This window comes from Denticeps clupeoides, chromosome 16, assembly GCF_900700375.1.
Source record: "Denticeps clupeoides chromosome 16, fDenClu1.1, whole genome shotgun sequence".
Taxonomy (NCBI): Eukaryota; Metazoa; Chordata; class Actinopteri; order Clupeiformes; family Denticipitidae; genus Denticeps; species Denticeps clupeoides.
In genome coordinates, this window is record NC_041722.1 from 6,696,735 (window position 1) to 6,957,489 (window position 260,755).

Genomic DNA, 260,755 nt, shown 5'->3' on the forward strand with positions numbered 1-260,755 from the left:
TATTTATACATTTTGTATTTGTTTGTTCAATGTGTATGCATGTGTATGTGTTAAATTTGTCTGTAATATTTTTGGAATAAGAGGGTTTTCACCTTCTTCTTAAAAGTGGTGATAGTCTCGGCTACTCGTGTGGAGGAGGGCAGGTTGTTCCACCAGCCAGGGACAACAACGGAGAACAGACATGATTGGAATCGGAGACCCCGTGAAGAAGGAATTTTTAGTCTCCTTTCGTTTGCCGATCTGAGAGAGTCTTGTTTTTTAAAATACGAGGCAACGTGTATATTACTAAATACATCTATACACGTTAGCATGTATTTATAACCGTCATTTTCCTTTGAATACATAGACATGTCAACAAGGTCTGCTTGGAATTGTTTGTCTATACCGTATACCGCGACTCTATTCCTCTTGGACTTGATACGTGCGGGTTTGTGTAGCGTGTGAGCATCCTCCCCTGATAACCAGTCAGAAACCGTCTTGTTAGACAGCCTGACTCCTGTATTTTTAAACACAGCATCTTTTAACCTTGCTTTACCACCAAAGGAACCCTCGCTGTCTGGAGTATAGTAGTGTGCTTTTGAAAGGTCCGTCATGGTGGGTTGTTTCGTGAAATAATGACAAAGTCTGCATTGTCGAGGTATTGTATTGAATTATGCATTGTCGAGGTATTGTAAAAATTTCACACACATCTAAATCTCTCGCAATAAGGCATGAAACCAACATGTCAACGATGGTATAAACATTCATTATAACATTTTCACCCAGTTTAACAATACAGACATTGGTTACATAAGCACACAAAGTTATGATATGACCTATTCTAAAACTATGATTACACAACATGGTTTCTATGATCCTACATATAGACGCATGACAACACTTGTCAGCATTTACACACGTATGTACAAGATTAGACCAAACCATAGAAATTCTTCTTGCTAACATCATGTGTTTGTGCAAAAGTATGCAAGATGCCACACCAGTGCTAAAACAGTGCTAAAATGATACACTTCATCAGCAATAACGTTACACAACAATGATGTTAGTTCAGATTTAGCAAAATCTTTTGAAGGACCAAAACCCATGTCTACAGAACAGACTTCTCACCCAAACTCTTTAGCGCTTCATAAATTACATCAGCACTTTGTGAGTCAGCAAACTTCTCAGTCCTCTCGTCCAAGTATGCAGGGGTCGTCTTCTCAATCGTAGGCGAAAGCACAACTTCCCCATAACAATTATGGGTATTCTCATTTACATTTACAGCATTTATCAGATGCCCTTATCCAGAGCGACTTACAATCAGTATTACAGGGACAGTCTCCCTGGAGCAATTTTAGGGTTAAGTGTCTTGCTCAGGGACACAATGGTAGTAAGTGGGATTCGAACCCGGGTCTTCTGGTTCATAGGTGAGTGTGTTACCCACTAGGCTACTACCACCCTATTCTCCTCACAACTTAGTTTTTCAATGTTAAGTTCTTTGGACTCTTATAAGGCTTATGGTGGTATGTAACTCAGCTGAGAAGACTTTGTTAAACAGCAGTTGTTGATTTAAAAATCAAAAAATAAATCATTTTTCTATTAAAAAGATAATTAATGCTATTATTAATGGGTGGTAGTAGCCTAGGGGTAACGCACTCGCCTATGAACCAGAAGACCCGGGTTCAATGGCTTACTACCATTGTGTCCCTGAGCAAGACACTTAACCCTAACTTGCTCCAGGGGGGGACTGTACCTGTAACTACTGATTGTAAGCCGCTCTGGATAAGGGCGTCTGATAAATGCTGTAAATGTTGTAATATTGTAATTAAAAACATTTGTTCTATACCAGAGGTCCAGTTTTGGAATGAGAAAAAGACCCATGGCTACTTATATTGTTTTCATACAAACTTTTATGAATGCACAAGTACATAAAACAATCATCTTGCAAGAAAAGATTTTATTTGGGAACTGAACACACAGATAGACAGTAATAAAACCAGTAGGGCATGGATCATTAGTTCCACAGACCACAGTTACAACAGCAGGTTAAGGCCTTGCTTAAATCAACAGTACAATGGGGAGCATTAAACAGAGGAGCCTTCTGTGGGCGGTGCTGGCTTGTTGTCATCAGGCTTCATGGCAGGAAAGAGAAGAACCTCCTGAAGAAACGTGAAAAGACAAATGTTTTTTCTGGTATTTTGTAGTCTGGTATCTATATAGACTATATATACAGACGTGAAACAAAATTAGGACGCCCCATGAAAGGGGTGTATATTTACCCCCTTTTATATTTTAAAACATATTTGAACATGGATATTAAATATTAAATTTAATGATACTCAGGGATGCAAATAATATAACTAAACAATTAAAAAAGGAGAAAAGCATTTTTTACATTCTGTAAAATGTAATTTAAAAAGAATGCAATTTCTGGTGAGGAATAACTTAGAACACACCCACAGAGTGAGAGCCATGGTGAGATTTCATTGTTCATTATTGGCATTGGAAATGAATAGCACTGAACTTACCAGCCAAAGAGGGCAACACTAATCATTACGGGGCAGGGTGCCCCAACTTCTCTCACATGACTGTATATATACACACACTATATATGTTTGTGATAAGTCAGTGTTGTTACTTTTAGGCCTGATTACTCTCAAGACCAGTTTTTTTTTTTATAATGACATCCAATACCACCAAAATCTATTTTAAAATTCTATAGTTCTTTCCAGAAATCGCGACCTTACGGCAAGCATCTTTCTCCATAGTTGGCTTTACCTTGATGTTGTTGGAGTCTGTGAGAAACATGGCGACACGATCAATGCCCATTCCCCATCCTGCTGTGGGTGGCAGGCCGTACTCCAGGGCATTACAGAATGTCTCATCAATGAACATAGCCTCATCATCACCCTCCGCCTTTGCCTGTATCACACACACACTCCATTGTCTTACTTGGATTCTCACAACTGTCTATATTTTCAAAACCAGTGCATTGAGCATTAAATATTACACTCCTAATAGTTTAAAACTAACAAAAAGCTTAAGAATTCTCACTTTAGCTTGCTGCTCAAAGAGCTCCCTCTGTCTAATAGGGTCATTTAACTCCGTGTAGGCATTGCAGATCTCTTTCTTCATCACAAAGAGCTCAAAGCGCTCAGTTAACCCCTTCTGTGATCTATGCCTGGAGAGAACGAGAGGGAAGAGGAAGATGAAACCGCCAGGCATCGCAGCTGGAATATCCACAACAGTCTTACTTCAGAGCTTCTCTGCTGAAGACAAGGGTAACTGTCTGGGTAAATTCAGCAGTATGGGGTACAAATCACTGGGAGAGACTTCAGAATTTGCTAACAAAAAAGGCTGTGCAAGGCTTAAGGAGACCCAGCACATTTCAACAGAAATTTAGAAGAACACAAAAAACTGCATACCACTTGGCAAGGGGACTCATAATTTGTGGATGGTCGCAAATGAATGTGGGATTTATGCATGTTACTTCCAGGAAGTCTCCCACCAACTGCAAAACAAAAAGAAGAGCAGGGCTCACACATTGTATTAACCTGTATTGGTAATGTTAATGAAATCAACACAGTGCCAAAATAAAAAGATAATATAATCACCTTATCAAGGAGCCGGGCGGTGGTTCTAGGAGGAGAGCACTCCACTCCTTTCTGGGCACACAGCTCATCAAAGAACTTGCGTGTCTCTAGAGGGGTGATTAAAAAAAAAATGCCCATGCACACTTAATAATCTGATAGATAATATTCTGATTACTCCAATCATGTAAAAGTCATAACCTAAATCAATCAAGATTGATTGATTTAGCTCCTTACCATTACTGTCGTATGTGTCTGGTGCTGGGAACTTCACACCCATTACCTTCTCCAGATCATGAACCATGCTGATCCTTCTGAATGGAGGAGTGAAATCAATCTCGTAAGCCTGCCCCTCTGGACCATCAGGATGGTACGTGACCTTATAACCTCCAGTAATGTGTTTCACCATTCCTGAGGAATAATAGTATGAAGGCTAAATAAACAGACAAAGCCTAACCTAGGCTTAGTGTCAATCAATGAAGTACTAATGAAGATAAAAGCACTAGATGGAGTTTCCTAATAATAAACGTGAAAGACTGGTCAGGTGGTCATGGTGTTCTACAATGTCTCTAGATTTGGTATAGTCATTCTGGTCTTCCCAAGCTTCTATTGTGACAGAATAATACAAAAGACTGAATAAATGTGAAAAGCTAAATGACAATGACAGTCATTTTAACATTAACACCTGAAAAATGTACTGATTAAAAAAAAAAAAAAGTGGCTGCCCTTTTATGACATTCCTACACTCTACATGGCCCTACTGGACAAGCTAGTGAACAGGTTTGGGGGGGTGAATCTACCCCTGTGCACTGACCTGAGAGCAGTTCCTCTGTGATCTCAATCAGATCATTGTAGTCAGCATAGGCCATGTAAAACTCACAAGTGGTGAACTCAGGGTTGTGAGTCATGTCAATGCCTTCGTTTCGAAATTGCCGGCCAATCTCGTAGACACGGTCAATGCCTCCCACTACCAACATCTACATAGAAAGGAAAAAAGGCAGATTCTTGTGCATCACTGAAACCCGTTAATCTGATTATCCAGGTAAAAAAAAAAAATTGTAGACCTTCACCTTATGGTACAACTCTGGTGCGATTCTCATGTAAAGGTTCATGTCCAGCTCATTGTGATACGTGACAAAAGGGCGTGCAACTGCACCACCAGGGATGAGGTTCATCATAGGAGTCTCAATCTAATAATGTACACAACATTTGGAAAAAATAAATGATTCAATATTAAAAATAATTAATAATACAGAAGTGTTGACCTCATTTTGAGAGCTCACCTCCAAAAAGCCAAGCTGATCCAGGAAGCTACGCATGTAGGTAATGATCTTGGCTCGTGTTACAAACTTCTGCCTCACAAAGTCATTCAGAATCAAGTCCAGGTAGCGCTGGCGGAACCGTGTTTCCTTGGGACACAAATATAGAAATATTTTTGCTAATTTTTTATTAAGTAAATAAATGATCCGTTACAAACTTGATGTTTCTTTCTTAAAATGTTCAACTCTTCAAAAAGGCACCCACCTTGTCCTTAAGGCCAAAATGGAGGTGAGGAAGCATGTGCAGACAGGGGGACAGAAGAGTCATCTCCATGGGGATGATGCTCAGCTCTCCTTTCTTTGTCTTTCCTGGGTTGCCCCGGACACCAATGATATCTCCCCGCCTCAGTTTATTGTTGATGTGAACAAAGTCTTCTTCAGACTTATAATTCCTGTTTGGAATTTAAAAAGGTGGTAAAATATAATGGGAAATGACAATGGTAAAACTGGAATGTAGAATTGTAATGTAACATAGCAATATAAATACTGTGCAAATGCAGCAGAACCAAAACTAACTTTGAGTTTGCCATGACCTGCAACTTCACTCCTTCCCCTCGCAGGTCATAAAACAGAAGCTTGGCACCGGAGGCCCTCTTGGCGTGAATGCGGCCTGCAATGTAAATCATTCTGTTAGACAACATCCATCCATCCATCCAGGTCATAAAGCACGTCTGTGCACAAAACAGCGCCTCACCAGCCACATTGAGGAGGACATCGCTTAGGTGATCCCCTGGCTGTAGATGGCTATATCGCTCAAGAAAATCTGTAAGGGACACATCTACGTTGAACTTGTGAGGGTAGGGGTCTTCTGCTGATCCTTTCAGGGCCTGGATGGCCTGAGTGCGGATCTTGTAATATTGCTGTGAAGAAAGGGATCAAATAAATAAATAAAACTGTACTGCTTTTATGCCACCAGTCTCTCATATAGTCAATGAACTGAACAATTGTTGGTATAAACCTGCACTCATTAGTTAAATATGTAATTTATATAAAACATAATTACTTCTATATGATATGGATTTTCACCATGGTGCCATAAAAAAAAAAAAAAGCTATACTTGAAGTTGCACAGAGGGACTTGCCTCGTGTTTTGCTGCATTGATTTTGTGTTATCTAGAGGAGGGAACATCAGACTATATGCCATTTTTCACTCTCCTACTGCGGAAAAGTGCACCTATATTTCGACCAGTTTTACGTGTCTGTCCCAAATGATAGTAAAGTCCTTGCATTTCTTTACCAGTAATGCCATATATACCTGTGTACTTTTCAATTTACAACCATATAAAAACCATTTTTTGTCGCAAAATACTAAACAGAAATATGAATCAAGTGATCTGTATTTCTATTTTTTTCCCCAATTAAATAATCTCACAATGTGAAATTTTCATGTCAGGGGACCTAACCTGTCTATGGTCCTGCAGTGGCTAGAAATGGTGATAGGTTTAAAGAGTGCTTTGGCCATTCTGCTTCACCATTTAGAGAGCAACAGCTCAGATGGTCAATCTGGAATTTGTCCCCTTATGTCATCATAAGGGGAAAGGTTACCTCCCATTTCTCATGCTTTTTTCTGCCCAGACAATTTCCAAACCCTCCCTTGAAAAAGTAGCTTCATTGTTAGTCATGGCTTCTAAACGTGTGAAGCATTGCTTGGTTATTGGATTTTATTTTTTTTTTTAGTTCCATCATACGAGACTCTGAAGGACCGGTGGGTTCATGCAGTTATATAAAAGCAAAAATGTTTCTGAGCATCAGTACAATATTGTATCATTGTTCTTGTAATATTGTACACTATTATATCTCCATCTGAAGACTTTTGCTTGTAGGAGATCATTCATTACATTACAAAATTCAGAGAGACCAACTCCCAGTTTATCAAGTACTCTACATACAGTTTGCCAAATAGTGACCACTTTCACTTTAATATTATTTGTGTGTTATACACTTCAGCTAGTCCGTTCAACTTTAAAATTACTATTAGGAAGATGAAAAAACTTTAGTTAGCACAACTTTTGCACAGTACTGTAGGTAAAGAAACTGACTATTGATTAGAAACTTTCTCAATTTACATGGACAGTCAGCATCATGACTAAAACCATGCATGTGAGGCTTACAATACAACTTTATATTATCATTGTGGATTCATTAATGGTAGTGGTCAAAGATTTCACAATTTGTGTAAATCCTTCACACTTAAAAATATATAAAAGGGATAATTCATTCATTTATCCATAAAGGTTCTCATTCATCCAGGTCATGGTTCTCAAAAAAGGTTACTTCACTGGCAACTGGATTTTTTCAAGTCAGACTTCAGACAGCCCTCTGGAATGGAAGGGCGAAATGTTGTCAAGGATCTAGGGCTAAAACGATTATTCGAGTAACTCGAATGATTCGATTCCAAAAAATGTCAGATGAAAATTCTTTGCCTCGAGGCTTCGTTTAATTCATCACCAAAGTTCATTGCTAACTAACATTAGCACTTCTTAGAACGTACATTATTTGTAATTAGTTGATAATGATATACACAAGCCAGAACAATTGTATTTTGACTGAATTTAGAGACATTACAGGACAGACCAAGAAATCAAATAAGATAAATGAATTTTTTCACATACATTGGGGTCTAGGGTCTCCTCATCAGCCCCAAAGAGGATCTGCTCTGGCTTGTCATTGGTCTCCTTCTGCTCCACCTGTACTTTTGTCTTGGCTTCCTTCTCCGCTGCCTTTTTCTCAGCTTTCATGCGTCTTTTCAGCTCACTGTGTAAACAGAGGACAAAACACAAAGCCAATAAAAACCATAAAATGGCGGAAAGAAAAAGCCTACGGGGTGTTGAAAATGAGGCATAAACACTGCGGCAAAAGGTTGGTTGTTTTTCTCATTAGACGGAAAAGCCACCAACCTTCTGCCACCTTGCCAGCGATTTCCCTGAATTAGCGCAGGAACAGATGCTGGGATAGGCCGAGCAAATTTCAACCTCTGGGCCCTGACCCCAAGGGCGTGGCACACCTGCCGCCTCGCAAGATGTACCAAGGTAAACATGGTGAGAGGGGCGGAGCTATAATTACATCAGCCAGACCTGAGAAGACATACACAGCACAGCTATCTAGACTTCTCTAGAATCACAAACATCCACAGATGGCAGCTTCAAGTATTGGCATGGGGGGAAATGCATTCGTTACTTTATTTTAACCAAAAAAAAAAAAAAAAAAAGTGTCAAACTTCCAGTGCCGGGACACCCTATTCCCCCTTAAAACATGATATAATACAACATATATATCCTTGGTATGTTACGTAATATTCCTATTTCCGAAACATCCTTAAGCTGGTTCATGTATACTGCTGCTTACTAAAAGTGCTAAGACACCAAGACTCTGAGATCAAATCAAACACACGTTCCATCTAGGCCGGGGAGGGGGGATTGTGGGAAATGTAGTTCTCTTCACATGATTGAAAGAAACCAGCCACGTTTTGGACCCTCTCACTGCTGCTACAGTCTCCACGTAAACAAAGATGGGCTGGGGGGGGGGGGAAACAAGCGACAAACACCGCTGTCACAAATGTGAGCGCCTGCGCGGGTATTCGGTCGTTACGGAGAGCCACACTTTCCCGTCATGCCCGCAACTGATGTAACCGCACGTAACGCCGCATGGCAGCACGGCGACCTCTTCAGAACCGCGCTGCCGAGACCCCTCGCCCACGCGTTACAGGCCTGCGTGGCGGAAACCGCGAAACAACTCAGACCGCTAACTGCTCTGCACGCCGCACACTTACTTTTTGCTGAGTTTGTCTCCATCCACAACCACTCCGTCCGCCATCTTCGTCAAGCCGCCGACGATGAAAAGCGACTCACCGCGCAATGCATTGTACAGCGGACTGTCATCCAATCGCAGTAGTCCTTATGCGCATGCGCAAGATAGTTACATGCCCGATATAAACGCACAAATGTAATCTGTAAAGATGGTCATTCTAAAAATAATTTGATCCTGTGCTTTGTTCCATATCTGGTCTTTTACGACTTTCTCATTGATTTCATAAGCTGCGTGCTTAATATTGGCATCTATTGGATTTGTAAGAGTCGACATTACTTAAAATGTACAAATTGTATCGATTAAAAACTGATCTGCTGGTGAAGGTCTTATAACAGAATTGTGAAATGTTTATTTGGAATGATTTTATTTAACATTTCCGATGTTATTTCAGGATAAGTTATTATTTCATTTATATAAACAGCTTCAATTCTAGTTTCCATTTTACCTGGAGTGGGCCAATCGTTTTAAGATTATTCGTGTGTCTTACAAAATTACCACTAGATGGCGCAGTGCATGCATTAATGTTAAAGTGAAGACATCATGGCCAACAAAAAACAGGGTAATGGAACTACGTTAGAATCTATTTTATTGGTTGATAGCAGAAGGTTTACAGAAATATAACAGTATGCTTATTGAAATGCCCCAGCGAAGCAAGAGTATTTTATGTAATTAACAAGTTGTTCATATTAGCTAAAAACAGGCAATATGAACTCTTCTCAGTGTTAACAGCAATGAAACCAAGAGGTCTGTATAAATAAAAACGGTCACATCAAACAAGGTGGATACTCAGTTAAAAATCTGCAAATGAAATAAACAGGAAGAAACTGAGACAAACTGAAAAAAAAAAAAAAACAATTCTCTCTCTCTCTCTCTATGTATATATATATAGAGAGAGAGAGAGAGGGGGGGGGGGGGGAAATCAACAGTGTGTTTTTTGCCAGTGACTCTTAAAAAATGAATGAATATAAATTCTGGGGGAATTTTTTTTTAATTAAATGAATAAACTCAAAGTCATGACAGAAAGTCACAGAGAACTGCTGTATACACAGTGCTGTATACACAGTGAATGAGGCATCAATGGCATAAAGTAGTATTCCAAATAAATACAAAGTTTATCAAGGCACAAATACTTTCTAACATTTACTGTGAAAACCCTGTGAAATAACTGCCATCTTTTGAATGGGTTATGAATGAGATTATTCTAAAAAGAAGGAGGAGGAGCAGAAAGAAAACAAGACCCAAAATCTCAGTATTTTGAATACTCCATCTCACAAAAACATTCATGGGTAACATTACAAAACTGGTTTTAAATGAACCTATAACATAATTACAGATATATTTATATATACTGTCATCAAAACACAATATACACTGATTTTAAACAATGTATAAAGAATGCATTCATGTTTTTAATTGGTCCAGTTAGAGGTGGAAATAGCAGCAAATGATACCATTTACAAGGTAATTCACAAGTTCACGTTTTCAGACATCAAACTGGCTTCATAGTTGCCATGACTTCCTCAGAGTTCAGCTGTTTTTGAAACTGTGAGCATATTAAACAATTTTCTGTATCAAGATCAGACTACTATTTAAATATGGGATGTTAAAAATGGTACAAATAAAATGAACCAGGTCTGGCCAAAGAGTTGTGGTGCGGGAGTTTATACTGGACAGACCTTGAAGGGCTACGTCCCTCCGGGAATCGAGTCTGACGCCGCCTTCTACACAATCGGCAAAAATGTGTAGTAGAAACTATAGAATCCTTAGTAGCAGATAGATACATGGCTTTAGTGCTAAAGAAAAAAAAATCTTTTGTAATAAACAACTGATACAAGATCCATATATTAATAAATTAGATATCTTTTTTTTCTGAAAAGACAATATTAGCCAAACTAATGTATACAAAAATATGATTAAATATTTGTAAAATGTTCACATAAATATTCATAACAAAATAGAATTGTAAGCATCATTATTTCACAGCGGTGAAGTCCAGCCACAGACAAAGATTTCTCTTGTAGTTCGTCCTTCACCAACACGTCCTCAGACTTTTAAAGGGACACTGCTCACGCCCTATAACTTCAAACACTTCCGAGGTCAGACGCTAAATAACAGGCCAGCTAGCAGGCTAAATCAAACAGGAACAGCACAAAAGCAAACTTGAACATGAGACACAGACAACTGATAGTAGTCCTCACCATGGCCACCAAGGCCCTGGAAACGATTACAATCTATACTGCCACAATAAACCACGCAGATGTCTTTATCCTTCCAACATATCTCCATCATATCACATGACGCAAAACCTCTCAGACTCGTTTGGTGGCTTTACCTTCATACCAGATGCTGAGACTCCACACACCAACACACCCACCTTCGTGTTCAAAAAGTAACAACAACTGCCTGTCTCACTACGAACCAACATGTGCTACTTACACCCACTTAAAGCCATATAACTGGCCGCTGTGGGGAGGAAAACAAGGAAACAGGACTAGACCCCGACTGGTCCTCTCATGGTTCTTTAGAAAACAATGCATGAATTGTATTTTTAACAGTATACTGAATCCTTATTTACAACTTTTACGGTAATGAAATGCACGGTGGACAGCTTTACTCATTGAGCAAGTAGCACCTTGGCAAGATAAACCAAATATAAATAAATGGGTCACCGGCTTTTTGCAACACGTATGACTCTTCCAAACTCTCCTTGGTGGTTGAAGGAGCTTTCAAAATAAAAGTCCTTTCTCATTTGTTAATAAAATTAATTTGTCCAAACACACGTGCCAGACGTGACATGATACCAAGGAGGCAGGGTTTCGGCAACTCTACGACTAATAAATACAAATAGCATTATACTCATTCACAAGCAGAAAAAGTCATATTTTGAGGCATAAATTATTAAAATACACAAGTAAACATCTTTTTTTTTTCTAATTCAGAATGTTAAGGAAGGCTAATTAAAACAACTGTACATTTGTAGAAAGCTTGGATTCTTTTCCTTGTATCCAATATATCATGTTGGAAAAAGTATTGTTGTAGAATCTATGCTGTTAAAAGGAATGGGTAAACAGAACAAATGACAATGCTTTTGGGTGTAAGATAAGAAAAGTCTCAATAACTGAAATGAAAGAGGGGACAGCAAAATGTAGACAGATGTATATATAAAAAGATGAAAACACGCATATCTGGAGGCCATTGTAAGAAATAACTGGTCACAGTGGAGAGAATCATAAAGTGCTGAAGGAACATCAATACACATTACAAATGTTTCTCTTCTGAATTTGTACACTTTCTATAATTTACCTAAAATAAAGATATTTTATGTCATTTTTTTGTTAATCCACAAAATTACATTACAACCTCACCAGTGCACACAGTCCTGTCACATAGGTGCAACCTTGAATCAACCACAGGCCTGTACTGCCGAGTGAGAATTGATCGCCTTTCACATTCCACGTGATGATATGTTCCACTCACAGTCAGAGTCGCTCAATTTATACCACCATTGTCCAAACAGAAACAGCAGAGCTTTTCATTTTGGTTATTGACTGTAAGATACCGAGATATCTTGAAGCTGTATTTTGGTAACCGGATCCACAAGCCCGTCCGGAGGTGCAGTGGGAGGTGGACATATCTTCTAAGCCACCAGCTGGACCTTCATAAACTGGTTCCTGTGGAGCAAACACATGAGTCAGAATGATTCTACACAACATTATGACCTTGTGAAGAAAATCATTGAATTATCTTGTTAGAATGGTCATATACATTAGGCAGCAAGTGAACAATGTGAGTTATATTTGATTAAAGATTTTAAAATGACCATCAAGTTCTTCTGGAGGTGTTCTGTCATTCATCTTAATAGGACTGGGAGAGACTGTTGCCTTGCTCCTGTAGGCTCACAAGGAGGTCATCAATCTTCTCCATATTTTGGGAGGTGGTCATGGTGTTCTGCATGCTGCTAGACTCAGGCATGGTCTGAGTGAGCAGGGATTGGATCTGGCTGTCCGCCTCCCTCTGGTCCTGTCCTGACTGGCTAATGGCAATGATCTGGTCAGACAGTGTGGTTCCAGGAGAGTTCATCAGCCCACTACAGTCTGCAAGGCAAGAGAAGCAAATCAAACAACTTAGAACATCAAAAACAACTCTGCAATCCTATGAATGAATGAATAATTTTAAAACACACTTGTGGCTGGCAAACAATTGGCAAAAATGTGGTCCTCAAAATAAGTATCACACAGAATCGTAATTATTTTCAGTACTAAATATTCAGTATTTTATTACAAACATCAACAGATTCTCAGCAGAACATTCCGAACTGGTTAAGAATCCTTAACTAAATCAGAGCATATTCCCCCTTTTAGGAAAATTTGATTCACTGATGGTGTCCCGTACCATTCTGTATTTCAAACAGGAAGAGGCCGGACTGCTGGGCTTGGGTGGGTTGGTTGAGGGTCCCACTCACTGTTGATTGGAAGAGTGACCCTGGCTGTTGCACTGGTGAGGAGGTGGTGGTCTGAAGGCCCGTGACACCATTTTGTGTGGCGAACAGGGCTGTCTGCGGCAGCTCCTGAGTGGCCAAGGAACTCTGCAGGGAAGAGACGCTCTGCTGGGCCATAAAGAGGCTGACAGACTGCTCTGGTCCCCCAGTTGAACTGGGGGTCAGCTGCATGTTTGCTGAAGGGTTCCCCTGGTCTTGGAAGGACATGGGCTCCGAAGGTTCCTGCCTGCTGACGTTGATCATGCCAGGCTGAGGGAAGGTAAGCGATGGGGCGCTCTGCTGGTCCTGCGGCGCCATGCTGCTGCTGCTCAACTGAGCCTGGCTGCTGAAAAGAAGACCCGTGGGCTGGTCGGCACTCACCGCCCCCGACAGGGAGCTGTTGCAGAACAAGAGACCAGCCTGCTGTTGCCGACCTGAAGACAGCTCAGCAGATGGGGAGTGAGAGAGGTTCTGGAACATGGTGCCTGGCTGTGGCTGCTGAGGCTGTGGAGATTGCTGCTGCTCCATGAGAGTGGATGGTTGCATGGTCGGCAGCTGGCCCTGACTCTGAAACATTGACTGGTTCTCCAGGCCTGGTGTCTGCAGAGAGGTGAGGAAGGCCATCTGCTGCTGCTCCTGTTGCTGCTGGCTGGGCAGCGAGGCTTGGGAAAGAAACAGGCCCGGACTAGAGGCTGGTGGCTCAGCAGAGAGCGAAGAGCCATTAAGCACAGTCAGGCTGTTCGGGAAAAGGACTGCTTGGACCTGCTCTGGAGTGGGAGAGGTCTTCTGTGCATGATACAAATTCCCCTGTGGGTCCTGAGTGTCCGGCATGGGGCTGGGGTTGTGGAAGAGAGGTGGAGAGGGGTGGGAGGGTGGTTGCTGGAGGAAGCCAGTCTGGATTGAAATGAGCTCGTTCGCCTGCTGGAAAAGAGCAGCTTGTTCCTGCTGCTGCTGCTGCTGCTGCTGCTGGGTCGGCTGAAAGAGGGCCGCGCTCGGCGAGGAGCTCTGGGCCTCCGGGCCGCACTGCATTGGCATCTGCGGCTGAAAAAGCTGATGCTGGAGACTCTCCAGGGCCTGCTGCTGCTGCTGAAGCTGCTGTTGCTGCTGTTGCTGAAGATGTTGAAGCTGCTGCTGCTGCTGCTGAAGCTGCTGTTGAAGATGCTGATTATGAAGCTGTTGTTGAAGCTGCTGCTGCTGAAGCTGCTGCTGCTGCTGAAGCTGTTGATGCTGCTGCTGCTGCTGCTGTTGATGTTGCTGGAGCTGCTGCTGTTGTTCCATTTGCTGCTTGGCCAGTGAGTCCTCTGGTTGGAGCTGGAGGTTGCAGTAACCCTTGGCCTGGAGCTGCCGAACAGCTTGTTCCAGCTTGGCAACATCATCTAGGGGTATGAGGGGGAGTTGCTGAGTTGGCTGCTGAGGGGAGTCACCCAACTGGGAGAGTCCTACCACTGACACGCTTCCACTGCTAGACCTTTCTTGGTCCAAGAGGAAATGCTGGGACACCTGTGACATCATAGACTTCCCAGATACGGGGAAAGAGCTGGTGGGAGAAATAGCCTGTTGCTGAATGGTGTTCAAAGTGTCGTTTCCAGTGAAAACATTAGTCTGGGCTTGCTGCTGGTCCTCTGGTTTGTGGGACAGGGTGTTTAGGAAAGGACTGCTGTTGCTGGTGATGCTGGAACTTCTGTCAAGAGTCTGTTGGGCTGAGCTCATCACATCTGAGGTTCGCTATAAAAAGAATAAGAAAAGGTATGAACTCCTCTGGATCACAGTTTGTAAAATATTGAGACTGACCCTCAAGATATCCATTAAATGTAAACAAAATACCTTGAAAACACCTTTATCTGAAGGGTTAATGGAAACCTCCATTGGAGTGACTTCCTCCTTTTTGACAAGGTTCAGCAAGGCATTATCCATAACTGCATTATCCATGAGACAGAAACCATGCAGATGAATGCATACTATACATAGAAATGTTATAATAAGACAGAAAAACCAAAGAAAACAAAGTTGCATATCATGTTATGATTTACTTCTGGAACTTAAAATGCAATTTTTTAATTGAGTATAACAATACCTTTCATTTGTTCATAAGAACAAGGCGTTACTGGAGACGGGACCTCTTTTTTCACCGACACATCAACACTACCTGTAAGACACAGAGGAAAATGCAAATTTGTCACCTCTCAGGACTTTGCCAAATGACCAGTTAACTACACTGTATGATTAACCATTTGGTCAGTGTCAGGATTAGACTTTAATTGTGAGGATGCCGGTCACAAACCTGGCTCTGGAGTGTAAGCGAATGGATGTATGTCATGTGATCGGCCAGCATTGGTCGTCACATAGATCCCAACAGACACAGGAGAAGTGATTGCTGTGTTATGATAGGCAGGCACTTTGGCAATTAAATGATTCTAAGAAAAAGAGAATAACACAGTCTCACTGAATTCATATTATTACACAGATATTTAATTTAAACATTGTTTAAGATATTACTGGTACAAAGCAGTAGTGATCTGATCCTCGTTAATTTCCTGGTTAAGGAATAACAGAACACAAAATGATGCTGTGTTATACCATTGTGTAATGAAATATGATATTAGGCACTGGTGGCCTAGCAGGTAAGGCAAAAGATCCGTAATCAGAAGGTTGCTGGTTCAAATCCCGAACTGATAAGGTGCCACTGACACTGCTCCCCGGGCGCCTGTCATGGCTGCCCACTGCTCACTAAGGGCGATGGTGAAATGCAGGGGACACATTTTGTTGTGTCGCCGTGTGCTGTGCTGCAGTGTATCACAATGATAATCACTTCACTTCTTTTTCACTTTCTTGTCTTTCTTGTACTGCCTGATCCTGTTCTAAACATTAGACATCAGACTTGAAAGAAGACACATTTACCTGATGGAACAGCTCCATGTCAATTTCAGCTTCTGCTTTCCAAGAATTCTCATCTGTGAAGATGGAGGAAAATAAAAGAATGTTTTGGAATGTTCTGTCTCTATATGAATAACACTAGCGGTAGATAAATTACACAAGGCGTATACTTGAATCAAAGCAGAGATCCACCAGGTAAAAAAAAATCAGTAAACGTAGAAGTCCTCCCTTTAAACATGATATAAACTAAACATGTTCTTAGTATAATACGTACTGTGATTTATTATGGTTCTTGTCATTTTTTTTATACAGGACTCCTTTGGAAACATATTTTGCCAGAATGTCAACTTCTAAGATTTTACATTTTTATCCAATCATAAGAAAAGATCAATTTTGCATATTGTAGTGCAGTTAAAAAAAGATATTTAAAACATAGTGGAGTATCCCAACATAAAAATACCTTTATGAAAAAGAGAAAATAATACTTATGTGCAGTAATGCATTACATTTTCTTCATTACTGCACATCATTGAAAAATTACTAGTTGAATAAAACAATAGTTAAGCCCACCTGACGTATTCTCCTGAAAGATGACTTTGGTTCCTTTGAGGAAATTTTTTCCAATAATGAAGACCTCCTCTCCCCCCTTCACTGAGCAGCTATGGAGGCTCTTTTTCAGAATCTCTGGCACTCCAGCCGGCTGGGCTGTGGTTAACACACACACACACACACACACACACAGAATGAGAACACATTTTTTTCCCCATTTAAATAAAAAATAAATATTGATTTGGTCAAACAAAAACATTCATGTTCACTTTTAAGGTAAAAATGGTGGCATATTTAGATTATGAAGAAAAAACTATTTTATCCCAAAGGAAATTCCTTTGTCCTAAAAGCATGCTCAAAGCAACAAGAGAAAACAAGAAAAAACAGTAGTAATAGTGCAGAAACATTAATTAGGCAAGTGAAAAAAGTGAGTTTTGTGCCATAAATAGAGAGTGAGGTATCAGCATGTTGTGATGGATGAAAATCCAACATTCAGTAGCTTTCAGTAACACTCAGTAACTTTCAACTTCAGGGAATTTAATAAAGAATAAAGTCTGAATAAAGTCCAGTGTTTGAACCCATCCCTGGCTCTGTAAATGGGAGGCAAACAAAATGTTTCTGACCAAACAAGCAAGCGCTCTTCCAGCCAATCAGCGGCAGACTGCAGGAGAAGGGGGGCTGTGGGATCTGACATGTGCCAACATTCTGAACACTACATTTTTGTATTTGATTAGAGCCACTAGCTGCACCTTTATGAACGCATTGCTTTAAGGACATCTGGCCTCGCCACTCTGTGTTGACAGGGAATTTCAGTGCTCTCACCCTACCAAACTGGCTTCCACCCCAACGTCTGATTGGCTCTTTGTGTTATTGGCCCTCTGGAGAGAGAGGGGTGGGGCCGTGGTGGTGGGGTTATTTTCTAACCACTAGTGCCACTCCTCAAATTTCACTCACAGCAACTGTTAACAATAGAATACCAACACCTCTAATCTTTACTCTCATGAAAAGCAGCCAGAAGAAAATGATCCGCAATCCTGCCATATATATGGCTGTGCAGTGACTCCATTACATATACATAAAAATATATTACTTTAAAAAGAAAACGTGTTAATAGTTTATTTTCATCATTGACCAAATTGTAGTGAATGAAATCCAAATCATATCAATATTTGGTGTGACCACATTTTTCCTTCTGCAGAAATTCTAGGTACACTTAAAACACAGTTTTGAAGGACTGCTGGAGAACTATAACCACAGATCTACTGTGCCCACACGTTTCCTCAAATTCTTCCGTCTGTTCATGTAATGGCAGACAGACTCGATAAAGGCTCTGGGGGAACCATACAACCCCTTCCAGGACTCGTTCTTCTTCATCCTCAGGATAGTTCTAAATTATATTGGCTGAATGTCCAGCATGCTTCACTGTTGCCTGTGGACACTCATGGACACCCATATTATTGGAATCGTCTGGCCTTGTTTCCATGTCGGAGCTGTTCAGGCCAGAGTTGGTTTCTGACATGTCTGAGCAAATGGCACTGCAGAACATCTTCTGATTTAAAAAGGGAATAAGCTTGATGTGTTTTTCCTTGGCGGAACCACTGCATCTACAATCCTCATTGCATGTTTCATTGAGCACATCAGCACATGTCGAAATCTTGCTGATGCAGTATAACCACCTGTGTCCAGTCTTGCCTTGGTATACGACCAGAGTCATAAAACGGTCTTCTATAACCGTACCTTGGTAGCAAGTTTGACTGTTTCCTACCAAATTGTATGCGTCAGATACAGCTGCTTCTCTTTCAGTAAATGTCTGTGTTTTAACTTAAATTTGGAATTGATGATCATATGCAACTCACAGCTGCAAAAAACCTTTGTACAGTACTGTACGTGTGTATATGTATTTATACATTTATTTAAACTGCTGGTTAGTGCACAAATTAGAAAAATGCATGCATAAGCTTTTTAAAGATATTTTCAGTGTGTCGTCCAGGTTAAGGGAAGAGGAGATGTTATTCTCGTTTTACCTTCCCTCTCAGTATAAATGAGAATTACCCCCCCCCACTTCTCTTAATCCCTCCATTTCAGCCATGACAGGAGTGCCAGCTGGTTTCCTAGAAGAGCGCTGGCAGAGCAGATCTATGAATAACCCTTGGGGTGTGTGGGTGGCCAGGTGGGGGAGGGCTTACTGCATAGGATGGACGAGGAGGGCGTCTGTAACGTTAGAACCGAGCCGTCCACCCGTGGGATGTTAACCCGGAACACCAGCCTGGCTCGGGTGCTCTTCTTCTTGGACCCAGCCACCCCAATGCGGGCCTCCACGTCAGCGTTGCGCAGCTTAAGGATGCCCACACAATCCACCCTACAGAGGCAGCCACCTGTTAGCACCGCTGGAGAACCGCTTCGCTTTAAATACTTTAAAAGTACATCTTAATTATTTATTTAAGGCCAGTTATCAGCTAATAATACCACCAATACAGCACAGCACTTCATATACACACACATACACACGTGTGTGTGTGTGTGTGTGTATATATAATTTTTATTTATTTATTTTTTTTTTAAATCTCCCTTACTGAGAAACCTTGTGCCACTAAACAATATATTAAGGACACAGGACTGTGGTATAATTTGCAAATTTACATTTACATTTACAGCATTTATCAGACGCCCTTATCCAGAGCGACTTACAATCAGTATTTACAGGGACAGTCTCCCTGGAACAACTTAGGGTTAAGTGTCTTGCTCAGGGACACAATGGTAGTAAGTGGGATTTGAACCCGGGTCTTCTGGTTCATAGGCGAGTGTGTTACCCACTAGGTTACTACCACCCCAAATGAAGGTATCTAATGTATAATGGAAAAGTGCATAAGACATTGTAAACGCTGCTTCACATACGCTAAGGTCATGTTGTTGCCAGGTTCCAGAGATATTTCGATGACTGTGGTGCCATCAATGTCCACCTCCCGACAGGTGGTGGTGTTGCGTCCAGTCACTCTACACGCCTGGTAAAAGCCATGGGGCTTCACACGACCCACATCATTACCCACAAACACCTGCAGCACCACTGGCTCCTTCACGCCCTCCAGCTGGGAGAAAACAATAGAGTCAAATGACTGTGGCGAACAAATGGTTAGATAAAGATGTGGCATCTTCAGTCAGAGCGTTATGAGGCCGTATTTTGGATATTCAAATATGCGTGGAAGTTAAGATGCTACTTCAAAATAATACCGCACATGGCAATATGTCACAGAGTCTACAGGCATTGCATTCTAATAGACCTTGTCATGTAGCCCAAAAGATTTACACTCTTCCTATAGAATCTTTCCTGTTTTTGCCACTGATTTGGTGGTATCCTTTGGAATTCTGAAAAATATGTTAGCATAACGCAATGACTGAGTGGACAGAACCCATCCTCACTAAATGTAGTCAAGCAAGTCCAAGGCATTATGCAATCTCAAACAGGAATTCTGTCACCAAGGCCCGCTGATGCCAAGGCAGCCATAACTGACACTGGTGACAAACATAGAAAAGGCCTTGAAGAGCTGTAATTCGCTGGGAGCTCTGGATGGTCTCTAGAATGATTTGTTCTGTTGCTTTCACCACTAGATAACACTATGTACCCTAGAATAATCAGGTAAAGCAGTTTATAACAGTGTTCTGTTCATTATGACACGCACAGCTAACCATTACAATACTGATCACAATACTGTTGCAGTTTTGCATAAAAGCTTAACCACCTTCACTGTGGGGAAGCCTTGCTGTGTGCGATCTTTCACTGAACCTCGGCTGCCCTCTGTCAGGTAGCGAGCCCTATGCTGGGTTTCAGGCTGCACCAGGATCTTCAGCTCCTTCCCGTCAGCTTTCTGGGGATAATGGCCGCTCAGCGAGCCTCCTGCCTTTTGACCAGATCCCTGGAGAGTGTCAGCAGTGCTGAACAATATAAAAAAAGAAAACAGGCATGAATCAGAACTGCATAAAGTAACCATTTAAGTCCTCCCCATGTGACAACATATTTATTTGAACATTCAATTGTGATCTGTGACAAGGAATGTAGATCTTTATCAAAGCAATAATAAATATGCTGAGGCTGTGCACTTGAGTGGCTTCTCAACTATGACAAGCTTGTATTCATTTATCTAAGGAAGCAAAGCTGTTCTGAAAGGAGGAGGGTTATGGGGACTTGGACCCTGTCCACTTACTATAAGCGTTCCAGCAGAGCTGGAGCACCACAAGCTCTCACATGAAGACGTTAAATTGGAGAAGACTGTGGAGACCGTGCCCAGTTTCCCAAGAAGCATCCATGTGTAACTGAGACAGAATTTAGACTAATACTCTCACTACGGGCTAATGATAAACTCCCCTCCATCATCGTTCTGAGAAATTAGCTTCCAACATTATTAGATCCTACAACTTTGCTAGTGGTCTGAACACATGCAACACACTTCCTTTTCAGTTTTTCCACAGCTGGTGTCACATAGTTCTAAGTCATCCACTTAAAGGAAAACAGTCAGAATGTAATCAGATGTATTTTGAATGTCTTTGAACTTTTGAGCTAACTTTTTGTAAAATATGTGGTTCTCAAACCTGTCCTTGTTTGGCTGATCATCTAATCTGCATATCATCAAGAAGTAGGTGTGTCAATGTTATATGCCGATGATATAAAAAAATATATATATACATATTGAGAGATTTTTTTCCTGTATACTATCTACTTTCATCACGGTTTTGGTTGCAGTCTGAAATTCACTTTCTGCATGCCGAGGAAAAATACTTTGAAAACTTGGTGAGCTTCATTTGAGGACCAGACTTTTAACATGACCCTTAAATCAGACATATTAAAGGCCCCTTCCATGACTCTGAACACCATTATTATGGGTCATCCACACCGAGCACCTGAAATTCACAGGTTCATACTGAAAAAATTCTGAACGGAGTCTCTTACCTCAGTTTGGGGCCAGCCTTACTGTCGGGGCCCAGCTGTGACAGCACAAAGTGCGGTCCCTTGGCACTGTCAGCATCAAACACATCCATGCTGGCCTCCTCTGCAGGGGCGGTCTTCGGTCCAGGCCGCTGACGAGGGGTCCGCTTGCGGGCTTTGCGGGGAACCTCAGTGTTGTCATTGTATGAGCTGGAGCTCATGATGCTGAAGTTGGAGACGGAGTTCTCCATCCACATGCTGTTGCTCTGCTCCGAGTCCTGGGACAGGTCGTCCGGGCAGGACATCCGGCTGTCGTCCAAGAGATCCTCTGGAGGGGGCGAGATGTTGAGGACGGGCCGCTTGGATGGTGTCATCTGGTGGTGATGGGCAGACGTTCCTCCACATTTCTTACCGCCGACCCTGGAACCGGCGGAGGTTTTGCCCTCCACATCCAACAACTCAGCTGTCCCTCTGCCGCTTACATCTCCTGGAACACCAGAGCCGGCGGCAGCTGCTGACCGCTCTGACATGGCTGAGGTAGAGCAGTGCGCCTTGGAGCTGGAAGAGGTGGGAAAAGCACTGCAGGGACTTCCCATGGTCAGAGGAGAGGTGATGGAGCTGGCATCTGCGGTGTGCACAATCAGAGAGTAAATAAGGGCTTCTACTCACAGGCTGGCTAGCAGTCCCATTCAAGCAGCGAAATTTAAGCATGACTGCTTTCTTTTGTTCTTTCTTTTTCAATTTTTCCAATTTTAATTGCTTTTCTTTTGGTTTTATTGCATCATGGTGAGAGTGTATCTGTGCAGATGTGTAAATTACACGAGTCGGGCATTGAGTGGTGAACAGGGGGGTTTCATTCATAAAAGTTTTGAACAAATGTCACAAAATGTAATCTGTATGAATATGAATGAGAATATAAACTGGAGACACCATGGGCAGAGACATTTTTTTAGTTATTAGGTTATTTACTTTTTGCACAATTGATGTAATGACATTTTGTATGGTGACACTTTGAAATGCAATTTTCCCCCCAAATAAAAATGGTATGAATGGTAAACTAAGGGTGTCCAGCCCTGTCATGTGTAAGATGATGCGTGCCAATTGGTGCCTTCAAATAATTTGGTGGTTGGGACTGAGCATAGCCACAAGAACAGAATAAACCAGCTTCTGACCTATGAAGCAGAGACCTGCAGACCATTTTATATGCAGACACTCCCTGCTTCAGAGGGAAATTCCTGGAATAAAAACGAGACATCGAATGAGCAATAAAAGCTGACCATCATAAAACGTACTTTGAAATGATAAAGGCTTCAGGCTGGAAAAAAAACTGCTGAGAAGGATTGCTTTTTCTGTTGTGAAAATGGAACAGATGCTCAGAACTGCTTAATGCCCATCAGTAGATGCATGAATTCTGCCTCAGACATTTGTACGTGTGAACTATAGATATAGGTCTGGGAATGTATTGGAGGGGCCAAAAGTATTGGAGAGCGGCGAGAGGGCTTTAAAACCCTGGTCCTGGAGGGACCCGGTCCTGCACAGTTTATCTTAGCTTTCCCTAATCATTTACATTAGGGCATTTATCAGACGCCCTTATCCAGAGCGACTTACAATCAGTAGTGCTCAGGCACACAATGGTAGTAAGTGGGATTCGAACCCGGGTCTTCTGGTTCATAGGCGAGTGTGTTACCCACTAGGCTACTACCACCTAATCCACCATACCTGGTTGGATGAATCAGTTGTCTTAAATGAGGATAAACCCAAATATGCAGAGTGACTGCCCTCCAGAATGTCCAATGAACAGTACTGAGCAAAATGTGTGGCATCTGTTTTTAAACGGCTTTAAACTGTTCAGGCAGGATGTGTAAAGCATCATTTCAGAAAAAATACTAGAAGATCTGGTGGTCGATCTCTCCCGACTCAAAGTAATGAATGAATAGGCCCTGTGATGCAGTATAATATTTAACATAAAAAATTGTTTATAATATTTTAGAATACTGATTATAAGTCAAACCATAAACATGGCCGATGTTGAAAGTATTTGAATAGATATGAATGACTGCACAACGGACAAAAATGTGACAACAGGAAAATAGTTTTTCTCCAGGTTCTCCTACAGTTCACTATTTGTGGCGAGATGTTGAAACCCTAACGTGACGTATACTGCATTGTCCAATGTTCCGACAGAAAACCTACATAAAGGTAATAATGAGATCATTGTGATGTGTGGCAAAGGTATTCTAAACAGAGAAGTGACTTTGCAAACAAAGTAGAATTGTGGGTGAAAACACTCTCCTGGGCATTTTAATGGGTTTATATATTAAACCGTGTTGAAGGATGAACTCTTGGTAATTCACAAACTGGACCACTGGTTGATACTGTGAAACTGTTCAAACAATGCAGCTCTTAGCTCTTTTTCTCAGTCGGGCAACGTATTCAGATGACATCTGAGGACAATAGGGTTTCAATGCATAATGTGTAAGGGATATACACTATCCAGAATTCATTCAGTCATTTGGAGCTTTTCACAAATATTTTATTTTTGCTTGATAACAAGCCAAAAGATTATGTTCATCCTAAAATGAGCAAGTTCCATTTTCACAAACTGCAAGCTCTTCCAACAGGATGAAAAACTTTTTTTCAAAAGTGAGAAAACGAAAAACAAATGATCATTTTTATCATATGCATCTTCACCATGCAAAAGATAATAAACGTGAAAAGAATATGTCGATTTGCAGCCACTTTCAGCCCATTTTGTTGCATTATAGAAAAGCATGTACTCACGGAATGGCCAAGATCAAATTAACATGTGACTGGAGGCAAATTAGTACTTGCAAAAATAAAAAACTCTCCAACTAGAAACATGAGAACCGCGATGTGTAATGAAATGCATTGGGAGCTATTTCTCAAACTGGACCAAGTTAAACAAAAGCAGTAGTGTTTGCTCAGAACAACACCATGGAGAACCAGTTGCTATGGGACAGTACAAACAAGCATTCTACCTATTAAAAAAGGCCGGCATTGTGACTATTATTTTAGATTAAAATATTCGCTATTTCAAAGCATACAAAGCTGAAAGTAGCTGCAAACCAGTTCTATACTTTTCAAGACATAAAACAAATGTCTGCCCTAATTTCGGGGTCTCAGTGGATGGAAGCAAAAGGATAGTTGGCCATATGATGCTTAACATGAAGTTCTAGAGTAAGACTAAAAAGTCCCTCTTAGGGCTGTGCGATATGGCATAAAATTCATTTTGCGATATAAATTTAACCATAGACGACAGACGGTATATAGTGTGCCATATGAAATGATAAGTGAGTTTAAATGTCACTATTTTTGAAAGGGTAACGTGTCCATAGCAAAGGCACTGCAGCAGGAAGTTGTACAATACACAACTGTATACCAGATAAAACAAAATCTGGACAATTCAAATGAAAGTGGACTTTGTGTCACATCCATAAGGCCAGTGAAATGCCAGGTATTTGCATGATATAAGCGATGATATAAAATTTTAGGATTTTCTGAATTCAGCTGTCAGAAAATATTTAAATAGAACTATGCTTGTTCATATTAAATCATGCAGTGCCTCCAGGATCCAGGATGACTTTTTTGCATAGGGCAAATGGTACGGATTGGACACTGAGTCTGCAGTATTTTTAAAACCTTTAAACTCTAGGTTTAAGGATTTCTAGTAATTTCTAATTATATTTAAGGCCTTGTTTTTTTGGAAATTTGAATTTATGACTTCTTAAGGATCCGCGGAAACCCTGCAGTGTGCTCTGTGCTCTTGCTCTAAACTAATGGCTCGTGCTCCAAGTAGGCATGGTGTCATGCAGGTGATGCGACTTTGCGGATATTTCTGCGGTAGGCCGGTATAATCAAAATCTCTCCCGTTGGCCAAATTTATATCGCATACCATTTATACCGCACAGCCTTAGCCCCTCTCACCACAAGACTCATATATCTGGATATCAAAATATATCTGGATTATAGTGACAGCCAAGTTTTTGCACAGTCCCTTGTAACTGTACTTCAAATTCAGCAATTACTGAACTCAGGATCAATATTACCCACAAGCCCTTGCCTCCACCTATGTGACCTTTAAGGTAGCAGTAAAATCACTGCCATCATATCTAAACTGTTTCACAGGAATAAACAAAATAAAAAAGTAAAATGCAAATGCGAAATAAAAAAATCACATATAAAAGAAAATCATCATGAAATCAAAAAAAAAAAATTAAAAAACAAGACCGACCTAGGCGGTTTTGGTGGGTTAAGTGGACCTTGGACTAAAAGTCTTCACTACTGACACTTTGTCATAGAACCCACCGGATACCTGTGAGGCTGAGCTAAAATGCAAGTTTATTAAGTTGGGGGGAAAAATAATCAGTACATCATTGGATGCATTCAAAAGAATATCCACCAGGTTATGATTGACAGCAGTGTTTGCAGATTATTTATTTCCCATATTAATGATTTTTAAATAGTTTTCATTAATATTTAGAAAGTATAACACCATAATTAATGTGGGCAAAACCCAAACCCCAAAAATAGCTATATTCATTCAATAGACTGTTCTAACGCAAAGATACAGGCATTGTTCACTCATTCATTTTAATTCAGCTGGCACAAAAAGAAAAGTGCTCAATCACATCAAAAATGATCAATTGTTCATAATAAAGAACTGAATGAAACCACTGAAGTAATTTATTGGGCTTTATTAAGCCGTGAAAACCATGGGACTTGGCAGGGTTGGCAGATTTTGAGGCAAAACTGAGAGGAAGGTATGTGGGTAAATGCAGCAATGGGTCATGAGATATGGCTACAGTTTTGAACCAAGGCTAGGGGCTTGTGAGAAGGACATCAAGCAAAAAGTATTATTTTGAGTCACTGATGACAGGTTGATGGGCAATGTGGATGGATATGGAGTCACAGATGCAGGGTTTAGAGGAATGGGAAATATTTAGGGTGTAAGACAGCATGCTGTGAGGGCAAGAGAAAGGTTTAAAGGAATAGATTAGCATTGGCACTAGAGCATATCTCTGTGGTGACAGGCAAAAGCTACAAATAGCCATGTTCAACAGAAAGCAAGGGGTAGCAGTGGACTGGGGAGCGGCCACAGTGGCCTTGGGGGTTTGGGGTGTGGGGGTGTAGGTATGCCAGGTGTACAGTAGCTGGGGTGGCTGGGTTTAAAGTGACACAGCACAAAGGCTTTGACTGTACTTCTGGCTTTATATAGGGAATCTGGGATACACCAGCAGGATGTGGCAGGCACTGCCAGGAAGTGCTGTTGTCTGGGTTAAAAGAAGCAGAAACCTGCCTGGGGGAAAGGTAAACTCCACCGATGTGACTCCGGAAATTAAAAACTGAGTAAGGCCGAACCCCTTCTCACCCTCAACCCCTTGTGATAAAAGATGTGCTCCGTCAAAACACACTTGGCTGGTCAGAGTTACAACAGCTGTTGAATAAAACAGGGGAACTGGGTTTAAAATAAGAAATCTCTCTTCCCACAATGCAATTCTTTTGCGCAGGAAAATACTTCACCTGCCGTTGGCAGCAGCTAGCGAGTCCTCCCACATCACAGGGGTGCACTGACTGCAGTTAGGTAAAGATCTCCAAAGGCAACAGTCTCCTGGTTTACTCAAACTCACCCTATACCTGGGTGCTTTGGGGAAAAAAACTAGTGAACTGGGAAGATATATATCTACATATCTTCAAGGCGTTCTAATTCTGTTTTCTGGTATAGCTGCAAACACAGTTGCTTGTCTTTAGATTGGCCATTTACAATTTGGCCTCAACATTAATTGTTTGAAAAGGGAAACAAAGTCAGCATGCACATACACAATGAACCACACAACTGATATCCAGTACAGACCAAAAGTTTGGACACTCCTTCTCATTCAATGTGTTTTCTTTATTTTCATGACCATTTACTTTGGTAGATTCTCTCTGAAGACATCATAACTATGAATGAACACATGTGGATTTATGTACTTAACAGAAAGTGGAGACCTGGCCTCCACAGTCACCGGACCTGAACCCAATCGAGATGGTTTGGGGTGAGCTGGACCGCAGAGTGAAGGCAAAGGGGCCAACAAGTGCTAAACACCTCTGGGAACTCCTTCAAGACTGTTGGAAAACCATTTCAGGTGACGACCTCTTGAAGCTCATCGAGAGAATGCCAAGAGTGTGCAAAGCAGTAATCAGAGCAAAGGGCGGCTATTTTGAAGAAAAAAAAAAAAAGTGAAGTGATTGTCACATGTGATACAAAGCAGCATAGCACATGTTGCACACAGTGAAATTTGTCCTCTGCATTTAACCCACACTGAGTGAGCGGTGGGCAGCCATGACAGGCACCCGGGGAGCAGTGTGTGGGGACGGTGCTTGCTCAGTGGCACCTCAGTGGCACCTTGGCGGATCGGGATTCGAACCGCCAACCTTTTGATTAACAGCTAGGCCACCACTCTCCCAAACTATAATATAAAACATGTTTTCAGTTATTTCACCTTTTTTTGGTAAGGTACATAACTCCACATGTGTTCATTCATAGTTTTGATGCCTTCAGTGAGAATCTACCAATGTAAATGGAAGAAAACAAGAATGAGAAGGTGTGTCCAAACTATTGGCCTGTACTGTATATATTTGCAAGACTGTTCCATTTGATTATTGATTATTTTTCAAGCGGTGACAAAATGGCTGTGGACCCATTTGTATTATTTATAGCAATCAGTGGGGGACAGTAATAAAAAAATAAACAAAAATAAATAAATAAATAAATGTGAAATATTTTACCTTTGACTACACTACCTTGTGCCAAAATGTTCATTTTTTTTATACTAAAAAAAGGAAGTAATTGAAGTAATCTGTAACGCCTTATATTTTAGCATTGCCATAATGTGAATGAACCAAACAAACCTGCTACCAGTTTGGTTTATTCACATCACAGCAATAGTTACATTTTTTGAAGTTTAGCCAGTGAAGGACATTCCTGACTAATATAAAAAATATGTGCAAAGTTTATCTGACGTTCTTCTGAATGTATACAAGCACTTGTTCCCTTTTATAGAAAATCTGATTTGGCTAGTTTATGTTTATGGACACAATCCATGTTTTTAGTTACTAAAACCTGAACTTTATCTGGGAATTAATCCCTGTTCATTCATTGTTCCTTCCGTACGGAAATAGTTTGACATTGAAATTATAATCAGCATAAAGAGTAAGGCAGAGTAATTAATATTCTATTAAAAGATTGATGGCAGTGTTAAATTGTTTGATAAAGCAAAAGTCCTGTTATACAATTATAGGGCATGAAAAGTCATGGTACTTTTACTTAGTTCATTTGAAGACAAACACTTCTGTACTTTGACTCAAGTGAAACTAAGCACTTTTACTTTTATTGGACTTATATTTCACCATTTATTTTAACTCCAGTAAATGGTTTGTGTACTTCATGAACCACCGATATCAAATGTCAAATGCTTTGTCAGACATTTTTTTTTTTTTTAAATCCAATTTTGTGTAACTGACCCTAGATCACACTGTACTGTCATTTTACAACAGTGCATACAACAATCCCCCCCCCCCCCCCCCCCCCCCCCCCCCCGGGAAATCCTGGTAAAACCTCAGAAGACAACATCTTTCTGTGGTTAAGAGGAGGACTTCCTCAGACTCCAACTGCAAAGCAAGAGTTGTCAACCAGCTAAGTGAGCAGAACCAGAAAGTTCTAAAAATTATGCAAAAACATCAGTAGTCCCCTTTTATGTCTCTACAACTGTTTAAATATACAGAGGTTTACAAATAACCCCAAATAAATATAAATGCAAAAGACACAAATACAATAAACCAAAATGAAAGGGGTAAAATTCAACGGCTATGTTTGAAAAAGGAGAAGGCAGTGTGATTGGCTTGGAACAGATCACCGGAGAGGGAACAGGCTGATGTGAATCGTATTGGCCCTGTAGCATCTAACATAAATCAGACACATCAATATGACGAGGTGTCTTGCATTTATTGGAGGGCTTCTGCCCTGCACGCTTCAGGCAGTTCCTGGCCTACAAAAGACTAGAAAACAGAAATTTGACATTATGTGTTGGTCCAGATTGCTGGTGTCTTGCAGGTTGTCTAAAGAAGGCTGGACTCCAGGCAACTGGGTGAACCCATTTTACAGCACTGCTCGCTGCTGACCAGGGAGCTGGAGAGGCAGGATTCCCCACAGAGGAAGGAAGGGGAGGAAGAGAAGGTGAGGGGATTTTTAAAAAAAAAAAAGAAGGTATAAACCTGCTTACCTGAAGCGAGGGCTGCCGTGGGGGGCGGTCCCGCCCCTCCGCCGCTTTTCTGACTCATGGCCCCGGGTTTCGGCTCAGTCACCAGTGGTAGCCAACGTTCTTTAGGGAGAAGGTCATACACCGAATCTAAAAGAGATGAGTTGGGGAGCAGAAAATGAGCGCCTTGAGCACAGTCTTTAGTAAGCATTTCACCTTTTCTCATGTAAAAAAAAAAAAAAAAAAAAAGCTCTGGGTGCTTACAAAGCAGTCAGCAGAATGTGAGGCTGGTGTTATTTCCGATTTGAGAGATTTACCACAAATTTGCAGTGGCATCAAAAAAAAAAAAAAAAAAAAAAAAAAAACTACAAAGTGACCTCGTCATCAGCACATTGGCATTTCAGGATGTTTGTGGAGCTCTGTTTTCATCCTGCTCTGTGCTGGCCCTATCACCGTTACAAAGAAACAGAGGCTTTTCTTCACAACACAACCTACGAGGCTTTAAGCCTCTGGATCAAGCCTTGGCCATTCTTCTGCCGGGCTGCTGGTTTGGAAAAAGACCTGACTGTGCCAGGTCTACCTCGCCGCGGATTCTGCCTGCGTCTCCATGGTGTGCCCGCCGCTCGCTTTAACCAGTCCTAGCGCCAAGGGCAGCCCTCACGGCCCCCTTTGCAGGCCGACCGGCATGAGGAAACTATTTGCGGGAACAAGAGCACAGTGCCCTCCAGCCACATTTGGCATTCTGGTGAAGAGGGCCCTGGAACTTGCACACAGGAATGGTGGCTGGGGCTTTGCAAGAATAGCAGCAATACTGGGAGAGGGGTGGTGTTGACAGGCCCATCCTTCAGTCCAGTTCCATTCCACCAGCCATTTCAATCTTGGCACAGGGACACTGGATTTACAACAACTTCCCATAGACCTCAATCACCCACCATTCATTGTCTTTTCTCACTTTTATATATCTTGGATTGTCCGGTCTTCTTAATGTGTCAAAAAATGTTCAAGGACAGCCAATATTAAAACAATATTTACACATTTAGATTTTGTAAATGTACAAGTGAATCCTTTAAAGTGGATATTAAAAGTTTCACATGGTCATCAGGATTCAAACAATCACAGCAAGACTCCATAAGTCCATAACCGTTAATCCACAACTACCGTTTAGGTGAAAGGACCCAAAATAGCCTCCTGTTCATCATGGCTAATTTGGTTTAAGAAAAAAAAAAATTTACATATAAACTTCATAAAAAGTGAAGTTTAAAAAAAACCTCAATAACGATACCTGCAACTAGATACATGCGCATCACTTTTTACTAATTTATGTTACATCCTTATTCCATAATCAATTAAGTTCAGTTTTTCCACACAGGCTGATATGTGCCTTTTACTAAAGAGGCATCTGTCTGTCCACTCTACTATACAGGCAATTTGATTAGTTTCTGCAGAGATGACGGTCCTTCCAACTGGGCCAGTGGTTGGCCTAGCTGGAAGCAGCCCCGTAATCAGAAAGTTGCAGGTTCGAATCCTTTCATGGCTGCTTACCAAGGGTGATGGGTTAAATTCAGGGGACATGTTGTGTGCACTGTGCCCTGTAATGCAGTGTTTCACTTTCTAGAAGGTTCTCTTTGGTCCACAGAGGACCACCGAAGCTCTAACTGGAGTGACCATCGAGTTCCTGATAAGATGACTAATGCCCTTCTTCCCCCGGGTTAGGTCAGGTTAGGTGGCCGGCCAACTCTAGGAAGCGTCTTCCACTCTCTTCCACTTATGGACATAGGACCAAAGTGCAGACTTACAGAAAACAGTCTTTATTAATAACAAACCAAAACAAAAAAACTAAAGGACACTCACATGCAGCCACGACATAACTAGGCGTAGATCGGACACCCACTAGCAAGTGTGTCAAACCTTTAAAGAATTCTGATCAGGTGTGGGTGCTCAGGCCATTAGTGCATGTGTGTGCATGTGTGTGTGTGTGCGTGTGTATGTGTGCGTGTGTGCGTGCGTGTGTGCGTGCGTGTGCGTGTGTGTGCGTGTGTGAGTGCTGCACCAGCAGGCCACTGTGGGCATCACACCCAGATGCCTCGAGACAATCCTGTTAAGCTGCAGAAACATCTCAAGGATGATCTGTGGAAACAGGAGGCACCTGAGCTCAGTTTAGAACTTCATGGCAAAGGCTGTGAAGTCATGTACTTACTGCCAAAATGTCAAGCAAACCAATCACTTGTGGTTGGTTAGCAGATGAATAAACAACCTTTGAACACACTTTCTTTACAATGAAGTGGAAAACAATGTGTGATCTTGTGAGATATGCGGTCACTGGAATGGAAGTAGAAACTAAAATGAGTGTGGACGTGACTAATACTAATAAAAACTAAAATGACAGCTTGACGCAAAGTCAAGACTAAAACTAAACTTCAAATTTGACAGGCCGCCAAAATCAAGTTGAGCTCAACGCGCTGCGGGGCTCGGTGCAAAAAATATGCCTGGTTTTCTAAAGTCCGGGTAAGATGATGATCTTGTGTTGTAGATCTCTGTACACTTAGAGTCTGATAAGATGAGTTTTTCCTCCATTCATAATTTGATTCTATTGGTCACACGAAAGTACATCATGGCACGGAGTGGTCAGAGTTGAACTAATTTAAACAACAACATTTGTTGCCTCATTGGTTAAGTGTTTCTTTTGGTTGGCTAGTTAATAGTCGTAGTAGAAACATAGCAGCAATCACAGAGGGAGATGGTCGTCTGAACCTTCTACAACGGACAGAATTTAGTCGCACGATATCTTTGGTTGCACCACACAAACGCTGAACCTCTCACAGCATGATATACAAAAAGCATTCTAGGGCCACGACCAAAGGACAACCCTGAAATCCACCCCAGGGCTCTTCCAAAGCAATTTAATTCCAAATATGTTGGTGGGCTGCATTTGACCCTTAATGCTTAACTGGCCAAGCCAGAATATCTCTTAACAGACAGATGCCTTTAAGTGTAAAGCTAAACTTTTAGTGTCTATGGAAAATGCATGCAAAAAGTCAGGCAAAGACCTTGGTGCTCAATTTGAGAGTACTCGTGATTTGTTTAGATTTGCTTACAGTCAGAGAAAAGGTTTTTGCAGATACTCCCCCTACTCCCATTGGTCCATCAAAAAAAAAAAAAAAAAAAAGAGAGAGAAGAGGGCATCGTTAAACAAGACCATCATTAAACATGAAGTAGGAGCAGGACACAAATCAAATTCGTTCCTTCTGAACATATGACAATTATTTTAAACTTGGTCTGGCGATTGCCTGTGTTTAGGAACTGGTGGGATTGGCTGCTGCTGATCTGGCTTTTCAAATACATACAAAACACACACACACACAGGTCTACCTTCCCTGTTTGCCACGCTCTCTACCCAGTCTTGCTGGCACAGGTGGATGCACGTGTTAAGAGCGCAGGCCCTCGCAGCAGACCCACGGGCAACCGCCCGGACCGGGGGGGGGTTGAGATCGGGTCTAGCGGATAACTGGCTGGCCTGTTCCATGAGTTTCCCCTCGTTTTTAAATTCGGCCACATAGTTTCCTCCTACGCAAACACAGCACAGTGCTGGCTTTTCAGTTCATGGGAGGGGAAAAATATGTTTACCGCTGAGGTTAAAAACCAGCCTGAAGGTAATTAATTCCGAAAAAATTATATTGTCCAAGAGAATAGAAAATTACAAATTTGCTAAGAAACAAGAAAAGCCTCAAGGTCAGCAGTTTATCGCTTCACCACACTTAAAATGGAAATGAAGTTTTCAGCATCACCTCATTCTTTATTTTAAGGATAAAGGCCTCGTTCTGAAGTCTTTTCTCTGCACTAAATCTAGGCAATGGAGCCCACAAGAAGCCCCATGAGTGCCCAGTTAAATATTTGGCCTGCATTTAGCTCTGCTGAAAACAACTCAGGAGAAGCCCCCCTCTAAAAGAAGGGGGGGGCGGGCTATGGACAGAGCGAGTGAGAGAGCTAGAGAGAGAGAGAAAACACTCACCATGTGAAAGACAGAACTTACATTCCCATTCATTCACGTACATTCCTCCTGCCTGCTCTCACTAGCCCAGGCACCTGGGGTGTGGCAATGTTTTTTTGGCTGCGGGCTGCTCATTAACCCCTCCTCGCACACAGATTGACAGAAGAAGGGAGAAAAAACGCCCCCCCTCCACCCCTTGTTTGCTGTGTTAACAGAGCCCATTCCCTTTGTTAACTAGCTAAACAGGTTGGTGCCATTGTCATGGGGAAGCCTGTCAGGCAGAAACTGAGCTAAACTGTCGCGGTCATAGACACTGACATACATCCACTCGCATTTTTAATACATCATGAACTGTAAACATGCACACAAATACATAAGATGCAAATTGGATAGATTTTTATGCACGATAACGACGCTCAAAAGTGCACACACAAAAAGCACCCACAACTGTGCGACTCTATATGGAGTAGGGAAACTGGTGAGCATGGCTACAGTGGCCAGTAGCGGACTGAGCACTCAGCCATTTACAGCACTACTGATGTGTTTACAACTGGTCCCCCATCTCAGATGCCGATAACGCCATAGCAACCGGGGAGAAATGGCTGCTGACTGCTACAGCCTTTCCCCGGCTTTAATTAACCCTGGACCTCAGCATCGAGCCAGGTCTCACTCCCCCTGATGCAAATCTGAAATAATCACTATTTAAAAAAAAAAAACAAGAGACAGTAGCTGGACTGGATTATCTCCACGGCAACAGCTGGTCCAATAAATTGATTCTAAATGCCATTGCCTGCTGACCTCTAGAGCCTGCAGGAGATATTATCCATCAAATCAGAAACTAGCCACCAACGTGCTCAAGTCAAATCGCATCTCTGCTTCCACAGAGGGACGACGGCCATTCCCAGGAAACACTGACTAAGAGCTCGGGAGGCTCATCTGAGCCTCATCTCATCTGTTCTCAAGTCAAACACCGCACTAATGTCCAACACGGGGAATCAAATGCGCCAGTGGCCACAGTCTTCTCCAGACCAATGCAGAACAGAGGTTCTCAAACTTTCGGAAGTTCGCAAAACTAGTAGGTACTGCCAGCAGGATCTGTGGAGTGATGTAAGCCATCCACACCACAAACTAACGCAGTGGTTTTACAGCATTGATAAATCATGCAAATTATTTGTAATAAAGCGGTCATACTGGACACTAAAGGCACTTTCACACCTACAGGCTTTAGTGCATTTCAATGAAAATTTAACTTCGTTTGCCCCCTTGGTGCGATTCGTTTCGTCTGGGGTGAACACAGTAACCAAAACTACCACACCCAAGACCCACAAAAAGACGTGGTCTCGATTCAAATCAGTTCGCAAACTCTGGGTCGTTCCGCCTGGTGAGAACGCACACCAAACCAAAACAGGACCAGTGTCACAGGATTTGAAAACAGTGAATTATGGGTACATTTCAATATCATTTTTCCACAGTTTTTTTTCCACAGTTCTGAAAACTCCCATGCATCAGCATATTGCTTTTAAGATATAAACCACGCTACATTTTAACAATGTACTTTATATGTACAATTCATTGTGGGTCCACATCTCAATGGACCCACAATGAGCCTTGCTTTTGGTTAAATTAATTTAAGTTATTTAAATCCATATAAGCATCTTTCCTTGTTCAGATGTTTTGAATACCATTATAGAATAAATACATTTAGAATAGCACACATTTATACACATTATCGCACATGTTTATTACATCCTACACCAAAATAGCAGGTAAATTAGTTTGCGAAAACAGGTATTCCTAGTCCCTGTGGTGTAAGCACACCAATAGTTACAAAAATTCCAGTGAGCAACACGTTGACCATAACTATCAGTCACATCACTCGCTCTATTAAAAGAATTGTCTGCAATGAATTATACAGTCAGATCAGCCATGGCTTTGTTTTTGGTGCATTGTCTGCCGTTTCTTAACTCGCTCACTTTAGCTTTAGAATATCACATGCTGTAACGTATGAACAAACTGTTAAATTATGTTCAAAATGATGCTACATTTGCAACGACAACTTGATTGTGACTGCCGATTATATTCTATCCGATTGGTACAGAACGGCGGTATTCCATTTTGCCAGTCTAGTTTCACACTCACAAATCTACTGTACACTGCAATTAATGCCAGGCCAACCTGTGGCTATAAACAATACAATCATAAAAAGTGACAAGTAACATTAGTTCCTTGTCACTGACAAGTGTCCTGAAGTTAACTGTAATGATCCGTCTCAGGAAAACATCAACAATCCCACAGCAGACGGTGCGCATCCATGCCAGTGATATTTCTGAACGTTTGTGACGTAGACTGTAACCTTATCGGTGTAATCCCTGTCTCATCATCCCTGATTTGTAGTTTTTCCAGATGCCAAAAGTTACCTAACCTCCCTCCCATCTCAAGCTGGCATGCAAACAATTCAACACATCGTGTTACGCCAAAACAACGCAACTCAGGCTAAAAAAGGTGGAAGAGTTGCAGACCCATACCAGAAAGCTTGTAATAAATTGTAAAGAATGTAAGCGGTATGACACCTTCCCCCCAGTAAAGTACTGGGTAATGGGCCTGGACTGGGAGAAGTATGATCAATGGGAAGTGTGATGGTGGTGTTGAGTATAGTATGAACTCAAATCAACAGGTCTGGGTCTTTGGTGTTGTAGTGGGGTCATATAAATACACACTAGGTGCACTCACTCAATCAAAACCTTTACTGAAATGTGTTAAAATGCACATGTAGACAATAAATGTTATTAAAAAATTGAATGGGTTTTGCATCCCACTTGATCAAGACCGTCATTACATAATTACATAATTACATCCTTGATGTCTGCAAGTGGTGAAATTCCAAATGATGAAGAGAAGCTGAGAGTGTAGGGCTCCTCCCCTTTCTTTCAAATGGAAAAGCTGGCATTCGCGACGAGAAGGAGGGAGCGGGAGAGAAAGAGAGATCTTTTGTGCACTTTGGCACACAGTAGTGCCAAGGAGCTTGTCTGCTTTGACACGGAGAGAATACACCTCCTTCAAGGAAAGTGAACACAGCATGGGCAGAGGGCATGGGCAGAGCTATTCTGCGAAGAACTGTGCCACGGTTATATCTACTGTTAAAAATGAATCAATAAAACGACGGAAAAGGTCCATCCGTGATCACACACCTGATGGGACCTCCAGGAAAAGTGGATGAGGGGCAGCAGGTGGGGGCGGAACGTGTTGATTTGCCAGCTGTCTGGTGTGAAGGATTAGAGCTGGCACCCTAAATTCACACGCCGACACCCGGCCCCTTTCCACTGCGTCACCACTACTTTGCTTCCCTCCAATTCCATGGCGCCCAACGTTGCCCAGATCCAAGCGTGACGCCATGACACGCCGGACCGACCGCCAGGGCTGGTGGGGTAAAGTGATATGGGAGATATGGGTGACGGGCCGTGTGGTGGAACACTTCTTGGATAAAGGCAGCGCAGACGTAACAACTCCACCCCCACGCACCCTCCCTGTTCTTCTCCCACACAGAGCCCAATCACAGGTGGGGAGGCTACCCCCACGGTTTCCCACGCCATTCCAAAAAAAAAAATAATCCACCCAGTTCTTACCCCATCGGGCTGAAATCAATACAGCTCTCCCATTCAACGAGTCTCTACTAGCGACTGTTACCCAGGATGCCTTGCTTCCCACATGATCAGTTCATTTACACAGCAGCGCCATGAGGCATGTCGCCTGTCACCTGAGAGCCCCCACCCCCCGAATCCATGCAGTGATAAATGTTTAATGACAAGCCGCGCCACGGAATTTAATCACTGCCTGCCGAGATGGAGTCTTCAAACAGCGAGGGGGGATTTAACAAACAGCTTGAAAAGAAAAACACATACATGCCATTCTGGACAGCTCTCGCTCCCTCGCTCCTTTCTCCTCCACCCGCCCAGGCGCTTTTCAACCCTCTTTTACTGCATCTTTTTTTGGCTCAAACCCCCCCATTCAAGCTGCGAGAATGCAGTTTAAAAACAGCAACAACAACGGGAGGAGGAGGGACACACAACCGCGGAAGTGGGAGCTCTTTCAGTGCTGCAGAGCTGCGGCGTTGAGTTCAAACAGGCCGCTCACGCCGCTCCACACACCGGTCCTCACACCGTGCCCTGCAACACGGATATCGGAGGAACATTCTGCTTCATCGGGGTGAATACACAGCAGTAACTCAGGTTAAAAATATTAGTGATATTCAACTTACAATAAAGCCACCTTCACCAAACAGTAATTGCCTGGGAATATGTCACGTCTCCCTAATCCCCCTATGCATCAAACCTCGTCGTTTGATGCATGTCGTTTTAGTTATTGAGCTCGGAAATGTAATGCAAAACCTACAAAAAGAAATCTCTACATCCTCTACAACCATTCAGAACACCAGCAGTTGTCTTTAGGTGTACTAAAGGCTGCTTCCATCAATATAAAACAGTGAGACTTGAATACCCGTTGAAACTTTATCTTAGTTATGAGTGAACTTCAATTCGAAAACATTGAAGGAAAGTCCTCAAGTTCTCTTCATGCTTGCATTGGAGGTGCTTTCTCCGGCCAACTCTGACTTTAGTGAAAGTGCAATGGCGACAGCTGTAATGCTGGTTGTCACTAGGCAAGCACAGGGACAGGGAAGGTTGACCAACAAGGGTTGTGCCGTCCCAGGCACCTAATCCTTGTCTGACCCAAGACCCCTTCCTGAAATGGGATTACCTGTGACTGAATGTTAAAAAACTTGGCCACGTGACATCTGGGCACTACCTTTCCCACCATTCCCTTCACTAAAACGTGTTGCGGCATGTAAAACTGGTTAAAATGGGCTGCTCTTTGGACCCGAGATTGTCTAAATTATTATTATTATTATATATAATGTGGTTTATTTTCCCATTTATTTCAAACAATTCAAACAGATCAATAAATCATTGTAAGTAGCTGTAATACAAAAGTTAATAGCCTTTCTGCATCAATTTCATCTCAGTGTTTTTGTTTTTTTGCATTTTAAAGCCATGAGATGCACACGGGTCAGAAGAGAGTCTGGACAGAAATATGCCCGTCTCTGCCATGTTTACTAGTGCCTTCAGACAGCAGGAGGAAGAGCAGACACTGGGCAAGGATGAAAGCATAACCTCAGAGGCCTGTGGAATTCCAGCTATTCACACAAGCCGGCCCCTCTGAACACAGACACACACACACACACACACACAGGCTGGAACAGCAGACATGGAAAGACATTGAAAGCTGCACACAGACAAATAGACACAAGCACACAAACACCGAGAGTGTTGAGGGGAGGGACACACGTCCCCCCCAAGCCAACATTTCTAAAGCACGCTGATGTGACACGACTCTTCTGACATGTATGGCATCCACACAATGGCATTCAGTATGTGGCCCGCATACAGAAGGCCCGTTTCTTCACTCCACCCTCCGAAGCCGGGCCTGAATTTCACAAGGAGCTCACTGTACCAGTCACAGGCATTTGACAGCTAATGACAAAACCAAACAGAGGCATCAAGGGGACCTAGCACAACCGCGCAGGGCTAAAAATGACGAGGCGCGTGACATCACCCCTGGCGAGATGCACCAAACACCTGAAACTATTCATTCGTCCAGCCACAGCTCTGACACAGCAGGCTGATAAACGGTCCATTGATGGTAGAGGCCAGTGCAGATTACGCCATTTATATGAGCTACATGAGAGTTAAGATTCAGAATTCTTAAATAAGGGTTGAGGAGCTGATGATCTTGTTGTTTCGTAGCGGACATGGTCCTGACATCGGCAACGAAGATGGACTATAACAGTGATGTCCACTGACGCGGCAGTGTACGAGTGGAATTAACAGCAGGAGGAATATTGTTTCACCATTTTCCAAAATGACTGTTGAGACAGTTCTGATCATTATGTAAGTTCTTTCAAAAAGACAAATGGTGAGGCGTGGCTAATGAACCAAATCTGTATTTGGATATCAAACATGCTATACTTCTTGTGTCTAATGGTTTACATTAGGGGTGTGTATTGGTTAGGCTCTCGCGATACGATACACGGGTCACAATACGATTATATCACGATATATTGGGGGCAGTTGTGGCCTAGCCAGTAAGTAAGCAGACCCATAATTAGAAGGTTCCCAGTTCGAATCCCGAACCGCCAACGTGCCACTGAGGTGCCACTGATCAAAGCACCGTCCCCACACACTGCTCCCCGGGCACCTGTCATGGCTGCTCACTGCTCACTCAGGGTGATGGTTAAAAGCAGAGGACACATTTAGTTGTGTCAAGGTGTGCTGTGCATTTTCTTGTTTTGTCCATGGAATGGTGCTGTACCAGGTTTTGTTGCCATATGCTTTTGCTCTGCAAATTGTGTGATTTATTATGTTCCTGAAATCGCAGTGCCCTATGTGGTTAGGCTGCATAAGACCGTTAAGGAGTGGAATATGATGGACCTTTATTGGCCTTTTTTTATGTCCCGTCCAGCATGTACTGTAGCGCTCCACTGCTATTAAACTACAAATCAACCCAGCACTGCCTGATTTAGCATGGCCAAAAGTGCCAACGGAAAGTGGATTTTGGGATGGGACCATTACACTCAGTCCATTTAATTCGACTGAGGGACTGAACCAATTTCACTTTTTTTCTATGATTTCATATCTAGATTATTGCTGTTTCCTCTTTCTCTGGCAACCAGGTCTGGTTCACAGCAGTGAGGACACCCATTTCCACATAGGAGACATGACTGTTTCTGTTCCCATTAAGTCAGTGGTGGAGATGTGGGCATTACTTTTCCTCCTGTCCTTCAGTCTCTCCTCTGGCCAGACCAAAACGGCACCTTCAACATTGTAATCACCTTAGAGGATTTTCTAGACAATCTAATTAAGGATTTAGAGTGTCTGCTGATTACTTAGAAGCAGTTAGAGAGGTGAATGTGCTTACTGGGCGTCCAGTTCATCAAGACGCATTCACACTGCACACCACCGTCAGCATCATTAAACCCTCCTCAAACTCATTCTTCTGTTCCAGAAGGCACACTAATGGGCAAGTGGGTAGAACGAGGGTTAATTTTCTGGCAGTCTACAAATCCCAATGTGATGGGCATGTGAGAAATCCCTTTCTAGACAGTATCTTCTAACACGGCTGAACCTGCAGTCACTGATGTGAGATCTGAGTTCAAAAGCACAAAGGAACCCTCAAAATGCAAAATCCATTCAGTGACATATACTTTAATTAATAACTCGGTCTTAAGCTGTCATCTGAAGATGAAAGATAAGATAATAGACTGGACAATCTGTACACAACATCAGGCAGGCCTATAGGGCTAAAGCCCCAGCACACCTTGGTCAGTCTGATCTCACATCACTGCTTCTGATCCCTACATACACCCCCTTCAGAAAACAAGCTCCCATCACCACCCGTACTGTCACTACAAAGATGTCTCCCAGCAGCTTCCAGAGAACCAACTACCACCAGGACCTGAGAACCACACTACAGCGGTCCTGGATTACATCAGATTACATCAGACAATGTCACCGGGGACAGACACATTAGGACCCAACAGGAAGGACCCTTTCGGTACCGCCAGAGCCAATCTGAAGAGAGGCATCCAAGATGCCAAGACAGCATACAGCAGGAGGACGGAGGAGAAACAACACCAGGCAGATGTGGCAGGGTGTCCAGCACATCACCAGCTACAAATCCATCGGGGGTAACGCTTCTCTGGAAGAGGAGCTGAACATGTTTGTCCAATTTGAGGAGACACTGCCAACAGCTCCACCACAGCTGGACTATAACATGGAGGAGGTAATGTGGGAGCTGAAGAAGGTGAATCTGAAGAAGGCTGCAGGACCTGATGGTGTGGCTGGACAAGCGCTGAAAGACAGGCCAGATTAACTGGCTGGAAATTTCACCAATATTTTCCAACCAGGCCATTGTCCCATCCTACCTAAAGTCCTCCACCATTGTTCCACTGCCAAAACAATCCACCACGAACAGTCTGAATGACCCAGTCTACCACCTCACTCACGCCTGTCATCATGAAGGGCTTTGAGAAACTGGTGCGGAGTCGTATCACCGCCTGCTTGCCAGCAGACCTGGACTCATTTCAGTTTGCCTACAAAGCAAAGAGATCAACTGAGGATGCTGTGTCCACAGGCCTCCATGCTGCACTTACCCACCTGGAGCAGCAGAGGACCTATGCTAGACTTCTGTTTTTGGACTTCAATACCATCCTCTCACGACTGGTCTTATTTAAACATGCAAATTAAGAATAGCTCAAATGTAATTAGAGTTAAACATAAGTAGAAACTAGAATAAGAGTAAATATTGAAATACAATAAAATACCAATATGTCGTTCCCTATAACAATAATATCACAATACAGTCAATTCCCTATAATACGATCATGATATTCTGAAAATTCAATCTAAATTTCATCAAAAACCACTGCACTTCATTAAATGATTGAATTTGTTTGCAATGTTTAAATGTAAGTGGAAAGAACAAATGTAGATGAGTCCCTGCTATGCATGCAAATAAAAGGTGACTCGGGATTCAAAAACGGAAAAAGCATGAAACTGAGGCTGCACAACTGCTATAAACCAAGCAAAAGCACTTTCAGGGTTTGCCTTTAAGAGGCAGACAGACAGAGAAACATGGAGCATGCTTCCTTCCTCTCGCTCATACACACACACTTCCCTCTGCATGGAAAGACTGGTCTTTTTTTATTCTTTTATTCATAAGCTGGTTTTGTACTCAAATCATTTTGCAAAAATGTGCTTGAAAAGTTTTCACTGGCAACACTGTTGGTGCAGTCACACAGCATTGGTGTTTGAAACATTCCTGAAAACCTTTCCTGTGAGGACACAAAAATCCCATCAACCCTGACCAGTCAGAGAGGAACCCTCATGTGAGAGCGTAGGACAAGATAAGCGGATACAGACACCTGACCTCCAACTCGCCGTTACAGCGAAGACTGAAAAGAGACTCCTGGTAATTCCGCGCTTGAATTTTTAATACCACCGGAGACCTCATACACCTCGGTGTCAAAATGGCTGATTGGGATCAGAGCTCGTGGGCCCTCGCTAGTTTTAATACAAGCGCCGCCACAGAAACACGTGGCTGCATGACAGCAGAGGCCAAACTAACTCATCTCTAGCCACTTAGCATCCATTCAAAATCAATGATGTGATGTACACATGCAGGGTCTCATGGGAACCAAAAGACAAAAAATAAATGAAAGAGGCAACACACTGACAATGATGGGAGACACACTGAGGTGCTGGGACCTTGACTGACCATTCTTATTATTTATTAATTACTGAAAGACCTAATGATTTAATGCTAATATGCCAAATTGCAACAATCATATAGAGTATTCATTCATAATGGCAGAGACAGTTTTCCTGGAGCCAATAATGATACTCTTGGCAACACAATGACAGAAACAGGGATTTGAAATTGAGACTCTGGGGGTCTTCTGGTTGATGGGGGACTTTGTTTAATATTGGACATCCAAATGCAGCAAAAATTAAAATGAAAGTACAAAGGAATATAACATGAATAATAAGAGAGTGAATAGAAGTCTGGTATATTAGTCAAACCAGGGAACTGGTTGCCAGACCCGTAGTGGCTTGAATCTGCAAGGGTCATTTGACCTCATATTCCTTTTTTTACCTGTGTGACCTGTTTTTTTTTTTTTTTTTTTAAGAATGGAAATCCAGAAAACACAACGACATGGGAGAATGATCCCTGGCATTCTGAAAAAGGATGAATATTTGATTTTTGATTGTATTGCAAATAAAGTAGCACTTGTAATGAAAGGTCTACTCGGAATGACATAATGTCATAATGTCCAGTCTGTATACAAGGATGAATTAGTAAAAAAAAAAAAACACTGCTATTCTATAAACACGCACCTTTCCTTCTTCGCAGGATCAACTGAATTAAGTACTACAGTCATATACAGTGGATTTTAAGTATTTTTAGTCAATTATTAACCCCATTAATAATGGGCTGGTAGTAGCCTGGTGGGTAAGACACTTGCCTGAGAATCAGAAGACCACAAATTCACAGGTTCAATCCCCACTTACTACCATTGTGTCTCTGAGCAAGACACTTAACTCTGAGTGTCTCCAGGGGGACTGTCCCGGTAACTATTGGCTGTCACTTACCGGGTGAAAAGTTTTAATAAAACTTGGGGTCAAAGGCTGGACAACAGAACATTTGGGGGAGATGGCCACAAAGTTCTTAAGATAGAATACAGTGCTCTCCGCTATTATTGGCACAGCTTTTAAATAGGACTGAATATAGTTAGAGACCAACACAATTTTTTGTGGAAATATCTTCATGTTACTTACTTAATAAATGGAAACAAATCACGATCAAGAAACAAATCACGAAACAACATAATTGTTGACACCCTTGGAAATTTATGTGGAGCACTGTAACTAAAGAGTTAGTTCAATTTAAAATGGACTGTCATGTTGACTGGAGTGAATTGGAATGTTCCATCTGAAATCAACGAAAGAGTTGGCAGAAAGTAAAGTAAGGGGGTCTAGAAAAAACTATTTCTCACGGGGCCCTGAAGGTACAGCCTAGAAATCTACTAACGTCAAACAGCAACAACAAAAATGATAGCAGTATGGCAGCATGACAATGGATTCATTTCCTCCTGAAGCTGAAGACATAATAAGTGAAAATGATTGTCATTGGGAAACACTGCAGCAAAGCACACGGTGACACAACAAAATGTGTCCTCTGCATTTAGCCATCACCCTTGGTGAGCAGTGTGTGGGGACGGTACCTTGGCAGACCAGGATTCGAACCGGCAACCTTCTGATTACAGGGCCACTTCCTTAACTGCTGGGCCACCACTGCCCCTTTTTCCTTTATTTATTTTATTTTAAAGAAGAGGAATTATGCCGTTTAACCACCTGCACAAGGTGAGTATGACCAAGCCGAGCCTTCAGGGTTCACATTCTCCCACGCTGGGTTGTTAGTTATAACACCCAGACACAAACGTCCTAAGTGTACAAGACACCTCTGTCTCATGCACCTTCTAGATTAAACACGACAACATTCTGAAGCAGATGTAATGGCAAAGTCGTAGTTGAACATTAATAGGAATAGGGTGGCCCTGCCAACCGCGTACAAATATGACAGACTGGCCACTGGGACTGCATGGAATTCCAGACGGAACCCTGCCATCAACCTGTAAAACTGACATAGCCTACCTGACCTTTATGATGTTTGTTGAGGGTAATTTGTATATATTATAAACATATTTGTTTTTGAGAAAATATTGTCTGCATTCAAGTTTATGAATTGAAAATCAAATAAAATAAAAGTCAGAAATCAGATATGAGATGATTCTTTTGATAATTTCCTGAACCACTGTCATATATATATATATATATATATATATATATATATATATATTTTTTTTTTTTTTTTTTTTTTTTTTTTTTGGACCTACAATTGGCTTAAAACACTGTGAAGTGGCCCCGTGATCAGAAGGTTGCCGATTCGAATCCTGAGCCGCCAAGGTACCACTGAGGTGCCACTGATCAAAGCAAAATTCATCTGTTGAGCAGAATTACAGCCACTTTGATCCCAGGACGCACTGTTTCTGTGTCTGTAGCTTTAAATGCAAATGAGGAGGAGAGAGGCGGGACGAGGAGGAGAGCGGCCTATAGAAGTTGAGGGGGCATTTGCGGGCTTTACACCCATCACCATTTCTAGCCACTGCAGGACCATAGACAGGCTAGGGGAAGTTGTATTAATAATGTTAAATAACCTTCAAAGAAAAAGTAGGATGTTTAACAAATTATCATCGTTTTTGTCCCCTGACCACAGCATTCGAATCAGTTATTTCAATAAAACTAGGGAACTTCAGGATTTTTTAAAACTCTCCTGTTTCGCACTGCTGATGCACCTGAACACGTCTAAAGAACTTCGCTCCAAAAATGCAACCCATAAAACTGGAAAAACACAGCCTCGGGTTTGGCCGGGAAGGGTCCGTACTAATGGAGCACGTTGGCGTGCACTTAGTAGCTAGCTCCCCCACTGTGGGTTAATTATAAACCATCCATGATCTCTACACAGAACAGGAAGAAGGGGTTTTGGAAAGGCAACTCCAGAAGGTGCCACACACTGCTGAATGAAATTACGATGCTAACTTTGCTTTCTACCAGATATTCTTAGTTTGAATATCCCTAAACCCAGGTGGGACGGAGTATATTTAAAGCAACACACAGCCCCTCCATGACCACCACACATGTCGTGTCCCACAGCCACAACATTAAAACACCCTCCAAAACAGCTCTAACCCAACGAACATGGACTCTGCCAGACCTCTGAAGGCCTCCTGTGGTATCTGACACCGAGACGTTAGCAGCAGATCCTGTGAGGTCCTTTGAGGTGGGGTTGTAAGTAGGGCTCAAACGGTCTTTCTAGCACATCACACAGAGGATCAGTCTGATTTTCATCTAAGTTCTGGGGAGTTTGTTGTTTTCTGCATCGTTCTCCTGAACCTTTTTCAGCAGTGTGGGTGCATGAGTCTGCTGAAAGAGTGTACTGTTCCCATGTAGAGGTGTACCTAGTCTGGGTAGGTGGTACGTGTCAAAGTAACATGCACATGAATGCAGGAGCCAAAATGTCCCAGCAGAAATACTGCCCAAAGCTTGACACTGCCTCCAGATAAGGTGTGCACATGTCCCTGTCCATCTACATGATGTAAAAGAGACCATGAAGCATCAGACCAATCCAGCTTCCATTGGTCTGTGGTCCAGACCTGATGCTCACATGCCCATTCAAGGCGTTTTTAGAGTAAGTGATGGACAACCTGAGCATCGTGCAATGCACAGCGATCACAATCTCACCCTTAGGGCTCATATTACACTCAGGCAACATTTTTCCTGTTTCCGACACATCAGTTTCACCTAATGTCTAATAAACCCGTGCCAATGTTGCTCACTTAAATTCTCTGTGGTTTCAATGTTGTGGCTGTGAAGCACAATAAAAATACACTCTGGAGCCGCACCTCCAGGGAATGCACGAGCATCCACCCCACTACACCTCCACACAGTGCTCTTTCCATCACATGGTCACATGGGCGCCTGTCTCATTAGCAAACATGCTCTAAGAGGCGGAGAAGAGATCTTAGGGCGATAGATGGACACCGAGGAGGAAAGGCCTGGAGAGAAATGATGACACAGACACACAAACAGAGTTGAGGGGCAGAAATAAGGAAACGTGAGCGATCACACTGAAAATGGATTTCTCCAGAGGACAGCGGCGCGAGTCCTCCACTCGTTCTGCGCCTCAGACACAAGCAATGTTGCAAAAGCGGATCAGCATTTTCTGAGCCTTTCCAAACTCCTCTGGATTATGGTTATGTAAATTGTTAGTCACTCAAACTAGGCGTTATCCCTGAACAAAATGTTGAATTCAACATGAACAAAACACACAATTCCTCACTTGCACAACATGTACAACAGCAAACACGAATTGTAGGTTGCCAGAACCGTCGTAAACCACCAAAACTGTACTCATATACTGTCATATTTAGCATTACGTCCCACAGTCACTGTGGCATTATTATTATTGAGCGTATGCACCTTGGTCTTTAGTTTGATCCACAGATTTTTTTTGACCGAAATCTTGTATTTACATTCCAAAGACTTTTCAATGGGGTTACGGTCAGGAATCTGTAGTTGCCAATTCATGTGTGAAAACGAGTCCTCATGCTTACTGAGCCCTTCTTTCACAGTGTGAGCACGATGAATCTTGGCAATGTCAGGCTGGAATACGCCTGGGCCGTCGGGGAAGAAAAGAAAACCCATTGACGGGATAACCTGGCCATTCAGTAGATTCATCGCTGCATAACAATGCCCGGCCAAGAGCTGATCAACTGAAGCCACCCCAGATGCATGGTGGGTCAATTACTGTGTGTTCCTCCCTTCGAAGTGAAGTGATTGTCATTGGGAAACAATGCCAGACAGCACACGGTGACACATCGAAATGTGTCCTCTGCTTTTAACCATCACCCTTGGTGAGCAGTGGGCAGCCATTACAGGCGCCCGGGGAGCAGTGTGTGGGGACGGTGCTTTGCTCAGTGGTGCCTCAGCGGCACCTTGGCGGATGGGGATTCGAATCAGCAATCTTCTGATTACGGGGCCACTTCCTTAACCGCTAGGCCACCACTGTCCCAAATCTGGCCCCTCCCTGACAAATCCATCGTTCTGGTATAGGGCCATTTGGAACAAATTTCTACTTCTGCAGTCTGATGCTGGAGTTCTTGTTCATATTGTGGTGGATAAAAAATACTTTAATCCTGCTGTCCATGTTTCAGGTCAAGATTCTGTTGTTTAGTAACGCAAAGTATAACCAATTCTAATGCAGGCTAAAATCATAGATAGACAGGATAGGTCCATGGTTTATAACAGATCAGGCCTATGCCTTTGCAGTGCGCCTGTTGCCACATTTACCTTGGGCGGCACCTTTTTATAGTCAAACAGAGACCATTTGTGAAACACCACCATCTCACTCTCTCTCCCGCCAAGGATTTATGAACAGGAGAAGCACACATGGGCCAAAATAAATTAGATCGAAAATACAGCATGGTACATTAATGATTTTCCTACCATTCATTTCTGTCACTTCAAGTCTAATCCCATTCTTCTCCATCGAACTCAGTTCTGACTGCACAAAGTCTGAATGTAAGTAGCAGGTAAATGAAAGAATACATCCAGAAGCGCCCTGGCGCGGCCTCGGCGGCGCTCAAAATACTTCAAAGACACGCCGGCAACTGCAGCAGCTGCACGCGACCCTTTGCCCAGGATTACCCACCATATCGCATCTTATGTAAGGGTACGTCTGTACCTGCAAATACAGGCTGGGCCAGTCACAGCCCTTCTTACTGTTTCAGCAGCACAAAAAGAAATAAAAATCTCTCATGCAAACCACCTACCGCTTCCCCAGAACCTGTGACAACTGTACCAACGTTCCTTTCTCGCCTGCCAATGCAATCATACAATGCGTTCATTCATTGAGGGGAAATGTCTTGTGGATGGATGTCTAGTCCATGGACTTCAGAGTAGTACACATCATATAATGATAAAGGCTGTACATTTTCAAATTCATAGACTGTTTTATTAGTCAGTTTTATTCTTACGTTATGGTAGAGCGCCAACCATATTTTCTTTTTACTTTTAATGTTTTTCCCGCATTATTAAGGTTAAAAAAAATTATCACCAAATATTCCTCAACCGTGAAATAAGATCCGTTCAGAAGATTTGACACAGAGCTCCCTGGCAAATGGAGTAAGTGGTGGCAAGTGGTCATACGACTACAGTGGAGAGTGGAGTGTGTTCTCCTCACCACGAACAAGGCCCTGGCCCACCGTCACACGGCAGCCAGGAGTTCAGTAGGTGAGGTTGGTGCGGCTACATGATTAAGCCCACAACCTTCTGATAAGCATGTCAACAACGATAAAGGCGTTCAACCAAACAGAACGTGGTTGTGGAGGGGGATCAGGGAGTCACTGATGATTCGAAGTAGTCAGATTACTGAAAAAAAAATCTGTATCTTGCTTTCATTTGCTTATCATCTTCAGTGCATCAAAAATGTATCAGAAATGATTGCTGTGTGTATTTATGATCCTGCCCCCAAGTGACGGGAAATGCTTGTTACGGTTTTACGGTTTCACTATCTTTCCTCTTTCACTAAGAAATTCTGGATTTGTTCCTTAATCACCAAAAAAAAGAAGAACGAAATAATAACGGACCAAAGCCGTAGCAGGTCTGCCAACCATCATTACATACATTGTCATATGCACATCCATGAATTTTCTTTGCATTTTTGCATCCATTCCATTTTCTCTAATGCCAGGCTGTCGGTGAAACACAATCTTCAGACACAGAGGGACACACCAGCCACATCAACCTGCCACCACGGGACAGACTGCCTTTTCACAATCGGGACATAAACAGCAATACAACGTGGCCCTTAAGGAATATTTGTGACGGCACGGTGACAGCAGACCAGCGTGACCACCAGTCACCATCATCATGCCGCCGTTTCTGGTAACTTCTCTCTTACTGCTCAGCTGGGGCGTCCCTCACGGGGTGAAAGGTTGAAGTCATTCTAGGGGCTAGAGGCCGAACAGGGGTTCCTCAAAAAATGTACTCGAAGGACACAAGCTCAATATTCAAAACATTACATATACAAATGTGTATTTAATATTCAGTACATACATATATATATGTACGTACTGAATATTGATATATATATATATATATATATATATATATATATATATATATATATATATATATATATATATATATATATGCATAGACAAGTTACTATACTCATCGTGCTCTTTGTAAAACTGTGTGTAGGGGGGATTAAGTGGACTCCAGTAATCTTCCACGGCGGTCATTACGGTGAATACGTCACCAGAAGAAGAGGCTGTTTCGTTACTTTTTATTACTTCACAGCGAGCAACAAGTTCCGGGCGTTAAAAGTCGTCGCCGCCCCCTCCAGAACCGAGCAGGAGCCACGCCGGCGACACTTTACCTTCGGAGTAGAGGGACTCGGGGGAATTAAGGTCGAGGTCCGCGCTGAGGAGGGACAGGAGATCGTAGGGCATCGCAGAGCCTCGGAGCCGCAACTGGACGTCCGCTCCTGCTCGGAGGTGCCGGAGCGGCGCGCGTCGGTCATTCGCGGGAGACGCGTCCGTAAAGTGCGGCCATGGTGGAGATCGTGGCGCCCGGAGCTGCCGTAACTAGCGGGACTACTACTGGCCACCAGTGTGTTGTGGGTTCAGTATCTGTTTCCCGATCTGACCCGCCTACCTCATGTTGCCAGGTGTGGCCCTTCAAACCACACGTGATTCTCTAAGTGTTGTGTAACTTACTTTTTTGTTTTTCTTAAAATATAGATGTAATGTATAATACCGTAAGCAATGTAATAAAATGCGATTATTGTCTATTGTTTTATCAGACATTTAAAAAAGCTGGATCTGGCAACAAACCTCGGAGTTTACGTAGGTGCGCCAGCGCGCGCATCGAGTGGTCAAGCTCACAGTCACGTGCTCCGCGCGTCGCCTAACGCACACGGGAGCGTCAAAACAAATATACCGGGTTACCGAACTTTATGACGAATGCAGATGAATGCTGAGCTGTGCGAGCTCCTCAACCTGTTCACGCCTTTTATGCGGTATGCAGGTCTATACACCTGCAAATGTTCGTTTTTTTATTTCCTATTCATTCAATATAAATGCGCACCCTGCACACACACTCACACTGCACACTCATCAGTCATAACATTATGACCACCTAATGTTATGGATGATAAGCGTATATTTATTTAGGAGCCATTTTACATTGCTGGTAACTGTGAGCCTTGCACATAGGAACTTGATTGGTTCAGTGGTGTCATGCTGTACCCCAGGGGTCACCAGCTCTGGTTCCTGGAGGGCACCAGCCCTGCAAAGGTTTTTTTTTCTATGTTCCTCCACATCCAACTTAAAGAACTGGAGGTAACGATATGAGAGGTTTATTCGTGTAAAACAAGAAATACGTCCTTGGTGGCCCCTGCTTTTTATCTAATTAGCTCCAACCTTTTATCACTGAACTGTGACGGTGGCAACAGAGGCCGGAAACGTTCTGGATAACTGGATTACGTCTCGGGAGGGGCGAATCGGTGATCGTACATCATGTACACTGTACGATGCACGGCCGAGCTGCGTTTCGGCCGGACTCGTGCATTATCGGCTGTAAAACAGCTCAGAGTACGCCCAGCCGAGGAGCCTGTCCTCGGCTCATTTGCATACTAACAGCGATTGGATGTTTAGCTGTGGGGAGGCGGAGTTTGGATCTACTGCAGTGGCTTGTGGGTAATGTGTTACTTTCTCGCGCAACTCCTAAAAGTTTGATACAAAGAGGCAGGACGTCCGTTTAAGGGGCGTTGCCCCCTCTTGCCCCGCTTCATTCCCACCAGGTCTAGTTAATTGCATATTAAATGCATTAATTTAGCTTTCTGTAGCATATTTTCTGTAGCATATTTGTGTTAACGGGCGTGGAGAAGAAGATCCCATAAGTAATTTTAGAAAAACATAAACGAGCTATACATCACAGACTGTGAGTACTGTGCATAATCTGCATTCAAGTGTAGTTTAAAAATGTTCTCTCTCTCATTTACCACGACAGAAAGGTTGTGTGACATATTTCCTTTCTGCATCTCCTGGATTTTTGTATGATTAAAAATACCATTAAAAAGTTATGATGATTCATTTTCTTCTCAGACCACCAAGCCATAGGTTTGAAATTGCACACAGGATATGCTGAGCATACAGCTCTAATCATTTTTACTCAAAGTGTCATCCTTGAATGTGGCGATATGTCCCTTATATGCCTAATTATATTCCTTATCATAATACACAGCTGTGGATGGTGTTCTTTGTGGATAAAAGTTTGTCACAGGCAGGTCGTATCAACGAGGGAACATTTTTGAGGGCCTGCTACAGTGTTTCTCTGCTCAGTGATCTGACATAATGGTATTATCCAGGACATTATTCTCTAATGACAATTTAGTTTAGTTGGTTAATCATGACTGATTATATAAAAATATGTAATATTCATAGTAATTTATCATATTACTCAATTATTTGATCAATGCATTTATTATGTAGAAGATGGAACATTAAATATTGTGTTCCATGTTCCTGTCAAGATCCATGCATGGTTGTGGAAAAGACCATTCTGGAGGATTCATGATAATTACTAACCAAAAGTTATTTTACAAGCTAATGTATGCTTATGATCACTTCAAATGGGTTGTTTCAGCCAGGTTCAAATAAGCTGTAGTAAATAATGTCAACCACAAGGCGGCACTGCAGACTCAAAATTGCTCCTATCTTTGTGCTTTATTTTCGTTATCCCCTTTCTAAATATCGATATATGGTAGGATCTGTGGTCAGAGACTTGCCTAATAAGTAACACACTCACCTATGAATCAGAAAACGCAGAAGTCACAGGTTCAAACCCCACTTACTACCATTGTGTCCCCGAGAAAGACACTTAACCGTCCCTGTACCTACTGATCGCAAGTTGCTCCGGATATGGAAGTCTGATAAATGTTAAATGTAAATCTGACTTTAAAAAAAGGCATGATAACGGGAAGTGTTGTTGTAGCACAAAGTCTTCTGGACAGTAAGCCAATGAGAGACATGAGTTCCAGCAGCATATTTCAGAATGTGGGAGGCCAGAAGTGAATGTGACAGTAGAGTGTGAACGTATCTAGGCAGACACGTTTACTGTATGTGCTCCCTGGATTTTTGTGTTATCCAGCAAGAGGCCATGTGGAGGGAGCTGAGGGGGTCAGCAGCAAATTAGGCTGCTTTCCCTTTGGCCAGAACCTCTGCATTGTGGGTGTTAGACGTTGCTGTTTTTCTCTTTGAGGTTAAAGGGTTCTTGGATAAAGAGTTGAGATGGTGGGAGAAAAGAACAAGGTATCAGTCTGATATAAGCACCAGGAGATGCAAAATAGGAATTCAATATAATACTATAGTATTTTTCAGTATTTTGTATATAGTGATTTATGGAGTTTTTCTGCATCCACTAATGTCTAAATCACATAACCAGCGATCTCACAAATGTTTGATGGACCGGCATTCAAATTTGCTCCAGTTCCTGTGACCACTGTAAATGCTGTAAATGTAGTGGCTGTTCCTCAAGGCCTTGTGGTTGTTCATGCCTTACTGAGGGTCTCCAGGAGAGAAATCAAAATCAAATCCCTTAATTAGAGTCATCAGCATCTTGGCTGGAAACTCAGTACTTGACTGGAGGCTTCTGGACGTTCTGTGTGCTGCTGAGAGATCCACAGCTGCCTCCAACACCACTTCCCTCTGAAGTCTTGCTAAAGGGACGAAGAGAAGAATGTCTGCTTACTCACTCCAGAAAAGCATCTGACTCACTTCCTTTCTAGCCATGACAGATGACTGTACAGGTAAAGACAGAAAGATCTAACAGCATCTAACACACGTTTGGTTTCATATTTTTCCATAGGCAGCACATGAATTAAAAAAAGCTTGAGGACTTAATACAGGGCCCAGAGAAGTGATGACATGCATACACTGGATGACTCCAAAATGGCTGAAAGAAGGGAATGGGGGAAGGAGCTTGGATTGGCTGCCCTCCACAAGAACCTTATCCGGCAAACGCTTCAAGCTATATGAAGATGAACATAGCAGAAGCCGTGAGGCTGGATGTCCCTGCTGACCTCATTGCCTAAAAAATTCTTGCTTCGAGTGGAGGGCAATAAAGAGAGGATCTAAGTCAGGAACACTTGGGATCACCCAGGTCTAATTGCCATTGAGAAGGTTGTGTGTGTGTGTCTATATATATATTTTTTTTTATTTTTTTTCAGGCCAAAAGTTTGGACACATCTTCTCATTCAATGTGTTTTCTTTATTTTTATGACCATTTACATTGGTAGATTCTCACTGAAGGCATCAAAACAATGAATGAACACATGTGGAGTTCCAAAAAGTTCCAAACTTTGGCCTGTACTGTATCACTTAGCCATGGTTACCCTAAAAGTACAATGTTTTAGAGTTCTTAAAATCTTTCTTTTGCCCTGGAGAAGTTTGACTACTTTGGTGTAATTTATCAAAGCAAACGGCTGGGTTATTGAAAGTGTTACAGAAAGCACACGAAGAAGAGGTAGTGAACAATTTGTTTTTTTTATGTGTATTGCTTTCAGTATTATAAATAAGGCACAACACACTTGTCCATGTGGGAAAAAAAAACATTGAATACAGTTTTACAACATGTCAAATACAAACGTGCTGATTTAAAACAAGGGTCTTCTCAGGTTTGAGGACTCCCCATATTTAATAAGATGAACAGAACACAGTCGCACACATATTTCAGAAAGGTGAGCAGCTTCTGAAACAGAGAAAAATATGGACAGAAAACAGAGATGCAGGAGAGGAAAAGGGAAAAAAAGTGCAGCATTCGCCATGCGATGGTTCCGTGTCATGCACAGAAACGCTTCAGAGGCCATCACAACCATAATGTGTGTCTAAATTGACCATTAAAATGTCACCCACTAAATAGAGTAGTTGTGGCAAATGTCAGTCAGGGTCATAGTTCCTGAAGTAATGGGTGGGTTTAATGCTGCTGTTAAGAGTTTTATGTCTGACTGTGAGTGGTGGGAGGTGGCAGCAGAAACCGAGAGTATGTGACCATGCAGGTGATCACCTTCAGAGTTCAGAGCAAGTCAGAATTGGCAACATGGGAGGCTTGGAAAAAGACTGGAGTGGAGGAGAGAAGAGAAATGGAAAAATAGAATAAGAAAAAATTATTAAACAATGTAAAGCAACAAAAAAAAAAAAGCAAGCTGACAGGTTTGTGGCAACAAGAAACATTGCATCCTAAATATGGACCATGTGTCTATTTGTATGTAAAGAAAGCAGTTCTGTAGTAACCTTCGTTCAGGTGTCTAATAGTCTAATAGGTTCTAGTTAGGATTCTGTTGAACGTTCCTTGAACGTTTCTTCCAAACCAGCCCCATATTTGTCCTCCTTAGTTATCTTGAGCATCAGCAGTTAACAATGCAATGGAAGGCCAGCCCAGTGCACATCAAAAGCAAACAGTTTTTGCGTAATAACGCACAGGTTTATTTTTTTTAATGAAATTTCGAACAAAACCCAGAATAGAACCAGTTCAATGATGGCAGAACAGGCGATTAAGAGGACAATTTCCAATAGAGTCCAGTGTACAGAATGCACCAGTTCCTTGTTGATAAATGCAACCGCCGGTGCAAACAGCATCTTCGTCTTGAGTTTGTAACATTCCTAAACAGTTTTATGAATGCATACCTCCCATGTTCATAGAATTATGTCCTTCTTTTGTGTTTACATTTCATATCAAACAGAAACCAGCAGTTTTTAGCATCCAGACAAAATTCCTTTGATAAGTAAAGAATTGCCATATTCCAGCGAGGAATGTGATCTTGAAATATGTAGCTGTCATACATTCACCAGCCTCACAGTTGTACAGTGTGTAGTTGTTGAGAATTCTGGTTTAGTCACTAGGACTGATTGGTCTGGTGGTGACAGGTCTGATGTAATACATTTTCTGAGGAACTTTCTTTCAAGAGGTATGTACATAAAAATGTGCATTAAAGAGTTTAGAAAAAACACAGTTTGTGTACAGAGGGTGCTATTGAACTAAAAAAAACATGTAATAGTACTGCAATGGTGGAAGGTTCTTCTCGAGGTTTAAACACTTTTAGAAACATAGAAAAAGAAGGAAGCAAAACCAGTACAGTTACATTTGTAAACTCACCAGGAAGGCCATTGCAGCAAATTAGGCTTCTGCATTGTGGATGTTGCTGTGTAAGGCCATTACATTGCATGTGGCCTGAAGACAGACTACATGTGGTGCGATCAGTTCATTAAGCAGCACAATTACAGTTCAACCCCTGTCCACAACATCAGGCCAAGCACCTTCCCCCTTAGTAAAGTGCTTTGAGAACATCTTTTTGCAGATCCAATACAACTACTGTAGCCTGAGAAGAGCAATGACAGCCTTCTTGAGGATTCTGGTAGGAAAGTTACAGATGTGTTGATGCAATCTTGAAATGAAAGAAGTGCACACAATTGCAAAAACGTGTTGCCAGTCACATCAAAGTGATTCAACAGAAACATTTGATACCTGGTACTGCTTTGTAGTTCAACGGTCCCCAATTATGATGTTTTTGCCCCTAATACTGTATCTGAAGTCTCTTTCTAAAATTCAGGTGTGGTGCAGATTTACAGCCACTTTGATACAGTCCCACAATGAGATTTCCCAGGATGCACTCAGCACTGTCTGTAGCTTTAAATGTTAATGAGGAGCAGAGAGGCGGGACAAGGTGGAGAGCAGCCTATAGAAGTTGAGTAGGCATTCGTGGAAATGTTTGGTGCAAACAGGAAGTCTGGAACGTGACGGAAAATTTATGCTAATTTTTTACATCAAATCACCAAGCAACTGCAATGCTTCACACGTTGAAGCCATGACGGTTGGTGGAGTTCCTTTTTAGGGGAGGGGTGGGAAGTAATCTGGGTGGACAAAGGAGAGGTAGCCTTTCCCCTTATGACTACATAAGGGCGGAAATTCCATATCTGACCGTTCAGAGAACTGGCGCAGAATGACCAAAGCACTCTTTACACACCATTTCTAGCCACTGCAGGACCATAGACAGGCTGGGGGGACTCGTATTAATGTTAAATAATCTCACAAATAAACGACATTTTCATACTAGGGGACCTTTAAAATTCTTTGGATGAGAAATCAGTGGCCTTCTTTAAGCAGGCACACAGGGAGACAGTCAGTCTGAAGTTTAATCCTATTTGCTTATGGCCAGCCATCACTGTAATAAAAACAAATATGTGATAGATGGACATTAAGGAAATGAATGGAAATTTCTACTCTGGCCCCTTCAGAGAATGATGGGAATCCCATTTTAAATTAACCTGAGGCCCAGTTGATGCTCTGCCCACTGCAGGAGGTCCTGCAGGGAAACAGGCCCCACCTCCACATGCATCTGCAGCAGCACTTCCTGCATACTGTACAGCAGGGGCACACCCAGGCTCAGCAGCTCGTACAGGAAGGTGTAGTCCTCAGCATTGTCCCTGAGGTGGAGTCCCGCAGCCCGCAGCGCACCACGCATCCAGCAGGACAGTCGTTGGGGCATGGCTAGCACTGACTGGGTGGCATGCACAGGCCAGCTTAGACTCTTCCTGAGCAGCGAGGGGAGGGTACCTGTGGTTCGGGTCGTGTCACATGAGCCCTGGTGTCTCGGGGTCTGCAGCGAAGACCCGTCCGACAGACCTGAGTTCAGCTTACCCTGCAATGCAGATTTAGAAACCAGTACTTAAAACACAATAAGAATTTATTAAATCAAAGGTTATCCAACAAATAAAAAAAAAATTCAGTCACAAATAGTGACCTGTCACTGATTAAATCATAACTATTTTAAGTAGTTAATTGCTCCTCTTATTTCTCTTCTTATGGTTCTATAGAAAAGTGAAAGTGAAGTGATTGTGAAACACAGCAGCACACTGCTTTTAACCATCACCCTTAGTGAGCAGTGGGCAGCCATGTCAGGCGCCCGGGGAGCAGTGTGTGTGGACGGTGCTTTGCTCAGTGGCACCTTGGCGGATAGGGGTTCGAACCAGCAACCTTCGGCTTACGGGGACGCTTCCTTAACCGCTAGGCCACCACTGCCCCTATAGCTGCACATGCTATGAGTGGCCAGTATTTTCAAACCGGTGCCTGTACACTAGTGTAAGACCAAAGACGTCCTCAGGATTTACGTAAATAAGTAGATAAAATAAGGAAGAGTCAATGCTGTCTGACCTTCAATGCTGTTTGTGACTCATAAACAAAAAAAGTGCCTGAGAGCAATCAGGCTCCTTCTGGGTGACAGAAATAGTTACACACCAACAAAAAGGGTAGTTATTTCTTCCAGAAACAGATAACCACCAAATAGTTTTCTCTTCATGCTGCCAGTGTGTAGCACTGTGCCAGTAGCGCCAGTTTGAAAATTGTGCCCTGTGACTTTAGACAAAGCAACTTTTTATCCTGTTCATTACTGCCAAAAGTAGACAACAGTTCACAAGCATTTTCTTTATCTAGTTGAAATATTACCGTTCGAACTGTGCTCATTCGTTCTTGTGTCACCACAGTTTTCTGCTGTGCAAAATGCTGCTTACAGTACAGCTTTCCTGTAGGCACATCATGGAAATCATTTTCAAATTATTGCAGATAGCAAGAAGAAGATGCAAAAACAGACGAATTATCTTGTTAAGTGACCTTGTTCGGAACTGAAGGCTTGGCAGCCCTGTCGTAAAAGGACATTGCAGGTGCTGCAGCGAAAACACTCTCGGTGGAAATACAAGCCCTCAGTATTGATCCGTTCCACCACGTAGACACGCCTCTTACAGACGTGACAGGTATCACTTCCACCAAGACCCTGGGTGCAGTCCCTATGCCAGGTCCCCTGTGCGACAAGGAAAGAGACAAAGTGAAATGAAGAGAAACACCAAGACCACAGATCCTTCATCTGAAGGATGTTCCACTAATGTTCCATTCACTTATTCACTAATCAAGAAAAATGTGCATGTTGGTTGCGCTTGATGTGATATGTTTTATGCAGCGCTGGGAAAACACAGCCTTAAGTTACAGCCTAAAGCCCAAAGAAATATGTTTCTTCACAGTTCTGCCTCAGAGAAAAGGAAACTGATCTTTTGTTTCTTATTCTTCTTCCTTTGGTCTGGTTGTCACCTTAATTGACTGGGCAAAAGCTTTATGCCAGATGCCCTTCCTGATGCATCCTCCCCATTTACTCGGTCTTGAGAATGGCACCAAAGACACCTGGTCTTAAGAAAATGTGCTTCTTCATACCAGAGCACCTTCTTTTGTACCAGTGCATCATGGTCCAGTTTTGGTGAACATGTGCCCATTTTTGGCATTTAAAGGTTAACAGCAGGGGTCAACATGGGCACCCTGACTGGTCTCCAGTGATGAATTCTCATATATGGAATCATATTGTTGAATTGGTGTGTGCGTGTGGGTGGGTGGGAGTTTGTGTCCATAAGCACCAGGAAGCAAAGGAAGGTTGAAAAGATTTTTAGAGATGCACCTCAGCTTATTGACACGTTCTTCAATAGCTTCACTTTTTTAAAATGACGCTTCAGTCTACCACAGAACTGAATAGTCAAGGGTTGGGCAAAATACTAAGTAGAGTTGGCTCAGAACTAAAAATATAATGTCAGTCATTTTTTGCATGTCATGAGTGAAATTTCAATATGAATAAAATATCATCTGTCATCCGCAGCCACATTTGAACCTAATTTAAAAGTCTCACTCAAAATACTGACGAAGGATTTAGCCCAAAATACTGGATGTGACAGCTAATAAATATGGCAACACGATACAAAAACATTTACATTTTTATTGATTTAGGTAAGCACACACAGACATAACCAAGAATTCCAAGTGGCTCCAGTAGGCTTTAAGCAGGCTTACCGGTGAACCTGGAGGACTGGAGGCCTTCAGCCTTGGAGGGTTCTCATACAGAGAACCTATGGCCTCGGCTCGTGTTCCTACCACTAGTGACACCTTCCCGACTGTGCGCTGAGGGCCATGCAGCGGACACACAGGATGACAGGATGAGAAGAAAGAATGACGGTACAACAGAAGGCAGTGGACGTCAGAAAGGATTAGATAAAATAGTGATTTGGGGAATGCAAATGAAGGGAACGTGTTTTAGCTTGTAGCATGCAGTCAGATGTAATGCTCAGTGATGGAATACTTATTTTTAAAAATATTCTGATGAAGTCTGATTAACTCAAGCATCTGGAGTTCTGAAAAGCTTTGTGCTCTGTTTCATAAGGAATCAGGACTCCATCATGCTGTCTATTGACAATAATAGTAATATTTAACATGCAAGCTTTTCACACACCAGGCACATTTTTGTACCTGCTTCGACCCAGTCACTGGCCTTTGGCATGGGTTTGGCTTTTGGGGAGTGAACAGGGAATTGCTGCCACAAGACTGAAACCACAAATGATAAAAGGAGATACTGAATGAAGAGGTTAAATCAGGAATTATGCCTTTGGCACTTGTACTGCAAAGGAAACTCACCAAGCTCAAAACAGTCGACACTTCTCTTCCACTTTTTGAAAGGTTTCTATTTAACTCCCGATACTCAGCTGCCTAAGTATTAGATTCAAGGCACAATGTTTTAGTGAAAAAAGAAAAGTAATTGCAAACAAAGTTGAACTGAATTGTGAGTAACAGAGACAGAATGAATCTAGGCCAGGCAGGTGGGCCACAAGCATCAGGTCTAAACACTACTGCTGTGGGTGGATGGAGAGATGGATTTACCTGTTGCGGAAGCAGACAGAAAAAGGAGGAGGTATAAGAGGGGGAGGAGGAATAAGCAGAGCATTCTGGGAGGTAATGTGGAGGACAGGTTAATTCTGAAGTGGAGTTAGTGGGCACAGGGGTGCAGGAGTCAGGCTATCCAAAAAAGAAACGAACAAGATTAGCAGAAGAAGACCAGCTCAAGGATATTAGCAAAGAAAACAGAGTGACGAGTGGCCCGCTGTGAAGTCCTTCAGTCACAGTCTGGAGATTAACTTGCATTTTACCTAGCGCATCAGCCGTTCATGTCCTCGCTTCATACTGTATATGCATGGTATGAATGCTATTAACAGCATAAGGCCAGTTTACTTACATAATACTACAACAATGACTCAAGAAATATATAAATATCATTGTATCAAATAACTGAATGACACTGAGTTACATTGCAAAGAGAACCTGCGACTGCAGCTGTCCTTTTCTCAAGTGACCTCCAGTGCAATCGCCTTAGAGTTTGAGTGCACCAGTTTGAATGCAAATTAACATACATAAAGACATATGAAGCTTTTAACTTTCTGCCATCTGCGTTTCGTGTTTCACAAATCAAAATCCCAATCGGCTCCACTTTCATCAGAACTGGTGCCTGCTCACGTTCCCTGCTGCTGGTGCCTGGTCTGGCCAGCTCCCTCAGCAGAGCGATGATCCAGAGGAACCTGGCCCTCCACAGAAACTCTCAGACACCCATACCAAAGGAGTTTACTATCAGCAGGCTCCAACCGAGGGAGCACGGCCTTTCCAATGACTTCTCCAGGTCTGTCCCTAAGGAGCTAATAAAGTGTGCAATGGAAAAGGAGAGTCCATTAATTTTAATGATTTCTCCTGAAAATGGCAGCTTCAAAATGGGTTCAAAATGGCTTTTATAGACTGAGAGAAATGACATCTACACATGACATCTACAGATTTGTGCCATTAAAGTGGAAGACATAAAAAAATATGAAGTAAATGCTGAACATAAAGTCCTCAGCTTGTCTTTCTGGGCAGGGAGAATAAGAGTGGATTAGGTCAGGATTAGGTCAGGAGCACAAAGTGCTGTCCTTTCTATGCTAATTGGAACAGTCCACACAGGGTGCTGAAAGTACCTCATGCAAGTCTTGGTGCAACATATGTATGGAATCATATTTGTGCCATAATTTTGAAACAAAACTAATATGGAATTTTGACAACATGCATTTTTGCTTACATCTTGATCTATTTCACTTTTGCTTTTTAGACTTTTAATTACGCATAATTTTTTTTATGTCAAATACCTGCTGGCCAATTAGGTGAAGCCCTGCACACACAAGAACATTGTGCCAAAAGTCCAACCATATTCTCAGGCAGCGCAAACGTAAAATGCCGTGGAATGACTGGAATGACTGAAAGGCCAGCAGTGAAACTGTAAAAACGAGCAGCGTTACTGAAGCGAAAATGAAAAAGAGCGAGATGTAAGAAAAAACATATATTTTCAAAATTCCAACCTCTTATTTTACATTTCAACTTCATTTTTCGTTTGATATTAGAAAAGTTTTGTTTCAGAATTTTGCCCTACACGTGATACATTTTTTTTTGCACAAAATACAAAACATGAAATTCATTACACAGCAAACAAAGAAGGGGAACTAAAGCCTGTTGTAAGGATCAGGGCAACTTGTCTGAACGAGAAGGCTCAAAACATCCCACTTGCGTCACTGTTAGTTCATCACCTCTACCATCTGGCAAGGGGTTTAGAGCTCATGCACACAAAGCAGACACCATTCACTTTCATTACCTACTGATCTTTGATAATGCATATAATATTTGGTAAGACCATCTTTACAATGTGTCCAGAGTTGCTTTAATTTTGCCATGGAATTTTGTGTTGAGGGGTGGGTGGGTGGTTGAATACAAAGACATATTTTTGGTCAGTTCCAATTGACAGTTTATTTTAGCACCAAATAAAATCTTGAAACTCTACTACTATGCTGTATCCTTTCATTTGCATGGATAGTGGTACTATTTAGGGTGGTACTTTTAGGGTGACCGGGTACAAACAGAGCACATGAGGAATGGCGGATAGAAAAAGTATGATGTTATGATTAATTTATTTCAAAGCTTAATATCTTTCTTTACAGCTCAATTCTAGAATTCTGCCATTAAAAAAACAGAAGGTAAATAATATTTTCATGAACAAAGAAGACACATAAACAAGCCATTCAGGAGTTCAGAAAGCTGTGCAGATGTAACATATTCATAAAACAGCCATAATGTGACACACCCTGATGCAACACACAGATTCCAGCACACTCAGAGATAGTCACCTGAGATGTTGTGACACCGGGGCTGGCAGAGAACAGCCCGCTCAGGTGCACAGCTTTCTCCTTTATGCTCTTTTTGTGAAACTCTCTAGCATTCTGCGTCTGGGCTTTCCTCTGGAGGAGGCCGCGAGGCACAGTTGAGCGAGTGGAGGAAGAAATGGATATAAAAGGTGGGACGGAACAGTGTGTCTCAGGACAAAAGAATGCGCACCTTTCACTTAGCAAGATAAAAGCATGTAAAATATGGAACAGTGGACAGGGCAGGTGGAATCAGAGTGACAGAAACAGAGAGAAAAAGGTTAGATCACCTCAATGATTTTATCCTCCACTTTCTGTAGGCGCTGCAGCATGCCTTTCATGGCCAGGACAGCAGACTGGCAGGAGGAGGGGCATTGGGCGTGGTCGGCCGCGGCTGCAGAGTTGTTGACAGCCGGCTGCGACTGTGTGTGCACGTGACAAGGCAACGGTTTGGACTTCATGCATGGCCACTTGGGGCCAAGTAGGGGAGAGGTGTGTGGAGAGACCGTATGATCCTCTGGGGGTTGGACCTGGAATGCTGCCTGAAACTGCACAGTACACTGGATAGAGGTGTTTCTGCATTTAAGTCAGAGGTCATGTATCTGACAGAGTGTCTCTTTCAGGGGAAGGTGTGAGGGAATATTTAGGTGAGATGGGATTAATATTGTTTATTTAAAATGGGTTGAGAGTACGTTCTAGAGTGTGTGTATTTGCATTTATGACCTCGCATGTATGCCAATATTGTACCTGTTGCCTGTTGGAAGGGAGAGGGGGTGCTGTCATTTCGGGAGATGGGGTTTGCTGGACCCTAATGCTGCTTGGCTCTGGCTAAGTGTGTTCGAATTGGGAGGTGTTACAGAGACAGAATTTCAAAAGAACAGGAGAAGAGGTGAACTGATGAGAACATTCATTCATCACAAAAGATGGAGTGGCTCCATGGTTATTGCATTTCCTGCATCCTCGCTAAGTCTTTTACCTGCTTCCGGAGGGTACTCTGCTCAAACTTGGCCAGTAGTTGTGTTGCCATTGATTTGACCTTATTCTCCTTCGGTTCCCTCCCCTCACGTCCTAACAATGAAGCCTGATTGGACAAATTTGTGGCCTGTAAAAGAAACAGACGGGCTTGTTGAAGTGTTGCCCTATGAAAACCAAGAAATGAGATGTGGGATAATCTACCTCAAACTTGAGTGGGTGAGGTTTGTTCTTTTATTTCTGTCATAAAATATGTGATGCCTACCTCTTCCAAATAAGTGCCAATCTTTCTTCTTCTCTTGTTGGTTGGGTCATTGTCTTCCAATTTTTTGACATCCTGAAAATAAAAATACAAAATGTCTGCAGGTTACATGAAAGTTACCCACACCTCACCAAAAAAGGGCATCTTTGTGAAATATCAATTATATGAACCACAACTAGCATCTTCAGGGGAACTTGCAGTGACAGGGAGAAATACACATGTACTGACTTGTTCAAACATAATCCAAAAATATGGATATTTTTTCCAGAACCAAACACCTTTACCCTACCTTTGGAATCCGTTTTCTTGGCTGTGTAAAGCTTAGTGACTTGTGAACAGGTCTTGTAGGTTTTGATGATTGGACTTCACTGTTTGCCTCCCGTCTTGAGTCTGTATAAAAGGTCAGTGAGGTCAGCCAAAGCATTTGCTTCCCCCAAAACTGCTCATCCTAATAAACAAGAGTCTTGCTTTTCTTGGCAATGTTGACCAGAAACACTTTGTGATGTCAGATTCTAAGAATGTATACAGTTAGATCTCATCACCTCTAGGCCATAAGCATGGCTTCACAAATAAGTGCTGTTAGCTTTAAGCTCTTCTCTGCAACTTAATGACATTTAATTGATGTGCTCCTTTCTATACTGGTTTTGAACATTGTTGTGGTTCATGCCTTTGTGGCCAGTCAGCCAATCAGAGTATTCAATGATGAATACTACATGAGGGAACTGGAAACAAGGTCTGGATTTGGAATTAAGGTCCTAAGATTTGAAGGCCGCAACACCCACCCCTACTGGAGGCAGCAAGAGGGGTCCCTCTGAAGAGCTCATAGAACTTGGAGATGTAGGTGACCATGGCCTGCTTGTCTGGCTCCAGACATGCTGCCAATTCCTTCCCAGTGGTGAAAGGCTTGATGCCAAAGTTTTGCTCTGCGATGTCAAAGGCCAGCTGAAGATTCTGGGCATGGTCTTCCTCTTTCAGTAAATCGTAATCTCTGGGAGGAAAAATTGAAAGTGAAGTGATTGCCACTGTGAAACACTGCAACACAGCACACGAAACGTGACCTCAGCATTTAAGCATCACCTTGGTGAGCAGCCATGACAGCCAACCAGGGTACATTGTGTGGGGACGGTACTTTGCTCAGTGGCACCTCAGTTGCACGGGATTCAAACCGGCAACCTTCTGATTACGGGTTCATTTCTTTAACTGCTAGACGAACCATTACCCAGTGGCCATCTCCCAAAAGTTCAAAACACAATATGAGCTTTTTTTTTTCACATGTAATGGGAAAAGTACACCATCAAATGACATAACACTCAAAACTAAAGAAAATCAGAAGGAGCAAGAAACACTGACATGGACACAAGCACCAGCAACCCAACTGAGTTCACCTGTATGTATTTATTATACTTCCCTTTGGTCCCAGAACAGAGCTGTGTTCTTTTCTCTAGTCTACATAAACAGAACTCACTACTCCCTGATCTAGGAATGTTAGATTAAGGACCCTTCCTCAACAAAACGGCTCCTCCTCACCACCCTACAAGATCTTCTGAACACGTTTTTAACACTGTGGATACCTCCTTCTGTGGACAATTTTGTACTGAAATACATATAATAAACCCAAAGCTTCTGAAAATATAACAACCTACAACAATGACAAATATATGTATAATAACTGTGCGGGCTGCTATTTTTTAGTAGTTCACATGTCTAAATTCCTTTGCTGATAGATTTTCGGTTTCATTTTAGCCAAACTGCTATATGATTCGACTACCTTGCTATGTCTAGCTTTGTCAACAACTTTTTGTCTGGTTAATTAATTTTGTGACATTTTCTATTCAAATGCAGGTCATGTTTTTTGGAAAATAAGTACATTAGTGTATCATAAGGTGCTTTTTGTAGGGGTGGTAGTAGCCTGGTGGGTATCACACTCAACTATGAACCAGATGCAAACAAAGTCACAGGTTCAAACCTCACTTGTGTCCCTGAGCAAGACACTTAACCCTGAGTTGCTCCCTGTAACTACTGAGTCAGATAAAGGCATCTGCTTAATACCATATATGTAAATGCTTTTAATCATTAAATCACCTTTCTTAATCATCACACCACAGTCCAAATTCAAAATCAGACTGCCAATTCCATTTAAGGCATTTTGTTAATTGTCATGTCAGTTTCACAAGGTCCATATGACGTCAAATTTACTAAACAGCCATTAAAGTAGCACGTTTACAGCACCAGCTCCTCAGCATTACAGACTTATCAAACAAGGCAATCAGACAGCAGCCCCACCCACTTAGCAGTGTAATGATAGAGTGGCAGCAGTGAGACAGAATCAGTATCAGCAGAACCTCTCACTGATAAAGGTCGATGTGTCTTTCACCTCCCACACTCATATTTGCTTTGAGGTACTGCAGTAAAACCTGTCACATAGTTTAACACAGAGCAACTTTTGCCTTCAAGCTCTGCCTGAGTTAAATAAACATTCCATTACCATCTATGTGAGCTCATACAGTCTGTCACGCAATTACTTGCTACTATCTGCTCAGCTTAAAAACATAAATCACTGAGGACGTTTTACAGGGGACACATTTTCTGAAAAGAAGAGGCTTGGCTGGTTTATGGCTCCACTGCCTCTCAATGCCAGTGCAAAGGTTACAGTGAGGCAGATGTTGATGTCTGGTGGCACTCTTACATGAGCTGGGGTCTGAATCTGTGGATGAGTGCACAGAAGGTCAGGCCACTTGTCCAGGAAGAGGTCAGGTCACTAACACTCACTCCCTGGTATCCGTCTGTCTGCTTCTGACACCAGGTCTGCAGCAAGCTGGGCCTCACCTCTGACCCTGGAAGACATAAGGGCAAATCCAATAAATCAATTTATCACAAATTATGTCTGAACTTTACACTGTTATGTCAATATTTTGAGGGAACATCACAAAAAAACCCAATAAATGTCCTTTCAGTCGTTATAAATGTTTACATTTTCTTCACAAGCAGCACCATTCAAAATCCTAATTCTTGATCATTTCTTTTTTTTTTTTTTTCCATTAAAACAGCATCAGATTAATCAAAAATCCTGTGCAGCCATTGTTAGTCTTGTAAATGACTATTAGTCTTGAGTTCAAGTGAATTAAGAATAATGAAACAAAGCAAACGAATAGCTGGCCCATCAGTGTATGCTTCATCAATGATGATTTCCTATCATTTTTTTCAGATTTTCTAAATAAGTAAATTTAATTAAAAAAATTATGCGATGCTTTTAATTATTACATACATTTTTCTCAGTCATCACAACAAATTCATTCCAAACTTGAATCAAACTCCTTATTCCTTTTATGGTATTTTGTTCATTGTCACACTTTAGTGTCACATAGTTTTTACAAGGTCCCTCTGACGTCAGACTTCATAAACAGACATTAAAGTAACATTGCAGACTTATCAACCAATGCACTCACACAGGTAGAGGCCCCGCCCACTGAGCAGTGTTATGATAGTGGCAAAGAGACAGAATGAGGGATGAAATATAATTCAGGAGCCGTGGTATGCACGTGTTTGCGTTAGGACATGTCTAACTGCATTCAGCCCTCGTTGTTTAATATGGACTTACCGTATGGGAAGGGTGTGTACCACAGTGAATGGGCAAAGTCTGCTTTCTTTGTGTTTGTCTGACAACCTTAAGGGGGTATTTTGAGGATAAATACCTACACGGTATGTTTCACAATGATTACAGCTGAAACTCCAGTTCCACAGTAGTTGTTCAAGTAGTAGTGGTAGCATTAATAATAATAATAATAATAAATTAGATAGGTAGGTAGGTAGATAGAAACCCATATATATGAGTCGTCAAAATGAACACATTTAACACAGCAATTAATCTGCAAATATTATCAGACGTGTGATCTGACTTACAAAATGGATGTGAAATTCATCCTTTTTTGAGGTGCATCACCTGAGTCTGCCTGACTGAACTACTGAGAAATCCTTTATTTACTGTGTGCAAGTGTTTTATTTAAAAAATGTCCAGATCAGGAGTCTCCGTCTCTTGATGAATATAATGTGAACTAGAAAGCTTCACGCCACTTCTCTTTTCTCAGAGTATATATATCCAGTGATGAGGGAAGTGCATAGCCAGCAAAGAGGGAAGTGAAGTGTAGCTTCTTAGTCTTAGTTGTTTTATTGGGCTGATTTTCAGTGCTAAAGCGCAAGGTGTTTTTAAAGGGAGACCACCCTGTAAAAGTGGGAGAAGACACAGCAGGCTTGAGGAATTATCCCCTAGAGGCAGCCTCACCCGTCTCAAGGCCAATTGTGAAAACAATCCTCGGCCAAGGACAGAGCTGCCCACGCAGCGATAACCCCCCCCCCCCCCAAAACTTCTCAACATGTTGTGAGGGCATTAGTTATACAGCAGTGAAAAACAGGTCTGTTTTTGTTAAAAAAGATCAGCAGCACTGGTGTGTCCTCACACTGAGGCTGCTACAGCTAATGAGATATTCAGGAACTTGCCCTCCTTTCACTAGGAGCCACATCTCACAGCCAGATAAACAGAAACAGAACATCAAAGCAGAAGAGGTATGCATGCCCACCTTTGCGGCAGAGGTTGACAGGCCGGCGGATCGTCACGGCCCGTTCCAAAGAACAGGCCTTCATCTCTCCACTGACGTAGAGATGACGGACCTGTGGGAGAGCAGCGAGTGAGCTCCGTGAGGTCAGTTTCAGATCTGGAGAGATATTTGGAGCAGACATCAGCTCACCTGGTGCGGCCTGACGCAGCTGGAGTTGAGGTTGGGGTAGCGGGTTACAGGATCAATAGTGTACTGTTCAAAGTTTTTAGCAATATTCTCAGGTGTTGTTTGTGGCAGCAGTCTATAGAGACTTTCCCTGAGAAAAAGGTAAAAGTTCAAATTATGAATATATTGACTTGGATGGATTAAAGCAAACAAAAATCTGACAGTTACTTAACCAAATGTTCATGTCTTGGGCCCAAGTTAGCCCACTTCGGTGCTTTTTTCTATTGGTTCTATACGCATCACAATGGCAGAGGTCAAAGTTTAACAATATTCAGAAATCAGCTGAAATCTTTAACCCATGTTATTTACTCCAACTAATTAAAATACTACTAATAATAATTTAATTCAATCTACATAATTATACATGTATTTCAATATAAATAACAACCTCCTATAATTAAACAAAAAGACATTAAAATGTCTAATCCAAAAATAAATAAAACTAGATAAGAAGGTTTAGCCATTGATAAAAACCAACATTAATCTAATTATGGTTCTCTGCTCACCTCTCTGCCAGCACGTCTAAAGGAGCCCTGCCCTGCGCCCAGCTCTTCACCATCCAGGCTGTATCAAAGGCAGCCAGGAAACCCCGAGCACAGCCTGTCCCCATGGGCCAGAAGGGCTGCAAAATTCACATCCAGTTAATCTGATCACTCAAATCAACTACTCAAAGTGCAACAGAACTGCGCTTACCTCCAGCAAACTGTCCCCCACCAGCGCCACCAGCAGCTGGTGACTGAACCTCTCTCGGACCAGGGCCGCATTCTCTGAGGCGTACATAGAGGTGAAGTCGAACATGGCGGCGTCCGGCTGGCCCAGGTGGTTCATGGCAAAGTCGAGCGTGGGAAGCTGGTAGTGGGTGGCATAGTCCGCCGCCTCACGGGCGTAGGCAAACAAGGCCTCCTGGTTCACGTTCTCAGTGCTCAGCAGCATCTCGGTGTCAGTGTAGTCCTGAAACACATGACTGTGAGCTTATTTTAAAAACTTAGAGGCTGATGCACACCTGACCCCTTTATAGTGTCAAATTATCATTCACTTCCCTCTTGGCTTGGTGTGGGATCTTACTAAGGTGGAAGGGTGCTATCTGGCCCACCCCTGCTCAATAGTTGAGGGATCGTTCCTTGATTTTTCTTTATTTCTTTAACCCCTGGTATATGGGGTTATTATGTGGGGTATTGAGAAAGGGAAGAAGGAGACTAAAAGTTCACTTTATCCAGCTACATTTCACTGTTAATTTACCTATGGTATTTGCTCGCTGTATAATACTTTTGCGTGTATATTTGAGAAAAAAATGTATGTATTAACACGTTTGCAGAAGAAATGCATGTGTGACTGTTAAGAACAGCCTGACATTCTGGCCTGTTATGAAACAAACAACGTAACCATGAGGACACTATTTACATCATCATCACTTCTAATAATACACCCCGTGAAGGGTGATGGACATCTCAGCTGTGACATTTATGCCACAACAACTCTGTAAAGACATTTAATACAAAGAAAAGGCAAGAATGAGTAAGTCCAATAAATACATGAGCGTGATTGAAGTGCTGTATATTATTTAACGTTATGTTCTTTGTGCATACACATCTCATTAAGTTATGAAGAATGCACAGCTTTGAGATGACAGTGTTTATGTTGTCCTGTTCACAGCCTCTCATCCTGGCAGGCCACCAGAGAGTGGAACTCACACATTGACATGTGTTCCTTGGCACCTTACTTCCATGCACTCACATGAATGATGACACCTTTGTCCAGTAAGCTCTGCTTCTTCGCTGTCATGACAAAGTAGTGAGTGTTGTCTTTGTAGTACACAATGTTCTCCAGGTCAATGCCTGTCAGAAAGAAAAAAATAGGAGTTTTACAGCAATATTTGTAGTATTGGATGATCAGTGCTTGTGAATGAAATATCTATACATCATATTCTATTTTACAACTACAACTATGTTCTAAATCATAATGACATGATGGACATGTTAACAGTGGGGAATTGGTCACTAAAAAAGGAATGAACACGTTTCTTTCGTGTTTCAATGTTGGAGGTAAAACATCACACCATAAATGTGAACCTCCAACTGCTGTATCCCAGTTTTCAAGGTAGTGCCTGTAAGCGTAATATCAGAGGAAAATTTCCTCTGTGTGAATCTGGACAATTCCAGAAGCTGAGATTCAAGGATCTTTCACCACTGCTATCAGAGGAGGCTATCGGCCAACCTGTCTCTTGTCTGAGGTCCTGGAAGAACTTCTGGTTGAAAATAAAGGCCACTCCGCTGATCTCCTCCACTTTGGCCTCAGCTGTAGTGTTCCTGTTGACAAAGTTTGCTGTTATGGCGATGGCCAGTTTTCCCCGAAACTCCTTCCTCCTGAAGCCTGAGAAAGAAGAGGGAGAAAAGCAGGTCATTGGGTGGAAGAATGAGGGTGATGCTGTGAGGTCAGAGAGGGCAAATCCAAAAAAAAACACCAGACCACAAGTCTGACAGAAGTCCAGAGGTCATGAAATTCTGTAAATTCCTATTTACAACCTGTGATTTACATGCATTTTACATATTCATCACTGTGCTGATTTTACACAAGGCAGCCCGGTGACATCATGGGGACCCTTTTTACAGACATTGCATTAAATTTTACAGGCTTAATAACATTCTTGGATCAACCCATGTGTCTTGAACTGATGAGAGAGCTGTGCCAAGAAGATCAGCCAAATCCTACATCCACCTTGGTTACTGTTGATAGGGCAGGTAAACCTGCATCATTCTTATTTACAACCTGTGATTAAGATGCATTTTACATATTCACTACTGTGCAAAGTCTTAAAAGGCACCAGTACCACCTATACCAAAATCACTGTTTATCTAATCAGTAAACCCCAAAAAATGTCAATGTCAAACATTGGTCAAATAATGATTTACCTAAACTGTTTATTGCAGAATTTCCTTATTTTCATGAGAAGCAATACAATAGTGTTTTTTGTAGACTTATGATAATAAGAGATCATTCAGTCCCAGTTTTTGATAAAAAAAAAAAAAAATTTGTTTTACACTTTTAGATGAACAATTACAATTAGAGATAGGAAAATAATTTTCACTACTGTCAGCACTTTATCCACTATCCAGTCATTTATATAACACCAAACACACAGCACTGAACTGGCAGCCTAGTCACTATATCAGTATCATGAGATTCTTAAACGAGTGTGCAATAAACAGGAAGAGAAACATGAAAGTACGGGTTTTATGATGACGGACCTCTTTTACTGATAGTTATGGATCATGTGGCAGGTATAATGATACTCCAGCTACAAATAGTCTCTCCCAGGCAGACCTTAATCCATTCAGCCTCTTGAGACCACTGTAGCAATTAAGACAGCAGAAAGGACTTTATGGTGAAAAATAACTTCCAGAATGGTGAGAGGGGGGTGACCTCATCTTTTTACAAGAACTCCAGACGGCAGCAGACCCTCATTGCCAGCTCCCCTTCCACCATCCCATCCTGCGGGTTCTTTACAGCATCTATCAGGAGTACAGAGCACTTTCTCTATTGTCTCCTCAGTGGAATAGATTGTAAACATTCTGTTTCTCTTACTGTATCTGACTTACCTCAATTTTAGAGTTTAATGAAATATGAAATAAATGTGCTTAGCTTAAAGACAGCATTGTTTAAAAAAGGAATTAAAGGATTTTCAGCTTTTCTTCATCATCAAAAATCTTTTCACCATATCCGCTTTAATACAGAATAATGCATGAGTCTCTGAAAAGCACTACTCAGGGGCAGCCAGCCGCTGAACATGAGCCAAAGCCGCCCCATTACTGTTATACTAATTCACAGGGCCATTTTCCCGCCTTGCATCACCCTTTCCCTGCCCTTTCCTTCAGATGCCTGGACTGGTATTTCATTTATATTTAACTTTCCCCTGGTGAGTCAAAATAGCACTACATGTATTGTTTTTTTTTCTAAGCAATCATCCTCCGTATCCCTCTTCTGTGGTTCAAGTTGCACGTCATGGCCTTTTATGGACAAAAGAGCATCTAAATTGATTAGGTGCAAGAGATGACGACCGTGAAGGAGGCAAAGGCCAACAATCACATCACACAACTGAATTCGGTCCAGATGACTGAACAAAGGCCGACGGGCAGCTTTTTTCATTTGGGGCTGATTTTACATGTAACTTTGGACACGAGTCAGACCGGTGACATCATGGGGACCCTTTTTACAGACATTGCATTCAATTTTACAGGTTTAATAACGTTCTTGGATCAAACCATGTGTCTTGAACTAATGAGGGAGCATCCACCTTGCATCCACCTTGGTTACTGTTGTTAGGGCAGGTAAACTAAAAGAGAGAATCTGCATCATCACACATAGCTCCTATCTAGAATTACAGCTTTAAAAATACTTTAAAGCTAATTACAGAACACACACACACACACACATATAATTCTACACACAACACCCAATAATGACAACATGAAAAAAGGTTACTTGATGTTTTGGCAAATTAAAAATAAAATTAAATTAAATATTAAAAAGAAAATCTGAGCACATGTACATAACTATTCACAGCCTTTGCCATGAAGCTCAAAATTGAGGTCGGTTGCCTCCTGCGATGGGACTGAATGATCATCCTTGCGATGTTTCTGCAGCTTAATTGGAGTATTCGGGTTGTGCTCATGCAATGATACTTTACAAATATAGATGGGTCACAAGCATGCTGGCTGCAGCTTTTTGTGGTGTTTTGTTTAGCCTGGCACTTGTATCACATGTCCATACAGGTCTCACCTTCCAGAGTGTTCCGTCGCCCGTCTGCCCCCACCACCACGTCAAAGTCAAATTCAGCAACCGGGTGATCGGCAGGACACACTTCTGCCCTCCAACCAGGTCCTGTGCAGGAACATAAAAACGTTCAAGTACAAACGCACATCAAACACACAAACATTACTTGCACATACTTGCCTGAGTCAGTATTCATTTTGATGAATACACCAAACTTGACAAATAGGCCAAGCATTTCACTTCTGCACCACATTCCAGCTTTTTAAAGACAGGATATGTTTACAATTAAGAAGAGCAATCAGTATTGGATTGGCCTTTCCCTGCTTTTGGTTCCATGTGTTCTCCCTGATAGCAGCCTAGTCTAAAAATGTTTGTCTATAGCCATTTACAGATGGGATTGCTCCTCATCCAATAAGAAGACTGCTTTTGCTTGTGGAAATCAGGGTGTCTTTTTCAATAAGACTGCCTACTTGCAATGCCAATGTGTTGTCATGGAGATATTGTACAGAGAAGGGTCAGGAAGTTCTTTGTTCTGTTCCTTTGCTCTGCTATTCTAAGATGGAGACTATCACACCTCTTGGGGAAAATATGGGCTATCAGGACCACTTGAAACTCACGTCAAGTGGCAGAAGTGGCCGAAGTCCTGACTGCTGTGGGTGTTGCATGTCAACTAGAACATCAGTCATTCAAAGACAAACAAATCAAGGTCAAAGTTTGCTGATATCCAAAAAAACTATGGTGGGCAAAATGCTTTCAAAGATAACTTTGACAGATCTACCTACCAAACTACTAGTGCATCTCAAAACATTAAATTATTGTCAGATTCATTGGCCCATCAGCACCAGTATTGACTTTCCTTAAAGACTTTCCAGGAGATGCCATTATGAATTTCTATCAGCCATAATTGTCATCAACATAAAAAAAAATCTATCCACAACTCGACTCCAACTTTTAAACTTCATCTGTTTAAAAAAAAAATTAATGCCACTTTATCCACTTTTTGGTGGAAATAACATGCAGTGCTATACTGTGCCAGTGGTACAGCAGCATTTTTACTGGCTGCCTGCTCTTTTCAACATGAAGCCGGCTGTGTTGACTTGTGTAGAAATACAGATCTGCACCTTCATTCTCCTGATCCTCTGCCGGCTCCAACAGCTTAACAAACTCGACGCTGATGTGAAACTCCACGCCTAACAGTAGCGCGATCTTCAACAGCATGAGCTGCAGCTGCCGAATGCCTGCCAAACAAAAACCATGAGCCCCCGGAGGCAGGTTTACACAAATATTACACTCACTGCGCTCTGCCTCTGAAGTACTTTCAAACATGGTTTACAGAGCTAAGCAAACAAAAAGTAATAAATTAAAACATTTTATCTGCCTCTAAAAGTATTAAATGATATATGCCTTTTAAACAGTTCCTGTACACTATGCAATAATACACTTCTGCATTTATCATATAGCAGTAATTAATCCCCACAGCAGCACACATCCATCAGTACGTACTGATATGGTCTATGGATCCAGCGCAGAACTTGCCGTAGAACTTCTTGGCCCCCAAGCCCCTGAGGTCATGGATGGTGTAGGACCACAAGTGGAGCACGTTGTTGCGTGAGAATGTGTCCCTCTTCTCAATCACCACCACTTTAGCCCCTAGAAGCGCCAGCTCTATGGCAGTCCGGAGACCACAAGGTCCCCCACCTATGATGAGACACTGAAGTGGGGGGGATGTTATCATGGAGAGGTTTATGAGCCCAAACAGAAACATCCAGTTATTAGTTATTATTATTCATGCATTAGAAAACCCCTTCAGAGACTATTTCCTATTTATCCATTTTAGGTGTAGAAAAATGGACAAATGTTAACTTGAAAAGACACTACACAGAGCTGCCTCACTCTGATCTCTGTTTCAAGGAACTCTGAATAAACAAATGTTTCATAAAATACATATAACTCCATATTTACTGCACATTCATTTTTAATTAAATTAGGACAGATTTGCAGAGTCCTTTATATGACAATCTTACGGTTAACACGGTGAACTTTGCTTCGGATTAGGTACATAATAAGCAGTTCTCTGGCCCCTGTTTCCGCTCAGGGCCCTAGGCAGCTGCCTGCTTTTCCTGCCCGTTTGTAATGATTCTGGTGCCTTCTTTCAGTTGCGTCGAAAAATACATGATTTGTTTAAACCTCTAAAAATATTAATCATGAACTGGTTCTCACATCAGTTTTATTGTTTATTGCTATAACAGCAACAACATCAAGCAAATGCATTATCTAGGCTGGGGCGTAAAAAAGCAGTGTTTTATTGTAAAGTCAAAGCACTGAGTAATAATCCCGACTGCGGATGTTCAGTGTGATGTCATGTTTGCCACCCGAGCAACACAACGTCATGATTACCTAAAGCTTAAATTATAATGAAATTTTAGGGTTTGGAAGAAGATGAAAGAGCAAAATACTTTTTTATTTTATTTCGTTCACAGCCAGTTTTACTGTCCCAAACCCTCCCTACTGATTAATGTTCGCTTCGAACCCCATGGCCCCACCCAGAGTCCTGCTGCTCCTCACTGACCGTTACCTTCCTGATCCCTTCATTTCCTACCCTTGATGCACCACCCTCATTTGGCACACCCTGCAGAGGCACTGCACACTGACCCCTGCACCCTCTCAAAATAATTAACTGTGTCCAAGCCGTGGCTGGAGGGTGTGTTTTAACAGCAGGACGCGTTTCCTGTCGTTGCGTGTCTGCATCTGTCCTCAGGGGCTGCAACCTGGGATCAATATTGGTATAAGCTCAGGTTTCGGTGGGATCCCGGCGGGTGACCAGAGGCTTTATCATGTTTGTGTAACCACAGATGCGGAAATGAGCTGGTGTGGGCACAGGCTGGCACGTATGGCAGCCGCTGTATTGTTTACAGAGCTACCCGTGGCAACTGCACCACAGGGACCACCGTGAAAGGACTGTTATTCTCGGCAGCAACGACAACAGAGCCAATTCTCTTCTTCTCCCCAGCATGTACGAATGTCTGACGTGTGCCGTAGGAGGAGTTGAGATAGAGAGAGCAACGGAGCAAACCCATCTGTTATTCATCCTCCAGGTATACGAGCCCCGTGCAGGTGGTGCTGACTTTGTTGGGACACGCCCTGGCCCAGTTCTTGTAGCGATGATGGATGAGTAATGTTCCTTGAACAGATGAGATCTTGTCTGAAGACAGACAGGTGCAAACCAACTAGTACTCTGGTCTCTCTCTGAGCCACTGCAGATGAAACAATGCCCCCTTCTTTCGTTTTTTTTCCTCTTGCTTTCAAAGTCAAAACCACAGGGCTTTGTTCGGCCTTGATGATTCATAATTGTCTCATGTCTCTTCGGTTTCCATGCCTCACATAATAAAAACCCAGTGCACCACCATTATAAATTCATTCTGCACGTTGAGATAGGGGTTGTAGTAGCCTAGTGGGTAACACACTTGCATATCAACCAGAAGACCCGGGTTCAAACCTGGATAAGGGCAAAAGTGTATAAAAATACGTAACTACAATATTACACTGGGGCAGTGGTGGCCTAGCAGTTAAGGAAGCGGCCCGTAAATAGAAGGTTGCCGGTTCAAATCCCGACCCACCTGTCACGTTAAACTGTTTTCGGCCACCGCGCCATTGTTTCTTTGAGTTTATTGTTTGTTTATAAATAAAACCCCGTCCCAGCATGTCAGACCTCTGCGCTTCCTTCCCTCGTAAGTCCGTAGTCGTGACAGAATGCCAGAGACCCACCCAAAAGCGCAGAGGTAGAAAGCAGAGGAGAAGAAACGCCGCGAAGGACGCAGCCCGGCGCGGCGAACGCGGACGGCAGGGGAGAGACGCGCCGCCCGTTCTGGTGGAGCGTTTTCTCCCCGAGAAGCCGTGGTACGCGGCGCCACGTGATGACGTCACCCCCGGGAAACTCCGCGAAACCCGGAAGCGACAACGTCGGCGGGTGAGTGGGCGGAGCGAGGACGTTGGCGTCGGCAGCAGCGAGGAAGTGACGTGGGCAGCGAGCGCAGAAGATGCGACCCCCACGATCTTCGCCATGTCGAGCCAAGAACTCTGCGCTCTGCTGGCAAGGCTCCCCGTGGACTGGGACGACACGGACGACGACGAGAGCACGGGAGACGAGAGTTGGGCTCCGCCCATCGCGCCAGTCTGCGATCGTCGCAAGGTCCGTGGGTACCCACGTCACTTCCAGGGGGGTGAGAAGCGGCAACAACGGCGGCGTTCCTCCAGCGAGGAGGTGGGCAGCCTCCAGCCCGAATGGCCAGAGTACTGCCCATGGGAGCTTATCGCGCCATGGGTCCAGGATGTCCGCAGGGTGGACGACCCTTGGAGTCACCGGTGGGAGGACACGGATGACGAAAGCGATGATGACGTGGATTTTCGGTGGGCGGTCGGTGCCGGGATGGCTCCGCCCAGCGTGCGCGTCCGAGATCATCGCGGCGTCCGTGATGACCCATGTGACTTCCGGGGGTACGAGGTTGACACGGACGACGACCAGGATGACGCCGTTTGGGCAGTCGGTGCCGGGATGGCTCCGCCCATCGCGCCCATCCAGGATCGTCACGAGGTCCGTGGAGACCCACGTCCCTCCCAGCAGTGTGAGGAAAGCTGGTGGAAGAGGGCGACGGGAGGTCGCCAGCCAGCAACTGCGCTGCCGGGACTGCCTCGCAGGGAATCCTCCATTCCTGCTCCAGTCGCCGACCCGCCTTCCCTCTGCCCGGACGTTCCCCAGCAAAATGGCAGCGCAGCACCAGCGTCCACACCTGCTGGAGAAAACGTCCACCCCCCTCCACACCACACACCTACCACCATCTCCAGCGACGTGCCCAGCCCCGTGTGGGACAGCCCAATTGTCCCGGGACCCTTCAGTGGGGCAGCAGACACAGACGAGATCACTACCATCCTCACGTGTCTGACTGGATCAGCATGGGGCTGGAGCACAACCCTCTGGCAGCAGGGAGAGACAGACAGGAGTTTTCGGGACTTCCAACAGAGACTGAGGGCGGAGTTTGATCGGCCTGAGCCAGGGATCGAACTCTGCCCCTCCACCACATGCCAGTCAAGATCCGGGGCAAGAAGACCAAGCACTGGTGGGCGACGAGAAGGTCGCTCCTCCCGAGATCCTGGCTGTGCCCCCTGAGGAGGTCCCGGAGAGCCCAGAGAGGGAGCCAGACGACCCTCTCTTCTGTCTGTCTCTGTCTGTGTGTGTCTGTGTGGCATATGTGTCCGTATGTCGCCCCCACTTCCCCTCTTTGTGTCCACCAGATGGCGACCCAGCCGCGGAGCCGAACCCCAGGGAGGAGGTTCCTGACCCGAATGTGCTGGTCCAAGGCAAGGTGGACAAGCCCCAAGGTACCCCGAAGTCCAGCCGGGGGGGGTGCTCCCCCAAAGAATTTTTTGGGGGGGTGCAGTTCGGGTTGGGGACTCCTCCTGAGGGGAGGGGAGGTGGGGAAGCGATGGAGCTGGGTCCTCCGGTAGCCAGTGAGGAGGGCGGGCCAGGCATGGGCCTGCGTCTGCCTCCAGAGGGGTGGAGCGCCATAGAGCCCCCGGGTAGGCATGAGGACCCAGCTGGGACAGGCAGGAAGAGGGCCTGCTTGTCCCAACGGACGCAGAAGGGGCTAGCCGGATGGTCTGGCAATGCCCCCCCCTTGGCACCAGGGCCGTGCAGCGAGAGGGGCTGCATAGTCCCAGAAGGCACCAGCCTGGGGTGCCTGGAACAGTCGCCGGAGGCTCTGGGACAATCTCCCTGCGCGGTGCAGGGGGTGACACAAGACGTGTCAGAGGGGACATGTGGAGACAGGGCCCACGCGTACCCAGATGGATCGGCCCTGATTATTGTGTGCAGGTACGGGAGTCCGGGGCCGCCATGCGGGACCACGCCGGGGAGCCAGGCCGAGGGTCCGGGGCCGCCATGCGGGACCACGCCGGGGAGCCAGGCCGAGGGTCCGGGGCCGCCATGCGGGACCACGCCGGGGAGCCAGGCCGAGGGTCCGGGGCCGCCATGCGGGACCACGCCGGGGAGCCAGGCCGAGGGTCCGGGGCCGCCACGCCTGACCACGCCGGGGAGCCAGCCCGAGGGACCGGGTCCTCCAAGGGGAGGATACAGCAGGGCAGGAGCCCTGTGGTTGCCGCTGTCCGCCCCGCCGCCTCCACTGATGGTACTGTTGGGGCTCCGAGGACGTAGCCCTTGGAGGGGGGGCTCTGTCAGGATTGCCTGCAGCTGGGCTCCACACCGGAACCCAATCCTGACGCCCCATAAATGCCGGAAGTTTCCACCCGTTCGGGGTCGCTGGCATTTTCGTGAACTCTCTGCACGAACTTGACCTGATTTAGTTTTATGTGTTTTGAGTTCTGGCAATCGCCACACGCCTACAGGTTTGTTTTAGTTTATCTGTATTTAAGTTAAATCGTTTTCGGCCACCGCGCCATTGTTTATTTGTATTTCTTTATTGTTTGTTTATAAATAAAACCCCCTTCCCAGAATGTCAGACCTCTGCGCTTCCTTCCCCCGTAAGTCCGTAGTCGTGACACCACTGAGGTGCCATTGAGCAAAGCACTGCTTCCCGGGTGCCTGTCATGGCTGCCCACTGCTCACCAAGGGTGATGGTTAAATGCAGACAACAAATTTCACCATGTGCACCGTGTGCTGTGCTGTGTATCACAATGACAATCACTTCACTTTCACTTCACAATACATGATTACTTTTAAAAAAGTGATTAGCGAGGTTGACAGCTCACAGTATGACTGGTCTGTCATTTATACAATACTGTGCAAAAGTCTTAAGCAGGCTTCCAGTAAAAATTAGTTATGAAGTTGCTCAAAAACAGCAAATGTGTGTATACCTCTTAGTATATTGGTTTACATTGGTGTACAGTATTTTGTACAGTATGTAGTTATGCATTTTATCTGCACCGAAGAGGTTCCAGACATGCCTTTGACACCACTGATAAGTGACCATATAAATGGTTAACCGAAACGTCTGCACACTCACTGGAGTCCTGGTGGGACCTTGTGGCCTTTTACAAAGCAGGGGCCAGCACAAGAGGAACCTGACATGTCTTAATTGAACAACAAGATACAAGTGTCAGTCAGAGTCTTATTTAAGCAGACAGAGTTTGCTTAGCGGAGTCCGTGCTTAGCGGGCTACGAATCACATCAGCCCGTGTCTGCAGACAGGAATGCAATTTAGCAGTTGGGTAGTTGACCATGGCTTATTAGCACACATTCTGGTGCTACCATAACAAAAAAAAGCTGATCCTGCAGGGCCATAGACTTTGCTAAGCTTTGCTGAATGCAGCAAAGTGACACGTTGTTAGTGTAGACCACCTGATCACCCAGTACAGACCACCAGGGAGCTCAGACATGCAGCAAGACTGACAAAGACATCTGCAGCCAGGCTTGCTTATCTGTGATCACTTTTGCATTTAAGCTCTTAATCTATAAGGCTTCGATGTGAACAATGGAAGGCTGATACCAGAACTGAGATACTGAGAATGAACTCCAGACTCCCAGGAAGGACATGGAGGACGTGCCTCTGCTACAGTCATATCAGGATCACACCAAGCATTTTTTTTTAGGAATTGGGATTTCTGATAACAAAAATCTCTGAAGCAAAAATCTCCCACAGACATAATTATGTAAACATATGTTTTGTATCAACACAAAAGCTGTATAAGTCTTGAAAATGACTTTTCCTATTCATATGTTATTCAGATAAATTAAGTTACACCATCAACCATAGCAGAAGAATAATCTCATTAATTGCTCATGCAATCAGAGCAGAATCATATAATTATGTAGTATTACATTTGAATGACATGTTACCTATGATTATGTAAATGTACGATTGCCTGCAATGCAACTGAGGTGGAACAGAGATCACAGATTCCAGAAGGTCGCTGACATAAAAAAGGCAACATTTGCCTGAGACATCTTGCTCACTGTTTTTTGTCAGCCTAAATGAACTAGCCTGCCAAAATTCTCTTGTGTTGCTATCACTATTTATGTATTTTAAAACGTCATTGGTTATATTTTACGGCACTCATTAAAACTGTGCTACGGCACTAAAACACCTCAGAGCGAGCATTACCAGGGAAAACACTACTCCCTTTCCTGGACCTTCTCGAGCAAATGCATTTTGTAGCTTTGGTCAGGATAGCACTTTCTCAGATAGCCGGCCAGATCTGAATACTTTCCACATAATCTGGCAGGCGGCTCAGCCCCACCCTGGAAAAGTGCCTCAGCCTTTGTCCAGATCCAAGAACTCGGAAAAAAAAAAAGAACATTTTAAAAAGTACTAAACCATTCCCATACAATGGCCGGCCCCTGAGTTATTTAAATCCCTGCAGGGCTGAAGGAAAGGGAGTCGGGGGATCTAACTCAGGAGAGGCTAAGTGATGAAAAACATGTTCTCATGCTGTCTCACTCGCGATTCCAACAATCTGTCAAAGCGAGAGGAGGATTATGACTACAGCAACACAACAGAAAAACAACACTACTGGACAGAGTAAAAAAAAACATGGCTCTGGCACGGTGGTCGGGATGGTCAGGAGAACACGATGAGCTCATTTCCTGTTCAGACTGTGGTTCAGGCAGACATTTGGAGACTGGGTGCAGACTGGTATGATGTCAGTCTTCGCACACCCCCATTAAAAACCATAGTCACTTACATCATTGCACCCCCCGAAGGGGAGCCTCATGCAAGGATGCCTCTATGTTCAAATAAGGCTCTTTCTTGGCTCATTCCTTAATGTGATAAATCTGTGAGATATTGGCTTCACCATTCACAACGTCAAGCGACACTTGATTGTTTCAACATGTCTCACACAGAATGCACCAAAGTGGGCACACATCTGTGTCCTAGGATGAGGGTCAAAGGGCATCAGCTGGGTATGAGAGTGCATGACAGGGAAACAGGAAACAAATAGGAGTAAACCTCTAGTTGGCACACTTTTCTAAATATTTAATCTAAGCTCATTCTTTGATAGAAATGTCACTATGCTCTGGAGAACAAGGCACATTGTTTTCTCTGCTCTGTTTGGCAGCATGGTGACAAAAAAGGGACCTAATCAGACACAACATTCCCTTCGTCGTAGTGTCTGTCATATCAGGAGAAAACCACGATGCTAGGCAATTGAAAAAAAGTACAAAAGCAAGACCTGCAAGGACAAAGCAAATGACTGCAGTGAGATGTCTGACCCAGACAGGTCCGTTCAACTCGGTCTGAAGAGTGAAGGTCTGTCACAAGAACATTTGTGTCACAAACATTGTTGCATATAGTAATTTAACCAGTGGACAAAAAAGACCAATTTAGAACAGAATCAACTGTTATTTACCTTGGTGCTGGTACATGCTGTGCTCTTCTTGTATTCCTTGTGGCTGGCTCTCTTGTCCAGTTTGCTCCACAAGGCCTTGGCCTTCCAGTAGGTGACCCTGGTCTTCAAGCTGCTGTAGAAGGTCTCATAATCAAGTGGATCAAGGTCCAGCTGCCTGCAGAGGATGCTGAAAGCCTGCAGGGTTCCTTTGCATGTGGTGGCCTGAACAAAGTTCTCGAAGAGCTTCCCAGCCTGATTCTGCTCCTCTTCCACCTCACCCATCTTCTGCTCATGGACTGAAGATGCCTGGGCAGCTGGTTCCTTCTGGCTCTTCTCAATAGGGGGCTCTCAGCCCTGTTTCACGCTGCCTGGCTGCAGGTGGTGTTTTCCTCAGGCATGACTGGTCTAATAAAGAGAAGAAATGACATGCTGAGTCTGATGTCATCCCAGCTCCTGTGGAATACTAACCAATGAATCCTAAAATGGCATAAGGCTGGCAAGAAGACTTACAGTTAAAAGTTTGACCTCCATGGTTCAGGGTTTACTAAATTGTGCCGTACAATTTCAACAAATGGTATTTAATCTGCATTTACTATAAATCGTTTTTATAATTATGATGCCATTCTGCATACAAATACTGCATTAATGTAATCAGATTAGTCTGACACTTCAAAGAAATCGCGGCGGCCGCCCCCCCTCGCCGGATCCACAGGGGGTGTGTGGACGCCCACGAAGATGGCCACCCAGAGAACACAGGGCCAGGGTCGCCATCACATCTTGCACGCCACCCTCGTTAATGCTAGCCATAAAGCTAGACCTTGCTTGCCCCACGGCTGATCCTTTTGCCATCACAGTGGCCGACCCGCGCCGTCTGACCACACTTCTGCCCGCCTCCTGTTCCTACGAGCACTCCGCGGTAAATAGCATGAATTCTGCCTATTTCACTGCGTGCTCCTCCCACCGCCGCCGAGCCGCCACTCCCTCTGCCCTTCCCTTGCTACATGCCTGCATCCCCCAAGCACCCACGTCCTGCTGCTCCTACTCGCATGCATCACCACGTGCATCACCATATGCAAGTTCTGCAATGTCTGCACGTGCGTCTTCTGGTCCCGGCTGTGACAGACACTTTGTCATTACATTGTCAATTTATGAATTGTAGCATTTTCTTATGTATGTTCTTTACAGTACATTCTAAGGAAATAATCCCATGGCACATAATTACCATTAACTACAAAATGTTCTGCCACAGTCTGCATTTTACTCTGTTTTCCACTTTGAATATGTGTACATCTTCAATGGCGTACCTGATGCGGGAAAAGAATGGATTACACTTTTAGGCCATTCATAATATTTGAATACTCGGTTTGCGGTTTTAAGTTCGGTTGAGATGGCACCTGATTTAGCGGTGGAGTCGGATCGGGGTCAGTTTTAAGAAGAAAACTGTCTTGTGGTTTTCTCTCGGCTACAGTGAACAGAGAACAAGGCAGAGATGCTGTTTACCAGGCCCACAAGGACACCTCTTTGGGCCCAGTAACACACTCTGGCAGAATATATTTTTAGTTCACGCTCATATTAAATTTCAAACCTCTTCTTGAGGACAAAATAAGCAGCCTGTTCAACAGGGAGAGGTAACACATGAACGCAGGGCATGAGGAACACAAATATGTTTTTATACGACTGCGAACCACAACATGGGAACACTGGCTTCGATCTTTCTAATAATCAAATGGTCTTTAAACACTCAAGATTAAAACCTCAATAAACACATCAGAGGAGTTTCACAGGCTTTCAGCCTTTCAGAAATGAAGATCATATAATACAAATTTGAATATCAAGGGGGAAAAATCTGCCCCAGAGTAGCATCAAAGCACATGTGGAGACCTCCCTTGTTGGCACTCTCTTGGTGGATAATGTATTCTTCCATGACTGATGGAAAGAAGAGCTCTTGGATATTGTAATCAGATGTGTCCAGTGTTGGACTATGTCAGAGAACTGACCGGAGCCCTCAATCCACACGCTTTAAGCATGTGTAACTGCACTAAATCAATCTGGGCACCTGACACCAAATGTCAACTTCCTCTGACATTTAGGATTTCTTCATTCTCGGCTCTGTAGACCAGACAAAATCATATTTCAGCAGCATTATGTGGGATTTGGGATCAGACTGGTACTCTTCTGCTGTAAATGAAAATCATGCCTGGATGAATGCGGTGGTTCAATAAAGCATGGGATATGTCGGATACAGTAATAACATGATTCAAACCTCCTGTTCTCCTGGCCTTACATGTGCAAACATCTTCATGGAACCTGGGCTTTCTGTTGCCACATGATGCTTCTCATCTGAAGTCATCTGGACCGATGAAGCAGTGAAAACTCTGCTGTGCTGGACTCTGTCTTCTATAAGCCTCTCGGAGAGGATGTGTCCGGTCCTGTTGTGTGGGTGTTAAGCAAACCCCCACAGGCCTGTATTTGGATGTGGATGATGAACCATGTTATCAGAAGGGGTGCATTCCACAGCTAGATGACTGAAATGCCTCCACATGAAAGGACACACCCCCTCTGGCTAGTTGTTTGAGCCCTCAGCTATGAGGCATGTCACTAAAATGCATGTTGGCTACATTAAAAGGCTGCAGGCTGGCATTTTGCATGAGAACTGTACACGGAGGGCTTGTTGAAGTTGGGGAAACAGAACCTGCCAGAAAGGGACCCCCTTTAATTTGAAAGTGTTGTAATTAGCGTAATCGAGTCACAAGGGCAGAATTATCCCTACCATTCATTTAGCCTATTTTTAAAATGCCTTTAAAATAGCTTTGGTCTGCACCTTTAAATAATGATTAGCTTTATGTAATAAGCAGTTGTGGAGAAAAAAACTGTCATTATTTTAAGGGAACATTTTTCTGCCTATCTCAGCATAAGGAGTATATAACAGTAAAAATAAAAGCTTCACACAAAAAAATACCATAAACAAGAGCGTGGTCTACCACTAACAAGTAGTTGAGGAGCCAAGACCATAAGAAAGCAGCTTTAACATGTTGCTATTTTAACATATGATTTTCTACTAAACAATGATATATGAGTGGAAAACGTGTTAATAACTATACATGATGTAATACTTAACAGAAGCTTTATATTTCAGGTTTAGCAGATGAAAAATGTGTATATTATTAAATCCATCTGCCTGCAGATTCCACGGGGGTTAATGAAAAGGTAGCACAAACTGTCCACACTGGCCGTCCTGTGCTGGGGGAAACTGCGTGACTTCACCAACTGAGAGCATGGAAAGGCAGTCACAGAATCCCAGTAAAACACACACAGATGCACAGACGTGGACATAAGCCCTGCTTTGCATTCTTCCAATCATTTACATAAACCCTTGTACCCTGGGCCCTAGTTTCAAAAGGCTTCTAGTTAGTTGGTTGCGTCGGAGCACATATGATGGCTCAAGGAACAAAAACGCTGGGTGAACTGATGGGAGTTTTAGAGAAGGCTCCATAGCAGGGGTCACCAACCCTGGTCCTGGAGGGCACTTGATTACCATCATTTAGCACACCAGCTTCAACGTCTGTACTTGTTATCACCCAGTTCTTGAGTTGAATGAGGTGTGGTGGAACATGGAAAGATCATCAAGCTGTGCAGGACAGGGGCCCTCCAGGACCAGGGTTGGTGACTCCTGCTCTATCCAGTATGGCAAGTGACACGGAACTGATCCTCAATATTTAATTTTTTTTGTATTGTACATTTTGTCTATTAAATATTATGGACAATTTTGATAACTGGCTGCTGTTTTGTAAGCCTTGAATAAAAGTCCACTTGTTTTAAAAAAGAACCCTGTTTTTGTCTGAATGCAGCATCAGGCATCAACATATCAGTGGTAAAATATTCGCATGATATTCATACAGGGCCCTATTTTGATGAACACAGAATATATAAGTGTAAACATTCCATTTAGGTGTTATAAGGGTGAAAAAAATTGTCTTTGTTCCCGGACAACCTTCTTACACCCTATATTTTTTATTACTTTTAAAAATTTGTGGCGTTATCACTGCACCAAAGGAGGGGAGGACCCAGGCACAGGTGCTTGCTCAAAAACCAGTTAATTGTAATATGGGCCAAACAAACTTATAGGAATCTACTTTGGGGAAGTGGAAAGAGGGAAAGGAAAGGCTCACTCATACAGAGGAAACATCTGAAAAATACAATAAAACACCATTAACACACATCAAGGACCGGTTGGTGCGGACCACACCGGGTCACACGGCAGGAATTCACAGGATAGCCAACCAACACAAGGACAAAAGTGCTAGCGCGGAATGCACCGGGTCTGCCTACCCAACACACACACACACACCATACTCCACATGCTTACGCTCACACATACCGTGCACACACAGTGACGGACAGGTGGATAAGACCGGACCTGGAACACTAGGGGCGGTACTCCTTGAAAGGAGGAAAACCTGGTGTAGGTAACTGGGAAGGGGCGGGGCCTGCACTCAGTGCTCCGGGACCAGCATTTGCCAGGGAGGATCTTCACAGGAGCTAGATTGCTGGTGGGCTTTTGGCAGCTTGTGAAAAACCGCATGCACTGATGATATACCGGAATCCCACCCAGAATGCACCTGCCACATTCCTAAAACATGTGTTAAAAAGCAGTGCATGGACACACTCTCCCACCAGAGGAAAATAAAATAGTCTAATAAATAAGCCTAAATAAATAGTTTATGCAGGCGTATGGCGAAAAATGACGTGCGAATTGTGTCCAACTAGAACGCAAGCCTCACACTAATACATACGGCCCCTCCTTGTTTATTCTGCTCCCATCCCCAGATAAAAAGTACTTCACACGCATTATTGTGCTGTCTGCCCAGAACAACATCTGTTCATCACATCGGAATTCCTCGAGTGATTCTTAAGCAGTTGAGTATGAAACATTATATGCAGTATAGTTAGAGGTGCTTGCCAAAAAACCCACTACAAGGAACATGTTTCAGTCTTTTCTGTGCACGTTATCAACTATATTTGGATTATTCATAAGGTCAAATATTCCAAATGTGGCGTTAAAGCAAGCCGCCCCACGGTTGTGTGTTGTTGTTTGTTCAGGTAAGCTTTCGTTCCATGTGCAATTGGCTTTCGTTACTGGACAGGAATTTGAAGGATGTAAAAAATTTACCTGTTTCATATTCTTAGACACATACGCACACACACAACCACCTTTACACTTAAACAAAGATCCCTTTCATGGCAACACTGCTATCAGGTCTAGTAAAATTTGAGCTGAAGGTGAAATAAAGTGCATATCTTTGGAATCAAGTTGAAACGGCTGGATTTTAAATGTTGTTTTTTCAGATGTTCTGACTTGAATGGCTGTGATGTGGAATTAATGTACCACCGTCCAGATCCACACCACATCATGGCACTGACAGCATGTATATTATCTACATTCAGGAAAAGCTCACTGACGTCCCGTTGTACAGGGGCTTCAGGAATCAACTTTATATATCCTGCCTGTGAACCAGACGACCACAAAGTTACTACCATTGTGTCCCTGAGCAAGACACTTAACCCCGAGTGTCTCCAGGAGGACTATCCCTGTAACTACTGGTTGTAAGTCAAATTAAAATTATGTAAATTAAAAATATGCACCTCATGTGTTTTTGACATATGAATGACAACCTAATAAAAGCCATAGACTGCCAGAAAGCCAAAACTATAATATCTACTCATTAAAAACACAGCAGTAAAAAGAGATGATTGGCCTGTAAGATTACAAAACAAGAGGAAGTTGATGTCATAAGGCGGAAGCAGGACGGAGAAGTGAAAATCACACGTAACAGAGTTAATTGCCTAGAGTTCCAGAGAAAACCAGGAAGGAACCGACCTCTCACCCTCTGATAAGCAGAGAGTAGGCCCCGAATGGTGACCTACAACAGGAGAAAACAATGTTCTCCAGCATCCCTCGGGGAGACTCAACCCTTCCCACGTCCTGCATGCTCAAATCAACGCGCCAAAACAATGGCAAGCACTCCTAGATGTGAGAAATGGGAAAGGTGAGGGGGAAAGCAAAATGTCATTCGTCTTGTGAGTCGGAAAAAAACCCTTTCATTCATACTGAAGTGAGGGCAGAAGATGTCTGGACGCCTGTCAGAGCCACACAGCGTGTGAACCACACGTTCTATAACCAGCGTTGTTGTCTGGAGCAATTTGCACAATCATATGCAATCAGTAGACAAAATGATTTGACAGCTAAACCAATACAGTCTTAATTTTCTAAATGATTGAATGAATTGGCCGAAAAGTCCAGTGAACTGCAGTTTCTGTAAGCTTCATCCATCCATACATGAATTTCATCACAACTATGGTTCATCACAAAAATTGCCTATAGGACTAATTATCAATGCATTAATCAGCATTAATGTGTATAGCGCATCGATTTTATCACCTCTCTTTTCATTATAATGATTTTCTTAGGTTTATTTGCTTGACAAATTATTGATGTAAACCAGGATAAAGAGCTACAGAGTTGGGTCGTATTGGATAAGCTGTGGGACCAGGTCCTAGTGGCAACATTTTAAACTTTCAGTGACAAAATAATTGTATAAATTTTAAATATAAATTGTCTAACAATACAAATGGGGCCTACATAAGATGCTATTCAGGCATTGTCACTGTCTGTGAGAAAATATAACACAATAGCAGCATTTGCTGAATAACTACAACTGTATTTTTGAAATGCAAATACAGCAGCAAAAGATCTGCATTGTCAATCAATGATGGCATGCAACAAAAAAATAGTTCTTGCCTCCCACATTAAGCCATTCCAAGAAACATGGTAATGGATAGAAAGAACCCTTCAGATTATGATCTAAAGAGGCAAGGCTGGCATATTATGCAATATTTTATACATTTTTATGTGACAGCATCCACATATGATGGCCGTCTGGGAGGTGATAGTTCACAAATGGGGATTTACAACTTCAGGATGACTTGCTCCACATTTAATGGCAGGTGTATGTGTGTGTGTGTGTGTGTGTGTGTGTATGTATGTGTGTGTGTGTGTGTGTGTGTGTGTGTGTGTGTATATATATATATATATATATATGTGTGTGTGTGTGTGTATATATATATATGTATGTATGTGTGTGTGTGTGTATATATATATATAATGTGTGTGTGTATGTATGTGTGTGTGTGTATATATATATATATATATGTATGTATGTGTGTGTATATATATATATATATATACACACACACACACACACACACACACACACACACACACACATACATACCTGCAATAATTTTTAAACATAATATTCAATTTCCTCCTCTGTATTTTGGAATGTAAATGTGTGGAAAAGTGTTCCAAATAGCTTTATCTATATTCGTTATATTTTATTTTCAAGGTTTTCAAATGCTCAAAATTGAACATGTGATACAAAACCGTTCACCGGACCGTCTGCCGTCACCTGCACCCAGTCTTGACTTGCATCACTATCATCACCCGCGCCTGTCTGCCCCGATCAGCCCCTGGATCACCCTGCAGCACCACTTGGTATAAGGGACTTGGTTTGGTTCATGTTGGGTCCGGTTCTTGTAAATGTACATGTGCCTGGCAGTCATACTGCTGTAACCTGTACAACCTATAAAAAACGTTCTTTTTGCGAATGAATAAAGGGAACAATAAACATGATCTTGGTCATTCCCTTACAAAACGATTCCCGTACAGCTAGCACCATCCAAAGGGAACGATCCACTCACGGCCTTTTCCTCTTTCCTGTCCCAGTTACCCGAACTACAGGAAACATCCTTCTGCTTCTGATTGGCTCTGGGGGGAAAACATGCATGTAGAGTGGGAAATAGAAAGTTCACCATGTGGAAACATTAAAAAAACAACTTTAATGCATCGTAATTAAAAGTGGCGCACATTCATTTCGCCGTATTAACTTGGTCCAGGGGAATTAACTGATGCCAAGCACTTGTGCCTGGTTTTAAAATGAAGACAAACCTGGGGCAGCCTGACGGGCCATGGAACAGTCCGTGCTCCCCCTCCGCTCCTGCGTTTAAATCAAGCGCCGTGCCAACCACTAATTACAAACTCAACTTCCCGTACTGCTCTCCCTTCGTTCTTGTTGATTCCAACCCAAACTCAATTTTTGGATGATGAAATTGCATCAAAATGTCACAAAAGGTTCAACAGAACCTTTTTTTTTGTTGCATAAGACTATTTCCACGTCATTACCAACAAGTAAATTAATTATTTAACTCCACTTAAAAACAACTGCACACTGTTCAGGAGAAAGTTAATTCTCTTAAACACACAGACAAACAAAAGGTTTTTGATACAGCAGTACTAATACTAGTGCTTCATTATGCAATTATCCGATTTCATTCTAATAAACTATTAAGAGTTATTCAACATTGTCTAGAGTAAAACTGTCAGACTGCCAAGTAAAGTCACTGAGGACAGAGTGTGGAATCCTGCGAACACAATACCAAAGTTCTAGTAGCAAAGCTGTTTTCAAAATTATGCAATTCGGCGGCACAAGAGGCCAGAATTCCTTAGGAAATTCCAAGGAGACAGGCAAACGGGGGGAAAAAAAGATGTGGTCTTACAGGAACATAAAATAAGCACAGAATGTTTATCAAAAGCCTGTGGCGATGAACTTCACATGCAGAACGTGCTCCTGAAATGCTGACATCATGTCCTGGCCAGTCTCGGTGCAGACCGGCCCGTATTAGAAAGATAAGAGGAGAAGTGCGGCTGCAGGCATCGCACAGGACGAGCAGGAAATGATTGCTCATTCGACGGGAATATCGGCCCGTCTCGCTGAGTCACCGAAGCCTGTTCCTGGGACGTCCGTCCAAAGTGCACACAGGGTCAAAATCCAAGGGTCAAGGGTCGGCTGTCTCTCCTGTTAATTTGTTCTTTTTTGATGTGTTTTCTGAGGAACGCGCCAGTTTACAGTGACTCCTGAGCGGGAGAGCCACCCACAGGAGACACCAGGACACACGATGACACACTAACAACTTGTGTTCATGAATATTATCTTTAATTGGCAATATAATGTAGTGGGTTGAATTATTTACAATCTCTGTGAAATTATTTCTGCTTGACAGATGCCTTATTTTATATATATATATATATATATATATATATATATATATATATGTGTGTGTGTGTGTGTGTGTGTGTGTGTGTGTGTGTGTGTGTGTGTGTGTATATATGTATGTATGTGTGTGTATATATATATATATGTGTGTGTGTGTGTGTGTATATGTGTATGTGTGTGTATATATATATGAGTATTTTTCCCTCCAACTCATCCTCAATGCCAAAATCCCACAATGTAGCAGGTTTCAATTCTGATACAACCTTTCATAATATCTCGATCATTTTGAGATATAATGCGAGATACAGAGTCCCCATAAACAGCGACACAGCAGCAGCACCCCTCTTTACTGAGAGAAAAAAAAACGCGCCAGCGCCATTCGTCACCGACTTCTAAAGTTCCACAAGAGGAGAAGTACATTCTACTCACGGTTTCTGTCCGTGTGACAGGTTCGTGTCCGTTCCGCGTACCCGACGTGACTACGGCCCGCCTGACGGCGACATTCTGCCCGGCGCGGCGCTTCTGCTGCGGGGGCGCGTGGAGCCGCCGCACCAATCAGACGCCGCCTGCGGGGAGGGGGCGGAGCCTGATGCTGGCAGCGTCCAATGAGAAGCGTGCGACTGACACCAGGGCTGTTTTAAGAAAACACAGAAATTCAAAAGGTACAAATAATATAAATAAACACTTATTTATTTTTAGAATATATATGTTTATAATATTTCTTTATTTACTTGAACACTTAATTTTACCGAATCAGAACACTGCAATACTGTGTGGCATTATTTTGAAAATACTGATTATTCAGATGTCATGCATAAACCCTTCTCTACCTGTATATCTTAGACCCACAAAAGGCTATTTTCCATACATGCGGCCTTCAGGGATTCGGGTAATGCCAGTCATCCTGTCTTCACCAGATGAATGGTTTCGCTGAGTGGACAATGTCACCAGGTCCAAAAAGATGTCCAACACACATACATTCTTGCACATTCTGGATGCCATGTTATTCCACATTTATATGGTGATGGAATGAGTGCTGTAGGTGTGCTGATAAAAAGTTGATCTTCGTTTAAACACACCTTTTTCAAGGTTATGCTTGCACTAATAAATCAGGGATTAAAGTATTTCTCCTCACTTTTTCTGGAACAAACTACATAATTTCACAATGCATAATGCTCTCAGTCAACCACAAGAGTTCAAAGTATGCCAGTTCTGTTAGAGCTAAAAAGAACACATTAATGATGACATGCAGTCACATGCTATTAGATGCTGGTCAGCGTCAGAGAAAAAGTTAAAGCAAAACATACATTAAGCCTGCATTAATAAGACTGGAGAGAATGGGGCAGGTGAGGACTCCCATTGAACAGAATTGCAGGACTGGACATGAATAATCCAAGTCCAAATTTGAAGCTCGGAGAACTCTTTTAACCGATGCAAAACCAAATCATCCAGCATAACAAATTAATATTGCCGAACATGGATCCCACTTCTAAAAAGGTTGAGTGGCGCCATATAGTGGTCAGATTTAAAAATATGTAGCATGTGTGCAATGCTGTACATTGACTGCATATATTTGCCTGGATATAGGATTAGAAGAATATTCAGTAAAGCATATATATGCATTTATATGGATCAGTGAATCTAATCCTTCAACAGTTACATTTCACTAATTAAAGTGAATTATATGTGGATGGGGCTGTCATTTTACTGAAGCACATGACCAGCCAAATGTTGGTATAATTAAATTAAACTGTAATAAAATGATAACTGTATGTAACTGTAATGTTATCAAATCATCCACTAAACGCATATAATCTCAATCAAGGAAACACAGCCTGATTCTGATTTATGGATGTGGATATAAATCATCTCTTGACAGAGGGAACCAAATACCAAAATATTTACAGCGCTTCTATCTTTATTATTTTATCAAGTTGAAAGCCTAAACCACAAAAAAAAAACCACAGGGTGGTAGTAGCCTAGTGGGTAACACACTCGCCTATGAACCAGATAAATGCTGTAAATGTAAATGTAAAATAATGCGCTAAGGAAATGATGAATTTAATGTGTGTCTATGAACCAGAAAACCACAAAGTCACAGGTTCAACCCCCACTTACTACCATTGTGTCCCTGAGTAAGACATTTAACCCCGAGTGTCATTTGTCTTCTGTCTGTGTAACTACTGATTGTAAGTCACTCTGGTCTCTAGCAGAGCAGCCAGCATACCAGACTGTGATGCCGTACACCAGAATACTCTCAATGGCTATTCCTTCTCCTTCTCTCTGAGAGTGATTTCCTTCCTGATCCAATACCAAGTCAAATTCAGGTTGGTATCGATGATACTGACCCAATAAGAATAATTTTTACAACACTTAATTGTTTTTTATATATATATATATATATATATATATATATATATATATATATATATATATATATATATATATATATATATATATATATATATATATTATATATATATATATTATATATATATATAATAAAATTATGCTTTTACTTTATGAAAAACTCTGATGCTTATTTATTTGGGATCATATTAAGGTGAACACAGGAAGTGATTTATTAAGTAAAAGATTGAGGAGTTAAAAATCTGTCTCTGTGATTTAAGTCAGCAACCTAGTTAAAGGTCCACTCATGACTCCACTTATGCTCAGCCATTTTTGTGAACTGAGTGCCTATTCATTTCTACAGCCTTATGTCCCATACTGTAACAGTCGGATAAAGTAGTTCCTAGGTTTCAGTTCCTGGATACGATCCTGAGAGTATAGTTACTTTCCAGTGTGTTCCTGTTAAAACACACATTTGCCCCAAATGACTAAAATACATTTATTTTAATATGAGAATTGATTTAAAAACATAAATATCTGGTATGTATGTATGTTGCATTTCACAAAACACAGCACATTTGTCTGGCCACCTAGCACCACTGCATTATGTTGATGTGTGAGGCAGTATTTCTTCATGCACATTTACACCCACAAATCAGAAAAAGCTGGGACAGGGTGGAAAATGTGAATAAAAAAATAAATCAGTAATTCACAAATTTCCCTTAACTTTTATTTCATTGCAGACGTTTTAGGTGCGCAACAGGGGTCTTCATTGACATTTTTCATTTTAAAAATGCGCCAACCGTTCTCTATAGGAGACAAATCAGGGCTGCATTTAAAATGAAAAATGTGTCAATGAAGACCCCGTACTGTTGCGCACCTAAAACGTTGTTTGCAGGAAGAATGGGACAAACTAACACCTGCAACACTTGGTTTCTATAATGCCTAAACGTCTTTTAAGTTTTGTTAAAAGACAGGGGAACTGTACAAAGTGGTAAATGGTGTACTGTCCCAACTTTCTTTGGAATGTGTTGTAAGCCTGAATGGCAAGAATGGATATTTATTTACGAATCAAATGATGTTGACCAAAAAAAACATGGATTATTTTGTGTTCATACAGTCTGCAATGAAATAAAAGTGAAGGGAAATTTGTGAATTACTGCTGTATTTTTTTATTCACATTTTCCACCCTGTCCCAACTTTTTCTGATTTGGGGTTGTACTTTCAGTTGGAACTTGCTACTGAAAGCAGATGATTGAAAATATCGATCCCATTGTGCTAGTATCGACCAATATCAATTGATTTGGATGGATTCCCTACTCTCAACACATGCATGGCTTATGTACAGTGGGACAGGCTTGTCACTGTGTTTCCTGAAGTCAATAAGACGTTCCTTTGATTCCTTTGTTTTCAGTGTTAGATTACTGAGGTGCACAATAGTCTTTGGACCTCTATACACAGACTCGTCTGTTGTGTCATCTGTAATAGTCTTAGTGGAATTGTTGCAAGACCGATGTCATAATTAGTCATTTAGATATATTTCAGTTCCATAGTCATCTGTTTAGATATTTCTTTTAAATATGTGCACGTACAGATGAAATAATATTCTGATGTGTTACTCTGAAGGAGTTAGACTTGACATGACGTGTGACATCATCAGAGTATATGCGATGAAGAGGATGTGCATAGAAGTAGAGAAAATTAAAAAACTGTATAGTGGGAAGCTGATGTATAGTGTGTGTTGATATTGGCATATAAACTCCAACATCGAAATGGGAGAAAAAAACATTGCCAGAAAATCAAGAGTCTCGTTGAGAGTGCAACAGAATGATATACAGTCATAGGTGTACAGTGAATACAGAATGGGTCTCAACACAAGACCCTGATGTGAACCTATATAGAGCTCCAGATGTCCTCTATGGACAGAGGAGAATTTTCTAGAAGGACAACCATCTCTGCAGCAATCCACCAATTAGGCCTGTATGGTAGAGTGGCCAGAAGGAAGCCACTCCTTCATAAAAGGCACAAGGCCACCTGCCTGGAGTTTGCCAAAAGGCACCTGAAGGACTCTCACACAATGAGAAACAAAAGGTTCTGGTCTCTTTCTTCTCCTCTCTTCACCAGAGTCTCTGGATTCAGTGGACCCCTTCTTTTACAAAGCAGCGGCTTCTTCAGGAGCTCTGCACCAAAAGTGTCTGTAAGTGGTTTATGAATGCATGCTACACACATACAACATTACAGAGTTAGTGTGGCTGGTTGGACTGAGGACCAGCTGAAACATAAACAAATGATGTGATGGATAGTAAAAGAATGAACAGAAGCTGCATGTTAGCCCCATCTTCCGGTCTTCAGTCTTCCATGAAAGAATGCAGCCACTTGGACCTGCGGAGAGAAACATTTGGGGTTAGTTCTGATGCATGTGTGTGTGTTCTCTGTGTGCACATTAAGAACCTTGTAAATGAAGAGGGAATGGCCACATGCGGGGGGAATGCTGATCCCCAGAGACCAGATGTTGCACTTCGGGTCGTATGGTCCTCATGTTCTCGAGTGCCATCCTGCACACACAGACACACACAGGAAGTCAGTTTAGGAACAAAACAAGCAAAGATGAACGCTCAGATACACACAGTTTAGACTATAATGGCTGGCGGCTATGATGGACAGACCAAGGTCAGCTGCAACCACAGAAAGAGAGAATCACTCTTGCTGCTTGTTGCTCTCTCACTCGCACATCCATGTAGAGGAACTGTGTGAATAAAGATTGTTTTCAAAGAAAACCAATTTTCACGTGGCCCTATATTCGCTCCCAGCAGAACACATGAAGAACAGCTGAGAATCAGTCATGATCATGAAATTGTTGAACTCAAACTGCACTGAGGTCAAAGCTACAAGGATCAAAGGTTTGAGTCTCTGCTTTGGATGCCTGTGGTTTGTGTGTGTGTGTGTGTCCTGGTGGTGCCATGTGTGCTCTATGGATGTGGTCCAGGCCCTAGAAACAAACAAACAAACAAACAAAATATAGTTCTGCAAGGGTTTCTGTACATTTAATTAACGTGTGTTTAGTGCTGATAGAGAAGACTGATATCTGGTGGATTTAAGATTTCCCTGCAGATGTATGACGTCCCTAGTTTTGCGAAGGGTCCTGTCACCGTCCAGACCAAGAAACAAAAGGAGATTTTAATGAAATGATCTGTAATTCCTCCAACAGTCTTTAATCTATCACAACCAGTTTCTGTCTTGCTTTCTTACAAGTAGCTGCTGATGTAGGAAGTGATGTTTTTATGCTTAAACTGCTTCAGAGACTGAATTTCGTTCTCCACAATGAACTGGCGTTCTACCAAGATGGAGACGATATAAATGATTAATTACAAATTCAGTGGTTGCTTCTTTTGAGTCAGGTCATCTTCATATATTTCACCTAACGTGGTGAGGAGTCATACCACCCATTTATCCAGTGGGGGAAGCAATGATTACTTGTGATTAGCCAATGAGGAGAGCACACTATTTTCAAATGTTTACAATTTACATCGTCGTCGTTGTCTTCCTCCGCTTATCCGGGTCCATGTCGCGGGCGCAGCATCCCAAGTAGGGAATCCCAGACAGCCCTCTCCCCAGCCACCTCCACCAGATCCTCCGGCAGGACCCCAAGGCGTTCTCAGACCAGACTGGAGATATAATTTCTCCAGCGTGTCCTGGGTCGACCCGGGGGCCTCCTGCCAGCAGGACATGCCTGAAACACCTCCCCAGGGAGGCGTCCAGGAGGCATCCTGATCAGATGCCTGAACCACCTCAACTGGCTCCTCTCGATGTGGAGGAGCAGCGGTTCTACTCTGAGTCCCTCCCAAATGTCAGAGCTTCTCACCCTATCTCTAAGGCCACGCCCGGCCACCCTACTGCGGAAAACTCCTTTCAGCCAGATTTATCCGCAATCTTGTTCTTCCGGTCATTACCCAAATCTCATGAACATAGGTGAGGATTGGGATGTAGATCGACCAGTAAATCAAGAGCCTTGCTTTCTGGCTCAGCTCCCTCTTCACCACGACAGATCAGTTCAGCATCCTGCTCCCTTCTTCCCTCACTCGTGAACAAGACCCAGATACTTAAACTCCTCCACTTGAGGTAGGGCCTCTCTACCAACCCGGAGTTGGCAAGCCACTGTCACGTCCATGCGGGCATGACGCGGCGGGTGCACGGAGAGGAGGACGAAGAGTGACGAGAAGACGTGGAATGAAGGACGCTTTCACCTGACATCACGAAACCGGGGTTTAATTGTGAATCACAAGACAGGGGAGACATCTGAGACGTAGACACTGGTGAACATGGAACATCACTTCAAAGACCTGACAGCGAACAGAAACAAACAGGGCAGCTTTATACAATTAACACAGGTGAAAACGATTAGGGAACATTACACAGGACAACAATTAAACTCCGGTCCGGAGTAACCCCCATTTCGGACCGGATCGTGACAGCCACCCTTTTCCGGTCGAGAACCATGGTCTCAGATTTGGAGGTGCTGATCCTCATCCCAGTCACTTCACACTCGGCTGCAAACCTACCCAGCAAGAGCTGAAGGTCAGAGACTGATGAAGCTAGGAAGACCACATAATCCGCAAAAAGCATAAACGAGATTCTCCTGCCACCATACTCAACAATCTCCACACCACGGCTGCACCTACAAATTGTGTCCATATAGGTTATGGGGCAGTGGTGGCCTAGCGGTTAAGGAAGCAATCAGAAGGTTGCCGGTTGAATCCCGATCCGCCAACGTGCCACTGATGTGCCACTGAGCAAAGTACCATCCCCGGGTGCCTGGCATGGCTTCCCACTGCTCACTCAAGGTGGTGAGTTAAATGCAGAGGACAAATTTCACTGTGTGCACCGTATGCTCTGCTGCTGTGTATCAATCACTTCACTTTTACTTCACTTATGAACAGAACCGGTGACAAAGGGCATCCCTGGCAGAGTCCAACCCTCAACGGGAACAGGTCCGACTTCATGCCGGCTATGTGGACCAAACTCATGCTCCTCTGGTACAGGGACTTTTGTTAAGGCCATCCACCCCATACTCCTGGAGTGCCCCCCATAGGGTGCCCCGGGCGACACAGTGATAAGCCTTCTTCAAATCCACGAAACACATGTGGATTGGTTCGGCAAACTCCCATGCCCCGAACCCCTCCCACGCCTGATGGGTATCTTTATATGGTGTTCTCCACTCTTTTTCCTTGACCAACAGCAACATCTCTCACAAACACAAAAGAGGGAATGTCCTGGACCTGGTCTCCAGTCGTCCTTCTCCAACTTCTGACCTTTCTTCCACTACCCTTGACATCTCTGAACACCACTTCCTGACCTTCACACTCATTCTACCTACAGGATCCACAACTGTCCCCCATCCATCCTTCATTCAACACAACCTTCACACCATCTCACCTTCATCTGTATGTTCCTGCATTCTTTCACATCTCCCAACCTCTGATTCGTTCTTCTCCTTACCACTAGAGACAGCTACTAATTCTTTCCTCACCTCCCTTTCCTTTTCCATGGATCATCTCTGTCCTCTATCAACAAAACCCAAATGGACTGCTCCCCCTGCGCCCTGGCTCTCCGATACATTGCGCAGTAATCGAAGAGTACTTCGAGAAAATACAAGAAATCACAGCTTGACTCAGACCTATTGCATTACCAGAATCTTCTGCGCAAATTTTCCACTAACCTCACTACTGCTAAACCTGCTATCTACAAGGCAAAACTGGAAGCCTCTGCCCACAACCCTCAAAAACTCCACAACATATTCTTATCCCTACTCAACCCTCCGACTCCCCCTGCCCAATCTTCCCTAACAGCTTATGATTTTGCCAAATTCTTCACATTGAACAAATCTGTGAGACATTCTCCACCACAAATCCTACTCTACCCTCTGAAGATTCTACAACTGCTCTAAACCAATTCTCCAAGCTCACATTTGATGAAATCATTCATATAATATCTACAGGCAATCCAACCACCTTTCCACTAGATCCAATCCCTTCTGCAATGCTTCAAACCATTGCCCCTGACCTCATCCCTTTCATTTCTTATATCATAAACAGCTCAGGGTTCTTCTAATCCTTAAGAAACCCACTTTTCTTTCTAAAATCCTAGAGTGGTGTGTCTACAATCAGCTATCACTTCATCTGTCACAGAACGACCTCCTGGATCCTAACCAGTCTGGCTTCAGAACAGCTCATTCTACTGACACTGCCCTTCTGGCTGTTACCGAGCAGCTACATGCAGCCAGATTGGCAAAACTGTCATTGGTTCTTATTCTCCTCGACCTCTCCTTGACACAGTTAACTACAAGACTCTCTTGTCAATCCTGAAGAGGCTTGGAATTCAGGGCTCAGCATGGCAGTGGTTTGCTTTCTACCTTGATGAGCGATCTTACAAAGTGACTTGAAAAGGATCCACCTCTGCCTCACGTAGACTCTCCACTGGTGTCCCTCAAGGCTCAGTGCTAGGTCCTCTCCTTTTCTCCCTCTACACGAGAACACTTGGTGAAGTCATTTCACATGGATTATCCTACCATTGCTATGCCAACGACACACAACTCATCTTCTCTTTTCCTCCCTCTGATCTATATGCTGCTTCCAAGATCTCTGCATGTCTACCCGACATCTCATCTTGGATGGCAGCCCATCAACTCAACTCAATCTAACCAAAACTGAACTAATATTCATTCCAGCAGATTGTTCACCACATCAGGATCTTGCTACTTACTTGGACAACTCACAGCTCTCTCCTTCTACAACAGCCCGCAATCTTGGAGTAACAATAGACAACCAACTCTCCATCTTGACTCACATCAGCAATCTTTCCCGCTCATGTAGATTCCTTCTCTACAATATCAGACAAATCCGCCCTTATCTGTCAACCCAGGCCACCCAGATACTGGTTCAGTCCTTAGTAATCTCACGACTGGATTACTGTAACTCCCTTCTAGCTGGTCTACCACTATGTACCATCCAACCTCTACAACTAATACAAAATGCAGCAGCACGACTGATCTTCAACCTTCCCAAATTCTCCCACACCACCCCTCTGCTACGTTCCCTCCACTGGCTCCCAGTAGCTGCACGCATCACATTCAAAATACTGATGCTGGCCTACAAAGCCAAACATGGAGCAGCACCATCCTACCTCACAGCCCTTATTACACCTCGCACTGCACCTCGTATACTCCGAGCCTCCAGTACTGCTCGCCTGGTCCCTCCATCTCTGAAGGTAAAAGGAAGACATTCATCTAGACTCTTCTCCAGCTTGGACCCTCGGTGGTGGAATGAACTTCCCCTCGAGGTCAGAACAGCTCAGTCACTGAGCACCTTCACACGGCAGCTCAAGACCTTCCTCTTTAAAGAATATTTAGATTAACTTGTTAACTTCTTATTGTCTAACTTGTGTACAGAAAGATTGTATTCATAGTTGGGGGTCCTAATGAACCAGATCTGATCACTTCATTGATGGTAACTGGAAAGCACGTTGTAAGTCGCTCTGGATAAGGGTTGTAAAAATATGTCGGTATATACACGTCTACATGTAATATTTGAACAAACGGATGTAAGGTGTAATATGCAATAAAATGAACTCCGTTTAATAAACTATTGAAACGTCAGACGGTCCCGGGTCCCACGTGACCGCGGCGGCGGAGCGGACGCGCCAGAATCCCGGCCAGCACCGCACCGCACCGCACCGCACCGAGCCGCAAGCATGCTGCTCCCCGCGCTCAGCCTCTGCCTGTCGCTCGCCGGCATCGGCGCCATCGCCCCGGACCTTCCTCCGGACGCGCCGCGGGGCTTCTCCGCGCTGGACGACGTGTTCCGGGAGGTGGAGGAGCTGGCGCAGGACACGCAGCGGCGGCTGCAGGAGGTGGGTGCGCCGCGGGCGAGCCTGCGGGGAGCTGTGGATGCTGGATGTTCACGTTCCGTTCGTTCTCCAGGCCGATAATGAGAGTTCTTCCTCATCCGCGCCATATTCCCCGGAGCTCCCTTCAAATTACCACAATGAGAGCAGCTTTGACACCATGGTGGGAAATCAGTCCTTCCACATCGTGGAGAAGGTTGACAAGGTAAGGACTTCTACTTAAACTAACATGAAGGTAAGGACTTCTACAACATAAAAGTCGAAAAATGCAGAGACGTGGTATGGCCTGGATTATCAGGGCTCATGCACTATTTTCATATTTGCCAGCTGACTTTCACATCCATTGACAAAGGATTCAGTCAATATGAATGATTTAGCCTTGGTGTTAGTCACTTCTTATAAATATAGATAGAGTCCTCGCAATTAGTTAATTTTGCATCTTCTGAAATTATAAAAAAAAAAAAAAAAAGAACTAATAGTTGGATGTCTTACACACACACACACACACACACACATATATATTAAGACAGTGAGATATATATAATGATATCAGTTATTTTAGGCATTTATATGTTTTAAAATATCATGAATACCAAATAATTCAGAAAGAAATGTCCTTTTTCCCATTTCTGCCAGGTGACCGATGGTAAGACTGGAGAGACACACTTTTCCAGAACCATCATTCGGTCCCGCGGCAGTGAAAGCAGTGACATTGTGAGTGCTGCTCCTGTGGGTTTTTCTTAGCTGACCCTGACATTCACAGACACAGTGCAGTTACACTACATCAGGGCGCAGGCTTCGATTTTCCCCTGTTCCCTGTTCGTCATGCCAGTCATTACCATGCCCCCGTTTCACTCAAGGTGTGTCTGACTGACAGGAGTCTTTCTGACTGATCAGCCTCACAGCCTCAGTATTTTAGTCTAACCTACGCTGTGCTCAGATTCTTTGCAGGTCACAGGTTCAAAGTGCTGCTGTGTTGTGCATCTTGCAGGAGATTGGAAGTTGTTAAATAAAGTAGTTACAAAAATATATATACGTGGTTGCGTTTGAAGAACCCGTTCTGCTCCGTACATCGCCTGTGCTGTCAGTGTTTGTAACATTTTGCAAGGCGAGCGGTTTCCTCCTCTGCCCCTGCAGGGGTGTGATTCAGATGCGGACTGTGGGAAGGACAGATACTGCCTCAATGTGTCCCAGCAGTCCTGGTGCCAGCCATGCAAAGAACTTCACATGGTGAGAAAAGCCGCTACGTTTTACCTCTTTACTCATGTGTCTTAGGAAATATTATTAACAGCAAGAACATCCATCTGCCTCCGCTAATGGCTACTGGACAGAGATAAATTGACCATTTGTTACTGTAACCATGACGTGCTGGAGCCTGTGCTGTGACCGCATTGCAGCATGAGTCAAAACCTCCTGTAATCTGAGAGGAGACTTCTGTGCCGTTCATCCTCTGGGCTTCATACCAGGCAGAGGCAGAGACAGAGAGGATCAGAGGGACAGGAAAGGACGTTTCAGCTGAGACCGCACTGCTGAGTCTGGGTTCTGGCCCGTATGGCTCATATAGCCCATACAGCGCATACAGAAAGTATTCACAGCACATCACCTTTTCCACATTTTGTTTTGTTGCAGCCTTGTTCTAACATGGACTAAATGATATTTCATTTATTCCCCTGATGATCCTTGAAATGTTTCTGCAGCTTAATTGGAGTCCACATGTGATTTGGAAAGGCACACCACAGTCTATGTAAGATCCCAGACTTAACTGTTTGTGTCAGAGCACAAACCAAGCATGAAGTCTAAGGAATTGTTTGTAGACCTTTAAGACAGGATTGTCTCAAGGAACAAAACAGGGGAAGGTTACAGAAAAAAATTTCTGCTGCCTTGAAGATTCCAATGAGCTCAGTGGCCTCCATCATCCATAAGTGGAAAAGTTCAAAACCACCAGGACTCTTCCTAAACCTGGCCGGCCGCCTAAACTAAGCAATCAGGGAAGAAGGACATTAGTCAGGGTGGTGACCAAGAACACGATGGTCATTCTGTCAGAGATGCAGAGGTCCTCTGAGGACAGAGGAGAATCTTTTAGAAAAACAGCCATCACTGCAGCAATCCACCAATCAGACCTGTATGGTAGAGTGGCCAGACAGAAGACTCAGTAAAAATTTGCCAAAAGGTACCTGAAGGTCTCTCAAATCATGAGAAACAAAATTCTCATTACCAGGCCAATACCATCCCTACAGTGAAGCATGGTGGTGGCAGCATCATGCTGTGGGGGTGTTTTTCACCTGCAGGAACTGGAAGACTAGTCAGGATAGAGGGAAAGATGACTGTAGTAATTTACAGAGACAACCTGGATGAAACTTTGCTCCAGAGCGTCTCTTAAACTCATACTGGGGTGACACAGGCAAGATATCAAAGGAGTGTTTTCAGGATAACTCTATGAATGTCCTTGGGTGGCCCAGCCAGAGCCCAGACTTGAATCCGACTGAACATCTCTGGAGAGATCTTGAAATGAATGGGCCAAACTGGCCAAGGATGGGTGTGCCAAGCGTGTTGCATCATATTAAAAAAGAATACTTATATATTGTGAATACTTATGTACAAAAAATACTTATAAATGTTCTTTTTTTTAATAAATTTGACAAAACCTTAAGTAAACATTTTCACATTGTCATTATGGGGTGTTGTGTGTAGAATTCTGAGGGAAAAATGCATTGAATCCATTTTGGAAAAAGACTGTAACATAACAAAATGTGGAAAGGGGGATGCCCTGTATATCCTGGAACCAGCGTGTGACTGCATTATTAAATGAGGTAGGAATGCCAGGCTTGCACCTTAATACTGGTATATAATTTTAATTTTATACATATTGTCTCCAGAATGGACAGTTGGTTAAGGTTTAGGATGCTTAGCAAATGTCAATAACATACTTATGTAAAAAATATTGCTGTTATATGAAGGTTAGAATATTGGTTGGGAATAGAAATAAATCATTTTTGTTGGAATGTGCAGTATTGCTGTGGGTTGCTGAGCCATCAGATTTAATATTCATTAAATTGTGTAATTAATATGCCATATGGGAACTTTTAAATTAAATTATGTTTAATTCATTGTTCGTTTCAAAATGGATGCTTCTGTTCCCCAGATTACTGTGATTTTTTTGTGCCTGTCCAAACTACTATGTGATGTCATCATGTCACTGATTTATAACTATAAGATTCTGTAACATTCTAACCGGTTATTGATACGAGGACAGGCCTGTAACATAAAAATAATTTAAAAAAACACTAACAGCACTGCTCAGAAGAAGTCTACATGAAAAATATTTTGGTTTTAATCTATATAAAGAACATGGGTGTCACAGCGGGTAGCACCATGGCCTCACAGCTCCAAGGCCCAGCTTTGTGTATGAGGTGCATGTAGACTAGGTGGCTTTATTACTCCAAATAAGCCATGTGTGATTGGCGTGTGTGTGGGCTGCAGTGGGCTGGCACCCCACACTAGGTGAGGCTCTGCACCCATTGTCGCAGGTTGGGCTCCGGCAGCCCAGATTAAATTATTATATAAAAAGTGTCATTTAAGATGTCTATGCTTTAATCTGATGTCCATGGCTATACTGTGTGTTGATTAGTCTTGCACAAAAGACAAGGAGTGCTGCAGGGGCCACCTCTGCGTTTGGGGACAGTGCACTCAGAACGCCACCAAAGGAGAAGCAGGCAACATCTGCCAGTCCCAGAGTGACTGCAGGTTCGACCTGTGCTGTGCGATTCACAAAGGTACGCCCTTGTATCTGTTGAGAAAATGTTATCGGAAGCAGTCTGCTGGGACATCTTTATTATCTTTAGGGATTCACTGTAGGAATCAGTGTTGATTCTCCTTTTTGTCCATGCAGCTCTGCGCCTCCCGCTGTGCACCTACAAGCTGATGGAGCACGAGCGCTGCTACAATCCGGTTGTTTCCCTGGTGGATCTATTACCTGGGACTGAGGAGACGGAAGGACCCAGGGAGCACTGCCCCTGTGCCGGTGACCTCCAGTGCCAGCACCAAGGGTAAGACAGAAGTCCTCGAGCCAGTCCTGGTGACGATGCCAGTACTAGAACTGGACTAATTTAGGGAGATTTTATTTTTTTTCCGAGTGATCTCAGCTCTGTAAGCTGATTTATTGTATGTATTGTCCCATGTCAGGCGTGGCTCCCTGTGCCTCAATGGACAGACATCCAGCGAAGAGGACCTGGCAGACACTCTTTACTCTGAGATCGATTACATCGTTTGAAAGCTTCCGGTGCATTCCACAAGGCCAGGCCAGCACACATTCCCCCGTCGCACAGCTATTAAACAAGGCTTAGCTTCTCCATTCTTCTCCATCACCATTTAGCAGTGTAGTTTGGAAATCGAGCTGAAATACTGTGTGCTGAAGCTTTAGGTATTTTGCAAGGTGCATGAAATTTAGTACTGCAGTCAGGACGTGTGAAAAGCGACTCAAGGGCAAAGATAGACATTGTAGACATTGTAAGAGCTAAATATAATGATCGCAAGCCAATGATGTATACATTATGAACCATGGTACAAACATTATACGATGTTTCTGGGTAAATAACGTAAAACTACTCATCCCAGCTGTGGCAGTTTGTCTGCTCCGTAAAAGTTCTTTAAATATACTAGCAAAATAAAGAGCTTGAAATCATTGTTTTTCTTATCTATTTTAAAACCGGCATGCATGGTGTTTTTGGCCTCCTGGACTATTAATGTTTGCAATTGTTTTTGGTTGAGTCGGCAATGTGAAGGCATCTGAAAAATCATTTAGAAGAGACATGGTAGCATGTTAACCTTTGTTAAGGTTCTTCTTCTACTTCAGTATCCTCCGACCTAGAATTGTAGTTTAGAATGATAATTTTACAAATGCTGATATATCTATATGGATTATATTTATCTGGTCCAAAGCCTGTGTATATGGGAAAGGTTACCAGACTGATCCACTGTGGGAACCCCTAACTGGAGCAGTTGAAGGAAGTTTATGCACTGCTCACAAAAATAAAGGAAACACAAAGACATAAGACATCCTAGATCTGAATTAAATACTTATTTTTTTACGTACTTACGTTATTTACGTAGTTGAATATGCTGACAACAAATTCACACAAAAATTTCCATCGATGAATTGATCAACCCATGGAAGTCTGGATTTGGAGTCACACTCAAAATTAATGTGTGTGGCCTTAATGTGGCTGTACAACCTCTCTACAATGCCTGGACGTGCTCCTGATGAGGTGGCAGATGGGCTCCTGAGGGATCTCCTCTCAGACCTGGACTAAAGAATCCACCAACTCCTGGACAGTCTGTGGCACAACATGGTGCTGGTGGATGGAGCGAGACATGATGGCTGGTAGTAGCCTAGTGGGTAACACACGCGCCTATGAACCAGAAGACCTGGGTTCAAATCCCACTTACTACCATTGTGTCCCTGAGCAAGACACTTAACCCTAAGTTGCTCCAGGGAGACTGTCCCTGTAAATACTGATTGTAGGTCACTCTGGATAAGGGCGTCTGATAAATGCTGTAAATGTAAATGCATAGCAGGTTTATGCTAGAGGTTTTAAGAACTCCCTCTCCAGTAAACAGCTTTACAAAAGTAAATTAGAAATTAAAATGCAACGGTGGCATTTAATGTATTCCTTGATTTTATTAATTGAAAATAACTTTTAAACATTTGTTTCACAGCACAATTGGTTCATCTGTGCTGTTCAGTGGCAAAAAAAAAAAAAATCCCCCAATTAAAAACAAATATTTTGCGTTTAACACAAAACACATTATTTTCAAAAAGAGGGGATCGATAGACTCTGTGGCAAAAGCATTCCGAATTGTAAAAGAATAATCTAATAACATAATTACATTCAGAACATGACAAAACTACAATTATGAAAAAGGCTGTTAAATTCCTTTCTAAAAATGCTTTGAATGATGTTCACACGATGCTGAAATCTGAAACAAAAACAAATGCAAAAATGTATTCATATCATTATTCATTTTAATTCTGGATTGGCATGTCTAATGTGAACAGCTGGAGGCAAGGGCCCTGGTGGAAGTGCCAATGTTCTGCCTGGGTCTGTGGTGCCAAGCCCTGGGTCAACGTGCAGCATCCTGGTATCCACAGCCTCTGCTTTCCTCCCATTTCTGTGAAGCGGTGGAAGCGTTCAGCACATTTACGAACTTCACTCCCGGCGTCTGCTTTCAGTTACGCCCCGACAGCAGCAGACCTCCAACTGACTCGTGCTGTCAACATGGTGACGAATTAAAATCAAAAACAAAACAGGAGAAATATTCTAAACATTATTCTGACAAAAGTTTATATACACATCACCTGCAAGACCAAATGGAATAATTGAGCCTGGGGGCAAAACAATAATTTATAAAAGTCAAAAAGGAAGAAAGGTGAGTTTAGATCTGACTGCTTGGACAGTTCTTCTACCTTTGCAGGCTGGCAGACTAGTAATGTACCCATACAGACAACCCCAGGAGAAAGTGCTGCGAGACTGACAGAGCAGATGCTTGGGAAGTCTGAAGATTCTATAACACTCCAGGACAGGGAAGAGGAGACACTTTCTCACTTTGGGGTGGCACCAAACCAACCGGACCAAAACAAACACAAATAAAGGAAATAAAACGGATGTCAAATCATATGAGCGATCTGTTAAACCATCTCTTTTATCATGAAATGATAAAAGGAGAAAATCCCAATGATGAATCTTTGTATGTTATCTGCACACCATAAATGGACATTGGAAAGACAATTGGAAGTTGGCTAGATCTTTTTTTTTTTTTTTTTATAATAGTTTTTATGGACAAAAAAACATGTGCACACACAGACAAGGAGCCAGTCTGCCATTTAGTATCCATTTAAGCCAGAGTTAAACCTACCGATAGAACAATGTGGTGAAAAGATGAAAGAGCGTGACATAGGAGAGCTCTCTTCTGTGTGCAGCTAGTGCACCCCTGTAACAATACATCTGGATGATTTGTCTTAATTTATTATTATTATGAATAGCATTTGCACTTCCCTTTAAACTTTACAGTACAATAAACTATAGTGCACAAGAGTTCTTCTGAGCCCCACCACACCCTTTCTGGAGTTCTGTGTGGAGGTGGTAATGATCACCCCTCCATAGCTCTGTGAGCGGCCATTGCTGGACGCAGGGTAAGGGTGCGCTACACGACGGCAGGCAGGTAGGCCAGTGGAAAACAAAACCTTTCTTTTAAAAAAAGTTTTTTTCTTTTTAAACCAGGGAGATAGAGGTCTGCTCGGCCTTATTCCTGCCCTGGATCTTTGGTGGGACCCCCATCCAAGTAGATCTTGAGGGCCTTCTCCTTACGGGGGGAGTAGCTGACCCGATGGCCTGTCTTCAGTAGCCGGCTGCTCTCTTTTTTCATCAGTTCATTCCTCTCCTCCTCCGAGAGCTCCATGGGCTCCTCTCTGCTATCTCTAGAAGAAAGAAAAAACAAAGAAAAATAAAGGAAGACTGTCTGAAGCACCCCTGATAAACAGCATTAGAGGGACAAAGGGAAAGTTTCACTTCTAAAACTGAAAACAACTGTGGTTGACCAATAAGGACACTTCAATGACTGAGGCTGAGAGGCAATTTGCTGATACAATACATTGCACTGCTACTGCTGCTAATTCTACTACTACTAATAAGACTAAAAATGCTACAAATAATAACAAATTACACATACTGGCATTAAACATTAAAAGAAACAAAATACATTTTTTCAATGTTAAAAATGTATGTTTTAGTTCCCTGCATGCAGATCTGAGTACAGGGGTTCATTGTCACTGCCTGTGTACCCCATACCTGTAAAAGACAACAGCTCCGTCGTCACAGATGTACAGGGGCCAGACATTGAGTGTAGAGACTTTAGGGTTCCAATCCAAGTCCTGGTGGATCTCCAGCACTGAGATGTCACAAGGAAATGTCCCTCGACCCTATAGATGGGACAAAGCGAGTGAGAAAAGTTCTGGCAAGTCACAATGACATGAAGCCCAAGAGGAAAGCTGTTGCCTATACCTTGGCAAAATCCAGGTTTTCGAGTAGGATCCCACTGATTTCGCTGAGCTGCAACGGTAAATATGCACAAGACTTTAAAATGCTGAGTCTCAATTTTCACCTCCTAGTGCTCAATTCCAGTTACAGCATTTCTGCAGGGAAATGTAACGTAATGTATTTACAGCTGGCCCACATTACATATGCAGTAACTACAGTGGGCCACTGCGAAAAACTCCCAGTCAGCCCCATCAAACCCAATCATGAGGAAAGTGCACACACACCTTCTCCTTGAGCTCTTCAACACTGCTGCTTTCCAGTACCACCTCCTGGAAAGGCTCCAGCTTCATTTGGGACGGGCACCAGCGGCGGGTCAAAACTGCCAGGTGAGACATTGACTTCATGCGCTCTGGTTCTGGTAAACAACAAACAGGTCAATACATGCACAAATACCAGCATTTCACGGAACAGCACTGAAAATATTACTTTCTATTAAAGTAAAGCAAGCATAAAAAAAAAACCAAAAAGGTCATTTCAAAGTTTAAAAGAGTAATTTCACCACTGATCCAGGGGAAGTTCCCCCATTCTGAAGAAACTGTGAGTGTTATTAATGCCTGCAAGTTCTTGTTGCACACTGTATAATTGCTGTTACTTAGTTTAATATCCAGTGCGACCGCTTAATCAAGAGAGTTTTGTTGCATGATACATTTTAAATGACCACCCACAATCCATTAAACACACAGATTTCCGAGAAGGCATTGCAGACAGCTTATGGCACTTCACAATTCCTGCTGGCAATACAAATAAAACAACTTAAAGGGAGCTGGTCACTCCATATAGCTGCATTCCTAGAAATACTACATGTTTATTGAACTTATGACCTGAAGTAAAAAAAAAAAAAATTATTTGGCATTAGTCTGAAATTCTCATCATTTACAACAAATACTAATAATGACATATGAAAAGGGTCACAGCAGAACTGGTTACAGTTGGAAAAAAAAAAAAAGATTAAATGTAACACTGTGGACATTGTAGCTGGCCAGCAAACAGGCTAATTATATTCTAAGAAGTATTTACCCTCAAGGACCTCCAAGAAAACCTCCCAGTTGCTTGAGATGTTGATGTCCTCTTCGTAGACATGGTAGTCCAAGAACACAGTCCCGGGGTTCTTCCAGGTCTTCTTCCTGAGTCGAAACCTAGACGTGGACAGGGCCTTCATTAGCATGCAGGGAGAGTTTGGACGCGACTCAGCTGTTGAGTCACTATATTTTTTTTTAAAAGGTTAGAACAGTGACTCACAGGCTGGTAAAAATTCATGAGAAAAACAAAACAGGAACATTGAGTCTCAAAATGCGTGTGAAGACCAATATCAGCACAACACTAAATGTCTCATCAGAAGACTGAGGTTTTTACATTTATTCAAGCATAAGTATTACAGTTGAAAGGCTGCTGAAGGAAAGCTTAAAAAAAAGAATAAAATAAACACTATCTTTAGAAAGAAACAAGGACAACGAAGAATGGCTGAATGGGAGGGGGCAGACTCATTCAATAATTATATCAATATACACATCATTGTAATGGCATAATCATGTGTGTGTACAGTCGTGGCCAAAAGTGGCACAAATACTGGTTTTCACATTGCTTGATTTTTTTTTGCCAGTTGTTCCTGTGGTGTATTGTGAAGTATAATTACAGGCCTTTTGTAAGCTGTGAAGTATTTTATTGACCCTTACATGAAGCTTATGCAAAGAGTCAATATTTGCAGTGTTGGCACTATTTTTCCACAAGACCTCTGCAATTCGCCCTGCCATGCTGTCAATCAACTTCTGGGCCAAATCCCGATTGATGGCAACCCATTCCAACATAATCAGTGCTTGGAGTTCGTCAGAATTTGTGGGTTTTTGTTTGTCCACCCGCCTAATGAGGATCGACCACAAGTTCCGGGAGTTTCAGAGAAAATGACTTTACCCCAGTCCTCAGCAGTCCAATCCCTGTACCTTTTGCAGAATATCAGTTTGTCCTTGATGTTTTTCTTGGAGAGAAGTGGCTTATTTGCTGCTTTTCTTTACAACAGGTCATGCTACAAAAATCTTCACCACACCGTCCATGCAGATGCATGCACACCTGCCCTCTGCAATTCCTGAGCAAGTTCTGCACTGGTGGCACCCTGAACCTGCAGCTGAATCATCTTTAGGAGATGGTCCTGATGCTTGCTGGACATTCTTGGGCATCATGAAGCCTTCAGAAGCCTTCTTCACACTTGAACCTTTCTCCTTGAAGTTTTTGATAAATGGTTGATTTAGGTGCAATCTTAGTAGCAGCAAGATTAGTCCCTTTTTATGACAAGCACACTTTAATTAACATGGTCACTGAAATGATCTCAGCAGGTCCTTTAGCAGCAGGGCTGAAATGCATTGGAAATATTTTTTTTGTTTGTTTTTTTTTCCCATTTCAAGAGACACGGTCACGATCACTCTTCATAACATTCTGGAGTATATGCAAATTTCCATAATAAAAATGGAAGCAGCAAACTTTGTGAAAACCAGTATTTGTCACTATCAAAACCTTTGGCCACGACTGCATATGTGGCAAATTCATTATGCAGAAAATCTCGAAAAGTCATTCTTACCTGTCAATGGTGAGGTTCAGCTTGCATTGTTCTTTTAGGAGGGGCAGCAGCTCCTCTTTGGACTGCTTGACTGTCATGCCTTTGGCAAACACTGTGTCCACCAGGAACTTACAAGGCTGTGGGTCACAAATAAAAATACTGACCACCGCATGAAAACAAACCTAAACCCACTACTGACATTTCATCACACTGCTCAACATGAACATACCTCCGGGTCATTTATGAGCAGCTGGTACACTTTGACGCGATACTCTCCTTTTTTCAGTGCTCTTCCGAGCCGAATGGTTATCTGGCAAAATCACAAAGTCATTTAAATCTGTATACAAAATTTAAAACAACTGACAACAGTCTGGCCAAACACCAACCTTATTGTCATCAGAGAAAGACGAAAGTGTTTCGTTAAGCCGGACACTCTCAAACTCCTGGTTGTTGGAGTAGACCCGAAAGACCTTGAACTGCGTAGATGTGACCCCGACAAAGGGTTCTAAGTTCTGTTTAAACATGGCCAGTGTAATTCTCTTATCCACATGGACTAGTAAACCTGGAGCCAAAATGACAAAAGGCACATCCTGGTCAGTACAACAGTTTCTTCAGGTAGAGCAAATTGAAGGATTTTTGAGAATGAAAAGATCATACTAATATCATGACCATGTCTCAAAATTGAGACATGTACATTTAAAACTGAACACAATGAGTATAAACAAAGAATCATACTTGTGTGACCATGAATTTAATGGTAAAATCCAGGTAGAATCCAAGTGCCTGGATGAAAAGAATAAACCCTTTATCTAAAGCATCAAATGTTTGCTCTGAATTTGAAAATGAGCACGCCCACTTGCACAGCCGATAAAATGCGGACTCATTACAGGCCACATGTCTTGGAGCAATAATTATGAGCAGATGCTGCATTTTGTCTCATCAACAGCGCTGTAATGATGGGTGATCTGAGACCAAATTTGTGATTCAAATGTCCAGAATGTTGCAGTTCCAGGAAACCGAATCATACTGCAACCTGTTGCAAACCTTACCAATTTCACAATTATATAATAATCCTGACATTATCCTTATTATTCTGTTTAGTATGTAAGGTAATGCATATAATAGTGGAATGTAGCATAGCACTGAAGTCAAAACAAAATTGACTTCAGGTGACGTTCCCACATACTTCTCCCTGAGCAGGGGACCCTGCCAGGCAGACAACTGCACATTTGGGTTATATGCAAGTGCAGGATTTACACTGTGCTGTAATGGGTGGTAGTAGCCTAGTGGGTAAAGCACTTGACTATGATTCACAGGATCAAGCCCACTTACTACCACCGCGTACCTGAGCAAGAGGGGGGCTGTCCCTGTAGCTACTGCTTGTAAGGCGCTCTGGATAAGGACGTCTGATAAATATAAATGTATATTCACATATTACCAGTATTGGTATCTAAATAGCTGATTTAGGTATGATCATGAAAAACTGGCACTTGTAAGAAAAACCTGTTGGTGCAGTTGGTTCTGTATGGCCTGATTTGCAACACCCTTACACACCTACTAGTTAAGCTGACCTAGAACAGACTCACATTTCTGCCAATCGACAGCCTCGTCCTCCTGAGTGCAGGACTCTGCTCTGAAGTACAGATACTGCATTTCAGCTTTGCTCTTGCCATTCTCGTCATATTCACTATCTGTTCCCGAGTCCTCCTCAGCAGTGTCCCATGTCTCCTTCTTGGCCTCGTGGGCTTTGGAGCGGCGACTGCTGGTGATGCTGTGGGAGTCCAGACCATTGGCCAGGGGCAAAGGACCATTATCAGCATTGCAGAGCGTATCGCTGCTGTGGCTCGAACTCAGGATGTCGCTGTCGACAGAGCTAGTGCTGCGGTCGTTGTTCAAATCGGAGTCTGACCGTTCCTCCGACGGGAACTGATGCTCCTGGTCTGAGGAGCCACCACAGGCACCGGCGCCAGCACCGCTGACTGCCCGAACATGGCAATCAGGCAAAGACGATATGGGTGGTAGCTGGGAAGTCTGGGAGATGGGGTCGGTCTCCGGGGCCGGTGAGTCAATGTGATCAAAGTCACTGTGTCCAGAACTCTTTTGGCCACCCCTGGTGCTCAGGGCCTGCTGTTGCTGTAGAGAAAGATTCTTCAGTTTTTCTGTGCTCTCTTCAAGGATGGCCTCCACAGACTTCCTGCAGCCCTTTGACCCCTCCAAAGAATCCTCAGAGTCAGCTCCCCCACCGCCCCCTTTAGGGCAACTAGTTCTATTAGCCAGAGAGCCGGGTGACTGCTCTGGCAGGGAGACAAACAGTCTGATTGTGTTCCCATAGCGATCCAGCAGTTTCCACAAAAGCGAGTCAGTGAAAGTGACTTGATCATCTGTAGAATCCGAGCTTTCCACAAAAACCTACAAGAAAAATGGAAGATTTTTCAGATATTTACAAACATCTGTCTAATGCACTGAACAGACAGACTCTATACAGATACGTTAGAGACCTTGTTGCTCCTGAAGAAACCTTCTGCTTTGAGTGTCTTGTTGGGCACATAGAGGAGCCGAATGTCATTATAGCAGCGCTCCAGGACGATACGCATGGTTTCAGCAGGAAGCCCAGTAGCCTGGAAAAGATATGAATTAGGGAGACCCAAATCTCATTGCTTCATATTCACACTAGAGCACATGAAGCCTGGGATCACCACACCCTCAAACATCTCTGTCATGACAGATGTTTAACACTCTTTTTGGAAATGAGGACCAGCATCACATTTATTGAATGACATTATGAAAAATTGAAAAATCTGGCCACCCTATTCAGAGCTGAGGTATCTCATGAGATCGTACTGGACCCGTGCCCGCTTGCTGGGTCCCTCTCAGGCATATAAGTCCATGGGACTTCTGTTCTCTGCACAATACAACAGTTTTCTTCTTCAGAAGTAAATCTAGTGATTTTCAAGGGTGTGTCTACCTGTGCAATCAGCTGCTTGAACTCTGTGACTGTCTGGTTTAGGTAGGCCCTGACACTCAGGGGTGGGGCAATGATCTCACTTTTCAAATCCACAACATGGACCTTCACCATGACCTCTAAAGAAACAGAGTGACAGACATGTCACAAAAAATGTTACAGAAACAGTTCAACATTCAAAGCAATTGTGTTAGTTGTAAAATTTTACAAAAATAAATCCCACGTGATCCAATCATGTAAAGCGACAGTTTAATCATCACACAATTATCTCCTCATCTCATTAAGAGAAAGGATGACTTCCTGCACTGATGCTGGAAAAAAAAAAAAAAAGAAAAAAGTATTACCTCCTGGTTTGTAGGGTTGAAAGACTTGATCTGGCTGGCGGGTCTCCAACAGCAGGTCAAACATGTATGAGGACTTGACCCCACCAAGGAGAAGGCCCATGGGCATGTCCTCCTCACCTTCATATGATCGCTCTAGATACTCATGGAACTCATCATACTTTACCAAACGACAACAGACCAATGGAACCACATCTTCCAAGTCCATCAACTAAGAGAGAAAAAAGCTGATTGTTCCCTTGACTGTAAAAACTAATAAACATACAAGGAGAGAAGCGGTGAGCTGAAGTACCTTGTAGGCCATCTCTGTGGCCTCTCTGAGCGTTTTGTCCTTGTGGACCTCCAGCTTGTTCTCCATCATCATCATCTTCTTCACTGGATGCATGCAGAATAGCTTTATCTGTTAATAAAATGTACAACCAGAGCATGATACACAGCTGCTGAGGACCTGCTATGGCACAACACAAATTCTTCCAGACACCAAAACCAGACACTTGAATTTAGCTCTGCTATAGGGATCAAGGTCTTGTCTCCTGAACCCATGGTGTGAAGGGGATTACCTTGCATGTGTTGCGCTCAATTTCCCTCTGCCTCTTTTCCTGCTCCTCTGACTCCTTCTCCTTCTGGACCAGACGTTGGATGTGCACTGGGAAGTCTTCAACTTCCATGTACTCTGATAAATAGAAACCAATGATTGGATCAGAATTCTAAATATTAATACGAGACATCAATACCTTTAATCTGGCTTTTTTTTTTTTTTTACTTTTCTTTGGCATCTTATTATTGTACACTATTGTATAGTGTAAACAAACAAAAAAAAAAAACAGAACTTACTTGCATTTCTTGTGGTATCTTTCAACCTGTACATCAGCATGTATGCATTGGTAGAGCTGGTTGAAAAAGTCAAATGTTTGCAGCATCAGAAATAGGTAATAAAAACAATAAAAGTGCATACAAAGACATTCAATGCCTGATTGGATTGCAAGACTTATTTTAGTTGTGCATTCTGGTTATTCCAGAAAAATGAGCACATGTACAGATAAAAAAAAAAATCAAGATCAATTGAAGTCTCCTTGATAATGGTAAGTCAAGTGAAAATTATGTACACCAATCAGCCATAATATTTGGACCAGTGACAGGTGAATTGAATAATATTGATTATATTATTATTACAATTGGCTGGATATACAAGGTGGAAAATCCTGGGAAAGTAATAGGATTTCAGCTGTTTTGACAACTCTGACAAAAGCACCTACAGTGCCAATGACAATTAGAACTGGACCATGGCGCAATGGAAAAAGAGGGTCTGACAAGTCATGGTGTTGATGGTCGGGGAAAGACCATAATATAGAATTATATAATATAATAAAGAATCAAAGATTCTGCTACTAACATCTTGGTGGCACATTGCACAGCATATCTTCAGAGGTCTAGAAGAGTCCATACTACAATGGTCATTGGTCAAGTTGTTTTAGTGGCAAAAGGGGGACCAACTTAATATTAAGCGGATGGCCAATGTTATCGCTGAGTGTTGACTACACCTTCAGAGAATCCAGAAGATATACAAACCTGGTAAAAGCGCCAGCATAATATCCTCTGCTCCCAGAAGACCCACCATACGTCTTCCTAATGTCATCTTGTGTTATCTGCAGAAACATGCACAGCACACCAAAAACAAACCATAATAAAACAAGGGCTTGAAGACTTAATCTGTCCATCACAGATGCAACCCCTCCCTCAAGCACCCACCAGCCCACACAATTACAAATCTCCTCCCAACCAGTTGTGCAAATAGACAGGCATGTTTGCTGACCTTGCTGACATGCTGGTCGTTGAAGCTATACCACTGGCCATCACTGAAAGACTTGATACAGGCATAGTAGTGACCTCCCGCTGCACTCCCAGAGTGCACCATGACGGAGAACAGCTCAAAGGTTAGTGAGCTCTGAACAGAAACATGGAAAATGACACCAGTATAGGGTTACTCACATCTAAATTCAGTGAACAATTAGCTCTGACGGCCAGTTACAGTGTTCCCACAATGACTCAGAGGTAGACAGGGTGTTAGAACACAGTAAGGTTAAAGATGCTTTTTTTTTTAGCTACATATAGCACCTGTACCCATAGGACTGGGTACGCTTTGCTAAGGTTGTGTACCGCTGGCGGTGGGTGGCAGTTACCTTTGGTTTCATTACCCTCTCAGTGCTGCTGGTGTTGTCAAGGCAGATACCCTCATCTACACCATCATCTGTGCAGAAGTCATTGCTCATCTGGTCGCTGTGACAGCTACCTTCATTTTCTGCCCCACTGTCAGTGCAGCTTTCTGTCTGGGGAGACTTCTGGAGAGAGACAAAGAAAAAGAAAGATCAGTTTCATAGATAAATCATTAATATCTTAAATCAGGATTATCAGATCAATAAATATGAAGAAAAAAAAGATCGAAAAAATATTTTAAACTGTTATTCAAACAATTTTATCAAGCATCCTCCCCTCTCCAGTGACACAGTCTTACTTCATCTTCCACGTCAATGAAGGGGCTCATGTCAAGTTCCTCGGGGAAGGTCATGCGGTTATTAAGCTTGATGCGGTGCATAGTGCTGTAGTCAAAGTCAAAGCGTTTCAGCTGTAGGGTAAGCAGGTATGGAAAGTGGAGAAATCTCAGGCCCTAAGGACAGACAATTGACCACTGAGAATGAGACCATTCTGCAAAGCACTCAAAAGCTGAACAACGATTTGGCTTGATTAAACCCAGAAATGTTAACAAAACTGACTTGCCTTGCGAGCATCACACTTTTTTTTGCAGCGCTCACAGAAATACTGGTTCGGCCCATCCAGAGTCTCAGGCTGTACGAATGCCTGCAAGGCTTCCTCCTGTGAGACACACAATCAACATCAAAAGATACCAAATGAAAAAAAAAAAAAAAAAAAAACCCTCTGTGTGTTAGCAATTAAGTCCCAACTATTTCACTTCCACAGATCCAACGTGAGCTCACCACACTGCCAAATGCCTGACTGGCACCGAAAGGCCGGATAACCAATGGGATGTCCAAGTAGGTGTCAATCCTCCAGCTCTCATAGCCACACTCCAGGCAGCGCACATAGTCCTTCAGCTTCCCCTGGTACAGCTGGTTGATAAGGTCAGCCTGGGCAGGAACCGACAACATTGTACCATGGCACAAAAATACAGTAATAATACAGGAATTATACTGGCCTTAGATGAACTTGGTGAAATGGTAGGAACTGTTTTAAATTCTCATTGAAATAAATGAGAAAACGAACAAGATCACTGAGGATGGATTGGTTTAGATGATGGGTGGGTGATAATATGAAGATCATGGAGAGCAATTTGGCATATTTGGTTAAATGCAGTGGCTCCAAGATGTTCTGGCAAATCAAACACTGAAGTCAACAATTTATTTTTCCAATTGTGGCAGGAACTAAGAAGTGGCAAAACAATGCAAGCTTGTCAGAAGCTAAGCTCTGCAGCTCTCTAATTAAAACCAGTCATGCCACAGCTCAGTGCAGAACAGGCCAGATAATAAAAAAAAAAAGTGTTTACACAAACTCCCCATCCCAGAAATAACTGGCCCCGGAGCTTTATCACCAGTTATACCCCTGCCACACTAGTGCCTTTGTTCAGAGCAAAACAGGAGGTCTCCCATTGGCTGTGGATTAGTATTTGGCTGATAGAAGGGAGGGAGTACCTGCTCGGTCTGCTTCCACTTTTGCTCCAGGGCGTCAAACATGACCCGGCAAAGTTCCTGGACATCATGTTGCTGCCAGGCTTCAAAGGCATAAACGGACACCGTAAGAACTCAGAAAGACTCGTAAGAACACAGAACTAAATACTCGGAAATGGAATGCAAAACAGGTGCACTCCTGGCCATGATCACGAACCTTCACTACTGTCCCATCCAAAACTGCGAGTGACATCAGTTGTCTCGATGGCGCGTTTCTTGCTGGTCTGCAGCAGCACAAACAGCCGCTGCAGCTGGTAGGGGATACTGTTGACCGGGTCCTCCTCTGAGTCAGATACAAACTCCCAGCTGTGGAGAAAGCGGACAACTAGTCAGGAAAGGGGGACATGAGTTCAAGTAAAGTTCAAGTAAAGAGTTCAAGTAAAAGAAATACAACAAAACACAGTTTGGAATCTCTAATATCTAGAATTATAATAAAATAATTAGAATAATATTAATATAATAATATTGTGGCAAGTAATAATATTGAGCATTTGATGCAGCATCTGTGAGAACCACAGTGTAATTTAACTCACTTGTACAGTGCATTTCGGAACTCTGGAGTCATGAAGAGTGTCTGAAGCAGGCTGTTCAGGTAGCAGGTCATGGCTTGATTCACCAAACCAACATATCCTAGCAAAAAGAGAGAGATGAATAGTTAGCTAGCACAAAAGACGCTGATGAACTATGCAAGACAAAAGCACAAACAAACAAACAATAAATAAATAAATAAATGCTGTTCCAGAATGAAACAGAACATTTTTTTTATAAAATTAACTTTTAACACGTAATTATAAGAAGTTACGCAAATAAAAATTAGATTGGTCTTTTAAATAAGAACTCAATCCTGCTTAAAAACTTAAAAACAAAAACAGCGGCTTTAGGTGGTACAACAATTAAAGTGCATGCTGGGTAAAGCATACCAGTCTCTGATTTGTTGAGAATAGAGGAGTAGGAGTAACTGGGGCTGCTGTAGTCACTGCTGCAACCCATGGTGCTGTCCCGTGGAAGAGGGCCGATGAAGCGATCTTGAGAGCTGTCATCCAGGCCATTACTGTCCGCCGTGCCCGATTCATCCTACAGTAGGGGGGGTTCAAACCATATGAAACAGGCAATTAAGGAAGGAACCTGTTTTCCATTACAAATCACTTTACAATCTGACAGTACACACTCTAGACCAGTTGGTTTTGTTAAGAACTGCTGCTGAACATTTAGTCCTCCTTATTAAACAGCTTTAATTTCATCAGCACCAATCCCTACCGATTAACGCAGGGACAGCATTAAAATATGGGTAGACCTTTAGGCCAGAGTTTGTTTGAATGACTGCCTGACAGCTTGTGTGTAACTAGGACTCTACAGAGTGATTACATTTCTCCAACCAACCATTCGATGGGGGAGAACAGAAGTCTCTGCAAACACCCTGTGGTTCAAGCAACAGACGAATTAGCAAACATATCCTATTCTAAACCAATCAGAGATCGCGATGGGCCGGGCTCCGCCTCTGATTGGCCGTGGTCCAGATATTCCTGTACGGCTGAAAGTGAGTAGCAAGGACCCATCAAATAGACAGAGTGGATGTAGCCACGGATTAGACCTTTTTCAGACATTATCAGACATTATTCTGGCGGCGGATGCAACATGACTGTACCAACATACTTGCAAAAAGATCAGGCCGAGATGATCAAGATCAAGCTATTTAAAACACATGCACTTTTAATTTACATTTTCTTTTTATTTCATTTATCTTTCAGCTCAGTGAAGCACTTTATGCACAAACACATTTTCAGTAAGTTACCTCTCTTTCTTTATGCTAACCAGATTGATATTTAATCAATCTGTAAAACTGTTGTTAAATGCAATGCAGTCAGAGATTTGGTGCAGTTAGTAAGTTTGTCTAGAGCCCTGGTGTAGGTCGGAGTATGAGAGACAAAGAGACAGTTCGCTGTTTTATACCCAGTATAACGGTGTGTCCTTATCTATTTCAAAAAGAAGTTGTTTAGCCCGCACTCACTGAGGCGATTTGAGGCTGCTCCCCTTCCTTGTCCATAAGCTGGAGAAAATTCCTCTTGCCAGCTTCGAACCCAGACTCAACAAGCGTCATCTCACTGGTCTGGTCCAGAGGGGCCTGAGAGACAGAAAAACGAGAAGCGAGATGTATTTGTTTAGCCCCTTCTAGGAATGGTCAATGTCAAATCTAGTGTTAAAAACCTTAACACAGCTTGAAAAGAATAACAGAAGTGTGGTGGTGATGAAGACTCATATTTCAATCATGACAGGACCGTTATATTCTATGTATAACTGTGCAGTATTTTTACTCTGAAATCACACTAAATGCTATTGAGGGGTCCAAAAGCAACAATCAAGCAGGGATAACCTGAGAGACCTATTCACCAAAGAACTTTATATTTCCAGATTACTGGAAATGTGCCCCTTTTACATTTACAGTATTTATCAGACACCCTTATCCAGAGCGATTTACAATCAGTAGTAACAGGGACAGTCCCCCCCCTGGAGACAGTCAGGGTTAAGTGTCTTGCTCAGCGCAGGTTAACCTAGCAGTTAAGGAAGCGCCCCCATAATCAGAAGGTTGCAGGTTCAAATCCTGATCTGCCAAGGTGCCACCGAGCAAAGCACCGTCCTCACACACTGCTCCCCGGGCGCCTGTCATGGCTGCCCATTGCTCACTCAGGGTGATGGGTTAAATGCAGAGGACAAATTTCACTGTGTGCACCGTGTGCTGTGCTGCTGTGTATCACATGTGACAATCACTACACTACACAGCGACACAATGGTAGTAAGTGCGGTTTGAACCTGGGTCTTCAGATTCAGAGGCAAGTGTGTTACCCACTAGGCTACTACCCCCACCCCTATTATAACAGAGCTTAATCCACTGTCTGGCTCATTGTGCTCCCTCCCACCGCATCTGTGACCTGGGTCAGGGGCCGGATTAGCACACAGAGCCAGGTGACCAGGGACCAAAATTGTTGACGGCCACTAGGAGAAGGCCAATTTGTAAGAGAAACACATTTCTGCCATCTCTACTGCCCTCATTCGCCGCAATTTGGAAGCTTTTACAGCCTTTAATTCATTGACCATAAACAGTTTACGTCAGATTTCTTACATTGTCGCTGGAGTTGCCCCAGGCCAGATCAAACGAGCCATTCACATAGCCTGCCTTATGGGCCACATCCTCAAAGAGCTCCGAGAGGGAAGTGGAGGCCGGGAGGTTCAGCGTCAGGCGCTCGTTGATGGTCTTGGCATTGGTGGTGTCTTGGACTATGCACAGCACTCGGGGTTCCTCAGCAGCACTCTCTATCTGTAGGGTAAACCCGGAAAAGTGGTGAACGTACATACAGATTTAACACTGAAAATATCCAGGTAGGGGCTCTATTATCTGGAATTTAGTTTTAAATACATGTTTGAATCAAGAAGGATGTCACCTATGTGTTTTTATACAATAGTGAGCACAGTATCACTCACAAATTTAGAAGACTTTGGCACAACAGAAATTTCAGTGTCGATAATAGCCATTTTCAGTAGTGAAGAACGAGTCGTGATTTCTTTCGCGGGGGTCTGTTACTGGCTGATGCTTTAACTTCAGACACATCTGACTGGTGAGTTTGAGGTGAAATTGCACTCCTGATTGTTGAGCTTGACTGTGTCTCACAGGGACAGATGTGATTATCTTATGGGCTTGTTAAAATAGACCATTCCGACCTGTTTTTGACAATAGATTCTAGCCCTCTTGCTTAGAAGAATTTGGACCCATTTTATTAAAATAGGAATAGCACAGACCTCATAAATGTACCTCATTGAAATGTACACACTCATGGGCTCATGCACATTAAAGAGAGAGAAAAGGCTACAATGCCTTATGAAAAATTCTGTCTTGACCATCTCAAAACAAGAGAGAGCCCTGTCAAAAGGTTCATTCAAGGGGACCTGAAAAAAATCTGCAGACATACACAATCGCTAGGAGAATCAAACACTTATTAAATTTATATTTGGAGAGATATTAGTTGACATGCGCAGCCCTGACGTGCCTTATGCAGTCATTCAGATGAGCTCAGTTGCAGTTCAGGGCACAGGCACAATGGCCATGTTTATCTGCCTCCCCACTCCATTGCCGACACGCGTTCACACTGTGGTTTACACTTCGGGACAGAGCCGACTTCCACCGTAACCAGGGCTTGGATATTAATTTCCCCAAAATTTGCCTCCTTAAGTTAGGCACAAAAAGTGAGGCTTCTAAAGACCAGCAATCTAAAGACCAAATGTTTCAGGTCAAGGTTTTGCACACAGTAAGAAAACTGGCCATATAAACCCCTTTCCCCCTGCAGCTATCGCATACAGACTGAAATAACCCCCAGCAGGAGGAACCTGGGAGACCCTCATTTTCATTTCATCAAAAATATTCTGTCCGCAATGACAAATTAAAACATTTAAACATCTTACTAAGATAATAAGCCAAAACAAAGCGATCACCTAAACAGTACAATTAATATGACTGACTGGTAACACAATCTTTTGTATGCATAATGTATTTACACAAAAAATAATCCTACATAAAAATAAATAAATAAATAAAAACAGAGTGTCTGGGGCTTAATCTGTCAAGCCAGAAACACCCACAGATGTCAATACACTAGTAGGTATTACCAGATTAGAGTGTATTTTTGTCAGGGATAATATCACAAGGTGCTGACATGAAGACATGTACCCTGCCTGCCTCTGGAGCTCAGGGAACCGATCCAGAGCTCGCTTACACTAGTCCTAGTGATCACGAGACGAGGAGAGAGAAGCCGACGGCGTCGCATTCGTACACACACACACTGGCGCCGACCCGTGCCCGACTGGTTGCCCATCCAGGTGTGGGTGTGTGTGTGCTATGTTCTTACTTGTTAATGATATAATAAAATAAAGAGGAGCCGATAAGACTTTCATTTCCTGGTATTTGACTTGCTGACGTAGGATCATAACCCAATAGCGAAAATTGCCAAAAAAAAAACAAAAAAAACAAAAGAAAAATAGCTATAAATCTAAATCAAAATGAAATAATTAAAAGTGGGATATGCTGAAATCTATGTTTTAAAAAAAAAAAAAATAAACCAAAGCAAAAACTAGCATGAAAAAGACAGAATGCTGAGAGAAAACTGATTTAGATGGGACAACTCTGAAGGACTCAAATTAAAGAGTCTGCAGTTCTATGAACTAACCAGCGGCCACTTTCTAACTAGACCTGCCCAGAGAAATGACGCAATCAGATTCTACTTGTCCGCTTTTCCCTAAATCGCAAGGATGACGCAAAACTCAGAAACTCACAGAGCACTTGGTATTATATGAAATATCAATCTCTACTACTGTGAGTGGCCTACTACATCAATAAAGGACACGTCCGTCAAGCATCGATAAAAGAGCCAGGATGGCTGGAGCAGTCACGAGCACGCTGGGTTTTTTTAAAACTCTGGTTAAGGCATCATGACCGCAGGCCCAGAGGAAGGGAGAGCGGTTGCTGGGAAGACCAGATTATGGGCATTTCGTTAAATGATGCAGTCAGTACAGCAACTACTGGAAAGTTGTCATAACCCTGCACAAGCTAAATGTGTGTTTTGCACATGTGAAAGTCATTATGAAACACAGCACACGGGGACACAACGAAATGTGTCCTCTGCATTTAACCCATCACCCTTGGTGAGCAGTGGGACAGCCATGTCACTTTGTGGCACATTGGCGATTCGGGATTCTGATTACGGGTCCACTGTCCCGATAGGCATGGAAAAAAGATAATGAAGGCACCATTTAACAATTTTCTCTAATTGGCTGGTGTCAAAAAGCTAATTATACACCCCATTGTGAATAGTCGTTATTAACCTGAGAATAGTTGGTTCAAACCAACAACTTAATACATAATTACATTAGTCAATTAACAATAGCATACCATGGCAAACGCATTTGAGGTGATTATGGGTGTGGCAGCCACATACATTAAAACATTTAAAATATATATATATTTATTTTCACTGAGGTGAAGGGACAGGAAATTACTTGAAAGGAGCAAATATCGCAGAAGCATCAGACATTAGACAACTGCTGAAAATGGAACGCAAAACAAGGAAAATGCAACAAATATCCTGAAACGTTATGTACGTGCGTGCCCTTTTATATATATATTAACTTTCCTCTTGTCATAAATGAGTACGTGTGACACCATTTTTGCCCACGAAAACATTTGTTCTAGAAGCACAACAACGAGGGCCCAGGAAAGTGCCCTGCCCCCGGGCGCCTCTCCGTCAATTAAAATGACTCGCAATCGTTCATGTCACCCAGAATATCTGATGCCACGCCAGTGCGCGTCTTAATCCACATGTTGAAACAGCCGGAGGGCTAAGATAAGACAGCTAGCTGGCTAGCTCTCGTTCAGGCACCGCTAAATGCTGGATTATCATGGCTTTCCAAAACATTTAGCGGCTAACGGGACTGCAATGGCAACCAAAAAAAAAAACTAAACAAAAAGCGACAGTGTACGCGTCCTGTGCGTGTTAAGTGCTCGCCGACTGTGTTTGCGGCGAAGTTGAGTTTAATGAAAAAAAAAAAAACAAGACAAAAGTGAGCCAGTCGTGTAAACTGGGCATCAATGCTAGTTGGCATCGCGTAGCTTCAACAGCTAATTCGTTAGCTGGCTAAAGGCGGCGTTAGCATCCACGGCTAGCACCCACTCCTGCGAAACGACCATCAACTTCTGCTTTAACGACTTTTATCCGACAAAATCTAATTTGGTTAGAAAGAAAAAAAACGGACGAGCACCACAGGTGCCCCGCGGGGCGGTCAGGCGCCCGGCCACGACGCGATCTGTGCGGGCTTTGATGATCTTCTCACCTCCTTGGGCACGAGCTGGTTCTCTTCGCTGGGCACCATTTCCATTCGGACAGCAGTTTTTTTTATTCGGACATCTACCCGATAATTCGGATGTCAGTGAGAAGTCTGAAGGCCGGTGTACGCAAACATCGTTTGTGGCTTTTTGGCTCGGTCTTGTTGAACGCCAGCAGCCGAACGGGACCGGGTAAAAACTTTGTAATCAAACTGACCGCAGATACTTTTCTTGTCACTTAAACCACCTATGCACGAACGGCAATCAATCGGGGGGAAGGGGGGAGGGTGTCGGGTAGTATCGCGAGATTCTGGCGTCACTTCCTCAAATCCCGGCGACCTCGCGTTACCTGTGAGAACCGCAGACTCGTGACAAAACAAGCAGTTTTTCGGCAACAACAGCCCTGTCGTCGCTAAAATCCGACCAGAAAGAGCATTGTGCTTTTAAAAAACAAAAAGAAGAGTATTTTGAGAATTTTAATATATTATAATGTGATGCCACGTAATATTAATATATCACATATTCAAAATGTATTCTTGAACATGTAAATCAGAGTAGCAGGTAGATTTGACAAGTTCATTGTATGAATAATCCACATGGTACAACAAAGAGTGTAATTATTAGGTTATTATTACTTTTTTTTCCAATAAGGTCTGGTCTTATCACCAGCTTCGGTATCAGATTTGAACATTAGGGAATTAAATATTCACAAATGAACTTTTTCTGGCTGCGACAGACCTCATCATGCCATTTGCCATGTGAGGTCAGGGAGAGAGCTGCACAACTCTCCCTTTTTCCGCCTGTGGGCTGTTTTTTAGACCGGTCCCAGTTGAAGTAGGTGATTGGCAAACTATTGACATCCACATACTGGCCCTCCTTAACAATGTCTGTCACTCCAATCCAGAAATCCTTGGCACCGGGCAGGGTGCGCCTGGCATAGTCCCTGACATCATTGTTCTCGTGAAGGTCTCGTGGGGTGGCTAAGGTCCCCCCCTGTGCAATGCAGTCTTCGTTGGCTTCATGATAGTGCTTGGGTTCCTCAATGACGAGGTAGCACTTTCTGTGAGCTTTGATGCCTCGGAGACAAACTGAAAAACAACATTCTCCTATTCACAGTGAGCTGGTTTCAGTAGGAATTGCCTACCTATGTCATCTTTAAAAACATTAATTATCATTTATTACATACACTTGATTGCATACTTGACATTGCTGCCCTCTGCTGGAAATTCAGCACATCCAGCTTTAAACTTTAAACTGCGTCATCCACTAAACATCATACAAATATTCAGCACAGACATTCAATTAGTGTCGGCATCAGAGAAAAATGCACTGGGATGCCTTTTCAAGGGATATTTAGCCCAACATCCCACGTAATGCTGTAATTCTGTACACGGCACGGTGTACTGTGTCGTCAGTCTCACCAGTTTGCAGGGCTTGCATCTCCTTCAGAGAGTTCACCTCTTGCCATAACTTCTCGATCTGCACTTTGAAATCCGGCTCATCTCCCACTGCATCTCAGCGTGGAATAAAAGAACCCAATAGACGAGTTTTAACGAAGTTAATTCACTAGTAACACAAGTCAGGACAGTATCTCTTGAAGTCGGCTACTCTGCTGGTATCTAGGACTATTGCCAGGGGTTGGATTACCTTTTTGTTGCCCTGGAGCTGCTTTCCTGGATCGGGAAGGCCAGCCTCTGCTCAGGTGGAGGATTGTGACGGAGAAGACCAAAAGAATTAGGAGTCGATCACACAGCATTGCTGCAGTGGTCTAAGCACAGGCACACAGTGGGCTTGAGAGCTCTGAAAGAAGCCTTCACTGCACACAGCACTTCCCAGGCCTGCTGTTTGCTCTGGCTGGACCTCTACTCTGATTGGCTACCAATGTGAAAAAATAAATCACAAGAACAGTCTTGTTTTTATCCCATTCATAAATATTTACCCGGGCACAACCGATTTTCCACCCATTTCACTACAGAAATGCGCTGTAATTTCGTCACCCGGCCAGGACGCGATGTGCAGGGAATGAAACAGACAGGGTGTCCTCAGTTCTGAAGCTCAGTTCTGAAGCTTATATAGCTTTCATTAATGGGGACTGTGTTCTGCTATATTCAATCACATTCAATGTTCATTTGCATTCACATTTACGGCATATATCAGACGGCCTTAACCAGGGTGACTCAGGGTCAAGTGCTCTGGGACACAATGGTAGTAAGTGCGGTGTGAACCCATGTTCAGATAACTAATGTTCAAATGTAATGAAAAGAGGAGAAAAATACAGCAGACCATACTTGGCCATATCTGTCCACGTTTTACATTTCTGAAATAATTATTTTATAATGAATAATTACTATAATAGAAATAATTATATAAAATGTTCACATATTCATTTTGACACCACCCCTTCATTTAACAACTTGATTACATGTCACTATTACATGTTAATTTTGTTTAACTGATTTATTATGGTTTGCTGTTTAATAATAAATATTAATAACTAAATAAACTAATTGAAAAGGTTTTCAGTGCCATTTTTTATTTTATGTTGCCCAACCCTCAGTGAGCCCCTCCTGTCCCAGGAGCTGTGACGGCTGTGGCGGGTGAGTGAGATTTGCCAAGCTGTCGAATGTTTTTATAAAGGAAAATACCCCACTTTTTCATCCTCTGTCTAAAATCAACTACACATGGCCACATGTTCCTATCCTCACATACAATTAATTTTAATGTCTGAGGGGTCCAGATTTACCATGATCCAGAGTGATGGGGGCCCTACTGTCTTTACTGTGTACTGCACTGTACAGCAACATTATGGGGCAATAAAAAAAAGTGAGCTGACTACTGAAACATACTGAATGACCATCAATGGACATTTTCTTGATCAGACTATGATGACTCTGATGAATTAATGGTTAAAGAAGAAGAAGAATTTCCACACATGGATTGGCCACCATCACCTTGTCCTGACCATGACCCCATGGAGATTCTCCACGATGTACTGGTGAAGACTTTATGCAATGGTCTGTGCACCTTATTTGGCAGGGCAGTGTGCATTATCTGACTGAAAAGGACTGCTTTATCAGTGCGCAATATCTACACCATTCAAACTATTAGCACTAGTACAATAAATCAGCAGTACAACATAACTATTATCTAATAGCTAATTATCCTGATATAATTGTATAATTATACAATTATATGATGTAATTGTAAAATATTGTGAGCTACATCCAACAACTATAGCATGAGCGGAAGACACATATGACGGCCAGTTTAACATTGATGGTGAAGTGTGAATGCTATTCCAGTGTACCGGTAGTATTAAAGAAAATGCATTTTACTCTCATATGGCATGTGTCAGAAAACACAGTTTGCACCCAGTATGCTTCACTATTCCATTTATTGAATAAAACAAAAGGGAAAAAAAGAACAAAAGAAAAGCACTAAAGCATCACATACAACAGCCATATAACAGTGATTATTTTTTAAGGCAAATAGACCAACCCTCATGGCAGCCTCATACACTCTGTACATACAATTATATGCACACACGCACAAACATACATAAGACACATTAAAGGACTGTCTACAGTACTTCACAAAAGACAGGAGAAGAGCTCAACACACTCAAATACTGATGAGGAGAAGTACTGTGGTATCTTTTTCCTATAAAGGGGTGTTACATATGCATTCAAATAATTAAAAGATGTGTATCAGTAGGGAAGTCTCCTTAATTTAAAGCAACTCTCATTTGATGATAGAAAAAGGACCATGTCAGTCTCAACATTTCCAAAGTTACTTATTTTTCAGCACCAAAAAGGCTCATTCGAAAGAGATAAATGGCAGCTATGGTGAAAAATGTAATAGCATTTTTATAGAATTTTACATGATGTAATGTAATATAATTTATTGTCACGTCGGCATACCTGCACGAATGACTGTATGTCTGCATTGTAACACGCAAGCTGGCTGTACAGTGGGCACTACACGGACGTAATTCAGGCTGCGTCTTCATAGCACGCTATAGTGAATACAGGCACCAGTGAGTACAGTAAACAGTAACCACATTCAGTACACACATGCAACGGCATCATTCACAACTATATTCAGAAAGGTGAACAATGGACAGAGTAATTGAATGGGTATTAATGGCATTTAATGACGAAGGTGGTATTAAAACTGGAATAAGGGCTTTAAATTGTTTTGGTGCAAGCAAATTGCCAAGATTAGGAGGAAAAAACAATAATTGTATTTATATATATTTCTATCTGATACATATTTATAATGCTCATAATCTACTTACAATGCTCTATATAATTTCCCATCAATTAGTAATTATACTAATCAATTGAATAAGTTCCTCTTGATTGCATTGTAAACACATACACAAACCTGTACTTATCAAGAGATTTATTTATATCTTGTATACTGCTTTTTGCTATTACATAACTGATATATTATAATACTTTTATTTAAAATGTGTTATTGTTTTATAGTTATGATATACAATCAAGGGCAGGGGTCAGTCTACAAGAAAAAATGTGCCAAAATGTATCTTATACATAACACCTTTAAACAATACTGAAAATTCAGGAAAAGTGAGTAGCAGCTTCATATCTGTAACATCAAAAACTATTTATAACATGTAACTCATTTAATAAGCCTTTAATAAATCTTAAATCTACTCATTCATAATGTCAATTACTTTTAATTTCAACATTTTTTTTCAGTCATGGTTGCTAGACAACCAAACAGATGAAAACAAATGAATAAAATGACCTTCTAGTTATATCTGGCCTGCACTAAGCACTGCACAAGGAATGGCACTTTTGACTTTTCAATGTCTGTTTCTTTTGTTCAGTATATTCTTCTGTGTTTTTTTTCTTCCTCAGACACTGACATACTTAAGACAATGCAAATTCCATACACACATACACACTCACTCACAGACTTTACAACAGCATGGATTTATGGTGCATTAGTCAGATCCTGGAAAAGTCTCTGTCCTGTTTGGGCCGTGGTGGGTATGCTGTCGAGCCTTTACTGGATGAAGGGCATCCGTTCCTTGTTGTCACTATCCCCTTCATGTTCCTCCTCATCCTCGCCAGCCTCACTGGTCTCTGTGCTGTCATTAGCCATCTAAAGCAAACAGCAATTTAGCCCTTTTACATGTAATACGTTGACTCCTTCCATGGAGAACACAAGGTAATGGATAAATCATTTAAATGCATACATTGCAAGTCTTTATGGAGAAGATAATATATAAATGGTCAAACAAAGTAAGAATAATTGCTTGACTCCTCCCCACTTATTTATCATCTGCAGCAGCATGGCATCACTGGCTAGCCAGATAGTTCCTGCAGTTATCATGAAGCATTGAAACATTCAGCACAGAAACATTCATGAATTACAGAGCTTTATGTTGTCCACAGTCAGGTAGTAGGGAGTGTGAGAGCTGCCAATCATGCATTCAGGCTCCTCCCCCTTTTAAAATAAAAGGATGTCTATGGGGGTCTACAAAGAAAAATGGCTGGGTGGGCAGTTAACTCATCCTTCTCTGTTTGCTCCTCTAAATTCAGAAGACGTAGGCTAAATACTAATACATTACTGAACATGCGTTGTGTGCCACGTCTTATATAGTAACAGGAAAATGCACTTAATGAATGTAAAATGAAACATTAATGTAGAGTTCTGCTGAAAACGGAACAGACTAAACCAACAAAATCAGTCAGAAATAAAGTAGATTTATAAAACAATAATCGTGTTTGCAATTATGTCTAAATATGATTGCCTTCCAGACAAGGAGCATGTTGAGGGGTTTCCATGGAATGGGCATGGTGAAGTGAAAGTGAAGTGATTGTCATTGTGATACACTGCAGCACAGCACACGGTGACACAACAAAATGTATCCTCTGCTTTTAACCATCACCCTTGGTGAACAGTGGGCAGCCATGACAGGCGCCTGGGGATCAGTGTGTGGGGACGCTACTTTGATCAGTGGCACCTCAGTGGCAGCTTGACGGATCAAGCAAACCTTCTGATTAAGGGGCCGCTTCCTTACTTGCTAGGCCACCACTGCCCCCATTAGGCCACCACTGTCCCAGTGGGATCCTACTCATTGTTGCTGGGCTGAAGTCTTTGCTCCTTTTCCCTTGGACTGTGATTTTACCCATTGCAGCCCAACAGCAGTTGTTTCAAATGAACAAATGAACACTGGCTTTATTAATGTTATGTCTGAGTGGAGACGCCCCATTTTACAAGGGGCAGTGGTGGCCTAGAGGTTAAGGAAGCGGCCCTGTAATCAGAAGGTTGCCGGTTCGAATCCCGATCCGCCAAGGTGCCACTGAGGTGCCACTGAGCAAAGCCCCACACACTGCTCCCCGTGCGCCTGTCATGGCTCCCCACTGCTCACTCAGGGTGATGGGTTAAATGCAGAGGGCAAATTTCACTGTGTGCATCGTGTGCTGTGCTGCTGTGTATCACATGTGACAATCACTTCACTTTAAAGCTGTATAAAGTTACGGTTACCAGTGGTGTAGGAGGCTTCTCCACATCCAAGATTAGCTTCCCTATGTTGCCTCGGTCATGGATTCTCTGCATAGCTTCTTTAACCTGTGGGTCAACCGGACAAAGACACTAAGAAAACACATTTACAAACATCAAATTATAAAGAAGTGCATACCACAACCCACTTATGTGACATGCTGTGGACATTTGTGGACATTTGTGAGGGTAATTGGAAATTCGTTTTTATCTCACCGGAGTGTAAGTGCGCAGTACTGATAAATTCCCAGTAGATGTCAGCACCAGGCCTCAGCTCAATCTGATACAGGAACCGGTTTATTTAGTTTGCAATGTTCTAGATCGTCTTAGCTTCTTATGGTTATCTTCATCTTCCTTCGTGCCACTGCATGTTATTCATATATATGGAATCATTATTTTGTTAATCCCTCTGGATCAACTAAATATGATCAACTCTTGTTCTTTTGTCTTAATACAGATTAAACTGAATTGACAGGCCAGATGCTGATTTTAAAATTAATACATTTCATCACATTAGAAAAGCCTTATAAAATATATGCATTACAATAATAAAGTAATGGGAAATTTCTTATGAGTGTTTTGCCCATATTAACATCTTGTTTTTTTGCACTTTATGTTGCCTGATTTGTTGATGTCGCACATGTACATGTCATGCAAAGCATGTAACATGTATGTAGCTGAAATGACAATAAAACTCAACTTGAACTTGAATAAAAGTATTTATTGTAATGCTGTCTGGAGAAAATATGTTCCCCTGTGACCTGGTAGCAATAGACTTGAAACTCAGTAACTCTTCTGGACACAGTGGTATTACATGATGGGGCAGAGCACTACTCGCTCATTATTCTAACAGATAAAGATATCTGCAACGCGGTACATAGGTGCTTTTTTCACAGCTGTTAGTCCTTCCCAGCCTGTTGAGAAATGTAGAAATGTTTTACGTTTTTTAGTACACAGCCTTTAAAAATGCCTCAAAAGCATCACAGGGCATGAACAATCATTCACTAGCAGCCTAATCGTATTGTGCTTTTTTCACATTGTGCTTGTGTATCTTTTCTCAAACATTAGGGGATTTTGCAATACAAGAAATTGGGAATTGGGAGTTGGGAATGTCCGGAACCTGTCGAGTGGGAGTATGAGAGTTTTAAGTCAGCGGTACAGACAGAAACAATTTTTGGCCCAACAAAATATTATCACCAGCCCAGTGAGCAGAGATTAGACCTTGACCATGCCGGGGCGGTTCACAATGGTTCACATAGAGCACTTCAGTAACAAAATTTTATAAATGGACAAACAAGATGAAACAAAATCCCTGTTCAGGGGGGGTATGCTGTGGACAATCACAATGCTGCATGTTTTGGTCTTTGGATGGTTAATACTCAGGACGGTCAAAGGAAGATTTGGTGTGTGTGATGGTGTGTTGTCACTACAGATGAATATGCACAATGCTGCAGTCAAGTTGCAGGTTCGGCATTCTGAAGATTAGGGTTTGAGTCGGCGTGTGGTTGTCTCCTTCTAAACATCTTATAAAAAGTTTTAAAGTACACTACCAATCAAAGGTTTGAATAAACGTATTCTGTGGCAGTTGGGGAGACTACAATAAAGGCCATTGTGAAGAATTCAATGCAAAATGCATATTCAGCATTTTTTTTCAGGAGAAAGTGAAGTATGTTTGATGAATCTGTTTTTTTCTTTTACCTTCCTGGCTGCTTTGTTCTCTATTGTCATCATCAACAGCCAAGCTCATTAAAATCATCGTCATTGTCTAACTTGAGGTGGTGAAATGCTTCCATGACAGCAAAAGCTCCCTGATATGGAGAGATGTAAACCTTTTTTTGTTGTTTGTTTATTACATAACCTCACATGTGTAATTTCAAAGCATTGCGTGTTGAGTATTATACTGTAATCTAAAACAATGCAAGACCCATAAACAACTAGGTGTGTAACTTGTGACAGGTACTGTATTTATAATAGTATATAATAGTATATTATAAATATATTGTATATTATATATAAAAATAATAGTATATTATAAATTATATTATATAGTATAACACAATAATAATAAGACAGGGCTCGCACATGTCACACTTTGCATTTCTCACACGGGAAAAAAGAATTTGTAGCCTAATACAGGCAGCGCCCAATATTTCTCAGATTATGGCACAGTATCGCCTCACTATGGGGGTGGGGGGGTTTAGTGAAATGCCACTCTTACCTTTCTTCAAAACTTGAGTGCCCTAATAAGATTTATTTATTTTTTTATATTGTCATATATATTTACCACTGAATACCAGTACGACCCAGTGACTAGGCGTCACAATTTTGTAATTGTTTCGTCCTTATTCATCTTCAATAATGGACAATTCACTTGAAGCCTTAAATATCCCAGTCTTTACCAGGTACCACTCACACAAGACTGATGGTGTTATGGATAGGATTAGTAACCTTCTCTTACATTTTCACTCAGTGACCATGACATTTTGGCTTCACAATGGAGTTTCAGGGACATTGTTCAAGACCAATCATCACCAGTGTCTAGATCTATCAAAAAAAAAAAAACTTCAGACACATTTCCCATCATACGCCACAATGTCATCTTATTCTTGATCTCCTGTACAATGGCTGACGTAGCCACACACCTGAAGCAAAAGCCATTTGGGGTGAGCACAATCAAATGCATCATTGAGAAAGCTGTTCAGACATAAAAATACTAAAATAGCAGTTTCATCTCCTGGCCCCGTACAGATTCACATGCACAGCTTCACGCAATAATAAAGAAAAAATATTATATTTTGATAGGATTAGTGGGAGAAGTCACACAATTTTGTCACAGTGTTCCCTGAGATAGAAATTGTAAAATCAATCATTTTGTCAGTGGAGCTTCCGTTGTGGTTAATGGAAAATGTCAGAGCAAAAATCAACAAAAAATATATCCCAACATCTCACATCCCAGCCATCTCACATACTTGAGTTGCCCTCTTTTTGGACACCACTTAACACCCTTTTATTTTTTAGTGAAATATTCTGAGTGAATTCACTCCTGTTTGAATTCACATGGGATGGGACATATTCAATGATGGTGTCAGAAACTGACTCCGGAGGGGGCACTCCGGTTCTGTGATTCGGACCGGAGTTTTGTAATGTCTATGTTCCCAATTATCCTGATAGTGTGCTGCGTCGTGTGAGTGTGTCCCTTTGTCCAGCACGCCGCTGGGACAGATGCCCATCTTCACAGCACTGTAATAATTTAAGATCCTTGATGAGCTATCAGCAATAATTCTGTGTAATGAATGTGTATGATCAGTCATATTTTGATCAGTAAAATCAGTCATATTTTGCAATGTATTAATGAATTCTTAAGACGTGAAAAATTGTGAGCTGCGTGTCACATGGTCCTGCGTGTGTTGAAATATTTCCATCTGGTTATGTCTGATATTTTTACTCTCTGCAGGCGTGTTTAGACTTGACTGTGGGAAATATTAGATTAGATTTTTAAAACATGATAACACATAAACGCATACATATAGTCACATTACGTATAACGAGTGGTTATGATTAACATTGGTTAACATTCTGTGAAAAGTGAAAAATGAACTGCACCTCTCCTTTCCTTCCTGGCCTGCGAGCATGCGAGTGAAAGTACAGTAGCGGACATCACATTTTCGGTAGTGACAGTAGATGCTATTACTTGTGAAACTCATGAGATGGCACTCATTGGTAAAATGTAAGGTTGCAGTGATTGGCAAGGTAATGCAGAATTCTTCAGAGTTGGATGACTTTGTATTAATAGTCTTGGCCTCACTGTTGCAAAATCCTGAATAATCCTTTAATAGATCAAGCTAGAACAACTTACAGAACGTCTTCAGAAAATAGTTCTGAAGATACACATTCAGGAAATTTCGAGATAATAAATGGAACGATGACCTAGTGCATAATATGTGCTTAGTTTTTTACAGCTTAAAACCTAGAGACCATTTAACAGTGATCCCTACAATTCTCCATTATCGCTCAAGACACTGATGATGGCGAAGTGAGGCATGTCTCTAGTTCACTGCAAAGCAGATCTGAAAGAACCTCTTTGTTGATCGAGCCCTTTATTCCCTAAATGTACACCCAACAAAGGCTCAAAGCACAAAGACAATACAAAATTAGGAAAGGTTTGCTGATTGCTTGTCTACTCTGTAATGAGGAACAGACCTCTTGGTTTGACGACTGGCACAAATGTGTCTGGGGCAACAGTAATAAAACCCCTTCTTCTATTACACATAAACCCAAGCTTTGCAACTAAACCAACTTTATGATTACATTTAACACATTGCTTTATTTTTCACACTCCCTTTCCCATCCAGTTCTTTTTTCAATCTGTTCATTTTTAATGAACCGAGTAATGCAAACTATATGATGAATTAAAAATTAACTAAGAGTGGGACTTGAACCAGATCTGATAATCATGGTCTAGGGGGTTGAGGTTAGCCTGAGGTTAGTCAGCCTCCCATACCCATGAATCCCACACAATGTGGAGTCTGAACTCTGCCCTCCTGGCACCCAGCACGCTGCACTTTAATCACGTCATGCAGTTTGGTTTCAGAGAATATTCTGGAGCCCATGCCAAAAACTTTTCTCCAACAAAATAAGCACAGAGCAGTCCCATGAAAAAGAACTGTTACAGAAAAAAACTTGCAGCACCAAGGGTCTTTTTGATCTCTGCTGCGCACTAGATTTGACAAAAGCTCAGATTTTTTACATTTCAATGCCTTAAGAGAATAAAGAAAAGCAGATCAAACAAAGTAGAATTTACCGCATATCAGCAAATATATGATAAAATAACACACAGAGTGCCTGACTGTATCGACTATGGTGACAACAAGAACCTACATTTGTAGACTACAACTTCAGAGTATAAAGACAAAAGCAATTTTGCTTTCTAAAGTTCTATTTAGTGCCATTTGGATGCACGTTCAACATACAAAATAATAACTATCTTAATATGCAGTTTACATACACTGTATAAATAGGCAACCTTTTTTTCTTACAGTCTGATTTTAAATCCTGTATTAGGTCAGTTAGGAAAATCATTTCTCTTTGATGAATGTTAGAATAATGACAGGGATTTGTATTTGAAGTTTTCAGAAGTTTGCATACATTAAGGTTCCTGTGCCTTTAGACAAATTAGGAAAGCCCAGAAGATGATGTCATGGCTTTGGGAGCTTCTGATAGGTCAATTAACAGGATTGGAGTTATTTGGAGGCATACTTATGGATGTATTTTAACTATTATTTATTTATTTATTTATTTATTTGAAGTGTCACATGTGATACACAGCAGCACAGCACACGGTGCACACAGTGAAATTTGTCCTCTGCATTTAACCCATCACCCTGAGTGAGCAGTGGGCAGCCATGACCAGCACCCGGGGAGCAGTGTGTGAGGACGGTGCTTTGCTCAGTGGCACCTCAGTGGCACCTTGGCGGCTCGGGATTCGAACCGGCAACCATCTGATTACGGGGCCGCTTCCTTAACCGCTAGGCCACCACTGCCCTTTTAAGATACACCTCAAAACACACTTCTTCCTATTGTGACATCGTGGAAAAAAAATCTAAAGAAATCAGCCAAGATATCAGGAAGAGGACCTACATAAGCCTGGCTCATCCTTGGGTAGAATTCCCAGACCGTAATTGTTGGTCCTGTGGTCTAATGAAACTACAGTTTGGCCATAATGACCATTGTTACATCTGGCAGAATCTTGCAAGCCTGAGAACATCATCCCAATTTGAAGTGTGGGGGTAGCAGCATCATGCTGTGGGGGGTTTGCTGGAGGAGGGACTGGAATATGTCACAAAATAGCTGCCATCATGAAGAAGAAAAACATTATGTTGAAGTACTGAAACAACATCTCAAGCTTTCAGCAAGTGTTACAAACTCTCCCTGGTGTATGGTCAGGGGGGAACAAGGGTGGTTTATACAAAACACCTTGTCTAGATGTTAGTAATGCACTGGCTGACTACCTTACCCTCCAAAACTTACAGGGGTTGGCGTCCACCCTCAACTAACCCTAGTGTGTATAAACAGAGACGTACCTATGGGTGATATGTATGTGAACGATAACATATCACCCTGCACACTGGGTTCAGCAGCCCACGATAGTGAGATTGTGGATCTGATTAACAGCCTACACGCACCGGGACATGCTAATGGTGCACTAACAGGTATAAATAATAATAACAACAACGTAACACTACTAGCGAAGATATGGATAATAATACACTCACACACATTTAGTGAAAGTGAAGTGACTGTCATCATGATACAAAGCACAGCACACAGTGCAAACAACGAAATGTGTCCTCTATGATATATACACACACACACTGCTAACAGTATTTATGTGTGTGTGTGTGTATATCATAGATCTGAATGAATTAAATATATGTATTAAATACTTTGTTCTTTATATAGTTGAATGTGCTGGCAACAAAACCACACAAAAAATATCGATGCAAATCAAATTTATCATCCCATGGAGGTCACCTGAGGGACCGCCAACAGGACAGGAGTGTGGTGCAACATGGCGTTGGTGGATGGAGCAAGACATGATGTCCCAGATGTGCTCAATTGGATTCAGGTCTGGGGAACGAGTGGGTCAGTCCATAGCATCAATGCCTTCATCTTGCAGGAACTGCTGACACACTCCAGCCATATGAGGTCTAGCAATTTCTTGCATCAGGAGGAGCCTAGGGCCAACTGCACCAGCCTCACAAGGGGTCTCACAAGGGGTCTGAGGAACTCATCTCTGTACCTAATGGCAGTCAAGCTTCCTCTGAGGAGCACAGGGAGCGCTGTGTCCCCCAAAGAAATGCCACCCCACACGATTACTGAAGGCATCTCTGAAGAGCACAGGGTGCCAGTGGTGAATCTGCCAATCTGTGTGTTCTCTGGCAAATGCCAAACGTGCTGTACAGTGTTGGGCTGTAAGCACAACCCCCACCTGTGGATGTTGGACCCTCATACCACCATCATGGATTCTGTTTCTGACAGCTTGAGCAGACGTATGCACATTTGTGGCCTGCTTGAGGTCATTTTGCAGGGCTCTGGCAGTGCTACTCCTGTTCTTCCTTGAACGAAGGCGGAGGTAGCGGTTCTGCCTCTGGGTTGTTGCCCTCCTATGTCCTCCTCTACGTCTCCTGATGTTCTGGTCTCCTGGTAGTGCCTTCATGCTCTGGACACTACGTTGACAGATACAGCAAACCTACTTGCCACAGCTCACATTGATGTGCCATCCTGGATGAGCTGCACTACCTGAGCCACTTGTGTGGGTCTAAGACTCCGTCTCATGCTACCACTAGAGTGAAAGCACCATCATTCAAAAGTGACCAAAACATCAGCCAGAAAGCTCAGGAACTGAGAAGTGTTCTGTGGTCCCCACCTGCAGGACCACGCCTTTATTAGGGATGTCGTGCTAATTGACTATAATTTCCACCTATTGTCTGTTCCATTTGCACAACAGCATGTAAAATTGCTTGTCAGTCAGTGTTTTTCCTAAGTGGACAGTTTGATTTCACAGAAGTGTGATGGACTTGGTGTTACATTGTGTTGTTTAAGTGTTCCCTTCATTTTTTCAGCAGTGATGTGTGTGTGAGTGTGTGTGTGTGTATATATATATACATATATATAGACAAAGACCCTCAGCATAGCACCAAATTAGATACAAAGTGGCTTAAGGACAACAAAGTCAATATTTTGAAGTGGCTTTCACAAAGCCTTGATCTCAATCCCATAGAAAATTTGTGGGCACAGTTGAAAAGACGTGTGCGAGCAAGGCGGCGTAACCTGGCTCAGTTACACTGGGCAAAAAAAAAACAGCCAACTATTGTGAGAAGATGCCCAAAGTCATACATACTAAAGGTATGTATATGTGTATGTTTGTAAAATATAAATGAACACTTGGTTTTGAATAAAGTAATAAAAAACTAAAACATAAAAAACTGATTTAAAAAATGATTTTTTTTTTCAGGTTTCAGCTATATATTACATGGCAGAATTTTCTGTGTATTATGATTATTTACAATAATTGTACTAAATGAAATAAAACATATTCAATTGAGTACAAATAATTTCTGTAACATTCCCCTAATTATTTTTCTTCCTTTGAAAAATGGCATTAGGTTATCAGACATACTGTAATTTGATGTAATTGATGTAACAGCCCTTTGTCAAAAACCAGGAAACCAGGAGAGCTCTCATATTGGCACTCTGATGTCCCTGTAATGATGGTAAATTAAAATACAAATTTGATTACGCCATTGTAAAATCTGCTGCTGTGCTGCTTTCCCTAAAGGCCAGGCATCAGTGAAGTAAAAAGAATTCATGTGCCACGGCACACAGCACCTCTCTCAAATCCATAAGTGCTAAATCATAGATGACGTTCCCACGGGTCACTGGTCATTCGAACGTCTCCCGCTCTTTGTCTCTCTGTACCTCTGAATAGTAAGAGGCGCGCAACGTAGCCGTGTGCACAGGGGTCAACAGAACGCCAAAGCATATTTATTCATGTGGAGCATGGGTTCCCATGGCAACAGTGTGGCATCATCAGGGAGTGAAATGTTGTTGCTGAGAGCCACGGTAATAAACTGGCACACGCCTCTGGTTAATGACGTGGAGCAGCACTGTGGGGATCTGACGGAGAAGCGGATGAAAAGGATAAGTTAAAAGAGCAGCCTGGTTTCCTTTTGCTCGCCATGTGGCGGCTAAGAAGAAGAACTGATGGGCTACAATGAACCGGTGTTAAAACAGGCTCGTCCAGCATGGCATGAAAGCAAAAAGCCACCCATTGCAATCATAACTCATATTTTAATACTCACAAACTAGTATAGAACAGGAGCACTGGAAATCTCTCTGGGAAGTAAAGGTGGACCAGTTCAAGTCTCTATCTAGACCCCTGTCATTTCATGCATATTTGTCGTATTACAAAATCTGAATAAAACAGACATATAAGCAGCATTTAAATGAGTAAGAAACTGAAGCCAGGCTTTTAGAAACCGAACCTTCCAAAACTGACTTGGATACTGACTTGCTTGCAGCAATGGGAAATGTCATTTCTGCTGTGCCCATTGCTGAAATCCTCCAAACTCTGAACACTGACAAGATCGCAGCTCCTTATCTTAGGCTTGAATAATGGGACTGATTCTACAACGCTGTTTTAAAGCACTAGAAAGACCAGAAATAACCTGTTGTTCTTCAAGAATGCTAGACAGCCTAAAGACTTTCATAGCTTTTCTGCAGCACTTTTACCAATCTTAAGAGCCCACTTGGTCCATGGTTCTGAAATTGAGCTAGGGAGGTTGGATTTGTCATACGCTTCTGTATCACTGCCATACAAGGCAGCAGCAAACACTCAGTAAACATGAGGGTGCAGCCATCAATACCTGTTGCAGGACCAGTAGTATAAGGGATTAATGAAGCTCTCGATGCTTCAGGCAACAAACTGTATACCACTGCGTGTGTGTGGAGTCCACCACCACAAGTGTTCCTAATGGCTTCGCTCGTTGACTGTCCAAGGACGATTGAGAATCCTCTGTGGATCATTTATTCTGATTTCGTCTCTGATTTTAGCTGTCAAGGACAAACATCTGCCTCTCTCACAATTTACATGCATGCAACTCATGTAAGAGACACCTACGCCCTTCGAACACTTGAAGACATAGGTTCGAAAGGTGCCGTCCTCCAACATTATACATGTCATGTTTTCTGGTTTCTTTTTGACATGTTATACATGAAGACATTGCAGTGGTCTGTGTGACTCACAGAGACAACGCAGTCTCACACTGGTACCCCTGAGCGCACAAACACATAGACAACAGCAACCCAGACTAAATAACAGCCTGTTCAGCCTGAAAGCCTACAGCCAGTAACCCATGACAACACAAATTGCAGCGCTGCAAGGGCGTGATAAATACAGATGCAGGGAAAATGTAGTTCTAGATGTTCTCAGTGCCACCCCCTTTTATTTGATTATTTTGTACCTCCTTTGTTGGATTGTCAATAATGAGGGAAATGAGAGCCAAACACTCAGCACGACATCTGTTAGTTTTCAAGCCCACAAATACAAACATTACTGCATGAAGACTTTTACAATATTACAATATACAAGTAATAGCTTAGATCACAGACGGGGCCTGGTGCTCTGAATTTACACCAACCTGCTACAACTCTGTGAAGTGAATAATAATGATTACGGTGGCACCTGGCAGTAAGTGGAACGTATTAGACAGCAAGTGAACAATTTGTCCATGTGACTGGGTGGGTGGGCCCTGAATGAGTCTCCGGTATCCTTGCTTAGCAGTAAGAAGTTATGGAGAGTGAGTGAGCTGACCTTCAAAACGATGGGCTAGAAGAAAGAAAGAAAACGCAAGGGTATGAAATATTTGTCTTGGCCGGACTGAGCTGCTGCAGAGACATACCAGCATCAAATGTACCAGAGGGTCACCCCAGCCACCAAGACCATAACTGCCGAAGCTATAGTGATCTTCCGATGGACCAATATCATAATAGTGGACATTCACTGTGGGCCGTAACACTGGACTAGTTTGCACTGTCAAGGATCTTCAAACATGACCAGATCCTCTCTCCGATGGACCATGGACTATTTAATTCCAAACTTGCACTTACACCTATTGGACCTGCCCTGACACCTTTTGCATGGAAGATATTTTCCTTGTGTGCAGAAAGTTTGCAGGGTGTCAAATTCCATTGAGATCAACCTATACAAGTAATAAATGTTGTTGGTGTCATTGCCAGATAGCTGGTTCTCTAACTACAGATTTGTCAGGGTCCACCAACAAATGAAGAGGTGGTGCTGTGGTGGCCTAGCAGGTAAGGAAGTGTTCTTGGAACCGGAAGGGCAGTGGTGGCCTAGTTTTAATCCCGATCCGCCAAGGTGCCACTGAGGTGCCACTGAGCAAAGCACTGTCCCCACACACAGCTCCCCGGGCGCCTGTCATGGCTGCCCACTGCTCACCAAGGGTGATGGTTTAAAAGCAGAGGACACATTTCGTTGTGTCACCGTGTATCACAATGACAAAAATCACTTTCACTTCAAAAGCCACTGAGGTCCAAATAATCAAGGTATCGTCCCCATACACTGGTCCCAGGCGCCTTTCATGGCTGCCCACTGCTCTCTAAGGGTGATTGCAGAAGACACATTTCATTGTGTGCACTGTGTGCTGTACTATGCTGTGCATAACAGTGACATACTGGACATAAGAACTGGACAATGAGGCAATGATGGAGGCATGACCAGAGTGTAATTGTGGCTCTTGGGTGTTCTTAAGTCAAGTTGTTTGGTACCTTAATCACAGGTTATTTGGACACATAGTAGAAGGAACAGCCGCGGAACTCTGAAATCTATTATTTCAATAAATTAGTCATATCAAGTCAAGTCACACTATGAGCAACACAAATTTGTCACGCTGTTTTGACATGGCGAGACAGTAGATCTGTAACGATGGCTGGACATGGTGAGGAAGAAGGACACATGCGCACGACTTCACGAAACAGGGGTTTAATACATGGTGAACAGGACACCAAGTAACAACTACCAGACCATGAACAGACACGAACAGAGCAGCTTTATACAATCAGACACAGGTGCAAACAATCAGGAAACTCGGCAACACATGAAACTACGGTCCGAACTCCAGACACGGAGTGTCCCCTGCCGGACCGGATCATTTTGTCATGGTTCCTGTCCGCCCACAGAAGGCTGACGTAGAAGAGGTTGGTGTCCTCTATAAACACTCAGCCACCATATTGAGTCCTCACCCGCTCTTCATTGTGGTTGGACCTTTGTTGCTGCTCTCCTTTTTTCCCTGCATTTCTCATCGCCGCACGCTGACCTTTTTCTGCCCGACCACTTTTGGATTTGTCCACGCCTGCCTTGCTGTCTGCTACTAACCAGCCCTCTGCCCACTGACGCTGCCTGAACCCCTTTTTGTTTTGGATCTCGCCATTACCAACCCATGCCTGAAGGTTCCTCTATCGCGTACCCCCTTCCCAAATCCCCAGCCAATCCCAAACTTTATAACACACCATGTGAAATAGCGACTTCAGTTTTATCATTGTTGTTTGAACAAGCTACTATTTGTCCCATTAGTTGGAATATAAACAGGTTTCTTGATGATAGGAACATTAGGAGACAAAAAGCATGAATTATTTGAGCAATCAGAACTGAAAAGACAGAGGACGGTGGGGCCAGCAACACGCTGGCTAGGAACAGAGCTTGAAAAACAGTAGGAGGGGTAAACAAAGTAATACGAGCCAACTCTTAGCAGGGGAATGCGAGCTGGTATGAAAAGATGAGCGATGAGTAATTGCTGGGAAATTCTGTTAACATTACATCACGTTAATAAACCAAGTCAGAAACAGCTGAAGTGGGAGTCTTTAGTCAGTTATGAATTAGAACAGACTATAAACAGCACTACATATTACCTTAGAATTATAGCGGTACGGTGTAGCGTGTAGAATGGGCACAGAGGCACGTTTTGCAATACAGTGACATACTGTAGCGGCAAAAATGAACTCGGCCCTGATCTTGAACTGACAGTTTTGTCGATTAGTCCTGCAAACACAATTTAACATCAGGCCTATTTTGCACTCTGCAACCTCAATAGTTGTAGTGACCAGATTCATCTGTTGTTCAGCAATGGGTCCTGGGTTTCTGTTGTTGTGTTGTGTTGGGGTCCTCCCTAGCATTTCCTGATTGCGTCACTTCCGGTTTCTCAAGTCTGACTGGAAATCTGCTCTTAATTAAGATCTTTTACTAGAAATGGTGAATAATTCTGGGGACACCCTGGATTACTGCATATTGCTTTTATTATAAAATGTTACTGTGAGACTAACTTGCTGGTTGAATAGTCAATTGCTGGTAATTCCGATTCCTTCGACATGGCCGTTTGAGCTGGATTCCATGCGCATATTTCTGTGAACGCTGGTATTTTCGCTGGTGTAATCCCTGTAACGTCTCCATCACCTCTACTTCAATGCCATGCCTTTGTTCCATGTAATTACTGTGGTAATAAAATGTAGTTATTGAATAATAAAGAGGAACTGTGTGCGGTGCTGCATCTGGAGGCGTCTTAGTTTAACTACAACCTCAGATGTCTGTTAATCGGTATTTAATCTTCTACTGCCACAAGAACTATAGTCAAGTCCTATCTTAAATTATGTCTCCTTCAATAAGAGAACAGTTCAGTCTGCCTCAATATTTACAATTAAAATTCCATATCCAAGCATGTAAGGCAGTGGCTCTCAAACCTTTCATGATGAAAATAGGTGAAAAATATGTGCTTTCATATAGTGAAACATTAGACATCATGGAGACGTCTAACACACAAGCAAGAAATTGACATTAATGAATATACACAATGAGCAAAGACATTTTGAAATTTCGTCTTTTTCAGGTCATCTTTGAACGTTGGTCCACTGAAGGTGCAGACGGTGATGCCAGATGAAGTGTTTTTTTACATCTTCCGAATGTCCAGGAGCTACAAATAAGGACTCATTCTAGTCCAAATGAGGTCTTTCCCACCCAGCAGACACATTGAAGCAACGTCTTTTTCAGGTCATCTTTGAACGTCCGCTGTTGGTTTTCTGAACTGTCCCTGTAACTACTGATTGTAAGTCGCTCATTTGGAATAGAATGAGCCCTTATAAAGATGTTCTAAGGATTTAAAAACTAGACAATCAGAAGGCGTAAAAAAAATAAATAACACCTCATCTGGCATCACATTCTGCACCTTCAGAGGACCAACAGTGGACGTGCAAAGATGACCACACAAAGATGTTGCTTCAACATGTCTATGTGCAGTGTCAGTAGGTAGTAGAGTGGTAGTAGCCTAGTGGGTAACACACTCGACTATGAACCAGAAGACCCAGGTTCAAATCCCACTTACTATCACTGTGTCCCTGATCAAGACACTTAACCCTAAGTTGCTCCAGGGGGGACTGTCCCTGTAACTACTGATTGTAAGTCGCTCTGGATAAGGGCATCTGATACATGCTGTAAATGTAAAATGTAAATGTAGGTCTATATAGTAATTTTTATCGCTCACCTACTTCTGCACCTTGGCCTCCCGCCAAATTAATCCATAAACCATAAACAATGTGCACAGAGTTTGGCAGCCAAAATAATCTTTGCACAATTTCTACACATATGTGAGGCTTCCTCAGAATGTTCCTTCAGTTAATGGTCATTTTTTAAAATTTGGTTGTAAAATCTCCCATTGTTTCCAGAACCAGTCTTTCTTTGTCTTTCTTCAACTGTATGGACACATGTCCCTTGCGCATGCTTGCAGACAGCAATTTTGTTCAACAGAACACAGCCCAGTAAGCATATGGAAACCAAATGTGATTGCTGCAGTGTCAGATTTCCACACACACACACACACACACACACACACACACACACACACACACACACACACAGAGCAGAAACACTTGCAGTCCCCGAAAGCCCGGCATAGTATTCTCACCCAAGCAAGTGTGAAATAAATATGAATCACTAAATATGTTTCTCATCAAATGTGTTTCTCATTTGATTGGGATATGGAACATAGTAAATAAGAATATGGAAAACATTAGAATATTTAGAGTATTAAATCATAAAGGTAATTAGGGCTGCAACAACGAATCGATTGAATCGATAAAAATCGCTTACTAAAAGAGTTGGCAACGAATTTCCTAATCGATTTTTATTGATTCAATCGATTCGTTGTTGCAGCCCTAATTACCTTTATGATTTAATACTCTAAAATATTCTAATATTCTAATGTATTCTAATGCAACAACGAATGGATTGAATCAATAAAAATCGATTAGGAAATTCGTTATGTCGCGCGACGCGGAGACGTTTGATTATTAAAAAAAAAAACTTTATTTGAGCGCGGGGCGGAGTGAACACACTCGGTCTCTCTCGCGCACAGACGCTAACAGAGCCTCATAGACAGCGCGGAGCAAAAACAAAAAAAAAACGAGCGGAGGTAGAGGACAGATACATGGCGGAGGCAGAGAAATCTGCGCGAAAATATGCAAAAGCGACATGGCACGACACGGGAGCACCACGGCAATGATCCAGCACCTGAAACGCCAACATGTTGGAGTGTTTGAGGAGGAAGAAAGGAGTTCAGCAGCAGGGGAAGTCGCTACAGAATCCTACTTTTGTTCCGCTGTGAAGTGAGGAACGTAATGTCCCTGGTGCTGGTGTTTAACTCGCCGCGGAGGAGAACTAGACGGGGACTTACAGCGCCACCTACAGGTGTGGAGGGGGGATGAAACAGCGTTCAGACTGTTCTCTGCGTCTCCGCGTGGACGACTCGCCTATTGAGTCCCTGAGCAAGACACTTAACCCTAAGTTGCTCCTGGGGGGACTGTCCCTGTAACTACTGATTGTAAGTCGCTCTGGATAAGGGCGTCTGATAAATGCTGTAAATGTAAATGTTTACCCGTCTTCCAGCTTGACAGGCATGACAAGTTAGCGTTAGCTCGTTAATAACAGTAGTAAAGCAGGGGTGCTATAGTTACTTTGCATTAAAAGACTAAAGACATGTTTTTATTCACTAGCCTTTTTTGGACAATTCATTTTTCGATCTGTTGTCATGTATAGCTACACTGCAAAAAAAGCTTTTCTTACCTAGTAATTTTGTCTCGTTTCCAGTCCAAATATCTAAAAAATCTTAAAACTTCTTTTTGAGATTATATCTCATTAAGATTAGTTTTCTTACCCCATTGGCAGATAATTTTGCTTGTTTTAAACAATCACTTAATTTTGAGATGTTTTATCAGAAAACAAGACATAATTTCTTATGCTATTTCATGTGTCTAGTAAATGTATCTTGATTTAAGATTTTTTAGAGATTTGGACTGAAATCAGTACAAAACTACTAAATTAGAAAAGCATTTTTTGCAGTGTGTGCCAGTGTGAGAGTTTGTGAGTGTGTGCGTCTGCGAGTGTGTGCATCTGCAGTGTAGTGTAGAGAACAAGTTCTGACGTTCAAACAAATCCTGTTAAATTTTCTGATTTGTATTGTTCTTTATTTTTTTTATAAATTATTTATCATTCTGGCAAGGAGCCCAAGCCCAAGGAGCAACATGTTTGTGCCCTTTCTAAAGATTTTGGTTCTGTTTTTGAATAAAGGGTTGGAAATGAATGCTTTTCTTGTTGCTCCCCCCCCCCCCCCCCCCCCCCCCCATTCTACGATTAATCAAAAAAAATCAATCAATAGATTAATCGATTATTAAAATAATCGTTAGTTGCAGCCCTAAAGGTAATTAATAAAACACTAGCAGCCTCACACCAGCCACAACGTTACAGATGGAATTTCAATATCCAGTTAATTCAAAAGATGTAAATAAGATTCAAAAGTTTGGAGAGTTTGGAGAAACAACATAAGGAAATATCAAAGTATGTGACAGTTGAATTTCAAAATTCTAAGTGTAACAACACAAAGAATGAAGAGAGTACATGCTAAAGTACCTGCATGGCATATACATTTTCAGATTACATCAATGAATATAATTTTACAAATCAAATACGTGTATATTAATAAATGAGAACAACACTTTACCTAGTTGTAAAGGCTTATTGGTACTCAGGGTCTAATAAGCACCGGTAATTCTAAGTGATTAATGAATATGAATAATAATGAATGCTCAAGTGAGCATTTAAGACGCTTTTGGGTATATTTTGCAGATCTCTTTGAAACTTCACTAAAGTTAAGACCAATGAAATTTATGCCATCAGACCAAATCTATAGACTTACTTTATGCACTGATGCGCCTAAATTAAGTGCACCAAATTTACAATGGCATTGTATTTAACAACACAGTTTTACAGGTTCACTTTTTTCTCATTTTAAATCGCTGTGCATATAGGCAAAAATTACTTGTAAATGATTAAATAAAAATCTGGTTACCAAAACTTTCTTTATTTAAGCACAATTCTACAAAAAAGGCAACTTATGGAAAATGTGTTGATAATTAATTAATTTAATTAAAACTAAAATAAATTAAATAAAAAGAAAAAGTACATTAAAAGTGCAAGTGTTTTAAGGGGTCGAACTGGAACTTTTCAACATTTATTTTTTAGAATTTTGCTCAGGTTTGCGCGGTAAATGACTGGTCATGTAAGTGTTTCGATGCGTTCCGATGTTGATTACGTTCTGGTTGCACTGAGGTGTGGAAAAAACTTTGACCGTGAAAAATAACATTAAACTACGTGCACAACGTATGCTGGTACAGTCATGATAGCCGGCATCCACCGCCAGAATAATGTCTGGTCAGGGCTTTTAAAAAGCTGTACCTCTAAACCGTGGCTACATCCCCTCTGTCTATCTGATGGATTTACAAGAGTATCTGGACCACGGTCACTCACAGGCGGGGCCCCACCCTTCACGAATATGACATGGACCAAATATCGGTCAGTTGCTTGAACCACAGGCAGTTTTCATAGTATGCCCACACTCTACAGCCCTGCATTTGCCCTAATCCAGAGTGACCTACAACCAGTAGTTACAGGGTTAGTTCCCATGGAGACACTCATGGTTAAGTGACACAATTGTAGTAAGTAAGGTTTAAACCTGTGACTTTGTGGTTGTCTCTTTCATAGGTGGGTGTGTTATCCAATAGGCTACTACTACCTTATTTAACCCTGTTTTATGTATTACAGGATAAAAGATTATATCCATGCAATAGTTCAGTATTTAATGACAGCCCTAGCTATTACTGCTAGCGACATGGCAACATAGGACTGAAATATACACTCATAGTCCATTATTTAAAACTCTTCTTCTGCCATTTTCAGTATCATCTGCCACAGATCTGAAAGCCCATTCTCATCCACATACAGACCACAGATGCACAGATGGGGTACGATTGTGATCGCACCAAATGTCACATTTGCATGTCTATAACATGGACAAATACCTCAAACCATGGAGGTATGACACCCTTAACAGAGCTGCAGGAGGGAGAAGCGGTGCAAGCTGGGTCTGAGTGGGCGGATATGGGAACAGTGTGGAACTGGAACCATGAGTAAATAAATAAAAAAACACTTAAATAAATGAAAGCAGCCCACCTACCATCTGATGGAGGGAGATTACAGCGAACAGTGATTCATGCCAAATGACCAGAAGGGCACAATCCAAAAGGTCAGTCCATAATTCCCTCTCTAATGAAAGTTCCTTCTAGACCGTCACCTGTCAGCACTATTATAAGAGGTGGAAACATTGCTCAAACAAAGCCGTACCTCCTCCAGGGCCCATAAGGAGTCCACCAAAGGTTTGATCTTCTTCTGGTTATAAAGGGAAAACAGTTTCTCCACCGCAGACCTCACCGGCTTGCATCCACCTTGTTTGAAGAGCAGGTTCAGGAGTGAGAATCCGGCCATGACTTTGTTTTCCTCATAAAGTTTAATGGGGTTAACCTTCTCCACCTGCCACCACTGTACGTGAAAACACACCCGGCAGATCATGTTTTTTAACATGCCTAGAAAAATATGGATGGACATCTTCACATCATGCCCCATGCAAACACTCACAGACTTGGCAAAGCTGAAGAAGCTCTTTGTTTCCCCCGTCACCATGTTGGATGAACCTGCAGCGCAAATGAAAAAAAAAAAAATCATAATTCAGCAGAATTCAAACATTGAATATTAATGCTGATGTAACAACCGAAGGCCTATTCTAGTCAACAGAGGCTGACCTCGGATAATATGATCAGGTGTTTAAAGTCCCTTTTACACTATATGATGTGATGGTGCCCTAAAGTATGCTTTTAAAATCACAGTAGCAGGGAGGAAACCACAGGACCCATACAGTTTATGAAACTCGTGAAAGACGGGAGGAAGATGAAACACAGTAGAGTGTAGCACCCTTTAAGGTCACATCAGACACTCAATGTAACTGTGTGTGAATTGTATCTGGTGAGAACGGTCCATACCACAGTGGAAAAGGGGCTTTGGCATAAAAACAAACATGCACTTTACATAATGCACTTTACACAAGCTGATTGGAGAGTAGACCCTGGGGATGAAAATGATGCTGTAGAAAACACTCAAATTAATTCATTTTCATTTTTAGCAGGCACTTGACAGCGCTTCTCATCTTAACAACAGACCCATCCAGACAGAGGAAAATGATTCAGGGGTTGAAGTAGATTGGACTTTTTCCGTACAACTCATTCAAACTGAGCTACTGAATGCAATGAGGATTTCCTCTGCAGACCAAACAGCCGAGGAGAACAGCCCATTTCCTCATTTCTTCCCATCTGTTGTTGAGAAGAGAGCTCTAATACAGACTAATACAGCAGCAATGTCTGAATCAAATACCTGCTATTTTGCTCTTGAGAAGAAATCTGTACAGTTGTCAATGTAGTCACTAAGTAAGCGAGAAAGCACCAACATTGAAACAGCATTAGGCTTTCTGGCTTCAGAAAACATCTACCTCATACACCATTTACATTTACAGCATTTATCAGATGCCCTTATCCAGAGCAACTTACAATCAGTAGTTACAGGGACAGTCGCCCTGGAGAAGTGTCTTGCTCAGGGACGCAAGGGTAGTAAGTGGGGTTTGAACCTGGGTCAACCTGGGTTACCGACTACCTATTAACCCAGCTCTTATCAGCACCACAGACATTCATTATTCAGTGACAACATGTTGTTGATGCAGTAACTGCATGTATTAATAGACAGAACGAGTATTTAGGACTGCGATCAGATCATAATACATAATCAAACCATGCATGGACATTTGCGCAGGAGAAATGAAAAATACGTATTTTATTTTAAAAAGTACATTAGCTGTCACCCCAGAGTAAAAAAAAAAGGCTCTCAGCCTACCTACCATACAGGATATACGTGCCCAGGGGCTTGAGCAGACCCAGACCCTTCCCAGTGTTCTCCCCACACAGGCAGTCCAGGACAATGTCCACCCCCTCTGGAGAGATCCTGGATGATACAGGAAATTCCATTAAGGATCCCTGGAGTCTCGTTTATTTTCCCGAGCCAACATCAAAAAGTCAGTTCAAAAAATACTCAACTTGGTGAGTATGATGCACAAATCCGCACTACTCTTTTTTTCTTATTTGTTCTCTTTTCATTGAGAGCCTTTTAAGAAGAATTTGGAATTCATATGAATGTGTAACATGATAAAAAAAAAAAAACATCAGAGGTTATTACAAGGCACATAACATGAGTTTTTTTTTTTGCCATTTGTGCCCTACTGGTAAGAATGAGAAACATGTCTTAATGCTGGATAAAAAGACCGCCCCCATGTTGGTCTTGTGACACGAGCAACGGAAGACCAGTTTAATTTTGCTTTCCCATTGATCCTGAAAAGAATGTGGGGCCACACAGATGGAAGGCTTTTTAATCTTTTCTTTTTTTGACATCCCTTCTGAAATTTACCACTTCACTCTGAAATCATATGATTTTCAGCATTGTGATTCGTGCTCCCTGTGTTGCATCGGAGAAAAGCACTTTTCCCAGAGTGTTTAGCCGTTCTTTTCCATAAGTCAATTACTTGACAGATTGAAAGGATATGCTTAGGATATAGGATATACAGGATATACATATCCATATCCATATAAAAGATATACACTGGAACACACTTTTAAGAACGGCACCATGAAATGCAGTTCATTTACCGCCACACATTTCATTGTATTTCGCCAATGCTGAAATGAAGCCGGCTGAAAACAACTGTCGGGCAAACACTGCGGCAAAGAAATAAGTAAAACAAATGCCGAAAGTGAGATGAAAGGCAACGCCTTTGCCACTCTGCACAAAACATCCCACCCCCACCCAGGTGTTGCCATGGGGACCACAGCCACACAGACCCACGTAAGAATGATGGCTAACATCCACTGATCCAGCATCTACAGGGGTCGTGTTATTATATCACCCTCACAACCCCTCGTCTGTTGAAGAGTGTATTTTTAACAGTGTGAATTAAACACTTTATCAGGTTAGCTGGCAGGGTGAAAAGCAAACTGATTTTGTTCTGTTACAAATTAGCCTGATCCTTAAAAACAGACCCTTACTTTTTCACTTCAGGAACATAATCAATGTTTCTGTCAAAGAGGTGAGTCACAGAGTCTTTAATCGCCTCGTGCTTGAAGGGTGATGCAGTACCAAAGACTGTGACGTTGGACACGGTGGAGCACAGCTGAGCAACAGCTTGACCCTGGAAAAAAATGAGAGGGGGGGGGGGGGGGGGGGGGGAAACACGCATAGATCCTGAGTTCCTAGGAGACAGAACCCAACACCCCCCCCATGGCACACTGTACCACAAGAAAAGATGAAATCTTGCTGCACCCCAGAATTCATTCTGCCATGCCAGGCTTTCATTACAGCACAAAACTGGTAATGTGTTTATTATCGTCACTCTAGATCACTCTAGATGTTATATATTATATTATTTTATATATTATTATTGTCCTTCTATCCTCCAGCTGTGCAATATTAATATTTAATTGGCGTGGTAAATACTGTGCAAAATCTGTATACTGTGCAATATCCTGATCATAATTACTGTGAAATACTTTTTTTTACATACATATCTGCACTGAAGGAGCTGCTTTTAATCTCATTGAACATGTGCATAATGACAATAAAAGGCATTCTTCTGTTCTATGCAGTGTAACTGCATATAGCTATGAACACAACTCATATTTCATTTAGGGCGAGTACAGTGGTCATCCACCCTATACAGATGGTATAGCTACCTCCCACATGATCTTAAAATGAGCATAAATGCCTAGTTATGAATGTTTTAATAATGCTCTGATATACATGCATCTGTCATGGACGTTGCCTACTGGCAAATAAAAACTCACTGAGAGAGAAGTGGTGACTTCGTTTAGGGCTGGATACCATTCTGTCGGTGATGTGCAGTGTAGCACACAGTGATACAGTGTCAAAAAACATCCATTAGGATGTACTAGTGAGCAACAGGTTGAAGGACTTCAAATATTTGAAACGCTTAAGAATCTTGGTTTCCCTGGCGACGCATAACGAAACAAAAGATAAACGCGAATTTTGGGCCGAGTGACAAAAATAAGAAACGCTTGCGAACACACCTAAAAAAGATATTCCCTTCGACCCCGTTTGATCTGACAACTTACCACACCACCTCCCGCTGAGTGCACCAGAACCGACATTCCCTCCCGGAGAGCGGCGACTTCAAACAGCATCATGTAGGCTGCCACGAAGTTCATGGAAAAGGCAGCAGCCTCGATAAATGTCATGTCATCAGGGATCTTGTAGACAAAATCCAAAGGCGTGCAGACTACCTCGGCCCAGGCACTGTAGTTGACAAAGGCCATGACCCGATCACCAATCTGTGGCAAGACAAAATGACTGACATTCGTCTAGTAATCGTCTAATTCGTCTTATTACCATTCTTGGAATAAAGGTCACGTACAATAGAAGTCCGTCTTTTTAATTTCATAGCATTCGTTTAATTTGCTGCAATACAAATGTATTCTATCTAACTTCTCCACAGTTAGATAAAACAACAAATCCACAGGAATATACGTAGTACGATCCACAGCGGTCATGAACACATATACTGGGCAGGAATTACTATATCAGTAATACTATGAGATAATACCACAATAAAGTAGTAGAATCCATTTTGCTCTCGTACTGTGCGCTCAATCTTAAGAAGCCTCAGTTTTCCACTTTTTTAAAATCGCAATTGAAAAGAAAACGTGCGAACGTGACAGGAAACTGGTAACGTACCTCGAATCCTTGGGTGTTTTCGCCCATCGCTTCGACTATTCCAGAGCATTCGAATCCAGGCACAAGTGGAGTCTTAGGAGGATTATCAATATTACCTTGTCGAACCATCAGGTCAAGGAAATTCAACCCACTGCAAAATCAAACACTACAGTGAGGATCCAAGTCGTCTGTAATTATTCTCATATGTGTAATAAATATCTGGATAAATTATAATTATAGGTGTGTGTATAAATAACACATTTTTCATGATTTACTGGCTATTATTAGTGTGTTCGTGGCTAAATTGTTTGCGTCTATAACAAAAATGTCGCAACTGTTCATTATTCAGGTTGATGAGTTTATTCTCACTGTTATAATAATCATTTAAAAAAAAAAGCCCGAGCCACTGCAGACGCCAGATCAGCCACGGAGTGCGTGTGAGAAATAAACCGGGACGAATAAAGAAGTAAAAAGCAGCAGCAGCAGCAACGGCAGCAACGTGTTGCTCTCCACCTGCTCCGCCACGCCAGCATCACGCCGCAGATACAGCGCACCATTACCAGGCTTTCACGCGGATTTTCACTTCTCCTTCCTGCGGCTCGGGCATCGCCTTCTTGGCGACCCGAAGTTTGTTGAGACCCCCGAAGCCCGTCAGCAGCACGACGCGCATCTCTTTTCGCGTTTCCCCGCCGGACGCGGCGCTCTCCGGCTCCTTCGCGCCGTCCCGCTCGATCATGCGCTCCGTCTCGGCCGCCATCCCGGCTCCGTCCTTCGGCGCGTCGGCAGGCTTCATGGCTCGCAGGACGGCGGTCGAGTCGCGGCTGAGCGGGATGGCTGCGGGCGGAACCGGGCGCTGCTGCTGCACAGCAATGGCCGAGAGCGCCGAGCGGCGGCTTAGATAGGCGGGTACCGTAAAACTCAGAAAGCAGGCGCCAAATAAGGATCAAAGCGACGCTCTGACACTTCGAGCCAGTGAAAATCATTGGTCGTCAGGTGTGACACAGCACAGCACCCTGTGCACACAGTGAAAGGTGTCCTCTGTATTTAACCATCGCCCTTGGTGAGCAGTGGGCAGCCATGACACGCGCCGGGGGAGCAGCGTGTGGGGACTCAGTGGCACCTCACTGGCACCTTGGCGGTTCGGGATTCGAACAGGTGACCTTCTGGTAGGGTGGTAGTGGGTAACACACTCGCCTATGAACCAGAAGCCCCGGGTTCGAATCCCACTTACTACCACTGTGTCCCTGATCAAGACACTTAACCCTAAGTTGCTCCAGGGGGGGACTGTCCCTGTAACTACTGATTGTAAGTCGCTCTGATAAGTGCTGTAAATGGAAAAAGAGTTTATAGAATACTGTGCATATTACCAATGAAACCTCAATAGAGCATCTTACAGCATCATGAAACAAATGAAAGAAAAAGGTCGTTTGGAGGAGCTGATTGGCCCTTTGCTAATTGCCAAGCCTTAGACCTGGTGGCATCCCTGGCCGAGCTGCATGTGCATGTCCACGTGTGAATGCAGAAAACATTTCCTGCCATAGTTAATGAACACCCCTCTTTTTCAAAAGCCCGGGAGTTCTCTATCCTTTCTAGAGGCTTCTCAATGAAGAACAACAAGTTTGTGTACAATTACACACGTCTGCATGCAAGTGGTGCTCTAGTGTGGTGCTATTAAGGGCAGAACTGTGTACTGTGCGTACTGTGTACCCCAAGGATGTAATAAGGCCGAGTAGTAGCCTACATGCCAGTGTGCTCACTTGCTCTCCACTGATCCAGAGTCTGGATATAATCGGAATTTCTGACTGGGCTACGGAAAACTATTTCCAATAACCCAATTTAAGCATAATTCATGAAATTAATCTTTCGATTCTGACAGTAGGCATCATCTTAATGGAAGAAAAGATTATTAACAAAGGAGAATCCTTCAGATTGTAATTTTAAAAAAATTATATGCATAGTAGTCCAATATATGCATACTTTTCAGCAATAATTATGTAGCATGGATTACTGTGGGTGTTAATGGTAACGCTGCATTAAATGAATAATTAATTAAAATTGGCGGGGCTTGTAGGCAAATGAATGGTCTTCGTATTTAGATCAACTGAGTTTCGGACACTTCCTTCTTTTGGCAATTTTATTGCTTTAAATGATGAAACCTTTTTTTTTCTTTGTTATGGCTGCTGGTTGTGTTCTTTATATATGAAAATGTGAAGTGGTTTTAGAGAAAACAGCATGCACTAAGCGCGCTGTATTGAATTGTAAGGAACATGTGTGCCAGCGCCACGCCGTGGATGAACCTGGGATCGTCTCAGGCGACTGCGATATAGATTCGGGAGACGGGGACCAACTTGTCCAGCTGTCTTCAGATTCCACTCGAAACGGATTACATTGTAATATATATTGCATTGCATGATTGGAACTATTCTGATCAAATTCAAAGTCACTTTCTTGTCATCTCACTATATACAAGTACACAGAGAGACGAGATTGCGAAGCTTTGGAGATGCACAGTGTGCAAAAGGAATAACACACACAACACACACAACACAAAAACATGACATTGTGGACATTGTGGACATAATGTAAAATAGTTCAGGTCAAGACAAGCTAGACAAACCAGGCTGACAAGTAGCAGAAACATGACCAAATATCTATTTAAGGATGTATCACATATATAGTGTATATGGTATATGATATACTATGATAATAATGGCCATAGTAGTGAAATGACATGATAATAGCATCACAGCGTGAGGTAGTGAGAAATTAAAGTGCAGGGTATTATACTTAATTTTTCATGATAAAGGAAATAAATTTGGGGAGCTCATGCATCACAATGAAAGACTTTAAGAAAATTATTAAGAACAGTCAACATAAATACAAACAATAACCACAGTCCTGAGATTGGGCCCGAGCTCTCAAAATAAACGTCAAGCAAAAATATAAACTTAAAAGACATAAGTGGCCTATCCAACAAGGCTTTGAACTGGACTCCATCTTTTTTCAAAGATGTGAGGCTTCAACTGTAGTTGTGCTGTCAACTGTTCCATTAAACATAACTTTCTGATGTTTTTGTATCCACTGTGAGACCGTGGGAGGTTCAGGTTTCAACCAATAAGTTGTTAGCATTTTTCTTGCAGCCATTAGTAGGAGATGTAGCAAAGTTTTCTGATCGTGGGACAGATAAACTGTGAATTTGTCCAGGATTTGACCCAGGAAAGATTCACTTTAAGGAGCTTTTCTACATGCCCCTTAACTTCAGTCCAAAAGTGTTGAACAATGGGACAGTCCCAAAATATGTGCGTTTGACCGCCCACAAGTCCACGGTTTCTCCTGCACTTACATGAAAAACGTTTTAATTCACACCTACACCATGCTGGACGCATGTGACATTCCCGCTGTTCACATCCAGGCCTGTAGGGGGCGCCGCCGCAAAACACCCCCGGCTCGCTTGGACCCAACAGAAAGCAGCACGACGCGGCGCCGGAAGGACCCGACCAGCAGGCTGAGGAGTCGTTTCAGCGAAATAGCTCGTCCAGTTCACAGTCCGTGGCCGCCGCGATGCTGGATTTAGCCGTGGAGAAGGTCGTGGTGCACCCGCTGGTGTTGTTGAGCGTGGTGGATCATTTTAACAGGTAACCGGGGGTCTGGGGCGAAACTGTCGACTCACGGCTCCGGCCGCGGGGCCGGCGGCTCACACACGCGTCGGCCTGGAATTCAACCGCGCAGTCGCTTACAGTGAGAATGTACAACACTGCTGTTATTTATTATTATCATTTTTTATTGTAACTTGGTTTAGCTGCGAGGACGAGCGCCACCAACCCGACTAGCTTATGGGCTGCGTTACACTGGGCGACGGGTCGTAGTAGCCTAGTGGGTAACACACACGCCTATGAACCAGAAGACCCAGGTTCAAATCCCACTTACTACCATTGTGTCCCTGAGCAAGACACTTAACCCTGAGTGTCTCCAGGGGGGGACTGTCCCTGTATCTACTGATTGTAAGTCGCCCTGGATAAGGGCGTCTGATAACGTTTTACATTTAAGGCATTTTATCAGTTATTTCACTGGCCGATTAAACCCCCTACGGCCTGGTTTAAAACCTCGGTTCGTCTGGTGCAGTTTTTCATTGTGTGTTTTTTTATTATTATTGTGTGTGTAATCAGAGGGGTGGCACCTGTCCTCTTTAAAAATATTTTATTTTTTCACTGAGAACAGCTGAGATGCATCAAATGTTCTTTGCCCATTAGAAATGTAGGTCTTTTTTTTTTTTCCTCTTCTAAATTATGTTAATGAATGTTTTTTGCGTGTAATAGGATTGGGAAGGTTGGAAGCCAGAAACGTGTTGTTGGAGTGCTACTGGGATCGTGGCAAAAGAAAGTTCTTGACGTGTCGAACAGTTTTGCTGGTAATTTGTTGTCATCTAATTTCTATTTTGTACTTGTTGCGTCTGGTTTTTATAATATATTTAAATTGCTTTATGCAGTGCCTTTTGATGAAGACGACAAGGATGACTCTGTCTGGTTCCTGGATCATGACTACTTGGAAAACATGTATGGCATGTTTAAGAAAGTTAATGGTATGAATGTTTTATTTTCATGTACACTCTTATTAAACCACACGTTATTGGATGTCTTATTTTGGTGTCCCAGGTGTGTGTGTTTGTGTGTTGGGGACCAAATTTCATATTTTTGAAGCATTTAATTGTGGCTAAATGGCTAAATTGTGATGACCTGTGTTTTCCCCCTTGTGATTTCAGCCAGGGAAAGAATAGTTGGGTGGTATCACACAGGGCCCAAACTTCACAAGAATGACATTGCTATCAATGAGCTCATGAAACAGTATTGCTCGAATTCTGTAAGTATATTTATTTTTTTAAAAGTCTTACCGTCTATTTATTTAGATGTATTATTAGAATCCATAATTATTATCTATTATAAATTATTACATGCTTGTGGTTTCTAAAGGTCCTGGTCATTATTGATGTGAAGCCGAAGGAGTTGGGCTTGCCGACCGAGGCCTACATATCTGTGGAGGAAGTGCATGATGTAAGTTATTAAAATTAATAATTGGCTCGTGCTGTCGGCAACCGAGCATTTATGTCCCTCAGTGAGTTTATTTGACTGGGTTTTTCTAGGATGGTACTCCCACATCAAAGACATTTGAGCATGTGACCAGTGAGATTGGGGCTGAGGAGGCTGAAGAGGTTGGTGTGGAACACTTACTCAGGTCAGTTTGTCTCTTGCAATCACTGAGGATCTGTTTTAATTGTATTGTTGTGTGACGTGGAGAGATCTTTCAGAGCACATTTTGCTCTTTCTTTATAGAGACATTAAAGACACAACAGTTGGCACATTGTCTCAGCGCATCACTAACCAGGTGCATGGTCTGAAGGGACTCAACTCCAAGTTGCTGGACATCAAGAGCTACTTGGAGAAGGTTGCCACCGGAAAACTGCCCATCAACCATCAGATCATATACCAGCTGCAGGACGTGTTCAACCTGCTTCCTGATGTCAACTTGCAGGAATTCATCAAGGCATTCTACCTTAAGACCAATGATCAAATGCTGGTTGTCTACCTAGCCTCCCTCATCCGGTCTGTCGTGGCACTTCACAATCTTATTAACAACAAGATTGCCAATCGTGATGCAGAAAAAAAGGAGGGCCTAGAGAAGGATGACAGCAAGAAGGAGAAGAAAGAAGAAAAGGAGAAAGAGAAAGATAAAGACATCTCTGCCAAGAAAGAAGATAAAAGGGAAAAGAAATGAGCTTGAGCTACCTTGGTTAAACCGGAGCAATTTTTTTTCTGTATCTGTACTTTCTTCTTCATTGGGCATTGTGCTGAACGTGTCTTGGTCATTAAAGGGGGGAAGCAATCATGCTTTTGTACCTTTTTGGGTGTGGGCGGGGTTTATCTTTTTTAACATAAGCCATGTTTTGTTGTACGCTTGTAGTCATCACAAAAATGCCTCAAGAATAAAAAGAAAAATAAAAGGTTTTTGTTTATAAGATAAATGTAATTTTTTGAACATAAATATTGACAATTTGTATTGTATTGTATTGCGACCTGCATTACAAAGGAAGAAAAGTCCTTGTCAGGTAAATTTAGATGGATTTAGATCTACTAGGTTTTAAGAAATAAGACATGCTGCCATTGGCTCTTATATCTGTATCACTATATAACTATTTTAATTAAAGATAAAAGGCATTCAACTCTGCAACCTACACCACCTCAAGGTTCACATTTAAACAGAAGAGTCCATGTGACGTGAAATGACTCAAAATGATGCTCAGCTGTAATCTTCTTTCTGTCCATTTTAAGACAGGTGGACTATGTGTACGCTATAAGTAAAGTGTCTTGTTGCTAAATGTTTATACTATTTCATGTCCTTGCTCAAATTTGAAAAAGGCCTGACGACCCAGTGAAGGGTCGTTTGCATTGTTTGCCATCACAGGATAAAAATATAGCTTAAACAGTATTAATGTAAGTTATTCTCAACCATGACTTCCCTGATTAATTAAATTTAACTTGATTGATAGAATAGGCCTCAGGAATAAACAACTTTGAAAACCTCTGTACCACACACATACACAACATCCGACAATGTACATGCTTTCTTTTGGATATTGAATTTGCACAAACATAAGTCAGTGGGAGCGAAGATATGATTTGATGTTTTCAGTTTGGTGAAGTCCAACTGCCACTGTTGTCATCCTTATTTCGTCTTGGTTCTAATACCAATCAGACTGCAGAGCTTCAGAAGCATGAGGTCGACAATCTCGGCTTCTTCTAAGGCCTGTGGAACACACGCAAGAGTTAAATGTAATGCACGTGAGTTGACATTATCAAGGGAACTATCAGGCGATGGCCTACACGTTACCTGATGATGAAGCTTCTCTTGGCTGAAAGCATGAAGTATGGCTGATATGAAAAGGTTCAATACAATAAATGTCATGAAGATTATGCAGGAGCCAATGAGGAATGCACTTAGAACTGGATTAGTGTCCATCACCTGCAATGGAGTATAAATCCACGACATATGTAATCACATCATTCACTTACTTCACTTTAATGTTTTTTTTTTTTTTACTGACCTCATCATAGTTAAAAATGCCCAACTGCAAGTTTACAAGCGTCATTGCAGAATCTTGAAGTGTCTTGTAGGAGTACAACTTCCAGCCATATAAGAGATTGCACTTAAAAAAGGGTAGAAATGCATTTGGTCACGATGTGCATGCAACAAACTTTCAGCAAGTAAACTCCAAACGGAAGGATCACTGCCATATATATATATATATATATATATATCATTTTGTCTACGAGCTCTTGGGCAGATTATTACTGCTCCATATGGATCTCAAGACATAAGGGCTCACGCAAGCACACAAGAACGTACTCACAGACACACACTGTCTGGACCGTCTGAGCACTTGTATTATTTGTAACATTTCATATTCATTATTTACTGTGACTTATACAGATGTTGGTTGTTATTCTCTTCCCGCCTCCTCCCAAATTTCACCCCTCCACCCTTCTTTCTCCCCAATCTCTATTTTTCTCTGTCCCCCATTTTCTCTGTCCCCCAGTTTCTTCTGCCGTGATTGTATCAAGTTAAATAAGAAAAATAAAACTGTGTTACAGACAGGCCGGGGTAAAAATAATACATAATGCATAATCCAGCAAATTCAACAATAATATCACACAATATCCCTGCTTGTAGCTTTGTATGTAACAGTGAATTTAAAGTAAATGCTTTCCCTTATTTTGATAAATTACGTTGCATTCTTATAAAGGCATCCTTACAGCAATCGAATAGGCCAACAGCATGATGGAAATGACCACCAGATAGCTCGAGATTTGTGTCCATGCTCGCTGGAGAATCGAGGTGATCAGGTGGAGTTTGGAATTGAGCCTCATCAGGTGCCACAGCTTGATGGTGGCCAGCAGGACCAACAAAGCTATCAGGTACCCCAGCATATCATCTGCAGTAGCGGTGTCATGGAAACTGACATACCTGGTAGCAGGTAGTGTCATGCATAATTAGCTTCATGCATTTTCAAATATCCATTAATGCAAAAAAAAAGAAACAGTAATCATATATATAAACCGCATATCACAACCTATCTTCTACCTACATTTAAACAAATTCACTGTATTAATTATTCCTGACATTTCTATACATTTCACAATTTCTTCTGGCTGAATAATACATTTGTGTAAGATCTGATTAGACATTACAATTAATTATTTATCTCCCAGTAGAACACTTACTCGTCTTTGTGGTTCTGGTGATTTTCAACATCACGATTGCCAAGAATTGTCCTCTTAATGAAGACACCCATTGCACTCCAGCTCAGAGCAATAATGGACAAATCTACAAGGTTCCACTTGGTCTTGAAGTGTGCCCATTTCTTGGCACGTATGTTTCTTGCCTAGTAGAACAGAAATGAATGGAATGTAATGGAAATACATCAATGTGGTCTATGTGGAAAAAAACTAAACCACTGAGTCCAACCTGTTCACACATGTAATACAAGATGAAAATGATGTAAACGACCTCAGATATCATTGCAAAGATCTGCAGGCCATCAGTGGCCTGGTAAAGCCGGACAGTTTGCAGTTCACTTCGGAAGTGGAATGCCCCTGAATCGCACATCATGGTGTCAGTTGTAAGGACAAGCCAGCATCACACGATAAATTTGCAAATACGGAATTCAAAAGTCTGCCTCACCCACAGCTGTTGTCTCAAACATTAATGTGACTATACAGAAGAGGTTGATGTTGGCATTGTACACTGTAAATTCCACAAAAAATGCACGAGTGTACATGTCCAGCCACTTGTGGTCAAATAGGTACTGAACTGCACTGATAATTGAAAGAACAAATTCCGAATTAATAATAAAAAGCAGACTAATTTCTAATCTTCTAGGATGATAGCATACCTTGCTGCATCCTGCTTTTCCAGGCCCAAATCCATCACAAAACCTCCACCTCTATAAACAGCCATATTTCCCCATACTGTAGGTGACCTGAGTTTGGATTGGGTTTGGTACCGCCAGGGAATAAGGGCTGCATCAGAAGTATTCATTTGAAAGGAATGGTTCCAGCCTGCCCAATAGGCGCCTGTGTCCTCTGCCTCCCAGGAGTACGGTGCATGGCAGTCAGTAACAGAACCACGCATTGACTGGGCAAGTGGGCACGAGTCCTGTCGAACCCTGACTTGGCGGAAGCGAGCATTTCCAACCAGTCTGGAATTGCCGTCAGTTATGAATCCTAAAATGGAACAAATGTAAACAAATTTTGATATTTTGTGTATGAAGACATTTATTATAGTAGTGGACAATTTAATCACCTGTGTATTCTCCAAAAAGGTTATCAAGAAGCGTGGTGTTAACCCAGGAAAACACATCACTGAGGCTCATAGAGTCGGTTATATTATTACTGAAACTCTGTTGGATGTGTTGGTTGAGGAAGAATGCACTTGGTTCTCTTTGACTGTAAGCTACCGAGAGTAACATCCACATGAACCCAGTATATACTGCAAAGGAAAAGAATGTCAGAGTTTAGACCCGCTTTCCACTTGATGCGATTAAACAGCGGTACGTAACCATGCTGCCTACCAAGAATTTCTCTAATGAGGGTAAACATTTTCTGTTCCTGGATCATCATTTTCTTCATCTTCTCAATGTTTGTGGGCGGAGGGGGCTTATAGAGGTGGCAGCTACTGTCCCTGCGAGATGCAGCATCAAGATCTACAAGTTGTGGAGATTGTCTTACTATTAGATTATGGTTTATTGGTAGACACCATAATTACTATTTTGAATGTTTGCTTATGTTGGTGCCTTACCTGCGGTTGATAATTCAAAGTTGACATTATTCTCTTCCTTTTCAACTCTCTTCAGGACTAGAGCAAAGAAAATTGCCAAGCCAAGAACCTGTAGAATTTATTTAATTAGAACACTACATTTGTGATTTCCTCATGTAAAATTCAGAATAAATGTTTAAGATTTCTCACTTTTAAAGGTTCTGTGATAAAAAGACTTTGAAAGAAGGATACAACCGTGGAGATGAGCCAGCTGATTGATCGGACTTTTCCATATTTGAGACCATATAGCATAGTGAAAAATGCTGATACTCCAGTGGATGCGATGACTAAAAACCAGGCCACAAATATAAACCACCAGGGCAGGCCTTTCTTAGCATGATTTTCTTTCTGTGAGTGGGGAACCTGAGGAAGAGGCTTTGTGTTGCAGACTGTTTCAAGCTGTGTCTCCAGGTGGGTTTTAATGGCATAGATCTGTTGGAGAGCTTGGTTGATGCTCTCCGGGTTGAGGAAGCAGGCAGAGTCCAGCTTCCCCAGGTTATTCTCCAGATTTTGAAGTTGCCAGTAGAGGTATGGGTCGTAGAGTTTCTGCCTCTGTAATTTAGCTGTATTAGAATTGTCAAATGTGTCTTGTTCTGTAAAGAACGAAAACCCGTTAGAAGCCCATAGAACTGCTAATGTTATTTTTAAGATATTTAACAATGTAGTTCAAGCCCCTTTCTACATGTCAAACATCACCAATAAAGTAGGAAAATATCTACCAAAGATTCTATTTGTGGTTCTCTGTGACTGGGCATCCAGTTTTGGGGATCGTTGTAATGTCCTGGTGACTTAGGCCCAACAGGTGGCGCCATGAGTCTGTTATTCTTTCAGTCCTAATGACCTTCACCTCTGTCCCATCACAATGATTCAAATGATTTAACTATTGAACCAGACAAACCAAATCTTCCGGTTCCGGAGAAATAATTTAATTTAATGACATGACTCAAACACCCGGTGGTGTTTTAATAACTTACAACACACCAATCAGATTATCCTAAATATATTTAAGGTTTACTCAGTTTGGCTGAGAATATCAATAACACCAATTGGGCAGAAGTTACATTGCTTTACTTTCATTAGTAAGTAATGATGTAGTTTCCAGTGTGTAGTAACATTAGGGTAATTAATTTTCAAAAATGCTAATGTAACCAGTTCCTCATTTTAATATTGCAGCTCATCAGTGATACTGATTTAGACAAGACCTGGTCACCTTGTCTACAACATCCTAAAATGTCACGGAGTGTTCACAGGCTTGATGACTTCCAGGAAGCACGGATACATGGATCAGAATGAAAGTGATCGAAAGAGTGTGTATGAATCTAACTGTGATGCAGCATTCAATACTGAACTCCACCTCTGTCTTTTTGCTGCTGCATTAGATCCTCTGCTAGCAGAAGCAAAGTGTTGATGTCAGTAGTCCTGTCTGGTGTCATCTGTACCCAAGATGAAGAGCTTTTCTGGGTCTTAAAAAGAGTGTGGATGATTTGCTTGATGTCCTAGGACAACATGATAGAGGTTTATTAAACTGTCCCGCACCAATACAGAGGCCATCATCTGGACCAGTGCTGACAGGTGCAGAACACACTCTGTCATGATAGTTACCTGGATAACTGTATCTGGTGTGACTTCCTTGTGAACATCCAGTGAGTCTCGTGACTGGGATGGATCTTTGCCTGTCTTGCCTTGTTTACAGAACGTTGTTTTAGGGTTCTGTTCTCCATCATTCTTATTTTTTTTCTCCCGTTGACGAACGTTTCGGAACAAAAACACAATGACGAAGTTGACAGGAAACATCAAGAGGGAGCTCTCAATGCCAATCATCACCTGTTGCCAGGAAAACTCAATCTGACCTTTATTTGGACAAGGAAAAAAAAACCAAAATGAGTAATGCTCAGATTAATACTGATGGAATAAAAAAAAAAGTTAAATCAGGGTCATGCCATACCTATTTCCATTTCCTGTTCTGAAGGGTCTGTGGGAACTCCATAGAACATGATGCTAGTGAGCATTGCACACATTAACATTGAGAAGCAACAGGATGTACGCTGTACGCGTGTGAAGCTGCTGGTTGCTGGCCGGTTAACTATTGAATACCAGAGGTGTACATCATTGAAGTCTTTCTCAGTCTTCGTGAAGAAGATATTGCTGCAAATTTTGGCCAACATATCTCCATTATTGTGACAGCTTGTGACTATGCAATTTAATGAGCTGCAGTCAACTATGGGTGATACATATAATTCAATACATGGAATAATTTCATATGACTATATGGGATACATGGAATAATAAACTCACCTAAATCCCTTTAAATCAGTTTCCGTGGCAACAGCGAACACTTTATCCAAGAGTCCTTCACCGATGTCTATGGCCAACCATGTGTCACAGAGGAAGTGCCACTTCTGCTCCGTTTCCATGTCCTGCACTGTCACTTTATTAACATACCTTTTTAATAAATAAAATTGTGTAAAATATTTAGATACTTGTGTATTTAAATGCTTTTGTGTAGATTTAGTTTCTTTCAGAAATGTACTCTACCAGCTTGGGTTGTGTCCTGAGTTGTCATGCCAAAGCCTAATGCTGTGCAGATCACCCAGGGAGGACGGTGTGGTCAGCAGAAACATGTCCACTGCCCCCCGATAAAAAACAGGCTTATTTGTGGCAGTCAGGTGATGAGGTTCACTCTGCCCCTCTGAGCCAATCAGAGTCACTGTCACCTGCAGCCAGAAGAATGCTTAAGTTCGTCTTGCTAGAAACTATGCATGCTGCATAAGCTATGCTTAAGTGAAATGTCTGACCTGAGAGGAAGTTGAAGCCCTGGGACGATGACCAGTAGAGATGCTCAACAAGTATCGATACTCTGCCAGGGGATCATTGTCTGCTAGTACTGTCACCTTAATCTGACAAAACAATAAAAATGCACTGTAACCTACGTTCACACCTCAATGCCTCATTTTTAACATGTCCTTAACTGCACAAGTGGCACTGATGGTGGCACTGATGGTGTAATTCTCCTCCTCAAACACTGTGCGTGGCATGTGTACAATTTGTGCTTCATTCTGAAAGGGGTTTTAAGAATAGCGTTCATGCTATTCCTGGCTTCAGTTCACCATCTCTGTTCTCAAAAGTAAAACCATGCAACCATACAACATCACACTTACCAGCATGTAGTATTACTTTCATTCATACCCTGGTTCAAACTCTTTGCTATGTATTGAAATTTACAGACACTTTACACCAATGTGCACTACCATCCTCATTTGAAAACTCGAATGTGAGTATGTTGGTGTTCACATGAAAATGAACAGACCTTTGCTTCATCCTGAATGTCCTGTCTGCGTGCCCACAACACCACCAGGAGGTAGGTCAGGAGAATGGCTCCAACAAAACACACCACCACAGGATTGTTCGCAAAAGAGGCAAAAAGCTGACCAATCTGAGATAAGTCTATCGTATTGGGCATGACAAAAAATGAGCTCCCAAAAAAGGTCAGATGGTTACACAGGCACTGAGTGACCAATGGTGTGGTCAGGGGGCCAACCTAAGCAGAATAAGCATTGATTTATAACATGTGGTTTGGTTAGTAAACAGAATGAGATCAAATTTAAAATTCACATTTAGATGTTCATAGGAAATACAGTTATTTTAGTTTATCAAAATTTTCATCAGCCATCTAATATTGGACATTTTTAAATCAGACTGCAAAGAAGACAAATGAAGGAAGATAATTTTTCAACTGGTTGTACACATTGTTTTTTTGTGAGTGGCATCAAAGTTAGCAAATCAGATCATTAGGCCTATACAACCCTATTTCCAAAAAAAGGTTGGGACACTGTGTAAAATGCAAATAAAAACTGAATATAATAACTTGAATATTTCATAATAAACAGATTATGTGCACAGCAGAACACAGACAATTATTTACTGACAATAAACTGAGAAAATGTACCATTGCATTAAATTTGATGGCAGCAACATGTCCAAATAAAAAACAACAAATGGGACAGGGCTGTCTGGGAACTGTGGTGACCTGTTGCTGGAGTTTGATGACATTAGAATGAGAATAGAATGAGCTAATATTTTTCAGGAAATATTCAGTTGAGAATAAAACATATATGATTTGAAATCTCTGCTGGTTTATGTGATTTTACCCAGAATCCTAGCTTTTATGGAATTGGGCTTGTATTAGGCCGCCATTGTGTTTCAGTTGTATATCAGAAACGAGCTGTGTAAACTGTTATAATGTATGTTTACTGTGAAGTGACTTAGGGACCTTACCCTACAACCACTGTCACACCACAGTGAGTGGCTCTCATCCCAGTACATGCACTGGGCTGCTATAGATGTGACAGAAACTGTGGCATTCGTTGAGTTTACTCCTGGCCCTACAATGGGCCGCACCAGCAGATAGTATATTCCTTGATTTACTGCCATGCTCTCGGAATTTAACACCCAGGTATATCTTTCCTCTAGACAAAATATTATTAACATGTTCTTTGTTATGATAATTGTTCAGCAATAGTTTATTATTGCATGTATGTTTGTTATGAATGTCACCTTGCGTCTTCCCCTCTAGGGGAAGTTGAGTTTGGGCATTATAATTTGTGTCGTTAGGATATCCCTGAAATCCTAATAACAAATGTAAAGGGACATCTTCTGAGGGGTCCAGCTTCAAAACCAGTGTTATGTTGGGTGTTGTTACATTGATCATTAAGGTGCTGAAGTTTCTCAGGTCGAGAAAGGTGCTATTTAACTGCAAAACTTCTGATCTTGGCAAAAAGATCTGAGAATGACAAATGCAGAAAGTCAGTGAAGAGGAATAAATACATTTAAAAAATGATTTTAACTTCATGACCAGTCTAACCTCAAATTCCTGTGCTAAGTTCGTCACTGAGATGGAGGAACCATTCTCTGTACTGAGAGAGAGAGCTCCAACTGTGTCATTTACATGCTGTGAATCACTCCATGTGAATGGATTCATTCCAAAACTCATCATCTGAGACACGATGTATGAAGTACATTAATTTGAAGTAAACTTCATTCTCAAAATCAAGTGACAAAATTATAATTTACACGATTTCCCACTCACCCGCACATCCACTGGATTCTCATAGGGTATGCTGAGACTCAGGCCAGGGAAAATAAAGCTGGCAGCACTGCTGTTCTGGATGGCGACGGACAGGTTTGGAAGGTCTTCTTTGTACATCCTTACAAATTGCACACCAAAGATCTGTTTCAGCATACATTAGCTGAGAGGCTCCACTGACATGTCCATCCTTGATATTGTATGGTCACGTGGCATAATGCAGCATCATTGTAAAATATTCCTCTCAGTGTTATGAGTGAATACATTGACATTTTCAGGTCATTAATCCTGAGAAGTAAATCCAAGCTAAGTAACAATCTATGGCGAATATTAAAAACATGACATACCTTCTGACATACAAGCTGATTAAGGAGGTACTTAGAACAACTGGCCCTTGGTTCGCTTGTTTAGTTATGAGCAGAGCACTTGCTACATTGTTTACGGTCTCAACCAAATTACTGTTGATTGTTTCCTGAAAGGAAAATAAGTCATTTTTACGTTAGCGTTTGTTCTCCGTGCTCCCCGTTACATCTGCAATAATTGAAAATAGTCACCTGTTCAACTCGATTCGCAGAGAGTCGGAGGACGTTGCCGGCTGCTTCAAGGATGTGAGAAGCTGCAAGCAACACCCCGTCTGTCACATTTACTTTGGTGGATGTGGAGGAGATGAGTGACTTGCTCAGGCTTATAAGCACACAGCCAGCCTGCAGCTGTACATACGCAAGCAGAATATGAAAAAAAAAAAAAAAAAAAAAAAAAGGATGTTAACAGGTATTGTTTCTGGGTTAATTATTTCAAGGATGATCAACACTTACCCATTTATTATATTTAACCTTTTAGCTATTTTTCTTTTTTTTAATCTGTGTTTTTCTTTACTTTACGTTACTTGGCAGACGCTTTTATCCAAAGCGACTTACAAGGAGAAGACACCAGCAATTCTCATTCGGTTTCCATAGATTGTGAGTTACAAAACAAGACCCCTGATAAGGCCTAACTTGTCTAGAATACAACATGCTAGGGAATTGATAGGTGCTAGACTAATTTTTTTTTTGTGTGTGTGTCATGTTAGACTCGTTTTTTATAGAGTTCTGGATGACCTTCAGTGCATATGTATAAAATATAAGCATAGGCCCAATACCATGACCCATCTCATTACCTGAGCATTCAAACTCAGCTCATCAGTCATTTTGGTAAGGTCTACCACAGATCCAGCAGTCACATCTACCTCCATAGCATTCTTCAGGGGTGTTTTAGTCACTGCTGTGCACAGACTTGTTAGCATTTGCTCTCGCAGCTGAAAGAAGAGATTTGCATCGAGAATAGTTTGGACAGAACGGAAATGTTTGAATGAATAGTGAAGACAGCGGCGAGAATTTATAAACTCTTCAGGAATACATTGACTGGTGTTTTGACAGTGTAGTCATGTAGAAAAGCCAAATTTCAGAGCTGCAGCACCAATTAGACAGGCTATAGCAATTAAAGCCGTTAAATGCAGGAATGTGGAACATAAAGTCAGACTTTATGTGGATGATGTGTTACTATTGCAGTAAAAAAAAAGAAAGAAGAGATAAAAGGCTAATTTCTAGTGCACAGCTTAAAATCTTCATGTATCATAATCTTTCGGTAGAAAATTTAAGACATATGTATACCAACCCAGTAATTTTATATGCATTCATTATTTTATTTTTTGTACCTTTTCCTTTGCATCCTTGTCTTGCCCCTCAGTGTTTCCATGATTGAGTCTATTAGACAACGATTGATACATCTGTGCTAAAGCTACCACGGTAACTCCATCTTCCTGCTGTCTGGCATCTTGATTTGAAACAAGGATCTGGAGATCTGCAATTGTTGTGTCACTACTGATGTCCCACACCTTAATAGACAATGTGATAAATAAGTCATTTGTACATTTTTTATTCTGTTCACTCGTCTTTTGTTACCTGAGTGCTGGTTGTAGTATTTATGACCTCTCCTGCTTGGTTTTTAACAGTGATATTTACACCCATGATGTACTGACTTCCCAAATCCCCTAGTGGAAGGAAGACAGACTGCACATTTTGATCGCCACTGTTATCACTGCAGTCCAAGTAGATACCTGCAACAAATGGCAACATGTCCAACATGTAGGCATGACTACTAATATGATGTCAGCAGGAGAAATGGACGGCTTCTTACCACTAGCAGTCTCAAAGCAGTATGTGCAGGACCCAGGTAAACAGAAAGATGGGGGTGCGATGCAGGAAATCTTGAATGGAGCGAGTATGTGCCCTACTTGTGGGAAAATGCTGCACGAGAGCAATGGAGGACTGGCCAGTGTTGTGGGGGAGGCTGTTGTTGATTCGCTTGTGAGGACTGGTATGATAAATTCTGCGTGACCAGATGTCAAGTCTGGTCTTATACCTGAAACATTAAAAATGTGAAAATGTTCCATAAAACTGTACTTACTGGGGCAGTAACAATGCAACATTGCAGGTGGTTAATAAATGCTGAAAGATGACTAAAGAGTGAATGGAAATGTGGAAGCAGGTAATGTTTTTTGTGTGTGTTTCTGTGTGCAGGGCTGTTACATGCTAAACGGTCTTTCTGGGATTGCCTACGGATGTGGTTGGCTGTGTAATTAAAAATAAATTCTGAGGCTAACTGCATTGCTTCTGTGACTGTCCCCAACCAAGCCCAGAGTCCAGTCATTGACCCTCTGACCCTAGACGGGGATGTAACAATGTGGTAGGTTTAATGGTTTGTTCATTAAAAATGTTAATGAATATCAATTGACAAGCAGCAATATATATTCTTGGGTTTACTCTGGCATCTTTCCTTTCTTTCCATAAATAATTTACCAATTCCAGAATGGCCTCTCTGAGTAATTAAAAAGCAAATATGTACCATATCTCACTTTCACAGACTCACTATTACTGCTTATTCTTAAACCGGGTCACACTGCCAGACACTGAATGCAGGGTACATATTCACCAGCCTCTGCCAGCCCACCACAAGCCACACACATCCATACCCGTTAGCCTATTATATTTATTGAATTATCAATAATAATAACTGAATCAAATTGTAAATTCATGAAGAAAGAAGCCACCTCCTTTCTACCTTATGTATGAGGCTCACCTTGTTAGATCAATACTAATAACATTTCAATGTTTGTATGTTCAATATTATATTTTCAATTAAGTTAATGTTATTGTTCTGATTGGTATTTATCATGACTACTTACCTTAAGATATTTATTGAAATGGGTTCCTAGATACAGGCTTTTTTCACAAAATGTCTAAATGCAAATCATATGAAACCAAGCAAAGTTGGTATACACCATCAGAAGTTCTTTTCTGTGTTAGTTTTAGTCACTATTACCTGAACAAATGAAACCTGGGTAGTAGTAGCCTAGGGGTAACACACATGCCTATGAACCAGAAGACCCAGGTTCAAATCCCACTTACTACCACTGTGTCCCTGAGCAAGACACTTAACTGAGCAAGACACTTAAGTTGCTCCAGGGGCAGTAGTTGCTCCTGTAACTACTGATTATAAGTCGCTCTGGATAAGGGATCTGATAAATGCTGTAAATGTAAATGTAAACCTAATATGGCAGCCTGACTTTAGCCTGCAGTCAGGGTCAGTGTTGAGGTATTCATTTACAGCCAATTGCAATAAGTAGTTGCAGTGCCAGTTCCCTGGATCAATTTGTGGTAAAGAGTTTTAGTCAGGGCTACAGTGCCCAGGATTAAAGTTTTCAGATAGCATGATGGAAGAAAGAAGCTATACCATAAGCCACCACTAGGATGTTCTTTGAGGCACTTTTCAGAGTAGCAGCTGGCACTGTCAGGGTTTCTGTCTGGTTGCTTTCTTCAACAAGTGGTGTGAGACCTTTCTCAATATAGCAGGAGTGTAGAAAACCCTAACAAAAGGAGACATTTTGTGTGACATTACATTAAAGAAATTGATAATAATTACAGTGTAACAAATATAAATTACAGACTTACAGAAACATCATTTTGGTCTTCAGTTAACCACACTATTTTGTTACAACCATCACAATTTAATTGTAGCTGAACGTCCTTGGTGTTTTGAGGGGGAAAACAGTTGGAACAGCTGTTGGAAAAAAGTCATACATTTTCAGATAAACTGCACTTGTTTTTTATATAGCGCAAATTATTAAGAACATTTCTCATCACCTGATTTTTATGGTGAAGTCATTTCCTGGAATTACTGTGATGCATTTAGTTGCTGTGGAACCTTTGTCCAAATTGTTTTGATTGTCATTAGCCTCCACACCTGAATCCTCTGTACCAGCCACACTGCCTTTGCCACTGTTAGACGTGTCATTATTAGACCCATTGGTAGAGGAGGTGTCATTTTTATTCTGATTATTGTTGTCATTTGATGCATTGTTTTTAGGCTGATTGTTGTTTGAATTGCTATTGTTGGATCCGTCGTCTTTGGGTGCATTGTTTTGAGGCTGATTGTTGTTTGGATTGCCATTACTGGATCCGTTGACTTTGGGTGCGTTTTTTTGAGGCTGATTGTTGTTCGGATTGTCATTGTTGGACCCATTGTCTTTGGATCCATTGTTTTTAGGCTGATTATCAATTGAATTTCCATTATTGGATCCGTTGTCTTTGGGTGCGTTGGTTTGAGGCTGATTGTCATTCGGATTGCCTTTGTTGGACCCGTTGTCTTTGGGGGCATTGTTTTGAGGCTGTTTGTTGTTCGGATTGCCATTATTGGACCCATTATCTTTGGATCCATTGTTTTTAGGCTGATTATCAATCGAATTCCCATTATTGGATTCGTTGTCTTTGGGTGCATTGTTTTGAGGCTGATTGTTGTTCGGATTGCCATTACTAGACCCGTTGTCTTTGGGTGCATTGTTTTGAGGCTGATTGTCGTTCGGATTGCCATTACTGGACCCGTTGACATTGGGTGCATTGTTTTGAGGCTGATTGTTGTTCGGATTGCCATTGTTGGACCCATTGTCTTTGGATCCATTGTTTTTAGGCTGATTATCAATCGAATTTCCATTATTGGATCCGTTGTCTTTGGGTGCGTTGTTTTGAGGCTGATTGTCGTTCGGATTGCCATTACTGGATCCGTTGACTTTGGGTGCGTTTTTTTGAGGCTGATTGTTGTTCGGATTGTCATTGTTGGACCCATTTTCTTTGGATCCATTGTTTTTAGGCTGATTATCAATTGAATTTCCATTATTGGATCCGTTGTCTTTGGGTGCGTTGGTTTGAGGCTGATTGTCATTCGGATTGCCTTTGTTGGACCCGTTGTCTTTGGGGGCATTGTTTTGAGGCTGTTTGTTGTTCGGATTGCCATTATTGGACCCATTATCTTTGGATCCATTGTTTTTAGGCTGATTATCAATCGAATTCCCATTATTGGATCCGTTGTCTTTGGGTGCATTGTTTTGAGGCTGATTGTTGTTCGGATTGCCATTACTAGACCCGTTGTCTTTGGGTGCATTGTTTTGAGGCTGATTGTCGTTCGGATTGCCATTACTGGACCCGTTGACATTGGGTGCATTGTTTTGAGGCTGATTGTTGTTCGGATTGCCATTGTTGGACCCATTGTCTTTGGATCCATTGTTTTTAGGCTGATTATCAATCGAATTTCCATTATTGGATCCGTTGTCTTTGGGTGCGTTGTTTTGAGGCTGATTGTCATTCGGATTGCCTTTGTTGGACCCGTTGTCTTTGGGTGCGTTGTTTTGAGGCTGATTGTCATTCGGATTGCCATTGTTGGATCCGTTGTCTTTGGGGGCATTGTTTTGAGGCTGTTTGTCGTTCGGATTGGAATTATTGGACCCATTGTCTTTTGATCCATTGTTTTTAGGCTGATTATCAATCGAATTCCCATTATTGGATCCCTTGTCTTTGGTTGCGTTTTTTTGAGGCTGATTGTCGTTCGGATTGCCATTACTGGACCCGTTGTCTTTGGGTGCGTTGTGTTGAGGCTGATTGTCGTTCGGATTGCCATTACTGGACCCGTTGACTTTGGGTGCATTGTTTTGAGGCTGATTGTCGTTCGGATTGCCATTGTTGGACCCATTGTCTTTGGATCCATTGTTTTTAGGCTGATTATCAATCGAATTTCCATTATTGGATCCGTTGTCTTTGGGTGCGTTGTTTTGAGACCGATTGTCATTTGGATTGCCATTACTGGACCCGTTGTCTTTGGGTGCGTCGTTTTGAGGCTGATTGTCATTCGGATTGCCATTGCTGGTCCCGTTGTCTTTGGGTGCATCGTTTTGAGGCTGATTGTCGTTCGGATTGCCATTGCGGGACCCGTTGTCTTTTGGTGCGTCGTTTTGAGGCTGATTGTCGTTCGGATTGCCATTACTGGTCCCGTTGTCTTTGGGTGCGTCGTTTTGAGGCTGATTGTCATTCGGATTGCCATTGCTGGACCCGTTGTCTTTTGGTGCGTCGTTTTGAGACTGATTGTCGTTCGGATTGCCATTGCTGGACCCGTTGTCTTTGGGTGCGTAGTTTTGAGACTGATTGTCATTCGGATTGCCATTGCTGGACCCGTTGTCTTTGGGTGCGTCGTTTTGAGGCTGATTGTCGTTCGGATTGCCATTGCTGGACCCGTTGTCTTTGGGTGCGTCGTTTTGAGGCTGATTGTCGTTCGGATTGCCATTGCTGTACCCGTTGTCTTTGGGTGCGTCGTTTTGAGACTGATTGTCGTTCGGATTGCCATTACTGGACCCGTTGTCTTTGGGTGCGTCGTTTTGAGGCTGATTGTCGTTCGGATTGCCATTACTGGTCCCGTTGTCTTTTGGTGCGTCGTTCTGAGGCTGATTGTCGTTCGGATTGCCATTACTGGACCCGTTGTCTTTGGGTGCGTCGTTTTGAGGCTGATTGTCGTACGGATTGCCATTACTGGACCCGTTGTCTTTGGGTGTGTCGTTTTGAGGCTGTTTGGTGCTCAAATTGCCATTATTGGGCCCTTTGTCTTTAGACGCATTGTTTTGAGGCTGAATATCATTCGAAATACCATTATTGGACCCATTGTCTTTGGATGCATTGTTTTGAGGCTGATTATTGTTTGATTTGTCATTGTTGGTGTTGTTTTTACTATTACTGTTATTACTAGAATTATTGTCTATGGTGTTACCAGATGCCAGTGGGATGACAGTCACAGTATATATAGAAAACGTATATGGCAGTGGTAGGCACTGTTTTGGAATTATATGATTTTCATCCTCTGTCATATCTTTACAGGGACAATTTCCATCTGCTAGATTAAGTGAACAGTGATGACTGTGGTTAATGACATTCTATGTAGCTATAATAACTGCACAGTTCACTATTGAGTAAAATAGGAATAATCATTCAGTACTTACTACATTGCCACTTGAACTGAAAATCCTTTGTATCACCATTTAATCCATCCACTGTAAGTGTAACATGGTCAGAGTTGATGGTGGGGTTTTCTGGACTTGCTTCAATGGACAGTTTTGTCTCTCTTGAAAGCCTTTTATATTGCTTAGTCTGTTGCATTTAATGAACACAAATTTATTTAAATTGTTCAGAAATTAAGATTGAAATATTATAATCTCCCACACAAGACCCTACACAGTATTCATTGCATCCTTACCATGACACTATGTATGTCTTGCTTTTGTATTGTTTCTGATTTATTGAAACAAACTACTGTGGTTCCAATATCCAGATCAATAGATGAAAATAGATTTGAAGCTTTAACCTCTACATTCAACATTCCTGCAACAGCGAATATATTATAAGTAAGTTGTAGTGTGCAGATATTGGAATATATCAGATTTCTGTCATCCAGTTATGCTGTTTTTTGTCCTACTCACATGCTAATACATTAATGCAAGTCACCTTGAATTTTTGGTGAAATGTTGAAAACCTTGACATGATCCTCTGTCATCATTTTTGTCTCTGAGAAGCTATTATTAGTTCCTGAAACATAAAAGAGCAGCTGGGCTGGTGCTCCATGTTCCAGTGAGACAATGATATGGAGGTCTGATGGACAGTGGTCCTGCTGAGATACAAAAAATGCCTCCAGACCACCTACAGGCTCCATCAAGAACACATTCAGTACTAAGGACACATCTGCAGTTGTAACCCCATTAGAGGCAAGTATTGTGAACTGATGATAGCCTTGACTGAACAGCTGCATTGTCTCTAGACCAAGTGTGATGTTTTGGGCTGCAACTCCTTCGAGGGTTGAACCTGTGGCTAGAACATCTTCCCCATATAGGATCTTGTAGGTGACATTCGTTCCTAAAGGAAGATTTTTCAGAAATAATCTATAATCTAATCCAAACTTTGACATAATTGAATATAAAATCTTGGATGTAAATAAAAAATGATCTTATTCACTACCTGCTTTGAGTTCAACCTGGATTGTAACTGGGTTTCCATGAAGGGCGACACATTTTTCACTGTTCATTGAATTATTTATGCTGTAGCATTTAATGGCACCAAACTCTCCTAATGGTTCTTGGATGGTGATGTTTTTTTGGGCAGTCATGATCAGGCCACTGGTAGAGCAGTCAACTTCCACAGTGAAGACCCCTGGTGTTTGGTACTGATAAATTATGGTGGCTTCTGGGCTGATGGAATTTTGTGGTTCCAGATCTTCTTGAAGTCTTTGATAGAAAGTTATACAAACAAAACAGCAAAGGAAAAAAAAAGATTTTTAAAATGTATCTTTGATTGAATCTGTACCACATTAACAAACAATCTTACCCATTAGGGGTGAATAAACTCATAATGTGCCCATTTCCTCCATTTAGTGTGCAGGTGAGATTTCCTTGAAATTGTGGCAGGAGCCATTTTACATTGATGGTAATGTTGTCAAACACTGCAGCCAGGTCTTGCATTGATAAGCGAAGGCCTGAAATGTGTGATCCAGTATATTGTATTGCATGATCTTAAGTGAATAATTAATTAGTAATTAAATTAGAAAAAAAAGGAATAACATTCAGACCATTGTTACAGTGATACTCCACCGACAAATAGCTTCCCAGGTGAGGGCAGGGCTCTCCAATAGACGCTGCGTTTGCAGAGGCTTGACACACTTGCAATCCATCGCAATGATCTGAAATTATATTGTGCCTAAAAGCTTAGAATGAGAACAGATACTCACAGCCAACTATACTTACTATAGTCAGTAAACTAATGAAATATATATTTCTGCAGCCTCTAAAGTTTGAATTATGTTTTGAAATAGGCTAATTCAACCCTACATTTCTTTAATTTCTTTTAGCTTATCCGTCTGGCTTGTGGGAAAAAAAGTGAAAGACTGCTGCACAGCACATAATGTACACAATGAAATTTGTCCATCACACTTGGTGAGCAGTCGGCAACCACGAAAGGCGCCCGGGGAGCAGTGTGTGGGGACGGTGCTTTGCTCAGTGGCACCTCAGTGGCACCTTGGCAGTTCGGGATTCGAACCTTACCCGCTAGGCCACCACTTCTCACACGCTAATAAATACACTAATATTTATATGTACATTGTCTATACACTTATTGATACACTAATAATAGCACACACTAATACGGTCTATATTATAAATCTTTACTGATAACACTCTTTCTGGTTTTCACCAGAAGAGCATTTGTATAATGGGGCCATTATGGTTCTTGTAGTTTCCTTTATTGTTCAAACCCCTAATGGAAGCTACTATTGTGCCTTGCCATTGTGCCATGTTCTCCCATTCTATGCATCTGTTTACTTGAAATGTGAACGTTTAACAAACGTTTAATGATCTAAGAGGTTAAGCAATCAATACAAAAGACTCCCTTGTACATAATGATTTCCTGATATTGTTCGATGTTGTTGCAGTTGAGGGTGTCTCATTACACACAGGAAAGTAAACACAACACGGCTACTATACTTCATTTATGAGCATGGATGTATTTCAGGTTCCAGTACTCACCAGCCACAAAATCACTAACATCCACCAATCTGCAGTCTGTCTGTTTGGGTGCTGAAAAAGACGCTGAATCTTCATGGCAGTAATGTATGTTGTTCCGACCGTAGAAACTGTTGCTGATTTCTATAACTTGACCAAATCCACATTGAAGCATGGCACTGTGATCTGCACAAGCCAGAGAGCGCTTGGATTCTGAAAAATAAATGCGGCGTCACACTGTTGCTGTCGTTTGTTTAATATGTTTTTTTTGTCATTACAGTAGTTAAAAAAATTACTTTATAATTCTACTGACAGCAGGTTTGCTTGGTTCATTCACATTACTTCAATGCAAAAATATTAGATGTCACAGATTACTTCAATTCAAGTTGAGCCGGTGTTTTCTTTTTTCAGTGTAAGATCATTCAACACTCAGAGTGTAAAGCATATGGTAAAAGGAAGTAAAGAGAGAGGACAGACTAACCAAACTGACAGATGAAGTGCAGCTCCTGGCTACAGTTGTCTGTGGGTTCCCACTGAAATTCTGAGTCCCTGAGGATGAAGCCACATCCAGCACCAAGCCAAGGTTGCTTAACCCAGTTTGAGTAACTAATGTTTGAGCCATCGAGCCAGGACAGAGGACCTATTGTGGTACGTCAAACACTACAATCACCTCTTCAAATATATAATGCCAACGTGCAAGAAATATAATACATTAACAGATTTCTTTTACCTGGGGATCCTAAGGTGATGTTTGTGGAGGTTGACACCAGACCTATCCACCAGTTCTGCTCCGACTGTAGATGCCTTTGTAGGAACTGCTGGGTTCCCTCATTCTGGATGAAAGCCAGATGTCCTCCAGCTCGTTCACACCATCCCTGAGCACTGAGGAAGTTGTGTTTCACAGCCACAAACTCAAAGCAGGACCCACCAAACTCCTCCTGGTATGCTAGGCAGAAAACTACCTCTGAATCTATAAAGTTAGATACATGTGGGATCCCCACAAGGAGCAGAAGAAAGTAAAATTGTCTGTTCATCTTTTCCCCTCCTACACTGACAGCCTGGCAGACCTCCACATTTAAAGGGGTTGTGACGTCACTAGTGCTAGTGTCCAGTTGAATAATGGGTGTGTTTATGCTATGAAACAATAATCCTCTCCCATTCCCTTCAGAATTTACGGGTGTATTTACCTTCATCTTCCTATTTTAGTGACATATTTAACACGTACTAGAAAAGAACGGTTCTCTGCAGTTAACCGAGCTCATTGTGCACTGTGGATCCAGTTTTTTTTTTTTGGTTTTGTTCCTTTGTGATGTAAAAAGAAGCCCATGTAAATGCATTGCTGTGATTAATTAAAAAAATATGACCAACTTGGTCATATTAGTGCCACTGGATGTCACTAATATGCACTGATGTGGATTTTTCACGGGCATGTAATGAGGGGTACATTAACTTTTAATATTTGTCATACGGGCCGGGCCAGGATCATATGCATACATATAATAAAAAAGACATAAATATAAAATAAATCTTACAGTGTTCACATTTACAGTAATGCAAAAAGTCAAGGACAGATCTCCTACACTGTATACTACTGCACCCAAGTAATCATTCTTTTGTACTTCATGATCACACTGTAATAAAATGTGATATGTGCATTTTGTGTATTTGAAGTGTCCGTGTTTAATTATATGATCTGTTTCTTTATATCTAGTAGTACTAAGGAATGAAAATGCATATATGAAATACCACCTTTTCCATCACATAATAAGTGCCACCTAGTGAATGTTGCCATAGATTTTAAGTGCTAAAACGATAAGCTGATCATTTTTGACTAATTGCTGGATTGTTAAGGAGAATAAAACTAGTGGTTGTTCAGGCAACCACTAAAAACAGGAGTATTGTAGCAGCTGGTGCATCATTGGCAGTGCAGCAGATCTGTCCTTGAATGGTGTGGTCTGACTTTCTGCGTACACGACTGAGATCTTTAGAATACAAGAAAACTATGTTTTGACACAATCGTGGGTAACGCGTGAGTTGTACGTTTTATTACCTTTACGTTTTATTACCTTTACATCGTTCTGTTGCAACCTATAAAAATGCATCATGAACCTGGAGATTATGGGCCCTTACTGTTGTCACAATCTATATATAGTGGTGCTATAAAAGCACCACTAATTCCAAACACTTTAGGGCAACAAACGTCGGTATTTTTTTGGACATCTCAGCTTGCTTCAACAAGACCACACCAGCCCCCATTCTGGACACATAAGTGTGGCTATGTCAACACAGAGAACAGGTGCAGGCCTTACCTCTCCGCAGTCCAGATTAGTCTCTTATTGTAAATGTGTAGTGCATTGTGAAACAGGGCAATGTATGAGCAGATGAATGGAGGAAAAGGTTATGTTCCTCTTTCTGAATGACTCACATTGTCAGTGTTCTGTAGGATTGGTTCAACTCGTGCTCTATTATGTATGTGCATGTAAATAAACAAATTCTCCCTATGATGTTGCTTTTCATTATAGTCTATATATTCTACAGTATTACAATAAATGCCACAAATAACTCAACATTATACAACAAAAAGCTGAATTGCGCATCATACATATTCAAACATGACATACACTGAGAAAAGGAAAGTAACCTGTCACACAAATAAACAGGTTATAGCAGGTTTGATTGGGTTATTTACATTACGTCAATGCTAAAATATTAGCATTGAAGTTTAGCCAGTGTTCACAATATGTTAAAAGCTTCAGGTTTCCAGAACATTAAGCATTGCCAGGTTGGGGAAAAAAAGCACGTAGGTAACATTCACATTCAATAAAAAACATCAGGACATAGTTACAACACAGAATTACTATATCTGGAACAACACAACTGCTTTACTTGGTCTATGACATGACAAATGGGGTGGAGTCGGCAGGCAGGCGATTGTCTTTGTTGGTGCTGTGGTTATCTCCACCTTTCTTTTTAATCTTGATCCCAAACAGGCTGCAGACCTTCATCAGCATCAGATCAACTATTTCTTCTTCCTCAGAAGGCTATAATGCAGAAAACAAATATTTGTTGCATCTGAATTCATAATGTAAATGATTAAACAAGTTTTAGAGAAAATTTTTCAGGTGGTCACCTTATGGTAAATCTGTTCTTCACTAAAAGCTACCAGGATGACAGAAATGAATAGATTTACTACCACAAAGGTCATGAAGATAATGCAGGTTCCAATGAGGAATGAACCAAGAACAGGATTATTATCCAAAACCTGTAAAGGGCAACAGATAGAATTCAACAGTCATTACCTATTGATATCTCATTTCGCATTGGTTGTTATAGAGTGGAACCACAGAACTCACCTCTTCATAGTTGAAAATGCCCAGTTGTAAGCTGATAATGGTCTGTGCAGCATTAAGTAGAGTTTTATACGAGTAAAGCTTCCAGCCATAGATTAGATTGCACTGTTGACAGATTAACAAATAAGGTACGGTAAGAGATGTGGGTGCATGTGGAAGTGTGGTTGAAAAACGATAATGAGGTGTTGAGTTCATGGTCCAGGCCAGAACTATATTAACATTATTAAAAGTAATGAGAAGTAAATCAATCAGCTCCACCAGTTTTTGAAAAAAAAAACATTAAAGAATATTTAGATTAAATTGTAATTTTCTTGTTGTCGAACTTGTGTACAGAATCTACAACAGAGTGAATAAAATAGATGTATTCATAGTTGGGGTCCTAGTGAACCGGAATAGATCTCTTCATCGATGGTAACTTAAGCACGTTGTAAGTCGCTCTGGATAAGGGCGTCTGCCAAATGTAAATGTAAATGTAAATGATAATAACCACCATGGTCAAATAAATATGCATGGAGATTGAGTTCCATACATGTATAAAAGGATATCATCATGATTAACTTTAGTCAGGTTATAAACATAAGATTTAATGATCATACAAGATTCTGTTATTATTAAGATGGTAGCTGTTAAGAGACATAATCTTCAGACCATCTACAGATCTACAGACCAATCCAATTTTGATTCAATAATTGCACAAAAATGACACAATAACACAAAAAGTGACACAATAACAAAATGTGTTATTTTTCTTATAATAAGTCACATGATAAAAAAATGCTTTTTTATCGTGTGATATACCGACTCATGTGAGTGTATTTTTTTGGTGATAAATTTGTGATGAAAATTTTATTTGGTGTTTTTCAATTAACTGTATTCTGGGTAACATACAGGACGTGAAAAGAAAGAGAAAGAGGAGTGTTTATAAATAACACTGTTGTCCAAAATGTGAGTGTGTCCTTTGCAATGAGATGTCACATCATCATCATCATCATTATTATCATTAGTTTTTAAACTAAAATGTCACACAGGCCCTCATTACACTAAGCCCTTACATAATTTTAATGTCAGAGCAACTGACTAGAAATATTAAAATATAGTCACTCACAGCAATGGAATAAGCCAAAAACATTATTGCCATGACTACTAGGAAGCCAGAGATATCAGTCCATGCTCGTTGAAGGGTGGAGGTGATCAGGTGCAGTTTAGGGTTCAGTCTCAGAAGGTGCCAGAGTTTAATGGTGGCAAGCAGAACAAGGAAAGCTATCAGATACCCCAGCACAGCGTCAGCATTGGCAGTGTCATGGAAACTTGCAAACCTGTCAGTAAAGCACACATTTTTACATTAGCAACAAACTTTAGAAGCTTTAGAACACAAATTCAGATATAGAATCTAAAATACAATTTTTTTTTACTGTGAAATTAATAAAACATTTAAAAATGTTAACACGCGTTAATGGCCGGATGTATCAACCAGCGGGTAACCACTTCATGAAGATGAATGGGGAATTATTAATATGCGCCTTCATAGGAGAGTGTATGCTCCTTGTTAAACAGCAGCAGACAAATATTTTTTTTATAAAATTATTCAAATTTGTAAGATTATTTTTATTAATGCGTATGAAAAATATACATGGCAGAATTCTAATGTAGCAATGCCTTCTGACATCTAATTCAGGTTTTCTGGATTTACACTGATCAGCGTAGATCTACAGTTTAATAATAATGATAATAAGCAATAATAATTTTTACTCACTGGTCTTTGTTGTTTTCATAGTACTCCAAGTCCCTGTTCCCTAACAAAGTCCTCTTAATGAAAACAGACATTGCGCTCCAACTCAGGATGATCATGGCTAATTCTAAAAGGTTCCATTTGCTTTTGAAATACGCCCATTTCAACTGTTTCATAAGCTTTCCCTAGAAGAACAAGGTAAGATGTATGAGTGAGATGTATGAAGTATCTGTGAATGAACAGGGTTTGAATATATTTGGACCTTATAATTTCCAAACATTCATAGATGACAAGGTCATACCATATGAATAAAATTATTATATTGATTTAAAAAAGAAGGGATTCTGATTATAAAAAAATGATCGTTTAAAATAAGAATATTTTAGATTTTTGTTTAGAGAAAATGTAATTTGGTATTCTATGTCCTCTGAAGTAAAACTATATTTATTATAATAACATTATAACATGATAATCATTATAAAGAGCCCTATTTAGACAATCTGTTGCACAGCCGAGAGCAGAAAGCACAAAAAACCTATATGAGTGGTAGAAAAAAAGAGACTTTGTTCTGATGTGTGTTTTGGGAGTAACATAAATCAATCAGAATGGAAGGTGACCTCATCTTTAAAGGGCAGGGGGGCAACATCTATGATGGACTGCTATGAAAATAGCGTGTAAATAGCAGGTTAACCAGTTTTTTTCTTTGTTGTTTTGTGAATCTTATACGTATGTAAGCAACGGAATACAATAAAATAACCACAGCCCAGCCTGGGGGAGCAGAATCACTTCCACGACCGAATGTTCCTGCAATGTTTTGTTACTGTTTTGTTGATGTAAAGGGTGAAACATACCCAGTAATGTATTACTTAAATGTGTTTATGCAATATAGTACAATATTTTAATATAGTCAAATCTGAAGGAACCATATATACATTAGTATCATATAATATAATCATATAATCAAAGCTTACCTGCATAAACATGTAATAGCAGACAAAGAGGAGGAACGTGACCTCGGAGAACATTACAAAGATGTGGAAGCCACCAGTGGATTGATAAAGACGGACACTGTGAAGTTGGGTGTTATACTGGAATGCCCCTAAGTAAACAAAATTTGAAATGCATTAGAATACAAAAGAGTTAATGTATTATGTGGGCTTCCTTGACCTCAAGTCTTCCTCACCCACAGCTGATGACTCAAACATGAGGGTTATAATGCAGAAGAGGTTGACATTGGCATTGTAGACGGTGAGCTCTAGAAAGATCGCTCGAGTGTACACATCCAGCCAATCATTGTTGAAAATATACTGAAGCATTCTGAAATTTAAAAAGGATACATAGTTACACAAATGCAGTTCTGAACTGGACAAATCCTTTTTCCTTTACCAATAAACCTGTACAATTTTTCCACATTCTGTAGGTGATTTTTTATAGCAGTTATGCCATTAGGTCCTCATTGGGTTGTGCAATATTACTGAATGCTTTTTACAACTTATCATAATGTGATTGAACGTTTGTATTCACACCTCTCATCACATGCTGCTGGCGCATATATTCATGGCATAAATATAAGTCACTTTTCATAACAACTAGAATCTGTTTTCATATTTGCTATAGCTATGGTTATTTGTTACTTTGTACATATTTGTTACAGTGGTGAGAAGAGATCAACTCTGGTCTTGGCCATGGTGAAGGTGTGTTTGAAGGTGTGGACAGGTGTCTTTTATACAATTAACAAATGAAGGATAGAAGAGCTTCATAAAGAAGAAGACACATGTCTGTGAAGGACAGAATTCTTGATTGTTTGTCAGCAATAAATAGTAAAATTAATTCTCTAGAAATCATATGATTTTTTAAAATTCTGTCTCTCACAGTTAATGTGTACATATGATAAAAATTACCGACCTCTCTCATTTTTTAAAGTGGGAAAACTTGCACAATCGGTGGCTGCCAAATTCTCTTTTACCCCACTGTATGTAGCTATAATATAAATGATTAGTTATGATATTTTGTTAGGGTTATTATGTGATTCCATTTGTTATATCAATGCTGTTATTTAAAGCATTTTATTGTCTTAATCTTTATTCCTCTTGTTGCACTGATCATGTTTATGACAAAAGAATTTCTTATCCTAAATGTCTAAGATCTGCCTAAATCTTGACATGTTACCAATACGCAAAAGGTATTTACAACCTATACTAGCCAAGTACTATAGGCCACCTTGTTGCATTCTGCCGCTCAGGTCCCATGTCCACAACGAAGCCTCCACCACGGTAAAGCGTTATACTACCCCATATGGGAGATGCCCTGACTTTGTGTTGGGTTTGGTATTGCCAGGGACTGATCGTCTGAGAGGTATTTCTATTACTGGTACTGTTCCACCTTGTCCCATATGACCCCATGTCCTCTGCTTCCCAGGAGTATGGTGCATGACATTCAGGAATGGATGGGTGCATTGAGTGGGTAACATGACAAGAGTCCTTGTTCACTCTAATCTGTCGAAGACGGGCATTTCCAACAAGTCTGGAATTGCCATCGGTTATAAAGCCTAAAAGAACAAAGTAAACAGTATCAGTAATGGTCCAAATACTGAAAAAATGCATCTTCATTGCATTATTTTGTGCATTATTATTGTTTCCAGCTTTAGCACACATGCTTCAGCTTCTGCTTTATTTCAATAAAAGCCACATAATATAAGTCATATAAGACATATAATCCAGTATTGTTTAATTTTGTCATCCAATTCTGTCATGAACCTGACTTTGTGGGGTGCTCCGGGTCTGAATTTGTCTAATGTCTCCCCAATTACTTGATTGTTTGCATCTGTGTTTACGTGTAAATTTCCCACATGTGGGATTAATAAAGGATCATGTTGTATACATGTATCATATGGAGAAAATAGATTTAAGTCTAATTTTGATTTTAGTCAAATTGTGTGCAATTTGCTGCAGAATATATTTCTATTGGCTCTAACGTTAAACACAGAACAATTTATGTAATGCTCTAAAAAACCATGTTTTACCTGGTTTCTGTCCAAAAAGGTTAGTTAGAAATGTGGTGTTTGTCCAGGAGAAGATTTCACTGAGACTCATAGAGTCTTTGATCCCTTTACTGAAGCACTGTTGGATGTGTTGCCTGAGATGAAAAGCATTTGGGTCTCGCTGCCCATATGCCACCAAGAGCAGCATCCACATGAAGCCGGCATATACTGAAAAGGCAAGAACAGGGACATATTAGTAAATAAACACCAGTATGCCGTGGACATAATTGGATGTACATGGATCTTCCTTACTGAGAATTTCTCTTAGAAGTGCAAACACTTTCTTCTCTTTCATCATGTTGTTCCTCATCCTTTCAATATCTGAGGGTGGAGGAGGCTGGTAGAAGCTGCAGGTACTGTTTCTTCGAGTGATGCCCAAACTGGGATCCCCTTATAGAGGGAAAGGAGCTTTAACCATTTAAAAACTGAACCGACCCAAATTTAAGGAATCAAGGATCTAGTTATTATTGACTTTTCCTACTAACCTGGTTTTGTCACTGCTCCCTCAATGGGTACATCTTCGTATTCTTCCTGGTCAATCTTTTTTAGCACTAGCGAAAAGAATACAGCAAAACCAAGCACCTGTAGAGAGATTTGCACTTGTAACTCGTCATGGAAATCAATTCACTTTTAAAATGTTGATGATGTTTGTGTTGTCTGGTAACTTTCTGGTGGTGTGTTTGGTGAATTCAGAAGTGGAATTCTTCAACCTCAGGTACGGTCAGGTATGGATCTCTTTGTTGTAATTTTATTGTAAATATTACTTTCATACTTTAAATAGAAATGTATTACGTACACACTATGTTATGTAGAAGAGTGGTACTTGCACATTGTCACTTTCCTCATTTGCAAACCATCCTGGGCTACAAGGTAAAGTCACATTCTCATTGGAATTTGACACCAGGGTAGTGGTGGCCAAGTGGGTAAGGAAACCACTGAGCAAAGTACCCTCACACTGCTCCCCGGGCACCTGTCATTGCTGCCCACTGCTCACTAATGGTGATGGTTAAATGCAGAGGACACATTTCATGTTTCACAATGACAATCACTTCACTTCCATTTAAAGGCCGTCCTGATAGCAATAATCACAGCATTGCTTTCAGACTATGAATATTCTTATTGTAATTACATGGTTTAGTGTGATGTAGTATGTTAAGTGGTAGGGTTCTTACTTTTAAAGGCTGGGTGATAAAAAGGCTTTCAAAAAAGGACACCACCATAGAGATGAGCCAACTGATTGAGCGTTCCTTTCCATATTTCAAGCCATACAGCATGGTGAAGAATGCTGACACCCCACTGGTTGCTGCAACTAGAATCCAGGCCACAAAAACAAACCACCAGGGCAGCCCTTTCTGACAGCATTTTCGGTCTCCATTGCCACCTTTAGTGGTGCGTGCTGCGCTGGGGCTACCAAGATCTTCTACACTGGAGCAGGACATGTGAGGCTCCAGAAGACCCTTCATACCCCTAACCTGCTGCACAGCCTGAGTGTAGCTGTCTGCGGTGGAGAATTGGGCAGGGCCTAGGATGTCCAGCTCCTTCTCAACATGTTGAAGCTGCCTGTACAAGTACTGGTGGTACACACTCAGTTTCTGATCACTGCTGGTTATTTTCTCTTGACTTCCTATAAAAGTAATAAGAAACATTTCAATTTTACCCACTTTTAATGGTAATGAAAACTAGACTAGTAATAATGTCATTAACATTGAAAACATGAACCTGTAACACAGATAGCCATCTTGGAGAATGGACAGAACTGGTTTCCTACATAGTTCTGTTGAATAATGTCCTCTACCAATGACAGAAGAGTGTTGATATTTGTTGGTTTTCCTTGCAAATCTATAATAGGCATTGGGCTCTTCAGGACCTTGGCAAGTGATTGGGCAATTTTTTTAATGTCCTGAAGAAGCCAGAGTCCAGGATTTAATTATACATTTTTACACATGGATATCAGTAGATACAGAAACATTTAGAAGGAATTAATCAGATTTTAAAAGGTACCTTAGTGACAGCATCTGGGGTGACCTCTCTGTGATCACTCTGGGGTGAGGAGGGCTGGGAGGGGGACACATGACCAGTCTTGCTCTGTTTGGAAAGTTCTGTTTTGGATGACTGTTTTGCAGCATTAATCTGCTTTTGCTGACGTGAACGTGTGTGTCTGAAGATGGTGACAATGAGGAGGTTGATGGGGAACATGATGATGGAACTCTGAAATCCAATCATCACCTGTTGCCATGTAAATTCAATCTGACCTTCACATGATAAAGAAAGGAAGAAGAAAAAATAAGACAAGATAAAAAAAAATATGTTTAGATAATTTTTTTTTTTCATTTATACTTACCCAAGTCCATGGTCTGCTCAGCAGGGTCAGTTGGGACTCCCCAGAACATGATGCTGGTGAGCATGGTGCACAAAAACAGTGAAAAGCAACAGGATATGCGCTGCACACGTGTGAAATTACTGCTTGGAGGCCTGTTCAGGACAGAGAACCAGATGTGTCCATCCTGGAAATCTTTTGCAGTTTTCATATAGAAAAGATTACTGCAAAACAGAGAAAACAAAAGAACCAACGTTGAATCCACAAAGTTAAACCTGAAGTTCATTTGAAAATGTAATCTAAATTAAAGTCATCTAAAAATGATCAAATAAAGGCAATATGTTTTTGAATGGGGTGGAATGATATGGTTTCTTCTCAATATGATTTGAGACACAATATTTTAAAAGTGTCAGAAGGTTAGCTGTATAACTGTAGTCTTAAGCACTTTGTGAAACTTTGTCATGTGCATTTTTACTCCACTTTCATTAATCATGTGTCACACACAATTAATATAATAAACGACACTCCTTGGCCTACACTCAGACATATCAACATGCACACACAACAATGGGAAAATTACATAATAAGAATACAGCTATACTAATTTTAACAGCTGAAACAATCCAGGTAATGCTCATATTTTTGGATACACCTGAAGTGCAGCTCTATAGCTTTTGGTAATTCTCACTATATATTCTTAGTGGTTTTACCTAAATCTCTTCAAATCCATTTCTGTAGCAACAGGGAAAACTTTGTCAAGGACACACTCTCCCATGTCTATTGCCAGCCATGAGTTACACAGGAAGGACCACTTCATTCCAGTCTCCAAGTCTTGCACCATCACTTTATTGACATACCTGTAGAACATCGTATGAGTAACTTTTGAATCCAACATGACATACTTCTCCACGGGGTTACCTAGGGACATTTATTAATTATCAAACAATGTTGTACCAAGCAGGATGTTCTCCTGAGTTGTCATGCCACAGTCTGATGCTGTGCAGATCACCCAGGGAGAAGGGCGTGGTCAACAGGAACATGTCCACGGCACCCCTATCAAATACAGGCTTATCTGGATCAGTCAGGTGGTGGGGATCGCTCTCCCCCTCAGAGCCCATCAGAGTAACTGTCACCTGTAGTAGGAATGTGAATGGACAGCATGAGTACATTAGACCAACATAAATGTAAAATATATATAATTCAAAGTCCTGTGCAATCATTCCAATGGCAGTTAGTTCATTAAATGATAGGAATACATGTTAAAAACAGCATTTAGTTTTTCAACATCTTTTTCATAATGAATTACCAAAATTATTAAATATTGATCCCATTCTCATTCAATATTAACAAACTTTCAAGCAGTTACCCTATTAGTCTATTCATTCTAAAAACCCGTGTGAATCAATGAACGAATAAAGTGAAAAACAGATCTCAGATCAGATCTCATTTCACATATTTAATTCTAAAACCTTCTTGCCCTTGGCCACCAGGGGCAGCTATTGGACAAAGGATTACTGGAATGATTATTTGTCGGTTTGTGTATTTTCTGCCAACCTGTGTATGTTCTCCTGTCTGCATATAGTGTTTCAGTTCCTTTAGTCCATACTTGAATTAAACTGCTTTATATTCGTCAGGGAAACAGACCAAAGTAATATGTATCATTTTGCATGTAACTGCGTAAGTGTTTGCATATGTTTACACATTGTTTGTGTGCCGAACATTCATGATTGAATATACATAAATTAAAGAATACATTTTTGCCTTCATAAGGAATTCAGAACCTTATAATACATTGAGCATTCAGACATTCTCTGACCTGAGATGAAGTAGAAGCCCCACGCCGATGTCCTGTGCTGATGTTTAGAAGGTATCGATATTCCGCTAAAGGGTCATTGTCATCCAGTACTGTTATCTTGAGCTGCAAGGTCACAAATAAGGTGCACAGGGAAATAAAAATCTTTGAATTAACTACTGAAGCCCATAACTGATACCCCAACGTTGTATTTTAGATATAATCAGACCTGTATCTTAGCTTCACTTTGGAAGTACTCAAACAATCCTGACAGTATGTACTGAAATTAGGGGGGCCTTCAATTCCCACATCACTATCCCAAATAAATACAATTTTGGACTATGCTAGACATAAACTGACCTTTGCACCGTCCTCAGTGTCCTTTTTGCGTGCCCAGACTACCATCAGAAAATAGGCCACGAAAATTGCTATCACAAAACACACCACCACTGGATTGTTGACAAAGGTGGAAAAAAGCTGAGCAGTCTGGGACACGTCCACCACATTAGGCATGACAAAGAAGGAGCTCCCAAAGAAGGTTAGATGGTTACACAAGCACTGAGTAACAAATGGCGTGGTCAAGGGACCAACCTATGAAGAATTAAACAAAACAAATTTGAAAAAAATAATACCTGATTAACAAAATTGACATATAAAGCAAACAGCAGATGAATTTACCCTGCACCCATAGTCACTCCAGTTGGATTTGGCTTCATCCCAATACATACACTGAGCAGCTATGGATGTGATGTACACAGTTGCATTTGTTGATTTAACTCCAGCTTCCACTATTGGCCTGACCAGGAGATAGTAGACCCCCTCCTCGACTATCACATCCCTGGGGCTCAACACCCATGTATATCTTTCCTCTAATGAAAGAAAAGCATTCAGACTTTTTAACCCTTAACATGATGATGCAAGTGTTTATTTATAATGCCACGTTAGAAATGAATTGACCTTGTGTTTTCCCCTCATGTGGAAGCTGCGTTTGGGCCTCAAAGTATGTGCTGTTTGGGTACTCTTGGAATCCTAACAGCAAATGCAAGGCGACATCTTCCGATGGTTCAAGCTTCACTACAAGGTGTATACCTGGCATTGTCACATTTATCATTAATGTGCTAAAATTGCCCAAGTCCAAAAAGGTGGTCTTTAGTTCAGAAGCTTCCGGTCTTGGCAAGAATATCTGAAAATCAAATTTATACAATGTCATTAGAAGTCTTTCGAATTTTTAGATCCAAGTGAGCTGCCACAGTTTTACCTCAATCTCACTAGTCAGATTTGCCACTGGGATTGTAGAGCCATCCTCTCTGGTCAGAGATAGTGCTCCAACCGTACTGTTGATGGGTTGAGCTTCATTCCAGGAGAACGGATTCACTTGAAAACTCATCATCTGGGGAAAGAAGTACAGTGAGATTGTGACAATATATAACCATGTGAAAATATGCTATATTTTAAATCACATTGTATGTTTGTGGGCCTTTGCAGCAGGCACAGAGCATGACCCTCCACCCGAGTTCAGTCCAAACTTTATATGCCCTTTCAATGAGATCATACGCTCACATGCACACCTGCAGAAAACTCCCTAGAGGTTGAAGGCCAACCAAGGTTTGGGAGGTATGGGAAGAAATGAGATAAGGCTAACAAGACCCAGTCAAATTATTGGGAGGGGTGTCATGCTACCACAAGCTGGGTGCTCAATGTTTAATTGTAAAAACTGTTTACAGGCCAGGCCTCAGAAGCTAGGCAATGAACTCTGATGTGCGATTACATTCACTGAACATTCACTTAAACTTTTTTACTATGGGTCGGTGTGTGTGCGTGAAGCAGCACAGATAAATAAGATATTTGTTGGAGACTTATATAACCACATAAGCTGTATACATATATGCATGTTATATTTTGAACACTTATTTGTAAACTGAAGTTCTAGAAATGTAATATGAATTGATATGCCTAAGCACACACACACACACGCACATGCACATGCACATGCACACAGAGGAGACATATTGTAACTAACCACAGCTGCAGAAAAACTTAGATGAGACAGACAATCAAACACATAATTGAGACTGGGCACACACAGAAGACCTCAGTATTTTGGGTCTTCTGGGTGTTTTTTATGATCAAAGATAAGAGAAATGTATAAGAACGAAAGTCCTGATGTGCGGGGGACAGATCTATCAAACTGGATTGCTGTTGTCTTTTTTTGCAATAAATTGCAATAAAGAGAACTGTCTACCATGGTTAACTGTTGCTTGAGTTTATTGATCAAAACTTGAGCAAAATCCTCCACACACAAAAACCAAAATGAATGCGCCTCTGTCATATAAAGACACTGTATTAATTGACAAGTTATTTATACAAGTGTTAATATAAGAGCAGTTTGAAAACAGATGGATTCAGATAATTTCAGCTAGATATCACTCAATGACCAGACATTTTACATCCATTTGTAATTTCAGATTCAGATCAGATCAGCCACTTAGCCATAAACACTTAGCCCATGAATCAAAATGGGTTTATTTCTGAACCAACAGCAAGTTGAGAAAGTGACTTCTTTTGAATTAGACAACATGGGCCAACCTGTACTCCGCACATACATCAGTATCTTGGCTTGCTGTGCAGTTGACTGGATTTCTTTCCTTAGACCTTTTTAACAGGGAACATCCCACAACTTAAAACTTGTTAAAATCAGATCCTCTTGCTTCCAACACATCAAGTTCAAGGACAAAATGTCTGCTTTATAATTGTTAATCTACAATATCATAAAAAATATTTACATTTTCTGTGAAAAAAAACATAAAATGTTTTAGAATAGGACAGAAGAATAATAACTAAAAGTTTGAAATAATTAACTCACTGATGCACATAAAAAAGTCTGGAATTTTAACCTATTTGATGTCTTTTTAATAGACCAAAAATGTTTCTGTCATGATCCAATGTTTCTGTCATGATCCAAATTTCTGCCCTTCCTTGAATAAGCCTCAAAACAAAGTCAGACAGAGAAAGGCATAAAACCTAGAGAGCCCTGAGATAAGGACAATCACATCATAAAACCCTGCAGAACCATTCTAACGATGACAAGAGGACCAGGAAACTGGAGTAGAGACCACGCAGCCTTCCCGCAAAAAGTCCTGGAGAAGAATGGGTTTAGTTCCATTAAACCTTCTAAACCTACTTTACTGGTATGACTTGGTGGGACAATAGACTTTCATCTTCCAAGCACTGTACTCAAAGGACATACATAGTTAACTTCAAGTTTTCTAGTTATTGATCGGAATCTTCATTATACCATCCTAGCTTTATACTTGTATACAATAAAATCCCCAAAAGGCATTTCTCCTGAGTTTGTTGAATAGCTGATAATGATTAGATAATTGATTTTCGTCCCCGGCTCGTTCTAATATTTTAATAATTACTCAAATTGCCATTAGATTTACTCGGCGGACAAGTTGTCAAACACATGGAATCATGTGCTAAAAATCATGTGCTTATGAATCAATTCACATTTTGATTCACAACCACACAATTGGTCTCAATTTACCCTATAGGTCCTATCTGTCCTGCTCTGCCGTGACAGTGTCCCCATCCAGTAAAAGGATATTTGTAAATGACCCTAAACTTTAGAACATTACTTTATATTACATATATATTGCAAACATCCCTGTCTGATACCAACACACATTACCCCAAACAGACTCACCCGAACTTGGACATGATCCAGTGAAGACACTATGCTAGGACCTAAGGCAGGGAATGTGAAGCTGGGAAAAACACTATTCTGGATTTTGAAGGACTGCTTCTTAAGGTCATCTGAGGACATTCTGGTAGAACAAAATGAAGAACAATAAGTGATTTGTACTGACACTGAATGGTATTAATAACCAGATGTTTTAGCTTTTAGCACCCAACAAATAATTTATATAAGCCCATTGAGACATACTGTATGTCTATATAAAAAATAAATGTTGTTGATGTAAAAAAAATTTGTTGTTATATTATTTAGCCCAAAAGTGTGTTTCTAGAGGCATTAATTCATAGTAAAAGACCTTGCTTTTCTTACCTGTTCACATAAAGGCTTATCTGTTCAGTGCTGAGGACTGTGGGCTCCTGGCTGAACTCATTTCTGGCAAGAAGGGCACCTTGGACATTGTGCATCGCACTGAGCAAATAACTAGTAATGGCACTCTGAAAACAACAATATAACAATTATAGATTTGTTAATAGAGGACAAATAGGTTTATAATTCATGAATAACCTGTCTAACCTGTTCTTTTGTGTTGACTGACACCACAAGGATATTACCAGCAGCTTCAATAAGGGGAGTAGCTGCTTCCAACATTAGTTCATTACTTTCACCTTCAGCAAAAGTCAAGAGGGAGTTGCTGAGATCATTTAGGATAGAGCTGGCCTCCACCTGTGGGTAGTAAACCAGGAGCCATTCAGGTTTTCCCATTTATGTTCACGTGTTGCACATTCATGCACATTTCCGGAAAAAAAAAAAGTAAATAAAATCTATGATAAGCTGTTTGCACGCCTTGTGTCATTGCGGACGTGGTGCCAAGATCTTTATTACAGAGGTTGTGTTTATGATGTCTGCTGACGTGGCTGTCTTCAAGTCCATTCTGTGTTGCCAGATTGGGTAAACTCCTCGTAGAGAATGTGTATTGAGGAAACAAGTTCTTTTTTTTAGGTTTGTGTCTGATGTATTAACATCAAAGTGTTTATACCACTGAACATGAGAGTGACATCTATTATGGCTGCACAGAAAATAACATTAGTAATGTAAGTAATGCCGAAACGTAAATAAACCAAACAAACCTGCTGTCAGTAGCATTACAGTAAACTAACTACTTTTTTTCATTATATTATGCTATTTGTAGCCTGCTGCGTATTGACTTGCATTATGTGTGCGGGAAGAAAGTTTTATCTGTACCTGGGCAATTGGGGTCAGTTCATTATTCTGCAAGGTGATTTCTGTTACAGACTCTGCAACGGCCCGAAACTCATCACAGCTCCAGATGGGTGCACTTTGTATTGCTGCAGACATGGTGGAGAGCATCTGCTCGCGCAGCTGTAAATAGAAATAAAATAATATTAATTTGCTGACCTCTTCATATAATCTCTTCATGGTTTATCCTTTTTCAATACCCATACATCAAACATCATTTTTATACCTTTTTTTTCGCATCTTTTTTATGGATGTCTGTGGATTTCTCATTCAAGGTGTTACACACAGATTTGAAAATCTGGGCCAAATCTGCTGCAGTATATTGCCCTTGTCGCTGTAGTTCTATCACATGCTTTGAAACCAAAGCCCCAAGTTCTTCCACAGTGGACTTTTTAGAAGTATCTTTTACCTGGATGAAGAATATATATTGCTTCACTTGTCAGGACTGTGCAAGGCTGGAAATATGCAGGTGAAAAAAAGATAAAAAAACAATAAATCTACCGTGTTAATAACATTAATAAAGGCACCTGGGTTGCAAATGATGTTTTTATGATCTGTCCAGCTGAATTTTTTACAGTGACAACCAAATCCAAGCTGAAGTTGCGTTTTTTGTCCCCTGGCGGCAGAAAGATTGGTTTCCCCAGTTGAATGTTGCCAAGGTTCAGGGAGTTACCTGTAACACAATTAAATAGTCAACAGAGTTGTACAGAAAACCCAGAAAAATCTGACATGAAAATGCATTATATTACCTCTGACAGTTTGAAGGTGGTAAGTGCAGGTTGTAGGTAAACAAAAATATGGATTTACACTGCAGGTGGTATAAAACGGAGTAAGAATGTCGCCTGAAGCTGGGGATATGCTGCAGGTTGCACTGTCTGAGTGTCCGCCAGAATCAGCTCTATGCAGCGAGGTGGGAAAATCCACGGGCTTGACTGTAACAGCAGAATGGGTCAGAACAATGGACTTTTCCGTTGTCACGATAAATGGCTCTATTCTTTCTGTTTGCGGCGAAGACGCCATGCTTGTTGTTATTGTGAATTCATCATATCCAGATTTAATGCCAGATATGTCTGCGATCCCTAAGATGCAATACAAACACAAATTAAAGCAGTATTAACATTAAATAACATTAAATTAACATTAAATGCTCTAGTACTCACCATAAGCGACTATGCTGATGCTGTGGTTTGCCCTTCTTAGGACCTCCCTGGGCACTTTCACTGAACTAACCTGTGTAGCTATTTGTTTGTAAGGTTTTATATGATTACTAGTGTAGCAGGATCCCAGAATGTTCTGAAAGGATTTAACCATCTTTAAATATACACCTTCACCTGAATCAATTCAGAATCAATTAGAAGATATTTATAAATGGTCTTACAGAAATAGGCATTATGTCTTCAAGCAGCCAAAATATTTCCTGGCAGTGTTCACATTGTAGACGCAGGTCAAGGTCATTTTCACTCTCTAGTGGGTTACAGTTTGTACATCTAAAAAAAAACAAAATACATACATTTATTTCACTCCATTCTTATAGGATTCGAATACAGTACACATAACATATCATATGCTACAGAGACAAAGAAAAAGGCTTGTACGCTTAGCAGAGTAGATATTTCGATATGAACCAACAAATTTGATTTATTACGGTTGATTAAATGATGACTGAAAAAAGGACATGGCTATACTAGAGCAGACAAACCTAATCAAACTGTATGTAGAATACTATATTATTGTTGAATATTATAGTATAATGAGCACAAACAGTTTCATTCCATACGTTATTTTGACATTGATGTCTTTTCCAGGAGTGATACGTATGCATCTGTTGGCGGTTTGTGTGTTGTATTGCTGTGTGTTTCCAGTTCGTGTCACATTGACAGCATACACAGCCACATTAAAGGGTTTCGGCAGACAATCTTTGGTAATTACGTAGCTTTGTTCCACTGTGCTGTTGTCACATGGACAATCACCACCGACTGAAAGGCAAACAAAGGTCTGGACATTAACACCTATTAGAATTATGAAGACAGACAATAATTAAATATAAAAAAAGAGGCATAATCAAAATGTCATGACAACTGTGACAGTGAACTTACTGCATTGCCAATGAAAAAGAAGATGATCAGCTTCTTCTTTTGGTCCCAGGACCCCAAGTGTGACATTTGAGATTCCAATAAGTGGAATTTCTGTAGATGCTGTAATTGCAAGTTTCTTGGAGGAACTGCTTACATTACCCATTGTCTGTGAAAAAATGACATTTGTCGCTCTGTGGCAGGTTGGATATTACTTGGAAATGCCATGAGATGGTGCAAAATAATTATGATTACGACACAATGGAAATGGAAATGTTAAAACATACAGAGTTTCCTTGATCAGCTGGAACTGTCACTGATTCAAAGTCACAGAAGGTTGTGGAATTTTCCACATCCACATCCACATCCACAGATGAAAATAAATTCCAGGCTCTGACTTTTACATTTAATGCTCCTAGAAAAATTAATCAGATTTTTTTCATCAATCATCAATTTTATAAACATGTAAACTATAATTTTGACATTAAATTACAGAAACCAAGTATTGTTGAAGAGTCACTCAATATTGGGTTTTTATAATATTCAGTCTAATTGCTTTATTATTCTATGAATAAACTGTTTATGCCTTATATCAAAGGAGCTCACCTTGCAGTTTTCTTGAAATGTTAAAGGTTTGGAGATCACTGTTCATGTTTCCGCTCTCTGAAAAGCTTTGGTTGCCATCTGAGGCATGGAAGAGCAGCTGAACTGGAGCTCCATGTTCCAGTGAGACTGTGATCTGAAGGTCTGAGTCTGGGCACTGAGAAACCAGTGCTTTCAAGCTGCTAATTGGTTCCACAAAGCACACATCTACCACTGAAGAGAGCTCAGCTGCTGTTACATTATTAGAGGCCAGTAGAGACAACATGTGACATCCTGGTCTCATGGCCTGCATAGCCACTGCACTCAGAGTGATGTTATGAGGTAAAGTCCCATTGATGGCTGACCTTTTGCCAAGTACTGTAGAACCACTTAGGATTGTGTAGGTGATATTAGTACCTGTGGGTACAAAAGTACATCCTTAAATCCATAAATCCTTTATGAGAAAAATGTGTTGTGCCAGTTCACACTGAAAAATAAGTAGTTTATATTCATAGTTCATTTTGAAATAAGTTCACATTTCCAAAAAAGTAACTATTAAATAACATTTCCAAAAATAACTTCCCAAAAAATCTAAATTTAAAAAATAAATAAACAGGTTTTTCTTTTTGTATGAGTCTGAGCTGGATTGTTCATAAAACCACCTAAAAGGCTCAAAGCTCAGTAGGTGCATCTCTACTGATAGCCCCAGCCATGCTAAGTGTTGGTGCTCGATACTGGCTGGCCAAAATCAGCACATGTGCAGAATCCATTCTCATTCTGTCTCAGTGGCTGATCTGCTTTAGATATTCTTAAAAGTACACAAATGTGCAGATATGTAGAACGGATATGGAGGCTATATATGGCTACATATGGCTTGCTGTAAAGCTGGTGAACGCCATAAATGTTCATTATTAGTAAAATGATTTGTTCAGTTCAGTATTCAGTATTCACAAAAATGAATCCCATTCATGCACAACACTAATGCACACACATAATCCGTACCTGCTTCCATTTCAATTTGTATTGTGAGTGGGCTATCTTGAAGGGCCTTGCAGTTTGGAGCATTCGTTGACTGGTTTGAACTGTAACACTTAATGTCACTGAAATTAACGAGTGGTTCTTGTATTGTGATCACTTTCTGGGCGGTCACATGCCAGTCACTGGTGGTGCACTCAACCTCCACAGTGAAGACCCCTGGGTCTTTGTACATATGTGCCACACTGCCCTTTAAACTAAACAAACAAGTTTATTTCAATATGGAATTTGAAGCACTAAAAGAAGCACTTGAAGCCATCCAATCAAATACAAAAAAGTCGAGAGTCCTTCTTACCCATCAGGGTGATAGGGGTCAATAAGGAGACCATCTCCAGTGTTCAGAGAACAAGTCAGGTTGCCCTGGAATGGGTGCAACAGCCAGTTGACAGTGATGGTGACATTGTCAGAGACCGCAGCAATCTCATTCATTAGTAAGAGAAGACCTGAAAGCCACAGTCACAGTTTTGTAACATGAATAAGGCTAGTACTACACCAACTATAGCCACCAATAATTTCACAATTATTGCAAATAATGACATAACTACAGGCTTATGGATTTGTCGTAAAATAAGTCTAGTATTTGAATAAACACATATCTGTTGAAGTTACTGAAATATAGGATTCCCCAAACACCTAATAAAAATTTGCATGTAAGCATAACCATGGAAAGACGTGACTGGAATAGCATTATTCGTATACAGACTTCGCACCGTGCAGAATGACAGATGCTGCATTTACAATTGCTTGGATAATGCAGATAGCTGTTACAAAACAAGGACTGCATTCAGCATTTCCATGGACCATGTACTCCAATTTAAAATCAAATTACATCTGGCTGTGGTTTCTCTTGTAATGGCACACAAAAACAGGGGTCGTAGCAAGGAATTATCACTCAGGGCCCCATTTAGCCTCTTTGATGTATCCCTGTCTAGCAGTGGGCCTGTACATTTATTATGATCTTTCACCCCATTCGTGATGACCCAGTGTACCCAGCCACTGGGGACACATGTGGCAGTGTATGTCTTGGTGCTGGTACCAAGCCCAGGTAAATGGGAAGGGTTGCATCAGGAAGGGCATCCAGCATAAGTGAAAGTAGATTATGTAAAGTAGATTATGTAAAGTAAATTATGCATACAGCCAGACCGGCTGATCTGCTGTTGCAACACGTAATGGGAACAGTCGAAGGAAGGAGGAGTGATGACCCACCGTGACGACAAGATACTGACCGTCATTACAGCGGTACTCCACAAACAGATAGCTTCCCAGTCGGGGGCAGGGCTCTCCAAAAGATGCCACATCTGCTGCAGTCTGACAGACTTGTAGTCCATGGCAATGTCCTGGTATTAGATGAACAAAGGAACTGCATACAGTAAGAATTTAAACAACCTTTAAACAACCAAAAAGCAAATTATACATACATTTGTATTGCATATTACAGAGCAATGAGCTTGAATCACAGAAAAAAAACTTTGCTTTGCATTTGCTCTAGAACCCTCAATATACAGCAAAAATTAGGTTGTCAGAAGAGGTTGTGAGTTTGTTGTTGACTGTGTGTTCCTGATTTCAAGATATGTTCACCTGTGTTGATCTGCATAAACCTACCTTGGTTGTGCCTTTTCACTGTTGGGTCTTTGTGCCCGTTACCCGCGTGCTGTCTTGGTATAAATCTTGTTGTGTCAATGTCCATGTACCATGTTGTAATTAAAACCCCCTGTTACTTAGTCGAGCGATTGTGTCCATTATTCCCCGCCCCAACGGATCCCTTACAAAATATTACTAGAAAGTGTATAAAAATCCATGATGAAGCATCTTATATTTTTTCCCTAATTAATTAGAAATGGATTCATGGGATTTGCATACTCCATTTGACTAAAACCGACCAATTCCAACAGTAAACATAGGATTTAGTAATGCTCTCTTAAAAGTTACTTCAACAAAAGGTAGATTTTTTCAGCCCTTTTTAGGCCAGAATTGTCACTTAATTGGAAATAATCTCATTCATAATCTTTACCAAAAAATATTGTAGGATATTTCACACATTAAAACAGTGTGGTGGCCTATGGGGTAAGGAAGTAGACTCATGACCAGAAGGTTGTGGGTTCAAATCCTGAACCGTCAAGGTGCCACTGCTGGGTTAAATGTTGTGTGCACCATGTGCTGTGCTTCACAAAAACACTTTCATGTCAAGCATGCTTTGAAGGGATGTCTTCTACCTGCAACTAAATCTCCAACCTCCACCCAGCTGCACTCCTCCTGTGCAGAAGAAGCTGCGTATGAGGAGCTGCTCTGGCAGTAGTGGATGTTTTTCCGCCCATAGAAACTGTCGACAATCTCTATGACCTGGCCAGAACCACATTGCAGGGTGGCGTTGTAGTTTACACATGCCAGAGATCGACCAGATTCTGAGAAGAGAAACAAGGAAGTCAGGAAAGTCAGAAATGCCAGACGTAAGTGTCCTTAGGTGTGAAAGAGAAAGACCAACCAAACTGGCATATGAAGTGCAGTTCCTGGCTGCAGTTTTCAGTGGCCTCCCACTGAAATCCAGAGTTCCCGAGGATGGAGCCACACCCGGCACCCAGCCATGGTGTCTTTATCCAGTTAGAGTAACTAATGTCTGAGCCATCAAGCCACGAAAGAGGACCTAACATGAAACAGATTTACAGCATTTATTGACACAACCACAAACTTAAACAGGGCAGTGACCAAAACTTAAGCAGGCACATGGTTGATCATAAAAGCACTTGCTGACAAGAAAGGCCATACAACAGATAGTTGTAATTCAAGTTCAGATTGCTGAACCATGACAGTTACGATTCGGGAGAGAAAATGGAGGATTATGTAGGGTAAAGTTGACATATAAATAGGGAATTGGGAAGCACCGGGGCAGAGGAGAACCGGAAGATGGCGGGTTTCAGGATGGTCCGGGATCTTGGACTGGACAGAAGTAGGTCTTGAGCGGCAGGAAGGTAGGGGAGCATGGAATCCCGTCTTAACCGATGGTTATAAATAATATGACTAGAATATAATTATAAAAAGAAAGACTAAGATGGACCAAAAGTTTTGTTATTATATGCATTTATGTGACTGTGACAAAACGTAATCCCGAGGTGGTCATACGTAAAATGTGTGAGTTTATGTAGTAATCAAACCAAAAAACTTTGTACTAAAATTTTATTCTGTGAGTAAAGTTAAATGTTTGCTGTGCTGACAAGGTTTCAGACTCTTGGTTTCTCACTATCACTGTGAGACATCAGTGATGGTTTTGAAACAAATTTGTTTTCTTCTGTTAAAACGTAACTTTATTTATAGAGCACTTTACATCCACAAGTGAACCAAAGTTCTGATTAAAATATACACACAATAGAACATTAAATAAATGAATAAGAAAGCCTGCTAGAAAACCAAGTAAATACATAGAAATCGGCAGAGACTTCAAAATAGTCTTAACGATAGTCTCTATAGCTTCAAATAGCCTCAATCATATTCTCTATAGCCTAAAAACAGCCCCAATCATAGTTTCCATAGCCTCAATAGGCTATACTGGTTGATATTACCCAATGCACAACTGTTTTACAGTCCCTACTGTTCTTCCTGCAGTCGGTTTTTGTTATATATTCTGACTAAATTAAATGATTTTTTTTTGTCCCTGACTGCTAATCTACACTGTCCCATCTACACTGTTAATGATGACTAATAATTTGTTTAGCATAAAGTAAATAAAAATAAATTTTAAAAGAAAAATCTTTATTGTTGTACAGCACTCTTGTACAGCATTGCTGATGCACAGCCACAGATGACATTACAACTGTCCAGGGGCTTTATAACAAAAGGGGCTATGAAACTGTCTGGGTGATTTAAGCGTATTCCACTGTGGAGATGATAATGAGAAGCTTTCTCCTTCAACAAAGAAGGGTCAAAGAACCATTTTAAAGCACAAAGAGATTGCTTGTTGTCAATTATCAGACGCATTCAGAGAGAGCAGCAAGAGGTAATATTTTTATAATGTCTGTATTTTATCCTTCAAGTGCAGAAATTTAAATGGGTCCAAATCCATTTCAGTCAGGGAGAGTATTTTTCTCAGTTGAGTTTTTTATACAAATGTGGATGTCATATTAAAGTCAGAAATCAGAAACAAAAGTGAGGTAGTTAGTTCCTCCTCTCCAAGATACAGATAACTAACAAGCAGCCCTTTCTTCTTTGTATCTGTTTACTTCTGTTGATCCATACCCCATGAGCTACATCTTATCTTGGTGGAGGAAATGTCCCTGCTTAATTCTTTCTGATGTTAAATGTTCTTTTTTTGCTTTTTTTTATTCTAGAATTTATCTTACAAGCATACTGTTTCTTACCCCCATGGTCTTCAGAGTCCAGAGTGAAGTTGATGGAAGCAGGAGCCAGCCCAATCCACCAGTTCTGTTCCTGATGTAGATGCTTCTCAAGGAACTGCTGGGTCTCCTCATTCTGGATGAAAGCAAGGTGCCCACCAGCCCGTTCACACCATGCCTCAGCATGAAGGAAGCTGCGCTCCAGAGCCACAAACTCAAAGCAGGAACCATCGAACACCTCCTGGTAGTCTGTGCAGGACTGAGCTTTGGCTTTGTGTTGAGCAAAGATCTGAAATACACCCAGGACCATCCCTAGGTGAAGCAAAAGGGAACACTTACCCATCCTTCAGCTCTGAACCTCTGACTGACTGGCCCTGTCGGGCTGGCCATCGGACTTATACGGTTCTAACACGATCTTCATAAATGACCTGTCATTTAACAATAGGCTTGACCGTCTGGCATCAGAAGCTGCATTGTCCATGTGTAAATAACAGCAGAGTAATCTGAAGCCCCATGGCAACTACACAACAAGCCCTGTTCTGCTGCCATAGATAAGGTTTCATGGGTGAGTGACAGACACCAGGAGCTTTTTTTATTTGATATCAGATTGACAACATGCAATTTTTCATTACACTTTGTACACATTTGTCTGTCAAATGAAGCACAGAGTGATAGTAGCCAAGTGACCCACCTACAAACCAAATGACCGCAGTTTTGCAGCTTAAAATCCCCCTTACTACCAATGTGTCCCTGAATAAGACACTTACTTCCACTGAAACAATGTCTAAAATATGTCTAAGAAAGAATTACTCAACACTATAATTTAACACTGAGTTTCAAATAGTCATAATACAAGTAATCACTCTCTCCTTTACTCCGGCCATCACCATCCACACACACTGCAACGTATAGATGGAGCAATTTTGTGAAGGAATATTATAGATTTTCTATCGCCAAATACAATACCGTTCAAAAGTTTAGGGTCATTTAGAGATGTTTCTGTTAATGATGGAATATCTGCATACATGTTAAACAATTAGTCTCGAGTTCGAATGGAATGTGTTACTGTGTTACTGTGTTCAGTAATACAAGTCTGAATATTTGATAAGATTATAGGATTATTTTGCAATAACTTTAGTACATCTGATAAATTACACTGATTAAACAAACAATAAAACTCAGTCTAGTTGGTGCATTAACAAATGTGGGTTAAACATCCTTATAGTCAATGATTATTAATTGCTTATTAATATTGTATTATTTCTATTCAGACTCATTTTTCTTGGAAAACAAGGACACATGTTCACAACCTTAAACGTTAGTGTGTTATTGTACCTTGTTGAGATCTGTAGTGAATTAACAGATGGACCTTTCACCTTTGAACTAGGTAAAAGAGTGAGATCAAATATTTGAATGTTATGTAACTGACACTCATCTTATCACCATATCCTTGTCACAAATTCTGCAGCGGATGAATTGCAGAGACTATAACAGATACCATGTTCCACCCTTACTCTGGTGACAGCATTAACCACAGATGCCATCTGTGGCGATTTATACTACATTGTACCATTTTGGATGGTGCAGGGTTGTAATACATACAAAATTGAATTGTAATTCTTGATGTTTTCACTGACAGGCAGTCCTGCTTTGGGTTAATTTGAGGGTTTAATGGATCACAGATCAGCTTATGAGTGAAGACACGTTTTTTTGTACTGTGCAGCATGTAAAAGGTGTGTTGCCCTTTTATAACAGCTGAAATACATTTCAGAAACATTGCAATCAGTATTGTGCACTTTTTATTGTGAAAGTGAATTAGCACATTAATATTTAAAATATAGCCCTCCGTCATTGTGAGACAAAAACATTTCAGTCACATAATAGGAGGTCCTGTCAGTTTTCGGCAGGTGGACATCTGTATGTCTCAGGCCGTAATGCTCCATTACAAGCATCTCAACTGTTGTAATAGAGTGGGGAATGTTGTTTCAAAAGACAAACATTCAGTCCGACCTTTTTGGCGAAAGGTGCCTAGACTGACTATAATCTAAGACATAGAGTAGTTGAAATGTATTAACCATAAATCCTGTGTCTGTTCCTAGTCAGTGGTTGGGGTTAAGGAAGCGGCCCCGTAATCAGAAGGTTGCCGGTTCGAATCCCGTTCTGCCAAGGTGCCACTGAGGTGCCACTGAGCAAAGCACCATCCCCACACACTGCTCCCCGGGCGCCTGTCACGGCTGCCCACTGCTCACCAAGGGGGATGGTTAAAAGCAGAGGACACATTTCGTTGTGTCACCGTGTGAAATGCATCACAATGGACTATCACTTTACTAGTCTAAGTTACACTAGTCTGCTCACAAAAATAAATAAGTATATTAGACATTCACACTTCAAGAACTATACTACTACAGTACGTCTTACGTCACAATGCGGACGCCAACGTCATTCCGTTGCAACAAACGCGAAAGTTTCACGAACTCTTACAACAGAGATGAAGTGATGATTATTTCTACGTCGCCCGCTGTATATTGTCCGCCGTGCGACAGCGCGATAAGAGTTCCACGGGGGTGGAGCGGTGAAGTGCAGGAAACGCGCACGGGCACGTGCGCCGTGGACGTGGACGCGCAGCGCCGCGCACGTTACGCAACACGGGAAGGTGAATAAAAGCGCGTCGGACTGGGAGTCGGACTCGTGTGGAGAAGGTGGCGGGCCGTGCTGCTCACTGCGCGGCATCATGCTGTCCATCCTCGTCAGGAACGGAACTGAGACTCCGGAGCCCGTCAGAGCAGAAGTCGCGGGTAAATCTGGCGCCTTTCCCGCTTCCTGCGCGCATCCGTAATGACTTAATAACGTTATAACCTATTCAGCGGCTAAAGAGCAGAGTTGCCAGATTTGATAGTTGCTAGATTTGAGCGCCTTAAAATCAGTAGTTACAGGGACAGTCCCTCCTGGAGACACTCAGGTGACACTGAAGTGTCTTGCTGAAAGTCACAATGGTAGTAAGTGGGGTTTGAACCTTGGACTTTGTGGTTTCTAGTAGTAATAATATTTTTATTGTCATTTCTGACATGTACACAGTACAAAATGAAACAACGTTCCTCCACACCATGGTGCAACACGAGAGGACAAAAGTAGGGCAAGAGCAGTATGTGAGTTTGTGTGTGTGTGAGAGAGAGCAAGAGTGTGTGTGTGTGTCTGTGTGTGTGAGAGGGAGACCGAGAGTTCGTGTGTGAGAGAGTGTGCGTGAGAGAATGTGTGTGTGTGTGTGTGTGTGTGTGTGAGAGAGAGTGTGTGTGTAAGAGAGAGAGAGTTTGTGTGTGTGTGTGAGAGAGAGGAAACCACAGGAAATAAAGCCAAAATCAGAGTTACACTAAAATATGCTTATTTACACATGTATAACACCCACCTTCGAGTGAGAATAAGATACAGAGGCTTTTTTCTCCATTTGGAATCTCTGAGAGTTGATGGGTTTTGGGACACAAGTGTGTCCAATCAGCACACAGAAAGACAGAAATTCCGCCCTCTGGTGGCCAGAGGACGTGACGCTGCTGCTTCTAGTACACTAACACACATTCACCAAATGTTCACCGATGCCTCATTTGACACTTTGAACCATTCATAGAGTTGTTCATATTTGTTTTAGGGGCACTAAAAACTGACCCTTTCTTGCCTGATTTTAAGATTTACTTTTTTCCATAGTAAGTAGTAATTGTCAGTGCTTTCACAAATATTGTTGCAAGTCAACCAAGTGGTCACTGTGTGGACGAGGTCAAAATGGCACTGCACATGATTTTTTTTTTTTTATTGTGCTAAATGTTACCTGTAGCAAGTTGACTGGAATTACTTCTGAGAAATTTGTAACTGATGTATAATTCTTCTAAAATTAATGATAATTACTATGAACTCATGTAGCTATAGTTAAGATATAATACATGAATTCACAATACATGTACCTGATTCACAACAAACATTCAGTGATGCAATGTGTGTGGTCACACATGCACAGGAATCATCCCTGACTGGCTACAAGGGACATTAGTGCGGAATGGCCCTGGAATGTTTTCAGTTGGACAAACGTCTTATGATCACTGGTTTGACGGCTTGGCCCTCATCCACAGTTACACATTTAAAGATGGTAAGCTAAAGTACACAATATAATTTTTTGGTACGAGTTCTTTGGTTTTAGTGGAAATTTGTTGCACACTGAATCCATTTACAGTGTTTGGTTAGATTATATTACACATGCCCCTTGTGTATGTGTCATTTTTTATGGTTTGATTGTCTCGATCATGATGGTTGTGGCAAAAATATGACATTTACAAAATATGACCTTAAAAGCAAAAATTTGAGCAATTTGATGTTTTCTCAAAACATATTTTCAGCAATGCCTAAATGCTACAAGATACTGGTCTCAAATACCTTTAAGCTGGAGCCTGTTCAGTCCATGTGTCATGTGTTCATATTTCAGGTGAGGTTTTTTACAGGAGCAAATATCTCAAGAGTAACACCTACAAGAAAAACACTGGTGCCAACCGGATTGTAGTGACGGAATTTGGAACCATGGTCTATCCAGATCCTTGTAAAAACATTTTTTCAAGGTAAAAAATATTCCTGTTACTCTTACATCTGACTTGAAAAAAAAAACCTAAATATGAAAATGACTGTTTTTCTTCTCAAGGACCTTCTCACATTTTTCTAACATAATTGCTGATTTCACCGACAACAACCTTGTGAATATCATAAGGTATGGTGAAGACTATTATGCTTCATCTGAAGTGAATTTCATCAATCAGATTGACCCATTCACTCTTGACACCGTGGGAAGAGTAAGATGTTTATGGCAAGCCACATTTATGTTATTATGTAACTTACATGGAAATCTTTTCATCTTGATCTTGTGATTTCTATGGCAGATGAATTACAGGAACCATATTGTCTTGAACCTGGCAACTTCACATCCTCACTATGATGAAGAAGGGAACACTTATAATATGGGAACAGCAATAATTGGCATTGGAAAACCCAAGTACATTATATTTAAAGTTCCCTTTAATGCATCAGGTAATTGAGTTCAACATTGTGTACTAACATAAATAATTATCAGTCAGAATATATTTTAAAAGGCTTGCTGGTGAATATGATTTTCATAAATGAACGGCATAAAAATATATTTATGTTTAATTTTTGAAGACACTTTAATGACAAGATATTTTCTTATTTCTTATTATTAGTTTTCTTCTTATTAGTTACAATTCTTAGTTACATGAACAGCCCCCTCAGCATTTCCTCAGGTTCTGTAGTAATATGTGGGGTTGAACCTGAGACACTACAGTAAGTATGGGATGGGTGATGTGATAACATTCTTCAATATCGCAATGATTGCATTATAGCTAATTTGTGACTTTTTGAAAATGAAATGAAACTAATTTCAAACAGGTGCTTTAAAAATGAACTGCACTGAAAACACTCAAACAAACTGATTTAATATTATGTCATTATTCAAAATAGATATTATAATACTTACATTTCAATAAAACATTTTTGAGAAAGAAAAATACACAATACACATACACAATATCTTCAGAAAAATGCTATAATAGAATTCTCTAATATTGTGTCATGTTATGTGGGTGAATGGCTGAGGAGGTGCGAATGCTCGACATTTTATATATTAATATGTATTTTAACTGCACAATGGCCAATAAACAAACTTACATGTGACGTGACTCACAGGTCACGTTACAGGAACACCTCTTGCCTCCTTCATACACACTTATATAGAGTCCTGATTATTGGGTCCTGATCACTCACAGCTGTTAATTGATCAAGACCCAATAATTAGGCTAACTGGCCTAATTATTGGCCTAACTGATTGTCACTGAGAAAGTGATTGTCACTGAGAAACACAGCACTGGCAGCCTGTGGAGGCGGTGTGTGGGGATGATGCTTTGCTCAGTGGCACCTTGGCAATCTACTGATTACGGGTCTGTTTTCTTACCCACTAGGCCAACCACTGCCCCTTTTTGATTTTGATTTTAACTATAATATTCCAACTCATGTCACTCTTTCCCATTTTTTATGTTACAGAAGCCAATCGTAATTGTTCAGATGTTCAGATGTCACATGCATGCACTGAATCACACAGAATTTTTATTTAACAGATCCAAAAAGCAAAAAACCGGCCTTGAGTAAAGTTCAGAAGATCTGCTCCATCCCCTTCCGTTCGTCTCTCTTGCCCAGCTACTTCCACAGCTTCGGCATGTCTGAGAACTACTTCATCTTTGTGGAGCAGGCCTTTAAGCTGGATGTTGTCCTGCTAGCCACTGCCTACTTTAGAGGCATTTCGTGGGGCAGATGTCTGAAATTTGATGAAAAAGATGTTGTAAGCTGAGATCTTTTCATCTTTGCTTAACATTTTGAACTCTCTTTAATGTAATATAAGTAACTATGTGTGCCTGTGTACCATTTATAGTCTTGGTTTCACCTGATCAACCGGAAGACAGGGAAGACCATGTCGACAAAATTCTATGCTGATCCTTTTGTGATGTTCCATCACATCAACGCATATGAGGACAATGATCATGTGATATTTGACATCATTACATACAAAGATAGTAATCTGTATGACTTGTTCTACATGGAGAACATGAGGCAGGAGGTGGCAAAGTTCATTGAAAAAACCAAAGACTTCTCCCCGCCGACCTGTCAGAGATTCGTCCTTCCAATTACTGTCGACAAGGTATATGAAAAGAGTGAACTGTGCAGCAGTGTGTGCCCGCTGGGGCTATAAGTTTTATTTATTTTTTTTACAGAATGTCCCGGCAGGATCAAACCTTGTGACACTTGAGAACACGACTGCAACAGCAGTAAAACAGGAGGATGGGTCCATTTACTGCTCGCCTGACACACTGCTGCAAGGTCGTACAACAAAGTTTATCTTACTATTTTTAAATAGAATTTATGAATTTGACTATTTAAGCTTAAAAATATCTGAAAAATAAATCTGGTAAATTTCATGGATGGCCAGGGGTCGGTTCTCTCACCCATTACACATAATCATCAGTTCATCAACCTTCAAGCAGGCTTTGTGCCCAATCTGCCCCACTAGATTTGTTAAGTTTCTGGATTTACCTCAGGAGTTAAAATTAAGTACAATGGTATACAGCATGGTAGACAGTAGAGGGCTATACTGCTCTAGATTCAAAAACGCTAGAACTGATCATAGGCTTCTGCATGAGAAAATCCAAGCTAACCATCATCCAATATGCATTAATAGGGAGTCTGGAGAAAGGGTTCCTGTATTCTCAACTCTCAGCATCAACATCACAAGTGTCCTCTTCTAGCTGACCAGTACCAGTACAGTAATGAAAAAATAGTGTCACGACTACGGACTTACGGGGGAAGGAAGCGCAGAGGTCTGATATGTTGGGAAGGGGTTTTTATTAACGGACAATAAATAAATACAAATAAACAATGGCGCGGTAGCCGAAAACGATTTAACTTAAATAAAGAACACAAACTAACCCGTAGGCGTGTGGCGATTGCCAGAACTCAAATTACAAACATGCACACTGTTGCCAACTGAAGTTCACGAAAATGCCGGAGACCTGGAAGGGGCGGAAACATCTGGCATTTAAGCGCTGTCAGGATTGGCCACCGGTGTTGAGCACAGCTGCAGTCAATCCTGACACATAGTGTTCAACATAGTGTTACAATTTAAAGTCAGGTTACATTCTGTTTATTTGAATTGTCCATGTATGTTACAGGCTTGGAGCTACCACGAATCAACGACAAATACAATGGCAAGAAATACCGGTACTTCTATGGTTCAATGATGGAGTGGTCGCCACATCCAAACAAGGTAAAATAATAGCTAGATATAACATAAAATGTTTTAATGTGAGTTGTGCCTGTCTTTTATGTAAATTGTGTAAATATTAAACAGATTGGTAAAATGGACATTGCCACCAGGACACATGTGCAGTGGAAAGATGAGGACTGCTACCCATCTGAGCCTATTTTTGTTCCTTCACCAGAAGCAGTAGATGAAGATGATGGTAAGATAATGAAGCCATTTGAAATTATAGAACAGCACAGCTGTTTTTCAGTGTCAAGCAGAACTAAAACATACTATTTTTTGACCACCCATTCCAGTCATCTGTCCTGGAGAAAATTGATTTATCACTATTCACAATTGCTGAAAAGTACATTGTTGTTTGAAAAGCCTGGAGGCAGCCTGTAAGGTTTCACAAAACCAGTTGTTATTAATAACTTCACTGTGGACAGTGCTAAACATTTGACCAACCCTGCATTGTCCTTTCTCTGAATGTCTCCTCTCAAAAGTTTGTATCTTTTCTTGTTTGTTTGCTCATGTGGTGTCCCGTATTGCTTCTTTAATCAATGAAGTGTACAATGCACAATGTTAACAGCTTTACTAAAATGATTGAAAAGGCTTTTCTAATGCTTTTAAAGTGATAAACTTGGGTTAATGAATACAGCGTTCAATTGGAACTCAAGGCAAATTGTTGTTCATCTATACATGCATGCAAATATTCCACCATCAAGTTATTTCCAGATACCGAAGTCATTTACAACATGAACTGTGTCTGGTCTGGAGTTTTTAATGCATCAAGCAACTGTCCTAAATTTGCCTAAATTTTAAAAATGCCCCTAAATTTTTGAACAGTATTGTATGTTTATAAAAATTCATGTTGGGATGATGTTAACGTAAAAGGTTAAATGTTAAAATCCATTTTGGACAATCAATCAGTCAATAAGTTGCTGTTGTTGTTATATTCCAGGGGTCCTCCTTTCCTCAGTCATCTCTCTCAATCCAGACAAACCACACTTCTTGCTGGTTCTAAATGCCAAGACCCTTGAAGAAATTGGTCGGGCATCTGTTGATGTCCCTGTGCACATGGACCTGCATGGCCTTTTCATTCCTGCCACACAGTCGTGAGCATAAAACCTTGATCAGAAAAATGTGTACAAATACCATGTTTGCAATGTTGAGACTCTTTATGAGACTAAGCTGAGTTAATCAATTAAATCAGCGTTATATAATAGTGCTTACAAGCTGACATCTTAGTCAGTAATTCTCCATTCACTTCTGTCATGCTGAGAAGCGGCTTTTTACACGTAACTGTGAAGCTCTTTTTGTATTATAGTTTTGTATACCGGCATCAAAAGCATTAAATGTATTTAAATTTCTGCCAATATTTTTTTTCTGTCAACACAGGCACTTTATAAAATACATAATGCTACAAAGCAATTTTGTTCTCTTACACATATATAGAGAAAAATATAAAGATGATTGTGATTTATTAAATACTACTCCAGTATTTAATACTGGAACATTTTCCTCAATAAATAGTTGAATGATAACTATTAAACTATTTTAAAATGTTTAAAATATGTTTTATTTGGTTCTTTTTGAGGACTTTGTAAAATTGTAATGTAATAATGCATTCTTCATGTTCTTCATTTATGAGGTGTAATTTAAAACGTCAGTCAAATATTATATGTCTTTGCAGAGGGTATGTGAACCTACGTGAATCTTGCTAACTGGCCTGTATTAAATTATGTATTTACAGTGGTATGCAAAGGTATGCAATAAATGTTTGCATCTGTGAGTAGTTGAAGGGCGTGAACATGAATGATGGCACATTACAATAAAATTTCAATTTAATTATTTTACTGATTCAAAAACCCTACAAAAACCATCTAGAGGTGAATTAATGGACTTTCAAAAAATGAAAAGTTTTGATTGGAACAGAAGGGGTTTTATAGATACCTACAAATCTGGCATTATTTTAATCAGACAATAAAATAAAATGACCCTACTGAGATCTATTAAAGATGTCTCTTGGAGTCTTTTTTTTCTTGGCCTATACATCTCATGGCAATTCTCAAGCTGTGCCCTCATTTTATATTATAGTCCTTACTTCATATTGAAAACAGATGGGTACGGGAGCAAAACCTACAAACATCTGTGGAATTGTGGGAACAGATTGTTAGGTTTGTGGTTAGTTTGAGAGAAGTGGAGCATGCGCTGAGAATGTTTTCACGTTTCATTGTCCTGTTCAAGAAACTTTAAAAGCCCTGTGGGAGCTGTTGTGAAATGTTTTTTACAGATAAATCTTCAGGTACTGATACTGTATATTGACTCTGACCTTTAATTTTCTGACACTGAACAGTCCAAAGTCTTGAGGAACACTAGATATGTTCTGTAAGGGATCCAGATATTGTTAATGTTGTATTATAAAGAAACATAAACATGAGATGACATTTATTAATTATTGTGTCATGAACTCTAATGTACTATATAAATCATATCTTTACATTTGTTGGAAAATAGTTAATGGTTAAACACATACCCTTCTTGATAATGTGTGTATAATTACTGCATATCTCATATATCTTCAGATAGAAACCCTGTGGCTGTAATTAGTCAACTCATTTGACATTTGTCACAGAATGTATTTGATCTTCAATGCCTGGTTAGATGAAAAATCACAATCAGTTTTCTTATTTCAAATCAAATGTTCCCTTTTCTACAAGGTAAATTCAAACTACACTCACGTGCATTATCAAATGCATGGTTATCAAACCATACTTGTTTATTGTTTTATGATCATCAAATTAAGATAAAATGTTGTAAAGAGACTAGTATTCAACAGTCTTACAGTTTGATTATCCAATGAGCACCTCACTAAAATGATGAGAATAATTGCCATGTAATTGTTCTTGTAAAGATCGAAGTTTGACCAGTGAATGATTAAACCAGCTAAAGCATACATGACTACTCAGCACTGGTGTGAGGGAGGGCAATGATATATATGTGACTGTCGCTCCACTCAACTTCAGTTCAGGGAAAAAATCCTTTGTGTGCATTAGGATTTCTGTTCCAGAGCATTTTGCCAGTTGCCATAGAAATGCAGTACGACTATGCTAAAAACAAAGAGGAGAAACCTGAGCCCATGAAAGCAGTTACAGAAGGTATGTTTCAATGTTTTCATATTCAGTTTTTCAGTAGGCTTTAGTCAAAAGCAAACGCTTACGTTTAAACTCATTACCAAAAAATGTTTAACCTGCTTAACTTCAGCATCAGGGTTGTAGAGAGGAAAGAAGGGATGTCTGGGGTTTTTGTAAATCAATAAATCAGAAGAAGGGTATGTGGCAGCTGTCAATCATCCCTACTGACAAGGTTTTCTAAAAACATTATTCAACCTGTCGTTTAAGCATAACAGCATTTTCATTATGGAATTTCTCCCCTTATGTCTCCTCCTCATTAGCATTTAAAGCTAAAACACCTGAAACAGCGTGTCCTGGGGAAATCTCATTGTGGGACTGGACACAAGTGGCTGTAATTCACCACCAAGGCACTTCAGATATTGGGGACCAATAAGACTGATATAAAAGCAAAAATATAATAATAACAATGTCAGGGGACCTTTATTTAATCTGCTACATTTATGTTAATGGTATTTCTTACATTTAAATGATTGTAGTAGGTGCCAAATATGATGATTATTGAACATGCCACTGTCCTGCCAAGAAAAACTTCATGAGTTGTAATATTTGGTTTATCTTTACAGCATGAATTCTGCATGGCACTGTTTCAGTAAACATTTATTGAATCAAATTTTTACTGACATTTTGCTTTGAAGATCAGTCACCATGCAAAGTCTTCTTCAGCACAATGTTTCTCAGTGGGGTTAAGATCAGGACACTTTCACAATGTCTTATTTGTCATCTTGATTAGCATCATAAAAATGTGGGTTTCATGGTGTGGAGCTGTAGTCATGGGTTGTGAAAAAAACAGTAAGAATTTTACACTGCTGCCTCAACCCAATCTTAACAAAAAATTCAGGCAGTTCCAATGAGTAGCCATGGACACAGGAAGTCAGAGAAGCAACACTAGGGGAACCATGGCAGAGATAAATAAAAAGTATGTAAAATGACTAAAATTCTCTGGCTTCAGGAACTGTGCCACCATGGCTGCAGGGGACACTCGTGCGTGTTGGGCCTGGTCTGTTTTCAGTAGGAGAAACCTCGTATGACCACTGGTTTGATGGAATGTCACTTCTGCACAGCTTCACAATAAAAGATGGTAGGATTTAAACAGCATATTTGTACTGGATATATTGTATATATGTGCTGTGAGAGCTGTATTTTTTTTATTGCAGTATATCTTTTTCCTTGCTAGGCAATGTGTTCTACAGAAGCAGGTTCCTCAGGGGAGACACATATAAAGCCAACATGGAGGCCAAAAGGATAGTTATCTCAGAGATGGGAACAATGGCGTACCCTGACTCAAGCAAAAGCATCTTTTCTAAGTAATATTTTCCTTCTCAATGGTATTTTTATTGGACATGCAAAAGATGTCATACAATCAATGTACTGTACCTTCATGATATCAACCTGTAGGTTCATCACTTTCCTGAACCACACTGTTCCAGATTTCACAGACAACTGTGGTAACAACATCATCCGATATGGGAATAATTTCTATGCCACATCTGAAACAAACTACATTCGCAAAATAGACCCCATAACTCTAGAAACCCATGACAAGGTACTATGGACACTGATGAGACCCTATGCAGGTATACTGCATTTTTTCTTTTATTTATCTTGTGGTTGGTTCTCTGTTAAGGTGGACTACATGAAATATCTTCCTGTCAACATTGTGACCTCCCATCCACATTACGATAAAGAGGGAAATGCCTACAACATGGGTACTTCAATTGCTGACAAGGCCAAAACAAAGTACATCCTTTTCAAGGTTCCTGCAGAGAAAGAGGGTATGTGCATGAGACTTAAAGCAGACTAAGACGTTGTCTTCACGTAACCCAGAGCTGAGATGCATGAGGGACTGGACCCTTCCAATAGTGGCTAAATAATAACTCATATTGCAATTCTAAACCATAGCATAATCATTTAAACACACCAATATTTTATATTTTGGTCAACACATATATTGTTTCTTTCTTGAAATTCAATTATTATTCACTTTTTACCTTCAAAAACATGGAATTAACATATAAACATTTTTTTAATACAAAAATCTGTTTAATTGAATTACACTGATTAATATGTGTTTTTATTTCACAACTCTGCATCAGACCCACTGATGCAGAGTTAAGATTTCTGTACAATTCGAACACTTTTTTTTTTGGAAAGCATGAAAACAGAATTACCATAAATTGCAGACCACTGAAATGAAATGCCAAGCTGCTCTGTTTCTCACGTGACCACAGCGAGCCCAAGGACTTCTCCTGTACTAAAGAACACGGAGATCATCTGCACCCTTCCATGCCGTTCTGTGTTCTCCCCCAGCTACTACCACAGCTTTGGGATGACAGAAAACTTCTTCATCTTCATTGAGCAGCCATTAAAACTGGACATCCTGAAGATGGCCACTGCCTACATGAGAGGCGTGAACTGGGCCAGCTGCATCAAATACCTCCCAGACGACAATGTAACCTCAAGCATTTCTCAACGATTGCTAGAGAATCCTCAGTTCACTCACATATTTATTTTCCTCTCTTGCGCAACAGACCCTGATCCAACTTATTGACAGGAGGACAAAAAAGGTTGTGCACAAATTTTACACTGATGCCATGGTTGTGCACCACTTGGTCAATGCATATGAAGAGGATGGCCACGCAGTGCTGGATGTGATTGCTTACTGTGACAACAGTCTGTATGACATGTTCTACTTGAGCAAGATGAAAGAAGGACCAGAATCGCAAGGGTCGAAGGACACTGACTTCACATCGAAGTACAAGCGATTGGTTCTGCCTCTCAGTGACAAGGCGAGATGAACCCCTGACTATAAACTTCATATTTATCCTGGAAGCCATGTGTGAATTTTGGAAATATGTAAATGTTTATCCTCACAGGGAGCTGGAACTGGAGAAAACATTGTAAAGCTCAAACACACAACAGCCACTGCTGTGAAGGAAAAGGATGGGAAAATCCTCTGCCATCCAGAAATACTATGTGAAGGTATGATCAGCATTGAAGAAAGCTTCAGTTGTATTCATGTCCTCTGAATTACACTTGATGATCAGAATTATGGTCTCTCAGATGGTGATCACGTTTCATGTTTTGTTTCCCAAACATTTGTAGGCACAGAAGTTCCTAGAATTAATTATGATTTGAATGGCAAAAAGCACAGATTTGTCTATATGACATGTGTTGGATCAGCAATAGCGACTAAGGTTGGTTTAATTGCATTACATTTTGAAATACATTTCTGTTTCCTTAATATGCCAAATAACTTGTCTTGTGTGTTGTAACAGATCGGAAAGTTTGATGCTGAAACTAAGAAAATGATAGAGTGGTCAGAGGAGAGCTGCTTGCCGTCTGAACCAGTCTTCATTCCAAAGCCAAATGCAGTTGAGGAAGATGATGGTGAGCTGCTAACTGATCATTAAAATACAGCCCTGTGAACAATGTAGAGCACGATTGTATCAGACTCTTTTCGCTGTGCGTGTTCAGTAAATTAAATTTTAAGATTTTTTTTTTTAATTCCAGGTGTGGTGTTGACCTCAGTTATAAACCTGAACCCAGGAAAATCGTTTCTACTGGTACTTGATGCAAAGTCTTTTAAGGAGGTAGCACGCTCATATGTGAACACAGACCTACACATGGACATGCACGGGTACTTCATTCCTGAATGCAGTTAACACTCTTTGTGTTAAGGCTTAATCATAATTTTACTTATTACATGCATATGCTTTCTGTGAGTGTGTGTTTGTGTATTCTTTAATATTTCTGACTAATTACCCTTGATGTTGGTCAGATTACCATAGCTGTTATTTTGGCATGTGCTGCATTTTATTTAACAAAGTATTATTTTCTATTAAATACATTTGAAATGTATATTACATTAAGAGTGCTGTTTTATGTGTGCTCATTTGGAAGTTTGTTTCCATCATTGTATAAATTATGTTGACCATTGGTCAAGAAAATACCAAGCCCAAATAAAATTATCACAATAATCACTTTATTTTGTATTGCACCATTCTGTTCACTCAAGAAAGTAATACAACATTACATAGAAAATAAACTGCAAGCATACATCAAAGTTTATAAAAACCAATAGACAATGCAAAATCAATTATATAAGACACAGATAAAATTATTGATTATTAAAGATGAAAAAAGAAGAAACTTGAAACAAACACAAACCAGTTTGAAAAGAACAAATCATAACTGTATGAAAGGACCCTATGGTGAAGTTGGGTGGCCGAGTAAGGAAATGGACCCGTAATGGGAAGGTGGGTTTGAATCCCAAGCCTGAGCAAAGCACACACTGCTCCCCAGGCGCCTTTCCTGGCTGATCAATGCTCATCAAGGGTGATGGTTAAAAGCAGAGGACACATTTTGTTGTCACCATGTGCTGTGCTGCAGTGTTGCAAATAAATTAAAACCAATGTAACCAAAAATACCATAATGCTAGAGAAGAGACTCAGATGGAGAGAGGCAGAGTGGAAGAGAAAAGAGCAAGTATAGACTTTCCTTATATCTTTCATACCAGACCTTTCACCCAAAACAGTTGCTACAGACCAATCAGATTATTCAAACAGCAGCCCTGACACATGAAAGCAGTGCTGGGGAGGTCCCCCCCCCCCTTTTGTTGACTCTCTGTCAAATGCAGATAAGCCTAGTTTATGGGGGGAGGCCACACGTGCTGCATTTTATCCATGATTTGGTAAATATAATTCATGTCAATATAATTAAATATAATTAATAATCAGAAGATTGCCGGTTTGAATACTGATCCGCCAAGGTGCCACTGAGCAAAGTAATGTCCCCACACACTGTTCCCCGTGCGCTTGTCACCAAAGAGCGATGGTTAAAAGCAGAGGACACATTTCGTTGTCACCGTCTGCAGTGCTGCAGTGTATCATAATCAATTCACTTTTATGTAAATTCATGGATGAAATACATTGTATATTAAACAGCCAGGTATCTTTTAACTGTTTATTGTACATTGTTATTTAGAACCCATCCAAATTCCAAGAACATGCACAACCACATCTCATTTAAAAAACAGAAAGAAGTGCGACAAATCATGCTAGTTTGAGGATGCATGTGCATAGTGAAAAAATTAACATCTGCATCGCTGCATAGAAGTATTTTCCTGCACTACACTTTCCTACACATTAAAAAAAATTACATATCAATATATTTCTCCAAATAACAATTTATACCTTTCTTTCTCAGTTTAACTTCCTGAAACATCTCCCTCGTAGAGGCTGCTTTCCATCAGTAAAAAATAACAAGTAATGTTATGTAATGTGAGTGATGAATGACGAATAAACACCATTGATTTTAAATTGTTTCTTTTTGTGCATACAGGAGGTGTTTTTATGCTTTTGTCACTAGAGGTCGCTGTTTGACCACGTGCCTCATCAGAACGCCGGCTCTGTTTACGTCTGTTAGCAACCAGGCTTTGCTGTCCTGACAGCTGTTAATGCTACGATGCACTTCATCACTCCGACAAAAGGAATTACGGCCGTTTGAGATACGCGTTGCACAGGGGCTGCCCTCGCACCGCTCGCCCTGGTCGGAGGCCCGCAATGGGGTAAGCCCGGTCCTCCGCGCTCCGAGTCGCTTGTGCGGCTAACAGCGTTAGCGAGCTAAGTGTGTTTTAGCACAGTGTCACAGTGCAGCCATCCTTTTAGAAGAAATGATGGCGGCATCAGCCGCGCCTCCCGAGTCGTAGTGTAAACTGTGGGCGCCCGGATCCTGTCAGGGTGATGAGGGTGCGATGCCCATCATGCCAGCCTTGTAAGCTAGTTCCAGTGTAGGCAGGATTAAAGTACGTCTTTCACTGCGGTCGTCTGGTAAATGTGTCTTGTATGTGCCAGAATAAAAAGTAAATGCATTTTCTGCAGATGTGGCCGGTGAGATGGAATACGATGAGAGACTCGCCCGCTTTCGCCAAGGCCATGCCAACCCTTTTGACAGAAGTGAAGTTACGGATGCCCCCAGAAATGGTGAGTGTGCCTGTGAAGTCATGTCACTTTTTTCAAATTCAATTCAATTTTATTTGTCACATACACAGTCATACACGGTATGATATGCAGTGAAATGCTTTAGCGACTGATATAGCACACAATATTGCAAATATTGCAAGTATACAATGAACCAATATGCAAATCTGGGGCAGTGGTGACCTAGTGGTTAAGAAAGCGGCCCTGTAATCAGAAGGTTGTCGGTTCGAATCCCGATCCGCCAGAGTGCCACTGAGGTTGCCACTGAGCAGAGCACCATCCCCCACACACTGCTCCCCGGGCGCCTGTCATGGCTGCCCACTGCTAACGGTGATGGGTTAAATGCAAAGGACACATTTCACTGTATGCACCATGTGCTGTGCTGCTGTGTATCACAATGACAATCACTTCACTTTATGAATGTTGCAAGCATAACCAAATATTACACTTTCATGTTTTTAACATAAAATATTTGTAACAGGTAGGGTGAAGGTGTGCAACTGAGTAAAGTGATTGAAAGTGAAAGTGCTGGAGTGTATTAGGCTTTCACGAGTTTTTCACTACTTGCAATTTAGCAGTTTAACTTCTCGCTCCATTTATATCTCTGTTTAAATTGTGTTTTGGCTTTATTCTTTCTTTTCCTCTAACTATTGTTAAACTGGTATTTTGACTGCCCAGAAAAAGGGTCTTTGCACGTCTGACTAATGGTTTCAGATTGTAATGTCTGAAAACCGTCCCTTCCATGATGATCAGAAGTGATAACTACGAAGCACTTTCATTTGTGACGTCTGGCGTAACCTCGAGTTAAATCTGAGTGGATTCAACCTCTGCTGTCAGATGAGTTGGGATTCCTTGTTGCTGTTCTTTATTTTTTTGTGTGGATTCTGTAAGCGATTGCTGAAGTGAAAGTCACGTGGTGTGTCTTTCGCCACTTCCAGTCTGGCGCTCACTAGCTAGATTGCTCATAGTTAAATAGGCGACTGTGCTGTGAGCAGACTTCAGGAACGTTTTCAGCCATGTTGTTCTGTGAAGTTTATGCAGGTAGTGTAGCCGTGAACTAGTACAAGTTTTGATCAGATTCACTGCGATTGTTTTTTTTTTGTTGGTGAATGTTCTTCACAAATTTTCATGTATCTAGGAGGTAGCAGATCATGGTCATGAGTTCTGTCTCTGAAAGGAGAGGTGTGTGTGGATTTTATATTCCTAACATGGCAGTACTGAATTTCTTCCGCAGAGGTGAGGCCTGAACTCTTTCCATCTGACACTAAAACCCAGAGCTCAGAGCGGCCCATGGACCTGGGCTTGGCAGAAGACCACTTCTCGCGTCCTGTGGTGGGTACCAGATGCTTTGCTTGATTGAGTATTTTGTGACTTGTTACAGACTTTCAAGCCTTGAGGCAGAAAACAGATAACCAATATTCTTCGTATTCTTTCTTTAGATATTGATCGATACATGTGAAATGTGTACATTCTTGTTTTCATTTAGTTTGCAGTTTTTTCCAAATAACATTGAGTAAAATAGTTTGATGTAACCCTGTGCATCTCTTCAGAAGCATGTGAATAAACGATGGATTGTGGAATCTGACTAAAGAGAAATAACTAAGATCTGTGTGTGTGTGTGTGTGTGTGTGTGCGGGTGTGTGTACGTGCGCACAGGGCTCTTTTGTAGCGTCTGATATTGAACAGCTGAAGCAGACTATAGAGGAGTGTAAAAGACTGATCCTGGAACTGCCAGAACACTCAGAGAGACAGAAAGACACTGTGGTGAAACTCATCCACCTACGCCTCAAACTGCAGGAACTGAAGGTTTGTGAGCATCTGCTTTACTTCCCCTTTGAGCTATTTAGTGCTTTTCATGAACACTTCTTCTTGTTAATAGAATAAGTGTTTTGTAGGACTTAGATAAGAGTAGATGGGGGAGCTCACAATGGCTTTGGCAATTGCAGCTGTATAAATAAATTGCTTTTATATCGGTCTTAGTGGTCCCCTAATACTGTATCTGAAGTCTCTTTCCGAAATGCAGCCTTGACGCAGAATTACAGCCACTTTGATCCAGTCCAACAGTGACATTTCCCCAGGATGCGCCGTTTCGGTGTCTGTAGCTTTAAATGCTAATGAGATAGAGATGGGACGAGGAGGAGAGTGGCCTATAGATGTTGAGGGTTCATTGACGGAAATAACGTCATCAACACTATTCAATAACCACAATGGAACTAAAATACGTTAAAATACGTTTGTTCTCATTTTTACATGCTTCGCATGTTTGGAAGCCATTATGGTCGGTGGAGATAATGTTTAGGGGAGGGGTGGGAAATTCTCTAGCCGGACAAAGCATGAGAAACGGAAGGTAACCTTTCCCCTTATGACTACAAAAGAGAACAAATTCCAGATCTGACTTTCTAAGCTGCTGCTCTCTGAATGAATGATCAAAAGCACTCTTGACACCCATCGCCATATTTAGCACCTACAGGACCATAGACAGGCTAGGGGAACTCGTATTAATGTTCATTAATCTCACAAAGTGAAATTTTCATAATAAGGGACTTTTTAAAGAGCATTCACAAGTAGAACTCGATTGATGACGTCAATCAGATTCGCTGAGCACACACACAAATATTTCTACATTTGGATCAAATTTCATATGTATGCATGAGCAGAACGGCCTTGGTGGTAACCTCCATTGGTCACATTGATCAACAAGGGATGGACTGATGATCTCGGACAAATCAATTGACCATGACAGCTGAATTCCATATTAACGACTCTTGCTGCACTTCTTTAACTCCAGTAATTTTCAGACTGATTTCAGATTTTTTTTCTGATTTTGACTTCTCCATGAAGTTCATGTCTGAGAGTGTTTATCTGGATGTTCCTTTTATCAAAACAGGACCCAGAGGAGGACGAGCCCAACCTCAGAGTCCTGCTGGAGCATCGCTTCTCTAAGGAGAAAAGCAAGAGTGTGAAACAGACTTGTGACAAGTGCAGTGCCATCATCTGGGGCCTCATTCAGACCTGGTACACCTGTACAGGTGAGTGACCCTTTTCCCCCCCGGTGGTACAGGGGTGGGCAGTTTTACAATCTAATCTGCAGAAGCCTTTTTTTTTGTTTAGGCTGTTACTATCGCTGCCATAGCAAATGTATGAACCTGATCACCAAACCCTGTGTGAGGTCAAAGGTCAGCCACCAGTCTGAATATGAACTGAACATCTGCCCTGAGATTGGTCTGGACAGACAGGACTACAGATGTGCCGAGTGCCGATCGCCCATTTCGTTGAGTAGGTTCTTCACTATGATGCTATTGATTAAAATGGTTACGTTACACAAAGTAACAATTAGTTGATTTGATGACAGTAGGTGTGTAAGGCTCTTTGTGTCCTACAGGGGGCGTCCCTAGTGAAGCTCGGCAGTGTGACTACACAGGTCAGTACTACTGCGGCAGCTGCCACTGGAACGACGCAGCCATCGTCCCTGCTCGGGTCATCCACAACTGGGAATTTGAGCCAAGGAAGGCAGGACTCAGACCAGATCAAATTAAATTTTATATGGTTTATTAATTATGTTAATATTGATGTGAAGTATTCAGCACTGTAATGCATTAAGCTCATATCATGTACTGTTCGATTCATATTTGTATATTTAGCATTTAAATGTCATGTAACACCTTTAATGTGTCCCTCTCAGCACCAGATGTCCGAATGTTCTTCTGTGTGCAGGTGTGTCGCTCTTCACTTCGCTACCTGGCTCTGATGATATCTAGGCCGGTTCTCAAGCTGAAGGAGGTCAACCCTCTGCTTTTCAACTTTGTTGAGGAGCTGGTGGAGATCAGGGTGGGTCATGGGTTCATTTTAGGGCTGCAACTATCGATTATTTTTGTATTTTGCACCGTGTGGACTTTTTTTCATAGAGTACTTTTAAACTGTACCTTTTGTTTTTAAACTACTATATCAATAGTGTGATGTGCTACATGAAAGGCCAACATAAGCAATTTGCTGTTATACCTCACCAAAAAAAAATATATTTTTTTAAAATTCAAACGCAACACTTTCATTTGATCAAAGCTTAAAACCTTTGGCTTATTGGTTCCTGAACTAAGCCCCTTTAATCAACCTTTCTGTGAAACATTTATGATGTACATGAAAAAAAATGGCTTATTTTGCAACGCAAACCAATCAGGATGCGGTTTGTCTGTGTCATCGGAAATGCACACAGTGCACACGCACACTCTCGCTTTGTCTCTTTCTGTCATGTGAGCGCTTGATGCAAAAGTTAACGTCTCGCATGCACGCTTGTTTGCTCTCTAGTTTTCTATGTGGGAGATTTTGGTAGGCTTGCGATATCTGGCAGCCACGTGTGTCTCCGTTTAAAAGTAAAATCAGTTAGAAAACATAAAAATAGGATTCCTTGTAGAAGCTCAGATTCCGCTTGGAGAAGTGCAGTTCACGTAAGGATGCATTTGTTGCATACGCTGCGACCCTGTATGCACACCGATGTCCTTAATTTTCAACCACTGCCATAGAGTGTAAAATACATCTTGAAACTTGCTTCAGTTAAAACAGTACGTCTAAAACAATGACACTGGTGCTGCGCAGTAGCCTACAAAGCGGGAGTGATGCGATAATAGATGGACTTTGGTGAGTAATTAAACGAAGCCTCAAGGCAAAGAATTTGCCTCAAATATTTTTTGTAATCGAATCATTCAAGTGACTCGAATACTCGTTTCAGCCCTAGTTCTTTTGCTTTGTCCGTGTTAAACTATGTCACTATTGTTCAGTATTCTTCAGCCACTGATCAGTCAGATTAGATCTGGTAAGACAAGAACTAGATTTGGTTAGACTATATAAATCACCATTTGTTCAGCTTTAGTGAACCTACTTTGACTCTGTGTGCCTAACTTATTAATAAATGTTGGTAGCAGCCCAATGGGCAACGCACCCGCCCGTGAACCAAACTACCATTGTGTCCGTGAGCAAAACACTCATCCATTGATTTTGTTGAGTCTGTTTAATCGCTTAGCATCCCAGTATCTCTATATTAGTTCATATATTGTACTTCCCTGCCACTACATGGCAAAAATGCGCCATTGGAAAAACCTGAATGACGTTGGCCTTCACATTTGATAACGTGAACCATATGCAATAATGGTGAGTCTGTCGAAGGAAGATCTGCCAACACACACAGCCGCACACTGATGTAATCTGCTCTACTGATTCTTGCAGAGTGCCCTTATAAATTATGTTATCTTAAAACATTTGAAATGATTACTGGTAACCCATTTATATGAATCACCTTGCAGAAGCTGCGACAAGACATCCTTCTTATGAAGCCCTACTTCCTCACCTGCAAGGAGGCCATGGAGGCTCGACTTCTGTTACAGGTCAGTGCAGGGACTATGGGGCCATTTAAGGCTGCTTTAACAAAAGAACATCTAGTGCCACATTCACAAGAGGATACTTCATATATCATCTTCATGCTTTGGGCAAAGTAGTTCCAGGAACTGGCCCACAGGCTCATTTTTCTTTCTGCGTTGGTACCTTGTCAGCTTGCTGATAGGGATGGTGAGTTATGGTGCTGAGTCTAAGGCATCAGAAATTGGGCTTTACACAGTTTAAAATGTTCCAGATATGAACCAGATGAAACTTCAAATCTATGTTTAATTGTGTTTGTTTTAGTTGTGAAAAACAACACATTACTTATCTTTCAATTTGAAAATTATATCTTTTTTTTTTTATTAAAACGTCATTATTTTCTTTTGTGTCTTTTGTGTTGCAATGCTACTTGTCTTTTTTTACATATGTGTCTATTAATAAGCATCTTAAATAAAAATTGTGTCATTATACTATTCTGATGTAAAGTCTGCTGATGGTGACTCTCATCCCTCAAACAGCTTCAAGACAGGCAGCACTTTGTAGAGAACGATGACATGTACTCCCTACAGGACCTGATTGACATCTCCACCGGCCGTCTGAGCTGCTCGCTTACCGAGATCCACACTGTGTTTGCCAAACACATTAAACTGGACTGTGAGGTGCGTCCTCTTCTACTCTCACCTTCATCTGGTTTTGAGAGGATTACTCCAGAATTCATTTTAAATCTCTCCGGTCTGCTGCTCTTCTGTCTGGTGCTGCATTTCTTCCATGTGAAAGCTTCTTGTTCTAAGATAATGTGTTTGGCTTGGAGTGCCAATACACTACCACACAGAAAGAGGGAGGAAAAAGAGTGAGATAAAGGGCAAAAAAGATGCAGGATGTACTTAACAGCATGCTGACTAACACTGACTGTACCGCAAACATACTGACTGCTTTTAAAAAATGGATATTATCACATATAAATCGAACACTAGAGCAGTTTTAGATTTATGTGTGTCAGAAATTTAGTTGATAAAACTGAGATTAAGGTCATCGCAGAGTGCAAAGCCATATATTGGGATATGGTAGTATTATATTACAAGTAGTATTATATTATAGGTGGTATCAGGCTTGTGAATAATTTTTTAAACATTCTTTTGCTCTCTCATTCATAGAGGTGTCAGGCCAAAGGCTTTGTTTGTGAGCTCTGTAAGGAAGGGGACATCCTCTTCCCATTTGACAGTCACACCTCTGTGTGCCAGGAATGCTCTGCTGTCTTCCACAGGTCAGCATAATGTTGATTTTTATAACGCTTTGTCTATACATTTGTTTTGTTTGTAGTTGGAAGTTTTTTTCATTACTGTCTACTTATTGTACACAACTATTTCAATAATGATCTAAAGTGTGAAGAGCTTGGTACAGTGAATACATCCAGAAAGTATTCACAGCGCATGACTTTTTCCATCTCTCAAGCTCCATCAATTTGGCGTTGGTGCAGCCATTTTAAGATCTCTCCAGAAATGTTCAATTCAATCAGAAATGTTCAGTCTGGACTTTGTTCAGTCAATGACATTCAGAGTTGTCCTGAAGTCACTCCTTTGATATCTTGGATTTGTATTTAGGGTCGTTGTCCTGCTGAAAGATGAACCGTCGCCCCAGCACTCTGGAGCAGGTTTTCATCCAGGATATCTCTGTACATTTTGTTTCTCATGGTTTTAAGAGTCCTTCAGGTGCCTTTTTACTAGGAGTGGCTTCCGCTCTACCATATAGACCTGATTGCAGCAGAGATGGTTGTTCTTCTAGAAGGTTCTCCTCTGTCCACAGAGGACATCTGGAGTTCTGACAGAGTGACCATTGGGTCGCCTTGGTCACCTCCCTGACTAAGGTCCTTCTCCCCCGATCGCTCAGTTTAGGTGGCCGGCCAGATCTATGAAGAGTTCTGGTGGTTTTGAACTTCTTCACCATACAGATGATGGAGGCCACTGTGCTCACTGGGACCTTCAAATCAGCAGACATTTTTCTGTAACCTTCCCGAGATTTCTGCCTCGAGACAATCCTTTCTCGGAGGTCTACAGACAGTTCGTTAGACTTCATGCGTGGTTTGTGGTCTGACATGAACTGTCAACTGTGGGACGTTCTATATACAGGTGTGTGTCTTTCCAAATCAGGTCCAATCAACTGTTTCTCCACATGTGGACTCCAATTAAGCTGCAGAAACATCTCAAGAATGATCAGGGGAACAGGAGACACCCGAGTTTAATTTTGAGTTTAATTGCAAAGGCTGTGAATACTTTTGTACATGTGCTCTCAATTTTTTTAATTAAAAATAAATTAGCCAAAACCTCAAGTAAACGTTTTTTCACATTGTCATTATGGCGTGTTGTGTTTACAATTCTCAGGAAAGAAATTTAATATAATTCATTTTGGAACAAGACTGTAACATAACAAAATGTGGAAAAAGTGATGTGCTGTTAATACTTTCTGATGCATTATAGGTAGCTGTGCGGTTAGATTTTTAATTTTTTTATTTTATTTTAGGGATTGTTACTATGATAACTCAACCACCTGCCCACGATGTGCCAGACTGACAGAACGCAAGCATGAACCGCTTGATCCCTGAGACAATGTCGCTGTGGCGAAGCACCTTGTAACTGTGATAACCTGGTTTCTTTTTCTCATCGGTGTTGCACACGCTCTGTTGCTCAAGTGTTGCTGTTTATTTACTGTCACTTGTGAAAGTCATGCTTCTTGAAAGAACTGTGCTTCAGGACGAATGATTCTGAATGGGAGTAAAGAAGAATGGGAGGCTAAATATTTATGACAAAGGTGCCAAAGACTTTCCATGTGCATGTGTGTTCCACCTGACGAATGAAAGCAGTCAAATGAGAACAGGAAAGAATTCCTCCTGACGTCCATTCTCTAATCATGTAGCCAATTTTTTGCCTCTGTGCATTTATTTTTGAATGCATGTCGACATTACATGGTTTTAGTGAACATGCCCTGTGCACAAAGTCTTATGTCTTTTGGATTTGTCTTTTATTCACCTTTGGAATTCCAGGGAACTCCAATGGACATTTCCATTTCCTTCAGTAAATGAGCGAACACCACAACACTAACACTGGCCCTGATGTCTAAAATGGGTTTGATTCTAATACAAATCAGTATTTATAACACACTCTTTAATCATCCCTCTTCATTAGCAGGTGACCTGCTGCTTCTGGAGTTGTTGTGTAAAAGTTCAGCCTTTGTGGGGGTCACCAGGTTAGCATGGTGACCCCCACCATGCTAACCACCATGTTTTGTAGATTGTATAGAAGACTTCTACTGAAATGGGGGGGAAAAGCTTTTACCCTGTTTTACTTTATTTCTTGATTTTATATGAAATTCATATGAAGTGAATTCCAATCTTTTTTCCCTATGGCACACTAAATCTTGTGACCTCATTTAAATTAATATACTGAACATCATGTACTGGTCATCTACATGTTTTGAGACATTCCCCTGATGAAAGTACACAACATAATACATACATATTTGTTTTATTATAGCATCATTTTCCTTCACATTTCAGCATCAGCTGTACTGTTGTGTTACATGATGCATTGTATTGTGCAGCTCGGTCTCATGTTGATAGATTTTGTAATGCAATGTGCATGAATAAAATAAGCATTTGCGCATTATTATTATTGTCGTGGATAAATTATTGATTAATTGCATAACTGCTCGAATGTGATAGAAAGATTTCATCATTCCAGCACAACCGAAGCTCTTGCTTGGAGATTGAAGGCGAGTATCTCACTTCGTAATAAGCCCCACCCTCAAGGCTCGGGGGGGCGGGGAAACAATGCAGGACAGGCGGGTACCGCGGCTGCTGTCCTGGGTGGACCTTTCCCCGGGTGGACCTGCTGGAGCGGTAATGCTGCGGCTCCTTAGCACAAAAGGGGAGTTATTGGGGGGTGAAATTATGTCACAGAAACGTCCCCTGTATGGAAGCGCTCGCGAGCAGGTGAAGTTCGGTATCCGTGGTAACGGTCACTGTAGTCCGTCAGACCGCCGCGAGGTGAGGGCTGTGACGTGCGTCCCCGCAGATGATACACAGTATCCGGTCAGTGGAGAGAGAGGGGGGCATATATACTGGTGCAAAACACTCATGCACACATGCATAAATACATATGTACGTATGTACTGTCAAATGCATGTGTGTGCATAATAATATTTCCAGATACATGCATACAATTCCACTCATTCACTCACTTGCATGCACATTTTTCACACTTATGCACACTTATGCACATGTTTGTATGTAAGTATGTGCATGACTGTATGTGTGCATATGCATGCATATGTGTATTAATATACGTGGCAGTATGCATGCATGCACAAGGGCTGTGTCGCAGTAAATATGTATGTGCAGTGCGGTATATCCATCAAGTGTCTGATTTTCTGTCTGTTAGGTGGGGAAAAGGACAACTCGCAGACCCTGCAAAAGAGGTGGAGGTAGAAAATTCACAAGGTTCACATCTCCAGACATCCTACTAGCTGCTTTATGTAGCCATGACCCCCACATTTTCAGTTTGGCATAATGCAAGAATGAGCAGAATTAAAACATTAAATAACAAATAATAATGTTTATATAGTGTTAAAAATGAGACAAAAGTTTAGAATTTTTAAATAAAGTTAATTTACTTGTAATTTAATTGTAATCTCTTATAGACTTTTCTGTTGGGATGAGAAGGACATCTGGACTGTTGCTACTGGAACAGCAATGCTTTTAGCATTCTTTTATGTCCAAGGGTGGGATATGGGCAAGTAGATTTCCTGGGGGGACTTTGATGAAAGTTCCATCATTTGCTACACTTAGCATATTTACATAAAGTGCATTGCATGTCACCATATTCTTTTGGTTTCCAAATTGCCTATTATGTGTGGCCATTCTCAAACAGAATGTTGTCAGAGGAAACTGTCACAGGGACCAGGACTTAGAGTCTGCATGACAACAGACCCCAGATATGACCGAATTCCATATGATATTAGTATTGTGACAAAAAGAAATAGACTAGGGGTGCAGTTTAAAAATAACTGAAAAATGACTGAAGTCAATTGAACTTCATACTTAACATGTAGTGTACTTTGTTAGATTGATCCAAAACTATAGAAACAGTGGTATAATATTAGTTAAAAATTCGTGTTTGGTTCAACATTGCCAGTGTGGACTCCTTTAAACATAATCTAACTTGGGCAAAGCAGCGCGAAGACTTCTGTAATAGACTGTCGGTGGTGCACAGCAAGAACTGCCATGGGTGAGCTGAGATGGGCTTAAAAGGGGGTGGTGGGGAGCTTTATGAATTGGCTGATTAAGATGGAGCAGGCTCATGTTCTAGGGACTTTTTGGTACAGGTAGCACCTACCACAATAGGGTGAATCTGGACCCATCGGTCCAAATGGACGTATTATATTACAACTAGCCTCAAGTGACCTTCTTATTGCCACACTACTGTGTCCTCCCAGCCCTCCAAATTTACATTGTAGAGTTCATGTTGAAATGCTATTTTTTTTTTTAGTTGTGCAGTGAGCAGCCATGACAGCCGCTCGGGGGGCAGTGTGTGGGGACACTCGTGGCACAGTGGCACCTCAGTGGATTTGAACCAGCGACCTTCTGATTATGGGGCCGCTTCCTTAATGGCGAGGTTAACACTGCCTATGATGTCATACATCAAAAAAATAAAAACAAAGACAATCCTGTTCAGACATTGCTTATTTTGTAAACAACAACAACAATTACAGGGAGTGCAGAATTATTAGGCAAGTTGTATTTTTGAGGAATAATTTTATTATTGAACAACAACCATGTTCTCAAGCTATTTTAGCTATTTTTTAGCTATTTTAGGGGGACATCTGTGTGTGCAGGTGACTATTACTGTGCATAATTATTAGGCAACTTAACAAAAAACAAATATATACCCATTTCAATTATTTATTTTTACCAGTGAAACCAATGTAACATCTCCACATTCACAAATATACATTTCTGACATTCAAAACAAAAACAAATCAGCGACCAATATAGCCACCTTTCTTTGCAAGGACACTCAAAAGCCTGCCATCCATGGATTCTGTCAGTGTTTTGATCTGTTCACCATCAACATTGCGTGCAGCAGCAACCACAGCCTCCCAGACACTGTTCAGAGAGGTGTACTGTTTTCCCTCCTCACATGTGATGATGGACCACAGGTTCTCAATGGGGTTCAGATCAGGTGAACAAGGAGGCCATGTCATTAGTTTTTCTTCTTTTATACCCTTTCTTGCCTGCCACGCTGTGGAGTACTTGGACGCGTGTGATGGAGCATTGTCCTGCATGAAAATCATGTTTTTCTTGAAGGATGCAGACTTCCTGTACCACTGCTTGACCACTTATCAATGGGAAAAGAGACTTGGTGGAGAAGAACACAAAGGAGGAACACTTGTGAGGAAAAATAGATGATGTGAAGGAAACCAGACAAAGGACACTTTCTGTCTATCCATGTCTCTCCTTATCAACTTTTAAGCTTTTTTCCCTTCAGAATAGGACTATAGATCGGGATATAAAGGATTTATCCAGATTAGCCACTTTTAATTACTTGCTCTGCCTTTTTAAAACTCATACTTCGATCTTTTTTGGTAACATTTTGTCATATGTTCCCATTGTTTCTTAGGTTGCGACACATCTTCTAGATAAGGAGGTCTTGGATGAGGGAGACATCCTGGAGCTTCTGGGTCCAAGCTCTTTAAAAGAGTGATGCACTTCTGACGAGTTACTGGTAGAAACTGACATTGTTCAGGAGGTCACCCTATACTTCTAAACTGACTTTTGTCTAGACTCTTCTTCTGAAGTCCAGTGCCTTTACAGAGAGTAAGACATTTCATTTGGAAACAGAACTTTGTACTATCTGTTCTCATACTCTGAATAGTATTCAGCCATTCATAGTGTGTATGAAATGGTAACTGAATCAGCCAACACATGGTTAAATCCCACCATGGCCAACTCATGTTCTGACCTCTTCTTGGATTGACATCCTGTTGGGTTCCATATTACTCCTATGACTATGTATGAAGTGTAGTTGTGTCAGTGTGCTGTCTACATTTAATGAACACTAGTATCTCATTTCTCGTTTTCAAATCTCTGTTCATACAAGATTAAATGTACCAGCTGGTGGCAAATAGATTTTTTTATTGTTAATATTGATCTCAAGGTAAACATCATTGTTCAAAACTGCAATATTATATATTCAAATTGTATTTAAAAAATGTAACCCAGCGTCCCTGCATAATTGAGCCTGATGTTAGGATAAGACAAGGCAGTCTGACAGGGTGAGGATGTTCAGCAGTTTTTCATCACGCCATCTTTCAATACATCTGCCTTGTCTTGTTTTAAGGAGGATTAGGAGCACATTTTAGAGAGAAAATAAATCTTTATTTATTTATAGGGCAGTGGTGGCCTAGCGGTTAAGGAAGAGGCCCCGTAACCAGAGGGTTGCCGGTTTGAATCCCCATCCGCCAAGGTGCCACTGAGCAAAGCACCGTCCCCACACACTGCTCTCGGGCGCCTGTCATGGCTGCATACTGCTCACCAATGGTGATGGGTTAAAAGTAGACACGTTTTGTTTGTGCTGTGTATCACAATGACATTCAATTCACTTTCTTCACTTTCATTCACCACAAAGAAATAATTCATCGTTTATAATTTGTTTGCGTCACATGTTTATGTGAATTTGATGTAAGGCATGATTAAAGTAGATAACAGGATGGGCCTAGTTTTTGTAAGTAATGGCAGCGTAGAAATTCATATGTTTCTGTTTGGATAAGGTTGCACATCAGTCATGACAGTCTGAAGATCTATTGCAGTTGAGAGGTACCTCTCCATTATTGTGGCCTGTTTTTCTTCTTCATTCTGCCCTAAACACAGAAAAACTGCAAGCAACCACCAAAACATGTCAGAGTTTTGACAGTTTCTTCAGATTAAAAACCAATTTTTGCAAATGAAAAAAAATACAACATAGTGTAAACGAGTGGGCATAGTCTTCACTGCTTGGCCCTCTGTTAATCCCACCCACCATGATCGTGTGGCAGAGTCATTAACCATTGTGCTTGGAGGTTATCGAACAACCTGGCCAGAAATGGTGTTGGAAGATTTTGTTCACTAGCTTCATACTAGTTAAATTTCAGACAATATTCAGAAAAGGATTGTTTATTCAGTATATTTTGGGTTAAATTTAAATTAAATTGAGAACCCAATTCTCATTCTGTTTTAAGCATTCTTAGTAGTTGTGTTTCTTAAAAACTGATTTTCAGCAGTTTTGTGTGTTTGAGGCATTTTTGGACTATTCAGTGTAGAAACAGTCAGACAGACTACTCGTTAAAAATTGTGAAACTGCCAATAGTTTTGTTTCTTTGTTTGTGTATTTATTTATTTATATAAATCCTGAGGATTTACACTACTGGTCAAAGAATTTGGATGCACCTTTTCATTTATGGGTCTTTTTTTATATTGCAGAACAAAACTGAGAACTAGGAAACAACAGACACAAGGTTATGTTATAAAAAATAGCAAACATTGACCATTAGAGTCCTAACCATAACACTTAAAGCCAGGAGATGGTGTTTGACTAGACCTCCCACTAATGCTATGGTACATATGTCTTAGAAACTCTGAGCAATTGCTGAACAGTTTCTTGCATTGAATTCTTAAATGGCTCCATCTTAGTGTCCATAACCACCATAGAGTAGGGGCATCCAAACTTTGGAACTGTGTTTGGCCTAAAATGATTTATAAGGTCCACCAAGCTACACCTTTTGTAGGTTAAGGATAAATAGAACATTTTTATACTGTGGGAGAGTATTACTTACTTGAGGCTCACTTCACTTACATCTTCTTGACTTACTTCAAACTCAAATGAGTAAAATCGTCCCACACATGGTTTTGAGTCTTTAGGTTTTGCTCTGGAATGAGTTGTTTTAGTCGTATGATTTGTAACATTTCCGATGAACTGTCAGATGTGTTACTGCATTGCGCTTTAGTAAATTTATGGATTTGCTCCTCACTGGCTGCTGAAGGTCTTTTTCTCCATGCTGCACTTTTATGAACAGTGATTTCCCATCATGCTCCATACTGCCCTCATGGTCCCCATGACTGATATGAGGAAAACGGGGGAATCAGTGTGTGAGTTGATGTCAGACAGGTGTGTAAATTATTGTTGTGCTGTGTTATTGTCGGTTTCTGTGTCCTCAGATCTTCTCTGGCCGCATCCTCTCAGTGCTGCTGGTTGTTCAGGATGATCCATCTTCAGTTGGGGTTTGGTGCTGTCAGACTCTCTGTGGTGCTGCTTGTCGCTTGCTGCCTCTCCTTTACTGCAGCATATCCAGGAGCCCCCACCTCGAGGCAAAAATGGGTGGTGGTGTTGCTGACCTGGCAAGCAGATGTTGCATTAATTAAGCATGTATTTCATGGTTGCTCACTTTGTGGTTGCTCACTTTCCGTGTATTACCCACAAGGCCCAGGGCTCAGTGGCATGTAGACTAATGATACAACCTCTGGAAAAGTTTGGTGAGCCTTTCCTTCTCGGGTTGCAGGCATTAGTTTAGCAATATATCTCAGGACATAATGGATATAAAAATGTTTTTTCAAGCTGCCTCAATTCAACTCCACTGGTTCAAAAGCAACAACCAGTGACCCATTGGAAGTTGTTTCAGGCTGATTTCACAGCTAATGAACTGGGACAAACTGAACTGTGGTCAACTGTCAGTGGGGCAGTGGTGGCCTAGCGGTTAATCAGAAGGTTGCCGGTTCAAATCCCGGCACTGCTCCCCGGGCGCCTGTCATGGCTGCCCACTGCTCACTCAGGGTGATGGGTTAAATGCAGAGGACAAATTTCACTTTGTGCACCGTGTGCTGTGCTGCTGTGTATCACATGTGACAATAACTTCACTTTACTTTACTTTACTTACAGACATCTGATCCCACAGCCCTCATGAGAGAAATAATCTTAGTCTGTCAGAATACAAATCACATAATGCCCTCACCTAACCAATCCCATTCATAGAAATCTACTGGCACATGCTTTTATTACTTACTGTTACGTAGTATTACGTACTCTACCAGTGAAAAGACTGGACACACTTACTCTGTGGAGGTTATGGAGACTAACATGGAGCCATTTTAAAGAATCCAATGCAAGAAACTACAAACCGGATTCCAAAAAAGTTGGGACACTATACAAATCGTGAATAAAAACTGAATGCAATGATGTGGAGGTGCCAACTTCTGTGCCATATTCAGAATATGACATAAATCACGGAACAAAAGTTTAAACTGAGAAAATGTATCATTTTAAGGCAAAAATATGTTGATTCAGAATTTCAACAAATCCCCAAAAAGTTGGAACAAAGCCATTTTCACCACTGTGTGGCATCTCCCCTTCTTCTTACAACACTCAACAGACGTCTGGGCACCGAGGAGACCAGTTTCTCAAGTTTAGAAATAGGAATGTTCTCCCATTTTTGTCTAATACAGGCCTCTAACTGTTCAATCGTCTTGGGCCTTCTCTGTCACACCTTCCTTTTTATGATGCGCCAAATGTTCTCTATAGGTGAAAGATCTGGACTACAGACTGCCCATTTCAGTACTGGATCCTTCTCCTACGCAGCCATGATGTTGTGATTGATGCAGAATGTGGTCTGGCATTATCTTGTTGAAAAATGCAGGGTCTTCCCTGAAAGAGATGATGTCTGGATGGCAGCATATGTTTTTCTAGAACATATATATTTTTCTGTCTTTCCAGACATGCAAGCTGCCCATGCCACACGCACTCATGCAACCCTATATCATCAGAGATGCAGGCTTCTGAACTGAGCGTTGATAACAACTTGGGTTGTCCTTGTCCTCTTTGGTCCCAGATTTCCAAAAAGAACTTCAAATTGTGACTCATTTGACCACAGAACAGTCTTCCATTTTGCCACACTCCCTTTTAAATGATCCCTGGCCCAGTGAAAACGCCTGAGCTTGTGGATCTTGCTTAGAAACGGCTTCTTCTTTGCACTGTAGAGTTTCATCAGGCAACAGCGGATGGCACGGTGCATTGTGTTCACTGACAATGGTTTCTGGAAGTGTTCCTGAGTCCATTCTGTGATTTCCTTTACAGTAGCATTCCTGGTTGTGGTGCAGTGTCGTTTAAGGGGCATCATGGGCATCCAGTATGGTTTTACGGCCTTGACCCTTACGCACAGAGATTGTTCCAGATTCTCTGAATCTTCAGATGATGTTATGCACAGTTGATGATGATAGATGCAAAGTCTTTGCAATTTTTCGCTGGGTAACACCTTTCTGATATTTCTCCACTATCTTTCTGCGCAACATTGTGGGAATTGGTGAGCCTCTACCCAGCTTGGCTTCTGAGAGACACTGCTACTCTGAGAAGCTCTTTTTATACCCAATCATGTTGCCAATTGACCTAATTAGTGTTAATTGGTATTCCAGCTCTTCGTTATGCTCAAATTTACTTTTTCCAGCCTCTTATTGCTCCTTGTCCCAACTTTTTGGGGATTTGTTGACACCGTGAAATTTTGAATCAACACATTTTTCCTTTAAAATTATACATTTACTCGGATTAAAAGTTTGATGTGTCATCTATGTTCTATTACAAATAAAATATTGACATTTGCCATCTCCACATCATTGCATTCAGTTTTTATTCACAATTTGTTTAGTGTCCCAACTTTTTTGGAATCCGGTTTGTAGCTTTGTTTACTATTGTCATCATAGTTTTTTGTCATCAAAAAACGGTTGTGCATTAATATGAGCATTAAGATGTGCATTAATATGAGCAAAGGACTCAGTATCAGTATAAAACTTCTGGACTGTTGGAAACCATTCCCGTTGTATAACTTGTCAAAATGTTCAAATGTTCAACTTATTGCCTTGTTTGCAATTTCAGTATATTACATAACCTCATGTATGATATTTCATAGTCCTGTGTTTTCAGTTTTGGTCTATAATGTAAAAAAATCCAATCTTTTCACAGGTTGTGTAATTTTCTTGTTTACATTTACATTTACGGCATTTATCAGACGCTCATATCCAGAGCGACTTACAATCAGTAGTTACAGGGACAGTCCCCCTGGAGCAACTTAGGGTTAAGTGTCTTGCTCAGGGACACAATGGTAGTAAGTGGGATTTGAACCTGTGACTCTGTAGTCTTCTGGTTCATAGGCAAGTGTGTTACCCACTAGGCTACTTCCTTGTTTAACAATTAAGCTTTGGGCCATATTTGCGTTGTGAAATGAGTAATATTATAAAGGGCTCTATAAACCCACAAACAATCCCATTTCTGATTAAAGGGACATGGCTGCTCTAGAACAGAACAGTCAACTGAACCACTTCATGGTTTCATTTTCGGTTACACTCACTGACTGGCGATTGGTGATTTTCATCCTCTGAGTCAACAAACACCTCCGCCAGTTCCTGGTCTGACGTGTCAGTGAGCTCTGTTAGGTCCAGCAGGTCAAAGTGCACTTCAAGTGAAGAAACGCTGCTAAGGGGCTCTAGAAGGAAAGCAAGAACAAGGCACCATGCTGACAAAGCATTTGGAAAAGGCTATAATCTCATCATAATCAGTTCACGTAATTTCAAACACAATTTGATTGTTTTAAAGCTTTGTGTATATTTCTGAGTAAATGAGACCTGTAGCTCTACAAACAAACATATTATATACATATTTGTGTGTGTCTGTTCTTATTTAGTGTAAAATTACAGGATACACGCGTTCTCTCTCTCTCATTTCATCTTAATATCTTAAAATGGAAGCTTATGAGCTCCATCCAAATTAGAAATGTGACATCAGGAATGACGTTTTATCTTGGTGTCCATTTGTGGCAGATGCTGGTGCTGGAAAACTGAACACCCTTTCAGAGGCCACAGCTGAGAATGATCGCTTTGTGGTTCAGAGACAGAGAGGGATTCTGCTTCTAAACACAATACGCTTTTTCACCCCAAGAACTGGCAGATAAGACATGAGGTGAATACAGAGGGCAAACAGAGCCAAGCAGAATGGAGGATCTCAGACCCACCAGAAAAGTTCAGAAATAGAAATAGCCAACAAAGCAAAAGTACAGGATGTCTGAGAAAGGTAACAATGATGCTGATGATTAGTAACCTGTAGCTGCCACATTCCACTGATACAAGACAACAAAGCCCATCACCAGGGTTGCTTTCATCAAAAAACCTTTTTCCCGTGACTGAAATGAGATGAATTGCAACGTAAATTCTGGTCATGACGATAAATATAATAAAATCTATCATGTACTATTGCTGACAAAAAAAGGAGACTAATTTTGTCTAAATTGTGGTTTACAAAAGAAATCTACATTAACATTTCTATTGATTTCTGGTGACGAAAATGAGACGAGACGTTACTTGGTCTCGTTTAAACGTGTTATTATATGTATGCCGTATTTCTGTTTCCTGTGTCTCCCATCCAGTTGTACATATGACGTCATTTATGCCACACGCCTTCAGGTTTGTTTATGTTTATCATTTTAGTTTTCGCCCATTGTGCTGGTTTCTTTGTTTTATTAAAATCCCTTTGTTTCATGATGTCCCGCTTCTGTGCCTCATTTCCCCCATGACCCCGAGACGTGACAACAAGACTAAAACTAAACTAAACAACTATACACTCCATATAAATCACCCAGTTCTACTCACGTCTTCTCTCCATGAGGTGCAGCAGGCTTGGGTTGTACCCTGGGATTCCACCTTCTTCATCACACACGAGATGATGAGTGGCCTCTTTGACCTGTTTGGCCAGGTCTTCGGATTTAGACGTCTTCAGTGGTTTCTGGGTGTCTTTTTTGGCCTCTGTCACACAAGAATGGCAGTGATAGGTTATTTCTCTTGGACTTAACAGCCTTCTATTTGGATGTTCATAAACTTGTGTGTGTTAGACATAAATTGAGCATTGTGTTAATAGTACTGAAATGTGATGTTCTGCTATGTTCAGGATTTTTGGGCATATCGCTACTACTTCGATTTGTGACTACATACACATCATTAAACAAAATGTGCTTTGTTCTGTTAGTCAGAACATATGAACAGTATAAGGTCACTCAAATGTACCTATCTAGATGTATAAACTGTACGTAAACCCACATAACAGAATGAGAGCAGCTCTAAATAGTCTTAGAACAAACATCTTACATTTTTATTCCTTTCATTGAATGCAAGTGCGTTCAACATATTACTAAAATAACACAATGGCCCCTTCCTCTCTGTCTGTGTACAAGTTGTTTCACCCCACTTGCAGCAGAAATAATGAAACTGGGGTTACCTGAGACTCCAGCCTCACCCTGTGCCTCCATCCGTCTGAGCCGTGTTCCAAGGTGCTGTACATGAGAACCTCTTAGATTAAGAGAGAGGGAGTTTGATCATCTGTTCTGTGCCGAGTCGTCCAGATGCTCATGCCTTCCAAAATCCAACTGGAGATGATGACCCACTGCTACTGTTCTGCAGCTAGAGACAGGCAGAGTGAGATTTACAGACAGAATGGCAGAGCTAGTTTGCTATGTAAGCATTGCATTGTAAATGAGAGCAACAACCACAGAGTCCAGAGAGATCTAGAGAGCAAGGACAAGAGAAAACGGGAAAAAAAGAGTGAATGGCAGACTGCCCAGATGGAAGGAGGGAGGGTATAGGGGTGTGTGTGTGTGTGTTAAGTAAGTCACACACACACACACACACACACACACACACTTAATTTATGCACATACTGTACTGTGCCTAATGATAAAATCGATAAAATCTGCTTGTTCATCTCTTCCGGCACCCAAAGTTTTGTATTCTTCATCCATTGAACAGTTGCTGCTACTGTGTTTTGCTTTGATATACAGTAGTGTACAGTTGGTCGCAAAAGCATTCAGCCCCCTTTAACCTTTCCACATTTTGTCACATTACAGCCACAAACATGAATCTGTTTTATTGGAATTCCACATGAAAGACCAATACAAAGTGGTGTACACTTGAGAAGTGGAAGGAAAATCAAACTTGATTCCCAACATTTTTTACAAATAAATAAAAAAAGTGGGGTGTGAGAATTTACATTTACATTTACAGCATTTATCAAACGCCCTTATCCAGAGCGACTTACAATCAGTAGTTACAGGGACAGTCTCCCTGGAGCAATTTAGGGTTAAGTGTCTTGCTCAGGGACACAATGGTAGTAAGTGGGATTCGAACCTGGGTCTTCTGGTTTATAGGCGAGTGTGTTACCCACTAGGCGACTACCACCCAATTTATGCAACCCCCCGAGTCAATACTTTGTAGAACCACCTTTTTATGCAATTACAGCTGCCAGTCTTTTAGAGTATGTCTCTACCAGCTTTGCACATCTAGAGACTGAAATTCTTGCCCATTCTTCTTTGCGAAACAGCTCCAGCTCAGTCAGATTAGATGGACAGCGTTTGTGAACAGCAGTTTTCAGATCCTGCCACAGATTCCCGATTGGATTTAGATCTGGTCTTTGACTGGGCCATTCTAACACATGGATATGTGTTGTTTTAAACCATTCCATTGTTGCCCTGGCTTTATGTTTAGGGTCATTGTCCTGCTGGAAGGTGAAACTCCGCCCCAGTCTCAAGTCTTTTGCAGACTCCAAGAGGTTTTCTTCCAAAAAATTCACTGTATTTGGCTTCCACCCAGCTTCCCTGTCCCTGTTGAAGAGAAGCACCCCCAGAGCATGATGCTGCCATGATGCGGTGTTAGTTTTCTGCCACACATAGCGTTTTGCATTTTTAACCAAAAAGTTCAATTTTGGTCTCATCTGACCAGAGCACCTTCTTCCACATGTTTGCTGTGTCCCCCACATGGCTTGTGGCAAACTGCAAATGGGACTTCTTATGGTTTTCTTTTAACAATGGCTTTCTTCTTGCCACTCTTCCATAAAGGCCACCTTTGTGGAGTGCACGACTAATAGTTGTCCTATGGACAGATTCCCCCACCTGAGCTGTAAATCTCTGCAGCTCGTTCAGAGTCACCATGGGCCTCTTGACTGCATTTCTGATCAGCGCTGTCCTTGTTCGGCATGTGAGTTTAGGTGGACGGCGTTGTCTTTGTAGGTTTACAGTTGTGACATACTCCATAAATTTCTGAATGATCGCTTGAACAGTGCTCCGTGGGATGTTCAAGGCTTGGTAAATCTTTTTGTGGCCTAAGCCTGCTTTAAATTTCTCAATAACTTTACCCCTGACCTGTCTGGTGTGTTCTTTGGACCTCATGGTGTTGTAGCTCCCAATATTCTCTTAAACAACCTCTGAGGCCGTCACAGAGCAGCTCTATTTGTACTGACATTAGATTACACACCAGTGCACTCTATTTAGTCATTAGCACTCATAAGGCATGTCTATGGGCAACTGACTGCACTCAGACCAAAGGGGACTGAAAAATTCTGCACACCCCACTTTTCAGTTATTTATTTGTAAAAAATGTTTGGAATCATGTATGATTTTCGTTCCACTTCTAAAGTGTACACCACTTTGTATTGGTCTTTCACATAGAATTCCAATAAAATAGATTAATGTGTGCTGCTGTAATGTGACAAAATGTGGAAAAGTTCAAGGGGGCCGAATACTTTTGCAACCCACTGTATACTAATTTCACTACATATAGTTTACACAGGCTGCAGTTATGTCCCTCAATTTTTATTCCTAATATTTTTGATTCATCCATCCAGCCACAACTGTTCCCCTACAGACACCCTCATCCCCAATCTCGAGTGGGCCTTGCCCTCAGCAAAAACTTTCCATACCCACTGTGTGTTTGCAACCCACAAGGGCTGGAGTCTATGACAGTGCCTACTCGGACACCAGTAAAGTTTTTATCATTCCTTATTTTTAGTTAAACTGTTAGTTTAGGTTATTTGATATGAGAATTAATTGTGTTGACTAAGAAAGTATATTAAGGTTTAAAACGTCTGAAAATGCTGAAATCTTACCTGGTTAATGTGTGATGCTTTCTCCTCTGTGCCTCTGCAATTTGATGTGGAAAGCAACAATGCAAAATATCTGAACTGAACTACAGTTCTCGTTAACTCTACACTGTTGGTAATATCCGCGGAACATTTTAATGTTGTTGCCTTGTGATGCAAAAATTACACCTTCTCAATGTGAAACAGTTTTCATAAAGCGTAACAGCGATGGAGAAAGTGTTGAACTTGGGTATCTGACTACTGGTCTCTGCTGTAATAATAACCACTACAATAATACAGCACGACAATGAGACTGGATGTAGGGCTGGGCAATAAGACGATAGAGATAATAATCATAAAATAGATTTTTTCCTCAATAGAAACAAATATATAGTCCACAAAAAGTCTAGATGAAAGCAATTAGCTGTCACATAGTTGGTACACAGCGAAATCTGCATTTAACCCATGCCCTGAAGAAGCAGTGGGCAGCCATGACAGGCGCCCGGGGAGCATTGTGTGGAGACGGTACTTTGCTCAGTGGCTCCTTGGCAGTTCGGGATTCGAACCGGCAACCTTCGGATTACAACCTTCTGTTTCCTTGCCCACTAGGCCACCACCGCCCTAGGCACACACGTCAACTTGTCCCATCTCCAAAGCAACTCAATTTCCCACAATGCCAGTCAAAGCAATAGATTGGTTGGAAGCATCCCTTTGAACTCACACAATGCAAGTCTGTTCAGTCCCAGATCCAAACAAGCATGGGTGTTTCCCCTAAAACAACCAGTACAATAATAGGGTGGTAGTAACCTAGTGGGTAACACACTCGCCTATGAACCAGAAGACCCAGGTTCAAATCCCACTTACTACCATTGTGTCCCTGAGCAAGGCACTTAACCCCAGTAACTACTGACTGTAAGTCGCTCTGGATAAGGGCGTCTGATAAATGTTCTAAATCTATCTGCACTACAACAAGAAATTCCGAACCGCCAAGGTGCCACTGAAGTGCCACTGCTGACAAGGTCACGAGTTAAATGCTGAGGACACATTTTCTTGTTTAACACAATAAGATTGCTCTTGTGGGTAACACACACTTTGAAGACTTCAAAACGTAAGGTTCAAACCCCACTTACTAATATTGTGTCCCTGAGCAACCCTGAGTCCCTAAGCCCTGAGTGTCTCCAGAAGGACTGTCGCTGTAAATACTCATTCTAAATCAGTGTAGCGGTTTTCCTTCTGCGTTGTGTATTTATTTTTCTCCTTGGATGGCAAATGCTGAGATGACACCACAAGATCACTCAACACATGTATTGCTCTCACTGCACAGAAAGCAAACCATACGGTCACAAAATCTCTCCTTCCTGCACCTCTCACTGTCCATGACGTGTCCAAGAGGATGCAATACTAAAATAAAATAACATAAAATAAAATAACAACACATAACATAACATTTTAAAACATTCCATACCTGCACAGAAAGCAAACCATACGGTCAGAAAATCGCTTCTCTCCTTCCTGCACCTGCATATACAACATGTGCACACTACATTTACATTTACATTTACAGCATTTATCAGATGCCCTTATCCAGAGCGACTTACAATCAGTATTTACAGGGACAGTCTCCCTGGAGCAACTTAAGGTTAAGTGTCTTGCTCAGGGACACAATGGTAGTAAGTGGGATAATATTTCTAATAATATTTCTAATATGTACATCGTTAATAATAAAAAAAAAACTTTCTGCCGCCAAGCCCACATACCTCTCAGTGTCCAAACCGGATTACCAAACCACTAAGTCAGGGTCATGGCCTCTACCGTACAGCTAGGTGGTGCTGAAAGAGTTTTGTAACTCACAGAACTTTTCATTACAATAAACAAGAATTCAATGACAAGGAAATACAGAGACATATTTCATGTAAACAACAACAACAACAACAACAAAAAACCACATGTGTGTCCCACATATAATTAAACCAACAGGAAATCAACATAAATCAACCTTATATTCCGTCATAGTACAGCTAGCCAAAATAAAAGTCTTATAAAATATTTTTTAAAAATACACAAAAACACATGTTTAGGGGAATAGTAAATATTAATCTGGTGTAACCACACCACATAAAGGCATCTGATAATTGCTGGACTCATCCACTTTCATTGATGACATGCCTTATGACCAAAATAAGAGACACAGAGACACCACAAATGCAATAGTTTATTTTACTGCAAAAAACACGGTTAAACCCTGATTCTCCCTCCCTGGCAGCAAACATTTCCTTTTTTTAAGTAGTCCTGCAGAACATTTATGTTCAACTTCTGACAAGAAAATGACATTTAAATTAAAAATGAATTATTATGTTGTCGCATCTCTGTTAGAAATAAACATATTGTGATTTATATGAATATCGACTGATATGGATGCCAACGAATGGTGCTAAGCTAAGCACAGTTTTACTGACTGCTACTGGTAAACTGTGGTAAACTCCTCTTTTTTTTTACGGGGTTGAAATAGCGTTGGAAAAGATCAACTGGTGACCTGCGCATGTACGTGCGCCCACTGTACAGCCCAATGCTGTTCACTCTGCTGACACACGAATGTGCTGCACAGTTCAGTTCGAACCACTTCAGTTCGAGCAGATAAAACATCTGTTGTAGAGTCTGACAGCGGTTGGCAGGAAAGAACTTCTGAATCTCCGTCCCACATCGTGGGTGCCGCAGCCTTAAATGATTTTTAGTGTTTGTGTTACCGGGTGTTACAGGTTTGTGCAGCTCAAGATATTCAAGGAGACTTTGTTCATCTTTTCTTTATACATTCTTTATTTACACAATAGCTTTTTTGTAATTTATTTCTATAGAGGGTTTGATTTAAACACCCCTTCAGACTTCCTCTCTTCTACCCTGGGATGTCCCCACAGCTCCTCCAGTTCTCACAACGTCGTGGAGAAATCGGTCTAGTTTTGGACACTTTCCCAGGTCATTCCTGGTATCCATTTCTTTGAGAAGATCTGCATTAAGTTCATAGATAGCGCTCATCTTTTTTAGTTTGGACCCCATTATATCAAGATACACTTGATTTTCATGACGCTCCTGGAGATAGTCCCTTTCAACATTGACCGCAAGGGACTTTGCTTCATCCAGTCTACGTTCATAGTTTTTTAGCTGCACACGTAGCTCAGTGTTTTCCTCTTGGAGGCACCTTTTTGCTTTCAGTTCTCTGGCAAGATTCTCATCTCGTCTTTTGTCTTTTCTGGTCTTCATTCGCTGGAGTGTCTCTTGAAGGTACCTTTCTTTGTTCTCCATCTGATTTTGGAAGTTGGTCTCAGTCTCCAGGAGAAGCATCTCTGCATCTTTCCTGCTTTCTTTTTCTGCTTCAAGCTCCCTTTCAGCTTTCTCTCTTCTCTTCTGCTCATCTGCCAGTTGAGTTCTCAGCTGATCACAGGTCTCGGCCTGTGAAGGAGCTTTTTTCCTGGCAAACCTGATACGCTTAACTGCTTTCTTCCACCACTTCATTTTTATAGCTCTGTACTAACAGCATGCAATTCTGAAATTAGTTATTTCTTGTAGGCTTGCTGCTTAAATAGAGTAGAGCTGATGATTTTTTTCAGCCAATCACATTGAAGAACAAGAGCTCAGAAACAATGTGATTGGCTGTTTTTTTCAGCCAATCACACTAAAGAATAAAACTCAGAAACAATGTGATTGGCAGCGAACAATTCACTATATAAAAATATATTTATGTAATTATTGTTAAAATGCCCGGTTAAAATGTGGTTCAGCGGAAGGGAAGAATTGTGTAAACAGACGGGAGAAGAAGAAGATCGTTAGAGTGTTAGCATGTCAGCATAGTCGATAAAGAGACTTTAGAAAGTAAAGTTCAAGTTTTTTTCTCTTTACGAAATTTAGGCGTGGTGCAGAATTACAGCCACTTTTAGCCATTCCCACAATGAAATTTCCCCAGGACGCGCCGTTTCTGTGTCTGTAGGTTTAAATGATAATGCAGAGGAGAGAGACCAATTGCAGTCAGTGGCTATTCACGGAAATGACGTCACCAACCACCATATTTGGCGCAGACAGGAAGTCGTCTCGGCGTTTCTCCCTAAAAAAAAAAAAATGAACCCACCGGTACTTCAGTGTCACGTGTGACGGAACTAAAAAAATACTTTTGTGCTTATTTTTACATCCAACCACGAGAAACATCAATACTTCACACGTTTTCAAGACACGAGTTCCTTTTTTAGGCGAGGGGTGAGAAATTGTCTGGGAAGCATCATGAGGTAACCTTTCCCCGAAATTAGGGAACAATTTCGGGATCAGACCGTCTGAGCTCTTTGAACGACCAAAGCACTCTTCTGTCGACTGTGTGGACTGGGACATGTTCAGAGACTCATCCTCTTACCTGGACGAGTACACCACTGCAGTCACTGGTTTCATTAAGACCTGCGTGGAGGAATGTATTCCCACTAGAACCGTACGGTTTTTCCCCAACCAGAAACCCTGGGTTAACGCCACCATCCGCCGGAAGCTCTGCGATTGTACACATGCTTTCCAGACCTGTACAAAAAATGCAGATACGATCTCCGGAAAACCATCAGGAGCTCTAAACGGGATTACAGCAGTAAAGTGGACTCCCAGTTCAGCTGCACACGTGACGCGCGTCAGATGTGGAGGGGGATTCAGATGCTGACAGACTACCAACCACGACCACACACACTCGATTCCGCCAGCCCATCACTCCCAAAAGAACTGAACACATTCTATGCACGCTTCGAGCTCGCTAACTCCCATCCTCCAGAGCAGCTCCAGCAGAGCTGCATGACGTCACTCCCACCGTGTCTGTTGTGGATGTGAAGAGGGGCTTCAGCAGAGTCAACATCCGCAAGGCCGCTGGCCCATATGGAATTTCGGGTCGCGTATTTAAGGTGTGCAGTGAGCAGCTGTCTGCAGCCTTTACTGATTTCTTTAACACCTCACTGCAGAGCTCAACTGTCCCCATCTGCTTCAAAAGACTGTTGTTTGTAGATTTCAGCTCTGCATTCAACACAGTTATCCCCTCCAAGCTGATCCAGAAGCTGCGGGCACTGGGACTCAGTTCTACTCTGTGCAACTGGGTTCTGGACTTTCTCACCAACAGACCGCAGCATGTGAGGATTGGCAAGAACACCTCCACCACAATGATCCTCAACACTGGCACGCCACAGGGAAGTGTTCTGAGCCCAATGCTGTAATCCCTGTTTACACACGACTGTGTGTCCAGACACAGCTCCAACACCATCATCAAGTTTGCTGATGATACCACGTTGTAGGCCTGATCAGCAACAACGACGAGAGAGGAGGTGAGACTCTTGGCAGAGTGGTGTCAGGAGAACAACCTCTCTCTCAACGTCAGCAAAACCAAGGAGATGGTTTTGGATTTTAGGAGGCAGGATACAGCTCACCTTCCTATCTACATCGCAGGAGGTGCTGTGGAGAGGGTCAGCAGCTTCAGACTCCTTGGGGGTCACCCTCAGTGCCGACCTCAAGTCCTCAGAACACACTGCAGCGGTCACCAAAAAAGCCCACCAATGACTCCACTTCCTCAGACGCCTAAAGAAGGCTGGGGTATCCACCTCTGTCCTCACCAGCTTCTACAGGTGCGCTGTGGAGTCCAGAGGGTGGTGAAAACAGCTCAAGAGGATCACAGGCGCACCACTCCCAGCAATAATGGACATTTACAGCACGCGCTGTCTCAGGAAAACAAAGAGCATCCTGAAGGACCCCAGCCACCCTGCACTGTCACTTTTAGTTTCTTGCCATCAGGCAAGAGACTCAGGACAATTCACACACACACATCGCGATTCAGGAACAGTTTCTACCCCAGTGCCATCATGCTATATTATGCAACTTAGATATATTCACCCTTCTGTGACTTATTTATTTATTGCTGCTGCACTTTGTCTTCTATGTATCATGTTCTATGCTCTGTCTACGTGGGAGAGTTTTTTTTTAAAGTAAGAATTTAATTGTGCTCTGTACGCTGTACTCTGTACATATGACAATAAACTTCAACAAAATAAATCAATAAAACGTGGGGGAAGGGAAGCAGTCTCCCCTCAGTGTTATAGTATTTTACTTTGTATGCAGTTTTTCCAACTGCAACATGGAGAGCATTTCCTTAATCCAACTATTAATGAGGCGAAAGCTACCACCTTGGCTTGAGATATCGTAAGAATTATATCTGGAGGGGGGACCCAAAAAACAGAGATGTATGGTGTAGGTTCAATCGTTCTATTACACAAAGATGACAAGACTATGAAAATATTTTCCCAGAAATTGTAGAATGACTGGCAGTTCCAGAACATGTGGCCTAAAGTAGCTGGCCCTTGGTGACATCGTAGGCACTCCGAGCTGGTATTAGGAAACATAGCTAGCTTATCTGCTGAGTAATGCAGATGATGTAGTACATTAAACTGGATCAAACATTGTCTAATAAAGACCGAGGAGGTATGAATAGCTTCTAGGCACTGTTGCCAGCTCTCACCCGTAACTACAATGTTAAGATCCTGTTCCCATGCCACTTTAGTTTTCTCCCATGAGGGTGAATAAATGTTCTGGGTCAGAGTATATTATTTTGATATATTGCCTTTCATGAAGGGGTCCAGAGAAAGAATTTAATCTGCAGCATTTTTAGCTGGTGAATGTAAAGATCTAAAGTGTTTGCTCACAAAACTTCTAATCTGTAGGAATCTATAGAAATGAGATTTGGGAATATTGTAACTTTTTTGCAATGTTTCGAATGTCATAAGCGTTTCTTCAGCGAAGAGGTCTTTGATAAAGATCAAGCCATTGTTGTGCCAGGTTTGAAATGCTGCATCCGTTTGGGACGGTAAGAAAAGATGGTTATTCAAAAGGGGAGAGAATAAGCTTAGTTGCTTTATACGAAAATGAGCCAAATCTTAAATGAGTGTTTTACTACAGGATTAAGGAGGTGTGCATAGGTGTAGGAGAGCTCATTAAAGAAATAGGAGAAAGCGATGGATCACTGTGCAATTCCATGTCTGCCCAAGCAGGGCCACGCAAAAATCAAGTATATTAATTTACTTATGTTTGCTGCCCAATAGTAATACATGAAATATGGCAAACCCATTCCACCTGCTGCTTTAGGCAATTCAAGGAAAATATTCCTCATCCGCGGAACAGATTTATTCCACACAAATGAAGAAATCAAAGCACCCAACTGAAGACAGACTTGGGTAGGAAAATAGGAATTATTTGGAATAAATACAGAAAGTGTGGTAGGACAACCATCTTAATGGTATTCACTCTTCCAGCCAAAGAAATGGGCAGTGAAGACCATCGTGACAAATCGTTTCTTGTACGCTCAAGTAGAATTTTAAAATTGCGCGCATAAAGGTCCTTATAAGAACGGGGGACATTAATTGCCAGACAGGTAAATTCCACAACCTGCTTAGATGGAAAGGAACTAAGATCCAGTGACATTGCTAACTGATTAACCTGCAAAATGGTGCTTTTAGAAAAAATCAGTTTATAGCCTGAAATTATACTATATGACCGTAATAGTTCAATGAGGACTGGTATGGATTCTAAAGGGTTAGACAAATATATTAGAAGGTCATCTGCATAAAGTGACACCTTATGAGTTTTATTGAAACTCGGGTCACACCTGTAATCCTGTCCTCTTTCGTAACTAAATCAAACTATAACTAAATCAAAAAGGAAAGGTGACAGACAGCAACCCTGTCTTGTACCACGATGCAAAGGGAAATAATCTGATATTACAGAGTTAGTTCGTACAGAGGCCAGTGGTGAATTATACATTATTTTGACCCATGATATAAATGTTGGACCAAAACCAAATCTTTCCAAGACGGCAAGATAAATATTCCCACTCAACCCGGCCAAACGCCTTTTCGGCATCTAAAGAGATAACGATTTCAGGCTGGAGAGTAGAGTGGGAAAAATATAATATATTGAACAAACAGCGCATATTTAAAAAAAAATGCCTGCCTGGTATAAAACCTGTTTGGTCCAAGTCAATTATTTTAGGTATCGCTGAATCCAGGCGGCAGGACAGGACCTTTGAAAGAATTTTATAATCGCATGGAAGGAGACTTATTGGCCGGTATGAAACACATTTACTTGCGTTCTTTTTTGTGGGATCTTTTTGTGGGAGTAAAACCACTATGACTGCCTGGGTCATTGTACAGGGCAGATTCTTTTGGGAGAGAATTTGTTCACAAATTTTAAGTAAACTTTAAAACTTTAAAATTTTAAGTAAACTTTAAAAAAGTTTACTTAAAAGAGGGGTCAGCTTGGCTGAAAAAAACTTTATAAAACTCAATTGGGAATCCATTTGGACCGGGTGATTTACCATTTTGCATGGAATTTATAGCTTGAGGTATATCTTTGCAAGATATTCCAAGGTCCAAGCGTGATAGATCTTTTCAGGTAATCTTCTAACTGATCAAGAAATGTATGTATTTCAGATGAACTGACATGGACCTGAGAAGTGTATAGTTTGGTATAAAGTTCCTTGAATTGTTCATTGTTCATTGGATTTCGGCTGGTTTGATACAGTGCCAGGTGTTGTGTGAATCTCAGAAATGGTGTGGCTAGCCTGAATTTGCTTAAGCTGATGAGATAATAACCTGCTGACTTTATCACTGTGTTCATAATATGTGGGGCAGTGGTGGCCTAGCGGATAAGGAAGTGGCCCCGTAATCAGAAGGTTGCCAGTTCGAATGCCGATCCGCCAAGGTGCCACTGAGGAAAGCACCGTCCCCACACACTGCTTCCCGGGTGCCTCTGATGGCTGCCCACTGCTCACTCAGTGTGGGTTAAATGCAGAGGACAAATTTCACTGTGTGCACCGTGTGCTGTGCTGCTGTGTATAACAAGTGACAATCACTTCACTTTATCTTTTAAATGTTTTACAATTCCTTATTAACAAGCTGTACTTTATGTTTGTTCTATAGCAAACATAAATACACTGCACATAAAATAAGGGGACACAAAAACAAGATATCGTAGATCTGAATGAATGAAATATTCCTTTTTAATACTTTGTTCTTTACATAGTTGAATGTACAAGTCAAAATGAGTGTCAGTAGTGTGTGTGGTCTCCCTACAACGCCTGGACGTGCTCCTGATGAGGTGGTCTAAGTGGTCTCCTGAGGATTAAATCAAATTCAAATTTTATTTGTCACACACACGGTATGATATTCAGTGAAATGCTTTAGCGACTGATATAGACCACAGCATTGCCAATATTGCAAGTATATAATGAACCAATATGCAAATAATGCAAACATAACCAAATATTACACTTTTATGTTTTTAACCTAAAACATATAATATGTGTAACAGGTCGGGTGAAGGTTTGCAAATCAGTGAAATGAAAGTAAAAAGTAAAACATTTGTGCAAGGATTCTGGGGGGATTGAGTCCAGAAGTGATTGAAAGTGTAGGAGTGTATTGGTGTTCTGTCCTATGTAGTGTTGTGGTTGAAAGCTTGTATAGCCTGCAGGAAGAAGCTCCTCCTCATTCTCTCTGTGTTGGTTTTCAGGGAGCGGAAGCTTCCCTCTATCGCAGCAGAGAGAAGAGTCCATTGTTGGGGTGGCTGAGGTCCTTCACTATCTTCCTGGCCCTGGTCCAGCACCACATGCTTTAGATCAATTGAAGGTCAGGGAGCTTGGTACAGATGATGCGTTCGGCTGATCGAACCACACTCTGTAGGGCTCACCTGTCCTGCATAGTGCTGTTCCTGAACCAGGTTGAGATGTTTCCCGTCAGGATGCTCTCTATGGTGCAGGAGTAGAAGTTCCTGAGCACATTGGAGGGCAGTCTAAAGCCTTTTTCAGCACGGTGTTGATGTGACAGGACCATGACAGGACCATGACTGTTGATGACAGGGGTCTGGTAGTTCCTCTCCTGCTTTGTACTGAAGTCCACTATTAACTCCTTTGGCTTGCTGACGTTCAGGTGGAGATTGTTCCTCTGGCACCAGTTCACCAGATTTCCAACCTCCTCCAGGTAGGCCGTCTCGTCGTTGTCAGAGATCAGGCCCACCACGGCAGTGCCGTCTTCAAACTTAATGATGGGCGGTAGTCGTTTAGGGAGGCGGGATGCGGTTTCTCTGGGACCGGAACAATGATGGACTCCTTGAAGCATGGACTCCGACTGAGATAAACTTCCTGTTTGAGCTTTTGTTTGTATTTAGGCATGAGGAAGATGGCGGCGTGGTCAGATTTACCAAATGGTGGACGAGATTGTGCCTTGTAACCATCCTTAATTGTTGTGTAACAGTGGTCCAATGTCCTTTCAGCCCTGGTGGTTCTGGTGACATGCTGGTGAAAGTTTGCCGCTGCATGTTTGAGGCTGGCATTATTGAAATCCCCTGCCACAATAAGCCCAGCGTCCCGGTGCTGTGTCTGGTGTTGAGTGAGTGCCTCATGCAGCTCGCAACGGTTTATGTTGAAGGTATCTTCTCAGTTTATGGGCCTGTGAACAAGGTTCTCAGGATTAGACAGACAGGACTGAGGAATCTGTCAGGAACTTGGTTCCCAATATACCAAGATATCTTCCTAGTACAAGCCATCCTGACATTATGTGGGTGTGGATCGAGCGTATAAAGGCGTCCACACACTCAGCAAGAGCAAGCCTTTTAAATTCCAGTGACAGCTCGACCTCTGTGAATGAAACGATTCGGATGATGGTAGAACCCCCTAAAAGCCACGCATTAAGCCCCACCCAAAAGCCCCACTCAAAAACCTTTCGATACGAGCAGCAATCAAGCTAATATCCAGTTCAGCTGGAGTGAACCAAGCAAGCAGTGACATTCTAAACCCACCGATGGTCAGAGGATCATTGTGAAGCATGTCATAAGGAACGATAGCACAAGTGCTTCAAACCAGGCATCCAAACGTCTTCGTCCTTTTTCAGGAAAACTTCCTAAGCCCCCAAGCGAAGCTGTTTTCCAGACGTGGTCACTCGATGTGGAACCCATATTAAAGTAATTAACACATGTTTGTTGCCATTGTCTTCATGCCACATAACTTAATTGGATTCTGAAATGTTTAAAACAAGAAAATTCAGTGTTGATAAAATTTCTAGGTTAGATGGAACAGGTTTTCTTCCATACAAATGTAGTAGTAGTCAGGTGGGCAACACACTCGCCTATGAACCAGAAGACTACAAAGTCACAGGTTCACTATTGTTGTGAACCTGTCCCTCTACAAGGGACTGTCCCTGTAACTACTGATGATTGAAAGCTGCTCTGGATGTTTATACCTTTTTATTACATGATCATTACTACTGTACTATTAAGATAAGAGTATCTTTTATTGGTCCCACAAGGGGGAAATTTACACAAGAGCATAATATAAGAGAAGCAAAATAACGAACAGCAGCATTCCTAACGGACAGGCCAGAAACAGACAGAATGCAGCAGCGCACTTGCTGACATGTACTAAAAAGCGTGAACACATTACATATTTAAGGCTCTGAATGGACAGGTCACCTTCAGCAAGATCTTTGAGATCTAATGGCAACGCCTTCCTCCACATCCTTTGACCTTGCCTTAAGCAGAAGGGTGACAGAGACCCATATATGGAATCAGATACCCATTTCCACCCAATATTAAATTTGATACCTCTAGCTAAGCTTTTCAATCTAGGCTGAAAACGAATCTGTTTTTTTAGCCTTCCCAGACATATAAAGTTATTACTCTCAATGTATTTTTATGTATTGTATTTGTTGTGTACACTTGTATGTTTGTATGTACACTTTTATGTTTTGTATAGTACTTTGGTGCAGTGGAACTGCTGTTAAAGTGCTCTAGAAATAAACTTGAGATTCAGTTGAAATGATGAGATCAAATACATTTTGGACAAGGTCCAAAAAGCTTGAAATCAGTTCAGGTTTTGTCAGAAATAACATGTTACAATTCTCAATATGCATATATGATCAGTGTAAGCGATTACAAGCAAATTACAAACAGTACATTTGTATAGGAATTATTCTATCATAATTACAATAACCAAAATCGCTACATACAATTTTCTACTGTATTTAGGCAATATCAGCATACTTCCTCAGGTGTGAAAAAGTTTGGCAAACAATAAATAATAGTAAAACAAATTACCTTGACTTAAGGTTCTCGCTTGTTGTGGAGGTCACACGTTTCCGCTTATTGTGGAATTCCACAGCTCACGGTGGCTGCAGCCAGACTGGTACAGCCGGGATGGTAGTGGCCTAGTGGGTAAGACCCTTGTCTATGAACCAGAAGACCGTGATTCAAATCCCACTTACTACCATTGTGTCCCTGAGCAAGAGACTTAACCCTAAGTTGCTCCGGGGTGGGGACTGTCCCTGTAACTACTGATTTTAAGTCGCTCTGGATAAAGCCGTCTGATAAATGCTGTAAATGTAAATGGTACAAATACAGTCCCAACCAGTTAATTTGTTATGATCAGATGGCGCCCTCTAGTGTCCAGTAAACTACCAGTTCACTTGTTTTTTTTAATGTTAGGTACCAGGGTCTCTTAAGTTGAAAATACTAACCACAGATTTCTGTATTATCAATATCAATATTCAATTATTATCAATATGCACAAACCAGGATTAAATTGTCCATCAAAAAATATAAAAACGCAGGAGATTATGGATATTTTTTTTATTTACACTTACTCACACTCACTATTCCCCCAATGCATGGCAATGGGGGCATGGGGATTTCTGAGGGATATTCCCTGCAATCTGAAGCCTGACAGATTATAGTTGCCTGTTTGCTGTTCACATTTAGATCCTGACCTGTATGACTTTTCAATATTCAAGATTGGTTGAATATTGAACAAAGAGGACAACATCATGTAGGATGCTTGTAAGTGGATATGTTAGATATTTCAAACACATAACACAAGACAAACGTGCAAAATGAGCAGAAATGTGCAAAATGGTCAGTATGTTATCAGATGCATAAGGCTGGAAGTGTATTGTTGTTGAGTTTATCAGTTCTGGTGATCGCAGTGCATTGAGAGCTCTGACTGCTTGGGGGAAGAAGCTCATGCAGTGTCTGGCTGTTACTGTTCTGATGCTGCGGAACCATCTGCCAAACGGTAGGAGGTAGAACAGGGCATGTGAGGGGTGGTGAGAGTCCTTCATTATGTTCCGAGCTCGACGGATTAGGTGTTTCTCGTAGAGCTGGGAGATGGATGGAAGTGGAACCCCGATGATGTGCTCTGCTGTCTTCACTATCCGCTGCAGGGCCTTCTGCTCAGCGACAGTTCAGTTCCCGTACCAAACAGTGATGTAGCAGCAGAGAACACTCTCAATGGTCCCCCGGTAGAACCATGAGAATGCGAGAATGGAGGTGGGCCTTCTTCAGCTTTCTGAGGAAGTGCATACGTTGCCGGGCTTTCTTGGTGGTGGAGGCAACAATCCACCATCTCCTCTCTGTACGCAGACTCATCGTTGTTGGCGACGAGTTGTGTCATCTGGAAAATTGAACTGTACTGTGCAGCAGAGTGAACAGCAATGGACTGAACACGCATCCGTGTGGGGAACCTGTGCTCAGTCTGAGGACCTTGGAGGTGTACTTTCCTATAGACACAGACTGGGGCCTGTCTTTTAGGAAGTCCAAGATCCAGCTGCAGAGTGGAGGGCTTATTCCCAGCAGAAACCTGACATAAACCTGACAATTTTTCCCAGAGTCTTTTGGTCAACCAAAATAATTTCTATTACTATCATCTTCTTGCTTGTGATGTTTCCGCCTCCATGTATTGTGAGTTTGTGTATGCGTATGTGTTGCATGTTTGTGCTTGTTTCATTTACCTCTCCTAGATGTTAGATGTAAGTTTATAATGCTATATAAGTAAGTACCACAGTGACCACATGGAAATTTAACACGGCATAAGGGAGAACTGGTCCATTTACAGCTCTTCAGGTCAAGCAGGGCTTTTTCTCTGCCTACTGAGACCCAGAATCACACAAGCTGTTTTTTTACTGTTTACAGCTGCCTCCAAATTGAATCATATACCAATATTTTTTACGCTGTCTGGATGAAGTTCTGTGCTTATACTCTCATAGACATGACTGAGGATTCCAGGCTACACTCCAGGTTTCTGATACACACTCCATAAGTTGCCCAGCTGCTTACAGTTATACAAAAGGGCTGTCTATGTTCATCCCAATTTTCCATAAATCTCGGCTGTGATTCACAATTTCTTCTTAACCTCAAGCCTACAAGGTCAGAGTTCCATCCTCAGAGTCTCCTTCCAACTAGTTGGGTCAGTCCTTAGGTGTGTTGTGTCTACAAATGTAAGTTCTTGTGCCTGACTACTCTCCTCACTACACTAAACACTCCTTCTCTACCCCCCATCTTTTTGCAGACATCGGTAAAAAAAACGAGGGATTGCAACACATCAGTTTCTGGAGTTTTCACTGGACCAGCTTCCTGCAAACAACTGACTTCTCAATGTATCTTCATCTTTTCCCTCAACCACCCCTTCCCCCTGATGGTGCTTAATGATCAGCATACGTCAGTTTAAGATTGTGCCCAGAGGGCCAAAGGTCCTGGTTGGGGGAGAACAGAATGCAGCCTTCTCATGCCTACCACCAGCTGCTGCAGTAACCTGACAGAGACAGGTGCTGCCCATACATTCCTCGCACATTAACAGGCCTCCTCTCTCTCACATACACAATATGCACAGTCACCCAAGAGCAATTTCATTTCTAACTCAGTCACTGGCTTTAAAAGACATTTAAATTAAGGTGCACACTGAGACATCCATTCTGTTTCATGCAAACATGCAAGTGTGTATAATATAAGAATTAAATATTTGTAAGAATATATACTTTCCCCTTCTAATAAATATATTAATGATACATAATGCAGTGAGTCCCAGGAAATGGAGCAATTTTGGCCAGGCATGGGATACCGCCAATGCAGCTTAGATTAGACTTTTTACATTGAT

The 260,755-nt window shown here is 41.5% G+C and overlaps 14 protein-coding genes across 33 annotated transcripts; 5 read left to right on the top strand and 9 right to left on the bottom strand.

Moving 5' to 3' along the window:
- Positions 1-1,916: 1,916 nt before the first annotated feature.
- Positions 1,917-8,770, bottom strand: kars1 (lysyl-tRNA synthetase 1). Of its 2 annotated transcripts, XM_028956705.1 has the most exons (15): positions 8,658-8,762; positions 7,786-7,962; positions 7,501-7,642; positions 5,583-5,748; positions 5,405-5,498; positions 5,094-5,280; positions 4,853-4,978; positions 4,640-4,759; positions 4,384-4,546; positions 3,807-3,980; positions 3,594-3,679; positions 3,405-3,490; positions 3,034-3,160; positions 2,758-2,901; positions 1,917-2,138 (listed from the first exon to the last, which is right to left on the bottom strand). In XM_028956705.1, exons 2-15 carry the CDS (start codon positions 7,923-7,925, stop codon positions 2,064-2,066), a joined length of 1,830 nt encoding a protein of 609 aa, XP_028812538.1. In that variant the 5' UTR covers positions 7,926-7,962; positions 8,658-8,762; the 3' UTR covers positions 1,917-2,063. The 2 variants fall into 2 exon arrangements, with proteins under 2 accessions (XP_028812538.1, XP_028812539.1); XM_028956706.1 differs by lacking the exon at positions 7,786-7,962 and having other exon boundaries at positions 8,658-8,770.
- Positions 8,771-9,952: 1,182 nt separating this feature from the next.
- nfat5b (nuclear factor of activated T cells 5b) lies at positions 9,953-50,620 on the bottom strand. Of its 6 annotated transcripts, none has more exons than XM_028956118.1 (14): positions 50,371-50,620; positions 29,796-29,921; positions 21,538-22,138; positions 20,333-20,525; positions 19,491-19,681; positions 18,782-18,954; positions 16,617-16,751; positions 16,071-16,123; positions 15,454-15,586; positions 15,247-15,318; positions 14,997-15,088; positions 13,088-14,897; positions 12,516-12,789; positions 9,953-12,366 (listed from the first exon to the last, which is right to left on the bottom strand). In XM_028956118.1, exons 1-13 carry the CDS (start codon positions 50,441-50,443, stop codon positions 12,551-12,553), a joined length of 3,891 nt encoding a protein of 1,296 aa, XP_028811951.1. In that variant the 5' UTR covers positions 50,444-50,620; the 3' UTR covers positions 9,953-12,366; positions 12,516-12,550. The 6 variants fall into 6 exon arrangements, with proteins under 6 accessions (XP_028811951.1, XP_028811952.1, XP_028811955.1 ...); XM_028956119.1 differs by lacking the exon at positions 50,371-50,620 and adding an exon at positions 33,781-33,820; XM_028956122.1 differs by lacking the exon at positions 50,371-50,620 and adding an exon at positions 22,686-22,748 and having other exon boundaries at positions 29,796-29,923.
- A 3,899-nt stretch (positions 50,621-54,519) lies between these two features.
- Positions 54,520-92,848, bottom strand: mical2a (microtubule associated monooxygenase, calponin and LIM domain containing 2a). Of its 8 annotated transcripts, XM_028955938.1 has the most exons (28): positions 92,728-92,848; positions 83,207-83,590; positions 75,350-75,557; positions 74,968-75,084; positions 73,853-73,954; positions 71,291-71,446; positions 70,811-70,911; positions 69,770-70,027; positions 69,583-69,698; positions 69,041-69,167; positions 68,873-68,963; positions 66,985-67,132; positions 65,081-65,286; positions 64,588-64,688; positions 64,302-64,373; positions 64,041-64,166; positions 63,812-63,892; positions 63,355-63,612; positions 63,050-63,160; positions 60,735-60,869; positions 60,492-60,563; positions 60,327-60,401; positions 59,874-59,981; positions 58,659-58,845; positions 58,494-58,570; positions 57,606-57,690; positions 55,059-55,111; positions 54,520-54,743 (listed from the first exon to the last, which is right to left on the bottom strand). In XM_028955938.1, exons 2-27 carry the CDS (start codon positions 83,465-83,467, stop codon positions 55,068-55,070), a joined length of 3,423 nt encoding a protein of 1,140 aa, XP_028811771.1. In that variant the 5' UTR covers positions 83,468-83,590; positions 92,728-92,848; the 3' UTR covers positions 54,520-54,743; positions 55,059-55,067. The 8 variants fall into 8 exon arrangements, with proteins under 8 accessions (XP_028811771.1, XP_028811767.1, XP_028811768.1 ...); XM_028955934.1 differs by lacking the exons at positions 54,520-54,743; positions 55,059-55,111 and having other exon boundaries at positions 56,772-57,690; XM_028955935.1 differs by lacking the exons at positions 54,520-54,743; positions 55,059-55,111; positions 92,728-92,848 and adding an exon at positions 85,470-85,570 and having other exon boundaries at positions 56,772-57,690.
- A 9,453-nt stretch (positions 92,849-102,301) lies between these two features.
- Positions 102,302-107,227, top strand: dkk3a (dickkopf WNT signaling pathway inhibitor 3a). Its single transcript, XM_028956721.1, has 7 exons — positions 102,302-102,552; positions 102,623-102,751; positions 103,183-103,260; positions 103,684-103,776; positions 106,175-106,319; positions 106,436-106,592; positions 106,729-107,227. Exons 1-7 carry the CDS (start codon positions 102,394-102,396, stop codon positions 106,814-106,816), a joined length of 849 nt encoding a protein of 282 aa, XP_028812554.1. The 5' UTR covers positions 102,302-102,393; the 3' UTR covers positions 106,817-107,227.
- A 1,323-nt stretch (positions 107,228-108,550) lies between these two features.
- usp47 (ubiquitin specific peptidase 47) lies at positions 108,551-127,375 on the bottom strand. Its single transcript, XM_028956848.1, has 28 exons — positions 127,104-127,375; positions 123,349-123,543; positions 122,239-122,352; positions 121,151-121,304; positions 120,764-120,860; positions 120,388-120,536; positions 120,195-120,274; positions 119,484-119,633; positions 119,266-119,361; positions 119,003-119,155; positions 118,671-118,829; positions 118,304-118,435; positions 118,060-118,136; positions 117,325-117,380; positions 117,051-117,163; positions 116,783-116,890; positions 116,494-116,701; positions 116,153-116,268; positions 115,686-115,805; positions 114,774-115,596; positions 113,574-113,749; positions 113,417-113,497; positions 113,209-113,324; positions 111,657-111,775; positions 110,864-110,994; positions 110,604-110,651; positions 110,391-110,521; positions 108,551-110,020 (listed from the first exon to the last, which is right to left on the bottom strand). Exons 1-28 carry the CDS (start codon positions 127,146-127,148, stop codon positions 109,846-109,848), a joined length of 4,122 nt encoding a protein of 1,373 aa, XP_028812681.1. The 5' UTR covers positions 127,149-127,375; the 3' UTR covers positions 108,551-109,845.
- A 185-nt stretch (positions 127,376-127,560) lies between these two features.
- On the bottom strand, positions 127,561-129,065 carry clec3a (C-type lectin domain family 3, member A). Its single transcript, XM_028956882.1, has 3 exons — positions 128,743-129,065; positions 128,517-128,603; positions 127,561-128,183 (listed from the first exon to the last, which is right to left on the bottom strand). Exons 1-3 carry the CDS (start codon positions 128,849-128,851, stop codon positions 127,786-127,788), a joined length of 594 nt encoding a protein of 197 aa, XP_028812715.1. The 5' UTR covers positions 128,852-129,065; the 3' UTR covers positions 127,561-127,785.
- A 1,405-nt stretch (positions 129,066-130,470) lies between these two features.
- On the bottom strand, positions 130,471-157,305 carry vat1l (vesicle amine transport 1-like). Its single transcript, XM_028957237.1, has 9 exons — positions 156,967-157,305; positions 156,428-156,557; positions 155,809-156,024; positions 154,726-154,868; positions 153,528-153,631; positions 152,222-152,277; positions 151,931-152,125; positions 133,618-133,701; positions 130,471-132,228 (listed from the first exon to the last, which is right to left on the bottom strand). Exons 1-9 carry the CDS (start codon positions 157,197-157,199, stop codon positions 132,130-132,132), a joined length of 1,260 nt encoding a protein of 419 aa, XP_028813070.1. The 5' UTR covers positions 157,200-157,305; the 3' UTR covers positions 130,471-132,129.
- A 2,557-nt stretch (positions 157,306-159,862) lies between these two features.
- psmd7 (proteasome 26S subunit, non-ATPase 7) lies at positions 159,863-162,416 on the top strand. The gene is made up of 7 exons (XM_028956843.1): positions 159,863-160,041; positions 160,723-160,814; positions 160,893-160,985; positions 161,166-161,263; positions 161,374-161,454; positions 161,544-161,635; positions 161,734-162,416. Exons 1-7 carry the CDS (start codon positions 159,968-159,970, stop codon positions 162,173-162,175), a joined length of 972 nt encoding a protein of 323 aa, XP_028812676.1. The 5' UTR covers positions 159,863-159,967; the 3' UTR covers positions 162,176-162,416.
- Positions 162,417-162,462: 46 nt separating this feature from the next.
- On the bottom strand, positions 162,463-180,219 carry LOC114766356 (polycystic kidney disease protein 1-like 2). The gene is made up of 37 exons (XM_028957092.1): positions 180,086-180,219; positions 179,720-179,985; positions 179,213-179,617; positions 178,965-179,089; positions 178,711-178,858; positions 175,538-178,604; positions 175,346-175,454; positions 175,128-175,260; positions 173,532-173,756; positions 173,297-173,451; positions 173,050-173,229; positions 172,513-172,650; positions 171,911-172,066; positions 171,704-171,828; positions 171,360-171,477; positions 171,135-171,266; positions 170,828-171,053; positions 170,549-170,739; positions 169,581-169,811; positions 169,069-169,170; positions 168,809-168,987; positions 168,569-168,715; positions 168,219-168,418; positions 167,876-168,123; positions 167,628-167,769; positions 166,424-166,866; positions 166,256-166,343; positions 166,029-166,160; positions 165,761-165,946; positions 165,351-165,681; positions 165,140-165,273; positions 164,924-165,051; positions 164,680-164,840; positions 164,212-164,422; positions 163,503-163,604; positions 163,289-163,420; positions 162,463-163,204 (listed from the first exon to the last, which is right to left on the bottom strand). The coding sequence occupies exons 1-37, from the start codon at positions 180,217-180,219 to the stop codon at positions 163,124-163,126; spliced, it is 9,411 nt and encodes a 3,136-aa protein (XP_028812925.1). The 3' UTR covers positions 162,463-163,123.
- Positions 180,220-183,608: 3,389 nt separating this feature from the next.
- Positions 183,609-206,819, bottom strand: LOC114765912 (polycystic kidney disease protein 1-like 2). 3 transcript variants are annotated; one of them, XM_028956439.1, is made up of 41 exons: positions 206,475-206,819; positions 204,608-204,766; positions 204,339-204,527; positions 203,352-203,462; positions 202,421-202,568; positions 202,093-202,322; positions 201,115-201,507; positions 200,796-200,923; positions 200,533-200,677; positions 200,214-200,412; positions 199,815-199,923; positions 199,597-199,729; positions 199,186-199,515; positions 198,964-199,109; positions 198,663-198,845; positions 198,422-198,559; positions 197,753-197,902; positions 197,549-197,673; positions 197,189-197,309; positions 194,741-194,872; positions 194,440-194,665; positions 194,161-194,351; positions 193,843-194,073; positions 193,507-193,608; positions 192,645-192,823; positions 192,401-192,547; positions 191,715-191,914; positions 191,375-191,625; positions 191,093-191,273; positions 190,546-190,997; positions 189,859-189,955; positions 189,626-189,763; positions 189,356-189,541; positions 188,554-188,881; positions 187,517-187,650; positions 187,305-187,432; positions 186,358-186,518; positions 185,710-185,920; positions 184,608-184,709; positions 184,448-184,516; positions 183,609-184,295 (listed from the first exon to the last, which is right to left on the bottom strand). In XM_028956439.1, exons 1-41 carry the CDS (start codon positions 206,791-206,793, stop codon positions 184,146-184,148), a joined length of 7,452 nt encoding a protein of 2,483 aa, XP_028812272.1. In that variant the 5' UTR covers positions 206,794-206,819; the 3' UTR covers positions 183,609-184,145. The 3 variants fall into 3 exon arrangements, with proteins under 3 accessions (XP_028812272.1, XP_028812271.1, XP_028812273.1); XM_028956438.1 differs by having other exon boundaries at positions 184,385-184,516; XM_028956440.1 differs by lacking the exon at positions 197,753-197,902 and having other exon boundaries at positions 184,385-184,516.
- A 2,139-nt stretch (positions 206,820-208,958) lies between these two features.
- Positions 208,959-216,361, top strand: bco1l (beta-carotene oxygenase 1, like). Of its 2 annotated transcripts, XM_028956541.1 has the most exons (11): positions 208,959-209,245; positions 210,454-210,582; positions 210,916-211,045; positions 211,126-211,273; positions 211,361-211,508; positions 212,609-212,829; positions 212,920-213,186; positions 213,260-213,365; positions 214,214-214,308; positions 214,393-214,504; positions 215,249-216,361. In XM_028956541.1, exons 1-11 carry the CDS (start codon positions 209,182-209,184, stop codon positions 215,404-215,406), a joined length of 1,578 nt encoding a protein of 525 aa, XP_028812374.1. In that variant the 5' UTR covers positions 208,959-209,181; the 3' UTR covers positions 215,407-216,361. The 2 variants fall into 2 exon arrangements, with proteins under 2 accessions (XP_028812374.1, XP_028812375.1); XM_028956542.1 differs by lacking the exon at positions 208,959-209,245 and having other exon boundaries at positions 210,453-210,582; positions 210,932-211,045.
- A 1,003-nt stretch (positions 216,362-217,364) lies between these two features.
- On the top strand, positions 217,365-221,143 carry bco1 (beta-carotene oxygenase 1). Its single transcript, XM_028956755.1, has 11 exons — positions 217,365-217,445; positions 218,431-218,559; positions 218,656-218,785; positions 218,877-219,024; positions 219,106-219,257; positions 219,720-219,930; positions 220,010-220,267; positions 220,355-220,460; positions 220,584-220,675; positions 220,757-220,868; positions 220,992-221,143. The coding sequence occupies exons 1-11, from the start codon at positions 217,382-217,384 to the stop codon at positions 221,141-221,143; spliced, it is 1,554 nt and encodes a 517-aa protein (XP_028812588.1). The 5' UTR covers positions 217,365-217,381.
- Positions 221,144-222,868: 1,725 nt separating this feature from the next.
- On the top strand, positions 222,869-232,485 carry def8 (differentially expressed in FDCP 8 homolog). Of its 3 annotated transcripts, none has more exons than XM_028956355.1 (12): positions 222,869-223,047; positions 223,361-223,462; positions 224,694-224,791; positions 225,116-225,265; positions 226,347-226,488; positions 226,571-226,735; positions 226,842-226,969; positions 227,174-227,287; positions 228,754-228,834; positions 229,345-229,485; positions 229,981-230,090; positions 231,344-232,485. In XM_028956355.1, exons 2-12 carry the CDS (start codon positions 223,375-223,377, stop codon positions 231,423-231,425), a joined length of 1,299 nt encoding a protein of 432 aa, XP_028812188.1. In that variant the 5' UTR covers positions 222,869-223,047; positions 223,361-223,374; the 3' UTR covers positions 231,426-232,485. The 3 variants fall into 3 exon arrangements, with proteins under 3 accessions (XP_028812188.1, XP_028812189.1, XP_028812190.1); XM_028956356.1 differs by lacking the exon at positions 222,869-223,047 and adding an exon at positions 223,141-223,284; XM_028956357.1 differs by lacking the exons at positions 222,869-223,047; positions 223,361-223,462 and adding an exon at positions 224,409-224,500.
- Positions 232,486-237,133: 4,648 nt separating this feature from the next.
- LOC114765863 (dysbindin domain-containing protein 1-like) lies at positions 237,134-243,476 on the bottom strand. 2 transcript variants are annotated; one of them, XM_028956359.1, is made up of 4 exons: positions 243,160-243,476; positions 242,538-242,690; positions 241,248-241,378; positions 237,134-238,247 (listed from the first exon to the last, which is right to left on the bottom strand). In XM_028956359.1, the coding sequence occupies exons 1-4, from the start codon at positions 243,188-243,190 to the stop codon at positions 238,125-238,127; spliced, it is 438 nt and encodes a 145-aa protein (XP_028812192.1). In that variant the 5' UTR covers positions 243,191-243,476; the 3' UTR covers positions 237,134-238,124. The 2 variants fall into 2 exon arrangements, with proteins under 2 accessions (XP_028812192.1, XP_028812191.1); XM_028956358.1 differs by having other exon boundaries at positions 241,244-241,378; positions 243,160-243,469.
- Between the last annotated feature and the right edge of the window lie 17,279 nt (positions 243,477-260,755).

Coding starts and splice junctions, on each gene's coding strand:
- nfat5b (XM_028956118.1), bottom strand. CDS start 50,443: ATGCCCTACGATCTCCTGTCCCTCCTCAGCGCGGACCTCGACCTTAAT. Junction 16,752..18,781: donor CTCCTCGTCCATCCTATGCA/GTAAGCCCTCCC, acceptor TGTTAACCACAG/CCCAGCCGGCTGGAGTGCCA. Junction 12,790..13,087: donor CCTGTTTGAAATACAGAATG/GTACGGGACACC, acceptor CTTGCCTTGCAG/ACTGTAGTGGGCTGATGAAC.
- vat1l (XM_028957237.1), bottom strand. CDS start 157,199: ATGAAGCCTGCCGACGCGCCGAAGGACGGAGCCGGGATGGCGGCCGAG. Junction 156,558..156,966: donor AAAATCCGCGTGAAAGCCTG/GTAATGGTGCGC, acceptor TTGATTTTGCAG/TGGGTTGAATTTCCTTGACC. Junction 152,126..152,221: donor TCTTCAGCTTTGCCAAGTCT/GTGAGTGTTTGC, acceptor TTTCACGTACAG/TGGTGGCAGGTGGAGAAGGT.
- LOC114765912 (XM_028956438.1), bottom strand. CDS start 206,793: ATGGGTAAGTGTTCCCTTTTGCTTCACCTAGGGATGGTCCTGGGTGTA. Junction 200,413..200,532: donor TCTTTTTCATTGGCAATGCA/GTAAGTTCACTG, acceptor TTTGCCTTTCAG/TCGGTGGTGATTGTCCATGT. Junction 187,651..188,553: donor GAGCGGCAGAATGCAACAAG/GTGGCCTATAGT, acceptor TTTAAATTTCAG/AATGCTTCAGTATATTTTCA.
- mical2a (XM_028955934.1), bottom strand. CDS start 83,467: ATGGGTGAGGTGGAAGAGGAGCAGAATCAGGCTGGGAAGCTCTTCGAG. Junction 64,689..65,080: donor TCTTGCTGCCTCCAGTAGGG/GTGGGTGTTGCG, acceptor CCTTTTATACAG/ACTCAAGACGGGAGGCAAAC. Junction 60,402..60,491: donor TGTCGACTGTTTTGAGCTTG/GTGAGTTTCCTT, acceptor TTGTGGTTTCAG/TCTTGTGGCAGCAATTCCCT.
- LOC114766356 (XM_028957092.1), bottom strand. CDS start 180,219: ATGCAAGACCTGGCTGCAGTGTTTGACAACATTACCATCAATGTAAAA. Junction 179,618..179,719: donor CCAGGTTGAACTCAAAGCAG/GTAGTGAATAAG, acceptor ATCTTCCTTTAG/GAACGAATGTCACCTACAAG. Junction 165,682..165,760: donor CCTTTTTGGAGAATACACAG/GTGATTAAATTG, acceptor GTTCCATTTTAG/GATTCATAACTGACGGCAAT.
- clec3a (XM_028956882.1), bottom strand. CDS start 128,851: ATGCTGTGTGATCGACTCCTAATTCTTTTGGTCTTCTCCGTCACAATC. Junction 128,604..128,742: donor AGCTCCAGGGCAACAAAAAG/GTAATCCAACCC, acceptor GCTGAGATGCAG/TGGGAGATGAGCCGGATTTC. Junction 128,184..128,516: donor GATGCAAGCCCTGCAAACTG/GTGAGACTGACG, acceptor GTTGTTTTTCAG/TTTGTCTCCGAGGCATCAAA.
- LOC114765863 (XM_028956358.1), bottom strand. CDS start 243,190: ATGGAGGCACAGGGTGAGGCTGGAGTCTCAG. Junction 242,691..243,159: donor GGGTGAGGCTGGAGTCTCAG/GTAACCCCAGTT, acceptor CTTGTGTGACAG/AGGCCAAAAAAGACACCCAG. Junction 241,379..242,537: donor GCACCTCATGGAGAGAAGAC/GTGAGTAGAACT, acceptor CTTTCCTTCTAG/AGCCCCTTAGCAGCGTTTCT.
- bco1 (XM_028956755.1), top strand. CDS start 217,382: ATGCAGTACGACTATGCTAAAAACAAAGAGGAGAAACCTGAGCCCATG. Junction 217,446..218,430: donor CATGAAAGCAGTTACAGAAG/GTATGTTTCAAT, acceptor CTCTGGCTTCAG/GAACTGTGCCACCATGGCTG. Junction 219,025..219,105: donor CTCTAGAAACCCATGACAAG/GTACTATGGACA, acceptor TTCTCTGTTAAG/GTGGACTACATGAAATATCT.
- kars1 (XM_028956705.1), bottom strand. CDS start 7,925: ATGTTTACCTTGGTACATCTTGCGAGGCGGCAGGTGTGCCACGCCCTT. Junction 4,547..4,639: donor CACCAGAGTTGTACCATAAG/GTGAAGGTCTAC, acceptor CTTTCTATGTAG/ATGTTGGTAGTGGGAGGCAT. Junction 3,491..3,593: donor CCGCCCGGCTCCTTGATAAG/GTGATTATATTA, acceptor TTTGTTTTGCAG/TTGGTGGGAGACTTCCTGGA.
- dkk3a (XM_028956721.1), top strand. CDS start 102,394: ATGCTGCTCCCCGCGCTCAGCCTCTGCCTGTCGCTCGCCGGCATCGGC. Junction 103,261..103,683: donor GCAGTGAAAGCAGTGACATT/GTGAGTGCTGCT, acceptor CTGCCCCTGCAG/GGGTGTGATTCAGATGCGGA. Junction 106,593..106,728: donor CTCCAGTGCCAGCACCAAGG/GTAAGACAGAAG, acceptor GTCCCATGTCAG/GCGTGGCTCCCTGTGCCTCA.
- usp47 (XM_028956848.1), bottom strand. CDS start 127,148: ATGGAAATGGTGCCCAGCGAAGAGAACCAGCTCGTGCCCAAGGAG. Junction 120,861..121,150: donor TCTCAACAAATCAGAGACTG/GTATGCTTTACC, acceptor TCTTTTTGCTAG/GATATGTTGGTTTGGTGAAT. Junction 118,137..118,303: donor ACGACCAGCATGTCAGCAAG/GTCAGCAAACAT, acceptor ATGTTTCTGCAG/ATAACACAAGATGACATTAG.
- def8 (XM_028956355.1), top strand. CDS start 223,375: ATGGAATACGATGAGAGACTCGCCCGCTTTCGCCAAGGCCATGCCAAC. Junction 226,736..226,841: donor CCGATCGCCCATTTCGTTGA/GTAGGTTCTTCA, acceptor TGTGTCCTACAG/GGGGCGTCCCTAGTGAAGCT. Junction 230,091..231,343: donor TGCTCTGCTGTCTTCCACAG/GTCAGCATAATG, acceptor ATTTTATTTTAG/GGATTGTTACTATGATAACT.
- psmd7 (XM_028956843.1), top strand. CDS start 159,968: ATGCTGGATTTAGCCGTGGAGAAGGTCGTGGTGCACCCGCTGGTGTTG. Junction 160,986..161,165: donor CATGTTTAAGAAAGTTAATG/GTATGAATGTTT, acceptor TTGTGATTTCAG/CCAGGGAAAGAATAGTTGGG. Junction 161,264..161,373: donor AACAGTATTGCTCGAATTCT/GTAAGTATATTT, acceptor TGGTTTCTAAAG/GTCCTGGTCATTATTGATGT.
- bco1l (XM_028956541.1), top strand. CDS start 209,182: ATGCTGTCCATCCTCGTCAGGAACGGAACTGAGACTCCGGAGCCCGTC. Junction 209,246..210,453: donor CGTCAGAGCAGAAGTCGCGG/GTAAATCTGGCG, acceptor ACACATGCACAG/GAATCATCCCTGACTGGCTA. Junction 210,583..210,915: donor CAGTTACACATTTAAAGATG/GTAAGCTAAAGT, acceptor TTCATATTTCAG/GTGAGGTTTTTTACAGGAGC.